Source organism: Pistacia vera, unplaced genomic scaffold (assembly GCF_008641045.1).
Source record: "Pistacia vera cultivar Batoury unplaced genomic scaffold, PisVer_v2 Contig1040, whole genome shotgun sequence".
NCBI classification, from domain to species: domain Eukaryota; kingdom Viridiplantae; phylum Streptophyta; class Magnoliopsida; order Sapindales; family Anacardiaceae; genus Pistacia; species Pistacia vera.
The window spans coordinates 101,142-389,499 of record NW_022195072.1 but is presented as its reverse complement, the minus strand read 5'-3'; the positions used below and the strand labels follow the sequence as shown (position 1 = coordinate 389,499).

Genomic DNA, 288,358 nt, shown 5'->3' with positions numbered 1-288,358 from the left:
ATCGAATATATTTTTTAAACATTCTTAATAATCTTCAAAATGATATATCTTTATGTTAATATAACATCCCTTATAACAAATATTATATGATCCAAATACTCCCAAAAAAACCAATATCCCAATGACACATTAGTTGGCACCACAAACAATCCAGAGGGCTTTTTGGGGAGGTCGAGAATCTTCCATTCTCTTTATCTCTTCAGTGAAATATAATAAGGTGCGTTTGGTTCAATATTTCTACCCATATTCCCAATCCTATTCCCCAAATATTGTTTGACACATTATTTGAGAAATATTAGTATATTTTTTAATTACTTTTAGACCCCTTAAGTTTATTAATTTCATTAAATACCCCCAGAAAAAAAGGTTTAAAAATTAGTAAAAACACCCCCACCCAGCCATACTTCCCAGATTCTGGCAACTACCGTCGATGGTAGCCGGAATCTGTCACAACGGCTTACACCATGACCGAAAATGGCCAGTTATTCACCGATCTGACCGTCCTTGACGGTCAACGATGGCCAAATCTTGGCCATCGTTGACCGACAACAACGGTCATATCTTTAGCCATCGCTGACAGCCAAAGATGGACCTTTACGGTAGTTGACAACCACATCTGGTCGAAAAAAGCCATATCGACGCGTTACGACATAGATCTGACTGGTCTGTGTCGTAACGCAATTTTTCGGCTACATTCCAACGGTGGTGCTCGGAATCTGGCACTACAGGTGATAGGGGTATTTTTGTTATTTTACATAATTTTTATATAATGGGGTGTTTAATAAATTAGCAAACCTAGGGGCTTTTCTAGAAATTTTTAAATTTTACCTCGTAATACTCCTTATTCAACTACCCAATGTTATTCCCAAAATTCAATCCAAAATAATAAACCATAGGCACCCATAAATATCTGAAATTTTTTATTTATTAAAAAAGTGCAGTTGTTTTAGATTCTTAGCCCAACAACAAACACCGACTTACTTTCCCTGAAAAGATAAAAATAAATCATCCTTTCAAATCAACTCGTTCAATTTTCGTGGCAGTTAGGGTTTCTCCATCTTGTTCCTTTACAGGTGCTCTCTCGACCTATTTCTTTCTTTCTTTAACGCTTGTGTATGTCTGCCTTCTTTTATTTTTTATTTTTATGTTATGTGCTTAATTCGGCAAGTTAATATAATTCTAAGCGATTTTGTCTTTGATGGTTTGAGAATTTTTTTTTTTTTTTTATAAGAAAATCATATATATTTTAAGCTTGAATAAAATTGTTTCTCGCCAATTTAATGTTCTTTAATTGTGTCCTTTTTTCTTCCTTTTCCTTTGATAATGTTTGGTGTTCCTTTATATTTGTTATCGTCCGTTTTCATGGTGAGAAAAAAAAAAAAAAAGTTAGAAGGTGGGGTTCTGGGATAGTTTGATTGGAGTATTTCCGTTGATTCTTTGGATTGTAGGACTTGGGACAAAACCTCCTGTAAGAGAATATATGATAGTGTGTTCTTTGGTTGCACTAGGGTTTCTGTTGATGGCTCTCTTGTGATGAATTCGATTTGGTGTTGCTCGCTGATCTCTATTCCTTGTTAAGTATCAGGAATTGTTGGGTCATAATCTAGTTATGATTATATCGCTCTGCTACCTAGAATGCATGAAGGGTTTTTAGCCCTTTTAGTTATTTTACTTTTTGCGGTGCTCATTTCTAATTGTTGTCGAAACAGCTAAGGCTGTTGAACACCTTGTTGATGTGCTAAACATTGTTTTGTGGTTGCATTTGCTAGTTTTGAAAGCTTATAGCTGAGGGAAGATGCAAAGAGGGAGAGGAGGCAGGGATCCTTTCTTTGATTTTGGTGATCCCTTTGCCAATTTTGGAGGTTTTGATAGCTTTGGGGGTCCCAGGAGTTTAATCTCTAGTTTCTTTGGCGGAAGGGACCCATTTGATGACCCCTTCTTCACAAGACCTTTTGGTGGTATGCTTGAGTCGAACTTCTTTGGCCCTACCGGAAGTCCTTTGACAAATATGCAACCATCTGCCTTTATTGAGCATCAAGCTCCAGAGCCCAAAAGGTCAAGGGGGCCAGTTATAGAAGAACTTAACTCTGATGAAGAAGAAGCAGCAGTTAAAGAGAACAAAGAAAATCCTAGGAAGCATGGAAGGTCTAGTAAAGAGCCTTTTGTTGAGGATCCAGATGATGTAGTTGAAGGTATAGCATTTGTGTTATTTCAATCGCTTTTAGTGTCGTTTTTGCTCATTATTACTGAAGTCTGAGGGAAAAAACTGCCGTTTCCTCTATACTCCAGGAAGAAAGAACAAGCATTTGCAATACAGCAATGATTATAGTCTATGTAACGGTGCTCAGCTGCCGCCCCAAGCTCATAGCTTCACCTTTTCAAGTTCTAATGTAACTTACGGTGGTGCCAATGGAGCTTACTATACTTCCTCTAAGACAAGGAGGACGGGAAGTGATGGTGTGAGTAATTATAATGATGACAAAGTTGGTTTATTTTTGGTTAGTTGTTTTCTATTTTTCCCTAACATTTGTCAATGATATGGTACAGGTAACATTTGAAGAAAGCAAAGAAGCTGATACCGCTACCAGGCAAGCAACTCACAAGATTTCAAGGGGACTTAACAAGAAGGTATCGGTTGGATTTTTTTTATTTATCTTTTTTTGTTGGTCTTGTTCTTGGTTTCTTGCTAGAGTATATATTAAATCTAAGCTATACTCAGTTCAATTTGCATGTGACTTTAAAAATTTAATGTTGGGAATTTTTGTTGTAGGGTCATTCTGTTGCAAGAAAGCTTAATTCTGATGGTAAGGTGGATACACTCCAGGCTTTGCACAACCTGAATGAAGGTATGTAGTGATCTTATGTATGGTTTATGTTTTGCTGTGTTCCATTTTGTCAATATGTTTGGGTATTGGCAAGTGTATACCAGTAAAATTTTGTGTTTGATATGCTATGTATGATCTATATTTTGTTGTTGCATTTTGTCAATACGTTTGGATATTTGCCAGTGTATACTGGTAAGATTTTGTGTTTTATATGCTTAATTATACTCTACTTGGGGCTTACACCTTTGCTAAAGCTTTTGGGATTATTGGTTTTCAAAAGATCAATGAACTTGATTTAAGGGTTGAATGTGTGGATTTTTTAGATGAACTTGCTGATTTCGAGGAAGCCTGGGATGGAAATGCAAGAAAATACTTACCTGGATGGACCGGTAGTTTCAGTGGTCATAATAAAATGGGTAAGATTGTTTTCATGGCTTGGAATGTAATATATTTTTTTTTTTTTTGTCTGCTAATGTTGGCCATACTTTACATTGTTTGTGTTCTTGTGGAATTGAGTGTCATTTTCTGTATCAAATGTGCAAATCTCTTACCTGATTGTCATTAGCAAAGTTGACTTGCTTATTTAGACTTGTTTATGTTGTTGATTTATAAAAGTTCCAAAGCTCAAATCTCTTTGGGCAACTTACATGGGGGGCTGAAGTAAAAGAAGAGCATTTTTCTGTGTTTCAGAAAGATCAAAGAAAAGTAGACCTGTTAATAACTTAAGATTATGATTGCTGTTATTTATTTCATTTGTCAAACAGATCACTAATTGATGTAAATGTAGCTTTTCCACTGTGTATTATGTGGTTAACAGTATTAAAATGGAAATTTGATTGAGACATGTTGTATAAAGATTTTATTATGAGATTAATAACTATGGCTGGTGAGGAGGCTGGAGTAGGTTGAAACTGCTTAAACAACACTTTGATGTTATTTGAGGTTAGAAACATATTACTTGTGCTTTATGTGTGTATTTTAAGAATATAATATTGAATGGACTTAAGTGAGGGTATTATAATATTTGATACAATATTTTATTTCAGTGTACTGTGATAGTCTTTTGGCAATTTCTAGACATGTCTGTCGTGAAATATGCTTGTCAAATGACCCTTTTGCGTTGCAGGAGGAAGTAGCAGCGGACAGAATGAGCAGGCAAGTCGGGGAGGTTGGTCACTTCCTTCTACGGAGCAATCACAGAACTTAGGGAGAGTGGTAGCCGACAGATCTGGATCACCACGCACACAGCATTTGATGATGAAAAATTCATCAGATGTCAGAGAAAGGATGGGATTTCCACGAGGAAGATCGAGGAACTAAGCTGGGAAGCAAGAAAGGATGTGTTGGATAGGCTGGATCTCGCTTTTTTACTTCTGTGCTCTTAAGTAGTAGCCTTTTCATTAGTTGCATGTCACTTAAATCAGTTGATACTGAAAATTGATGCAGCAAGTTGTTTTTTCTACGTATGACGTATATCGTACATCAGCAGTCGGAATTTTTAGTACTCTATGCCCAATGTTATGCAAATATATTGACATTATGATATTTTCACCTGAATATTATATTTATATTAATGTTGTGTTTGATTTAGGGAATGTTGTTTAATTAGAAATGTTATTTTAATTGAAAGATAGATTATTTTGAAGATTAATAGAAATATTTAAGAAAATGTATTTGGTTAGGTTTGAATAAATTGATGAATATGTTATATTGATATGTTTGGTTAAGAGGAATAAATTAGTGGGTATATTATATAAATAAATGTTTTAATAACTAATTTGGGTTGAATCATGGCCAAGTTGCTAGGTGTCAGGTTAATTAGCTTAATCGGTTGGTCAAACTAGGTGTGAAAAAAGTTTCAAATTTAATAAATACACTCTTGAAAATTATAATCAACTGCATATAAGTTGAAATTTAGCAAAAACAACTTAAATACAAATCAGCGGTCGATTGGTTGGTAGTGATGACACATCAAATGCAATTTCAATTATTCCTTGAGCTCATATCCAAGAAAATCTATCTAAGATCTAGTTGATCGATTGATTTTGGCTAGATCTCGCCAACATCGACGTTTATTGATTTTGGCTATCTTACTGTCGTCAGCATTGATAACCCTCCCCCATCACCACAAAAATACTCCCTTCAGGCTCTTAACTAAAACTCATCTCACCCCACCCTTGTTCACCTCGCCAATCGCTGACAAAAGCTAGCTATTGTTGTCGCTAGTGTTTTTTCGATTTTCGATCGATTAACTCATCGGAAATCAATTATGTCATTACCATTGCACTCATAGACACTTCCTCTTCAAAAGCTCCAACATATCAACCTTCAATTGTTCGTCGATCCCAAATTCTACGGTTTTGAGTGAATAGAAAAATTGTTAACCCACCCTGGTGAAGGTCTCGGGTCTCAGTTGAACTGGGGCTGGGTTTTAAAACACATAGATTATTAAATTATCCTGTTTTTTTTTTAATATTAATATAATATTATTTTCATTATTATTTTTTGAATCATTTATTTCAATCCTCCACATTTGAGATTTTGCTAAAACACCTGAGTCACATAAAAGTTTAATTTCTAACAAAATCCTCCCCACCCACCCTAAGCCACTACCGGATGTTGGCCACCACCACCTATCGGCATCATTAGTTGCCAAAACGGTGCACAATTGATCAGGTCTGGTCGGCTATGCGTAATCTGGCCGTTTCCGGTCAGATCAATGGCAAAAAACTACTAGATGGCCATGGATCTGGCAAAAAATGGTCATATCTATTCTGTCAGTTTTCAACCAGATCAATGGCTGTTAACGGCCAGATCTGTGGTCGTTAAAACCATGGATCTGGCTGTTAACGACCATAGACCTAGCTGTTTTTTACTAGATCTACTGCCGTTTAACTATTTGCAACCATCGATTTGGCCGAAATTGGCTAGATCGACGCACGATCAGCTAGATACAGTCGATCATGCGCCGTTCCGGTGACATCAGTCGATGGTGGGTGTCGGTGGAAAAGTTGTGGTGGTTGGTAGGTGGCGGTGGTCCTAACCAATTTGTATAAATATAAAGGCATTTATGTCCAAAAACTTAATTAATTAGGGTAAAATTGTAATGACAGTTTCATGTGAATTAATTTCAAAATAAGAGCATTATTGTCCAAAAAATTTATTAGTTAAAGGAAAAATTGTAACAAAATTAAGATCACTAAATAATCTTAAAATACCTAAAAAAAGAGAGGTATTTAGATTACCACATATATAATCAATAATAGTTACGGTTGGTTTTAAAATATTACCAAAATCTTATATTATTTCTTATATTCCTTGACAATCAAATGTAATGATATAAGTAATATAAAATAATATTACTTCAGTAATGGGAGATAACCTCCAGCCAAACGCCTCTTAAGAATAGTATGTTATACTACCAAGTTTGGGATTTGTGCTACACTCTAGACAAGATTGATTGTTTAGAATTGGATTGTAGCGGAATTGATAGAAGTAAATTGGATTAAATTTAGTAATAGATTATTTGTAAATTTATTATTTAAAATAAATATAAAACTGTTTATGAATTAAATTATTTAAATATATAAAAAAAGTTTAAAAGCGATTAATAATAAAGTCTTTCAGACAGAATTTCAAAAAATATTTTTTTTAAGATCCAACAATTGGTTAGACTCTGGTGATTTTGGTGGTCGTTGCTGGCGGTGGGCTTGTCTACAGACTCTACACTGTCATGCATACAAGCAACGGCCACCAAGACGCAATCAGCGACGGGCATCAAAAATCTTTGAGACGGCATTAGTGGGTTGGGTTTGCTTTATTTATTGAGTTCAAGTTTTGTTTTGCATACGTGTTTAATTTGATCTGGAATCCTTCATCTTCGGAACATGGAACTCAGCTTGATTTAATTAGATATTTAATATATTTATATATTTGAATTATAGACCTTGTTATGACATATTTAATTCAAATATTTTTGTATTTGAATTATGGATCTTGTTACGAGATATTAATTCATATTATCTTGGATTTTAAATAAATTTATTTGAATTAGATATTTTCTTGGACGAATTTGTCTTTAATTAAAATAGAAGAAGAATTTTTTTTTTTTCGTATCTAAGGGGAAAAATGATTCTAAGTCTCCAATATAAATATATCTTATTGGGGCCATTTGGATTGACGGTATATAAAATAACGGGGGTAATCTTTGTTTATTTTACAAGATTTCGATGTTTGGTTTGTAAGTAATAAAATATTACAGTAATCTTTTATCATGATAATCTGATTTTTTTAACCATTTTGTCCTTTATTAAAAACCATTTTGAACACAATTGTCCTCAAATGTCTGCCAAATAACAATTATCCAACCCCCCTACATTTGAGTAATTAAGTTAAAACCCCTAAGCCATAAAAAAGTTTAAAAATTAACAAAATACCTTCAGCCACCCAAGACCTCCATCGATCATGACTCACCATCACCGGCCGCTAGTGCCAGTCGATGTAATGGTGCATGACCAGTGAGATCTGGCCGGTTGTGCACTAAAAAGGCATTTTTCGGCCACTGAAAACGGCCAGATCTGGCGTTTCTATGACTGTTTCACGACCAAAGATGTGGTCGTGAAACAACCACAGATCTGGTCGTGAAACAGCCACAGATCTAGTTGTGAAAAGGCTAGATCTTTGATCATGAAATGGCACGACCACATCTTTGGCTGTGAAATGGCCATAGATCTGGTTGTTTTCCGGCCATGGATTTGTGATCCATGGTCATTTTCGGCTTTGTCGGCGCACGTCCGGCCATATACGACTAGTTGTGTGCCATTCTGTCGACTGTCGGCGGCGGCTAGCAGTGACTTGGGGTGGGTGTGGGTGATTTTTGTACAAATTAAAGTTTTATATGACTGTGATGTTTTAACAAAATTTCAAATGTAAGGGATTAAAATAAATAATTCAAAAAATAATAATAAAAATACTATTATATTAATATTAAAAAGGAGGATAATTTAATAATCTATATAACATAACCACCTATTTATCCTCCCAACCAAACATATTATGCACCAATTTATTTGATCAATCAAACACATTTTCTAAACAATTCTAATAATCTTCAAAGTAATCTTTCTTTTTGTTAATATAATATTTCCCTATAATAAAATATTATATGATCCAAACGCCCTCATTAAGATATATTTGAGTGACTAAAAGACTCAATAGAGTTTTTTTATTCTAGGAATTCTTCGTGAGAAAATAAGAAGGCCGGTCTTATAAAACCATCAAACCATCCAAAGTGTGCCGACACACAAATAATTGGTTTTTAAAGGATTGAGGATAGCAAAGAAGACCGATTGGTTGAAGCTTCTTTTGGCGTGGTTTTAAGGCTTCTCTAGGCGTGATCTTGAAGCTTCTCTAGGCATGATTCAATCTGAAAGAGGTAATTGGTTAAGCTAAATTTATTGTTTCTAGCATCATGAGTTTGGATTCTATTNCTCATGGACATTAATTAAGCTTGAAGTTGGTAAAAATAAAACAAATCTAATTAGAACAAGACAAAACGGGAGATCTTTTTGCGCACATGCTTAGTGTTAGTAGTTAGTAGCCCCATCAGAGTCATCATATGACCAAATAAATGGTGATGTAGGCAAAGACACCGATGCCTCTGTATTCCAGAAAACTGAAAAAGCAGTGTTTTTATGATTTGATTACAGGTAGTAAATTTGCAGGCGGAGTTAGCTTACACTCAGGCCCGACTTTCAATATTGCAGCGAGTTCCAATTCCTTCGCCAACTCAACCTCAAACAACATCTTCAACAAGTCTTAATTCATCCTCATCCACGGACTTGATGTCTACTTATAATATATCCATGCTTTTTGATCCTCTACAGCCGCAACAATCATTCACAGATTTTACTACTTCTTGTAATTCATTGGATCAAGAGCTGGACGATGGGGAACTCCAAGCTTTAGCTCGGGAATTTATCGCTAAGTATTTACCAGGTGTAAGATTCCGGTCTTCAACTTCTGATTAGAAGTTTTCACTTTGTTAACTAAACCAAATTACATTATGTTGTATGTTTTCTTGGCTATTAACCCAATCAATGTTACTTTTATCCAGTTTATATGTCATTTCAATTACACCAATGCTGCAAATGTTAAAACCAATTAGGGCCTCAAGTCCTCTACTTAAAATCCAGTACTTATTCTTTTAGGTCTGTAGTCTGTACAAGTTTCTGGTCACGAAATCCAATCCTGCAATCCATTTAGGCTTTGTTACATTGGCACTGTCAAAATATCCACATATTAAATGTGCGGGTAATAGCGTCTATAACTTAGGTTCTGTTTGGTTTGTTATTTTATATAGGATTTTAGAAATAATATTGGATAGTTGAATAGGGTAATTATTACGAGGTAAAATTTAAAATTTAACAAAAAAACCTTATGAGTTTGCTAATTTAACTAAACACCTTAATATATAAAAATTTTGTAAAATAACAAAAACACTTCCACCCACCTACAGTGCCAAATTTCGGCCATCACCGTCAGAATCTGATGTTACGACGCAGACCATTCGGATCTGGTCGGACGTGCGTCGATCTAGCCGTCAATGACCGCAAAAGGCCAAATCCACTGTGGATCTGGTCGAAAAAGGCCAGATTGATGAATTACCGACTAGTTCTAGTCGTTTGTAGGCTGTTGTGAGTTGTGACAGATTCCGACTACCATCGACAGTGGTTGCCGGAATTTGGCAACTATGGGTGGATGGGGGTGTTTTTGTTAATTTTTAAGCTTTTTTTCTAGGTATTTAATTAAATTAATAAACTTAAAGGGTCTAAAATAATTAAAAAAATATAATAGTATTTCCTAAATAATTAAACAAATAGTTATTTTGTGAATAAGATTAGAAGTAGGATAGTGAGCAGCTATAGCTTCATTGTTCATCTTCCCCTCGCTACCGGATGGGTGAACTCTACCCGCCTATGCTGGATGGGATTGGATGAAATCAACGAATTCCCCTTGCCTCCTGGATCCACAGGGCGAGTGGAAGACATTGAGAAGGGATGTGAAGCCCTTGCAGTTGAGGTTTGAAACTTGGTTGTGCTCCTCCCATTGACAGATTCCTGGAAAAAAAGAACGCCTTGAGGTTTTGAATGAGGGGCCTTGGAACGGATCCACATCGTATTCATAACGAAACGGACCGATTTTTCAATCAAAGCTCTGCTACCGTCAGACTTTGGATTCAAGTTCATTGAATTCTAACCATGAAAAAGATGATGCCTGGTCTAACCTTGTACAAGATAAATGTTATTGTTCATAGAGCAACATCATTGATCTTCAAAACGCTTGATCAGACCTATCGAGAACCAGTATGGTAACATCTTTTCCTAATCACAGTTACACTCTACGTGCTAATTTCAATAACATCACCCTCTTTAGATTATTCAAATCGTTTAATAGCTTAAGTGGAACCAAGTCACTTGCAGTTGAAGTCAATGGCTAGCGGAAGTTTCCGTTTCTTCATTTATTACAAGGAAAATGACAAGAAATTGTTTATAACTTTAGGTGAATCTGTGACAAGATGCTTTTCATGGGGCTTCCAGCATCGCTTCAGCCTTTCTTGGGCTTTTTGTCAGTATTTACAGAAAAGACAAAACGGTCTAAGAAATGAAGCACCAAAAGGAGTGAAGTAAATTTACGATTCTTTTGTCAACTGAAGTCTGAAAGCAGACTGCCTACCTAAGGCAGATAAGAACAAACTTGCAACCCAATAAACTAGAAGATGGTCGACAGCAAATCCTACCACCAAACTTGAATTTGATGCTAAATAGCCATGTCAATACCGGAATAGTTTATTCTCGATTGTCCTGGCAATGGTTAATTAAATGGTGACAACCATAACCATGTATTCATAATTACCAAAATTTCCCATTCTTCTAGATCAAACCCATGCCTGTACTTATGAACAATAGTTGATAACTAAAAACTACAAGTTTTTTAAGAACTTTTGACTAGCGGGTTAGTCATTACAGGTCGTAAAAGAATGCTTACTGAATTGAGTGAATCAAAAATCTTTTGANTAAAAACGATCTTTCTTCTTCTCTTATGAAATTGATAGTTTGTGAGAGGAATGCAATAACTCGACTGTAAGGTCCACCAGGTCCGTAGGAGAGTCAGTCTTTCTCTAAGCAAGCTGTTTTCTGGCCTATACGGAAAGAGTTTTCAAGGAGGAACCCAGCTTATCCCCTCTCAGCGGAGAAGGAGGAACCCAGCTTCTCTTCTCTCAGAGGAGGAACCCCTTTCCTTCCGTCAGTCTCCAATTTTCGTTAGTTCTCTCTCTCTCTTAACAGAGCGGAATTCTCCCAGTTTCCATCTTTCCTTTTAGAGTTTACCACTTGCCCTGACGGGGGCTACCGCTTTCGTTCAGTTTTCTCTCTACCTTTTCTTATTTTGACTTCATTTTCAAATCTTTTATGCTCGGCCATACCAACATGGGAAAGACCTAGCCTTCCCTCCCTTTGAAGTGCATTTATCAGATCAGCTCCCAGAGTAACTAGAAAGAGGGTGAAAGGCCCAACTTCTTCATTCATGGCCTTTTTTGTTTCTTTGATTGATCTCCCTTTCGTATTCATTCGACCTGAGGCGTTCCTCTCAGTCATACAAAAAAGAAAGGTTATTTCATGCAATGCATAACGGGTGGGCCTCCTATGGATTCCTCTAACTCAATGAATGAAGGGAGGAGTATGAGGAAGGCCGGCTTTCTAGATGAAAATGAAAACAAAAAGGAAAAGGGTCAAACCATATCTTACTTAATAATCTGACTGAATGACGAAGAGCTCTTTATGTGGTCTCACTTTACCACCATCTGAAATGCGCGAAACTTCGATTGGTGGAAGCCAGTCCATGAAGATTCTCCCTTTTCCTACGTGCACTTCCCCTCTTTTGGTAAGCATCCAGTATCTCAGCAAATGAACATTTCTCTAAGCTTATCCTGTAGCTTATACGTCGTTTGAAAGCTGCTTCAAGGATCCAACGAATAGCTAAGGTTTGTTGACGATCCCTGGCTACAATCCCAGGGACATCATAAATAGTACCCGCTACTCCTACTTTTGCTACTTCGCATATGGGCTTTATATTCTCTACGGCGTCAACCATAAGTTTGATTACATCGCGTTCAGTTCGAGCTGGGCGATGAAAAGTTTGATAAACAATAGCACGAACTCTCGTTCTTTTACCTTCTTTCATGCGAAAATTGACCAACTTCTTGATCAATAGTTTTTGCTCACCATCCAAGCCCCCCATATAGCTGAAAATTTCCGAGCAATTGGAAGCCGCTTTCGATGACGAGGCCGATAAATTTATATTACGCAATCGTTACTGTCCATCTTTATCAGCCAACTCCCCAGTTTCCATCTTTCCTTTTAGAGTTTACCACTCTTCATAGCTTCTTGAACTTTCTTTAGGGTCTTGCTCCCTGAGTTCCAGAGTCTACACTCTCGCGTCATATGGCTCCGCCCCGGAATCATGCTTACGCCCTCTCCTTTTAGAAATACTCTCGTTCCTCTCTAGACAAGTGCTCGAGTAAGAAATACCTCTCCTTTTCAGTCGAGTTGCTAAAGCACCTGGGATGAGCGTCCTCTGATCTAAATACGAGCTCCTGTTTGTTTTCTGGCAATGAGCTAGCTTAACCCTGATTGCTTAAGGCTTAATACAGTCATGTTGGATCTCCTATTCGTACTGCTACCAGGAAGAGAAAGACTGATTGCGACAGCTCAACCGGATGAGACATCTCTTATTTATATTTACAGAACTGTGCCAACGTGTGCCTACATTGTTAGTCTATTTGATTTACCAGTTCCGGGAAGAGATATTTATTGAATAGAAAGAATGAAACCAGTACTAGCTTATCGCCAACCGTGCTTCCTACCAACTCCGCCAACCCCAGATGGGGATATTGATTTAGCCGCACCTGAACCCGAAACTGCTGCCTCTACTCCGCCTACTTCTTGTGCCGACTTCGCCAGCCTCGCGGGTACCGATTTCCTCCAGCTTCGTGCGCCGGGCCTGTACCCCCCTGTCTACTCCTCTTTCCCAGATTTCCCATACTGTTTTATTAGCCGGCCTGTATACCAACAAGAGCAACAGCTTTTATTCAAAGAGCCACATGTACCGCGTGCGCCGCAAGAGCCCCAACAGCAGATTTGTGATTTATTTCAAATGTTATTAATCTTGATATTTGATGTGCTTCCGCGATTTCGTGGAGGAGGCTTGTCTCCGATACGAAAACATGTTCACCCGTCTGTGCCAGGGATGCATCCCCCTTTTCTTCATTTTCGAGCCCAATCAATCGACCTATTTAATGCCGGGTTGGGTGGTTCGCCATAATCGGATGGCGAAGAAAGAATAAAAAAATCCCTCAGAAGCAAGGAGGCAGGCTGGTTCTCCCCTTTCAAATGCCAGGGGAAGCCCTCCCGGAGTAACCTTAACTTTAGTGGACCAGCAAATGTTGAGTCAGTAGGAGAAGCAGCAGCACCCGTAGGAGGCTTCTTACTAGACTATGAGGAATTCTCTGCCCAGCCGGGGAATAATCTATTGGAGACGTGGTCCACTACTCCATCCGGTTAGTACGAACATGCATAAACGAAAGACGGACGGCTGACAGAAAGAGAAGAGAGAACCAGGAACGGAGAGGAGCGAGGGGGGGAAACATCGACTTACATGAGGAAGTGAGGGGAGGAAGAGATAGCATTCGCAGACCAAAGCAAAGCCTGCAGGGGATTCTTCATAGCATAGCAAGAAGGAAGGGCGTGCTTAATAGATAAGGACTAGTAGAGGCAGTAGAGGTTACAATGTAGGTGCTTCACCATGAGACAATGAAGATTGTATGCTTTCCTTTTCACTCTTAAATGAAAGCTAAACTAAACCGATTCAAATCTCTTTTCCATTCAGAAAGAGAAAGAGGACTCTCATACAATACGCATTGGCCTTTTTTGATCTATCCTATGTGTCATTTGTGAAAGAATTTGATTTCCTTTGTAGTTCACTAAGAGGGAGTTCACATCAGTACTTCGCAGGAAGGGTAAAAAACCCTCTTTTAGCCCTTTAAATAGGGCGGCTACACTAGCTTTGAAAGAACCGACTTTTACCTTGAAAGCCACTAGAGCTTCTTCCCCGTGCATGCATGGTAACNTTAATTGATTATAACATTACATTATTGTTAAATAACTACTTAAATAATTATAAGTATTTATAACATTACATTATAGTATGATCACTTAATTATTTATAACATTATATTATAATTTTGAATTGTAATGAATAATTGTTTGTGTTTTGGTTTTGATTGACAAATTTTATGTGAATTGTGATGAATTGATTGAATTCAAGTGTTGCCTAGAGATTAAAGGTTATGAGTTATTGGACACAAATAAATGAATAATCAAAATTTGTTAGAGGTGTATTTGTAAACTTTTAAAGTATTTTTGTCATTTTTTGAACTAATATGGGGTAATTGATTTTTTACAGGATACTCGAGAAAGGAACCGGAACCTGCATTTTAGGTTCCGGTTCCTTGAATTAAAGAACCTGCACTGTGCGGTTCCAGTTCCGGTCACCCCGAAAAATGCAAGATACCCGAAACCGCTCACCCTTAGTACCAAGGTGATTGCGTACATTGACTATTTTGCATTGAATTACCTTCTAGAAAAGAAGGATTCCAAGCCATGGTTGTTGTGATGGGTGTTGCTTTTAAAAGAGTTTGACTTGAAAATCCGAGACAAGATGGGAACCGAAAATCAAGTGACAAACCACCTATCTAGACTTGAGTCTAACGAAGAACATCAAAAGGAGAATCAGTCAATAAATGAATATTTCCTAAACGAGCAATTGTTTCCACTCAAGAAGGTCTGTAGTTTGCCGATATTGCTAACTACATAGCAAATAAAGTTTTGCCTTTCCAAATGACATATCAAAAACGCAAGAATTCTTTTCTAACTTGAAGTGTTATTTTTGGGAGGACTCATTCTTGTATAAGCATTGTGCTGATCAAATAATAAAAAGATGTGTGTTAAAAGAAGAGATGAAGAACATTTTTTGTCATTGTCACTCCTTAGAAGTGGGCAACCATTTCGGTGCAACAAAGACAGCCGCCAAACTGCTACAATCAGGATTTTTCTGGCCCACTCTCTTTAAAGATGCTTTTAAATATGTGATCCTAAGTCGGTAGTAATCTTCTTTCGCATTCAATCAAACCAATTTTTCCAAAGAGGATGATGTAAAACCAATCTTATTGGTCGTTTGCTTTTAAGAAAAGGATCAAAACCACTGAAAGTTGAAGCCCTTAAAGCCAGTTTGCAGACTTTGTGGCAACCAACAGTGGCGTGGCAACTTGTTCCTTTGGCTAAGTTTTGAGGAATGTCAAAGGGTTGGCAATATATCAAAGAGAAATGATATGCCTTTACAAAATATTTTAGAAGTATAATTATTTGATGCGTGGGGCATAGATTTTATAGGACTTTTTTTTTCAGTGGTTGTAGATTATGTCTCTAAATGGGTGGAAGTTATAGTGTTACCTACCAATGATGCACGAGTAGTAGTCAAGTTTGTGAAGAAGAATGTTTTTACAAGATTTGACACATCGAGAGTGATTATAAGTGATAGAGACTCCCACTTTTGCAACCGCCAATTCGAGACATTGCTAGACAAATATAAAGTTATGCATCGCATCACTATCCCATCGCATTCGCAAACAAGTGACCAAGTGGAGGTGTCCAATCGAGAGTTGAAGTGTATTTTGGAGAAAATTGTGAGTTCTTCTCAGAAAAATTGGTTAAGTAAGCTTGATGACGCTCTGTGGGCATATAGAACGACATTCAAACCACCAATAAGAATGTCACACTATAGGATGGTTTATGAGAAAGCATGTCACCTTCCAGTTGTGCTAGAACATCATTCATATTGGGCAATGAAGTTTTTGAATTTTGATCTACAAGCTACGGGAGCAAAGAGGTTGTTGCAACTCAATGAGATGGAAGAATTCCACAATAACGCATATGAGAGTGCTTGGATTTATAAAGACAAAATCAAACAATGGTATTATAAGCACATCGTGGGAAGAGAATTTAGAGTGGGTGAAAAAGTCTTGTTGTTTAACTCTAGAATAAGACTTTTCTTGGGAAAATTGTGTTCAAGGTAGTCTGGGCCAATGTTCTGAAAATCGGATCGGACTATGACCCGTTCAAGGGTCTGGTTTCCTGTTTGATCGGTTGGATCGGTCGGTTGGACCGTATTCTATAAAATTTTTTTAGTCCCTGAAGGTTTGAAATTCATCAAAAACACCCTTATTAATACTCTCTTAAGTTTTGAAATCTGTCCAAAACACCACTATTGCACGAAGAGACTGGTGATGGTGGCGACAACGACGATCGACGGCCAATCGAGGTTTGGAATCATGGGGCTTTTGATGTACAGGTACCGACGAATCTGATGGTGGTGCTAGGGAGTTCCATCGGCGCCGTAACTCATCGGAATCAACAAAAGAAATCCGACGGTCGCTTAAACTTTAGGTGGACGGCGAGTGACGAAGGTTGGACGACGACAACTGAAAATGGCTGGGTTTTGTCGTGGAGATGCCATCCCATCTAATGGTCGTGTTGTCGCCCTCGAACGACGCCAGAATCCGACGAGATTTAGCTGCGATTGGACCGCGATTCGACACTATTTCGACAGTCCAACCGTGGTCCAATCTGGTTTAAATCAAAATAACAGTTTTTTATATATACCAGACCGGATTTGCCGTCGCTTGCCGGTCGAACTAGTCCGACCAGACGGTCCGGTCCGATTTTCAAAACATTGGTCTAGACTATTTATAGTATGTTGAGTGTTTTCACATAAGGTTGTTCAAAACAGGTTAATCGAACCAGTTAACCGATTTTGTAAACCGAACCGATTTTTTGGTTCAAGAATTTTCCTAAACCGAAACTAAATCGATTAAGAGGAAAACCGATTAGTAAAAACTAGTTAACCGGTTTTGAACAGGTTTTAATTTATATTTTATATTTTATATAATTTTTAATTTAATATTTTTATAATAAACCAGATTTTTATTTTTTTTATTTTAATTTTATATTTTTATAATTAACCGGTTTCGGTTAACTAGTTTCCATATTCTCATAAACCGGTTCTCATATTCATATAAACCGGTAACCAAACCGGAAAGTTTGTTTTTATATTTCTTTGAACCGAAACCGAACCGATTTTTCGGATAACCGAAAAATCCGTTCGATTACCAGTTCAATTACTGGTTCGGTTCAGTTTCTACATTTTTTTGAACACCCCTATTTCCACATAGGCAATATAAGTTCACCATTTGGAAAAGGAACATTCAAGGTGAATGGACAAAGATTGAAACCCTATATAGAGAATGAAATTGAAGATGAAAGCTTTCGGTCTTCCTCAACAATCTAAATTGAAGTCATAGAAGAGTCGAGCTTACAATGTTAACCAAGTGTTTTTTGGGAGGCAACCCAAGCTTTTTAATTTGTTATTGAGTATTTTTCTTGTTTAACAAAAGTGTGAGTTTGTTTTATTGAGCAGGTTTTATTTTTTAGGTATTAGTGAATTTTGTATTTCTATTGCGGCAAGATAAATCTTCTACCACGGCAGGGTGATCTCGGGTGAAAAGAGAATCCTCCAACTTTTATATCTGCCGTGGCTAGAAGAAAGTGCCGCTATGGCATAACCCTCTTGGGTTTCACAAGCAAATTGTAAAATTTGTATCATGTTGCAGCANCTTCAGAACGAGGTTTTTCCAATAGATTTACAGTCTTATTCTCTTTCAGCACTTCCTTTCTCTATCTCTCCGGAACACAAGTAGTAAGCCGTGATCCCAATAGCTGCACGTCCTTCCCCAGCGCGAGAATCTTAATTTTTATTTAAAGCAAAAGTCGTATCATACTTAGTCCCGAAGAACATCCCTCTCCCATTGTGCCAAGAAGCTCTGATCTTGGGTATAGGAGGTCCTCGAGGTCAAAATGGTAATTTCGTGCACCTGACGCACATTGATCATTCTATTTTTGCCCTTGTCTTAACATCAAAAAATGGAAGAAAAGAAGGAAAGATCAGTCCATCTTGCGCGAGAACCTCCGCTTGTGCTAAGATTTTAATAAAAATCATTTAAAGCGCGCATCTTAAGACTATACTCAAAGAAGGGGGTGGAGAACAGGAAAAAAGGTACCATTCTAAGGGCCAAGTTTCTAGGTCATAGAGGTTGATACATTTTGGCTTTCGCTAGGCAAACCAGTTGTGGAATAAACGACAGCAGCGAGTCTGGTAGTGTTCCAGGGAGCCCGGTTCTATTTGGAGGAAGATATCCACTAATAGGCATTAATCTTTGTGTATAGTTCGTTCCTGTCGCTACTTATTGAAGACGCTTCAATGGGATAGGAAGTTGTTGCGTTAGGTCCAATTAGGATAGTTACAAAGAGAGCTATAGAGTTATTAGGGGGTTAAGATTCTAAGACAACAAGCAACCGATGGGTGAAATGGACAAGGAAAGGACAAAGAGCTATTTAATAAAGAATAAGGAAGCTTCCCGTGCTCATTTCAAAGCTTTGCTCGTCCCCCTTTCGTAAGGGAAATAGAATAGGGATCAACTATCGGATCAAAGTCAGCACTAAACCTAACTTTCATTCATTTCTGTAGAGTCTGGGCTTAGAATAGAGGCTTATGCCGCGCAATCAAATCTTAGTCTTTTTGCCCATCAAAGAACCTCGAGATGCTAATCCACGAAAAAGAGCTCACCCTTTTTCTATTGGTTTGGTGGTTGCTACCAAGACGATGTCTTAGTCTTGCCGGACCTGTTGGTATTGCGGGAGACCCGGGAATAGGGAGAAGGCCGAGAAAGAAAATCAAAAACTTGATCCATCCTTTTTCAAGGTGTATTTCGCTCTAGTACAAGACATTTTGAAGTGGAAAGTTGGCGAATGAGAAAGGTCGACTGAAGAGAACGATCGGTCTAGACGAACCGAAGGAGGAGAGAAATCCACTTTCAGATTATACTGGGAAAGACGAAGAGCGAAAGGCTTTCTTCGTATTGAAGATTTTTGCCCATCCCTTTTCAAATGGGAAGCGGCATGTTTAGACTTGACTTGAGGAGCTACCAACTCCAATTCGCCCGGACACAAGCAAGGTCAATGTCAATTTAGGCTCAAGCAAGAGCTCCTACTCGATATATCTTATCTTATAGAAAGAGAAAAGCACATGAAGGTACGGCGGACAGGCTAACCAACCAGAGTGACTTACAAATCAAGGAAAAACGAGCTAAAGCCAAGATTACGACTACAAAGCACAGTCAGCGGTTCAGGTTGGCGAGAGCAATCAATCGAAGACAAGTTCTAAGGCCAGTTCAAGTTCATCAACAAAAAGCTCGGCTTGGGAGCTCGGGTTAGGGACGGTTTCGGGTGCTTATGAAGTTGCTTATACAGTTGCTTATGAGGGTCCTGATCGTTACCCAGACCCACCATTCTATCCACCACCATCACTAAGAGCAGAGGTCAAGGTAGCACCCCTAGCAGCTTCACAGGTTTCATCTCNCCCTTAAACCCAAACGCCTCCTTTTCTCTCAAGTCTTTCAACTCCCTCAAATTTTCACCAAATTCGTCAATCAAACTTCATCTTTTCACTTATCTACCAGTAATAAATATTTCCAAAGTCTTTTTACACATGATTAAGCAAGGAAATCAAAGATTCTTCACCACTTTGCAAAATTAGGGTTTCGAATTGGAGGTTTTGCAAATTTAGTAAAATTTCACTCATTCAACGAAATTTTAACTTAGAATTAACACAAGTGTGTGCTCCCTTCTTGATGCTTTTTGTGATTGGTTGTTGATATTTGAGTGAATTGGTTGATTTTGGAGTTCATTCGAATTGTTGTGAATAAGAGAGAACTTTTGGTGGTAGAATTTGATTGTTGATGAGACATTATAGTTGTGGATCACTTGTGATTTATAATATTGTTGTGAGATTTGTTATGGCTGAATTGAAAATTGTGGAAGTATGGCTACTAAAAGGAAGGAAAGAGGAGATGGGAGTATGAACAAAAGGAAGGGAAAACAATCTAATGATCCTAGGTTCAGAAGTGTAACTACTAAGAAACGTTTTCAAGAAGCGGTTAAAAGAAAAAGAGGATTTATAGAGGAGACAGAGATTAATTTCGAAGACATCAATGTTTATGGGATATTGGACAATATTGAGGACACTTTATAAAGAGCCTAAGGTGGCTGTGGCTAATGTGGTAATGGAGTTTTATGCTAATGTTCTAGAGAGCATAAATGGAAAAACAAATGTTTGAGGGGTGAATGTTGTGCTTGATGCGGCGACTGTCATGCATATTATGAGTTGCTGAATGTGAAGGAGGATGAGTACGAAGCTTATTTGCAAAATGTGGACTATCATGATGTGATTAAGGCATTGGCTAGTAATGAAGCACAATGGGAAATTTCTGGTGGTAAACATAAAACATTTGACGTTAAGTATTTATATAGTTTCACTTGGATTTGGCAACATTTTGTATGTTCTAGATTGATGCCGACCAAGCATTATAGCATTATAAATAGAGCAAGTGCCACTTTGCAATATGCCATTCAAAAAAGGATGAGGATGAATGCATGAAGCATTATCTTTTATCAAATTCAATATGCTGCAAAGCATAGGCATACTAGTTATTATTTCCCTCAACTTATCACTGCATTGTGTGCTTGAGCTGGGGTGAAATTTGCTTCTGACGAAGTGTTGATACAATCGGGGTTGTGTTTGACTATACAGTACATGAATAATCTCAGAAGTTGAGCAAAGGCTGTAGGGTCTAGTAAGAAAACCTATTTTTCTTCAAAGGGATCGAAGAAAGATCAATCGATCAAGCTAAGTGAAGAGGTGTAGCAATTGAGAGAATATCAAAATCAACAAGAAGAATGGATGAGTGAACAAATGAGGATCCTTTGTGAGATGCAACGATTGCAACTCTAACATGCCTGAATTGAAGCTTCTAAATATACATGGTGTGAGTTGGTTTTTCAACCCTCTACGGAAGGAGATGATGCTCCAGACGAAGACATAGATGATCGCATGAAGGATTGGAGGATTATTTTAAATTTCACTATTTTTTTATGTTTCTTTGTTATTCGAAGTTATCATTGTGTTTTTTGTTTAGTTCATGCACTTGGCTGTTAGTTTGATTTTATTGATGTTTTCTTTGTTTTGTCAAGAACATTGCTTTCGTGATTCTTACTTTTTAGTTAACTTTTATGTATGTTTGTTTCTGTAATCCATAAATTCCATGAGTGATGTGTGTGGCTGATGTGGTGCACCATAAGTTTCTTTGTTTTGATAGAACTTAAATGGCACGAAACATATGGTGATCGATTTGGCAATAAGTTTTGCACTTCCTCATTGCAAAAGTAGGTAAAATTTTCTTTCTCTTCTTGTCCTTTTATTTACATCAAGGACAATGTTGATTTTAGGTTGGGGGATAAGGGAATATCTTTTGATAATTTTGAGTTTATGGATTGAGGAGAAAATTTTTTTGAGGAGAAAATTTTTTTGAGGAGAATTTGTATGGCAATGATATTAACATGATTTTAATAACATGCAACTCTTGGAAGACATTAAATTTTGCCTCGGCTTAAGGATGATAGTAAGCGTTAATTGCATCCACTTTGAGACTCTAGTGATATGGGCTCTGAGAGTTGGTTAGTCTAAATGCTTAAAGAAGTTTTATGTGTGAATTTTTCATAGACATTCTTTGCGATCTTAACAAACTCTAAAACTCATTTCATGATTACTTGAGGTGAAATCCTAAAATTCACATTAATTATAAAATGATGTAGGCTATCTTTGGATTGATTGAGCCTTTCAAGCCCACCCAATATTATATGATCACTAGTCAACCCTTTGAGCATTACGAAACACATTGTTAGCCTTATTTTTCTTCCATTAAACTCATAATAATCCACCTTGATTATGAGCCTAAAACACATTCCTACCCGTTTTATTTTTAAGAGACTTAGTCCATAGACTGCAGTTTGCAAAATTGCATACAACTATAGTGAAGAGTGCTCTATCCTTGTTCAGACCAACAGTAAGGGACTCAATATTATATCCCCTCCTCGCAAAGACTCCAGCAATACGATTTATCATTCCACTTTTATCCCCTACAAACACAAAAATCGTGTGCCGTCTCACCGTGCATTCATAACAGAAGCAGTACAAAATCAAGGAAACCATATAAATATAGGTGCATAATTTCTTAAAAAGAGAAATTCATAAATCAAGCCAGAACATACTACAATAACCATCTTTAAAGAGAATCAAAATTCAACAAGAATAATTTGACCGAGAGCAAGACTTAAGCATGTAAGCAAATACACAGCAATGACACAAACTTTATACACTAAAAGAGTTACTTGCACACTCCAATTCAAACACATTTGTTATGTACACTACAAGAACCCACAAATCAACAATTTTTTTTTTTTTTTCCAAGAATCACACATAATCACATGCATGTAGCCGGCAGATACTTACACAAAACTAAATTGACTTGTCAACCATGCAATCATAAACACATCAATCCAATATGAAATCTCTAAACATAAGTCTTGCCCGTTTCAACAATCACATAAAAACTCATCTTTAATCAATCACAAAAAAAGTATCATTAAGTCAAAATTAGCTAGAAACCTTGAGCCACTTAAAAAACAAGAAAGTTTCTCATAAAAATCTAACAAAGTTTTCTTTTTTTTTTTTTTTTCCATCAAACACATATAATACAATTACACAAAATTAAACTGACCCAGTTGAACAATCACACAAAGTTATCACTAACTTCTCATAGAAGAACCTATAAATGCAACATTTAAACACAAAATTCACCCCAACCTAGTTGAAAAAATCCCACAAAAACACATCTTTCAATACAAACACACACCAAGACACAATTTTTTTTTACACAAAACTAAATAAAGGGTCAAAGAGTGTACTTATCAGTGATCTTATTATCAACACTTGTAGCAGAGACCACCAAACTCTTGGACTTGTGTGAGCTCTTGTAGATTTGGAGATTGAACATGAAAGTGGAGGCGAAAAAGCTAAAGACTTTGAGATGGAAAAAGGGAGATTGGAGTTTGAAGAAGTTTTCAGGAATTGGTTTGGTAAGTGTAAAGTGGAAATGGCCACCATGAAACCCATGTTTTATTTCATCAAAAAGAACTGAAAAGTACTCAAATGACCACCAAGAACACCTAAAATATCCAAAATGAAAAAAATTAAAACCAATTGGCTTCCATCCAAACCAATTCAATTCAACTAAATTATAATCAAGAAACTAGGTTTTCTTTTCTTTTTTCCCTTCTTTTGCTAAGTAACGGCAGAGTTAAATCATGAAGAGAACACAGATAACATATAGAGTCAAAGGCAAACTAAAAGCACACGATTTTAATCCAAAACCACAAATTAAAATGAAGAAAACGCAAAATCAAGACGCGAATTTGTCTTAATATGTAGATGATCTTCAGGAACACTGATTTTTCCAAGAAAACCTTTTTCTAGGGAAACAAACAAGGGTTAAGAAAAGAAAAGGCAAACTCTGGAACTCAAACTAAAGAATTGAAATGGTTACCTAGTCGGAGATTCGACACAAAAAACGTTGTCGTCGTTGATACCAGTTGGTCGCTCACCTACGTAGAGAAGGTTTTTGCCTCCGATGTCAATGACGGTATTAGCTAGGAAATTTTGGGTAGGCGGTATTAGATGTCATTTTCCTTGTTAATATTTGGGTATATGTAAACATTTGGTCCTTATATGAATGAAAAATAACAAAGTAAACCCCAAATAACACAGTTTGACCCCTAAACAATAAAAATGAGACAAAATCAACCTCATTTCATGTTGGCGGGAATAATATTTTGTTTCCTGGTAAATAATTGGGTTTATAGTAACATTATTAAAATGTTATTGTATTTTGATAATATGGTAATATTATAAAAAAAAAAAACTACTATATTATGAAGTATATTGTAACACTTTAAAAATGTTACTGTAGATATATATTAATAACATTTAAAAAAAAAAAAAAAAAAGAGTTACCATTGATATAAAATGTGTTATAAAAAGTTAAAGTGTTACATATAAAAATTGTTATCATAACATTATGATATCAAGTGTTACCATAGATAGTCTACAGTAACACTTAAGGAAAAATGCTACAGTCCAGTGTTGCCGTTGGCCATTTTTGTTGTAGTGCCAAGTACAATCTTGGGGAGATCACGTAGACAAGTGAGGGTGGAAAGTTGTAAAAAAAAAAAAAAAAGTTGTACAACGTTCTGAATTGATTTAAAGAAATAAGTTGGGAGTGGTGGAGTGTTTGTAATATCAAGGCGGAGTATGAGTTTCTTTCATCCTTACAAGTTCTTTTACAATTTATGAAAAAACAATATGAAGAAAGAAAAAGGAAGAAAAGAAAAAAGTGATAATTGGGCAAACATTGCAAAGGTGTGATATTGTAAAGAAAAGGGTTTGTGTTAGTGTGGAAAGGAAAAGCTCGATGAAGTTTGAGAAAATGTTGGGTGAAAAAAAGGAAGTATTTGTGTTTGTATGATTGTGATAAGAAGGTATTACGATTAAGTCTTTTGATTTTTCGCTTCCGTTGTTTCATAACATTATACTTTAGCCTAACGTTACAACCTATATAAAGACCTATTGATCGGAGGTAGTGTGGTAATTCTACATTAGTGGAAAGCAGTTTGAAAAGTGAGCCCATGGAGTTTGATTCTATGATTTCCATGTGAGTCGTATTCTAAATATTTGAGATCAATTCGATGTTTATGAATGTTGTGCATAAAATCATCAAGGTCTTTAGATTAATGGTTTATGGTCGGATGGATGTTTAAGGTCAATAACGAAAATGAGATTGATGTTTGCATTTCTTTGGGTTTGGGTGATTTTTAATTATTATATATGGTATGTGTTGTGTGCAATTTTTGAGACAAATATATGATTTGATCCATGAATTACTGCTTTTGTTTATTTTTATTTTTGAACTCTAGGTTAGGTTTACATGTGGATGTTTGTGGGTATCGTCACTAGAAACCCTCACAAGACTATAACTCATCCAACTAGGGCACCTAGGGGTTTAAAGGCTTGTTGCATATGCTAGATGCAATTATGTCAATCTACGGAAGTGATTTAGGTTAGTTTAGATGAAGGATATGTTTTGTTTCAAAAACTAGAAGACATATTTGGATCGTTTAGCTTGCTAGGGACTAGTAAGAAACTGGTTGGGGGTTGTGATAAGTGCTTGAAAATGTATTTATAGTTAGTGGTTTATTAGGATTATTTGTGGAAAATTGGGTTTAATTTGTGTGATTTAACTTAATTATTTCATATATGTCTTTTATGGAATCACGAGTATGTTTTGAGTGTTTTCAGGTCATAAATGCTTAAAAATTATATTCGGATAAAGAGTGATGTTGGCAAAGGAGTTCAGAATGATTGGGAACAAACGGTTTGGGAATCAGTGCTGAATTGAGGAAGGTATAGTGTGACGATTATGAGTGGCAAATGGGCTTGGAACATGCTTCAATATTTTGATGATAACTTTAGCTGTAGACTTTGGACTTGAATGATTCTTGAAACATTGTGAAACTGACTCAAGGCGCTACAATTAATATGTTTTATGACTTTGCTAGATTCAAAAGCTGCCATGCTACGTTTTGAACATCTTTGCTCACCGCAGCATTTAAATTCTTCTGCCGCGGTAAGAGAGTCTCAAGTCAGGATGGAACTTTGGATTTCGCCACAGTAGGATACGTTCTCCACCATGACATGACAATTAGAGTCTTAATTCTAGGCAACTTGTATTAAGCTTTTATTAGAATTTTCTTATTCTAGTTTGAATAGGATTATTCTAATCACACTCCTAAAACCATAGTATTATAAATAGAGGCTACTTTTTAAAGGAGAGGAAAAATAGAGGGAAGACTAGCCACTATTTGGAGATCAAAGCAACTATTCTTAACATCTATTTTGGAACCTATGTTTGTTATTTTTACAATGGTTGTTTCTTTCATGACAATTACGAACTATATATTATTTTCTAGGGCTAAGATGTAGCCCAATTTATAAATATGATTTAATAGATTATTGTTAATGTTTTATAAGCATTGTTTTTCTAGGTTGTGCATAATGCCTTCAATTCTTTTGGATTCGAAGTTGAATGATTTAATGGACTAGGTTGAGATCGAGAAAAAAATCTAATTAGTCTAACTAATAAAACCATAGATTGAGCGAAAGCTAAAGATAGGTAAACGCGATTTGTGGGACTATTGTAAATTCCATAAAGCTTAATAATCCCTTAAGACATAAAATCATTTTAGGGATATCTTGGCGGGTTCGTGTAGATGCAAAAAATCTACCGTCATGAAAATAGGGTGTGATCCCGTGAGGTTGAGGTCACTGACAATCCGTTAGACCTGCACACATGAAAGGGCAAGCGTGAAGCTTCCGGAAAACACCAAGGTGGTGTTTGCCGTAGGCACTCCGACGCTCAAGTCAGCAAGGCTGAAAGAGGCTTAATAAGAATTAAGGAGAAGAACAATTACCAGGAGTCTTGTCAGAGGCTAGGACTACGGCGGAGGCGTCGGGTTCTTGGGAGCAAGAACTTAGGAACAAATAGATAGTTTTGAGTGGTGTAGATTGACTGTGAGAGATTGCATCCTTAATGAGAGGGCAAGCCTCTGTTTTTATAGTGAACCTAAGGGGTTGGAATCCTAGTAGGACATTGAGTCCTCTTTTGGGAGATAATCCCTATCATAAAAGAGATATGATTTCTTAACCTTATCAGATTAAGTTTAATAGTTTAAATAAGAGTTGGAATCTTAGTAGGATACTAAGTCCTATTTTGGGAGATAATCCCTATCATGAAAGAGATATGATTTCTTGACTTTATCAGATCAAGTTTAATAGTTTGAGTAAGATTTGAAATCTTAGTGGAAGAGGAAATAGAATGAGATTCTGATTTCCTATTTATACTCTGTTGCAGGCTAATGGGCTGAAACCCAGTTTAGCTTAACTTATAGGATAGCCCAACTCATAGAGTGGGTAGGTCGCAAAGTGATTTTAAGCGTGGGCCCAATCGGGATTGGGTTGAGGCCTTGGGCCGTGACATTTTTATTTCGTTATTGGGCCCCGTCAAGCCTAAGACGATTTTTGGCCCTAACAGTTCGTAATAAAGGGTTAATTCGATAATTGTTGTTATTGGAATTTTACGGAATTTGGTATTTAAAAAAAGCTAAATTAATGTTAGCATTAATTATCAATACATATAAGTAAATTGGTGTGAAATTTGTACCCTGGGGTTAGTCATGTTGCCTTACAACCAGCATGTTATTTGAAATCTACTTTCTTTTAGTTTTTAGTTTGTTTTAAATTGTTAGTTTTAGTTAATTCATTCTTTGAAGTTTTGATTGGTCAAATAGTAATAGGATAGTTTATTTTGTTATTTGGTAACTAGTGATTCTCTAGGGTTCAACATCCATTTACTCAAACTATATTGCTTGCCCGATTTCGTAAGCTTGCGAAAGTCTTGTCATTCTTTCAAAAAATAAAATAAATAAAGAAACATGTTGTAGACGGTAAAACCTATTGCCGATTCGGAGAATCCTATAAGAATAGAGCTAATGACAAACTGATGGACTTGCACAGAGAAGAAAAGAGAACGTGAAGACTAGAAAAACATCGGTGTGGTGTTTGTCGTAGACACTTCGACACTCAAATCAGTGAGGCTGAGGGTATTTAGTGAAGGCTAAGGATAGGAAAAATTACCAGAATAGTACGGTGGTTCTTGGGAACAAGAACTTTGAGAGTTAGGTGCTACGGGTTATTTTTGAATGAATATTGAGAGAGTTTGCCCTTGTTTTTATAGTGAACCCAAGGGGTTGGAATCCTAGTAGGACTCTTAGTCATACTTAGTAGATGAGTCCCAATTAGGAAGAAACTCTTATTTCTTGCTTTTATCAGTTCAAGAGTATTAATTTATGTAAGATACTAGATCTTGAACGAATTAGGAAGGTGATAAGATTCTTGTTCCTATTTATAGACTGTTGTAAGCTAATAGGTTAAAGCCCGATTTAACTTAACTTGTAAGATAGCCCAACTTATAGAGTGGGCAGTTTACAAAGTTGATTTAAGCGTAGGTCCAATCGGAGTTGGACTAAGGCATTGGGTCATAAAGTGTTTGTTTCATTATTGAGTCTCGTCAAGTCCAATACCAATACGATTTTGGCTCATACACATGTGCAAGCCAATAGCTTTTAGCTTTAGATGGTATACACCCATCAAAAGAGATGGTACCTTTTTCTATCGCTCATAATTTGGACTCCCTTTCTTTTCAAAGAAACTCTTGAAAGCTGCAGAATCAACTAAAATGAATTCAAAATTAACCACCAGTACCAAATGATGATTTAACATTCCACTATGTGACTATTAATTTCTGTCCTTTTCCTTTGGGGCCACCATGTACAAACCGAAATTTATGTGGATTTAGAATCTTATTTGTAGGGTCTGCCTTGTTTTTATCATTTTGGTCACTTATCACTTCTTTCTTTGCCTTCACATTCATTCTAAGCTAGGGACCATTTCCAGCTCCTTTCCCTTGCTTTGGATACTTTTCGTGTAATTTGCGTAGATTACTATGCCTTAGTCTTCAACACAGGAAACTGCAATGCCGTTAGTTATTAATCAAACCACCTTATTAATTGTGTGATAGAGAAACAAAAATCACAGTAGCATATTTTATTACCTTATAATAATAATATATCGAAGTTAATGAAAATTGTATTCAGTTTATCTGCCTCCATAAGTAATCTTATTTGTGAATATCAGATTTGACTTGTCTTTTAAGAAATTCATATTGACCCAAGACCACATATCATGATCGTAATAACCGGATAATAATTAATATTTTGTAAATCACTCGTCGGGATGATATAATTTTATTTGTGTAATAATGATATTCAATATTTATTTCAGGTTCAAATTTATTCAAGTTAAAAAAACATATAATTCAAATCATCTCTTTATTTTCAGCCTCTAAACCTTGATAACTACATCTGTTCAAGTTAATTTCTCTAATCAAAATTAAGTCAGAATCTGGTCTAACTTCTTTAATGAACACATCAACTGCTTCTACATTAAGCTTATCTTGACAAATAATTAGTACTGTTTTCAGCCTTAATGTTTGAGATAATTAGGATTAAATTAGTATGTTCTCACATTCTAGATTAATTATATTTTAAGGTATATTATCTGCATTATCTATTGTAATTTTGTATTCATTGTTGAAGTGTCAACTAATTAATTGGTCTACCCTAGTACTTATATGAAGAAGTGAGGTTTGCTTTGTGATGAAATTGGATTTCCACATATATCATATAATATTTATTACTGTATAATAGTTTTATCTATTCGAATATTTCATATTAAAAGAATTACATAAAAAAATGGTAAAAATACACAGAAGATGAGGCAACCCTCAATCCAGTTTCAACACTTTAGTTAGGCCATAAATTCCATTAAGAAATGGACCTATGGTGATATCAGTTATGTAGTAGTAATCGAATTGAATAATGGTGCTTTTAGAATCTTATGATTGGCAGCACTAAGAACTACAGTTAATGGCCAAATATATCACTAATATCGGGTTGAGATAGAGGTAGCATGATTAATTAGGGTTTGCTTAAAATGCAAATAAATTAGTGCGGACAGTCTGCTGAAATGCAATTTTTTTCCGAATGATTACAATTGGCAAGTTCTTGAAAAGGAACAATAATGAAGAGTGTGATTACCCGAACTAAAATAAAAATAACTTCTTTATTATTTGGAATATAAATAGAATATGTACAAATGGTTTGATGCATGTTTGCAAAACCCACTACACACATTGATAATATTGTCCAATGTATCTCTTTTTTATACAGAAAATTACAACACATGTAAGGCACCAAGATATAATATAAAATTGTAGGGATATGCAAGGTTGGTATCATTTGATTCGGTTGGTGAGAAAGTACCTCTTAAAATAAAATCAACACTGAGAACCCAAAAAATGAACTAGACATGGTACTTCGTAACATGTGCATTAACTTTTCAAGCTTAATCTTTTCCTTAATGCTACTGCTAATGTTTACTTTCTCCCATCTCCAACGTGGTGAGTGTGTTAAATTCAATGTCACTGAAACAATCGATTCCAAAATCATGAATTCCAAAATCCTGACAATCCAATAACCACGAACAGTTATCCTCCCAAGATGGCAAGCTCATGTTACTGATATTTTGAGGAGGAGGTTGATTATTCCAGGATGTGCCATCAACAAAGGGAGGTTCATCCATCCACAAGCTGTTTAATAACGAATCATCGTTGCAAATACTTTCAAGCAAACGCGGATCATCACTTGAAGAATTTTCAGTTTGTGAGCTTGAGTTATCTTCCATGTTGTTGGCACCATCAGTTTCAAGCATTAACTGATGATTTCCAGGTTGTGGCAAATTATCATCAGCATGAGAGGAAATTTGTTCAGCCTTAGATTCTTTGTGGAAGGGCTCATGAGTGACTGGATCAATTCCCATTTTAAGGAGCTTTTTCTTGATATGGGTGTTCCAATGATTCTTAATCTCATTATCAGTTCTTCCTGGCAACCTAGCTGCAATCTTGGACCACCTGTTGAGAAAATAAAGAAAGTCATAAGAATGTTACCAAACCCTTTATTTAAAAGGTAAAACCCATTACAAGAAGAAAAGTTATATTATTGAAAAATTTGAGAGGAGTACCTACTTTCTGTTTGCTTGTAACAAAAAGAGAAAGCTCTTTAATATAAAAATTCTATGTATGGGGCTAATCAACAAAGAAGATAATGCATGAAACCTTTTATTCATGACTATGAGGACCCCTTACAGCATGCGCGAGCTACCTTTACATTTCCTTGCAAGTAAGGAAATGAGTAAATTAAAGAAAGAGCTAAAATATAATGGAAAAAATAAGCCAAAAGTATAATAAGCATTAATTGCAATTAATATATAATATTATATATATAATACTAATATATATATATAATATAATATATATATATTTGAGAAGTAATTAGGTGCAAATTTACAAAGGCTTTGATTATTCTTTTAATTCAAAATGCATTATTTTCTCAGCATTAATGATGATAGCTGACAATGAATAAGAATAATAGAAACTACTAGCAATAAGATTTATATTAAAATACTTTATCGTGTTATAGTAGAAAAAATTACCATGCGCATGGATGTACCGAACGCCATTAATATATAAAACATGATCAATATATAAAATTCTTGGACAACACGTAATTTATCGGATGATGATCGAGTTAAGAACAACGTACGTACATGAAAATAGTGTATTACCTATTGCCAAGACGAGCATGAAGATCAATAACTATTGTTCTTCAGCCTCAGTGAGAAGACCTCTCTTCAAGTCTGGCCGAAGATAATTAGTCCAACGAAGCCGGCAACTTTTGCCGCAGCGACGGAGGCCAGCAAGTTTAGGGACGGCTCGCCAACAGCACTGACCATTGGTGAGAATAAAGTTGATGAGTTTCTTGTCCTCCTCAGCTGTCCATGGCCCTTTTTCACTCCAAGTTTGTCGCAGCAAGGTTGTCTTCCCATCACTAATGCAACTAATTAGTCTCACCACTACTATTGTAAAGACTCAAAAGCCCCACACCACACCACCTTTATATAAAGTCCTCACCTTTCCACACTTATTATTATAATATATATACAAATATAAATAGGCACAACATGTATATTTGCAGAGAGAGATAGCTAGATGATTCCAGGTCCCACCACGGTTTGTGAAAGTGACTTGGGAACTAAATGGCTGTTCTGGTGTATGTAAATACACAAAATAAGTGTAAGGAAATGATGGGTGGCCCAAAGACATGCCTACAGTTAAGCATCTAAATTTTTTTTTCCCAGTTTCCTACACAACCCCACCTCTTTGCACTCTTACTCAACATTCCACACCCATTTCGTCATCACCACGTTTACGTGTCGTTATTGAAGTAGAAATAATAAGGTGTTGATGCTCATAGCTAGAGTCTTTAGTTTGCATCAATCAGATTTATTATTTTAAATTATTTGGAGAAAACTAGATCTTATCAGGGTTTGATTCATTGTTACAAAACAATATAATGTAGATGACCACCTAATGTTACCATCATTTTGTTTGCAGAAATTAAGTGATTCATTAAGAAAATTTTAACCGACTTCCAATGCAGTTGTGAATTTATTTGAGTGCTTATAAAATTTGTAATCACTTATCTACAGCTGAGAAATTCTTTACAGGCAAGACGTTTGATTGAATGAAAAAAATTGATTTTCTCTGCCGTGATTAGAAAGCCACATATATTTATGAAGAGAGACTTGTAAATGAGAAGCTGTTCATCCGAATGCAAAATGTGGAAATATATAATCAGAAATTCACAATCATTAATGCAGACTTCTGAAATCAATTACCATGAATCAATTGTATATCAAGTACTTGCGGTAAAAGGTCTGACATAGCTATTAAACTCGGCAAAAAAAATTATATACATAGTTATTAAATCTTTCTCAAAATTCCTATTAATTAATTAGCTTGATGTGTGGAGGTGAATCCTTTCGTGTATCACAATAATACCAGGTTACACTTGAGAAGAAACTATGACATTCTTAACTTGACAGAGATCTACTTACCTTCTAAGTTTATAATCATTAACAAATAACATAAGTTATCAATAAGTACATTTTACATTACAAAAATATTTTTTTAAAGTATTCTTGAGGAAACCACACTATATGCTCCCGCATTTTCCATCTCAAAATTAAACTTACGAAAGAAAAAAAATTCACCTAAATATTAAGAAAATACATATTAAAGCTTGTATATCTCTTATTATATGGTGAAAATTCTGACGATATATTTATATAAGTCAGTTTTTTTAATAAAATCATGGTTTTAACAATTTTATCAAGTAACTGGGCTGTACCCTTGCCCAATTGTACTTATGCGTGTGGATCTGCAAGAAACATACCAAAAGTATATTACTACGCACACTAACACATTTCTGCCACGTATAATGGTTCTAGATATTTCCATTCGCGGATCCCATACTAGGTTATCGGTTGGTCAAATAACTTAAGTTTTGACCGTTGATTGTGCTTTTGCCACCTTCATCCAACGGATCATAGTTTTCCCAATATTTAGTAGTACAAGTTTTATTTCAAACCGTTGTTAGTTTGTTTTAGGATAACACTGAACGTGGTGAAGTAACAACTGTCCTGCCTAGGAGATCTCCACGTCAAAGTTCATTCAAAACCACGACCTTATGATGCCTGACTTCCTTCAAAATCATCATTCCATAGATAATTTATAGCATCACATTAGTTATCATAATATAAATAACAAATAGGTTGAAGGGAGTAGTTAATAATTAATTTGTTGGTCTTTGACTAGTATCTCTTGGATTAGGTGTGTGTAGATGAAGGGGGGTCCTTTTCTTTCAAGAGCTTATGTTTAGATTTCATGATCAGTGTTTTTTTTTTTTTTTTTTTAATTTCGTGGTTGTAAACTTTTCACCCTCCTAAAAGCTTCTAATACACAATCTTTAAATCATCAAATAATTGCTACTGAAATCTTGTTACTGTACGTATTAATCAGCTGCATGAATGCAAGGTGTCAAAGATGAAGTGGTGAACATTATATAACTTGCTGGAGGCACTAAAACTGGTAATTTTTTTATGTTTAGTTTATTTTTGCAGTGTTGCATATAATAATGTAAAAAAGTTATACAAATATACTTTCCCCATAAGGAAGGTAATTGATGAGAAACAAAACTAGCTAATGAGGATACGTGTATGAAATAAACGTGTAGCTCACCATTGTACCAACACGCTGCCTGCTTATGATCTCCCAACAATCGAATTAATGTAGAACCAACCACGTAGAAGTTTTGGTATTTAAGAGTGCACTTGGATTATATGCTAAGACGACAGTTTGCACGCCATCAACACTGAGAAATTTTATAGGTTTAAAACAGGTGGAGTATGGATTTTGTTCGGTTTGGGTTCGGCCACGAGAGTAGTAGTTGTGAACTCATGATCACGTCACCGACCATAGAGAAGATTTTCACATTTCAGTCCTTCCATATTGATAATATTCTTTTGTGCTACTTATTTATTCTCTGCACAATGTTGTAGGTTTTTCCTTTCTTAAAAGGATTTTCTGTTCACAGTGTCTACCATATATATAAAAATATATATATAATGAGAACGTCTTGAAAGTTTTAAGATATGGATTATGGATTAAAGGTATATATTTTATCGTTAATTTTACAAATCCAATAATCAAAAGTCAGCGATCTCGATACTTATTTTATATCCACGCATTAAAAAATTTTAGATGCGTATTAACTACACTGTTTTGTGTATAATATATGCATTGGAACTGACTTGAAGCTAAAATAATCTGATAATAAATAATTGGAGATTAATTTGATAGATTTACTTCGACTCTCTCTTATGGATTATTTCCAAAAGTTTCAAAAATGTACATCTCACTGCGTGACTTTATAGATTTATTAAGAACTAAAACTTTGCTTAAATTTTTTTTTCTTTTAATATTAACCGACACCAAATAATATATTGCTTTAATCATCTTAATTAATTATACCATAAACCCTATATTTATGTCGCATCAAAACATCCCACTAGGATTAACGATGAGCATCCAAACAGTAAACTGAATAATTATGGCTTAAAAACCATTAAGTACACATTAAAGTGACATGCGAACTACCATTAATATTTGAATTGATTCTAGTTGCGGTAACTATTTTCCACAATTTTTGGTTCTTGGATTATTGCGCCTGTTGAATAGAATATAAAATTTATTTAGTATTTAATTACGTAGTTTGTGAGTAAGGCAGTCGTCATTAAAGAGAAAAGCAAATTAGACATAACTTTCCAAGCTATAATTAACTATAATCCTATGGTAGAGGTTTAAACCTAAACCTATATCAGAACACATATGAGAAAGTCTAGGGTTAGCCTATTGAAGTTTTAAGCATTCTACCAGAGTGGTCATTATCTTCTGAAACTGAGAAAAGACAGCATAATCAACTAAGTAATAAGTGGTCGAACGACGAGAACTTTAAATATAGAATATCTGAGCTCTGAGGTGATTAGATATATCATATTTATATATTTACTTTTTCATTTCAAGTCATATTAAAGTCTAGTAAATGTCTAATAAAGATAATGGTTGGTAAGGAAAATCATAAGTCAGGGGAAATGTACCTGTTAAATGTGAGAGTTTCGGTAGAACCCGATCGGTTAGGACTTTGAAAATATCAGTGACTAATTTTTGATCTTTTGCTTAATTTTTCTACCTTGATATTTAAACTTTTTTATATCTAAAGCTCACGGTTCTAGGTGATTAGGCTACTAAAGCTCAGCCATGGCAAGATGCTGGTTCATCTAATCAAAATTAAGGATGGATAAGTTAGCTAGTTAGCTCACCTCTGAAGTCTAATTGGCCAAAGATCTACAAGGAAACAATTATTACCTCTCATTGACCATTTCTTTTATACGCAAAGATGTTATGTAATTGGTGGGTGACTGATAATGGGTGGGGAGTCATTATCTTGTGTGACCAACCAGTGAAAGTATTTCAACATACAATAATACAAGTCAAATAAAATTACAGGATTTTGAGTCAAGACCTGACTTAACCAGTTTGGCATAGTTGGGTGGGTGGTCATTTTTTTAATTAAAAAAAGAGTAGAAGACTCTTGAGACATCACTTTAGCTTGTTTTTCAACATGCATCTGCAGGTTGGCGACTGAATTTGAGGCTTCGTTTGGTGGTACGGAATGGTACACCTCTGTGATTTCGGTTTGTTTAAAGCAAACAAAATTTGACACTCTTTAAAGGAAGCCTATTTTGGGAGTGCGAATATGTTTCTTCGACTGCAAAGAAAGTCTATTTAAGAAGACGGAAAGCGCCGATTGTTTGTCTGGAAATGTCTTTGTATGTTATTCCTTACTTTCATATTTATGGAGGTGTAAAGGTAGAGCTAGAAATCATACGAGGAGACTTATATATCAAAATTTAAATTAATTTAAAATTTTTATATTCATTATTCTATTCTTTTTTAACACGTCACTTTATATGCATATATTTTTGTAAGAGGTCGTTATAATTGTAGTAGTTCTTTTTCACAAAATAATATTAAAACTTAATATTTATCAATAATAATTTTACTCAATATAATTACAAACCTTTTAATATGCTTTTTATATTCTAAATCATTAGAATAGGTTTCCTAAAGCCAATCACATATTATAAATTGACTCAATGTATCATGTTATTTCATTAATAAAAGACAATTTTATTATATCATGTAACTCGTTCTTATAATATATGTATGTAGAACTATGATGAGTGTATCGAGTATTATAAATCTCAAATGTAAAAACATTATGAATACAAATACTGATCATTCTAGAATTGTTTGCAACCTCATTATTATTTTGACCAAGGACAAAAATAAAACGGTAAAGTTATCATAACGTTAAACGACATTGCCAAAAGGTAGTGGCAGGTCTCACATATCAAAGTTGTTTGGTGACAATTTGGTGTGACGCAAGGATGCTTGTTGTTTGCAAGTTTACTAGAATGGCTTATAGAGGATTTCATATAGATGTTAACCCAAGTGTCATGGAATATATCCTCTAAGGGATGGTGGTATATGTGATCCTTAGACTTGAGATGACAGAGTGTTGTATGTAAATATTAGCGTAGTTTTTTATACTAGCTTAACGTAGTCCTATTTAGGGTTATCAGTGTAAGTAATTGATCTACCATACGCAGCGGAAAACAAAAATTCAATTGGTAAATCAATTACCTTTCTTTGCCAAGATCCGAGTATAGATTATACCGTTTACATGTTTATAAACAAAAATCTGTATAAAGTAAATCTATTCAAGGATTAGAATACTTACGTACGTTTGGAGGCTCCTCCAAATATCTCCGACTTCGGACACGAACACTGTTCACCAGCTACTGTTTACCGTCTACTGTGTCACGATTACTGTTCTGTCTATTGTTCAAGATTACTGTTCATCATCTACTGTTCATGGTTACTGTTCACCACCTACTTTTCATGGTTACTGTTCATCATCTATCGATCCAAAATAGGATCACACTCATGGAAGTACACATGAAGAAAATCCACATAACCCTTGATTATTTTGTTAGAACAATCAAGGGCTTTAAGAATCAAGAAAGAAGAACAAGAAAAAGTTTTCTTCTTGAGAGAGAGAGAGAGAGAGAGAGAGAGAGAGAGGGTGGCTAGGGTTTTTAATTGAATGAATAATTCCTTTTGTTTTAATTTTTAAGTTGCACTTATATAGTGCAACAATTAAAACCCTATTCCACTTAGGAATAGCCATGGGCTCCAACCCTAGTTCATCCTTGCAACCAAACACACTCTTTATGGTATTTTAATTAATTAATTATTATTATAATTAAAATCAATTAATAAATAATAATATATTAACATTTAATTAATAATAATAATAATTCATTTAAATATATACAAAGTTATATTTAAATATAATCTCACTAATCTAATTTTAATATTAAAATTAAATATAGACAACAACCTTAGCAAATTTAATTGCAGGTGAGATTACCAAAATATCCTTTTATGCTGAAAGACGAAAATACCCTTCTCACAAATTGATTCTTAAATTATCTTCTAAGTGTGTGACCCGTAGGCTCCTTATCATGTCGGCAGTGTGTAGTATCGTGATTAACACCAATTAATCGTCTCACTACACACAAACCAAGATTGGCCCCTAGCAAGGCATCATGGCCACCCGATAGATTTGGATTCAGCAAAACCGCAGCCTGTCAATGATATAGTTACCGTGTAATCAAATCATTTTCATCAACTGTTATCTCATTGAGACTGAAGTACATAAATAGTGTTAACCTCAGATATCCTCGACATGTTTGTATTCTTTTACTGGACCAATGAAATGAATATTAAATTGGATTGAGCATCACACTGTGGCCACAGATTTAGTGTCATTGGCATTTACTGAATTACCCAGTGAGATAACTTCTCCCGTACCCAGGAATGAAGAATCCTTTGTCGATCCACCATAGTCTCAATACACTTCTCAATGTAGTCAATCACTACCGTATTGATAGCTTTAAACAGAACAACGTTGGGCTAATGTCAAACTACACCAATTGGTGCACAAGGCGCTCCGGTGATCTCAAGTCTAAGGATCACATGCACCACCATCCGTTAAAGGATTTATTCCATAGACACTAAGGTTACCATCCATATGGAATCCTCTAGTGGGTCTGTCCAGTGAATTTGCCTTTAGCAAGTACCCATACATTGCACCAGTTTGTTGGCAAACAACCTTGACAAGTGAGATCAATCACTGCCTTTTAACAAGGTCGTTCAACACTATGATAGTCTTATCGTATTATCTATGTCCTTGGTCAGAATAATACTGGGGCTACGGACGTTTCTATAATGGCCACCATATGTGATCATAGGGTTTTCACTATCAAGATTTGAAACACTTGATACCCTCGTCATAGTTCTACCATCATAAGGACATATATCATTACATACACGATACAGAAGAATATGCCTTTTATTGATAAATAAACATTTATTACAGAGTCAATTTTACAATAATTGATTGGCTTTAGGACACCTACTCTAATAATCTCCCATTTGCACTATAGCCAATCATTCGTGTATTTAATACCAAATGACCTTAAGTGTTTTTCATGCTTCTACTGCGACAGAGGCTTCGTTAGTGGATCGGCAAGATTGTCATTAGTATGTACTTTACTGATCTGTACATCTTTCCTCTCAACCATTTCTCTGATGAGATGAAAATATCTGAGTATATGTCTGGGCCTCTGGTGAGACCGTAGTTCCTTTGCTTGAGCAATTGTTCAATTGTTGTCACAATAGACATCTATCGGATCAACAATCATGGAAATCACGCCAAGTTTGGTGATGAACTTCTTAATCCAGACCGCCTCTTTGGCAACATCGAATAATGCAATATACTCAGCCTCCATTGTAGAGTCCACTACAGTGCTTCGCTTGGAGCTCTTCTAGCTTACTGCACCCCCATTGAGACAAAATACAAACCCTGATTGCGATCGATAATCATCTTTATTTGTTTGGAAACTAGCATCACTATATCCTTTTACAGTGAGCTCATCTTCCCCTCCATAAACCAAGAACATGTCCTTAGTCATCTTTAGGTACTTAAGGATATTCTTGATAGGTATCCAGTGACACTCACTTGGATCCGATTGATATCTACTACAAGTGCTTAATGCACATAAGACATCAATCCGAGTACATAACATGACATACATGATGGATCCAACTGCCGACGCATATGAGATCCTCTTCATTCTATCTCTCTTATCGTGTGTTTTAGGACACATATCCTTAGAGAGATAGACACCATGTGACATAAGAAGAAATCCCTTCTTGGATTCTTCCATACTGAATCTCTTCAGTACCTTATCAGTGTATGTACTCTGACTTAGGCCAAGCAACCTACGTGATCTATCTCGATAGATCTTTATTCTGAGGATGTAGGCTGCTTCTCCTAAGTCTTTCATGGAGAAACACTTGGTAACCAAGTCTTTACCAACTATAAGTTCGGTATATCATTCTTGATCAGAAGTGTGTCATCGACATACAATACTAGAAGTGCCACTGCGCTCCCACTTACTTTCTTGTAGACACATGGCTCATCTTTATTCTTGATAAAACCGAATTCTTTTACAGCTTCATCAAAACGAATGTTCCAGCTCCTTGAAGCTTGCTTGAGTCCATAAATGTTTCTCTGCAATTTGCATACCTTCTTAGCTTGCCCATCAAGAACGAAACCATCGGGTTGTGTCCTATATACATCCTCTTCAAAGTTTTTGTTCAGGAAAGCTGTTTTGACATCTATTTGCCAAATCTCATGATCATGATACACAGCAATTGCAAGCATAATCTGGATGGATTTAATCATAGCAATCGGCGAAAAGGCTTCTTCATAGTCAATACCATGAATTTGTTTGAAACTTTGGCAACCAGTCGTGCTTTATAAGTGTGCACCTTGCCATCCATGTCACTCTTCTTCCTTTTACACCCTATGGGTTTTATCCCTTCAAGTGGTTCCACTAGAGACCATACTTGGTTCTGGTGCATGGAGTCCATCTCAGATTTCATGGCTTCAAACCATTTAATGGAATCTGGATCCGATATAGCGTCTTCATCGGTTTTGGGTTCATCATCTTGGTAGACAAGTACGTCACCATGTTGAGTCACGAGATAACCGTATCTCTCAAGCTCATGGCGTACTCTCCTAGATCTACGTAGCTCCTATGCTACTTGAGGTGGTTCACTTTGATCCACAAGTTGTGGAGTAACCTCCTCCTGATGTTCAACCACTACTTGTAGCACATCTTCTCATCCTTCGTCTAGTATATCTTGTGGCTCTAGAACTTCATCGAGTTATACTTTTCTCCCACTAGTACTTCTTAGAAACAATTCCTTTTCTAGGAAGACACCAGTACGAGCAATAAAAATTTTGCACTCTTCTAGATGGTAGAAATAGTATCCTTTGGTCTCTTTAGGATAGCCCACAAATATACATTTGTAGGATTTTGGGCCCAACTTGTTCGAAGTCAATTTCTTGACATAAGCTTCGCAACCCCAAATCCTTAGATAAGACAAATTGGGCTTTCGCCCATTCCATAGTTCAAATGGAGTCTTGTCTACAGACTTTGACGATACATAGTTCATAATGCGAGTCACAGTCTCTAGGGCATAACCCTAGAATGATGCAAGTAAATCACTAAAACTCATCATGGACCTAACCATGTCAAGTAAGGTCATATTCCTCCTTTCAGACACTCCATTGTGTTGGGGTGTATACGGAGGGGTGAGTTGTGATACTATCCCACATTCTTTCAGGTATTCAGAAAACCCTGAGCTTAAGTATTCACCTCCTCGATCCGACCGAAGAGCTTTAATACTTTTGCCCAACATATTCTGTACTTCATTCCTAAATTCTTTGAACATATCAAAGACTTCAGATTTATGTCTCATGAGGTAGACATAACTATATCTATTAAAATCATCAGTAAATGTGATGAAGTAGGAATATCCACCTCTGGCTTCAACTGTTAGTGGACCATATACATCATTATGGATGATGCCTAACAGTTCAATAGCCCTTTCACTTTGTCCTGTGAAAGGTGACTTGGTCATCTTGCCTAAAAGGCATGACTCGCATACCTCAAATGACTAGAAGTCAAAAGGGTCCAAAACTCCATCCCTTTGAAGTTTTGCAATGTGGGTCTGATTAACATGACCCAATCTACAATGCCAGATGTATGTATGGTTTTGTTCGCTCTGTTTAGCTTTCTTAGTTTCAATGTTGAGAAAGTCCTTATTGTTCAAATCAAGAACATATAATCTGTTATATAACCTTGCAATTCCAAATAGAATACCATTCAAACTAAAGGACAACAATCCATTAGAAATCTCAAAACGATATCCTATATTATCCAAAGTAAATACTGAAATAATGTTTCTAGAAATCGTAGGTACAAAACTAATATTCTTTAAGTTCTAATAATAAGCCCGAAGGTAAAGACAAACAATAAGTCTTTACAACTAATGTAGCCACATGTGCTCCATTTCCAACTCGTAGGTCCACTTCTCCCTTAGCGAGTAATCTACTCTGCCTTAGTCCCTGCACATCAGTACAAATGTGAGTACCACACCCTATGTCAATGACCCAAGATGTTGAAGGAGAGAAGTTAATCTCAATCATAAATATACCAGAAGTCGAAGCATCCGACTTCTTCTTGTTTGCGAGGAAAGCCTTGCAGTGCATCCTCCAGTGGCGAGGCTTGCCACAATAGAAGTAGACCACCTTCCCACCTTTCCCAATGCCACCCGCAGGCTTGAGAGCATCCTATCCTTTAAGCTTGGGCTTGGGATTGGCCTTGGCCTTTCCCTTGCCCTTGCCCTTACCCTTTCCTTTATTGGCAGCTACCAGTAAAACAGCTTTAGACTTCTTCAAGTCTTGCTCTGCAATCCTTAGAATGTTCAAAAGCTCCAACAGGGTTTTCACCATAGCGTTCATATTGAAATTCATTATGAATGGTGCATAAGAGTCGGGCAAGGATTGCAGAATTAAATCCACTTGTAATTCTGCATCCAACTCAAACCCCAAAGTCTCAAGCCTCTCATGTGCTCGATCATTTTGAGCACATGAGGGCCAACTTGGGCTCTCTCGGTCAGGCGACTTCCAAACAGTGCTTTTGACACCTTGTACCTCTCATGTCGAGTATTTCCTTCGTAAACTCCTTAAGGTGTAGAATAATGGCAGCAGCGTCCATATTATCATGCTAATTTTGTAGCACTGGTGTCATCGATGCTAACATCAAGCATTGAACGCCATCAGCATCATCAAGGAACTTTTGATAAGTATCCTTTACTTCCTGAATGGCATCAGGATCAAGCTCAGCCATGTATGGCTTATCAAAGATATACAATTTCTTTTCGGATTTAAGTATAATCCGAAGATTACGATGCCAATTTGAGAAATTGGATCCATCCAACCTGTTTTCTTTCTCGATTATCGGTCGCAGGTTCATAATACTTATTTTTAAGTGAGTCTACAATTTAGAAAAGTAGAGTCAATATAATGTTTATTATTTCCTAATATGGTCTTTTATTAAAAAAACACTCCCACTATTTTCCTCAAGTCAATAGCCCTCACTATTAACTTGGGAAAGCCCGTTGGCTTTCCTAGTGGATGAGATCCCATCTGGCCCATTTCAAACCTTCGCTGTGGCGAACAAGCCAAAATGAGTTGATTAGGTAGGCCAACAAACTTAATCCACACCAGTTGATAGCTCTTACTACCAACCTCAAATGTGGAGTAAGCCAACAAACCAATCACATAATACGATTACCGAAGCCACTGTCCTCACGTGTGATTCCCAGTATCAGTAGAGTGAGCACTACATGATGCCACGTACACTCAACATATGTACTTCTCTACTATGCCTATGATGTGTTTATCAACCTTCGTTGTGGCGAACAAGCAAAACTGTCATTTTAAGTCGACCCATCATCATTAAGGAAAACTCAAATGAATTTTAACCTCCCACTAGTAGAAGTGTACTCTTCGCTGTGGTGAACAAGGTTCCGACGAATAGTGGTTTAATTAAAACCATGGTGATGGAAGGCATACGCGACTTAATACATCTTATTTGAGGGTTTTTATTTAATGTCTCACCAGATTATTATCTTTGTTAGAATATCATTGTTTAGCATGTTATTGAACATTCAACATTAGCATGCATTCTAAACAAAATAAAACGTGGTGGTATATGGCCCACTAAAACCGATTTCCTTGAGCCTAGAGGAATCGGTGGGTCAACCTAGGGTTTAAAAATAAATCTTGGATCTTCAAGTTATTCCTCTTCATAGCTCCTTCGTTTCTCTTCACGATCATTACAAATAATTTTATAATAAAAAACATATTCTAATTTACATCAATAAAATAGAAACCTCGCATTACATACGAGGGAAGTGAGATGAGGTGAAGAAATACATGGAGATTTAAGAGAGAGAGGCAGGACATGCAGGTCCTATTTGTTTATAAAAATTACAAACCCAATAAACAATAAACAATAAACAATAGGTCTAAGGCTCATGTACCGGGCACCATGCAATTATCAAACAAGAACATTGCCTACATTCAAAAATAATCAATTTTTGAATTGGGTGGGTTGAATTATCAAGTTACCATCTTAAACGTGCAAGATGAATATCGGCTTTAAAGGTTAAAAAAACTATAATTTAGCCCTTGTCCGAAAAACAGAAAGCAAAAATGGAACAGTAGGTTTCTTGTCGCGATGAAGGAATTCTTCGCCCTGGCAAAGTTCATGCACACATGGTCGCTGCGGCAGCTACGGCGAAGTTTTATTTTGCTGCAGCGACCGTGAACTTCCATAAAATACAAATCGTTCCAGAGAGTTTTATGCCGCGGCAAAGTTTTATTTCGCCGCGGCTAGATCTACTTTTTTGGAATTTCACCGTTGCGAAGGTTTATTTCACCGCGGCCAGATTCACTTTTTGCATCTCGCAGCAGCAAACTGTTATTTCGCCGTGACTAACGCTGCAAAACAGTGAATCAAACACAGTAACATCTTTTGCAATTTTTCACATAATGACATGGATCCAAATCAAATCGAATGCTTAAACATTCGACCAAGACATCAACCAACCAATACACGTTCAATCAACACATTATTTAATCAATTGATTAATTAAGACATTCAACATACAAATTTTTTCCAAATTAAAAAAAAAAACACTTCAAATCATGAAATAACATGTTATCAAACATCAATTGAACAATATAATCTGATACCCGAGGCTCTGATACCACTGTAAGTAATTAATCTACCATACGCAGTGGAAAACAAAAATTCAATTAGTAAATCAATTACCTTTCTTTGCCAAGATCCGAGTATAGATTATACCGTTTACATGTTTATAAACAAAAATCTGTATAAAATAAATCCATTCAAGGATTAGAATACTTACCTACGTTTTGAGGCTCTTCGAATATCTATGACTTTGGACATGAACACTGTTCACCGGCCACTGTTCATGGTTACTATTCGTGGTTACTGTTCACCATCTACTGTGTCATGGTTACTGTTCACCGTCTATTGTGTCACAGTTACTATTTATCATCTACTATTCACAGTTACTGTTTACCGTCTACTGTTTACTGATCCAAAGTAGGATCGCACTCATGGAAGTCCACATGTAGATAATCCGCAGAACCCTTGATTATTTTGCTAGAACAATCAAGGGCTTCAAGAATCAAGAAAGAAGAACAAGAAAAAGTTTTCTTCTTGACACAGAAAGAGAGAGATAGGGTGGCTAGGGTTTTTAATTGAATGAATAATTCCTTTTGTTTTAATTTTTAAGTTGCACTTATATAGTGCAACAATTAAAACCCTATTCCACTTAGGAATAGCCACAGGCTCCAACCCTAGTTCACCCTTGCAACCAAACACACCATTTATGGTATTTTAATTAATTAATTATTATTATAATTAAAATCAATTAATATATAATAATATATTAACATTTAATTAATAATAATAATTCATTTAAATATATATAGAGATATATTTAAATATAATCTCACTAATCTAATTTTAATATTAAAATTAAATACAGACAACAATCTCAGCAAATTTAATTGCACCGTGAGATTACCATAATACCCTTTCGTCTTGAAAGACGAAAATACCCTTCTCATAAATTGATTCTTAAATTATCTTCTAAGTGTGTGACTTGTAGGCTCCTCATCATATCGACAGTGTGTAGTATCGCGATTAACACCAATTAATCGTCTCACTACACACAGACCATGATTGGCCCCTAGTAAGACATCATAGCCACCCGATAGATTCGGATTTAGCAAAACTGCAACATTTCAACGATATGGTTATCGTGCAATCAAATCTTTTTCATCAACTGTTATCTCATCGAGACTGAGGTACATAAATAGTGTCAACCTCAGATATCCTCAACATGTTTGTATTCAATTACTAGACAAGTGATAGAAATATTAAATTGGATTGCGCATCAATTCAATCCCACTATGGCCACAGATTTAGTGTCATAGTCATTTACTGAATTACCCAGTTAGATAACTTCTCCCGTACCCAAGAGTGATGAATCCTTTGTCGATCCACCAAGTCTCGATACACTTCTCAATTTAGCCAATCACTACCATATTGGTAGCTCTAAGTAGAACTACATTGGGCTAGTGTCAAACTACACCAATTGATGCACAAGGCACTCCGGTGCTCTTAAGTCTAAGGATCACATGCACCACCATCCGTTAGAGGATTTATTCCATAGACACTGGGGTTACCATCCATATGGAATCCTCTTGTGGGTTTGTCCAGTGAACTTGCCTCTAACAAGCACCCATGAGTTGCACCAGGCTGTCGGCAAACAACCTTGACAAGTGAGATTAGTCACTGCCTTTCGACAGGGTCGTTAAACACTATGATAGCCTTACCGTATTATCTGTGTCCTTGGTTAGAATAATACTAGGGCTACAGACATTTATAGAATGGCCACCATATGTGATCATAGGGTTCTCAATATCAAGATTTGAAATACTTGATACCCTCCTTACGGTTCTACCATCCTAAGGACATATATCATTACATACACGATATAGAACAATATGTCTTTTGTTGATAAATAAACATTTATTACAAAGTCAATTTTACAATAATTGATTGGCTCTAGGGCACCTACTCTAACAATCAGTATGATAGTGGTTGACTACATTAAGAAGTACAACATGAGTATGGTGGATCGATAGAGGATTCATCACTTTTGGGCATAAGAGATATTATCTCACTTAGTTATTCGATAAATGGCTATAACCGCAAATATGTGGCCATAGTGGAATTGAGTTATTGCTCAAATCTAATTTTAGTTTGGTCACTGATTTGATAACCAAATACAAATATATCAAGGTTGTATATTTAAAGTTGACATTACTTTTGTACTTCAAACCTTGAATAGATAATAGATGATGATGAGATTAGATTAAACAGTAACGATACAGTTGATAGATAGCTATTTCGTGCGTCTCTATCTATTGGGTGGTCATGTTGTCTTGCTAAAGGCCAATTTTGGTTTCTGTATAGTGAGACAATTAATTTGGTGTTAATCAGAATACTATCCACTGTCAATATGATAGGGAGCCTACAGGTCACACCCATAGAAGACAATTTGAGGATAAAAGTGTACAAGGGCAATTTCATCATTTTATGTTGAAAAGGTATTTTGGTAATCTTGTAGTGCAATTAAATTTACTGAAAGGTTGTTGCCGTTGTCCAATTTAATATCGGAATTTAATTTTTAAGATTACATACTTATTTATATTTATTTATGAATATATATATATATTTAAATGTATCATTATTATTATTATTATTATATATATAATAGAACCTCTCTGTATAGGAATAACCTTCATATAATCATAAAAAATTCTGGTCTTAACTTGAGCCAGTTATAAATAAAAATAAATTTCACATTGTAATAAGTTATAATTTTTTTAGGTCTCGTCCTAAGAAACTTGTCTCTATATAGTAATAATTATATGTATATTGCAAAAAAATATATGTTATGTTATATCAAAGGTTTAAGATAAAATAAAATAGTTATCTAAAGTTGTTTTAGACAATGATTTATACTTTAGAGTTGTTACCACATCTTTTATCTTCCGGGTATGTAATAAATCGCTAGCATAGATACCTTCTTGTTGAAGCCAAAATATTCCTAGTTTCTCAAGCATGTTTAAAGCTTCTTAGCACAAAACTTTTGGTATTTCGGTACTATCATCCTCAGGATTATCTCCTTACTCTTCTTGTTTAATTCCAATAATAAATTCTTCTTCAGTTAAAGTATGCACGACTTGTTGCTCATTTGGATGATTGATGAAGACATTAATATCCATTTAATTATAGTAAAATTGTCGAATCTGATACTTAATTTTGCAATGGCTATTTGATATCTATTTTCGTTACTATCCTAATGCTACTAAAACAATAAATTGAAACCCTAATATTACTAAAGCATGAATTATAAAATAAGAAATCAAAACAATAATTTTTTAATCAAAACAATAATTCTTGTAACTACACCTCTATTAAGTTATAACCTCCTTATAGTAATAAATTTAGTTGGTCCGAACATTATAACTATAGAGATATTCTACTATATATATAAAATTAGGTTTATAGAATGATTTTACTTTTCTCTTAACCTAGCCGCCCATCACTTTCATTGAGAGAGAACTTTCTTTGAAAATTCCAGCCCTTTATTCATCTCAAAACACCAATTAAATTCTAGCAAATAAAATTGAGCGTAACCTTGTCTTCGTGTGGATACCGTTCATGCATTCCTACACTAGAGTGAAAGCGAATATGTCACACATATTGAAGGAGCCTTCAATGAAGGTATCATATTCAACCTTGTATGACTTTATTTTAATATAATTTGCATCGTCAAACAAATCATCAATATAAGGATCAATTGGGGTTTGTGTTAATTTCAAGAAAATTTTAAATTATGTTGTGTTCTTGATTCAATTGACACCCAACATTGGTATAAGAGCCTCTTATATCTGATTATGTTGTTTAATAATTTATTGAATCTTTTGATTTGATGACATGAGAATTAGGGTTTTAATTTGATGGTTAAAACTTGTTAAAAACAGTTTAATTAATTTTGTTAATGTTTGTGTTGGATTGGATGGCTGCTGGAATATTTTTAATTTAACAGAATTAAAAAAAAAAAAAAAATTATGAAATCCAAAGTGCACTGCTGTCATTCATTGCCGCATACGGCGGTAACACTAGCAGCAGTGGCAGCGCGCGCAAGCGCACTGCTGGTGTTGGAGTCACGCACTGCCGCATGCGATGGGGCCAATGGCCACGTGCTTTTGCATGTGGCCCCGTCACACGCCGCCACATACAGTTGCTGCACCCAGCTACCATTGTAGCATATGCGCGTTGACGTGCGTATCTACTGCTGCCTTGTGCTGCGGCTGCCCGAGGGTCGTGCGTTGTGGCACAGGGCCAATTCGATGTGGCCAAGTGTGGCAACACATAGCCTTGACTTGAATTTGGCGTTTTCACCCAAGTGCGCAATTTAATGCGCGTTACACGCCAGTTAAATTGCAAAACGGGCAGCTTCCTGTACTTTTCAAAAACCTACTTCCATTTGCATTGTAGTGCGAATGTTTGAGCGGGATCGACTCCCACGTGTTGCTGCATATGTGAGGATCGCGTTGATATATATGTTTATATTCATTTTCGGACCAATATGCATGGGGTTTCGTTCAGTTTTCGAACGAGCAGTCTTCCACCTGTTGTCGTGTGTGAGTTGATTGTGCATTCATAAATTGAAGATTTCGGAAGTTGTGGTGGGCCATTTGACTCAAGAATTATATCGTTTTCTTGCTGACTGTTGGAGCACGTTCAGCAAGTCTTATTACATTGCTGACTAAATGCGTCAATACGCATAAAACTTTTTCCGGGTAGCATTCGCAATGGTATAATGGGCTGATTTTTGGGCCGTCTTAGCGTTGTCGCGTGTTAGTGTTGGCCCAGAAAATTTTTATAATATTAGAAATATTCTAGATGCCCATTTGAGTGAAGCCGGACAACAAGGGACTAAACTGTAAAGTTTAAAACTTGTTGGGTTTAAAAATACTACAAAATATCAAGGGGTAATTTGCATGGTGTTTGGTGCATTTTCCTTTGAACCTAGTATCAAGATGTAATTTGGGATATGTAATTTTATTTTAAATAGGGCCTAGTATTAAGGAAGAAAGGTAACGATTTAGTTGCCTTATATAAGCAAAATTTGGCGGGAATAAATTTCTGACCGTAGATCTTGACCACGTGTCATTGATCCACGGAAAGAGTGATCCCCACGTTTTTCCAGAAATCAACCAACAACAGCCTTGATCGAGAATTGAAATCGCCGGCATAATCATCTCAACCGCATTAAATGGGCCTCAAAAGAATGTCGTTTCAGCATGACTAGCATTTAATGTTCATGACTAACATTTAATGTGTACAGTGACTCTTTTGTTAGATAAAGAATACTTTACAGCTGTACCAACTGTCAATGCGACAAAAAAATCTAAAGAGGTCGTTTAAAAGAGGCATCTGTTTGAAATGCCAAAAGCAGACACCAACTCAGATCGTTCAAAAACTGTAGCCATGGAAAAATCTGTGTTTTTCAGATTGTGAATAACGACCAAAGTTCAAAGCATTTTTCGAGGTCTTGGAGTATGGTCAAGCTTAGACCGCCTGATCTTAATAAACGATCATCTTGAGGTCGTGTGCACAACTCTCAGGTCACAATTTATGGTCAACCATTAGCTCGCGGATCAAGACCAAATCTCACAGATCGCATGAAACGACCTGCTTCCAGCTCTCAGCAACTAGCATCGGGTCGTCTCGAACAATGTGATCGCCCCAACTTTCAGATCAGATGCGTATCTCCAAGATTAGCCAAGTTAGGTCGTGACATAATCATGAAGTTCTCGAAATCGAACACTTTGAATATCAAGAACTGGGGAGCTTCTATTATGCCTAAAAATAAGAGATGACCTATGTTGACATCATCAATCACTTATCAGAATTTAAGAAAGCATTTCACCATCCAGAACATGCTACGTCTCCAAAGGCAAAAGGAATATAGCTATCAATAACCCAGCCGACTCAAGAATTTGCCCTTACATGAATTTGGTTCGCACACCTATCCAAGCCCCATTTAATTTAAGGATATTCTTTGAGTTCTCAACGAATGGGAAGCAAGAGAGATATTCACGGCATCAGGCCACTTGCAAATGTGTAATCATTACCTTGAGCACAACAAGTATAAATAGGCAACTCCCCCTCACAAAATCAGACACTCACGAATTCAATAAAGAAATTAGTAAAGACACACTACTAGAAAGAGAATGACTTGACATTCTCTAAGAACACTTAGAATACCAAGCACTTGTAATATCAGATCGCAGTTTGCGACCTCTTGTAATCATGTCTAATGACCTGAAACAAATCTATATAAATAGATACCGTGGATGTAGGATTCGCTTTAAGCATCTGAACCACTATAAAAATTCTCTTGCCAACTTTATATTTACATCTTTGCATGCTACTGTGCAAATAGTATCTCACCCACAAAGTTTAATTATCACAAGTGTGATTTTTTAGCACTTTACATGTGTAAAGTCATTGGTGTCAAAATCAGGCATCAACATGATATATATGTTTTAATGATTTAAATAATCAGTAGATTAAAATGAATAATGTTGAAAACTTATCTAATAAAATAGAAATTTGAAATAATACAAAAATAATAATTGATTAACAATTTAGCATAAAAATATTGATTATACAATCTATTGTATAAGTAGTAAAAACTAATAAATATTAATTTAAATTTTATTTTGTAATGAATATTTAATAATAAATAAAAGTTTTAATTTTTCAGCAATTTCCAATGAAAAATATTGATTTAATGCAGAAAACTTATTTTACTCAGATTATCAAACAATATATAGTAGAACCTCTTTATAGTTATAATGATGAGATCAAACTAATTTATTACTATACGGAGGTTATAATTTAATAAATGTGTAGTTATAAAAATTATCTTTTTGATTTTTGATTTTATAATTCATGATTTAGTAGTATGTATTAGGATTTCAATTAATTGTTTTAGTAGTCATTGCTGCAATTAGACAATAAAAGAAAAGAAATATCCTACGGATAATAATACATGAATACAAAAAGTTTCATGTCAAAAAACTCTAAACATGCTTGAGAAGCTAGAAGTATTTTGGTTACATCAAGAAGATGTCCATGCTAGCAAGTTATTACATACTCGCAAGTTAAAGTATGTGGTAAAAACTCTAAAGCATAAATCATTATTCCAAAACAACTTTATATATATACAGTAAAACCTCTTTATAATGATACTCTATATAGGAATAAACTCTACATAAACCTCTTTATAGTGATACTCTATATAGGAATAAACTCTACATAATCATAAAAAATTATATTCCCAATTTGGGATAGTTATAAATAAGAATAAATTCCACATTGTAATAAGTTATAATTTTTCCAATTCCCGTATTAAGGAAAATTGCCTTCACATAGTAATAATTATATGTATATTGTAAAAAAAATATGCTATATTACATTAAATATTAAAGATGAAATAAAATATTTATCTAAAGTTGTTTGGGATAATAAGTTATGCTTTAGAGTTGTTACCACATCTTTTAACTTGCGGGTACATTATGAAAAAATTAGCATGCTTGAAGAGTGGTGGAGATGGAGAATGAAAGCATGGATTCTAAAACCGGTTTTCAAACAAAGCTTGGAAAAGAGATTATACCTACTCCTTTGCTTTGGATTGAAGAAGATTAGCTTCAAAAGGATGAAACCTCCACACTTTAACACCACCTTGAGAGATTAGAGAGTGGCCTTGGGTTTGAGAGAGAGTTTTGTTTTGTATTTTTGTGAACTAGTCAAGAATGAACAAAAATGCAAACTTTTGCACTTATATATACTTGGGCAATATTGCAATTATTTATTTTTCACTTCCAAGCCCAATAAAATCTTATTTTATAAAGGGACCCCACGAATTTAATATGCTACCCTTTGAATAATCAATATTATTCAAGGGCCCATGTAAACTAAACTAGTTTACATTAACAACCCATAAATTTACCCTTTTTACCCTTTAACTATTAAAAGGTTATTTTTGTTCATCTCATTAATCTTAACACTTTAAGATATAATAATTAAATATAATTAATTATTGCTTGACCATTTTAACCCTTAAAATGTCACAAATTGTTTTCTATGTAACTATTACTATAGAAATCCCGTTATTACCCTCGGAAGGTGCTAGCCCTCTTCGGATAATCATTTCTCTCTCTCATCCTTCTCTAACTTCTCAAGGCTATTGGTGTGACCATGTAGGTCCACCGTGGCATTAGCCGTGAGCCGGTTCTGGATGGATCCGAAAACATGTCGGGAGGCCCAACGACTATGGTAAACATCTAGCAATGTGCCATAGTCCCTAAACCACGATGAAGAAATACTTCATCAAACCCATTTCAGATCATTGTACCTGCAGGTAAAGTCCCTCCATTGAGATATCCTAATTGAGTATGGATTCATGGAACGTCAAAATCCTAAACTCGATCTTTTACCGAATTGTCGACCAATATGTCCGGAACTTGTCATCACAAACTTACTTTTGTATGACTAATAAAGACTCTGGGCAGAGATTCAGTTTTCCAACATTTATCGATGTTCGTCTAGGAACTCGAATCCGGATGGAGTCAGCGGTACTCCGATCCTATATTTCCGAGTCAATGGATTCTCTTGACCATCGTTCGTTTTCGCATATGAACAACGATGACCAAATAGGCTTTATTGGAGGAAAATGATTAGTCTCGTACTATACACTGTATGAACCATACGCATCCATATCGGATCCGAAACAATGTCTCAGGTCAAAGGACTACATGTGCACTGATATAACCAAACGATAATCATTGACTACATGTTTTCCAAGTGATTTGTCGTTATTCGGTCACGTTCGAAAAACAGTTCACCAACCGTTAATCCATACCAATGCCCAGTGACATGACTATCATCGTCATCTGTACTTATATCAACTCATGATATCTTTCGGAAGCATCTGGTATGCTACTGTGCAATATAGTTGCCCAAATTTATATCTTCCGTAGGGAACCCTTTTCGATAATTCATTTACCTATTAAATGAATCATCTGGACAATTCATATACATAATTTATTTTAAATGCATGACTGAATAAAGGAAGCAATTTACATAATGAATTGAAGAACTCTTTCTCTATTATTTATGATATATATAGATACAAGACAAATGCTCTGAAACCGACAACACGAATGGTTTCTAGGGCATACTTATATACACTAACACATTACTCGCTAGCATGGACATTTTCTTGTTGAAGCCAAAATATTTCTAGCATTTCAAGCATGTTTTGAGCTTCTGATACGAAACTCTTTGTATTTCCGTACATCATCCTCATAATATTTCTTTTCTTCTGTCTAATTGTAACAATAATTTATTCTTTGTTTAAAGCATACATGACTTCTTGTTCATTTGAATGATTAAGGAATACATTAATATCTATTTGATTAATGTAGTGAAGTTGTCGAATCTGACATCAATGACTCTTTGATTCCCTCATACACTTCAATTGTAACTTGTAATCATCAACATCGGGGGTCTTAATTTTATAATGCTTAAAACAATTGGCAATTGTCTGTAGCTTCACATCAATGACCATAGAAGGCAACTGCATTTACCATTCCATCAAAGACGTTATCTTTTTTTTGTTCCAAGACACGATCTTCTATCCGTTTCAAAAGTAGGCAATTGAAGCACTGAATTAAAAGTCTAATACTATTAAAACGTGAATTGAACTCCTAATATGTACTACTAAAAAATGAATTATGAAATAAGAAATTTTTGTAACTACACTTATATAAGTTATAACCTCTTCATAGTAATAAAATTAGTTAGTCCCACCATTATGACTATAGAGAGGTTTTACTGATAATGCTAGTAGTTATTACGTATTGCAAGTTAAAATATGTGGTAACAACTTAAAGTATTATTCATTGTCCAAAACAACTTTAGACAAATATTTTATTATAATATATATATATATATATATATATATATTATATATATATTATTATAATATAATATATATATATAGATATATATAATGGTAGGATTAACTAATTTTATTATTATGAAGATGTTATAACTTAATTGAAGTATAGTTACAAAAATTATTGTTTTGATTTCTTATTTTATAATTCATGTTTTAATAGTATAGTATTAGGATTTCCATTCATATTCTAGTAGCATCAGGATTTCAATTCAGCATTTCAATTATCTACTTTTGAAACGGATAGAAGATCGTGTCTTGAAACCAATAAAAATTGTCCTTGATAAAACTGTAAATACAATTGATTCATAATCAATTAATGTGAAGCCACAAACAATTGTCAATTGTTTTAAGCACTGCAAAATTAGGATTCCCGATGTCGATGAATTGCAAGTTACAAATGAAGTGGATGAGGAGAATAAAAGAGTCATTGCAGAATTGAGTGATTAAATTCAACAACTTCACTACACTACGAAAATACAAAAAGTTTCGTGTCATGAAGCTCTAAACACGTTTGAGAAGCTAAAATTATTTTGGCTTCAATAAGAAGGTATTCATGCTAGCGAGTTATTACGTACTCTTAAGCTAAAAGATGCGGTAACAACTCTAAAACATAAATCATTATCCCAAACAACTTTAAATAAATATTTTAGTTCATCTTAAACCTTTAATGTAACATAATATATATTTTTTATAATATACAAATAATTATTACCATGTGGAAACAACTTTGCTTAAAACGGAAATTAGAAAAATTATAACTTATTACAATTTGGAGTTTATTCTTATTTATAATTATCTCAAATTGGGACTATAATTTTTTATGACTATATAGAGTATCATTATAGAAATGTTTTATTGTATTGTATGTATATATATATTTGTTTTTTTTTTTTTTCAATATACAAAAAATTATTATTTTGTGAAGTTAACTTTCTTAAGATAAGAATTAAAAAAATTATAACTTATTACAATTTGAAGTTTATTCTTATTTATAATATTCCTAAGTTGAGATTAAAATTTTTTATGATTATATATAGATTATTCTTATATAGAATATCACTATAGAGATGTTTTATTGTAGATTGACAAGCTGATAAAAATAAATTTATCATTTTAAAATATTAAAAATATATAACTAAGAATTTATTTAAATTTTTTGAATTCCAATCTAGAACGTGGAATTTTTTTTCGTTAAGAGGGTGATTGTAGATAAAAAGACATTAGAATTTTCTTTTCAAAAAAAATAAAATTTATTTTTAATTCTCAGTTTCGATTATTAGGTGGGGATGGATCGCCCATATCCAATTCAATTACTTAAGAGTGGTGCTATTTACGTCCCGCTAAACTTCTTTTAAGCCCGAATAATAATAAAAAATATTTTAAAAAAGTTTTGTAAAGATATGATATTGCTTTCCAAAATTACCCTTTATTAATATTTTTTTTTCTAATTCTCTTTCTTAACTTTTTTTTTTTTTATTGTTTTTTTTTTTCAGATTTCAATAGCTTTTTGCAGCGTTCCTTTTGCGTCTGCCGCCAGTTTTAGTTTTGGGAAACTAATCTCTGTTTGCATATTTCCTCTTCAAATCCTATCCGTAATATTTTTTATTCCACCAACAAAACTTCTAAATTAATTTTTTTCGGACGAAGAAAGCAGAGACAAAAAACGCAAATAAGAAAGAAAAATTAAAAACTTTTGCATAACTATTTCCTCCATTAATTGAAGCTTCAAAATATTTTTAATCTTAAAAAAAAATATTATAACTTATAATTTATTCCAAACGTAGTTCAAAAGAAAATAAAGGAAGTAGAGTTTCAAGAAAGAAAAAACCTTTTAATATTTGGGTTGTATTGAAAGATTAAATGACCATTTTTTAGAATTAAAAGTTTAAAAATATTAATGGAGCTATTGACACCCCACTAAGAACTAAGAAGCACCATTTCTTAAGACACCTATTTTAAAGTTTTAAAATTAAATTTTTTTTCTTGTGGCACCCCATAAATTTCATTAAGGCCATTCATTCCATTTTTTTTTTTTTTAATATTTTAAAAGAGTTAACATTTTATTCCCTTCACTTATACTACACATCCCCCACCATCATTATTCCTAAAATAAAATTTTAGATAATTTAATTGAAAGTTGAAAAGAAATTAAAGCCAAAAAGAAATCCTTACTAATAATCTCAAAGACGTAATGCAAGTAAACAACACAAAAAATATATAAATTAAAATAGTTACCACTACTTTAAATAAAAAATAATAATAAATTTATATGTGAACCAATTAAACACTTGCAATTTTGTATTGCTTGTAACTTGATATATCTCATTCCAAATTTTCTCACCACATTAAACTATTTGTTTTGTTCTAAGAATGATTTGAATAGCATTAAAAAAAAAAAAAAAGGGTTTATGCGATAATAGTAGTGTGTCAAAATTATATATAAAGAATACAAAATTAAAATTAATTTTAAAAATTTAATACAGGGATAAATTTGTCATTATAATATTTATTAAAAAGTGGAGCTTCTTTAGTCCATTAATAGTATGTCAATATATATAGTCATTATGACCTTATTTCCTGATTTTAGTATGTCTTCCTCTGACGTTCATTGCTCCAAAGCTCTTAAAGTTCAACTACAGATTGTTGGTGCAAATTTGAATCCATGAAGTATTGCAGTTACTTTGCATTACCAAATAATTTGGCGAATCCAAGACCATGCTCTTGATCTCGCTATTCCTATGACTACTGATGCACTGCTTCTTACAATTGACTCTCAAAATACTCCTCACTATATCAATATTCCTAGACAGATCTCCAGGGATGATTTGATTAAACTGTTACTAGGTTCTTGGGTGACAAGTTACGAGTCTCTTAATAAAAAAGAAACTCCAGTAGTTTCTACAAACTCTAACATGCATGATAACAGTGACGGTACAACAACTATTAGATTTAAATCTCCAGCAACTCCTAATGCTCTACCTTTGAGTTTCCAATAGACTCAATTCATGATCACTCCAGTCTCACCAGCTACAGCAGTATGGGATCTTGGACTTTCCATTCATTCATTTCAACAATCTGGTGCTCCTGTCTATTATCAATATGATCCAGTCACTGGTCATAATCCATTTGATCTTAACTATCAATGCTCTGATTGCCTTGATGATCCTATTTGGGAAATTGACAAGCATTGTCTTTCCAGATGAAACCATTACAAACGGAAAAGACAGACAGCTCGATGCAGTCAGAAAAATCTTCAATCCAGATTTGAAGACCATGATCCCCAAGTTGGCCTTCTTGGTCAGCCATCCGGCAAATTTGACTATTATGTCAAATATTCTCCACCAGCCTGAAAAGAATCATCATCCATTAAACCTTCATGGGACACTCCTCTAGAACCTAAACCCAGATCTCATTTAAAACCACCAAAACCTGCTAAATCGCCTTACTTTAAAAAGCCTTTACCTTGTTATCAACAGGCTCTCCAGTGGATTGCAAAGGAAAACAAAACGATCCACTCTCCCCTTGTTCATACTCTTCCTGTCCAATCTATCATGATGATTCAATCACATGATCCTTAAAAAAAAAAAGGACAAAATTTCAATTATGACACAAATTTTCCTTCTCTTAAGGAAACTGTGACTCAACAGCCAAAGGTGGTTCTTTCCAAAGCCATACAACCTGATGGCTCCACACCAAAACTCTCCCAAGCTAAAGCAGTTCTTAATTGGCAGACTAAAAATGCTTTAGCCCAGAATAAAACCATTACCAGAAAAGAACAAAAATTGGATTTGGTAACTCATCAGGTGGATTCTTAGTCCCAGAACCTCACTATGCTGATTTCTCATTTACAAAAACAGATTGATCAGCTCCATCAAGAATTGATGCACATCATCAGGCATTCTCATAGCCATTCAACTTAATTTCTCCAGAAGGAAGCAGAAATGAAGTCGTTTAAAACTAAAATGGCATCACTTTGACAGGAATATCGTAAACAAAAACTCAGACCATCACAAACTTTTCCAGAAATATTTTTGGTGTCAAATCCTTTTGATTCTTCATCAGCCTGGCCACAACCTTCATTTTCACCTTTCCCAAAGATCAATCAACCTTTAGTCTTTCCTCATATGCCTTTTGGTACAGTTCAAGCTTTTGAAAACACTGAACAGTTATATGCTAGACTCCACAAAGAATGTGATGAAATGATTAAGATGAAGCGTGAACAAAAGAAGAGAGAAAAATATTCTGCTAAAACACATGAGTCAGCCTAGAAACCATCTGATAATATGCTTGACTTTTTCTCTTCCAGTCATTCAGATCCCCCATCTCCAAAGCCTCATCATCCTTTATCTAAGGATAAGGTTCCAATGCAAATGATGATGATGGAAGATCACCCGATTTCTGCTAATCTTGTCTCTTTAGAAAGTCCTTTTTCTTCCAATTATATGAGTTCTTTTCTGAGAGACATTGCCAAAAGACAACTTCTTGCAGCCTCTGGTATTTCTCAAGATTCTCCATCTTCCTTCCAAACAGAATCAAAAGTTGATATGCTTTCTACCGAGGAATCGTTTGATAGTAGCTTTAATTCTGCCAGTGATACTTTTGATTAACATTTCAATGTTTATCCCCAATTAATGACCCATCAACCTGAATCCTCAAGACAACATGTTGTCTCTAAAGTTGATGAAGATGAAATGCCTGAAGGTGATGATTCCATTCCAGACTCTCTGCCTATGTATCGACGATCTCGTCATACTACAGTTGAGCATGACTCTCATACAGCTTCAACCAAGCTCCACACTTTTACTGTTGACGATCTTCCTCCACATAAATGGGGAAATCGGATGTATGAATTTCAAGCCTGGCTACAAGCTGAGATGCTTAAACCTAATGCCCAAGTCTCTACTGTTCTTACACAATTTACAACTAGATTTGGTGGAATTCTCTGTGATTGGTGGATTTGTCTTCAGCATTACAGACAAACTTTGATCAAATAAATGCTAGACATTAATCAAGCTTTGTATCTCCTCTATGATGAATTTTGTGGATTACCTCACCTTTATGAGGACTAGGTCAGAGAAGAATATTTTAAGATGCGATGTTGTTCTCTCAAAAAGAAAGATCTTGATAGACGTTATAAAGAAATGGTAAAACGATATCATATACTTAGGGGAATGGGTGATCCTAACATGAAGCAAGCTTTTTTAGCTTCTATTCCAAAATCCCTAAGTCATGAAGCAATAAAGCTTATACAGTCTCAAAGCAAACAACTTGGTTCCACTTCTCTTGGAGAAATTTATCAGTTTGTCATCCTTGCTCTAGAAAAGCTTTGTTCTTAGAAACAATTTTTTGATGATTATCTGAAGTGCTCTAAATAATTGAGAAAGGTTTGTCATAGACCAGATTTGCAGATCAAGTGCAAATTAGATCGCTCATGTTCTTGTCTTACTAAGAAGAAGTTTCCTTCCAAACGCATCAAGTATTCTCAACCTAACGCTCCTGCCAGATGCAAATCTCGATGCTTCAAGTTTCGTAAGTTTCTTCGGAAAAAGAAACGTCGAGATAAACAATCTAATCAGTGTTACTTGTGCAACCGTCTTGGCCATTTTGATAAGAATTGTCCAAACAAGCCTAAACAATCAGCCAAAATGATGCAACAACTTTCTCAACTTACTAATATAGACTTTTCAGATGATGATGTCAAAAGTTGGTTTTCCATGGATGAAGAACCCACTCAAACACTGTTTTCTAGTTTGTAGCAACTGATACTGAGTTCTCTAATTCAAATGATTGTCACTATTTCTATCATATTCAACAAATACCCGGCCCAATCCTTTCCATCATTAGCTTTCTCATGTCATACCTACAGCAAAAGTTGAAATCTTCCCCACTAAATATTCCAATCCCATTTTTGTTATACCATTTTTCAATACTGGTGCTACTCGCACTATTATCAATCCTAAGATCCTCCTATCCTCCCAGTGGAAACCTCATCAAGAAGTTTTCTACACTACTAATAGTGAAACTTTCACTATTTATCTGATCAGCAGACCCATTAAAATCCAAATTTTTCCAAGATGTTTTACTTTTCACAAAGTTTTTGGTTCCGATTTACTTGGCAAAGATATGGTTCTAGGTTTTGATATCTATTCCAAACTCAATAAACTTAGAATCCTCTCTGATGGTATTCGGCACAAGATATTTTTCCAATCTTGGACCACTCAGCCTAACTTGTTCAAGATTGAAGGCAATCCAATTGACCAAATTAAAGCCCAGCTTACTTTCCGCTCTTGTATAGATTCTCATGCAAATTTTCTCACTAAATGTTCCCATCCATTATGGAAGAATTCCGATTTCTTTATCCATCTTCCATTCATCAAAAGTGAAGATATCAATCCCACTAAAGCTAGTCATTTTGGTATGTCACCAAAACATCTCAGCCTCGCCCAACAAGAATGTACTCAGCTTTTATCTCAAGGATTGATTGAACTCACAGATTCTCAATGGGCATGTGAAGCTTTTTATGTCAATAAACGTGCTGAACAAGCTAGAGGAAAATGCATACTTGTTATCAATTATCAGCCTTTGAATTTCTTTCTCCGTGATGACAAATTTCCTCTGCCTTCCAGACAAATCCTCTATGCTAATCTACGTAATGCAAAGATATTTTCCAAATTTGATCTCAAAGCTGGATTTTGGAAACTTGGGATTCATCCTAATGATCGTCATAAAGCTGCTTTCTGCACTCCTAACCAACATTACCAATGGACAGTCATGCTTTTTGGTCTTAAGGTAGCTCCTTCTTTGTTTTAGAAAGTCATGACAAAGATATTTGCTCATCAGCTTCATATATATATATATATATATGTGTGTGTGTGTGTGTGTGTGTGTGTGTATCTAATCTATATTAATGATATCCTCCTCTTCTCAAAAGATGAAGAATCTCATGTTCATCTTCTTCACAAATTTGTTGATATCATACACTCTTATGGTATTATGCTTTCTAAGAAGAAAATGCAGTTGGGTCAGACAAAGATTGATTTTCTTGGTATGGTCATTGTTGACAGAAAGTAGACCTTTAGCCCCATATTGCTAATGAGTTACAGAAGTTCCCAAATGTTCTCACGACTCGGAAAGAAATACAACGATTCTTAGGAATTGCCAATTACATGCGTAGTTTCATCCTCAGCATTTCTAAACTTACCTCTTCACTTTCTCAGATGCTTAAGAAGAATCCTCCTTCGTGGTCTGACAAGCAAACCAATGTAGTTAAGAGTCTCAAGCGCAAGGCCTTCCTTACATAGCCATTGAAGATTCCCTCTTCTAGGAAACAAATCCTTTAGACACATGCTAGCGACACCCATTGGGGTGCAATGATTTTTAAACAAGATGATGATAAAGTACAACATTTGTGTGGATACCAGAGTGAACAATTCTAACCGTATCAACAACATTATCATTCTACTTCAAAGAAGTATTGGCAGAAAAAAATGCTACTGAGAGGTTTGAATTTCATCTGGTTGGACATCATTTCTTTGTTAAAACAGATATGAAATTTTTTGATCAAATGCTCCGATTCAACAAGAAAAAAGTTCCATATCAGCAATTACTTTGATGAACAGAATGGTTTAACAAGTATTCTTTCACCGTCCAGCATATCAAAGGTCACACCAATACTCTTATATATTATTTATCTAAGCCTAAAGCTAAACAAGTTTGTTTGATGAACCCTAGGTCAAAACCACTCCCTTGTTTCATGTATCAACCACTAACCCAGTTCAGTTCTTGTTCATCATCTTCTTCACCAAACCATATGCCGGACACACCTCCTGAATTCGATGACCTTGTTCAAACTCGTATCATTGATGAAAATGCCACCACCCTCATGTTTTCTTATCAAATCCAATGCATTAAAAAGTGTGAACAATCCATGTATGATATGTTAGGTGTTCATCCATATTATCCTTTTTTCAAAAATCTTCTATTTACCTCTTGGTTCAGATATCATAGTTTCAAAAGAATTATTATGTGTTCAAAAGCGGTTAACCGAGCCGGTTAACAACTTTTCTGAACCGAACCGATTTTTCGGTTCGGGAAAATTCCCAAACCGAAACCAAACCAGTTTGGAGAGAAAACCGATTTTAAAAAAGCGGTTAACCAGTTTTGAACCGGTTTTCCCTTTTTTTTTATTTTTTATAAAACTTATTTTGTTAAATTTTTTCCTAAATTAAATTGTAAATATAAACAATATATATCCAAATAAAAATTAAACATTCATACATATCCATTGACCACTACTAACAATACATTAAAAATTTATATAAATAAAAGTTAAAAATGAAATTATTTTTTTATTTAATATATATATATTTTTGTAAAACCGGTTCAAAAACCGGTTCGGTTAACCATTTTTTAATTTTTCCCGAACCTGAAATCCAGTTTTTTGAATTTTTTGAACCGTACCAGAACCATTTTTTTGGTTAACCAGTTTTTCGGTTCGGTTCAGTTTTTACATTTTTTTGAACACCCTTAACACCAATACCACATTGCAGTTCAATTCTCGGTCCATTATATTTTGAAAATGATTTTCCAGTATTAGTCATCCTCAACCTCTGAGTTACACTCTTTGATAACTTTTCTCAAATGGTTCAAAACCCTAGAAAAATGGAAGTTTGTGTTTGCTCATCAACTTGCTCAATACAGAGGTCCTATGTCCACCAAAATAGCATGGTCCATCATGTTTTTTCATAGACACCACTCTATCAGAACCGATGGCCTATGTTTTTCACAGCATCAAGTTACATTTCATCGGTCTTATCTATATGATCTCGTCCATAATATGTTTGACCATCCTCTTGAGATTAGGTCAATTCAGAAAATTATTTTTGAGAAAAATCAGACGATTCCAAATGAGATATGGCCATCTTTTCGCGATGATGCCTCGTGGGAACGCTTTCCTCCAACCTATACTAAGGAATTACTCTATGCCAAACAAACATGCATAAGTTCCATCACTTCTCAATTAAATGCTACTTCAGACTATCCAGAATGGTGTTACCCAGATTCTCAGCCAAATACTATGCAAGAAGAAGAGCTTCAGCAGTCTTGTGATTACTATCTTCATAAATCTAAGCGCCAGCAGTACATGCATGCACCAAGTACCTCTGCAAGACAGCCATCTCAGTCTCCAAACATTTCTCCGGATACTCATCTAGATTCATCTTCTCAAAAAATTCCTACTGATTGGATTCAAGCAATGGGTTGTCTCGATTTCCAAGATGAAGACTCGTGGCACGTTACAAACTTGTCAAATGATTAAAGCTCTACGTGTCTTAAAATTAATGTTTATGTCCTTCATGTTTATCTATAAAATAGACATAGACTATATGATAATTTGCCAACTTAAGTGCAAGATCTCTCGTGTAAAATACAAGAGTCAAATATTGTAGGCAAGGTTAATAAAAAAAAAAAATCCAAAAAATCAAATATGTCAAGCCATGTATTAAATGTCTCTTAAATGTGTATTAAATATGATCTCTTGTATTTCTCTATGAATAAAGAGAGTTTTCTTCCCGTTGGAGGAATGAGACATTGTGTAATTTCTCTTGTATATTTCTCTTGCTCTTACATTGTTCTCTTGTGTAAAATCTCTTACATTTCTCTCTTGCATATTTCTCTCTTGCACATTTTTTTCATGTTTTCTTCATACTTTTAAACATTCCTTCAACCTCAAAGGTGTAGTAATATTCTAATAATGTTAAGAATAGCAAAAGATCTCATATATTATCTTTATTTGTGTTTCTAATGCGCCTTTATTTCCACTAGCCCTTTTAGATGATGTTAGAAGGTGTGTGGGTGTAAGTGTGTGTGGGATAAGAGGAGAGCCTTGACCATAGATTCGACCGATCGTTGCATTGATCGACTTCCATGTAAATCGGTTATCATAGTTTCTCAACATGCATAAACTCCATAATCTTCTGGCACCATCTCTCTCTCTCTCTCTCTCTCTCTCTCTCTCTCTCTCTCTCTCTCTCTCTCTCTCNAAAAAAAAAAAAATCAAATATGTCAAGCCATGTTTTAAATATCCCTTTAATGTGTATTGAATGTCATGTCTTGTATTTCTCTATAAATAAAGACTCTTATCTTCCCGTTGGAGGAGGACGCATTGTGAAAAAATCTCTTATATTACATTGTTCTCTTATAAAAAATCTCTTACATTTCTCTCTTCATATTTTATTCTCACACATTTCTTTCATGTTTCCTTCATATTTCTAAACCTTCCCTCAACCTCAAGGGTGTCATAATATTTTGATAATGGTAAGAATCGCAAAAGATCTCATATATTATCTTCATTTATGTTCTTAATGTGTTTCATTTTCACTAGCTCTTTTAGATGATGTTAGAAGATGTGTGGGTGTAATTGTGTGTGGGATAAGAGGGGGGTCTTGACCATGATTTCGACCGATCGATATGTTGATTGGTTTCATAGAGGTCTACTATCATAGTTTCCCACATACATAAACTCCATAACCAATCTTCTGGCACCATCTTCGAGGTCTAGTAACCCTTTTGGTATCAGAGCCTGCACACTTATTGATTCCAATTTTTGTGTGAGTGGAGGACTACCTCCCCTCGGTCATTGGCTTCTTTAAGTTACGTATTGGTTCCAATTTCTGTGTGAGCGGAGGACTACCTCCCCTCGAATATTGCCTCTTTTAAGTCCTCGTTATGTTTTATATTTAATGTTCTTAATTTATTATAGGTCTTGAGCTATTCTTACTACTTGAAGTTGTATTACACATTTAAGAGGTTGAATTCACGCTTATGGAATCCTCTTTAGCTTTATCTACGTTTATTGCTCCAATAAATACTAATTTATCTAGATTTTCTTCTAAAGTAGATAGCTTGTATGAAATATCTTATATCCCAGAAAATCAAAAAATCCGACATACTATCCCTCCCATTGTAAATCCTTATACAACCTTTTCCAAGTCTTCTTCTTTTTTATCTAAAACCTTTAAAACTCTTGTTAGACCTTCCAGAAAGCCAGTCAAAGAGTATGTCCAGACTAGTACTTTTGATAAATTGCAAATTCCAGCCACAACTCAAGAACAATATGTTACTTTGGAGATCCCTCAAGAATCCATTGTCCAATGGATTCGTGAAGGATACTCTCATGTACACTTTAGTGCTATCAGGCTTGCTCTATCTTACCATGGTCGAAAAGAACTCCCAGTTTCCATTCGAATCGCTATGTTAGACATCAGATTTGTCCAAAATCAACATGATTGCATAGGAACAACACAAACAACTTTGAATGCTAGAACAGTCATTATGACACTGTTTCCTAATTTCAATATGTCTCTCTCTGATGTTCATTGTTCCAAAGTTCTTAAAGTTCAATTACAGATTGTTGGTGCAGATTTAAATCATTTGATAGTAGTTTTGATTCTGAAGGTGATACTTCTGATCAACATCTCGATGTTTATCCCCAATTAATGACCCACCAACCCGAATCTTCAAGACCACCTGTTGTCTCTGAAGTTGATGATGAGATGCTTGAAGGTGATGATTTCATTCTAGACTCTCCGCCTATGTATCGCCAATCCCGTCATAATACAGCTGAGTGTGACTCTTATACAGTTTCAACCAAGCTCCACACTTTTACTGTTTGATGATCTTCCTCCACATAAATGGAGAAATTGGATGTATGAATTTCAGGCCTGGTTACAAGCTGAGATGCTTAAACCTAATGTCTAAGTCTCTACTGTACTTATGCAGTTTACAGCTAGATTTGGTGGAATTTTTCGTGATTGGTAGATTAGTCTTTAAGAGTACAGACAAAATTTGTTTATCCAAATGCTAGATATTAATCAAGCTATATATCTCCTCTATGATGAATTTTGTGGATTACCTCACCTTTATGAGGACTAGGTCAAAGAATGATATTTTAAGATGCGATGTTGTTCTCTCAAAAAGAAAGATCTTGATAGACATTATAAAGAAATGGTAAAATGATATCATATATTAGAGGTATGGATGATCCTAACATAAAGCAAGCCTTTTTAGCTTCTATTCCAGAATCCCTAAGTCATGAAGCAACCAAGCTTATGCAGTCTCAAAGCAAACTCTCTTAGAGAAATTTATTAGTTTGTCATTCTTGCCTTGGAAAAACTCTATTCTCAAAAACAATTTTTTGATGATTATCTGAAGCATTATAAGCAGTTGACAAAGGTTTGTCAGCGACCAAACTTGCAGATCAAATGCAAATCAGATCACTCATGTTCTTGTCCTACCAAAAAGAAGTTTCATTCTAGATGCATCAAATATTTTCCACCTAATGCTCCTATTAGGCGCAAATTTTGACGATTCAAGTACCGTTAGTTTCTTCGGAAAAAGAAACGTCGAGGCAAATGATCTAATCGGTGTTATTTGTGCAACCGTCCTGACCATTTTCCAAAAATTGTCCAAACCCAAACAGTCAGTCAAAATGATGCAACCGCTTTTTCAGCTCACTGATATAGATTTTTCTGATGATGATGTTGAAAGCTAGTTTTCCATGGATGAAGAACCTATTTCAAACACTATTTTTCAGTTTGCAACCATTGATACTGAGTTCTCTAATACATTAAATAAGTATTCAACAATATAGGATTTGGTATTTTGGTATAACTTGCCAGTCACAGTACGGCACGTTAAAAACAAAAAACTGCAATGAAGACGTGGCACATAGTCATAGGCTGAATTTTAGAAAGTGATGATAGTTGACTGTATCAGATCTTCTCTTATCATGACGGAGTGAGAGCGAGCAGTTGGATATGGCGCGAATCTCCGTTCATTGTTAGTTACAAAAATAGAACTAAAAACGCCGAAAGTCTCTCAGCGCCTTCCGTCATCCCATTTTTTACTTAGCAAAAATCCTAATTTTCGTTTTCTCATTTTGTTTTTTTTATTTTCTCAATTTTTACTACATTTTCTTTTCTTCCTCTTCTCCTTCACCTTCTCCTTCTCCTTCTTCTACTTCTCCTTCTACTTCTTTCAACAGAACGGAATTTCAAAATTCAAATTCAACAAGAAGAAGAACTAGTTATCCTTACCATCTGCGAACGTTAAATTCGGTTTTCCGTAGTTTTTAGTCAAATCTTATGCCTTTCAGGTACCAAGTTTTCTGATTCAATTTAATTTATGTTTCTTTATTTATTTTTATTTTTTAAATTCAAATATACAGGTAAGTAATTTATGGATAGATTCGCGGGGTCAAGGTGGAGGTGTTGGTCGCCGGTGTCGTTTCCGGCGAGTTGATTTCGGCCATGATGTTATGAGAATTTTTTTAAAAATTTATATTTATATCAATTAGTGCCAAACATGGTTTAGCATTAACTTATTAATTACGTTAACTAATAATACGAAGAATCTTACCAAAGATCAAAATAGAAAATTACATATTAAAGGAACCTAAATTTATCTGGTACGATTACATTGTCTCTGTGGTTTTAAACAATTAAGGAAGAAGAATGCGGGTTATGTTTCTTTTCTTTATGAATTATTTATGGGGAAGTTTTCCTACACGAAATTAGGAATCTGAGGTTAAGATAGATGTAGGGAGCCAGTACTCTTGAGATTGCAAAAATTACCCAAATTCAAATATGGGTATTGGGAAATTGGAGATCCTTTCTGTTAATAATAAAATCATACCCTCTTAAAACTTATACATTTGGAGGAACTGGAATGTAGATGCATCAGCTTTAAACATTGTATTGTGCTATTTATTTTTAATGTTATGAATTCTGAAAATTATAGCTGTATTTTTCCCCCTTCACCAAATATACGACCATTAATTTCAGTTATTATATGATGAGTTCTATGTAAAATTGTGGCTTGGATTGTAAATAATTAGTCCAGAAAAAAAATCTTCATCTTTTCAGCAACTAATTTAATGTCTTTCCCGTGTTTTTTAAAGTAAGCTTTATTCTTAACACATAAGAATTTTTGCTATGCTAGTTGTTGAATTTTTAAGGCATTTTGAATCTGAATCCTATTAATACTTTTCAGTTTTCAGTCAAGAGATCAGGAGATGGGAGAAGAAGCATATATAAACTGTTAAGAATACATGTAGAGATCATAGATGACACTGGAGGCAGTAAGCATCAAGACAGTTATCCAAGGGACATCAATTTGATCAAACCAGTAAACATCAGAATATACTTTTTGACAGAAGTGAAAACATTCAGCATTCAGAAACTCATCCTCAAGTAATTAATTATTAGGACAGGAGCCAATGAGTATACAGATATATAGACCCAAAGGTTAGTGATTGAAACAGAATTAGAGAAATAATTTCAAGATAGCTGTTGATGGGAGTGGCTGCAGTAAGCATCCAGAAACACATCCAGCTGTTATTGACAGTTTTGATAGCAGTAAAAATATACGGTAATGCATCCAGAGACTACTTCAAAAGAAACGAATATAAACTTAAGACCGCTCTCTTCTTCGTTTACATCAGCAATATCATTAGATCTCCCCTCAGTGGATTCAGAAGGACCTAGCAAATCCGGAACCTATACTACTTCCTCCTCCAAACCAGAATTGGATGCTCAATCGGCACCAAAACATGTTTCCAGTACTGGCAACTCTTCAAGATCAAAAGAACTTGACAATGGGTCTCCAGTTCCCTCTTCGACATCTCCAGCTTCTCAGGTAACCCATGAATCATCGGTATATGATTTGCCATCAACACAATCCCCTCCACTCCAAGTGATGGACCGTTCAGGAGGATATGATCCTCTTAGAATCCCATCAACTGTGTTTGAAAGAAAATCCTCAACACCCCTGGATTGGAGTGCTGCTTCTAATGAGTCGCTGTTTAGCCTTCACATAGGCAATAACAGTTTCTCAAAAGACCATGTTTTTATGTTGGGAGGAGAAGTGTTGAAGTCTGGAGAACTTTCCAAGTCAGGTGAATTTGTTACGTTTAGCCCAATATCTCCTGCTCCAGTGGAGGAAACTGAGGGAAAGAGTCTAGAATTGGAGAAGAGTGAAGAAATTGGAGAGTCAGATGACAGCATCAAGGTTTCAACAATAGATACCGCAGTAGATCAAAGTATGGAAAAGGGACCACCTGCCAAAGGAGCGCGGAGTTCTTTTAATTTCTCCACCCATTCAAATGAGAGTGCTCGCTCATTTGCTTTTCCAATGTAAGTGAATATCATTACTTCTGCAAACACTTTTATACTTTTACATAATTTTTTCTACTTTCATGTGCTCAACTTATATACATGGTGGTTCAGCGTACATACCGACAGATGAACTTTGCATTAAGTAGCAAACATTCAAGAGAAAAATTTTGTTCTTCCTGTCATGTTACTTTTATATGCACACTTTGTCGACATTTAATATATGTTCATGGACTTTTTGTGTATATAAGTCCACAGTGCCCTGCATTGATGCGAATATTTGTGCATGAAAACCGATCTTCCAACTTACTCACATTATATGCATATTATAAATGTAATGGAAGTTCCCAAACCTAGTGTCCGGTGGATGAATTGCAGAGTGGAGAACAACAACAACGAAAGTGCAGGTGTAGCTTCTCCTTGTTGCAGATCGTGTAGAGGGAAGAGGTGTGCATGGCCATCGTGCTACAGTTCTGATTGTAGCTGCACGTTCTGCTACTGTTCATTGCCAAGCTGCTACTTATTGTGGCCAAGCTGCTACTGTTCTGACTGTAGCTGGGCGTTCTGCTACTGTTGGAACTGTAGCCTAAAAAAGATGGTGCTGTCACTCTTCCATTCCTACCACGTATGATTCTCACTCTCTCTCAAACCTATATTAACTATGCGTCTAGCATTGATGGAAAACATAATAATAAAGTCCTGATTTATTTTTTATATTTTTGCATTGTGAGTTTTAGATGTTCATGTTTGTCCATATAACTTCTATACACATACGCTTTTTTTTTTTTACGGCAGTTCTACCGCTCTTAAAATTCATTGATTTGATTTGCCTTGGATTACTGCAGTTTAACAGAGGGACCAGGAGGCAGTTCTGCTAAACCAGAGGTTGAGAAGAACCCAAACAAGCAGCTGGCTGATAAAATAGCTTCAACATCTTCTGCCTGCTGCTGTGTCACTTGCTCCTCTTGTCATCCATGTTGCTTCAGTTCTCGTTTTTTGCATTGCTGTTGAAAGAGTATGTGCAACTGAATCCTTAAACCTCCTTCTCCTTCTGCCTGTTGAAAATGCCAATCTGAACCTCTCTTTAGCCTTACCAATCACCACATGTTGAGCCTAAGTGCAAGGGCTCACACGTAGAATTGATCGTTTATCTCAAATAAATCAAAGCAAGACAATTGGAATGTAGCAGTTAGTGGTTTATAGGTTGGCTGTTTTTGGTGCACAGATGAACTTAATTTTATTTCATGGGAATAATCTTCCATGCGATGTTGGGGTTTTGAATTTTCGCAGGACAAAAGTATGTACAGATGAATCTTCCTTTTGGTGATGTAAATTAGTCTTTAATTTACTGATGATGAATCAGTCATTTTGCGCTGTTAACGATGGTAAGATGTTAATGATCAGATTAATCATGTAAATACAGAGTAGCCATGACTGCATCTGCAAATATATTTGCGTGTTTTACTATTGGGTGACTCACCGGTAAACTAGGAGTCTAAGAATTTTGGGTGTATTACTTAAAAGGTCTTGAATTCGATTCACCTGGGTTCTAATAAGGGTGGTCAGATGATCCTCTTCTTCATACATGTTCATTTATATCGATGATATTCTCCTCTCTCAAAAGATGAGGAATTCATATGCATCTTCTTCGCAAATTTATTGATATCCTACATCTTGGTACTATGCTCTCTAAAAAGAAAATGCAGCTAGGTCAGACAAAGATTGATTTTCTTGGTTTGGTTATTGCTGATGGCAAATATGACTTCCAGCCTCATATTGCTAATGAATACAGAAGTTCCCAGACATTCTCACAACTCGAAAAGAATACAACAATCTTGGGAGATTGCCAATACGTGCACAATTTCATTCCCAACATTTCTCAACTCACTTCTCCACTTTCCTAGATGCTTAAGAAAAATCCTCCTTCATGATCTGACAAGCAAACCAATGCAGTCAAGAGTCTTAAATGCAAATCCTTCCATACACAGCCATTGAAGATTCCCTCTTCTAGGAAATGAATTCTTTAGATAGATGTTAGTGACACTCATGGGGTACAGTGCTTTTGAACAAGATATGACAAAGTAAGACATTTGTGTGGAATCAGAGTGGACAATTCAAACCACATCAACATCATTATCATTCTACTTCAAGGAAGTATTAGCAATAAAAAAATGTTATTGAAAGGTTGAATTCCATCTTGTGTGGACATCACTTTTTTTTGAAACAAATATGAAGTCCTTTGATCAAAGCTCTGATTCAACAAGAAAAATGTTCCACATCAATAATACTTCGATGGGTAGAATGGTTCAGCAAGTATTCTTTCGTCGTCAGCATGCACATCAAAGATCACACCAATACCATTACATATTATTTATCCAGGCCAAACTAAACAAGTGTGTTCATGAACCCTAGGTCTAAACCACTTCCTATTTCATGTATCAACCACTAACCCAGTCTAGTTCTGTGTACCAGACCATATGCCAAACACATCTCTTGAATGTGATGACCTTGTTCGAACTCGTACCATTGATGAAAATGCCACTACCCTCATGTTTTCTTATCAAATTCAATGTATGAAAAATAGGACAATCATGTAGATATGTTAGGTGTCCATCCAGATACCCTTTTTCAAAAATCATTTTGTGTACCTCTGGGTCCAGATATTATATTTCCGAAAAAACCATTACGGTTCTTTTGGTATGTTACACCAGTACCACATGCAATCAATTCCCCGGTCCATTAAATGTTGAAAATGATTTCCGGTATCAGTCATCTCAACCTCTAAGTTACACTCTTTGATGACTTTTCTCAAATGGTTCAAAACCATAAAAAATAGAAATCTCTGTTTGCTCATCAACTTGCCCGATATAGAGGTCTATGTCCACCAAAATGGCATGGTCATCATGTTTTCATAGACATCATCCATCAGATCCGATGACCTATATTTTTCACAACATCAAGTCACATTTAATCACATCTTATCCATATGATCTGTCAATAATATTTTGACCATCCTGTTGAGATTAGGTCAATTAGAAAATCATTTTTTTAGAAAAATCAGATAATTCCAAATGAGATATGGCCATCTTGCGCGATAATGCCCCGTGGGAAATCTTTCCTCCAGCTTACACTAAGAAATTACTCCAAGCCAAACAAACATGCATACGTTCCATCACTACTCAATTAAATGCCACTTCAGATTATCCAAATGGTGGTACCCAGACTCTCAGCAGATACTGTGCATAAAGAAGAGCTTCAGTTGTCTCGTGATTACTATCTTCATAAATCCAAGCAATAGCAATACATGCATTCACCAAGTACCTCTGCAAAGCAGCCATCTCAGTCTCCAGACATTTCTCCGAATAATCATATAGATTCATCTTCTCAAAAAATTCCTGCTGATTGAATTCAAGCAATGGGTGCCTCTCGATTTCCAAGATGAAGACTATCTTCATAAATCTAAGCAATAGCAATACATGCTTTATCAGTACCTCTGCAAAGTAGCCATCCAGTCTCCAGACATTTCTCCGAATAATCACATAGATTCATCTTCTCAACAAATTCCTGCTGTGATGAATTCAAGCAATGGGTTGCCTTGATTTCCAAGATGAAGACTTGTGGCACATTACAAACTTGTCTGATGATTTAAGCTCTGCGGTCTTAAAATAAAAATTATGTCCTTTATGTTTATCTGTAAAATAGAATGGACTCAATGACAGTTGCCAACTCACGTATAATATCTCCCTTATGAGATATAAAGTCAACTATTGTAGGCAAATAAATGTTAAAAAAAAAAAAAAAAATCAAATATGTCAAGCTATGTTTTAAATATCCTTTAATGTGTATTGAAGTCATGTCTTGATTTTCTCTATAAATAAAGACTCTTATCTTCCGTTGGAGGAGGACGCATTGTGAAAAAATCTCTTGTATTACATTGTTTCTTATAAAAAATCTCTCACATTTCTCTCTTCATATTTTATTCTCACACATTTCTTTTATGTTTCTTCATATTTCTAAACCTTCCCTCAACTAAGGTGTCGTAATATTTTGATAATGGTAAGAATCACAAAAGATCTCATATATTATCTCATTTATATTCTTAATGTGTTTCATTTTCACTAACTCTTTTAGATGATGTGTTAGAAGATGTATGGGATAAGAGGAAGGCCTTGACCATGATTACGACCGATCGTTATGTTGATTGGTTTCATTAGGTACTATCATAGTTTCCCACATGAATAACTCCATAACCAATCTTCTGGCACCATCTCTGAAGTCTAGTAACATTTTGGTATCAGAGCAAGCACACTTATTGATTCCAATTTTGTGTGAGTGGAGGGCTACCTCCCTGGTCATTGGCTCTTTAAGTTACTTATTGGTTCCAATTTCTGTGTGAGAGGGGGACTACTCCCCTCCAATATTGCTCTTTTTAAGTCCTGGTTATGTTTTATATTTAATGTTCTTAATTTATTATGGGTCTGAGCTATTCTTGCACTTGAAGTTGTATTACACATTTAAGAGGTTGAATTCACGCTTATAGAATCCTCTTCAGCTTTATCTACGTTTATTGCTCCAATAAATACTAGTTTATCTAGATTTTCTTCAAAGTAGTAGCTTGTATGAAATATCTTATATCCCAAAAATAAAAAAATCCAACATACTATCCTCCCATTGTAAATCCTTATACAACCTTTTCCAGTCTTCTTCTTTTTTATCTAAAACCTTTAAAACTCTTGTTAGACCTTCCAGAAGCCAGTCAAAAAAAGTCCAAACTAGTACTTTTGATAATGGCAAATTCCAGCCCAAACTCAAGAACAATATGTTACTTTGGAGATCCTCAAGAATCCATTGTCCAATGGATTCGTGAAGGATACTCTCATGTACACTTTGGTGCTATCAGGCTGCTCTATCTTACCATGGCAGAAAAGGACTCCCAATTTCCATTCGAATCGCTCTGTTAGACATCAGATTTGTCCAAAATCAGCATGCTTGCATAGGAACAACACAGACAACTTTGAATACTGGAACAGTCATTATGACTGTTCTTATTTCAATAGTCTCCTCTGATGTTCATTGTTTCAAAGTTCTTAAAGTTCAATTACAGATTGTTGGTGCAGATTTAAATCATTTGATAGTAGCTTTGATTCTGAAGGTGATACTTTTAATCAACATCTCGATGTGTATCCCAATTAATGACCCATCAACCTGAATCTTCAAGACCACTGTGTCTCTGAAGTTGATGATGAGATTGGAAGGTGATGATTTACTTCCAGACTCTCCGCCTATGTATCGCCAATCCGTCAAATACAGCTGAGTGTGACTTTATACAGTTTCAACCAAGCTCCACACTTTACTGTTCTTGATGATTTCCTCCACATAAATGGAGAAACGGATGTATGAATTTTAGGCCTGGTTACAAGCTGAGATGCTTAAACCTATGCCCAAGTCTCTACTGTACTTACACAGTTTACAGCTAGATTTGGTGGAATTTTTCGTGATTGGTGGATTAGTATTCAAGAGTACAGACAAAATTTGTTATCCAAATGCTAGATATTAATCAAGGATATATCTCCTCTATGATGAATTTTGTGGATGACCTCACCTTTAGGGACTAGGTCAGAGAATAATATTTTAAGATGCGATGTTGTTCTCTCAAAAAGAAAGATCTTGATAGACTATAAATAAATGGTAAAATGATATCATCTATAAAGGTATGGATGATCCTAACATAAGCAAGCATTTTTAGCTTCTATCCAGAATCCCTAAGTCATGAAGAACCAAGCTTATGAGTCTCAAAGCAAACAACCTGGTTCACACTCTTAGAGAAATTTTTATAGTTTTCATTTTGCTTGGAAAAGCTCTGTTCTCAAAAATAATTTTTTGATGATTATCTGAAGCATTTAAGCAGTTGACAAAGGTTTGTCAGTGACAGATTACAGATCAAATGCAAATCAGATCGCTCATGTTCTTGTCCTACCAAAAAGAAGTTTCATTCTAGATGCATCAAATATTTTCCACCTAATGCTCCTATTAGGCGCAATTCCAATGATTCAAATACCGTTAGTTTCTTCAGAAAAAGAAACGCCAAGGCAAATGATCTAACGGTGTTATTTGTGCAATCGTCCTGACCATTTTCCAAAATTGTTCAAACAAGCCCAAACAGTCAGTCAAAATGATGCAACAGCTTTCTCAGCTCACTAATATAGATTTTTCTGATGATGATGTTGAAAGCTAGTTTCCATAGATAAAAAACTATTTCAAATACGTGTTTTTCAGTTTGCAACCACTCATACTGAGTTCTCTAATACATTAAATATAAGTATTCAACAATTAGGATTTGGTATTGGTATAACTTGCCAGTCAAAGTACGGCACGTTAAAAACAAAAAACTGCAAAAAGACGTGGCACACAGTCATAGGCTGAATTTTAGAAAGTGATGATAGTTGACTGTATCAGATCTTCTCTTATCATGACGGAGTGAGAGCGAGCAGTTGGATATGGCGCGAATCTCCGTTCATTGTTAGTTACAAAAATAGAACTAAAAACGCCGAAAGTCTCTCAGCGCCTTCCGTCATCCCATTTTTTACTTAGCAAAATCCTAATTTTCGTTTCTCATTTTGTTTTTTTTATTTTCTCAATTTTTATACATTTTCTTTCTTCCTCTTCTCCTTCACCTTCTCCTTCTCCTTCTTCTCTTTCTCCTTCATTCTTTCAACAGAACGGAATTTCAAAATTCAAATCAACAAGAAGAAGAACTAGTTATCCTTACCATCTGCGAACGTTAAATTCGGTTTTCCGTAGTTTTTAGTCAAATTTATGCCTTTCAGGTACCAAGTTTTCTGATTCAATTTAATTTATGTTCTTATTATTTTTTTTTTTTTAAATTCAAAATACAGGTAAGTAATTTATGGATAGATTCGCGGGGTCAAGATGGAGGTGTTGGTCGCCGGTGTCGTTCCGGCGAGTTGATTTCGGCCATGATTTTATGAGAATTTTTTTTTAATTTATATTTATATCAATTAGTGCCAAACATGGTTTAGCATAACTTATTAATTACGTAACTAATAACGAAGAATCTTACCAAAGATCAAAATAGAAAATTAATAGTAAAGGAAACTAAATTTATCTGGTACGATTACATTGTCTCTGTGGTTTTAACAATTAAGGAAGAAGAATGCGCGGTTATGTTTCTTTTTTTATGATTATTTATGGGGAAGTTTTCCTACACGAAATTAGGAATCTGAGGGTTAAGATAGATGTAGGGAGCCAGTACCTTGAGATTGCAAAAATACCCAATTCAAATATGGGTATTGGGAAATTGGAGATCCTTTTGTTGATAATAAAATCATACCCTCTTAAAACTATACATTTGGAGGAACTGGAATGTAGATGCATCAGCTTAAACATTGTATTGTGCATTTATTTTAATGTTATGAATTCTGAAAATTATAGCTGTATTTTCCCCTTCACCAAATATCGACCATTAATTTCACTTATATATGATGTTAGTTATGTAAAATGTGTGGTTGGATTGTAAATAATTAGTCCAGAAAAAAAATCTTCATCTTTTCAGTTTTCAGCAAATAATTTAATGTCTTTCCCGTGTTTTTAAAGTAAGCTATTCTTAACACATAAGAATTTTTGCTATGCTAGTTGTTGAATTTTTAAGGCATTTTGAATCTGAATCCTATTAATACTTTTCAGTTTTCAGTCAAGAGATCAGGAGATGGGAGAAGAAGCATATATAAACTGTTAAGGATACATGTAGAGATCATAGATGACGGAGGCAGTAAGCATCAAGACAGTTATCCAGGGACATCAATTTGATCAAACCAGTAACATCAGATATACTTTTTGACAGAAGTGAAACCATTCAGCATCAGGATTTTATTAAATTTTTGATATTAAGTTAAATTTTTTTTTTTTAAACTTTAGATATTTTTTCTTATTTACATAGTAATTTATTCTTTTGGGTAAATTGGTCATTCAACAATCAAAATGGTCAACAGTTGGTTTTTTCGAAATGAAAAAACTAACAGAAGGAGGTAGTTGAATAGTTCGAATAATACAGAAATTGATTTGTCAAGTTTGCAAAGCATAGGGCACTAGATGGTATTAGTCCAAATTTATATCATATCCATCGTACCCAAAATAATCATTAATTTATTAAATATTTAAAAAAAAAAAAAAAATCCAAATTTATATCATATCCATCGTACCCAAAATAATCATTAATTTATTAAATATTTAAAATAAAATAAAATGCCAGCTACTATCAAATGATTCATCAGTAGAAGACATATCAGCTTCTGATTCTAATTCTGTTTGGAAGGAAGATATAGAATCCTGAGTAATACCCGAAGCTACAAGACGTTGTCTTTATGTCATGTCTCTAAAAAAAGAACTCATATAATTGGAAGAGACAAGATTTTCTGAGGAGACAGGATTAGCAGAAATTTGGCGATCTTCCATCATCATCATTTGCATTGGAGTCTTATCTTTAGATAAAGGACGACGAGGCTTAGGAGATGGAGGATCTGAATGACTGGAAGAGAAAAAGTCAGGTATATCATCAGATGGTTTCTGCACTGACTCATGTGTCTTAGCAGAATATTTTTCTCGCTTCTTTTGTTCACATTCTAGCTTATTCTTTTCATCACGTTCTTTGTGGAGTTTGGCATATAACTATTAAGTGTTGCCAAAAACCTAAACGACACCAGAAGGCATATGAGGCAAGACCAAAGGCTAACTAATCTTTATGAAAGGTGAAAATGAGGGTTGTGGCCATGCTGATGAAGAATCAAAAGGATTTGGCACCAAAGACATTTCAGGAAAAGTCCGTGGTTGTCTAAGTTTTTGCTTAAGATATTACTATTGAAGTGATGTCATTTGAGTTTTAAGCAACTTTATTTCTGCTTCCTTCTGGAGAAATTGAGTTGAATAGCCACGAGAAGTGTTGACGATGTGCATCAATTCCTGATGGAGCTGATCAATCCGATTTTGTAAACAAGAAATCAGCATAGTGTGGTTTTGAGACTGAGAGTCCACCTGATGAGTTACTAGATCCAATTTTTGTTCTATTTTGGTAATGGTTTTATTTTGGGCTAAAGCATTTTTAGTCTGTCAATTAAGAACTGCTTCAACTTGGGAGAGTTTTGGTGTGGAGCCATCAGACTGTATTACTTTGGAAGGAACTACTTTTAGTTGTTGAGTCGTAGTTTTCTTAAGAGAAGAAAAATTTGTGTCATAACTGAAATTTTGTCCTGTCTTTTGGGGGTCAGGTGATTGAATCATCATGATGGATTAGACATGAGGAGTATGAATAAGGGATGAATGGGCTGTTTTGTTTTCTTTTGCAATCCACCGGAGAGCCTGGTAATAACATGGTAAAGACTTTTTAAAGTAAGATGATTTAGTAGGTTTGGATAGTTTTAAAGGTGATCTGGGTTTAGGTTCTAGAGGAATGCCCTATGAAGGTTTAATGGATGGTGGTTCTTTCTAGGCTGGAGGAGAATATTTGACATAATAGTCAAATTTGTCGGATGGCTGACCAAGAAGGCCAGCTTTGGGATCATGGTCTTCAAATCTGGAGTGAAGATATTTTTTACTGCATCGAGCTGTCTGTCTTTTCTTTCTAAAATGGTTTCGTCTGGAAAGATAATGATCATCTATTTCCCAAATATAATCATCAAGGCAGTCCAAACATTGACAGTCAAGATCAAATGGAGTATGACCATTGACTAGATCAAATTGATGATAGACAAGAACACCAGATTGTTGAAATGAATGAATTGAAAGTCCAGGTTCCCGTACTGTTGTAGTTGGTGAGATTGGAGTGATCATAAATTGAGTTTGTCGAAAACTCAAAGGTGGAGCACTAGGAGTTGCTGGTGACTTGAATCTGATAGTTGTTGTTTCGCCACTGTTATCATGCATGGTAGATTACGTAGAAACCACTAGAGTTTCTTTTTCATTAAGAGATTCATAACTTGTCACCCAAGAGTCTGGTAACAGTTTAATCAAATCATCTCTGGAAATCTGTTTGGGAATTGATGCAGTGAGGAGTATTATGAGAGTCAATAATAAGAAGCAACGCATCAATAGTCGTAGGAATAGCGAGATCAAGAGCATGGTCTTGAATCTGCCAAACTAGCTGGCAATGCAAAGTAGCTGCAATACTTCATAATGCAAAGCTGTTTTCCAAATTTGATCTCAAAGCTGGATTTTGGCAACTTGAAATTCATCCTAATGATCGTCATAAGATGGCTTTCTGTATTCTCAACCAACACTACCAATGGACAATCATGCCTTTTGGTCTTAAGGTCACTCTTTCCCTGTTTCAAAAAGTCATGACGAAGATATTTGCTCCTCTTCTTCATACATGTCTCATTTATATCGATGATATTCTCCTCTTCTCAAAAGATGAGGAATCTCATATGCATCTTCTTCGCAAATTTATTGATATCATACACTCTTATGGTACTATGCTCTCTAAAAAGAAAATGCAGCTAGGTCAGACAAAGATTGATTTTCTTGGTTTGGTTATTGCTGATGGCAAATATGACTTCCAGCCTCATATTGCTAATGAATTACAGAAGTTCCCAGACATTCTCACAACTCGAAAAGAAATACAACAATTCTTGGGAATTGCCAATTACGTGCACAATTTCATTCCCAACATTTCTCAACTCACTTCTCCACTTTCCTAGATGCTTAAGAAAAATCCTCCTTCATGATCTGACAAGCAAACCAATGCAGTCAAGAGTCTTAAATGCAAATCCTTCCATACACAGCCATTGAAGATTCCCTCTTCTAGGAAATGAATTCTTTAGATAGATGTTAGTGACACTCATTGGGGTACAGTGCTTTTTGAACAAGATAATGACAAAGTAAGACATTTGTGTGGATATCAGAGTGGACAATTCAAACCACATCAACATCATTATCATTCTACTTTCAAGGAAGTATTAGCAATAAAAAAATGTTATTGAAAGGTTTGAATTCCATCTTGTTGGACATCACTTTTTTTGTTGAAACAAATATGAAGTCCTTTGATCAAATGCTCTGATTCAACAAGAAAAATGTTCCACATCAATAATTACTTCGATGGGTAGAATGGTTCAGCAAGTATTCTTTCGTCGTCCAGCACATCAAAGATCACACCAATACCATTACATATTATTTATCCAGGCCTAAAACTAAACAAGTGTGTTCATGAACCCTAGGTCTAAACCACTTCCCTATTTCATGTATCAACCACTAACCCAGTCTAGTTCTTGTTTACCAGACCATATGCCAAACACATCTCTTGAATGTGATGACCTTGTTCGAACTCGTACCATTGATGAAAATGCCACTACCCTCATGTTTTCTTATCAAATTCAATGTATTGAAAAATATGGACAATCCATGTATGATATGTTAGGTGTCCATCCAGATTACCCTTTTTCAAAAATCTTTTGTTTACCTCTGGGTCCAGATATTATATTTCCAGAAAAACCATTACGGTTCTTTTGGTATATGTTACACCAGTACCACATTGCAATTCAATTCCCGGTCCATTAAATGTTGAAAATGATTTCTCGGTATCAGTCATCCTCAACCTCTAAGTTACACTCTTTGATGACTTTTCTCAAATGGTTCAAAACCATAAAAAAATAGAAATCTCTGTTTGCTCATCAACTTGCCCGATATAGAGGTCTATGTCCACCAAAATGGCATGGTCTATCATGTTTTTTCATAGACATCACTCCATCAGATCCGATGACCTATATTTTTCACAACATCAAGTCACATTTAATCAATCTTATCCATATGATCTCGTCAATAATATGTTTGACCATCCTGTTGAGATTAGGTCAATTCAGAAAATCATTTTTTTAGAAAAATCAGATAATTCCAAATGAGATATGGCCATCTTTGCGCGATAATGCCCCGTGGGAACTCTTTCCTCCAGCTTACACTAAGAAATTACTCCAAGCCAAACAAACATGCATACGTTCCATCACTACTCAATTAAATGCCACTTCAGATTATCCAAAATGGTGGTACCCAGACTCTCAGCCAGATACTGTGCATAAAGAAGAGCTTCAGTAGTCTCGTGATTACTATCTTCATAAATCCAAGCAATAGCAATACATGCATTCACCAAGTACCTCTGCAAAGCAGCCATCTCAGTCTCCAGACATTTCTCCGAATAATCATATAGATTCATCTTCTCAACAAATTCCTGCTGATTGAATTTAAGCAATGGGTTGCCTTGATTTCCAAGATGAAGACTCGTGGCACATTACAAACTTGTCTGATGATTAAAGCTCTGCGTGTCTTAAAATAAAAATTTATGTCCTTTATGTTTATCTGTAAAATAGACATGGACTCAATGGCAGTTTGTCAACTCAAGTATAATATCTCCCGTATGAGATATAAAAGTCAAATATTGCAGGCAAATAAATGTTAAAAAAAAAAAAAATCAAATATGTCAAGCCATGTTTTAAATATCCCTTTAATGTGTATTGAATGTCATGTCTTGTATTTCTCTATAAATAAAGACTCTTATCTTCCCGTTGGAGGAGGACGCATTGTGAAAAAATCTCTTGTATTACATTGTTCTCTTATAAAAAATCTCTCACATTTCTCTCTTCATATTTTATTCTCACACATTTCTTTTATGTTTCCTTCATATTTCTAAACCTTCCCTCAACCTTAAGGGTGTCGTAATATTTTGATAATGGTAAGAATCACAAAAGATCTCATATATTATCTTCATTTATATTCTTAATGTGTTTCATTTTCACTAACTCTTTTAGATGATGTTAGAAGATGTATGGGATAAGAGGAAGGCCTTGACCATGATTACGACCGATCGTTATGTTGATTGGTTTCATATAGGTCTACTATCATAGTTTCCCACATGCATAAACTCCATAACCAATCTTCTGGCACCATCTCTGAGGTCTAGTAACCATTTTGGTATCAGAGCAAGCACACTTATTGATTCCAATTTTTGTGTGAGTGGAGGACTACCTCCCCTCGGTCATTGGCTTCTTTAAGTTACTTATTGGTTCCAATTTCTGTGTGAGAGGGGGACTACCTCCCCTCCAATATTGCCTCTTTTAAGTCCTGGTTATGTTTTATATTTAATGTTCTTAATTTATTATGGGTCTTGAGCTATTCTTGCTACTTGAAGTTGTATTACACATTTAAGAGGTTGAATTCACGCTTATAGAATCCTCTTCAGCTTTATCTACGTTTATTGCTCCAATAAATACTAGTTTATCTAGATTTTCTTCTAAAGTAGATAGCTTGTATGAAATATCTTATATCCCAAAAAATAAAAAAATCCAACATACTATCCCTCCCATTGTAAATCCTTATACAACCTTTTCCAAGTCTTCTTCTTTTTTATCTAAAACCTTTAAAACTCTTGTTAGACCTTCCAGAAAGCCAGTCAAAAAGTATGTCCAAACTAGTACTTTTGATAAATGGCAAATTCCAGCCACAACTCAAGAACAATATGTTACTTTGGAGATCCCTCAAGAATCCATTGTCCAATGGATTCGTGAAGGATACTCTCATGTACACTTTGGTGCTATCAGGCTTGCTCTATCTTACCATGGCAGAAAAGGACTCCCAATTTCCATTCGAATCGCTCTGTTAGACATCAGATTTGTCCAAAATCAGCATGCTTGCATAGGAACAACACAGACAACTTTGAATACTGGAACAGTCATTATGACACTGTTTCTTAATTTCAATATGTCTCTCTCTGATGTTCATTGTTTCAAAGTTCTTAAAGTTCAATTACAGATTGTTGGTGCAGATTTAAATCATTTGATAGTAGCTTTGATTCTGAAGGTGATACTTTTAATCAACATCTCGATGTTTATCCCCAATTAATGACCCATCAACCTGAATCTTCAAGACCACCTGTTGTCTCTGAAGTTGATGATGAGATGCTGGAAGGTGATGATTTCATTCCAGACTCTCCGCCTATGTATCGCCAATCCCGTCATAATACAGCTGAGTGTGACTCTTATACAGTTTCAACCAAGCTCCACACTTTTACTGTTGATGATCTTCCTCCACATAAATGGAGAAATCGGATGTATGAATTTTAGGCCTGGTTACAAGCTGAGATGCTTAAACCTATGCCCAAGTCTCTACTGTACTTACACAGTTTACAGCTAGATTTGGTGGAATTTTTCGTGATTGGTGGATTAGTATTCAAGAGTACAGACAAAATTTGTTTATCCAAATGCTAGATATTAATCAAGCTATATATCTCCTCTATGATGAATTTTGTGGATGACCTCACCTTTATGAGGACTAGGTCAGAGAATAATATTTTAAGATGCGATGTTGTTCTCTCAAAAAGAAAGATCTTGATAGACATTATAAATAAATGGTAAAATGATATCATCTATTAAAGGTATGGATGATCCTAACATAAAGCAAGCATTTTTAGCTTCTATTCCAGAATCCCTAAGTCATGAAGCAACCAAGCTTATGCAGTCTCAAAGCAAACAACCTGGTTCCACTTCTCTTAGAGAAATTTATTAGTTTGTCATTCTTGCCTTGGAAAAGCTCTGTTCTCAAAAATAATTTTTTGATGATTATCTGAAGCATTCTAAGCAGTTGACAAAGGTTTGTCAGTGACCAGACTTACAGATCAAATGCAAATCAGATCGCTCATGTTCTTGTCCTACCAAAAAGAAGTTTCATTCTAGATGCATCAAATATTTTCCACCTAATGCTCCTATTAGGCGCAAATTCCAATGATTCAAATACCGTTAGTTTCTTCAGAAAAAGAAACGCCAAGGCAAATGATCTAATCGGTGTTATTTGTGCAATCGTCCTGACCATTTTCCAAAAATTGTCCAAACAAGCCCAAACAGTCAGTCAAAATGATGCAACAGCTTTCTCAGCTCACTAATATAGATTTTTCTGATGATGATGTTGAAAGCTAGTTTTCCATAGATAAAAAACCTATTTCAAATACTGTTTTTCAGTTTGCAACCACTCATACTGAGTTCTCTAATACATTAAATATAAGTATTCAACAATATAGGATTTGGTATTTTGGTATAACTTGCCAGTCAAAGTACGGCACGTTAAAAACAAAAAACTGCAATAAAGACGTGGCACACAGTCATAGGCTGAATTTTAGAAAGTGATGATAGTTGACTGTATCAGATCTTCTCTTATCATGACGGAGTGAGAGCGAGCAGTTGGATATGGCGCGAATCTCCGTTCATTGTTAGTTACAAAAATAGAATTATAAACGCCGAAAGTCTCTCAGCGCCTTCCATCATCCCATTTCTTACTTAGCAAAAATCCTAATTTTCGTTTTCTCATTTTGTTTTTTTTATTTTCTCAATTTTTACTACATTTTCTTTTCTTCCTCTTTTCCTTGACCTTCTCCTTCTCCTTCTACTACTTCTCCTTCTACTTCTTTCAACAGAACGGAATTTCAAAATTCAAATTCAACAAGAAGAAGAACTAGTTATCCTTACCATCTGCGAACGTTAAATTCGGTTTTCCGTAGTTTTTAGTCAAATCTTATGCCTTCCAGGTACCAAGTTTTCTGATTCAATTTAATTTATGTTTCTTTATTTATTTTTATTTTTTAAATTCAAATATACAGGTAATTAATTTATAGATAGATTCGCGGGGTCAAGGTGGAGGTGTTGGTCGCCGGTGTCGTTTCCGGCGAGTTGATTTCGGCCATGATGTTATGAGAATTTTTTTAAAAATTTATATTTATATCAATTAGTGCCAAACATGGTTTAGCATTAACTTATTAATTACGTTAACTAATAATACGAAGAATCTTACCAAAGATCAAAATAGAAAATTACATATTAAAGGAACCTAAATTTATCTGGTACGATTACATTGTCTCTGTGGTTTTAAACAATTAAGGAAGAAGAATGCGGGTTATGTTTCTTTTCTTTATGAATTATTTATGGGGAAGTTTTCCTACACGAAATTAGGAATCTGAGGTTAAGATAGATGTAGGGAGCCAGTACTCTTGAGATTGCAAAAATTACCCAAATTCAAATATGGGTATTGGGAAATTGGAGATCCTTTCTGTTAATAATAAAATCATACCCTCTTAAAACTTATACATTTGGAGGAACTGGAATGTAGATGCATCAGCTTTAAACATTGTATTGTGCTATTTATTTTTAATGTTATGAATTCTGAAAATTATAGCTGTATTTTTCCCCCTTCACCAAATATACGACCATTAATTTCAGTTATTATATGATGAGTTCTATGTAAAATTGTGGCTTGGATTGTAAATAATTAGTCCAGAAAAAAAATCTTCATCTTTTCAGCAACTAATTTAATGTCTTTCCCGTGTTTTTTAAAGTAAGCTTTATTCTTAACACATAAGAATTTTTGCTATGCTAGTTGTTGAATTTTTAAGGCATTTTGAATCTGAATCCTATTAATACTTTTCAGTTTTCAGTCAAGAGATCAGGAGATGGGAGAAGAAGCATATATAAACTGTTAAGAATACATGTAGAGATCATAGATGACACTGGAGGCAGTAAGCATCAAGACAGTTATCCAAGGGACATCAATTTGATCAAACCAGTAAACATCAGAATATACTTTTTGACAGAAGTGAAACCATTCAGCATTCAGAAACTCATCCTCAAGTAATTAATTACTAGGACAGGAGCCAATGAGTATACAGATATATAGACCCAAAGGTTAGTGATTGAGACAGAATTAGAGAAATAATTTCAAGATAGCTGTTGATGGGAGTGGCTGCAGTAAGCATTCAGAAACACATCCAGCTGTTATTGACAGTTTTGATAGCAGTAAAAATATACGGTAATGCATCCAGAGACTACTTCAAAAGAAACGAATATAAACTTAAGACCGCTCTCTTCTTCGTTTACATCAGCAATATCATTAGATCTCCCCTCAGTGGATTCAGAAGGACCTAGCAAATCCGGAACCTATACTACTTCCTCCTCCAAACCAGAATTGGATGCTCAATCGGCACCAAAACATGTTTCCAGTACTGGCAACTCTTCAAGATCAAAAGAACTTGACAATGGGTCTCCAGTTCCCTCTTCGACATCTCCAGCTTCTCAGGTAACCCATGAATCATCGGTATATGATTTGCCATCAACACAATCCCCTCCACTCCAAGTGATGGACCGTTCAGGAGGATATGATCCTCTTAGAATCCCATCAACTGTGTTTGAAAGAAAATCCTCAACACCCCTGGATTGGAGTGCTGCTTCTAATGAGTCGCTGTTTAGCCTTCACATAGGCAATAACAGTTTCTCAAAAGACCATGTTTTTATGTTGGGAGGAGAAGTGTTGAAGTCTGGAGAACTTTCCAAGTCAGGTGAATTTGTTACGTTTAGCCCAATATCTCCTGCTCCAGTGGAGGAAACTGAGGGAAAGAGTCTAGAATTGGAGAAGAGTGAAGAAATTGGAGAGTCAGATGACAGCATCAAGGTTTCAACAATAGATACCGCAGTAGATCAAAGTATGGAAAAGGGACCACCTGCCAAAGGAGCGCGGAGTTCTTTTAATTTCTCCACCCATTCAAATGAGAGTGCTCGCTCATTTGCTTTTCCAATGTAAGTGAATATCATTACTTCTGCAAACACTTTTATACTTTTACATAATTTTTTCTACTTTCATGTGCTCAACTTATATACATGGTGGTTCAGCGTACATACCGACAGATGAACTTTGCATTAAGTAGCAAACATTCAAGAGAAAAATTTTGTTCTTCCTGTCATGTTACTTTTATATGCACACTTTGTCGACATTTAATATATGTTCATGGACTTTTTGTGTATATAAGTCCACAGTGCCCTGCATTGATGCGAATATTTGTGCATGAAAACCGATCTTCCAACTTACTCACATTATATGCATATTATAAATGTAATGGAAGTTCCCAAACCTAGTGTCCGGTGGATGAATTGCAGAGTGGAGAACAACAACAACGAAAGTGCAGGTGTAGCTTCTCCTTGTTGCAGATCGTGTAGAGGGAAGAGGTGTGCATGGCCATCGTGCTACAGTTCTGATTGTAGCTGCACGTTCTGCTACTGTTCATTGCCAAGCTGCTACTTATTGTGGCCAAGCTGCTACTGTTCTGACTGTAGCTGGGCGTTCTGCTACTGTTGGAACTGTAGCCTAAAAAAGATGGTGCTGTCACTCTTCCATTCCTACCACGTATGATTCTCACTCTCTCTCAAACCTATATTAACTATGCGTCTAGCATTGATGGAAAACATAATAATAAAGTCCTGATTTATTTTTTATATTTTTGCATTGTGAGTTTTAGATGTTCATGTTTGTCCATATAACTTCTATACACATACGCTTTTTTTTTTTTACGGCAGTTCTACCGCTCTTAAAATTCATTGATTTGATTTGCCTTGGATTACTGCAGTTTAACAGAGGGACCAGGAGGCAGTTCTGCTAAACCAGAGGTTGAGAAGAACCCAAACAAGCAGCTGGCTGATAAAATAGCTTCAACATCTTCTGCCTGCTGCTGTGTCACTTGCTCCTCTTGTCATCCATGTTGCTTCAGTTCTCGTTTTTTGCATTGCTGTTGAAAGAGTATGTGCAACTGAATCCTTAAACCTCCTTCTCCTTCTGCCTGTTGAAAATGCCAATCTGAACCTCTCTTTAGCCTTACCAATCACCACATGTTGAGCCTAAGTGCAAGGGCTCACACGTAGAATTGATCGTTTATCTCAAATAAATCAAAGCAAGACAATTTGAATGTAGCAGTTAGTGGTTTATAGGTTGGCTGTTTTTGGTGCACAGATGAACTTAATTTTATTTCATGGGAATAATCTTCCATGCGATGTTGGGGTTTTGAATTTTCGCAGGACAAAGTATGTACAGATGAATCTTCCTTTTGGTGATGTAAATTAGTCTTTAATTTACTGATGATGAATCAGTCATTTTGCGCTGTTAAGTATGGTCAGATGTTAATGATCAGATTAATCATGTAAATACAGAGTAGCCATGACTGCATCTGCAAATATATTTGCGTGTTTTACTATTGGGTGACTCACCGGTCAACTAGGAGTCTAAGAATCTTTGGTGTATTACTTAAAAGGTCTTGAATTCGATTCACCTGGGTTCTAATAAGGGTGGCCACTAATAGGATTTACCCTGTCAATTTCAAGGTTCCAAGAGATTAGTTGAGGTACGTACAAACTGGTCTGAACACCCTTGGTTACAAAAAAAAAAAAAAAAAAATATATATATATATATATATACACACACTTGTGTGACAATATACATATATAAGCATAAATGGAAACAATTCAAGCCCTTTTAAACCGTTTGATGGTCTTCACATCACAAAAATTAAGCAATTTTCTTGAGAATAATTTTGATTCTGGGTTTTGATTTTTGAGGGCCCTCTCTGTAATTAAGTTTTAGTTATATGATTGATCCTTGTTATCAGGAAGATTATTTGACATGATAATGATAAATATATTTGTAGTGTATTTTGACTGGTTAAATGTGACAAATGTGTTTACAATTAATTATAAACCCATTTTCTCTTTACAACAATTATGCAAATTTAGAAATGAAACTGTAATTTTTTCGAATTCAACCCTAGATAATTATATATATATATATAATATTATAATATTTGTTCCCACCCACCAACAAAATTCTCGCCCATCCACGTCATTTATTTTTTTATTTCAATAATACTAGTCTCACAAACATCTCTCACTAATCCTATGTAACAGTTTGTAATTGGCTTAGTCAGTCAAGACCTATTATTGGACATGTGAAACTCATATAAGCTGACCAATTATAAATCAACACGTGATATTTGTGAGAGAAAGTTACTAAACAGTGTTTATGAGTGTACTTTTTATTTATTTATTTATTTAAAAAAATTAAATAAAAAAATTGAAACAAAGAAAAAGTATACACTAGATTGCTTCCTGGGCAATATTATTTGACCAAGAAGACTCGGACTGTAGTCTGTAGCCATCTCGGCGGGTCCAGACCCTGGCCCAGTCCTATTGGTTATCCTGATTTATAATTAAAAAAAATCTATAATTTTTTTTTTATTTTAATATATATTTTAAAACAATTCGTCTGAATTTATTTTTTTTTACAAGAAAAGTGCATATTTATTTTTAAAATTTGAAAGTCATATTAAGTATAAATATTTATGGTAGATTTTGAAGATCTTATGAACACGGTTAAAAGTTCACTGACTTTTTCCCACTCAAATAATGGTTTAACTATTTTCACCCATGGACTTTTAAAATACTATTTTATTATCCAAATTTATATTTCGACGACGAACAAATAGCAAACTTGGTCTATACTATTGTGACTTTTGAATAGGGGAAGTCGATGAGTCTTTTGGTAGTGGAAGGTTAGATTTTTGTGGTTAGGATTGATTGAAATTTGACTTGGGAGGGACGATTGTGCAAACCCTTATCGTTCAATTGTCAGTGATTGGCGGGGTTAGCAGGAGTAGAGTTTGAGGGGTTATGGTGAATGATGATCGGGGAAGAGAATGACGGTGATGTGGAGTCGTAACAATGTCAGAATCAGAACGAAATATAAATTTGGATAATAAAATTGTATTTCTATAGGTGGAAAAGTGTCATTAAATTATCATTTGGGTGAGAAAAAGTCGTTTACTCAATTGTTAACACTTCCAATTTATTAGAACCATAATTATAATTGCATACATATTTTCCCAAATAAAGAAAATAAAAAAGAATTAAATTCATTATGATATTTATAGTTATTAATCAACTAAAATAAGGCATCTTCAGGTGTTGTTATGTAACTCTCCAAAGAAGATAAGATCCTCTTTGTCCTTTTCACTTGCTTTTGATGGACTAATTAACTCAAATTTATGATACCCACATTTTGCATTTATAATTATTAAATGAATTATCGATTTTACTTCTTTTGTTTTTTTTTACAAAATAATTTCCACTTTAAGAGTTGGACAAGCGTGCACTTTTTCACAATACCGATTGATCCCCAGTCAATTTATTTTTTTTAAAAAATATTAAATCCGAAGAAAAAAAATAATTTTTCCGAATCCTACGTGGCATATACAACAAGCCAAGTCAGCAAGATAGGGACCCACTATTCGTGTTGGTCTAAAAAGGAGCCGCCGTGTGTTGACAACATGATGCATTAATTGACGGGATTGGTCCCCACAAACAACCAAAGCCCACCGCAGTGAAGTTCACTGGACCCCACCTCATAGAAAAAAGGGCAGACATGTTCGAACTTGAGAAAGAAAAGGAAAAAACTGAAAACATTTTTCATTTTGGAGCTGAAGAATAAGTAGTAGTAGAAGTAGTAGCAGCAAACAAAGAACGCGTTTTTGTTTTCAAAGTTACTGTATTTTTTGAAACAAGAAAAACGCTTTGCTTGTTTTCCTGCAATAACTCTCTTTCTTTCCTCTCCAAAGGGAGTGGAATTAGACTTTTTTTGACAAGTTCCGCAATATGGGTTTTCCTTTTGACTGTTGTTTTCATTTGAAATGCAGCATGTTTGTTGAATCTCTGATCTTACTTGTGTTGTGTATCTTCTCTTCGGTTTCCGGAGAAGTTTTTTCTGAGAAAAAAGTTTTGTTGGAATTCAAGAGCTTGGTTTCTGATCCTTCAGGGCTTCTATCCACCTGGGACCCCAACACAACAAACCATTGTTCATGGTATGGCGTCTCTTGTGACTCTGAATCTAGGGTCATCTCTGTGAATATCACTGGTGGTGATGTGTTTAAAGGTAATTCTCAAGCTATCTCTTCTTGTTCCAAGTTATCTGATTTTCCATTTTATGGTTTTGGGGTTAGAGGAACATGTTTGCATGGTAAGGGTAAGTTAGTTGGTAAGCTATCTCCATTGATCGGGAAACTTGGTGAACTTAGGGTTTTGTCACTAGCTTTTAATGGTTTTAGTGGTGAAATTCCGGTGGAGATATGGGGTTTGGAGAAATTAGAAGTGCTTGATCTTGAAGGGAATTTATTTGATGGAAGATTGCCAAATGAGTTTGTAGGGTTGAGAAATTTGCGGATTTTGAATCTTGGGTTTAATAGGATTTATGGGGAGATTCCAGTTTCTTTTAACAAGTGTGAGGGTTTAGAGATTTTGAATTTAGCTGGTAATAAAGTGAAGGGATCGATTCCTGCATCTTTAGGTAGTTTTTTGAAGTTAAGGGGGCTTTATTTGTCATATAATGAGCTAAATGGTTCGATTCCAAGTGAATTTGGAAGTAATTGCCAGTATCTAGAGCATCTTGATCTGTCTGGGAATTTCCTAGTTGGTAGAATCCCGGGTAGTTTGGGGAATTGTCGGCAGTTGAGGATACTTTTGTTGTTTTCGAATATGTTAAATGACGTCATTCCTCACGAGCTGGGCTGGCTAAGTAAGCTTGAGGTTCTAGATGTTTCAAGAAATAGACTTAATGGCTTGATCCCCGCTGAGCTCGGGGACTGTGCTGAATTGTCGGTTCTTGTCCTTTCGAATCTCTTTGATCCTGTAATGAATGCTGGGGAAACAAGTGGAAAGTTGCCAGTTGGACTGTCGAGTGTTTCTAGTGTTGATAATAATTCTTTCCATGGCTCTATTCCAATAAAAATTACAAGCCTTTCTAAGCTTAAGATACTCTGGGCGCCAAAGGCGAATCTTGAGGGTAAACTTCCAAGCAGTTGGGGTGCTTGTGACAGCTTGGAAATGGTGAACTTAGCTCAGAACCTTTTAAATGGAGAAGTAATTGGAGTCTTTGATAGATGCAAGAAGCTATATCATGTTGACTTGAGCTCAAACAAGCTAACTGGGGAGCTCGATGTGAATCTTCCAGTTCCCTGTATGACTGTCTTTGATGTTAGCGGGAATCAGATATCAGGATCTATCCCAAGATTTCATAACAATGTTTGCCCTCAATTGCCCTCACAGAGCTTGTATGTTCTGCAACTCTTCAACCCATCATATGTATATGTGTCTTATTTTACATATAGAACTCGCCTTGCAAAACCTTTTCTGATGTCTGCTGCTTCTTTGGTGATGATTCACAACTTCGGTGATAACAACTTCACTGGTTCAATCCGTTGGCTTCCAGTTGCTCCAGAGAGATTGGGAAAGCAGACTGATTATGCATTTCTCGCTGGAGGAAACAAACTCACTGGATCATTTCCTGGAAGTTTATTTGGGAAGTGTAATAAATTGCATGGAATGATTGCTAATGTCAGCAACAACAACATATTTGGTCAGATACCTTTGAATATTGGTGCAATGTGCAAATCTCTGAGATTTTTGGATGTCTCCCAGAATCAAATTTCAGGGATAGTGCCTCAAAGTCTAGGGAATTTGAGATCTCTTGTGCTTCTCGACTTGAGTGAGAACAAACTTCAAGGTCAGGTTCCAGCCAGTCTCCATCGGTTGAAATATCTTAAACATCTTTCCTTGGCTGGTAACAACCTCACTGGTGGCATTCCATCAAGCATTGGGCGTTTAAGATCACTTGAACTGTTGAAACTTTCTTCAAATTCTCTCTCAGGTGAGATTCCTAAAGGTCTTGTAAACTTGAGAAACCTAACTGCTCTCCTGCTCAACAATAATAAACTCTCAGGTCAGATCCCCTCTGGTTTGGCTCATGTGATGTCACTGTTAACATTTAATGCATCCTTCAATAATCTGTCTGGTTCAGTTCCCTTGAATAGTAAAGTGATGAATTGCAGCGGTGTTCGTGGAAACCCTTATCTTAATTCCTGCCATGTATTTTCCCTTGCTGTACCCTCTTTGGAATTATCTACCGACAACTATGGGGATTCAGAAATTAAGTTATCTCCACCAACAGGACATAAAACTGATGATAATGATATTAATTCAATTGAGATTGCATCCATAGTGTCTGCATCAGCAGTTGTTTTAGTTCTTCTAATTCTAGTTACTCTCTTCTTTTACACAAGGAAGTGGGTCCCAGATTCCAGAGTTCAGGTCTCCGAGTCTAAGAAAATCACACTCTTCATTGACATTGGGGTTCCATTAACTTATGAAAACATTGTTCGAGCAACAGGGAATTTCAACTCCAGTAACTGCATTGGATGTGGAGGCTTTGGTGCCACTTACAAGGCCGAAATCTCTCCAGGAATCCTAGTGGCTGTGAAGAAGCTTGCTATTGGAAGGTTTCATTGTATTCAACAGTTCCATGCCGAGATAAAAACCCTTGGAAGTGTGAGGCACCGGAATCTCGTGACTTTAATAGGGTACCATGCAAGCGAAGATGACATGTTCCTGATATATAATTATTTGCCAGGAGGTAATTTGGAAGAATTTATCCAGAAAAGATCTGCTAGAGCTGTTGATTGGAGGATTCTTCACAAGATTGCTCTGGGCATAGCATCTGCGCTTGCATATCTGCATGACCAATGTGTTCCACGGGTTCTACACCGTGATGTCAAGCCAAGTAATATATTGCTGGATGATAACTTCAACGCATATCTGTCTGACTTTGGATTATCTAGACTTTTGGGAACTTCTGAAACTCATGCAACAACTGGTGTAGCTGGAACATTTGGGTATGTAGCACCAGAGTATGCAATGACCTGCCGTGTGTCTGAGAAGGCCGATGTTTACAGCTATGGTGTGGTGCTGCTGGAGTTGATATCAGACAAGAAAGCCTTGGATCCTTCATTTTCTTCACATGGAAATGGATTCAACATCATTTCTTGGGCCTCAATGCTTTTACGACAAGGTCAGGCAAAGGATGTCTTCACTGCAAGGCTATGGGAGACAGGTCCCCAGGATGACCTGGTAAGTATGCTTCATTTGGCACTCAAGTGTACCATTGAAACTCTCTCGACCAGGCCTACCATGAAGCATGTTGTCCAATGCTTGAAGCAAATTCGACCTTCCTGTTAGAAGGGTGATGACTGATGACTGACTAGGCACATCTGCATTTGTACATCTGAGCATAGAAGGTACATAGGTATAGTATAATGTCAGTATATCTGCACCCAGTCACTTGACAGGGGATCCCCCAGCTTTAGTTTTGAGCTTTATGTTTCCAATGTATATTTTCACAGTCATATTTCCTCCTGCGGATAACAGAAAGCAAATATTGGGGTTTTGAGTTGAAAGTCTTTGATATTTGCTTTTTATGCATGATTTTTTCGATAGGCGATATTTAACCATTTCTTTATTTGCTTTGGGCTTTTCCATGCTGAATTATGACATCAGAAACGGTTAGGACGAGGTTTGCATTTATAGGTTGGCTATTTTAAGTAAATAGATTTGTGTTCAATGCTCAGTAGTATCTAACTATGATAATTGATATATTGCAATTTATTTGAATGACTAAATAGTGTGGTAGAGAAATCAGTTAAAACTTAAAACATTAATTTGTGAAAAAGAGTTTCTAAACATATTTGTTACAGTTACTAGGTTAGAGATTTACTCTCTCAATGGATCTAAAGTCTAGGCTGAGCACTTTATGTACAAATCATTCAAGGATTCGTCATTCATTTTATAGTACATTGCTAGAGTCAACTTTCACAAATTTCTCGCATTAATAAGATCGTGGATAAAATGTTAAATCAATTAGGCCTACTGAGCACGGAAATTACATGCAACTAGGAAGTAATTACTTACCTCATTCATGGCTTCCCTGCATAGAACCAGGATTTGCTTCCTGAGAATGACATGCTCCCATATCAACTGTGTTGCTAGTGTGATTTGATGCAACTTATTTTAATCTGAGGTCAGTTACAGTTCCTCTGCATCCTTGAAGTCCGAGTATTTTGTATAAATGTTTTCTCCTCTGTAGGTCAAAAAGAGATGAAATGGTAGTTGTAAAACTAATCCATACTTCATCGTTAACAAATCAAGAACCAAATTGGCTATTACAGGTTAGCAACAGAAATTATTTGTATTAGGCTTGCTGGTATTGCAACAGAAACTATAAAAGGGGTTTTCTTTTAACTTTAATTAGTCTACAACACAAAGAAACAAAATTAATATCAATGATGAAAATAAGGAAAATCTGTAATTGCTTATGGCAGGTTATGGCAGGTTAGTGTCAACTGGATACAGTTTCCATAGATGGTACATAACATTTACCACTGGTAGATAATTATCAATTGAGGGAAAAAAAATTTGCTTTTCAATCCACAAAATTTTGTAGATAAACCTCTTATTGAGAATATGGATGATCGGCAAAATTTTCAAGGATTTGTTATTGGTTTTTAACATTTTATATAAAGACAAGAGTGGTCCATTTTCTTTGACATATACAACATTGAAAATACGAGGAGGTTTTGCCTAGGCTTAGAGGAGAGGTCTTAGCACTAGAAATTTGCAATCTAGCATATTTACATGGTTTTTTGCCTCTTTTATTAGCCCAATAAAGCTTTTCAGACAAATATTAGCAAAAAGCTGTTTGAAAATTTTCATAATAAATATATATTAAATAGAAAGTAACTAATATGTTACTTGAAAAAGATAACGAAATCTCAAGGGTTGGCCAACCGGTAAAGAGGTTTGTTTTTTTTTTTTTTATTGAGTTTTTTGATTCAAACTTTAGGACTACCTATTATAATAACATTGTGATTTATCTAATTTTTGAACTTGTAAGGGGTTCAATTCAACAACATTGGTGAGAACAAATAACGTCTTAAAAAAAGCAGTAATTTCTTTTGGTTTGTCATTCCTTTATATTTTTTGAGTCCCAATTTCACTTTCCTACACTATTTTCCCCATATTTTTTTTTCCAGCAAAAGCCTTTAAATGGATGCATGCATCAAAGAACTCACTCAAAACGTGAGAAACAGTTAAATTCAAGAACTTGAAAAATCAAATGAAAGATTAATTTCTAAGATTCTCTCTGTGTTTTTTTAATCCTATTTCACATCCCCATTTTTGAAGGCGTAGTGGCTTTGACAGAAAAGTCATGAAAAGGAAGTAGGGGAAGGGTTTATTACAATATGCCTAAGTGGGTGGTCGACATCGCCACCGCCTGAATGCTTGACAAACTCTGCCGGAGATAGAAAACTGCCATGGCATACACACATTATTCTCACTTCCTCGCCCTTTCCATACTTGTATAAAATACCATCTATTCTTCTTCCATTAGGGCCAGATCCTTTGGTGAAGACAGAAGGCATATCTTCATATGCCTTAATCCCACTACTTGCGGATTCAAGTTTCTTGGGTGGATTCTCCTTCTGCGTCATGGAACTTCTCCCGGCGTTTTCGTCTGTATTTGTCCCTGAAGGACCTACAAGCTCTTGACTGCTTCGGTCTTGCCAGGAACGGGTGCTAGTAGGGCTCCTTGCCTCTCCACCACTACTTGATCCTGCAGTGTAAATGGAAAATTATAAGAACACCACCTCATATTCACGTAATGCTGCCAATAATACATTTCATGCAACATAATTCCTTGGCAACTTAAAATTGGACCTTTTAAAACTAAAAAATGATAATCCAGAAAGTACTGACTTGATCAAGTATTAAGGTCATATGCATTTTATTGAAGGACCTCAACCTACTTCAATGAATCAGGGTGACATTGAAATAGCAAATCTATTTTATTTGTATTCCTCATAGACCAATTTGAACATTGATTTCCAACTGCATGTATCATGAGTGCTGCAACAGTTAAATCTATGCATGCTGTGCCCATTTTGGAGGTGCTCCATGCATGGGAGGTTTATAAGCAGCGTCTAACTTGGCTGCACTGAATCTCGCTCACTGCACATTGCTTTCCACTAGGAAGCATTTCAAACACGAAAATAAAATAATATAAAATAAACATTCTATCATCTCTTCCTACAATAAATTCCTTCTAGCAATGACCCACAGGTTGTTCATGGAACTAAGATGAAGCAACTAGAGCAAACTGCAGCGACAGCTTCCAAATGACTTGCACCTTACCTGTTATACACACTAGCTTGTCAATCCCAAGCTTTCCCTTCCCCTTTGTCCCAATGAATTGTGCCTGTGGACCTTCTTCCCAATGTTCTCTTAATACTTATACTAGTAGCTTCCTCCAAAACCTTGTCCAGAAACTTTTCTCTGTAACCCCATCATTGAGTTTATTCATTCATATTTGAAACCTTTAATAAGATCATGCAAGCATCTTGATGATCAAAAAAAGAGAAAGGGAGATTCTTTTCCCTTTCTTTAGAAATCTATAAACCTTTACAAAAATGCATTCTACACCTTGTTGATGACCACAGGATTAATATCTATAAGCTCCAGATATCTATGATCAAGAACTTACAAAATTACTACTATAACAGAACTTAAGTGTAAAATGCCTTGCAACATTGAGTCAGAGTCACCATAGGTTGATTATTAAATGAATAAAGATAGGTTGACAAACACTTCTCACAAACTTCTTTCACTAACGCTAATGTGACAGTTCGCAATTGGTCAGCTCGCATTTGGTCAAGCGGGACACGTCGCATTTGTGAGAAAAAGTTAGTGAGAAGGGTTAGTGAGTGTAGTATTACTGTTATTAAATAGGCTAATCTAGCTGAAATGAAGATTTTCCAATGGTATAGTGGAAAGACCTTTATGGAACATAAATGAAGCAAGAGCTACATATGCAGGACCCAATTAAGTTCCTCAATCAACTTTTATGAATAATTTTGTAGTTTAGCAAGGCCGTTAAACCTTTGTAATACAGACCAGTCTATATATCAAGGCACTTAAGAAAATTAAAATTCTTGATATACAACAACCAGTGCATCTTTTGCATTATAATGATGGTAGGAATCTTGCTTTGAATTGCAGAAGACTAAAGCAAGAAAAATCAATGTTAAGATCCCATTATTTAAGACATTCAATCTGCAGCAATGGTTCTCCCTTTTTGGCAACAAGACATAACACCCAAGACAAAAAAAAATTCATAATGTATCATAAAATACATTTTCCCTGGTATGTCATAAATTATCCTCCACGAACCATTAATCTAAAATGGGCTAAAAACACTTGAGCTAAAAAAACCTCATCAAGTTCTGTAAGTATCAAGAACCATCCAGTGTATAAAGTTAAGTGATTCCTATGCCTGGAAGAGCACGGTGTTGAAGGAATGGAAGCAGCACCATCAAACTATATACTGTACATATTATAGCAGGACTTTTTTTAAATCCAGTGCCAATAACCGTAAACAACACAAATTGTCACTTTTTTATAAGTTGCATAACTTAGTAAATACTTTATTTAATTCCCATCTCTTAGTCACTATAAATGCCACAGTGTTACCTATTTAAAAGTCAAATGTCTTTAGAAAATTCAGGCTTATGTCTAATCAGTCATTTTTCAAAGAAGAAATCTAATACAAATACTTGGATTTCTTAGGATTAGAAAATTTGATGGGAATTCTGTGAACTCTAAGATGAAGATATCACTATTTCTCAATATAACAGACACAAAACCAAACTCCAGTTACAACAGCTGAACCAGTCAAAACAAACTAAATAATCAATAGAATTACACTAAAGAATCCGAGGTTAAAACACAGATAAAATCTATAGAGACAAAGAAAATGCAGAGTACCTTGAATAGGTTTACTCTCCAATTCAGACATGCCAGATGAACTACCACCTTGAGACTCCACAGACCCCTGTGAACTAGGTTGCACCAACCCTTGCAAGAACCCACCACCACCTTTTACTCCACCCGCAAGCAGGGCTTGCCTAGCCGCTGCAGCCCAGCTTTGCATCCCAAAAGGCGACCCCAACGACCTATTCGCCGCCAAAGCCTGCTTCTCTTCCTCCAAATTCAGCTCCATCCTATCCACATTTACATTTCCACTAGCATTTGAACTAGAATTCCTTTGCTTTTCATTTCTCCTCCTCTTTGCTTCCATTCTTCTCAAAGTCTGCAACTCCTTTCTCTTCCTCCACTCCTCTTCTGTCTCGGTAGGCAACGAAGAGGATCTTATAAGTGCAGGATACATTACAGACTGTGCAGTCATCGTTGTAGTTGACGCCGTTGTAGGTGTTGTTGCGATATCGAGCTCTCTAAATATCGGTATTGAGCCTGCAATAGATGAGGATCGTATTAGCTTTTTCTTGGCATTTTTGTCAACCCCAAATCGTCCACCAAGCGATAGGCCGAGATTTAGCTCGATTTCTTCAGCTTTTTCTTCGTTATGAGAAGTTGGTGTACGGTCCTGCGATTGTTGTGTGTCACCGGTTGACTTAAATCTCTGCAACAGATCTCTTGGATACTTCTCCAACTGTAATAAAAGATTATGCATTTCTCTACTTTTCTTTCTGTTTTCACTTGCTTCTCCCATTGTTTTTGAAACAAAACGGAACACAGAAATCAGAAATATCTTTTATTGCAACTCAGCTCAGTAGACAGATAATACTTTGCCAAAGCAAAGTAAAACAACTAGTGTTTGATCCGCTTCAAAGATTGCCATGACTTAAAAGTTGATTATTACTAAAGTTTTTTTTTTCAAATAAATCTGTGATATTAAATACAAAAAAAAAAAGTCACAGAATGAAATGTTTGAATCAAGAAAAACCATAGCAAACACAAACAGAAAAAAAAAATAAACAAAAACGTTTATTTTCTATCTTTTATTTCACAATTGCCAGGTAAAAACCAGTAGACAGAAGAGCAGAAACTAAGAAGAAGGCAAGAAAAACAGAGGAAGCAGACTGAGAATAATTGTAGAGGAGAAAATCAAAAGGAAAACAAAAGCAGTGGGAGAGAAAGTCTTAAAAGAAAGTTATGTCTGTGAAAAATAAAATATTGTGTGACGAAAATACCCTTGATATTGGACAAAGAAAGTACCTGGGAGAAGCCACGTGGCGGACATTACAGGTGCCAGAACGACACGTGCTGATGACTGACAATAACTTTTTTTCTTTTTACTGTCGATGTCTTTTTTGACGTTTTTTTAGCAAGTTGGGAGTTGTGTTGGACACGTGTCAATACTTTTTAAAGAAAGGAAAAAGAAGACACGCGTCGTTCAGTTTAGAATATATGGGGAGACTGACACGTGGAAGCGTCATGTTGGATCTCGTTTAGACAAAGAAAGAAAACGGCGTCGGTTTTGGTGGTGTGTCTGAGTTGGTATCTCTAACTCTAATCTCTCTCACTTAGGTGTTAATTAATAATTACCTCAAAAACTTTCGAGTGGTTGGTATGTTTAAACCTATAATTAATCAATATTAAGTTACGTTGTCAACTTTAATTAACCCTTAATTACACAAAGTAGAATAATAATATATCATCTTAAATTGTTTTCTAAACATTCGAGATCCATGAACCAAATTTCGACACGTAAACAGGAAACAGGTGAGTCTCTGGGAAATTGGGAAGCTGTCAGCCGTTGGTTAAGCTGACCTTGATCACATGATGGAGAGAGTAAGGTAGCTAGCTATGCGATTTTTTTTTTGACAGTGGGTTCAACGCGTCGACCGGGCAAGTGAACGAGGGATGAAATCGGCGTAGGAGTAGGAGGAGAGCATGCGTGATGCACGTGGTGTAAAGAAAGAAGACATATTTTCACGAGCAACGACATTGGGGTCCAGGGAGAGGCAAGTTGCAGACTTGCAATTCCTTCATTGAAAAAACATTAAAGTAAGGACCAAGGGCTAAGGGAATGGGATGTAGTTATGTTAGATGTATGGGCCACGTGTCGAAAATAGACTGAAGACAAACGTGGCGAAGTGGGTGGAGGCCCCCACTTGCTCAGTACATTATATTCAATCACTATCTTTAGGTCATTTTCGTGACGTCATAGGTTGCAATCTGTCAGATTGACAACTTCTTTCATTTTTTAATTATATTTTTTTCATAGTTTACAAGAAATTTATACATTTTATATGGTTAATATTCGCTACTGTAATAGATTATACTATAAAGTATGTTTTTTTTACTCAAAAGTGAGGGTAAAATATTGTTTTTGTGGTGAGTAGTATCGTTATTTCATATATATCACTAATTAATTTGACTAGTCTAGTTTTTTTTTCTTTTCTTTTATGTATAATAAAGTTACAGGTTAATATTCTTACTCATATAATTTAATAAAAATTCCACGTGATAAAAATGTTTTTAAAAAAATAGTAGTTAATAGAAGGGTTGTTTACTAATGATTGAACTTTATGAATAGTCACCATCTAAAAGCTGACACTGGTGAAGAGCAAACTCAGTAATAATGAAACATGCCTGACTGATAATGATATTGCCCCCATAAAGAAGATTAATATTAATATAATATTAATGTATTACGTGACATTTGTAGCTTTGAACCTAGTAATTAGTAAATAGAATAAATAAGTAACAAGAAAGGACCACAAGTGGTTAAAAGGAAGAGCAACGTGTGCGAGTAAAGTGAAGGATAGATCCCACAATAGGCTAATGAAATTTCGCTACTTTAGGTGGCAGCAGCAAGGCGAGGCAAGGGGCATATAAAACGGTTAGTCAAAGAGGCCTAATTTTAAAAGAAAACAAAATCTTCAAAGCAGAATGATATGATTTCTTGGACACGTAACAATGTAGACATACATAGAGAGTAAAAGATTCTTCACACCTGTTCATACCACGTGTTGTTGGTTAAAAGCAAAGGACATTATCTCATGTTTGGTAAGGCTTTTAATACAACAAACCAATAGCAGCTTAGGTGTACCTCCACACCTCACTGGTTTCGATTTAATATAACCCAGGAAATATATAAATTTCATCCATGCAACTTAAACAATAACAAACAAAAGCACCTAATTAAATTATACCTACATATTATTTTAAATGCAATAGCCCAATCAATACACAAACATATCTCATGGACACACTATCTGGCCCATGTTTATTTGTTTAAAACTTCCCAGCAAAATTCCCTCTAGTGTTGGATATAGAGATAAATACATGTAAAATAAGTTCTAATATTTTTGAAAGTACAAATCTAATATATATCTTGACAATAGTCCCTGGTAACGGAAATTATTTCCATGCAAAATAAGCCAGGGAGAGAAACAAAGGTTTCAGCTCCAATCATGTAAGTTTCAAGTATAATATTACAGTCAGGGTATAAGGAAAAATGAATCAAGATTATTTTTCTTAGATTTTATGACTTACCTGAATGGTGCTGAACAAGAATTAACCTAGATATAATGCCGATAAATCAACAATAAAAATCAAAATTGCTGCCTATATTTGCTCACTAACGACTCAAAAGGAGAAAAATTGAAGATAACTAAATGAAGCAGAAAGATGAGCAATCTACTACACTCCACCTTGACGGGCAACTTTTCCTCCAATCTGATTACCTTTCTGGTTAACCTCTCCATCGCGGTTGCTAGTGCCACGAGCACGACCTGCAAACTCACCACGCTTCTCATACTCATTTCTCCTGTAGCCACGGCCTTCATTAAAGTTCCCAGGCCGCCTAAAATTATTGTCTCGATAACCACCCTGACTTGATGGAAACCTGCCACCATCGCTATTTCCTGCAATCATTGTAAGAGACTCAGATTGTTAATCTCATCTCCATAAACGAGTAATAAAATATTACATGTAACCTAATCCTTGAAGAAAAAATAATGGGCTAAAAGGCAAAGAACACAGACAAACTACCCAAAAAAGAAGGCACAAGATGGAGTATTGGAACTTCCACTAACCTCGCTTTACTTCAATGGAAGCTCTTCGATTGCCAATTGAAATAGGAGAAGCCTGAGACAGCAATGTAATTCAATATTAGACGAAGCACCATCAAGGAACTTCAAAAATCAGAGATGCTAATAATATTATAGCAGTTGAAGATTTGCAACATTCTTCAAAAAATTCTTAGTGCATAGAGCACAAATTCATGAAAAGGATAACTGACATAACATAAATATACACAGAAAAGGACCTCTCATATTAGTAATATAGCAAATTTTGTCACAGCAGCAACGTCATTAAATTGACGGAAAAGAAAAATGCATTACATTTCTAAACTTTCATTTCAAGACAAACATCACATCCGGTCGAGGATTACCAGAAAGAAAAAGGGGGGGAAAAAAATAATGTGCTACATTATGCAAATTATGGTACCCAAGCATTTTATGAACATCTTTAAAGTTCTCAAAGAGTTCTTATTATCCACAGATGTTATCCATCTCAATTTTATGTTTGTCATTATATTCAAAATTTTGGTTAAAGCACCTGCAAAAATCCAACCAAGCATTGAAAAGATGCAACTCTTGCAAAGAAAATTTTTTATAAAGATTTTAAAGTATCTGAAATTATCACCTAAAGAAGTATACAAACCATTCTCAACTCAGAAAGCAATAGAAACAATAGTCTTCAGTTTACTCTTTAATCAAGGTAGATGGCCCTAAAATATCCCAAATTCTAGCTTTCACACAACTAATAAAAGTCATTAGGAGATCACAGAACCAGACTACAGAATATAAGCCAGTTTCAAGCAAGTAGTTACAAAGGGAAAGACAGAATCCATGTGAGGTTGCACGCCATAAACTTAAGGTTAATTAAAGGGAGAAAGAGATTGGCGAACCCAACTATTGACAGAAAAATATCAAACTACCAGGAAGTATGATACAACCAATGGAAGAAAAAGGCTGTACCTTGAGCACACTTTGCACTGAACTGGCAGATTCAAATTCTACAAAACCGAAACAGTTCCCTGTTTGCTGTAGAAAGAAGTATGTCAACATATGAATGAGTATCATGTCAAAAATATAGAAGAGCTCAAAATAAGTTTGAAATAGACCTTCTGACTTCTAACTTGAATGCCATCTGGTTTAATAGGCCCAAATTGCTCAAAAACCACCTTAAGTTGTCCAACTGTTGCAGTATCAGGCAAGTTTCCAACAAATATGGAGTGACCCTTAACTGCTATATGTACAATGAAAATTATTAAGACAGAAGCAGTAGAGAAATAACTGTATACATGTATAATTCCCAAATCACACAAGAAAAAATCTACTGATGTAGAGGAAATGAAATAAAAACCTGCATTATTATTGTTTTTATCCACGGAACTGTTGCTATTAGGAGCAGTTTCTATAGCTGCTGCTGCAGTGACCCGTGATTGTTCCACAAATTTAACAGGTGGAACCCTCAGAACAACATTAAATGGAGAATTACTCTTCTTCAAATCATGTACCTGAAAAACATCAATAAGAAAAAACACATTTAAAAATGTTAAATGATCATAATATTTGTAAGATGCCTATATATATGAGCGTACCACTGATGCAAAAGATTTCTTGGGGACTTCGTCTTGTGTTTTAGAAGCAGGGGTCTTTGTGACCGGAGGGGCATCATTCTGGCTTGAAACGATTGGATGCTCTGGAACAACCACTTTCTCAGCCACCAAAACTTTTCCATTGTCCAAAGGATGACTGGCTTCTTTGCTGTTTTCAGTGTCCTCATTTGCAGGGGTTGGTGAATTGTGATTCACAGCATGGTTATTGGGAGCAAAAATTGGCTCTGTGACAAAATCAGAACGATAATTTTTTTTTTTTTTTCAAACACATTGATAAAGAAAGCAATGCCACAATTGAATCCGAGCAACAGAAAAATTAAAATGCAACTTAGGACAGAGAAACCTACCAGGATCAGCAGCCAAAGGAGCTGCTGGAGCACTTTCATCAGCTTTATTATTTTCAACCCCTTTAGATTCTTCTTTGTCTTCCATTTCATGATTTTCATCCACATATCTGAAAACATCATTTAATACAAAGTATCCTTTGTCTTGTGGAGCTAGAAAAAATGATTGAGTGAATTTCCTTCTCAAATTATCCTTTGCAACCAAACAACCAGTTACCAAAACAATCAATCCCTTATTATACGAAGCTTGAGCATCAGCAGAAAATATCTGGACCTTAAAATTCTGATAGTCCATAGACAAAATCTTGTCATTTATGCCCTGCTCCAGAAAGGAAAAACACAAATTAATTAAAGTCAATTAACATAAACAAAACAAAGAAAAAATAAAATTAACCGCCTTATAAATTAAATAAAAATAAATAAATAAGGACAAACATGAATGTGCTTCTGTTTGGTTCAATTATGCCCTAACTTGAAATTTGACTTAGTTTGACTTGTTGATATTGTGTGAACCCAGTTAAAATAGCAGTAAGTATATACAAATATTGTTACAGTCAGATTACTTTGATGGTCGTCACCAAGGTCATAGCACTGGAAGGATCCGGCCGGCTTAGCATACTTGATTCCTGATAAAATCTGTGAACATTATCAGGTGATTTACAAAGAATACTGTAGTATTGCTCCACAAAGGCATTCCCAACTACTTCGGGACTTAAGGCAGAAGAATCTGCCTGCATTGCCATCTGTACAAAACAGAATATAAAGAATCAGCTATGCATTGCAAAAAGAAGTAACCCTCTTTTTGAGTCTTACAAAACAAAATCATAACTGAGATACCATAAATATTGAACTCAAACAATTTCCACAATATCAAACTCATAGAGATAGTCAAAAAGTAAGAAAGTTAATAAACATTAAAAAAGAAAAATTGTTAGCCAAAATAGGAATCTGAAACACATAATTAAGCTTGGGAAAAACTTCTAACTTAGAAAAATAAGTGCCAACCCAAAGGCTCAATCTAAACCCTAAAACTAAATATTAAATCTTTTTTCTGATAACTTCAAGCCTAAGCGTATCTTTCACTTTTTATTTTAACTAAACCTAACGTGGATATAAATTATCAATAACCCAGTTTGATTTATTATCCGACAGAGAACGGAAAACAATAATGTATATAAGGATAAATCTTCATCCTATTATTAAGCTCCATTAAAGATTTAAAGTAGATAAAATCTAATCATCAGCTTGATTACTACACGTTAATCTTACAAATACTTGAAAATCTATTATGCCTAATACAAAACCTCCGATCGTAAAACCAAAAATCGCAACCCTACGCATTCATTATTCAGGAAAGGAGAAAACTTTCCGTAAAACCAAACAAAACAAAGACAACAACAAATATAAACAACAGAAATACAATCTCAACCAATCTCCACTCAATAAAAAAAAAATAAAAAAAAAAATCAAAACGCTAGATCTAAACAAAAGCAGCCTATATTCATTAAAAACAATGAAAGAAACAAAAATATCAAATCAATGTTTTCTCTTAAAGAAAAAATCTTTAGCTAATCGAAATAAACCTAAGCGAGATAAAAAAATCGAATAAACATACAGTAGAGTACAAAGTGTAATTACAAGAAGAGAAGAAGATGATACCTCGAAGAGCGAGCGAGAGAGCGAACGAATGTAGAAGGATGAGATTTAGGGAGGATTTTTAGGAGTTTTTTACTCTATTTTGAGAGTACTTATAATGATGGAGGGAACTCTCGTACTCTCTTGCTTCAGTGTTGCGTTCAAACCTTACTATTTTTTCAAAGTGGGGTCCTTTTTGTTTCGCTACAGTTACTGATTTAGTGGGGTCGAATGATTGCACGGCTGTGATTGCTGATTTTCGAGTGTTTAATTTGATTGACGGCTTCGATCGCCCGAGTTAACGGAACTTTTTGCGACGGGGTCGCGTTGGATAGCTGACTTTGGTAGGTAAGAGTTGGAAGGGCAATGCGCTCTGGTTAATTGGTTATGGAAGTGACCTTCTCTGTTCGTAGTTGGGATTTCTTTTTATTTAACTTTTTATAAACAAATTATAATAAATAAGCTACACTTTTAATTCGGAATTGGAGTGAAATTCTTAAAGAGTAATGTTACAGTCATCGAAGTAGTACACCGAATTTATACACCGAATAACGTGACAAAATCCTGACCGTTGATTAATATTAAGTTAAAATTAATCAACGATCAATATTTTATCACGTCATTCAGTGCATAAATTCGGTGCATTATGGTCTGTGGCTGTATTATTTTCCATTCTTAAATACGAAAATTGTATTTGTTATATTATATAAAAATTATCATTTTTTTCAATAATAGATGAGTTCCAACAAAATATTAGGTCTAAAGTATATATTAAGAGGATACTTTCCTTATAAAATAAATATGTGATTTTTTTTATCTTCTGCTTCCTCACAATTTGTGAAGTAAGTGATAATGTGATATTGATTTATTTATATATAGTAATTGAATTTTAAATATTATTTTATTATAAAAGGATATTTATGTTGTAGAAGATTTGTGATTTCATTTATGTTTATTAGTTCTCACAATTTGTAAATTGTTGGAACTCATCTACTACATTTTCGTGATATTTTCTTTTCTTTGTTTTTTTTTTTTTTTTTTAATGATCAGAGGTATTCATACCAGCTTACGCGTACTTCAATTAATCCTTGAGGATTTTGAAACTACAGGTCAGATAAGAATTCTAATAACTACCTCTATTAGCACCCAAGACTCATGACCTCTTTTATTCTTTCTAATCAAAATCTTAAATATTAAAATTCTTTTATTTTTTATAATCACTTGCTCTCTAGTTAGTAAAGCTTGTCATATTTTAATTATACTTTCTTGCTAAAAAAATAGGTTCGGGTCTCTTGAATTTAAAATTACAATTATTAATATAATGATGTTGATTTATTTTTATAGTAATGTAATTTAAAGTGTATTTATATTTATTTTTAAAATCATATTTACATAAATAAAGTTTTATTTTTGTTTAAGTTTTCTTAATCCATTGGTAAGTGGCATCCTTATTTAATTGTTTTAATAACCATTGAATTGGTATTTATATGGTAATTTAATCATATAATTGGTTGATTATTTTCTCAAAAGATAAATTTTTTGTTTGTCATTAGTTGGTAGTTGGCACAAGATTTGGTAGTTTAAGAGCATGGTTGACACGTGTTATGGTGAGTGTTTGGTGAAGTTATTATTTATCTTTAACTATATATGGTAAATAACTAAATATTGGAATGAAAAGGAACCAGGCTAGCATTAGCTATGAGTGGTGACAGTGGTATGCCGATTAAGGATCCGACAGACCTATAACGTCTTGCCAACTAAGCAAAAAGCGGATGCTCAAACCAATGCTTTTCTGAAGAGGATTAATCAGAGTTATTATTTGTTTTATGTAAGAGATAGAGAAGCAAAAAAAGGTCAGAGACTCATACACCATTATTTTAAAAACCGGATCGACAAGCAATCCGCTCTGAAGACTAGGTCACGGTTCAACCGATTTAATCAGTTGGATTGTCGATTAGATCGGTGATGTCATCACATATTATGATGACATCAGCATATTTTTAAAATTTTTTTTTTTTTATATTTCTATTTTTTAATAAGACAATAACAACTTAATTACTGTCAAATCCAATATGATTCAAAGTTCAAATTCAACAACAATCCTAACATAATTTAAGTATTTATCTATCTATCTACCTATCAAATACAAAACAAGCGACATAATAGATTTACAAAGCAAATATCGAATACGAAACTGTATAGACAGAATAAAATGCATAAATCATAAAAAACACAGAACACCAGTTGCCAATCAAAGCAGTTAAGTATCTACAGGTAAAATTTGTACTTGTTAGTGTAAATAAGTATCAATGAAGCGACATTCAGTGTAAATAAAAATGCCAAAACAAATAATCAAGCTTAAAAGATTTTAAAATAGAACTTGTTAGTGTAAATATTTAGACTTCAACTCCACTCGATTTTCTCGTATAGTGAGAGTTCTGCACTCGAAAGAAGACTTGCTGTTGATTTAAAGGATTTGATGTGTTGACAAATTATAACAAATACACGGGAAATGTGTTGGCTACTATATTATAAACTCCACTGTATGCTAACAAAATGTACAGTCCATATATGAAACAATGAAAAATCACTGCTTTTATATTTAGGTTATGTAACAAAATGGCTGACACAAAAGTTTCAACACTTTTTTCCAGCAAGAAATTTCCAACTATTGGTATTATACTTGTAGTTTGCAAGATCTAAAATAGAAGCATATCAATATAGTTATACTGAAATAGGCTTGATAAAAGTAATATGGACAAGAAAGGGGAAGCAATAAACACTATCCAGCTATATTGTCACACTTGATATTGATTAACACAAATCTTCTGCAAATATTTTTCTATTTTTTCTCAACTTTTTAATTTATTAGTAGTGAAACCACTCTTAAGTTTAATGTCAGAATAAGTAACTCAACATATAATTATTTCCTCTGAAATAAGTATAATCCAGAAATGACATTTCAATATGCAATATCAATCTTGCTAGAGTTCAAACAATTGATTGGCCATCAAAAACTTGATATGCATGCGACAATCTATTATTATTACTACTATGTTTTGATACAATTCAGATAAAGATAAAGCTAAGTTGATGACAAAACCTAAGGTGAAAATGACAAACAAGAATCTAAATTAATAATATAGAATACTGCAACTTGTTAACGGACTAAAATTGTGGGACAGATGGAATAATAGTTATTGGTCATAAAAACATGTTCATATATAATTTCCAATAACCAAGTCTAAACTTCAGTTATACATACATGACACAACCATCCACTATCTGTATACCAACATCATTATCTAACAATATTTCAAATTGGAAATTCACAATTAAAAAGTACAGATAATGTATCAATGATGAGTTTGTCTTGAACAAATAATGACCAAATACCCATTCTAGAGACTTTACCTTCTTTAGGATGCAACTTTTTTCACCTCCTTCAGGAAGAGTAAGATCTAGATGTGATTAATTTCCAATAACCAAGTCTAAACGTCAATGAATGGAGTTGTCACCGTCAATTTCCAGTGAGGGACGAAGCTGTCGTCGTCGATTTCTAGTGAGGGACGAAGCTGTCGTCGTCGATTTTTCGGCGAGTGAGGACGATTTCAGAGAGTTCGATGCGATTTGGGTGGGATTTTAGAGAGAAATATTCGCAGAGAATAGACAACTCCACTCGAAGTTGAAAAATTTTTGCAAAGAAGAGAGAAGAAGCTGAGAAATTTGCGTAAGAAACTGAGAGAGATGAAGTGAACGCGATGAGAAGAAGGCTACGGGCATTAGGTTTAGAGATTTTTAATTGGACCGGTTTATCAGTCGGTCCAGTTGGACCGGCGGTTCGCTGAAAAGATCCGGTTTTTTAATGGTTTAATGCGGTCTATTACTTATAAAACGGTTTTAAGATTAACCCGAACCGGACACGTAACCGATTCCCCGTCCAACTGGTCCGGTCCAACTTTTAAAACAATGTCGTACACTCAATGTTACCAATTATGTATCAACAATTAACATAAGGGAAGTTCACTAAATTTAAGTTATCAAACGCATCAAAGTTTAATTCTAGCCGAATTTTCCAACAAAATCAAAATAATATTGTGGTTTATCAAATCCTCTAGGTTTATAAGATGTTTAATAGACCTGAGAATTAGTTCAAACCCTAAGGCCACTAATCACAATAATATTGTGGTTTATCTGATCATTTGGGCTTGTATAGTGTTCAACGGACTCTAGAGATTAGTTGAGATATGTATTAGCTAGCCCAAACACTCCGGTGACCAAAAAATTAGAAATCTATACGAATATATTACCTTCTAAATAATTTGATTAAAACATTTTCCATAATGCATTGAAAACCTAAGGGTTCGTTTGTTTTATTATTTTCGATAAGATTTTAAGAATAATATTGGGTAGTTGAATAGGGGAGTATTACGAGATAAAATTTAAAAATTTATAAAAAAAAAACCCCTTAGGTTTGCTAATTTAACTAAACACCCCAATATATAAAATTTTTATAAAATAACAAAAACACCACCACCACCCGCAGTGCCAGATTTCGGCCATCACCGCCAGATTCTGGCTGAAAAATTGTGTTACGACACAAGCTGGTCGGATCTGTTGAGTAGGGCGTCGATATGGTATTTTCTGGCCAGATCTAGCAGTCTACGGTCGCAAAAGTGAAGGCCAAAGATATGACCGTCTTTGTCGGTCAACGATGGCCAAGATTTAGCCATCACTAATGGCCAGATCGATGAATTACCAGCCAGTTTCGGTCGTGGTGTAGGCCGTTGTGACAGATTCCGGCTACCACCGACGATGGTTGTCGGAATCTGGCAAGTACGGGTTTAGGAGATGTTTTTGTTAATTTTCGAACTTTTTTTTCAGGGGGTATTTAATGAAATTAATAAACTTAAGGAGTCTAAAAGTAATTAAAAAAATACTAATATTTCTCAAATAATATGCCAAACAATATTTGGGGAATAAGATTGGGAATATAGGTAGAAATAATGTGACAAACGCACCCGAAAACATTTTTTAGGGATAAAAGGTTATTATTTACATGTCTTTATTATATAGGTTGATTAAATCAATATAAATTATCACAAATATGTTAAACATTATATCAAGACCATAGAAAGTTGAAAAACGAAAATTAGTTATAAAACATATATAAGTTAATAAAAGAAAAATTAAAAAATATATATTTAAAAAACCAGGTCCGTGGGCCCGAGCCCGAATCCGTTGTTTTGTGAGCCTGTGTCCATTTTGCCATCCTAGACTGGTCTGGAGCCTTTTGTCAGTTTTGTGTTCAGGAGAGACACATGTCTTCACTTTGTGCAATCCCACTTCTGTATTTAAAGTCTTTAGACCGTCGATTCATCTTTAACATACGTTAGAATACGGGGGTTTATAGTTTATACTAGTATTTAACACTTCTATTTATTATTTAAAAATATAAATAAATCTGTATAATACTATTGTTAATTATATTATCTACTAGTTACATCAATCCATCCCTATCACATCGTATAATGTAATGATCTACCAATTATTTTTTATCTTAAAAATAAAGTACTTTATATTGTTTAATTTATACTATTATGATACATGTTAATAATCTAATCAATGTTCTGAAAATCGGAGCGAGCTGGCTGGTTGGACTGGTCTGTCGACTGGCATCCTCTCTGATTCAAATTTCTAATTTTATTGTTCACCAAAATCTCTAATCTTACCGTTGGCGAACGATGGTTTACCAAGTGCTGGGGTTAGAGGATTTTTGTAGAGTGAAGGTCGGTGGTTCAAGGGGTGGTGTCCGATTGAATTTTGGATATCAGAATCAGTCATAATTTGGTTAGAAAAATTGATTCAATACGTGAGTCGCAGTTGAAGAATGGGGGGCTACCAAGTGCCGAGGTTATATGGTGTTGGATTGGATTTTTGATGCGAAATTTGACCAGAAAAATCAACCAAATCGTAGCCGTGTTCGCGAGTCACGACCAACGAACGAGACACTACCAAGTTTCGATGTTAGAGAAGTTTTGTAGAGTGGAGGACGGTGGTTTAGATGATGGTGTCAGATTGAATTTTGGCCGCTGGAAAAGTCAAAACCCAAACAGATCTCAAGGGTGTATTTGCTAGATTTCAAACATGTAAGGACTGAAAAGTTTCAAGAGTCGTTTTGCAAAATTCCAAACTTTTTGGACTACAAGAAATAACCGGTTTAACCGGTCTAACCGGTCAGACCGTGAACCGGACATTGACCCGGTCCGGTTTTAAAAAACATTTGAATCTAATTCAATAAGTGGGATTATTGGAATGAACTCGCGACCTTTCGATTTGATAGCAAAAAGCCAAAAACGCTACCACTATACCATGGAAGCCGTCTGATACTCTTCAATTAAATTAGAATATCATAAAATACTGCAGTTTAAACATACGTTTGCAGGCTCGGGAATCTTCGGTCTCACTAAACCCTGGAAGAACTGTAATGCCAACACTTTCACAGTGTTGCAGGTTTTGAAGTGAAGCGAGTCAGATTGAGAGATGTGTGGAATCGCCTTAATAATCTCTGGCGTTGTCATCGATTTATCATCTATCTTTGTCGACGCCACATCTCCGAAGTCTCGACAAGTACGTTCCGAACGGCAAAAAAAAAAAAAAAAAGATGGATATTCTTGTTGTTTTAGGGGTTAAAAATTGATTTTGTTAGTGCAGGAGGAGCTGGTGTTTTCTGTGGATGATCTAAAAGCGACGCTGCGGAGGAGAGGTCCCGATAGCTTAGGTTGCAAGAAGGTTTTTCTTTACTCAAACACTTCAACTTCTCTCCAGGAACAAGAATTAGTCTCTGTTACTGAGGATTGCATTTCTACTTCTGTGAATTATCGAGTAGAGCTGCTTTTTATTGGTGCCACGTTGCAGCTTAGAGGACTCAATCCTATCCTTCAGCCACTGCAAGATTCGTCTAAAAATATCCTTGTTTATAATGGTAATTTTTTTTTTTTTTTTTTAAAAATTACATGACTTAAGCAAATACTTGTTAATTAATTTTGATTGTAATTATTTTGTATTTTGAAGGTGAAATATTTGGAGGTATTCATGTTGAAAGTGATAGAAATGATGCTGAAGTTCTCATGCGAACATTGGAACAGTGCTGTTCCTGCAACTCAAATAGGGAAGCTACATGTTTATGCAAAGGAAGTGGGAGATGTTCTGTTGTGGATGTTCTTTCAGCTATTAAGGGTCCATGGGCACTAAGCTACTGGCAGGTAATTTGAGTGGTAAGTTTCTTTCTATTGTGATTTGAATTCGTAAAAACAAGCGGTTGTTTGAGGAATCTTGTTTCTTAAGTGTTGGTGTTTTTTGTCATGTAAAGGATAGTTCCAGAACATTGTGGTTTGGTCGAGATGCATTTGGTCGGCGTAGCCTGCTTGTTCATTGGCCAACTGTGGAGGACCCACAGCTTTTGCTGTCTTCTGTGTCACCTACATCTTCTGTTGAGCAAATTTCAGGTATATAATGTTTGGTTGAACATTGCTCATCATGTTTGTGTAACTCAAATTTTGTTTTTCACTAGGTTGTAAAGGGAATTATTAGTGTGATTATCATTAGTGGGCTGCATTGCCTGAGAGTGAATCTTAACAGAAGTGTCCTGTTAAAATGACCAATTTTGGGGTTAAAATATCATCATTAGTATAATTCCTTTCTCCATTACTTATTGTAACAAGTGCCTCGCCACTGCAGATTTTGAAGCTCAAAATGGAATTAGCAAGCTCAACTTCTGGGAAGAACTTCCATGTGGGATATACAGTTTGTCCATGGATGTCTCAAACTTGGATGGAGGTTTTGTTGGTGAAGTCAAAAAACATGAATGGACCAATCCCTTGCTAAAGGAGCTGATTAAATGGGAGAGAATTTTGGTTAATCCTAAATCTGGAGTATTACATCTTTCCGTTAGCCAGTCTCATGAGGGGCAACAGAACATGCATCCAACTTGTTCAGATATGGTATCATCTGAATCAGGTTATAATCTTATCAGAAAGCCGCACCAAAAAAAAAAAGTACTTTTCAATTAATGTAATTATTTGTCGTACTTCCAATTTGTTTGTTTTGGTTGAGATACTTTGTGAATTTAAATAATAAAAATAAATTGTGTGGGGATCTACAACTCTGGTTTTTGTTTTGGTGACTAGGGCCTAATCAAGCTTCAGTTTCAGTGTATGTGCAGAAAGTGCTGAATGCTTTGAGAAAATCAGTGATGCAACGCTCTTCTCTACATACGATATTTCAGGTTTGTTGTTTTAGTTCTACTGTAGTACCTTGAAATATGTTAGTTTATGATTTGTATACTATTGTAGGACTTTTTCTAATAACTACAAAATCACAATAAGAATTTTTAAATATGAAAAAATATGGTTGCGTTCCTTGTTTGAACTTATTTTTTTCTTAGATCTCTTCTTTATGGATTCCCTTTTTAAGGGCTCTTAAAAGTATTACACTCTAAAAATTAACTTTAAGCCCTCAAGAGTAAGTATTTACATACGCTAGATTATAGTGATCCTAACCCTTCTCAAATGTGAAATCCACTCTTTGTACCACTTGGACTTTCCACCAGAATATTCTTTCCAAAACAAGTCTTAAGTCCTAACAATAACAAGATATCAAATCCATACTATTTTTCAAACCTACATTAGTGTATAAATCATAAAATAACTTTGCAGGGTTGTGAATCTACATTCTTGAAAGATGTATTAGGGTGAAATCAATTATATGAAGCTATTGAGAAAATAATTTTCCTATTTTTAGACAGGCTTATTCTTCAAAAAGTTATTTAATAGCTGTCATGATATTATGTTTGATATAAATTTTTGGAATGGCTTCTAATTTTTAGCTGTTTTGCAAGTGTACCAATTTTGATCTTTCCCATTCATAAAAATTACATTTTTGATAAATCTAATGAACAGGATGGTGTTATATAAAGATATTGTTAGGAACAAATTCAGTTATAGTGGTAAATATTCTTTTTGACCGCCCATAGGGCAGAAATTTCGGCACTATTTTGTTTGACTTATTTAATAAGCTTCATTTTAGGCAGTTGCCTGTGATAGGAGACAAGAGGAACTTTCTCCAGTGGCAGTGCTTTTCTCTGGGGGATTGGATTCTATGATACTTGCTGCATTACTAAATGAGTGCCTAGATCCCAAGTGTAAGTGTTTCTGCACAAGATAAGTTTGCATTTTTTTCCCCATCTTTATGTTCTGGTATGGATTACCTCTGTGGATTCTTCAATTGAGTGACTATCTGATTGAGTGCCTTTTAGCAGATGATATTGACCTCCTTAATGTGAGCTTTGATGGTAAGTTTGCTCCTGATAGAATCTCTGCCAAGGCAGGGGTAAAGGAACTTAGAAGAATAGCACCTTTAAGAAGGTAAGGTGTGGGCTCTCTCTTATGGTTTAATTTTGCCTGTGTCCTTGTAATATCAACTATATATGAATTTCTTATACCAAGAAATTTGAATGTAAGTAGGTTATCAAAATTCAATCCGCTATGTTTGAGAAAGCACATGTTTTAGCGAATAACAAAAGGGTAGATTAAAAAGGATTTCTTGATTTCTTCTACTTGTTAGGAAAAATTGATCTGTAAGCCAAATTTCTCCCCAAGTATGCACCTCCCTGTCTCATGTTTTTAGTTGCATTAATATAGGGTAGAGTAAAAAGGATTTCTTCTAGCTTTAGGAAAACAAGTTACCCCATTTGTGTTTTCCTTTCACAAATTTGGTACACCAAGGCTTTGTGGAAAATTTGTCTTTAGTTCACTTGTGGGTTTCACGTCTTTCATTCATTCTTTAGTGACCAAGTTTTCGTCCTTTTTTTTTTTGAAGCATAAACTTTTTGTGTCATAAGTGCCTAGAAAGGCTCAATTATTCCTCCATTGACATAAGTTAATTTATTCCTCTCTGAGTTTCTTTGTATAGTTTAAGTTGACTTCGCTATATTTCTTATGCTTCCAATTTTATTAACCTAATATGAAAATAAAATTCTAATTAATAAAATTGATTAAACAACATAACTAATAAATATGATTTAAAGGTAATCATATAATATAAAATGTTTTCATCATTCCTCATCCTAAATAAGGAGAAATCTGTGGTATGCTTTTCTGAGTGTTATTCTTGCAATGAGTTTCAATCGGCTTTTAATTCAAGTCATTGGTGATTTGAATTACGTTCGTTCGTTTATCTCTCTTTTATTAATTTATTTTTATGGGTGGAAGCCCAAAGGGCATTTTGAATCAACTATATGCTGAGTGGATGTCCAAAGGGAATTTTGAATTAACTATCTTGCTTATTGTATTTCTTACAATTAATTACGAATGGTCTTGAGAGTGCAGGTGGAAGCTTGTGGAGATTGATGCTGATTTGTCAAATTTGATTTCAGAGACAAAGCATGTCATGTCACTCATAAGTCCTGCAAATACCTACATGGTACCAATTTTATTCTATAGAGAAGTACAGTTTTTGTGTTCTCTGCCAGCTTCCATAAAGCGTTTAACTAGCTATATATTCTTATTTTGTTTTATGTAAATAGCTAATTTAGATGGCATACATGTGCTACATCCATCTGGGTGGTTTTGCCGTCTCTGTCTCTGTCTCTGTCTCTCTCACTTTTCTTTTTGAAACCTTTGGCTATGTTCAGTTGCAACTTTCCTTCAGATCTCCTGTGGTATTTTGTGATTCATATAGTCTATATTTATATAAAAATCAACATAATCAAGATAGACTACATATCTGCTATTTCATCCCTCTAATTGGACAGAAGTTTATATGCCACTTAATGTTTCAGGACCTGAATATTGGAATAGCTTTATGGCTGGCCGCTGGTGGTGATGGTTGGGTGTATGAAGGAATCACCATTAATAATGATGAGGATCAACAGGGTGTTAAGTACAACTCTAAGTCCAGAATCATCCTAGTTGGTTCTGGAGCTGATGAGCAATGTGCCGGCTATGGAAGGCATAGAACAAAATATAGAAATGGAAGGTATGTATATAATGTGGATGGAGAAATTAACTTTGTCTTCAGACTTACACGTTGCAAGTTCATGTACATAGTGGTCTGTATAAAATGGGTTGAACCAACCTGGCCCAGCACAAGCCCAACCAGAAGAGTGCTGGTCTGGCTTGACATGAGGTCTGAATTGGCCATGTGATTCCAGCGGGTCAGCACGAAGCTGGTGTCAAAGCATGACTAATTGATTAAAAGTGTAAAAAGTAATAAAAATAAGTCAAAAATGTAGAAAACACTGTAAATACACTACAACTATTATATTTTTGTTCATATGTATATAGGATTATGGAACTTCTGTTCTGCCATAGAAAAAGTTAATACACATGCGTAGAAGATGAGACCGAGGAACAAGATTACATATTATTAGCCCCCAGCCCAGCCCCCACTAGCAGTTTAAGGGGTTGGATTCTGTGCCAAATCACTCCTAAACGGTCTTATAGAATCAATGCAGTCATATTTGCTTGATCATTCAAATGCTAATAATTTTCTTATGATGCTTGAAAAAATACTCAAGCTTCAATTTCTTGTAGATATTCAAGAGTTTCAATTGATCTTTACTACCTCGCTACTAGAATTGGTGAATATTGTCACCATATATGAAGCTATTAATTTGAAAGTTTATTTAATATAAAATATGAAACAGAAGCAAAACAGCAACCATTTACAGTTAAGTGCCATGAGTGCCTCAGAAGTAGGCCTCACATAATCTTGGCAATTGTGGAATGAGAATTTGGGTCTTGGAGCAAGCAAGGTTGTCAAGTCAATATAGATTTATCCAGTCAAAATGGAAAGGGAGAAAAGGAAGTTCTTTTGCCTGTGCATAGAGATAGAGATAGGATGAGATAGGTTGTTACATGATTCCATCATTAAGAACTCAAGATTTGATGGTATGGATACAAAGCCTTCACAGTTTAGTATTGCTCTTTACTAACTGGTAATTTCTTGAGAACATAAATTATATCCTGTTTAGAACTAAAATTTATAATTTTCTTATAATTTTGTTGTGATACATTTGACCTAATTCGGAACAAATCATAACGAAAATTGTAGAGAAATACATTCTATTTTTTCCTATTTATTGCAGTGGTTCTGATTTGACATTCTGTCTTCAGTTGGCTTGGTCTACATGAGGAAATGAAATTGGATATGCAGAGAATTTGGAAAAGAAATCTAGGGAGAGATGATAGATGTTGTGCTGATAACGGCAAGGAGGTACAGTTAACCACTCAAACAAATTTTACTACTTGACCTCTAACGTATCATAACCATTTAATCATTTATTTTAAGCAGGCTAGATTTCCTTTCTTGGATGAAGATGTTATAAGGACTTTGCTTGATATACCTTTGTGGGAGATTGCCAACCTAGGTCAACCAAGTGGGACTGGTGATAAGAAGATTCTGAGAGAAGTCAGTGCTATTTCTTCAAGGTTTCTATATCATTTGCTTTGCATTAACCAAGCACTAAGTTGTTTTTGTCATGTTTTGTGAAGGTTGCAAAAATTCTTGGTTTACATGAAGCTGCAGTTTTGCCAAAAAGAGCAATTCAGGTATCTCTTCTTTCTACTAAATTTACCAGCTTTCTAAACACATTTCGAATGTGTATATTCATGAAAATTTAATATCATGCTGAACTTCCCAATCAAACCTTCATCTATAATACACTACTGAAAGCACCTAGCTGAGGAAAAATTCCTGTGAATAAATGATTTTATATAGAAATGATTGATCTGTTCTTCTTTACCGGTATAGTTTGGTTCAAGAATTGCAAGAGAATCAAATCGCAAGAATTTTGGAAGTAATCGTGCAGCAAACCAGGCATCTGCTGGAAGTGTAGTGATTGGCAAGCAAAATTTGACTTGATACCCTTTTTCAATGTTCTGGTGAGACATGTTTATCCATGGTTGGCTCTGTACACTTTATTAACCCGGTGACATCTTAATCCTCACAATTGTTTTGTCTGTTGAGTGGATGGTATGTGACAATGGAATCAAGGAAATTTTTGTCCAATGTGAGACTTTCTAATTCACTAGTTCCAGTTTGAATGGGCGTGTACTTGTTTATCATTCAAGCATTAAATGGTCTTAAGATTGATTGCAGAAAAATTTGAAATGTTTATTTGATACAGAATTAAGAGAATCTTATTCTTATGAGAGCAGAGAATACGAAAGGATTTATGAAACATATACTATACATGTTATCAACTTTAGACATTGCTGGAGCTTGAAAATCCTGAACCATCTTTAGTATAAATACTATCTTCAGATTAGTTGCAATCAACTTTAAACAAATTTAATTTTAAAATTTAAATACTATCTTCAGATTTATTCTACCATTTAGTATAAAAAACAATTCTGCAGTTTAGACTTTAGAGACGTTTTGGTATAAATTTACTTGTGTATTATGATTCATTTGTAAAATATCAATTTAGTTTAATGAGATTAAACGACTTTAATCCAAAAAATTCAGGGGGCAAATTGATATTTTTCTGCAAATTCGGATCGGATAAAAACCCGATCAGATGAAATCCGGATCGGATTTAAATCAAGTTTCATCTTAATCCGAATTTCCAGATTGGATTAGAAAAATGCAAAACAATATCTGGTTTTGTACACCCCAAGACTACTGCTATTGGTATCAATATCTTAAAACATAAAGAAAATTTTGGCGTCAAGTTAATCTTTCTTCAATCTCGAAAAAAAAAAAAGGGTAAAAGATGTGGATAATAAAAGGTAATGTATACCTTGTTCCTCCCTCTATGGGAGTTGCTATTCTTACAAAGAAGTCTACAAAGGAGGCATACAAAGTTAATCTCCACCCTTCATCTTCATCATTTCTCTCTCTCTCTCTTTCTCTTTTTCCGTTTTCCTTTTGTTTTTTCCTTCACTTTGTAAGCTACTTTGTAAACTTCTTTGTAATGATAGATTTATCCTTTTGCAATACCAGGAAAACATGAGAGTATAACAAAACAGATAACTAAGCAGACAGCCTGTAATATTATATCATTCAGAGTATTTTTCAGGTAGTTGCTAGTTCAGTTTGAGTTTGATTTGTTTGCACAAAAAGATATTTTGCAGCTGCAAGTAATGCAATGCTTGCAAAACATGTTATTACTGAAAGCACTGGAGCTAATGAATTCTTTTTGGCCTTCATTTGACGTTTGACACTAGATTCAGACACTCTAGAGGAAGAGGATGTTGGTGATCTGGTCTTCATAAATGATGAATACGAATCAATTTCCTCTCTTGTTAATGCTGGTTTCAGAGATTCTTTTACTGTCAGGAAATGACGATTACACACTACAGTGGCAGATATGTCTTCTCTCAGAGCTACAATTCCAGCTTCTCTACATAGACCCTCCAGTTCAGCCCCCGTGAATAGCTCTGTATCTTCAGCTATTCTTCTGAGATCAACATCGTCCCCAACTTTCATATTACGTGTATGCACATGAAGTATCTCATATCGAGCTTCTAAATCAGGAGGAGGTACATAAAGCACCTATGGGTTCATAAAAAAGGACAGAAAAGCAATTATTTTTAATGCCAGATTAAGAGGCAATCTGGAACCACAACTCATCTCAGAGTTTGTGGAACAAGAAACAAACTAATTTTACTAAATATGTAGTCCCAGAAACTGCTGCTCTCCATCCAGAGCTAACTAGAATATACTTTTGAGAAACCAAGACCAGAAAGGTGAAACAGTTGTACAAAAGAGCAGACATTGTACCAGATCAAAGCGTCCAGGGCGCATAAGAGCAGCATCAATTGCATGAGGACGATTTGTTGCAGCCAAAACAAGAATTCCCTGGAAAGAATTGTGTAAAAAGGGGCACAAAGTTGGATTACAGGAAGATAAATTAAAATCCTAGACTACCTATCACCAATTTCAAGATAAATTAAAAAAAATTACAAGACCAATTATTACCTTAGCCTGTTCTAAACCATCCATTTCTGTCAGCAGAGTAGAAAGAAGCCTCTCTCCAACTGTAATGTTAGTGCTTGAACTTCCACCTCTGCCATTGATGGAAAGAAAACATTATACACCTTGAACATAAAATATGCATGATCATATTGGTGAACTATCTAAAAGCATATCTGCATGCACAACATATCACTCTCAGTGCTTTGAGCATGAGCTTACAAAATTAACTCATATATCAAAGCTCTGAAGAAAATGCTAGCTATTAAAGAATGTGAAACTATTTAAAAAATATATTAGTATATCTACATTTCAGAAATTAAAAAAAAAAGAAAAAAAAAAGAAAAAAAAAAAGAAAATCGTAAGGATAGTCATAGTAAGCCTTTGATTGAAAATATAATGACTCTTAAATAAAATAAAGTAACCTACTAACCTTTTGGCAGCAACAACATCGGCCTCATCAAAAAATATTATGCTTGGAGCTGCAAGGCGGGCCCTCTGAAATGTATTACGTAATAAAGCTTCACCCTCTCCAACATACATTGAATATAATTCTGCACCACTAATTCACAGTTCATGAATTTTAGAGCATGGATGGTAAAACAACTACAAATATTGATAAAAACTCACAGTTTCAAATCCGATGAACAAACTAAGGGATCTCGGTTAAGTTAAAAAAAGAAAAATCTCACATAGTACAGGATAATTAAACACACAGAAAAGATAACTTGGAATTTAAGGCAGGCCCTTTCTTCCTCTTAACAACATTTCGTGGCCAAGTAGGTAGAGCAGAGAAAATTTACAATATATATCTCATTCATTCTAAAGTGAAATGAATAAGATGATTTAATAGCTCTACAGAAAATAGAAAGCTGGGCATGTTTAAACAAATAACTCCAAGTTGAAGGAGACATGATATTTATTTAAGAAAATACTTGATATTTCATCTTTGGTTCTCTCCTGCTTTTCGTTAATTACGAGATTAGATCATTCATTGTTCTTGTTTAGTCTCCTAGAGATGATGTTTCCCTGCATTATATTCAGTTTGTTCTGGAGGTATTACCAAACTAGTCACCATTTTAATCAAATTACTTCTTATGAGGATAAAAAGAAAAGGCAGAAAGAGGAGGCAGTCAATCTAGCCTAATACCAAGACTTTCTATGAGCTACATTTTTGCTTGATTAGAAAGAGATAGTTAACTTGAAAGCAATCAGCCTCAAAAACTAATAAGGGTAGGCATTCAATGAAGGTCAAGTAGTGAAAACTCCCATTAACATTTATAATGATTAAGACTTTCGTGAAAGTAAATGCATCCCTTTTGGAACACTATCATAGATGATCAAACCTCAGAGAAAAAAATGAAGCTTGGGCAGCATGAGCAGCAGCTTTAGCAAGGGTGGTTTTTGAGCATCCTGGAGGTCCATGAAGAAGAACTCCACGTACAGGTGAAACTCCCAGCCTTGAAAATGCACCAGAATGTTTAATAGGCCACTCAACAACTTGTTGAAGCTTTTTCTGTCCATAGATAGTATGAGCTTAGTTTGAGTTCAGTATAAGTTTTAGCCTGAAATGAATGTGTGAAGTTACAGACCTTCAAATTGATTAGTCCTCCAATATCTTCCCAAGAAACCTTGGGTATTTCAACAGTAACACCCCTTGTTATGCTTGGGCCGACCACAGTTCTTGCATGCTTCCAATCCTCCATCATTACACTAAGCACAGTGGCACATTCATTTTCATCTGCAGACCTTTTAAGCGCTGACATGGTAGCCTCACGACATAAAGCCTCTAGATCAGCCCCAACATATCCAGTGCAAGATGCAGCTATGGCTTGTAAGTTGACATTGGAATCCAAAGGAATCTTCTTTGTGTAGAGCTGAACAAATTAGCACAAATAACATTATGGCCTTACAACCGTGTACCACCCATAGCACGGCGTTTAAACCAGTTGGACAAGATTAGAACTATTGAAATAATCAAAATGGGTTGCACTTTTAGTGGCTGGCAGACATCACGAAAACCAGACAAGTGTGAGAAGTAAAATATTTCAAAAGATTCTGACCTTGAGTATCTCAAGGCGTTCCTCTTCAGTAGGTGTAGTAACTTCAATTTCAGCATCAAAACGCCCTGACCTTCTAAGTGCAGGGTCAATGGCATCCACTCTTCATGCACATTAAACATTAAAAAAAAAAAAAAAAATTCAATTCAAATGAAATTCTAAAAGAAATGAAAAAACAGAATCAAACCCATATACTTGCTGAATTAGATTGTTATACATATGACTGAATAGGTAGCTTTAAGTATATATTATACTCACAGCTGAGAATAAATTCAAGTCATTGAATCTGTGTGACAACCACATGTTATAACCAGACTATAGTACATCTGTTATGACAGATGTAGCAGAAAAGAATCCCAAATTATGATATAGCAGCCTTTTGCCTTTATAAAGTTAGAACCTTTAGTATATCCCACAAGTTGACCAGGAAAAACTACAGAGAAACCAAGCTATGAAAATCTATAGCAATAAGAGCTTGCCAAATCTCTCTACTACTTCTATCTAATTGATAGAGGCCTCAAAAAGTAGACAGAGCTATTAAAACCTGTTTGTCGATGCAACTACAACAACATGTGAAACAGATGTTGCCAAGGGCTTGTTGGAATCCATAAGCGTAAAGAGCTGAGAGGCAACACGAACGTCTTGTTCTCGCCTGCATTGAAGTATAATCACATCTATACCATGTCAATATAGTCTACTCAAAATAACCAAACATGGAAATAGAAAATTGCATTCCCCCCCACCCAACCCCTAAAATCAAAATAACAGAAAAACAAAGAAACAACAAGTATTGTGTTATGTTATGATTATCTTTGTTCATGGTTCAACCAGTTGACATGTTTCAGATTATGCATTCCTCCAAAACTTAATGTATTATATCACAATAGATTCCCTCTCTCTTCTTTCTAGCAAAACACATGCTTGAAGACAATATTTTATTCAACGGGAAGGCAAGGTTTAAAAGTTAATAGATAAAATGGTATCACAATGATACATGAACATATTAAACACTCCGAAATACCCTATATTTCCTCATACCTATGATCACGGCGAGGACAGAGTGCATCGATTTCATCTATAAAGATAACTGCCGGCTCACCCAACATTGCATGTGCTGATGCCTCAGAAAATGCCTCCCGCAAAACTCTCTCACTTTCTCCCACATGTGCTTTGTGAACAGAATGTGGACTGCAAATAATCAAATTTAATCTCAAAAAGGCTAAATCCTTACATACCGCTTCATCATTGTTACAATCAAAGCAACAACTAGAAGAGAGTAAGAATGAACAACCTGATAACTGTTAAATGTGCATTACATTCCCGGACAACAGCCCGCACCAAGCTTGTCTAAAATTGCAAGAAACTGAATCATTATAACTTAATAATAATAAAAACACCATTATAATGACAATACTGAAACCAAAAAAAAAAAATACCTTTCCGGTGCCAGGTGGACCGTACAGGAGTAAACCTCGAGGCCACTGAAGAGAAAGGAAGCAAAAATTATTACGAAAGACAAAATAGATATTAAAAAAAGAAAAAGAAAACAGAATTGTGTGTATTAACCTTGAGACCAAGCTTCTGAGCTTGTGAAGAGTAGAGAATTGGGAAAGTAATGAGTTCTCTTAGAGCTTCCACTGCTTGTTTGTTTCCACCGATGGCTTCTTCAGCTTTCCAACCACTCGTCCTGTCGTTGATGTTGCTGCTGCCGCTTGAGTCCATTTTTCAGGCAGCTCAGGGTTCAGTAATTTCGAGTTTTCCACTATAAAGTAGTCATGCTAAAACGCTGCGTTTTTTCTGATAACGGTCTATAAACTCACGTTTCGTTTAAAAGATGAAATTACTAAAACCCCCATATATACCCTATATCTATGTTATGCCTGGAAAAGTAGGGCTAACGTAGAACCCTATCAACGTAAATGGTCAAAGTTTAGGTAAGTCCAGATACCGTTCAGGTGCAGCCACGTCACGCACTGACACAAGAGGCGTGGTCCTGCCAATGTAGTAGGTGCGCGTTAGGATGGTGAAAGAACGGTGAAAGGCTGGAGGTGATCCACGTGTCCAATCCCTGCAAAACTCGAGTGAATTACTTGAGCAGGTGAATAATGGGGTGCACGGAAAGATTTGCACAACAATCTGACCCATTCATGGATTTAGTAATCATTACGTGATTTCATCCCATTATAAATAAATGGCTCCTTTCTCGTTTGTGGGATTAGCTAATTTTTCTCTGTAATAGCACACTTATGTTCTCTTTGTAATTACTTATAAGTCAACTTGTTGAACGCGACCTGACCTCAATATACTAATACAATATCAGTGGACGTATGAGTCACTTTTTAAGCATCCGAACCACTTTAAACACCGTTCTCCATCTTTTATCCATTCTCATACCCCTATTCGTGTGTGTTCTCTAAGTCAGCTTAGTATTTCATATATGTGTTTAGTTAGTGTCAAAATCACGCATCAACAATCTGTAAGCTCCCTGTAACTATGTACCGTTTGTCAAGATTTAACGGATGAAGGGTAAAAAGGTAAATTGATTCAACTTTTATTCTGAATCCTAATTGATGAAAGGGTTAGTTTATTAAATTAAAATCTAGCCGGTGTATAACCGACCCGAACTTTGTTATTATTTTTTGTTAACATTGTCTTCCCTAGTGAGCCTGTGTTCTGTCCTCTGCAAACACTTTCTTCTCTTCTTTTGATGAATGGAAGAACAATAATTACATGAAACCGGGAAGCGGTTTCCAAAGTCGTGGTTTAAGAATCTGCTCATCTATTCTAAAGAAATAACTGTGATTCGGTGCGGGTTATTAGTTGACCGGGTTAAAAGAGGTTGACCCCGTAGATATCCCAAATCCTAATTTATATGTTAAAAATAATTTAATAAGAAAAGTATTTTTTGGTTGTGGCCGTCGGTAAAAGTATAAGCTTCTTTTCTCAGTAGTTTTGTGGTGCGTGTGTGAAGTGGAGGAGGGAGATGCCTTCAATGGCTCACGGCGGAGTGAGTAACTCAACGAGTAATAAACTTGACTCCAAAGTCTTACCCAATGACTCCTTTGCCAGGTATAACTCTTTTCCTCTATATTCATACAATCATAAACGAAAACTTCAATCTTTAATTTCCCTAACACTCTAATCAATTTTTTTTTTTTTCCTTAATTTTGGTCTTATTAAGAGCTAATTGATTATTTTATTTATTGAATGCAATGCAGGAGGAAAAAGATTTTGCAACAGAGAAAGTCTCTACCAATAGCTTCAGGTATAGCTTCTTACATATTTAGTAGCTTATTTTACTTTTCTAATAGTATTCGTATTCACTGTCAGTTTCTTTTCTTAGTTGAGAAACGACTTGTCGAGGAGGTTCGTAAAAACGATATTTTGATTATTGTTGGTGAGACTGGAAGTGGGAAAACAACTCGTAAGTTACTATTATATTGTTTGAAATTCATGACAATGGATTCAATGTTCGTTTAAATAAAAAATATCTAACTATGCTTGATGGATGATGAATTGTGTGTGTTGTAGAATTACCCCAGTTTCTTTTTCATGGTGGATTTTGTAATGATGGTAAAGTTATTGGAATAACACAACCTAGACGTGTTGCGGCTGTCACTGTTGCAAAAAGGGTTGCTGAAGAATGTGGTATTGAGTTGGGCCAAAGAGTTGGGTATTCCATTAGGTTTGATGATAGGACTTCTGGTACAACAAGGATCAAGTACATGACAGATGGATTGCTCCTGAGGTAAGAAAAGAAAAAGGATCTATGCACATTTCTGTGTTTCGTTAATATTGAGAGTTAGGCGTAAAAGTTTTGAAAACATTAATGTCAGAGTGGATTGTATATGTTGGAATATATAAATTTTTTTATGAACATCTTCTGTGTTGGCTGTGTGCTCATAAATAGATTTTTGTTGACATAGGTTAAATTCATCATGTAAAGATTCTGTGTGTTATTTTGGCTTGAGAGAATATATAGATGTGATCTAATGTAAAATGTGTATGATGTGTTCATGTTGATGAGCAGAATATAATTGTAAGAGATAGATTTTAAACTATGTTTTGTACTTGTAGCATGTTTCCACTTCCCCCTCTTCCTCATCCTTCTTCCAACAGGAAAGTTAAACCCATCAAAACTTCTCCATGGATTTTCTCGCTGATTTAAACTAATGCAATTCTTTTTACGCACTCAGGGAAGCATTACTGGATCCATATCTCTCTAGGTATTCTGTCATCATTGTTGATGAAGCTCATGAGAGAACTGTCCATACCGATGTGTTGCTGGGCTTGCTAAAAAAGGTGCAAAATGCGAGGTCCAAAACTGTTGATGACCACTCTAATGCCGATAATAAGAAGGCAAGCAATGGTAGGCTGTTTGACAAAGAAAATGGTGTTCAGTGCAACAGTAGTTTTAAGCAATGCCAAGGAAGAAAGTTCCCCTCATTGAAGTTAATAATCATGTCAGCAAGCTTGGATGCTCAAGTTTTCTCAGAGTACTTTGGTGGTGCGAGAGCTGTTCATATCCAAGGACGACAGTTTCCTGTTGATATACTTTATACCCTCTATCCTGAGCCTGATTATATGGATGCGGCCTTAATTACAATATTCCAGGTTATTACTTATAGCTCTCTTTCAGTGAGTTTGCAACTTAAGATTCTGGGTAGAGTTTTACTTCGTTGGTTGAATTTTCATCTGATTTGCTAAAAATTTTTGGGTTATAAATGTGGTGATGCATGTCATCAAATGTATTTAAATTAAATATTTGTAACTTCATAACTAATTTAGCACTTTTTTTTTCCTTTGGATTGATGTGTGTCAATAAAAAATTTCAATTATGCTCCCGTATAAGTGTTTGTGGGATTGTTAGAATCACTATCCTCATTTTGAGCCAAATTCCTTGTATGGGTTATTACATTTTGGGATCTTTATTTTTTCAGATTCATTTGGAGGAGGGCCCTGGTGATATACTTGTATTTTTGACTGGACAAGAAGAGATTGAATCAGTTGAAAGACTTGTGCAGGAGCGACTTCAACAGTTACCTGAAGCCAGTCGAAAGTTGATAACTGTTCCTATATTCTCATCTCTTCCATCAGAACAGCAAATGCGAGTTTTTGCACCAGCTGCATCTGGGTTTCGTAAGGTAACTAAATGAGGCACCTGCTTGCTTTTATTTAGAGTGTGAACGCCTGGAATTTTGATGCATATAATTGTTGATCTGATAGATGATTTCTTTGGTTTGCAAAATCATGAAGGAGTTTGGAAAATATTTTCTTTCATTGCTGAATTGCTTTATTTCATTGTAAACTTCTATATATAGTAGGAAAGAAAAGTGAATTTATCATAGTTCTGGGCTGTATTATTTATTAATCTTGTTAAAACAATTTGGTTTTAAGGTGATACTGGCAACAAATATTGCTGAAACATCGGTGACAATACCTGGAATCAAGTATGTTATTGATCCTGGATTTGTTAAAGCACGTACCTATGATCCTGTCAAAGGGATGGAATCATTGATTGTTGTACCCATCTCAAAAGCACAGGCTCTTCAAAGAAGGTAACCATGATGGATGGATTATATAATCATATCTTATTCAGTTGAATGATTTTCAACAAGAGTTATGTGAGTTTAATTGCTGCTAATTACTCTAATCTAATGTCGTTTACCACTACAGTTAAGTAAGGCAGTTGCTTGTTCTAGTAATGAAGGTTCTAAATTGTCAAAAGCATGTGGGTTTTCACTTGTATTATTACCTTTTTACTGAAAAAAATATATCCTAGTTTATTATTTGGAATTTTTGGTACCAATTGTTTTCACTCTGTCGTAAGTTACACTTCTGTGTTGTTTGCTTCTCTGTGAGTGCATTCGTTGATGACTTGAATATATGTTATTTATTTACTTATTTATGATCCAAAATCAGCCTGGTAGACCCATGGATATTTAGGAGCATGTTTATGAATGGTAATCTAGGATGATTATTAATTTCTTTTCACAGTGGACGTGCAGGTCGTGAGGGGCCAGGAAAGTGCTTCCGTCTCTACCCAGAGAGTGAGTTTGAGAAACTTGAGGATTCAACAAAGCCAGAAATCAAGCGCTGCAATCTGTCAAATGTTATTTTGCAGCTCAAGGCATTGGGTATTGATGATATCATTGGGTTTGACTTTTTGGAAAAACCTTCAAGGTGAAAAACTTGGAGAGCTTTCCCTAGTTCTGCATTGTGCTCACTTTTTCTTTCTTTTTCTTTTTACATTATCCCGCTTCACATACTTTCGGCTTTTTTTCTCTCCTTTGTGGTACCTCCAAATGTCTTCAATGGTTACCTTACTCTTCTATCACATTAAAAATCTAAGACAAGCACAACCACTTTTTGGTTAAAAGTTTAAGCAACACCAGATGAACTAAGCTCAGTTGAGCTTTGAGCAGTTTAAGTTTTGACTGGTTTATATAACAGGTTTGAGTTTGAGCTCTAATAAATGTGTTTGAGCTTGGCTTGATTTAACAAATGAGTGAAGCTCACTATAATTTTGTTCTCAAATATAAATTATATTCTGTCCTACAAGAGACAACATTTGCACCTCTGTGATAGAGCCAAAAGCCTTTTTTTACAGCTAAATTGGTCTCATAGATGAGTTTGGTTCATGAGTTGTCATTATCATAAAGGAATAATCTTAACTTTGGTAGAGGCCAGCCTGGTTACTAAAGAAGTCTCATACTTGGTTAACCTGAGTATCTCAGCTCGTTTGCAGCCTACTTATCTATTTTCAGTTAGAGAAATGTCTTTACTTGAGTTGTCATATATTTCAACAGGGCATCCATCATCAAATCGTTGGAGCAGTTGTTCTTGCTTGGTGCTTTAACTGATGACTGTAAGCTGTCTGATCCAGTTGGGCATCAAATGGCTCGGCTCCCCTTAGACCCCATTTATTCTAAATCTCTCATTGTAGCAAGTCAGTTCAACTGTTTGGAAGAAATGCTGATAACTGTTGCGATGCTCTCAGTGGAATCCATCTTCTATGCCCCTCGGGAAAAGTTAGAAGAGGTAAGTGTATATGGTACACTAATGTTTACTTGTTCTTATTTTGTTCTCATTGATTTTATGTTTACCAGGATACAAAAATGATAATACTCAGCAAGTGCATTCCCAAAATTTTATGTGCATCGTTCAGATGATATGTTATGTGACCAGGCATGTTGAATGTTGAACAAATCTCTGTAGCATGGTTTTTCTGGTACACTTTGGCTGAGCTATTAGGTTTTATGAGTAGTATTGTATTGACAAGATAGGGCTGTAAATCTGTAACATCCTATATTCTTGTCGATGAAATGACTAGCAGTGCAGTGCTTCAATCAGTTATGGATTACGAGTGTATGCAGTTCGTAGAAGTAGAAAACTTGGACTGGACTGCTTGTGGGGTTGTTTTGCTTGCTTGAATAATATTGCAAATATTTTTTGTTGCTATATTACTGTACAATTCCTGTTTGAGACATCTAGTCTTTTCATGAAAATACTGTAATTTAATCTGTTTTTGGCCAGGCAAGAACGGCAATGAAATGTTTTGCAAGTCCAGATGGAGATCACCTCACTTTGATTAATGTTTTTCGAAGATCAGAGGAGTTCTTAGAGAATAGAAAGATGGAAATTAGTAAAGAAAAAAATGAAAAACTTTTGAGAAAATGGTGCAAGGAAAATTTTATAAACAGCCGTTCTCTAAGACATGCCCGTGACATTCACAGGTCAGCCCTCTTTTTTCTTCTTTCATGAAATTTGAACCTAATAGGTATATGCTTTCTTAAGTTTGCTGTGCTTTGATGCAGTCAAATTCGAGGGCACGTTGAACAAATGGGTCTTCGTATTTCTTCCTGTGGAGATGAAATACTTCAATTCCGTAGGTGCCTTGCTGCTTCCTTTTTCCTCAATGCAGCTTTGAAGCAGCCTGAGGGAACATACAGGTAATGAATTAATCATGGTATGGATTTTGAAATTCATTTGAGAAATCCGTTCATCTTCTGCTGTTGCTTATACTCATTCTGAAGGACACCTTTTTAATATGAGGTCGTTCTAGAGATTTTAGTTGTGATCGCAAAATTATCTTCATTTACGTTCCTCTTTGTAAGAATTTCAACTTAAATTTCCTTTTGCATACCCTATAGCAAGTCTTTTCTCATTTACCCTATCAATTGGCAGGGCTTTGGCAAGTGGTCAGGCGGTGCAGATCCATCCTTCATCTGTCTTATTTCGGGCAAAACCAGAGTGCATAATTTTCAATGAAATGGTCCAAACTAATCATAAGTACATCCGCAACGTTACTAGAATTGATTATTTGTGGTTAACTGAGTTGGCTCCTCAATTTTATACCATGCAGAATTAAATTTTCAGGCACTAACTTTAACAGGTAATATATTTTACTGATTATTTATGAACGTGCTGTAGTAACCATGTTAGATGCTACCCAGTGTCATCAAATCCTCATTTGGCATATTCAGTCATGCGGTGGATACTCTTGTTGGATATAATATCATGAGTATCCTCTCACTTTTAGAGTAGTTTGTAGAAAATATTGTGCACGAGTTATAGTTTCGTGCAAACTGAACCATTGTCCTGGACCAAATGATGATTTGTGTAGAAGCTAAAGCCCAAGCTACTGTACAAAAGTGCATATAGGAATTGCTAGGGTTTTTCTGTCATTGGCCCCAAAGATTGAAATACAGACTTTTGGTTGGACTGTTATGCCCTTCTAATTGCACCATGCATCAATTATATTTTGGATGGTAATTACCAGTTTTTGGTGTCAAGTGTTTCTCTTTGTCTTAAACTTTCATTTTTGAAGATTAATGTTTTACTACTTGGAAATCCTTGAATTCTGAATTGGAATGCTGCAGCTTGATGTCTCAATTTTTATCTTTCAACATGGAAATGAGAGCAAGAGGATTGTCATTCTTTAGCATATTTGGATTACTTATTCAGAGAAATGGATATTTCTAATGAAAATCCTATTGGGAAGACAACAGTTGATGGTTAAATGCATCCTGGTCCATACGTTCGAACACTGCTTCTGAAAGAGTAGCTGAAATTTTTTGGAGGATTTCTCTATGCTTGTCCTGCCACTTCCAGATGGAACTCATTGGAATTAGAGGCTGCATAAAGGGCAACTGTGTTTCAGTTTTTCCTTTGGGTGGACTTACTAACGTCGCATGTTAAGAGAAGCCTGGTTGTTGTGTGAAATCACTGGAGGAAAAAAACTAAAGTGGTGGCTTCAAGTTAGTTTGTGTCGAATACAGCATGTATATAATGGGTGCGTGGTTGTGCATTTCTGCACATTGTCACTGTGCGACCCATTCTGAAGGGCTATACAAGATTAAGGTTATTAGAGATAAGTTTTTTTTTATTGTTTTTCCATTTCAAATCATCAAAATTCTTGAATTATTATCATGGGAACTGTCTGATCTATAAATGGTGTTGTCTGATGCTACTACACTTTTTCATAGCAGCCAACTTGTATCTTACCTTGTAAAACATTAGCTCAAAGCAAGACATAAGGATGTGAGTAGTTTAATTTCAGCTTTGTGAACTACAAGTATTTTTGTCATTTTGATGTCTTTTAAGTAAAGTTTTCCTGACTCAAAAAAAAAATTCAGTGAAATTATGTTGTGGTGGAGAAGTGGAGAAGTTAGCCGGATAAAGTTTTATTAAAGACATTGGCAGTTGATACTTAAATGCTCATTCTAATGACTAGAACCTGGCTAGCCGGCCACTATTTATTGACCGGTATTGGTATACATCAAATTAGAATAAAACTGTTTCATATATAATAAAATCTTTTTTAATTTGTCTTTATATATTTTTTGTTTCGTCCTTATCTTTTGTTCTGAAGCTGTAATTCAGAAAATAAATTGTATGCTTAAAAGGCAAGTGTCAAATATCATTGTTTTAAAACCCGGTCCGGCCCGGGTGGTTGAATTGGTTCAATTGGGACCCGAGGCCTTCATCGAGCTGATTACAAATTTTGACTATTCATGGCAAACCCTAGAGATTAGGACAATGATCGGTGAACAATTGGTGGTTGGAATGTTAGGGGTTTTGAAGAGGAAGGGCCGATGAGTTGAAAGGTGATGGTGGAGGTGATTTCTAGTGAGTGAAACGATCGAAAATCACAAAAATCAATTGGCAGTAATAGTGGGCTATTGTCGGCGATTGGCCAGGTGAACAGGGGTGGGGTGAGATGACTTTTGGTCTGGAGGCTAAGGGGAGAGTTTTTGTGGTGATGAGGTGTAATGTTGATGTCGAAAACAGACCCTATTTGGCCTGGGTTGTCGACACTAGCGATGGAATTTACTAATTTGGGGTGTTTTGTAGTATTTTAAACTTGTAGGAACTTAAGTGTAATTTTCAAGGGTGCTGTTATCGGATTTCAAACTTTTGGATATACTGATGTCACCGGTTTGACCGACACTTTGCTAGGTTTCACCCCAAACCGGGTTTTAAAGCCTTAGGTGATGCCTATTAATGAGTTCTTGTCTTTCTTTATGTCTTGAATTCCAAATCCTGTTTCGTTTAATATTCTTGTGCATTCTTTGTATTCTATATTCTTGTGCATTCAGGCTTGGAACTTACATACTAATCTAGTAATTGTCAATAAAAATTCCTCTCAATTACGTCCATCTCTCTTGTGTCATTTTCCTGTTTCAACATTATTGCTATCCCTCAGTCTTGTTTATTTGTGCTTATCCAATTTGCCAACCTTTCTTAATTGAAGACTACCACCACTTCGATCTCCATCCTCTTCTTTATCTTATTATATTTAATTTCTTTGGTTTTGAATGATCTTGAGCTTGTACCACATTAATTACACAATTGAATGATCTTTTTTTTTTTTTTTAAGAATTAATTTTCTCTCTAAATTCCAGTGAAAAATTAGAGAAAATGAAGCACAATGTTACGAATCTCTTTTCTCCTATTTCATTTCGCTTATTTTTACACTCAAAACACATCTACACTATGTATTGATTGAGTTAGATAGTAGGACAGGATAAGAAAATTTTAGAAAATTAAGAAAACATAAGATGATAACACTTTTTAAGTTACAAATGAGATGGCTTGTATTATTATTTTGTCATTTTTTTTTTCCAAAAAAGGAATAATATTGCCATGGAGGGTTAAGTGTACATGAATAATCCATGCAGAATTCGACAGTTTAATTGTCCCATATTCGGGTTGTCTTATAGCCTTCGCCCTTCTCTCCTTGCAACAACACAACCCTTTCAACATTAAACTTTCATCAACATAATTTCACCTATACGTTTGTCTCTTTTATACTACAACCACCTGCATACAACATATATACATTAATGTTATTTGATTGAATCTCTTTATAATACTTCAACTTGTGTGAACTTTCTCATGCATATCAAATGGGAAATGCAATAGGCTGTGTAACTCGTGAAGAAGAAGATGATGGGGTTCCTAAGAAAGCCTCCAAGAAGTATGCATTTTGTCTTTTGCATTTCTTAACTTCTTTCAATACAAAACCTACATTGCCATCTTTTGTTCCTTCTTTAATAAAGAAGAAGAACAACAACAACAAGAGAAGAGGGAAGCCTGAAGTTGTCGATCAAGATTGTTCGATAGTTGAACAAGCTCTTGCCGCGGCTCTTTTGTTTTGCAGTCACCAGATAAATGGTCGTTCTATCTCAATAAGCAAATCACATTCCAATATATATGCACATTCGAGTTCAAAGAAGCAATGTTTTAAAAGGAGTTCCAGTTCTAGTCAACTATCCATTAAAGATCCTTTTCTAACACCTCAACAGCTTGTTAGCCAGGTTTGATTTCACTAGGAAATTAATTTTTCTTGTTGTAAGACAATTAATATACCAGAAAACTTGAATCACAATTGGCATGCCTTTGTATTTTCCAAAAAAGGTAAGGGGAAGGATAAGTCAAAGAAAGAGTCCCCTTCCACAGTTCCAGTGATATATATCTGCCTCTTTAAGACTTACCAATTACTTATTTTCCTTAGGAACTGAAGATGGAGTCATTGGAAACCAACCATTTCATCCTTGTTCATGGAGGTGGTTTTGGTGCCTGGTGCTGGTACAAGACGATGACACTTTTAGAAGAAACTGGATTTAAAGTGGATGTGATTGACTTAGTAGGTTCTGGAGCAAACTCATGTGATATAAACACCATTACAAGTCTAGAACAATATGTCAAACCTCTTATTGAGTTCTTCAACAAGTTAGGAAAAAAAGAAAAGGTTCAATCCCATCTTTCTATGTTGTAAAGATAAAAACTTAAACTTATGTTCAATAGCAACAGACATAATCTATAATACTAATTAATGACTGAAATGCAGGTGATTTTGGTGGGACATGATTTTGGAGGTGCTTGTATTTCATTTGTGATGGAGTTGTTCCCAACTAAAATTGTAAAAGCTGTTTTTATTTCTGCAACCATGTTGAGTAATGGCCAGAGTGCTCTTGATATGTTCTACCAACAGGTTACCCATCTAATCTATTACTCTTCAAATCAATGGAATAAGAGGACTCAACATTTTACTTGTTAAAGTACCATCTTTTAGTCCACTTGTAATTGAAAGAAATGGATCGAATTTCTGGATTGTCAGATAGGTTCAAATATTCTAATGCTACAAGCTGTTGATGGCAGTGATGTTTTACTGAAAACATGAAGATAGGTTGTTGTCTACAGGATTTTGGAGCCAAATTTGAAGTGTGCTAGGCTGAATTTGAATGTTGGAGCTGTTAGAATTTTGAATTGTAAGGTGATGTTTTTAGGTGTATACAGCCGACTGTTATGGCTTGGTTTAAGTGTAATGTACTTGTATTAGGTAATTGTGTATGGTTAAGTTTGAATTTTTGTAAAAATATCCTGCTAAGATGGTTGTAACGGTGGCATTTTGGCTTTTAAAATGGCTACTTGTTGTAATACAATAGAAGCCTTTTGAATGCAATTAGTAATAACCTTCTCTCAACTATCTTTCCTTTGTATTCTCCAGTTAAAAAACCATCATTTGGTATCAAAGCTATTGTGATTCTTAGGGCCAAAAACACGACACCATAACTCATCACAACTCCATTAAGATTCTTCTTGGCAACAAACCCAACTCCTCTTTCTCCACCCATCTTCAATGATGAGCATGTTTAGGCTGTCAAAATGAAGACTTATTTGAGAGGCCATGCCTTATGGCAATATGTGGAGGAAGAGAAATAAGTCCCACAGCTTGGAGCAAACCCAACACTAAATCAGATAAGGATTCATGAAGAAGAGTTAGCCAAGGCTCCAAGAGCACTATCTTGCATCTTTTCAGCAGTAACCGATCAAGTTTTCTCTAGGATTATGGCATGTGAGACTTCTAAAGAAGCTTGGGATAAGCTCAATAAGGAGTTTGGAGGAAGTAGCCAAACCAGAAACATGCAAGCCCTAAACTTGAGAAGAGAGCTTGAAATGCTCAAAATACAAGAAACTGAAAATGTTGAGTATGTGGATAGATTAATAAATGTGGTGAATAAGATTAAATTACTTGGTGAAGAGTTGACTGACAAGAAGATAGTAGAGAAGGTTTTGGTTAGTTTACCTGAGAGATTTGAGGCAAAGATCTCTTCACTTGAAGACTCTAAAGACCTGTCCCATATTAGCTTAGCAGAACTTGTGCATTCTCTTCAAGCACAATAGCAAAAGATGTTGCTGAGGCAGGAAGACTCAAGTGAAGGAGTCATGATAGCAAGCCAAAAAGGAAGAGTTTTCCAAGGAGGAAATAAAAGGTATACTGGAGAGAAGAAGGGAAAGGAGAAAACCAACAACCAAGGAGGGAAACATGTTGGAATGAGAACCTTCCCTCCATGTTCACATTGCAAGAAGAAAAATCACTCTGAAAACAGGTGTTGGTTTAGACCTAGTATACAATGCAGGTCTTGCAAGTAGTTTTGGCACATTGAGAGAGTATGTAAGAACAAGGGGAACCAACAGGACTAGCAAGCACAAGCAGTGGAAAACACACAACAGACTCAAGAAACAGAGCAGTTTTTTTATAGTTTCAAGTTGCATGATTGCCAGCAGCCCTGATGTGTGGTTGATTGACAGTGGTTGCAACAACCATATGACTCCAAACCTTGGTCATTTTGTGAACTTGGATAAGAGTTATCAATCTAAAGTGAAGGTGGGAAATGGTGAGCTGCTGGAGGTAGGGGTGTGGAAATCCGGTTAACCGAACCGGATGGGGTGTTTTTTGAACCGAACCGATTTTTCCGTTCAAGCAATATACCAAATCGAAACTGGACCGAATTATCCCATAAACCAATTTATAACCGAACTGAATTATCGGTTCAGAAACCGGTTAACCGATTATTCAAACTTACCCAAAAAATCAAATACAACCGATAGGAACTAGTTTCACTAGAAAAAAAAAAAAAAAAAAATCCCACACCCAAAAACAAATTATAATCATCCACTTCTTCAAGAGTTCAAGTAACAGGTACTAAAAATATAAATTGATCACTAAAGTATTAAAAAATAATATACAACACTCCAAAATTCCGCACTTCACACACCCCAAAATCAAAACTTTCAACAAAACCAAAACGAATAAAAAATTCAGAACCAACAAAATACACAAAAATTAAAAGAATCGCATCTGTGAACTCGAAGACGCTTTTGCCTCTGATTTCTGGTCGTGCACCATCGTGGTTTCATGCTAATTGAAGACTGAAAATGGCGACCAGTTCGTTATCACCGTAAAGTGCAAGTCGGCGAAGGTAAAGGCACAGTAAAGCGAAAGGAAAATTAATTAATTAAGATTTAAAAAATAAAAATGAGGAAAACAAACCCTAGAAATTTGAAAATGAAATAAGAAGAGAATCGGAGAGAAGTGAAGGGAATCGCCGAACTGGAGAGAAGAAGGAATGGAGTTTGTTGCGACACTTTGACATTGAATAAAAGTAAACGTTTGGAATCAGAGAGAGGAGAAAATTTTGGGGAAGGAGGAAGGAATTAGAGAGAGGGAAAATCTCAGGGAAAGAGGGAACGAAAAGGGAGAAAATAGAAATTATAAGTTTAGGGATTTGGATTTTATATATATTATATATATAAGTTTAGGGATTTGAGTTTATATGTGTATATAAATATATATATATATATATATATATATAAACCGGTTTGTAAAACCGGTTAACCATTAAAATTAATCTTTAAACCGTTAACCGAACCGGTTTTTCGGTTTATTTAATTTTGCAAACCGAAACCGAACCGGTTACTCCGGATAACCGGTTTCGATCGGTTTTTCGATTCGGTTCGGTTTTCGGTTTTTTTTTTGCAGTCCTAGCTGGAGGTGAAAGACAAGGGAGAAGTTGTTGTCCAAACCAAGTCAGGTACCAAATATATATCTGATGTTTTATTTGTTCTTGAAATCAGTCAAAGCCTACTTAGTGTAAGATAAATGCTTGAGTGGAATTATTCTCTGTATTTTAAAAACTCAGTATGTGTCATTATTAGACCTGGCAAAATGGGTCTAGACCCGCAAGTCGACCCAAAACCCGGCAAAATAATATAGGGCGTGGGTCTTTAAACTTCGACCCATACCAGACCGACCCGTTTTGCCAGCGGGGTCACACGAGTACCCGTTTTTTATCCAAAAAATTAAAAAACCCTTTTCCCTTTCATTTTGCCCCAAATAGTGAAACCCAAATGAATCCCTAACTTTCTCTCAAACTCAGTCTCATCTCATCAGCCTTCTCTCAAACGTCGTCTCTCATTAGCCTTCTTTCAAAGACTCAAACTCATCATCATCGTCATCAGTCGTCTCTCATCGCCAGCACCACTTCTCTTGTCTTCATTGTCCACTCTCCTGACTCCGCTTCTCCTGTCTCCACAACTAGATTTTCTTTCGCAAAAGTGATTTCACTTGATGAGATGATAAGAGTGATGAAGAATTTGCAATTATGGCAAAATTCGGAGGAGGAAGTTTGAGTTTGTGGAGAAACATAGGCAATAAATGCAATAAAATGAACTTGGGAATCTAGGATTAACTTTGGGTTGAGTAGGATATTCGGAGGAGGAAGTTTGAGTAATTGAGTTTATGGAGAAACATAGACAATAAATGCAGTAAAATATACTTGGGAATCTGGGATTGACTTTGGGTGGAATAGGAAATTATTTATGAATTTTTAATAGATGTTTTGTTTTAATCAAGGATATTATTTGGTGTAGTTTTATGTGGGGGTGTAATTGTAAAAAATGAAAATCGCAAAAATTTTGAGGGTGTAACTACAAAAATTGAAAATTGGAGAGAGAAAAAAGGGCACTCGCGGGTCCACTCGTACCGGCATAGGACAGGGTTCGGGTCTAACATTTTAGACCAATTTAATTTGACTCGTTTTGGACCCGTACCTATTAGAACCCGACCCCAACCGGGCCCACCCGCCCGTTTTGCCAAGTCTAATCGTTATAGAATGTGATGGGAGTGAGTTAATGAGAGTTAGCATGCAAGGAAAAAGCTTCCCGGTAGAGTGGGGCAAGACTATTTTTCAAAACCATTAAGCTAACATAGATGATTCAGAGCTGTGGCATAGGAGGTTTGGACACTTTCACTACCATGCTCTTAAGGAACTTAGGCTTAAGAATCTTGTCCAAGACATGCCCGAAATAGACCAAGGAGAAGGCTTGTGTAATATCTGTTAAATTGCGAAGTTAAGCAGGCCTCAATTTCCAGCAAACAAAGCATGGAGAGCAAATAAGAAGCTGCAACTTGTACACACTGATGTGTGTGGTCCAATACAGCATGCTTCCTTAAATGGAAGCAGATACTTCATTCTCTTTATAGACGATTTTTCCAGGATGACTTTGGTGTATTTCTTGAACCAAAAGAGTGAGGTTGCTGCTGTATTCAAGAGGTTTAAATTGCTGGTTGAAAATCAATCAGGTTTGACACTAAAATCAGTAAGGAGTGATAATGGAACTGAGTATACCTCAAATGAGTTTGAAGAAGTGTGTAGGGGAGCTAGAATAAAGCATCAATTCAGTAGTCCATACACTCCACAACAAAATGGAGTTAGTGAGAGAAAAAACAGGATAGTGATGGAGATGGTTACGTGCATGATGGCTGAGAAAAATCTGCCCAAAATTTTTTGGGCTGAGGCTATCAATACTGGAATATATCTCCTAAATAGACTTCCAACCAAGGCACTTGAGGACAAGACACCGTATGAGGCTTGGTATGGTGTCAAGCCAAAAGTTGATCACTTGAGAGTGCTTGCACGTGTATGCTATGTTTGTGTACCAGCCAACAAAAGGAGCAAGTTAGATGAGAAGGTTGAAGTGGGCATTTTGATTGGGTACAACAGTCAATCAAAGGCTTATATGGTTTATAATCCAACAAGTAAGAAGATCATGGTTAGCCGAGATGTTAAAATGGGTGAGCATGCTGTTTGGAATTGGGAAAGCAACCAAGTTGAAGTCAAGTCAAGTCTCTAACAAGATAGAAGTTCTAGAAATCAGAATGAAGAGCTGAATTCAGACGAAATTGATGAAGCTCCAATCAGGGATACAAGGCCATTATCTAAAATTTATGAAAGGTGCAATGTAGCTGAGTTAGAACCAACAAGTTACAATGAGGCTTTCAAATTCGAAGCTTGGAGAACTGCAATGAAGGAAGAGTTTTCCTCAATAGAAAGGAATGGAACTTAGGGAGCTGGTTGATAGGCCTATAGGCAGGAAAGTGATTTAGGTCAAGTAGATTTTTAAGAGGAAATTGAACCATGATGGGTCAGTAAACAAGTATAAAGCAAGGCCTATTGTGAAGGGCTTTGCAGGGTAGATTTTTCATAAACTTTTGCCCCTGTAGCAAGACATGACACCATCCGGCTTCTTCTTGCGTTGGCAGCTCAATTCAAGTGGAAAATCTTCCAACTTCATGTGAAATTTGCCTTTCTCAATGGATGGCTTGATGATGAAATTTACATTGAGCAACCGGAGGGATATGAAGTCAAGGGTAAAGAAGAGAAGGTTTATTTGCTAAAGAATGCCTTGTATGGTCTAAGGCTGGTTAACGAACCGAGCCGCTCGCGAGCCAGCTCAGCTCAGCTCGGCTTGGCTCAGTTCGTCTGATAACGAGCCGGCTCGACTCGGCTCGTGAGACAAAACGAGCCGAGTTCGAGCCATACAAGGCTCGGCTCATCCAGCTCGCGAGTCGCGCCTGGCTCGAAAAAGCGGGAGTGTTTTTGAGAATTTCTGAAACATTGGGACTTAATTGAAATAATGCAAACAAGTTTTGAAAAATAACAAACTGGCCCCCATTATTAAAATCCCCAAATCGCAAAAAATCTGTCAGACTCGAACCCTTGCCATTAAATTTGAATCAAATCCTCCCAAAGTTTTGATTTGCGGCCAGATCTTGTTCATCTTCGTTAGCTTCGCCAGATCTTCGCCGGATATTGTTCATCTTCGTCGGACTTTCGGCAGCCGTTGGATCTTCGTCATCTTCATCGGATTTTCATTAGATCTGAACTGGATATCGTCGGTTCGTCATCAGTCCTGGCTGGTCGATTGGGATTTAATTGTTTGTTTGGGGTTTCTTCAATTTTTGTCAAATTTTAACTTGTTTTTCGTGATCTGTTCGTCTTTAACAGAGGGCTTTTTTCGATGAAAGATTTCAGGAAGAGCTGTCTGTGAAGAGTAGTGCCATGGTGGTGTTGTGCCGTAAAAGTTGTCCCCAGTCGTGATTTTTGTCGCCATCATCAAGACAATTCCCAGTCGAAATTTCGTCGGTTTTTGTCATTAGATTCTTCCACCGTGTTGTTCATCGGATTTTTATCGCATTTGGAAGTTTGTCGCGATTTTTCTGTTCACCGTGAAACAGATCTGGGAGGTAGAAAAAGAAAAAGAAAAAGAAAGAGCTTCGCTTGGTGGGCCTTCCTACGCTGACAAATGCCTCCTTTCTCTTCTGTAAAGTCTATAATATTTAGAGTTTCAGACCTGCCGCCTGTATGCTGCCAAGAAATTTATGAAAAAAAATTTGAATTTTGAAAAAAAAAAAAAAACTGAATTTTTGGAGGTTGGCTCGTGAGCCGGCTCAAAATATACTTAAATTTCTTTCGAGCCGAGCCGAGCCATAAAATCTAAGGCTTGGCTCGGCTCGAACTCGGCTCGGCATTTAATCTTCTTTCACGAGCCGAGCTCGTTAAGCTGAAAACTCGGCTTGGCTCGTTAACACCTCTAATGGTCTAAAACAAGTATATCAGAATTAATGACCTTGTACAATTTGGGTTATGCTAGGAGTCCAAACAAGCACACTCTCTATGTAAGGGAACAAAATGGTGAATTCATTATTGTTTCCCTTTATGTTGATGATCTCTTGGTCACTGGAAGCAACCACAATCAACTAATGGAAATTAAAGAAGCAATGCAAAAGGAGTTTGACATGACTGACTTGGGAGAGATGAGCTACTTCCTTGGTATGGAGATGCAACAAAGCTCAAGTGGCATTTTTGTGTGTCAAAGGAAGTATGCAATTGAGATGCTGAAAAAATTTGGCATGGAGAATTGTAAACCAGTTGACATTCACCTGATTCCAAGTCAAAAACTAAGCAAAGAAGATGGCAGTAGATTGGTTGATGAAGCTGTATACAAAAGCTTGATAGGCTGCCTATTGTACTTAACAATAATCAGGCTTGATCTGATGTATTCTGCTAGCCTACTATCCAGATTTATGAGTAAACCTAGTGAAGTTCATTACAAGGCTGTTAAGAGAATGTTAAGGTATGTAAAGGGCACTGCTGAGTTGGGAATCTAGTTCAGGAGGACTTAAAAATTCAGTTTGGTTGGTTATTTAGACAGTGATTAGGCTGGCTCAGTTGATGATATGAGGAGCACTTCAGGGTATGTTTTTTTTGTGAATTATGGTGCATTCAGGTGGCTTTTCAAGAAGCAAGAGACAGTAGCCCAATCTACTGCTGAGACAGAATATATTTCTGTTGCTGCTGTAAACTAGGACATTTGGTTGAGAAAAAATTTGTGTGATTTGAGAGTAAATCAAAGTGATCCTACTGCAATATATTATGACAACATGTCAACTGTTGCAATAGCAAAGAACCCTATCCTTCATGGTCGAACTAAACACATTAAAATCAAATATCATGTTGTAAGGGAGGTTGAACTGATTGGAGAAGTTAACTTAGTTCATTGCAAAGGAGAGGACCAGGTTGCTGATATCATAAGTAAGGCTCTAAGCAAGTCCAAATTTGAAGAACTTAGGCTGAAGCTTGGTGTTTCCAGCAAAACATCAAGGAGGAGTGTTGATAGCAGTGATGTTTTACTAAAAACATGAAGATAGGTTGCTGTCTGTAGGTTTTTGGAGTCAAATTTGAAGTGTGTTGTGCTGAATTTGAATGCTAGAGCTGTTAGAATTTTGAATTGTAAGGTGATGTTTTTAGGTGTATACAGCTGGCTGTTATGGCTTGGTTTAAGTGTAATGTACTTGTATTAGGTAATTGTGTATGGTTAAGTTTGAATTTGTGTAAAAATATCCTGCCAAGAGTGGTTGTAACAGTGGCATTTTGGCTTTTAAATTGGCTGCTTGTTGTAATACAACCATAGCCTTTTGAATGCAATTAGTAATAACCTTCTCTCAACTCTCTTTCCTTAGCATTCTTTAACTAAAAAACTATCACAAGCTAAACTATTTGTGTATGCCAATGGGAAAGATAACCCTCCAACTTCTATTGATCTTGACAAAACATTGTCGAGAGACTACTTGTTCAATCAAAGTTCAGCTAAGGTATGTTTCCAGTAGTTCAAAGTAGGCTAATATATTTTATTTCTACTTCAAAATACATACTTATTTGTTTGGTATGTTAATTTCCAGGATGTTGCATTAGCATTAGTTGAAAGACTAAATTTACAGATCATCATCATTATTATTCTGTAAAATATGGAATAATTATTTACATACCTCCATTGGGGCCTGGTGTAATTCCTACCATTCTTGTTCACTTCCATAGAGGACTCAATTGACTTTAGGATTTTTGGGTGTTTTTCTCAGACTCGCAATTAGGAAAACTAATCCCTAATAATATAATCATCACCCAAGACCCCAAGTGGTTACTGAGGTGGTTACCTCAAGTTAAATCCACTTCCTAATGGAAGTGGATTGTAACTGCCCATAACTAAGTGGCAGTTAATGGGCCACTTACATTCTCTCACTTGGCCCATTATTTACCACGTGATATAAAAGAGTGAATTGACTTTGATGTATGGTCATACATAGAACTTTAGTTAACTCTTAATGGGCTCATCACATCCATGATAAAAGTACAAGTCATGAATCATGGCGGTATATGCCTTATTACCAAAACACTCCCTTCCATGCATTACATGAATTGTTCGTTTTATGATGAGTGACAACTAAACTTTATAGAATAAAATTCAATAATTTATTCTTGGGCCAACTTTATTGCCTTAAATACAATAGGCATATGTCATTATCAAAATTATATGTATACACAAAATTAATAACAGAAAACTTCAATTGAAATCGCAAGTTTACATTTGCAAAGTCTTAGAAAGAATTATTAACACAATGATTTATATAAACCCATATGGCTTACATGAGCCACAAACACCTCAGGTGGAAGACCTTTGATGAAGGGATCAGAGATCATATCATTTGTGTCAATATGTTCAATCGATACATGACAATCTCGAACATCTTCTTTAACAACAAAATACTTTATTTCGATGTGACGACACCGACTTACTGAACATGTGTTGTTGGAGAAGTGCACAATTGCTGTATTATAACAAAATATTTTTATTGGTCTTTCTATTGATGAGACCACCTTCTGTGATAAACTGTCTCAACCAGACAACCATGACGCCTGAAAAACTGTTTCATAACATGCTACTACTTCAGCTTCCATTGTGGAAAAAGCTATCTTCGACTATTTTACACTACGCCAAGAAACTCCTTCTCCAGCAAAGAGAAATATGAAGCCTAAGGTAGACTTTCTTGTGTCTTGACTTCCAACATAATCTGAATCTGAATATTCAGTTAACTCCAGGTCATCAACATGCTTATAGACAAGCATGTGATCTTTTATTCCTTGAATACCTTTTTTACTACTGTCCAGTGGGCCGGACCAAGATTGTGTTGGAACCTACCCAGAACTCCCACTACATATGAAATGTCAAGTCTTGTGCAAACTTGAGCATAATTTCGACTTCCTATTGCAGAAGCATGGGGAATATTCTTTATGGATTGACGCTCTAAATCAGTCTTCGAACATTGTTCAAGACTAAACTTGTCTCCTTTAACAGTAGGTGCTACACTTGATGAACAATGTTTCATATTGAAACGCTCCAAAACCTTTTCAAATAACCCCTTTGAGACAATCCTAAGATCTTTAACGACCTGTCTCGGTGAATCTCTATGCCTAAGACATAGAAGGCTTAACCCATATCTTTCACATCGAAGTTTTGAGCTAGTGTTTTGTTTCATGTAGCAATCCAAGATCATTGCTAGCTAAGAGAATGTCATCCACATATAGTAAAAGTATGATAAAACTACATCTTTTTATCTTGATGTAAATACACTGATCAGCTCGATTTTCTATAAAACAAAATGTCAAAATAGTTTTATCAAACTTTAAATACCATTGCCTAGAAGCTTGCTTTAGGCCATATATGGATCTCTTGGGTTTACAAACTAAATGATCTCCTTTGTCTAAAGTGAATCCTTCAGGTTGATTCATGTATACCTCATCGTCTAAATCACCATTTAGAAATGTAGTTTTGACATTCATTTGATGTAACTCAAGATCATAATGAGCTACTAAAGCCAAAATTATTCGCAATGAATCTTTTTAAGATACCGAAGAGAAGGTTTCGTGATGATCGATTCCAACTCTCTGGTTATAACCTTTCGCTACAAGTCTAGCCTTGTATCTATCGATTCTACCTTGCGAATCTAGTTTTGTTTTATAGACCCACTTACACCCCACAGTGGAAGCATTTTTAGGTAGATCAACAAGATTCCAAACCTGGTTCTTTGCCATAGATTCCATTTCATCTTTCATGGCATTATACCATAAAATTGAATCTTTACATTCCATTGCTTTTGAAAAAGATGTTGAATCTTCATTAATACCCAATCTATTTCTGATTCTTTGAGATATACTTGGTAATCTGATGATATTGCTGACTTTCTAGTTCTTAAGGATCTCCTTAGAACTTGTTCTAAATTTTCATTTTCTTGAATTTGAATGACCGGTTCAACAACAACTTGTTCTTGATGTGGCAATATATTGTGAATTTTTTTTCCAAGAGTCACAGGTAAAAGACTTAATCATTTACGTTCAGTTGTAGGAGAAATTTCAGTTGCCTCTAAACCATTGAGATCAATGTTTCGAGATTGAACACTCCCACTGTTATTGTCATTTTCTAGAAACTTAGCAACCTTTAATTCCACAATTGTTGGGGAATTTGAGGGACAATAGAACTTGTAACCTTTCGAGTTTTCAGAATAACCAATGAAGTATCCACTGACTGTCCTTGAGTCTAATTTTCGAAGATGTGGCTTATATATTCTTATTTCAGTTGGACAACGCCACACTCGAGTGTGTCTCAAACTAGGTTTCCATCATTTCCATAACTCAAAAAGAGTTTTAGGAACTATTTTAGATGGTACCCTATTCAAAATGTATACAGCTATTTTAAGATCTTCATTTCATAAGTTTGAAGGTAAATTAGAGTTACATATCATACTTCTGACCATGTCCATTAGAGTACGATTCCTTCTTCAGCAACGCCATTTTAATTTGGCGATCTAGGCATGGTATATTATGCTTGAATACCTTGCTCTTGAAGATGTCGTGCAAACAGACCAGGTGAATGACCGTATTCTATGGTTCTACCGTAATATTCTCTACCTCTATCTGATCTTACTATTTTGATCATTTTTCCCATTTGTTTCTCTACTTCTGTCTTGTATATCTTAAAAGCATTTAAGGCTTTGTCTTTATGATGTAAAAGGTAGATATACATAAATCTTGAATGGTCATCAATGAAAAAGATAAAATATCTTTGACCATTTAGACAAGGTGTGAATAGTATGAATGATTTCCAAGATCTCATTTGATCTTCTGGCACCCCTATTTGTTTGTTTGGTCATTTTTCCCTTTATACAGTTGATACAATGATTAAAATTGGTGTAATCAAGAGTCTCAAGTACCCCATCATTTTCCAACCGTTTAATTCTTTCAACTAATGTATGTCCCAAACGTTAGTGCCATAAATTTCCAGATTTCTCATTCAAATATAATCTTTTAGTGCCAGTATGATTAATAGAAAATAAATTACTTTCAAATGTTGGATCTAAATTTAAGACAAACAAATCATTTAATAAAGAACTACGACCTACAATTAGATCATTTTTGCAAATACGAAAATTAGAGTAACTAAAAATAACTTCATAACCTTCATAAGTTAATTTAGATACAGAAATTAAGTTCTTTGCAAAAGTAGGAACATAAAGAGTGTTCTTTAAATCCAACACATGTCCAAAATCAAGCACTACTCTATAAACTCTTATAGCTTCAACTTGAGAAATAGTCTTGTTTCTAACATAAATGTATTTCTCATTTTGCCTAGGAGTTCTCGTCTGCAGGAAACCTTGCAAAATGGTGGCAACATGAATAGTATAACCAGAATCAATCCATTAGTTATTAGAATGAGTATCTAATAAATTAGATTCATAACATACCATAGACAGAAGATTACCTGTATCTTTCTTGTCAATCCCTTTCTTCACCAGCCCCTGCTTTGTAACGCCCCGCTTAAGGTACATATTTAAGATTTGCTGTAATACTTAAAAGTTCATTGATTCAGTTTCAATTGAGTTTGTATGTTGTATTGGTCAAGAATTTGCTTTGAGTTTGGTTGAGATTTGGTGAATTTTGAAAATCTAATCTTCGCCGGGGCGAAGGAGAATCTTCGCCGCGGCGATGAGGTGCTGCACGCACGGGTAGGTTCTGTCCTGTTTCGTCGGGGCGACGGAAAGTTCTTCGCCACGGCGACGAGCCTAATAAAAAGTTTCTTGAGTTTTCTAGAGAATTCTTCCTTTGAGGCACAATAACCATTCTACCCCTAATTAGTAGAAAAAGTGGGGAGTAAAATGTAAGGAAATTTAGTAGAGAATGTGTTGGTAATAAGGGTGTTTTTGCAAAGAATCAAAGGATATGGATGGAATTTCTAAGGAAGAGCAAGGGCAAAATGGGAAATGATGGTTATAATATGAGTTAAAAAGAGTTAAGTATAGAGAAACCTTTTGTTCATTCATTTCCACCGCCATAACCATTCTCTAACTTCTCTCAATTCTCCATCCAATCTTCCAAGATTTTCAAGGACTTTTTGAGTAGATTTTTAATCTAAAGCATCCTAAGGTAAGGATTCTTGCTTTAGATGAGAGTTTTAGTATGTTTTGGTTAAAGTCTTATGTGTTGATGTTGTTGTTGTTTAAAGTTGTAGAGAGAAATCAAGCTACCAAAGGAAAGGAAAAGTGTTAGAGAAGTTATTCCCTCACAAGGTAAGTAAATCCAACCAAGTTGAGTTTTGAATAAGCTTTGAGTAGAGATTTATTTTCACTATGTATGTATATGTTATACCTACTGAAAATTGAGATGAGATGTGTGCTTAGTCCTAGTTATTGGGTATGATTAAATTATGAGAAGAGTTTTTAATATGTGATGAGAGAGTGAAATTGAGTTGAAGTTGGAGGAGTTGTGTATGAATATTTTTGGGAGTGTTTTCTTTGGCAGGAACTATGACTGTATGAGGGATTTTTCTCCCATTTTGGATGATTAAAGAGAAGAGTAGAGTTATAGATAAGTAGAGCTTAGGTATGCACATGAGTTGTTTGAGAAAATGCCTAGGTGAGATCTGCCATGTCATAGCCGTGACATTCTAAGTGAATTTTGGGCATTTTACGGATTGAACTGGCTGAGACCAAAACATCAAAGTTGTAGCCCTATGTTTAAGCTTTAAAACGAGACCAAAACCGTAGCAATCTGATATGTATAACGCAAGTTATGCCCTTTTTAGTGCAACCTGTGCAGAATGATTGTTTTGATGCAATGTTGCATTCAGCATTTCATAAGTGCATTAGTGAGCATGAGTTGTCCTTACACATTTTCTTATGCACTTAAGAAGTAGCTTGATACATAGTAGAGAATGTAAGTATAAGCTACTTTAAGAGTAAAGAGAGAGAAAGAGAGTATGAGCACTAGAGAACGAAGAGAAAAGAGAATAGAGTAGGTTATGCGATGGGGAACCCGTGAGTAATGGGTAGAGTTTCCCGCATGTACGCCGCATTGAGAGAGCGACATGAGTATGAGAGAGAGAAAAGTGGTGTAGCCCGTGAGAGTGCATGCGGATGAGGGCTATACCCGAGTACCCGAGAGAGAGATTATACACTCACATGGCCAAGGGTTCCGAATCCATGCATAACCGAGTCCGATCGGCTAAAATGAGCAGAAGTCACGTAGAGTGGGAGCGAGTCCCGGCCGTGCCTCCGGTAAGATGAGGCCATGACTACTAAAGAGAGTTAGTAAAAAGAGTTATGAGAAAGAGAGAGTAGTGAGAAGTATAAAGAGAGAGTAAATGAGAATTGTAAGGAAAAAATTAGAGAGAGATAGTTACGGGGATAGATGTGTAGATGATTTACTTACTGAGCATTAGTTGTGCTCACCCCGTTGTTTTTCATGTTTTGAAGGATCTAGGTGAGGACACGGTCGGATGGGCATCGGCAAGCGAAGGGAAATGGCTACACTGTCCACCCTGTTTTGATGTTTTGTACATGATACAACTTTTTGTATTTAAAGAATGTATATATTTAATAAAAAAAAATTTGGGCCCAACCTTTTTATGTTATTTTATATGTATTTTATTATGTACATGTTTTATGAGGATTTGAGTGGAAAGCGGCTATTACATGCTTGAACTTTGAGCAATCCTTCTTCGGATGTCCTTTCTTCTTGCAAAAAAAACATTTAGGAGAACCTTTAATTCCTGTTGACTTCATTGGCATCTTCCCCTTATAATTTTTAAAAGACTTGCCCTTAGAGCTGCTGGTTGTGAGGTGCGAATTTATATACCCTCACCTTTCAATCTTTCCTCCTCTTGAACACACATGGCCAACAATTCATTTGCTGACCATTTAAACTGTTGTATATTGTAAGTTACCTTAAAGGTACTATACTCTTTAGGGAGAGAGTTAAGAATGAAAGTCACAAGAAATGATTCAGATATGTCAATTTCTAACTCCTTTAATTGTGTTGCTAAATCCCTCATACGCATGATATGATCACACACTGCCTTTAATCCATGATGTTTCATGGAACTCAGCTTTTCCATAAGGGTGCTCGCCATTTGCTTTCTAGATTTTATGAATTGGGCATCCACTGCTGTCAAATAATCAGTGGCCTTAGTGCATTCAGGGATAGAACCTCTAATACTCTTAGAAATGTTTGCTTTAATGAGCATTAGACTCAAACAGTTCGAGCATTCCCAATTCTCAAAATGGACTTTTTCAACTGGTATACCTAATTTCGTAATGGCATCTGGTTCGCCAACGCGAAACGCCAAATCCAAATCCATACATCCCAAAGTCAGAAAGATTTTTTTCTTTCCATTCAGTATAGTTATCCCTATTCAGTAAAGGGAGACTGGTTATCTAACATAACTACAAAATTGAATAATAAATGTCAAAATACATTAACATAAAATTACTTTATACTGATATCAACTCATGCTAATAATCAGTTACAAACTAAAATAAATTACAATTTACTTGTAAGCAAAAATCATAGCCATTCTAGTCTGCTAAACATAACACTAAACATTTGACTATGTATACTTTATAGTCAAAATTTAGTGAATCTTGATTAATTATACTTTATAGATTACCTGTAGGCAAGATCTATAATGCATAGTAATCATTATAATTAACTGTAAGACTAAAATATTATACAATAAAATAATGAAAAAAAAATTCTTGCCTGTGGGCTAAAGAAAAAAAAAACTCCCACTATTTTATTATTTCACATTTTATCTTATTCCAACATCGTACATAAAAAAAAAACTCCCACTATTTTATTATTTCACATTTTATCTTATTCCAACATTGTACATAAATAAATAATCCCTATAGGGACATTATTTATTTAAATGCACTAGTTTCAAATTATAATAATGTCATACATATATCATTATATCAATTTATAATTTACAAATAATAAATTTAATTAATTCGCGTGGCTGAAATTCAGTAAAATAATTTTGGGCCTTAAAACTGAAAAAAAAAAAAAAACCAATTTAATTTTTCTATGGGAGAAGAAAACTGGGCTTGAGATCTTAAAAACCCATTTTCAGTGGGCTGGGCAGAAATGGAAAACTAAGCCCAAAACTTCTTCCTAAAGCTCATTTTAGTGGGTGGCAGAAATATAAACTGGACCCCATTTCTACTTCCTTAAGCCCATTTTAGTGGGCTGGGCAGAAATGTAAAATGGGCCCAAAACATCCATGAACTCCTATTGTAGCAGTGGCATAACTGTAAATTTTTTAAATATATATAATGCATTTCTAAATTAAGAAAATAACATAATATATTATAATGCACCACATAAACTATATTAATGTCAGCCAAATGACATGTATAACATTACAATAAATTCCAGATTACCAAAATAACATGTTCAATAATTTTCACAATTATTTGGACATTTTTTAAACACCCAAAAATAATTATAAAAACCCTCACATTCTGGAAAATTATAAATCATATACTGATAATTGGATCCATCAACCAGCATTCCAGAAATGTAAATAACATCATTAAAACATGTTTACAAATCAAGTACTCTTGAGAGTATGAAATTCCAGAATATTTCAAAAATATATAATAAATACTTAACATGTTCATAAAATTCCAGAAAAAATACGGCAACACATAACATGCAATCTTAAGTATTATAGTGAAAACGGCATCAAATTCCGACATTTCTATGTTAGGGGATGAAATTTACTCTCCTGGAGTGAGAGTGTGAATGAACAGTGACAAATGTTCATCCCTAACCTTTAAACACAAGCATTTTCAGGATATTTTAATCTGTCCCAACACTTTAAAACATCATAACTTTGAAATCCGAACTCCGATTTTGACAAATAACACATCATTAAAAACCTCTTGAAACAAGGATTCCAATGATATCAAAATCGAAAATTAATTTGCTTTATACTGAAGGTTATGCAGAATTTAAAGTTACGGGTTTTATAAATATTATGTTGATTTTCATGCAATATACTCTAAACTATCCTTTCAAAATCTCCAGGATGTATCATAGATCAACAAGCCATAGCATACTAAGAAATCATGGCAATTCGATATTTAAAACATAAACTACCATTAACAACAACCAAAAAAGTTATTTTCATTCAATTCTCACACAAAACATCTTAATAATCATCACATTATTGAACATGAAACATGTGATAATTAGGTATGTAAGTATTCAAAACCTGCTCTGATACCAAATGAAAGACTAAATTTGTAGATCATCATCATCGCTATTCTGTAAAATGCGGAATAATTATTTACATACCTCCGTTGGGGACTGGTGTATTTCTTGTCATTCTTGTTCACTTCCACAAAGGACTCAATTGACTTAATTAACTTTAGGATTTCTGAGTATTTTTCTTAGACTCGCAATTAGATAAACTAATCTCTAATTATATAATCATCACTCAGGACCCCAAGTGGTTACTAAGGTGGTTACCTCAAGTTACATTTATTTTCTAATGGAAATGGATTGTAACTGTCCATAACTAAGTGGCAGTCAATGGGCCACTTACATTAGAATCAGTGAGAGCAATCCCATTTGCACCCGTTGTAGAGAAACTATCTCTTACTGATAACAACTATGGCTCCATCTAGCGGTTTTATGTAAAAACACTGGAGGATTTTGCGATTCCAGTGTGTTTACAGGATACAATGATAAACTCAAATTCTCCATAAAAGGTTTTCCAGCTTAAAGGCTTTGATCATGCACCATTTTTCTCAAGGCCACAGGCACTTCACAGGATATTACTAGAGATATCAAATATTCCACTCCCCTAAAGCCAAGGTTTAGAGGTCCAAGCTACGTATACCTAATTGTTGATCCAAGATTTTTGTGTCGAGTAGAGGACTTCTTCCCACCCAAATAATGACTTAATGACACTTTTCTATCAACAAACTTTTAAAGTACTACTTTATTATCCAAATTTATATTCTGTTTCAGATTCAGACATCATTGCGACCCCATACCATCACCATTCTCTTCTCCGATCAACACTCACCAAAATCTCTTAAACCATACTCTCACCAATTCCATCCATCACCGGCAATTGAGCGATTAGGGTTTGCGCAACCACTCCTCTCAAGTCAAATTTTGATTTGTTTCAACCACTAAAATCCAATCTTCCACAAACAAGAGAGTCATCGGCTTCCCTTCTTCAAAAGTCTCGATAGTCTGGACCGATTTGCTCTCTGTTTGTTGTCAAAATATAAATTTGGGTAATAAAATAGTATTTTAAATGTCTGTGAGTTAAAAGTTCGTGGGTGAAAAAGTGTCATTAAACTATTATTTAGGTGGCCGATAACTCTTTTTGTCCCCGTATCAAAGTAAATATAATACGTATTTTATTTTTTTAAATATGCAAATATATCATGAAAAGAGTTAATACTATCATCTTAAACATATAATTGAGGGAGAATAATAAAACGTGATAAATGATACTCCCTCCGTTTTCAAATAAATGACGTTTTAGCCTATTACACACTTTTTAGTTTTTAATATACTAATTTTTTTAATGTAAACAAATTTTCTCTCCCCTACTTCATGTCTTATTAGTTCTACCCTCCGAAAGCCTGGTGGGAAAATTTAAGCAAAAGAGATGAGACCCACTACCCGAGAAAGAGTGAGAGGGTTGCTTGATCAAACGATATTTAATTTGGAAAAATGTAGTAAGTTTAAAACGTCGTTTATTTGGAACTGAGGGAGTATTTGATTATAAATTTAGAGCAATGTTAATTTTAAAAAGACACATATAAAAGAAGTATATAAAGTTAATTTTCACTTTTGATTTTTATGATTTTTCTCTCTCTTTCTTTCTCTTTTTTCGCTTTTTATTTATTTTTTTCTTCTTAATGATGTCATTTTATAATCCTCTTTGTATGAGTCTTTGCAAGGATAATATTTTTCATAAATTTATGTAACTAATAATGATACTCTATCTGTATACAAATGTATACATTCAAACTAGAAAAAGTTTTAAAAAGACTTTGCCATGGTTTTTTATTGCCAAAAATGATTTAATTAAAATGTATACATATATGTCAGTTCTAGATTATTATTATTATTTTTTTTTTTTGACTCATTTGAAACCCTGACATGCTACCTATTTAATTAAAAACATTTAATTATTTATTAGAATGTACACAAAATACAAGCACTTTTTTATGCACTATATGATAGAGTGTGTCAACCTAACGGCTAAAGCGGCATGTATTGGATAATTCTTCAAATATGAGGCGAACATAATTTTTCATGCTTTGAGATGTGATTGACTTAAGCTGGAGCCTCATCCTAATATATCATTAATGTCATAGGTGTTTTTAATACTTTCAAAATAAAATAGATGAATTAAATATTAATTGATCTCAAAGGGTGGTGAAAAATACATTATATGATAGAATCTGTCAAAATGGGAGGTATTGGATAATTATTCAAATGTTGGGGTGTGAGTGACTTAAGTGGAATCTCAGCTGGAGGGGTAATACTGCAATATAATAAAAATTGTGGAACATAATCTAGAATAATAAAAAGACCTTACAAGATGATATAACTAGGGTGTTCAAAAGAACTAATCGAAATCGGAACTGGTAGGTACCCAGGGTTTGGTTCCGGTTCCTATCCGGAACTGGCTGTCAATGGGTAGGTTCCAATTCCAAATACCAATCCTACCCTTCAATTATCTCCAATTTATTTTATTGACATATACACCTCAAATTATATATATTATTTGTAATGATTTTGTTTTTTTTTTTACCATCCAAAGATTCTCAATCTATATTTCTATTCCTTGTTATTTAATTAGGTTATATGTAACATATGCTTAGGGGTGAGCACAGGTAGCGAGTAGAACCAAAACAGAAACCAGAACCTACCCAGAACCGACACTGTGAGGGTAGGTTCTAGTTCCATTTTATTGAACCGACACTATGCGGTTCCAATTCCGGTTCTTATAGGTTCTAGAATCGGAATCGGAACCTGAGAAAAGAACTTGAAGCGGATACCTGGCTTGAAACTGGCTTGGAACCTGTTTGTGTTTTGGTTTTGAATTGTGGTGAATTGATTGAATTCAAGTGTTGCCTAGAGATTAGAGGATTTATGAGTCACATTGGACACAAATGAATGAGTAATTAAAAGTTGAAAACTATTAAATGTAGGTTTTCTTAATTTCTCAGGAGTGTATTTGTAAACTTTTAAGGTATTTTTGTCATTTTAAACTAATAGGGGGTAATTGATTTTTTATAGGGTACCCAGGTAAGGAACCAGAACCTGCATTTCAGGTTCCGATTCCTTGAATTTAAGAACCAAAATTGACCTGTTTCGATTCCGGTTCCTTTTTTTAGAAACCTGCACTATGCGGTTTTGATTCCAGTTCCCTCAAAAAATGCAAAGTATCTGAAACTGTTCACCCCTACATATGCTCATTATCAATCATTTTTTATTCGGAAGGGATACAGCCACCGAAGGTTATACATCGAATTCATGTACCGAATGACGTGGCAAAATCTTGACCGTCGATTAATATTAAGTTAAAATTAATCAACGATCATGATTTTGCCACGTCATTTGGTGCACTACTTCGGTGACTGTAGCATTACTCTTTTTCATTTTACGTTTCGAACATTATTATGTAATTTTAATTTTGTTGAGATGTATTTTATGTGATCATAGGGTTCTATTTGATTTAAAATATATTTAGCTGAAAATATTTTGATTTTATTGTTTTTAAAGTAATATTAATATAATTGAGAGGTTTCTTCGTCAAATCCTAATCCCCAAGTAATTATTAAAGTCTAATAATTTTGAAAAATGTTAGGGTTCCGTTTGGTTCACTTTTTTACATTTTTTAGAAAAGTTTTTGGAAAAAAGTTAAAAAAAAAATTGAATTTGGTGGGTATTACGATGTAGGATTTGAAAATAAATAAAAATACCCCCTATATTTGTTTATTTCTAAACACCCCCTATGTTTGTTTATTTACTAAAAACCCGTATAATAAAACATTAAAAGTTAACAAAAACACCCCTAACCCACCCGCCAACATATGAACAGTCGGCCACCACCGCCGAAGGGTGGCCGGAGTCGTCATATCGGTGCATGACAAGCTGGATCTTGCTTGTCTTGCGTCAATATGGCCTTTTTTGGCCAGATCTACGGTGGATCTGGCTGGTAAAGGCCAGATCTACGGCCAGATATCTGGCCGTATTTGCTCGTCAACGACGGCCAAAGATACGGCCGTCGTTGATGGTCAACAACAACCATGTGTTGGCTGTCGTTGACGACTGACTACAGCCAAAGATCTGGTCATCAACGACCAGATCTTTGGCCTTAGATCTGGCCGAAAAAGGCTAGATCGGCGCACTAACGGCCAGATTCAGCCGGTAGTGCGCCATTATACCAAATTTTGGCCATTTTCCGACGGTGGTGGCCGGAATCTGGTAAATATGGTTGCTGGGGTTTTTTTGCAATTTCTAAAAAAATATTTAGGGGTATTTAATTATTTTAACAAATTTAAGGGGTTTAAAAAAAGTTGAATAATATTGTGAGTTTTTACAATTTTACTGTTTAACTTTATTGGGAATACTAATAGTAGTATTCCCAAATGTGAGCCAAACGAAGCCTAGAAGATGGACGGTCAAATCGAGTCATCTAATCATATCTACAACCATCAAAACACTATACAGAAACCGCAACCACATAATTAGCAACTTTGGAATAAGATTTTGTTTTAATTTTCCTAATTAAAATTAGAAAAATAATAACAATAATTAGTTAAGAAGGGAGAAAAAAAAGGGGCGTTTTTAGATTACTGGGAATGTTGGATTACTAGAAAGATGGATTACCTTAGAAGATTACTGAGAATCTTTAAGAAAATGTGTTTGGTTAGCTGGTGGGTATGTTATATCAATAATGCTATGGACACTGACATTTTTACACCGAAATGTTGTATCGGCCTACGTGTTTCGTGATTCACACAAGTAAATCAGACACGTTTCACGTTATTAAATTTTTTTCCAATGAACGGTCATTCATCAAATATGGACGGACGTTCATCAAATATGGACGGCCGTTCATCAAATATGGACAGCCGTTCACTTACATGGACTCCTATCCATATTATCTGGACGGGGGTCCATTTACTACGGATAGACGTCCCCATTTAAAGGATGCCCGTCCATAATGTAAATATAAAAAAATAAAAAAATTTGACGTCCATCCCTAACTTGTGGACGGGCGTCCCTAACGTGTGGACTTAAAAAAATAAAATTTTAAATAAAATAAAGGGGCAGCCGTTCACCATTTCTGGACGGCTGTCCCTTAATCAAAATTGGAAGTTATCTTCTCCTTGAGTCCACTAATCACGTCTTCGCCTCATCAATCTCTTTCTCCAACTCAGTAATCTTGGCCTCCATTTCCTTGGATTTGCTCTCTGATTCCTTCAAACTTCCCTCCATTGACTTCTTCTCAACTATCCACTTATCCAATTCAGACTCCATAACATTAACTTTCTTCTTAAACCCACTAATTTCCCTCTCTTTGTCATCAATTTTTTCTCTCATTTCCTCTTCAACTCTCACGCTTTTACTCTTCTCTTCCAATTCCCTCCCTTCCAAAGTCCCAACTTTTCTTTCCAACTCCCTCACTTTCTTCTCACTATCAACTTTCTCACTCTTCAACCTATCAATTTCTTTCTCTATTCCCTCCAATTTCACTCCCTTCTCTCCCAGACTCTTCTTCAACTCTACCACCTCAGCACTCGCCTCATCCCCTAGATGCGGTAAAAAATCTGTAATTTTTCTTTTATCAATTTCTTTCTCAAAAATGCTGTTAGAAACGACCTTGCTTCCCTAGATGCTGTCAAAAATCTTTAGGAATTCTGACTCTCTTTGTTGTATCAAACTGATGGCACACGAGGGACGACCGTCCATTCCTTGTGGACTCGCGTCCAATTTTTTTTTTTAATTTTTTAAAAGCATTGTTCCCGTCCATTATATGTGGACGCCCATCCATTTTTTGGGACGACCGTCCCCAAGTTATGGACGGCCGCTCCTTAATTTTGTTTATATTTTTTTATTTCATTTTACTGATGGACGGGCGTCCTTTAAATGGGGACGCATGTCCGTAGTAAATGGACTCCTGTCCATATAATATGGACGGGGTCCCATGTAAGCAAACGGTCGTCCATATTTGATGAACGGCCGTTCACTGGAAAAAAAATTTAATAACGTGAAACGTGTCTGATTTGCTAGTATCAATCACGGGACACGTAGACCGGTACAAGATTTCGGTGTAAAAATGTCGGTGTCCGTAGCATTATTGATGTTATATTAATATGTTTGGTTATGGGAATAAATTGATGGGTATATTATTTAAATTACTAAATTATCCCCATTTTAAATATTAATATAATATTATTTTTATTATTAATTTTTAAATAATTTTTTTAACCCCCAATATTTCAGATTTAGCTAAAACACCCCCGTTTATATAAAACATTAATTTATGATGAAATCATCCCCACCCCCTACCGCCGCCTGCCACCACCGCAAACCACCGCCGGAAGTTTTCGAAAGTCCCCGTGAGTACCTCACTGTGACCAAGAGGCACCGATATGGCCGTTTCTGGCCATATTGATGGCCGAAAACAGTCATATCAGGCCAGATCTAGCCATTAACGGTCATGGACCTGGTTGTTAATGGCCAGATCTTGCCCAGATCTGGCCGTTAACGGCCAGTTAAATCGATCTGGCTGGAAATGGCCAGAATAGTTCTGGCCATGCAGAATAGTTCTGGCCTTTTTCAGCCAGATCTGGCCTGATATGGCTGTTTTCAGCCATCAATATGGCCGAAAACCGGCCATAGCGAAGCCTCCCACAAAATCTCGTTCTTTTTTAGGGACTCCGGCAATTTTTCAGCGGCGGTCTGTGGTGGTTGGCCCGCTGTCAGCGGTGGTGGCCGGGTGGCAGTGGTGGTGGTGGCTGGGATCCAGTGGTGGTCTGTAAATTATTATAAATATAAGGGCATTATTGTCGAAAATTTTAATTAAACAAGGGTAAAATTGAAATAGGATATTAATGTAAATTTGTTTTAAAGTAGGGGTATTATTGTCCAAAATTTTTATTAATAAGGGATAAAGTTGTAACAAAAAAAGATAACTCTGGTAATCTCAGAATACCTAAGAAAATGGAGGTAATTAGATTACCTCCGATACTACCATTACCGGTATCTTATATTACTTGACAACCAAACATGGTAATCAACTAATATAAGATGACATAACCCCAGTAATCTCACATAACCCCTAACCAAATGCTCCCCTAATAGCATTGATACATGTGAAATGCCAGCTGAGCAGATCCATCCATTGCTACTTCCTGCTTAAAACGTAAGCTACATTTTCCACTCCACTTTTTATTCCTTCCACTACCCTTCACCTCTCCCACCAAATAGCTACTACATATTTTCGTTAACGACTTTGTTCGGGTTGTCTTTTTTCGAAAACCTTTGTTTGAAGTTGGGAGATTAATTAAAATAAGCGTAAATTAGTCTGAAAACTCTTGTAACAAATATATATAAACTTCGCTATCAATTATCACTAATTAATCACATAATCCAAAAACGGAAACTATTTGGTGAATGTCTAATAATAATTTATGATTTTCCTCAAATGAAAATATAATTTTATGGGTCGGGTATGTCATTGCAGCCGATAACTTTTAATAAATGTATTGAGGCTATTATCCCTAGAGGCCCCCAAAAGTATAAAAAGATTCCTCACACTTCAAAACCTGTACCAAACCTTCCCTCCAGGGCATTTGTGAACAGAAATTATTAATAGACTAGACAACTGCCCTTGAATATACACACTACTTAATTCATAGCAACAAAGTGATTGCAATCGTCACAAGAGGGAAATGACAAGATATTAAAGAAGAAAAAGGGTAAGAGGACAAAGAAACCAGCATAAAACAGAGAAGAGGGAAATATTCAGTTGTTTGAAATGGATAGTGGTAATGAATAAAAGTGTGAAAATACTATCTAAGTGCTTTACAGAGATATACAAATAATAGTTTTTTATGCGACAACAAGCTAATAGCATAATATTCTCACGCATTTAATCTATATCCACCTTTTCTTGCTCATCACAAAATTTGGAACACAATAGACCAAGGGCAAACACCACAGAGCAAAGAGAAATTTTGACAGGACTATTACCATGTTTAAGATAAAACGTGTAACTGATTACCCCTGAAATCGACTGAAGGGCGGCACAAGCGAACCCAAAAATATCCTTGAATGTACCAAAACACTTGTGACTTGGGGGTGGATGATAAAACCAATATATTTTGCCCCTTATTCTCCAAGTAACCTTTTGTTGTCGACACTTATAAACAATCTCAATCACACAAATAATTGTTGCAGCCAAAGACATCGTCATACCGATTAGCGCATAATGAGATTGGTGTGGGGAGGAAAGCTGCTCAAACAGGGCTGTTAAAATCTCGCAGACGAAGTTGCTGATAACAAAGATCCATTTCAAAGTAACCTACAAAAAAAATGCTTAGTTAATTACAACTTAAACATAAATAGTTCGAAGGAATAACGACGAATTTCTTAGTTCCATTATTGCTTTCACTTTTACCCTTCTATAATAGTCATTTGTTCTCTGATACGCCTCATTAAATCCATTGTTGTTATTGTCTAGTTCAGCTATGCAGCTGTAGTACTCAGTTCCAGTGGTAGAACCAATTGATGACTCCGCGTCTTCCTCCCCCGTATTACTATTCTGCATTCCATAAGCATAGTAATGAAGATATTGCAAGATAAGTATACAAATAATTTCTGTTAAATATAGTTCAGAACATTACTTATAATGTCTAGAACAATTACCATGCATCAACCTGAATTAAGAAACTAGGCCCTATTTGTTTCACACTTTCAAATCATTTTTTTGTTATTCAATTTGGATTGAATAACATAATATGTGTTTGTTTAGTTATTAGGCCAATTCATTTAGAAAATTAATACAACTCAAATAGGATTCAAACACGATATTTTGTCTAAAGATGAAAAGTGGGTAGGACTTGTTTTCTATTATTATATTCTATTCAACTCAAAACAATTACCTTCCACTCCTTCCAATCTGAAAATTAATCTATCCAAGACCACCACCACCTGCCAGCAACCATTGTCGACCACAACTACCGACACCAGAACGACACACTACCAGCCAGATCGATTTGGCTGATTGTGCGCCGATTTGGTCGTTGATACACCAGATTCTGGTCGTAGATCTGACTATTTTCGATCAGATACATCATGAATCTAGTCGAAAAATGTCAGATCGGTACACGACCAGCCAGTCGCTTGTCATTCTAGCGATTGTAGGTTGTCATCCGATGGTGGTGGCCGGTAGTGACTTGAGTGAGAAGGTTATTTTTGTTAATTTATAAACTTTTATTATGAGGGGTGTTTAGTAAATTAACAAATGTAGGAGCTTAAAAATAATTTAAATATTTTCGGAAAATATTTTCAAAAAATGTACCAAACAATGTTCAGTATTTTATCCAACTCAGATATAATTTTTAAATATTATACCAAACATATTATTAAAATCCTATCTTATTTGATTTAATCAAACTCAACTCAACTTAAAATAGTTTTCATATCATATTTTTCAATTAAACTAACAAACAAGCCGTAGAATATAACACATCATTAGGCTTGTATGCTAATCTTTTGAATTTAATTTTGAGCTTTTGATTTGTGTCATCTTTGATGTGATTGCATTCAGTTGGAGGCAGAAGAGACATAGCGGTAGCATCAAAAGTATCCTGAAATAGGTAAACAAATTTAAAATAATGCATCATTAGGCTTGTATGCTAAAGGAATTTATATGGTAAAAGCCACTGCCAGATAATTAAGGTTTAAACAGACACAAGAAAAATAAACAGAGTTAAATCATTATCCAGGTAAATTGAAAATTACGGTAAATTAAAGTTTTCAGAAGAAAATAGGATACTAACTTCATCTTCTACAATATCGAACAGGTTGGAACGTTTTTCTTTCCTAGTTTCTCTGGTGAAATATGATCCTCGACCATAACCGGCTAATTCAATAGGCATATTTCTTGACAAAGGAAACTTCTTCAAGATTGCACGGCGATCGCCTGCAACAAAAGGGCATACAGCATTCAAAATTGTAAAGAGAATAGTGGACCAGAATTGTCCAAAACATCTACACATTTGACTAAAAAAAGAACTATTTCATTTCCATTAAAGAGGCTTTAAGCATAGCGTTTGTAGACTTTTTAATCTCTTACTCTATTTTATAAGTACTGTTAAGCACACATCGGGTATAGCTCACCGTCAAAAACCAGCTTGTAAAAGGGGAGGACGCTCAAATGCTTATCAACCCAATTACAAGGCTAAGCGATGCGTCACTCAATTGGATCGTTACGAATATAAAGAAAACTCTCAAACCTTGGGGGTGGGATTTTGATCATATGACCTCTGATAAACCAGTGAAACTGTTAATACCCATATGCAGGCACATAGCCACACTCACATATGTGGGTTCAATTGAACCCACTCAAATTTTGAAAAAAAAAAAAAAAAATCCTTTATAGAATTTATTTGACCCCTCAAAAACTTGTATTAATTAACACTTTTTTATCATTGGTCTCTTCTTAATTTCTTCTCTTTTTCTCTCATATTTTCTTTTTCTTTTGGTTGGATTACTTAAAAAATGCTACTCCTTTGAATTACAAAGTAAGATGTTGCTCAATTTTTTTTCAACTTAAAATTCTTTTATTTTAATTTTGTTAATTGATAAAAAATCATGAGTTATGAGTTTTTATTGAGTTTAATAAATGGGTTTGGAATTGGAAGATTAAATTCTTAGATTTTGATATGAGTTTTGATTTAATCTTATTTATATTGAGGTATGGGTTAATTAGTTGTTGTTTTAAATTGAGTTTGATAAATTTTGATTAATTATTGAGTTAATTTTGAATGATTTAAAGAATTGATAAAATCTTAAGTTATAGAGATTTGGTTTAATTTTGATATATTAATTAATTGCTTGATATTTATAGTTGGATTTGATGAATTTTTATGAGTTTATGAGTTAAATTTTATTGGGTTAGTAGAAATTGTTAGAAAAATCTAAGTTATAAGATTTTGGGTTTACAGTTGATCATTTTGACCCTACTGACTAAAAATCTTGACTACGTCTCTGCCCATATGCAATTCTTTCTGACTCTCTCATTTACAAATTACATGCAAAGAACCGAACATTGACCTTATTTATAAATAATCTAAATATTTTAATTTATTTTAATTTTGGGCATGATTATTGGATTGGGTAATTTATGTCCACATTCCCATTCTTAAGGAAGTGGGTTGCAACTTGCCCTTTTCATGGGTGTTGGGTTGAGGTCTTGGGCTTTACCATTATTCCTAGTTGGTTGGATCTGGGCCCTTTTTATTTTCAGTCCAACAATGGTAATTATCAAACGAATACTACAAAAGTATAATCGTTTTACATGACAATCAAAAAACATCCCTACTTATCATCATAATTTCTATAATTGTTTTAGAAAATAAAATTTTCATATTTTGTTTTTACAAATTCTTAAACAGTTAAAATTAATAACTTGTAAACACACAGAAATTTTTGTTTCTAAGCGTTTTCCTTTTCAATCAAGTAAATTAATTTAAATTCTTTTTTTGTTTTTTTGTTTTTTTTTTTTTTTAAGGGGGGCTTTGGCAGGGCCAGTTAACTCTCAACTCTGACGTTAACGATTAGAATACTCCTAGACCACCAGTGTATCTCTATTAGCAACGAGGTGACTCGATTTCAGAACTCTTGAATATATACTCAATATCATTATCCAACCACTCGCACACCTAAAGGTGGAACTAATTTAAATTCACTTCTCACACATAAAGTATCTTATTATTAAAATTCATGAATTCTTTAATGATAGGAGAGATGAGATGTTTTTGAAATTACAAAGCCTATATTAATTTAGGGAGAACGACTTATACTACTCAGGTGCCGTAAGATAAATTGGTACCTAAAAAGTTTTGAAACGACAAATAGGTACCTTCCGTCATGTTCTGTTAATGATTTCTGTTTATTTAGTGAAAAGACTAAAATGCCCTAAAAGTTTGAATTTTAGTTTTTTATAAATTTAAAAATTTCTAAAAACCCCATAGGTTTACAAATTTAACTTAATAACCAATATATAAATTTTTTGTAAAATAACAAAAACACCCCTGCTGCCACAGTGCCAGATTCCGGCCACCACCGCGGAATCTGGCCGGAAAGTTGCATTACGACACAGACCCGTCGGATCTGTGTCGTAACGCGTCGATCTGGCTTTTTCCGGCCAGATCCGTGGCTGAACTGGTCGGAAAAGGCCAGATCTACGGCTAAATCTGGCCGTCGACGCCGCAAAACTCCATCTGCGGCATCGACGACTAAATCTGGCCTTTTTCGGCCAGATCTAGCCGGAAAAGGCAAGATCGGCACGTTACGACACAGATCTGATGGGTCTGTGTCGTAACGTAACTTTCCGGCCAGAATCTGGCACTGGGGGTGGTGGGGGTATTTTGTTATTTTACAAAAATTTATATATTGGAGTATTTAGTTAAATTTGTAAACCTAGGGGTTTTTAGAAATTTTTAAATTTATAAAAAACTAAAATTCAAACTTTAAAGGGCATTTTAGTCTTTTTACTAAATAAACAGAAATCACTAACCGAATATGACGGAAGGTATCTATTTGTCGTTTTAAAACTTTTTGGGTATCAACTTATCGTTATGGCAAATCTTGGGTATGCACAGTGTTCGGCCTTAATTTTAGGCAAACTTGGGACATAAAGAAGTTTACAAAGAACAAGATGTATAACTTTCTCTCATTGACCTCACAAGGACAAGCTAAGTTAATTATTTAATATTTCATGGATAATTAAACTAAACAATACAAATAATAATATTTTAAAGAGTTTTTAACATAAAATACTCTTTTAATTACCTTAAAATAACTTCAACTAAACAACACATTACATTAAAAACAAAATAAACTTACGAACCTTCTCTCGGTCGGCGGCCCATTCAAGATCTTCGGAGAGTACCCATCCATAATCCGACTTCTCGGGCGATAAACGTAGATTGTGGTGGGAGATGACCCGTGCTGAGACTCTCCGAAGCAAACCAACCCGAATCCCCGAGAGCTTAAAGTCGCTGTTGGGGCAAGTCTGCGAACTGGGACCATTCTGGCCGCAATTCCAGCACCCTCGGGAACTAGGGTGGGACTGGATTTTGGTTTGGATTTCGAAATAAAAAGAACCAAGCATGTTTTAAGCTAGGTCTGCATATATATATGATCGTGTTTTTCTTACCAAAGTTTCTGGAAGTATGTATTATATTTCTTTTTCTTTTCTTGATACAGTAGTTTCCTGGAATTTCTTGGACGAGCTAGGCCGTAAGATATACTATATTTCTTTTCTTTTCTTGATACAGTAGTTCTTGGAATTTCTTGGACGACACTTGGCCGTCATGACCCCCATTGTTAAGGACACCCTGTTATATTTTAAAATCTCTTTTCAAACCCCAATTAATACCAAATTACCTTTAGACTTAATATGTTTTTTCTTTACCTCTATTTTCTTAATTTTTTGAAATTTAGAATTAGATCATCTCCTATTTTATTTCATCTATGATTGTGAAGAATCATTGACAATTATAAAATGGTAAATATTTATATATTCAATTTTTTTTTTCTTTTATGTTTCGTAAACTCAAGATTTTAATACTGAATAATATTTTATATTTTTTATACTCTTCCATCAACCAACAACTACGTTAAGTACAAAATTGGTATGAAAAATCATATTTGGATTTAACGAAAAGTTTAAATTCAATGGAGGGGTGAAAAGTAACCGTTGATTTTTTAAGCAATTTAAAGGGAGAACTATGAGTTTTAAATGTTATTTAAAAAAAAAAAAAAAAAGGTATTTGTTTGAACCTCACGTGCTCTTCAATTTTTGACCCTTTGGATCTATAATTATGAATTATTAAATCACTAAATTCATGTTCACGGTGCTATGGATCATTGTAGATGGTAAAATTTGCAGTTAATTCGAAAAGGATAGATTTTGTAAGAAGTGAGTCACTAACAATCTGTAAACCTACACAAGAGGGAAAGGACATGAAGGCTTGGGTGACACAATGTGGTGTCTGTCGTAGGCACTCCGACGCTCAAATTAGCAAGATTAAAGGTATTTAGTGAAGGCTGAGAGCGGGAAGGGTTTACCATAACAATGCAGCTAGGGCTAGACTAACACAAAGTGGCTGAAGCACAGCTTTGCGGTGGCTAAAGGTGGTAAAGTAGTCGGAACTAAACTTTACGAAGGGAAAACCGTTATTCTTGGGAGCAAGAATTTAGGAACTAAAGCATGGGTGATTTCAGAATGATAAATGAGAGGCTTTTGCCCATGTTTATATAGTGAACCAAGGAGGCTGGGTCTAGTGGACTCTAAGTCTATTTGGTAGTTAGAAATGAAGCCTTCAGAATTTCCTGTATTAGATTAGGGTTACCACTTCAAATAAGATTTGGATCTTGATTGACGTGAAAGTAAATGAGATTCTAATTCCTATTTTGGGAGAGCTAGTGGGCTGGAACCCGATTTAGCTTAACTTGTAGGATAGTCCAACTCATAGAGTAATCAATTCACAAGGTGGATTTAAGCGTAAACCCAATCGAAATTCGGCTAAGGCGCTAGGTCATAATATGTTATACTACACCACCCACATACGGCATAATACATTAATGTCATTTGATTGATTTCCTTGTAATACTTAACTTGTGTGAACTTTCTCATGCAGATTAAATAGGAAACACAATATGTTGTGTAACTTTGTGAAGAAGATGATGAGGTTCCTACGAAAGCCTCCAAGAAGTATGCATTCTGCCCTTTGCATTTCTTAACTTCTTTCAATACAAGACCTATTTTGCCATCTTCCGTTCCAATGACAACAAGAGAAGACGGAAGCCTAAAGTTATCGATCAAGATTGTTCGATAGTTGAACAAGCTCTTGCGCAGCTCTTTGTTTGGTGGTCACCCATAAATGGTCGTTCTATCCAACAACAATCAATTCCAAATATATGCGCCTTCTGGTTCAAGAAGCAACGTTTTAAAAGAAGTTCCAGTTCCAGTCAACTGTCCAATAACTAGGGGTGTTCAAAAGCGGTTAACCATTTTTTTGAACCGAATCGGTTTTTCGGTTTAGAAAAATTCCCGAACCGAAACCGAACAGAAAAACCGGTTTTTGGTTAACCGAAATACTGGTTAACCGCTTAAAAAAAAAGCAGTTAACCGATTTTCCCTTTTTTATAAAAATTATTTTTTTTATTTTTCCTAAATAAATGTAAATATAAATAATACATATCCAAATAAAAATTAAACATTCATATATATCCATTTACCACTACTAACAATACATTAAAAATATATTATTTTATTAATATATAATTATTATTTTATTGTTATTTAAATAATATATATATATATATATAATATATTATATATATATATATATATAATATATATATATATATTTATATATTAACCGGTTCAAAAAACTAGTTTCGGTTAACCTCTTTTTATTTTTTCTCGAACAGAATTCGGTTTTTTTAATTTTTCAAACCGGTTTTTCGGTTTGTTCGGTTCGGTTTTTGCATTTTTTTTAACACCCCTACCAATAACTATCCTTTTCTAACCCCTAAAATAGCTTTTAGCTAAGTTTGATTTCACTGGGACATAATTTTTTCTTGAAGTTGTTACTAGTTTCTCATTGTAAGACATAATTAATATAGCAGAAAACTTGAATCACAATTGACATGCCTTTGTATTTTCCAAAAAGGTAAGGGGAATGATAAGTCAAAGAAAGAGTCCCCTTCCACAGTTGCTCTGATATATATATTTGCCTCTTTGAGACTTGACCAGTTACTTATTTTCATTAGGAACTGAAGATGGAGTCATTGGAAACCAACCATTTCATCCTTGTTCATGAAGGTGGCTTTGGTGCCTAGTGTTGGTACAAGACAATGACACTTTTAGAAGAAACTGGATTTAAAGTGGATGTGATTGACTTAGCAGGTTCTGGAGCAAACTCATGTGATATAAACACCATTACAAGTATAGAACAATACGTCAAACCTCTTATTGAGTTCTGCAACAAGCTAGGAAACAAAGAAAAGGTTCGTTCTATCTTTCTATGTTGTAAAGATAAAAACTTTAACTTATGTTTAACAACAACATACACCATCTAGCTATTCCTAGAGTCTGTTTTTAGCCACATAATCTATAATACTAATTAATGACTGAAATGCAGGTGATTTTGGTGGGACATGATTTTAGAGGTGCTTGTATCTCATTTGTGATGGAGTTGTTTCCAACTAAAATTGCAAAAGCTATTTTCATTTCTGCAGCCATGTTGAGTAATGGCCAAAGTGCTCTTGATATGTTCTCCTAAAAGGTTACCCATCTAATCTATTGCTCTTCAAATCAACGGAATAAGAGGACTCCACATTTTACTTGTTAAATTAGCACCTTTTATTACACTTCCAATTTAAAGAAATGGATCTTATTTCTGGACTGTCAGACAATGTAATATACTATATAGTTAGTAATTCTTTGAGAAAATATATGATAAAATCCAGTAAATAACTTTTATAAACATCTATACATAATGTAAAATCCAAAAATTCTAATTTTAATTCATATAAATATATACACAAAATACAAATATACTTTAGTAAGCACAAAGTAATCTTGAACAGTGCTGCCAAACTCCTCCACTTCTTGACGTCCCACCCGGTTGTAAATCATCTAGTTCCTGCAAAATAATAAAATAACAGAGTGAGCACTAATTGCTTAGTAAGTAAACCAAACTGTACTACTGTTCTTCCTCCGTTACTCATGTTTTGATTTTTCTTTTCTCACTTTATTCTTTGATAATATTCTGCATTCTTTTCTGATATTCTGATTTGCTACTTATAAACATGCAAAGACAATGAATAAAATTGTACATCGTCGAGCACATAAGAAATACTGAATCACGTAAGTAGCATAATACATATGAAGAATAATAAACTTTCCTGAGAAAAGAACTTTCTTTTCTTTTCTGTTTTCTGTTTTCTATCTCTTATGTTGTATCTCTTTCTTTTCTTTCTTCTATTCTGGTTTGCCAATCAAACTAGATTGATGCATGGATTTAAAACCTTGGCCATGTGAGTAGGTACAATCCTCATCTACATGCACTGCTGACAGACTATACAAGTACTATATCTCTCTGTTGTGGTCGCTCGCTCGTGGCAACGTGCATGTAGGTATGCTCTGCTGGGTACAATCTGTATACACATACACTACTGACAGACTGTACAAATATTGTATCTCTCTGCTAATGCTGCTCGCTCGTGGCAACATGTATGTGAGCATCTCTGTCACTCACGGGTTCCCCATCGCAAAAACCTTATAACATAGTATGCTGTAGAAAGAGAATAGAAAGAGATACTATGCACATTTCAACATAAATTTCCAAGCTATGGAAATTCTACACTTGCATTCTTTAGTAAATGAGAAAATATACATACTTGCATGTTAACTTAAAAGAAAATTATTAGTCATTTTCTTTTCTTTCTTTCTCATTCCTTGCTAACATATTCTTTCATATTCCTTGCTAACATATTCTTTCATATTCTCATTTACTAAATCAAGGCTATGCATATATATCATGTGCAAAATATATGCATGATCAAGCCCATTCTTTAATATGCTTTTCAAATTCACATATACAAACTTGCAAATTCATTATGGCATAATGGTATGTCATGACTTATTCTACGATTCTCTACTATCACAATTACCATATCAAAATAATGCTTTAACTTGCAACTTCTTCTCTAATACTTTCATGTGCTATTCAAAAAGTAGTAAAGGTTCAAGTAGCTAGAACCAAGCACTAAGGGTCATTTCTCTCATGGAACAACATGACCAAGTGATATATTAAATTTTGGCATAACAATATGCACTCTTAAATATTAACATTTACACTTGGTTAAGCCCAAACATGATCTTTCTACTTTAGTTCTTGTCTTTCTCTAACCCTTTCTTCATTAGGGTTTAGCCAACTCATGCATGCATTTTCTCTTTAGATTTTCATCAAACACTTCATATGCACATGCAACTACCATGTTGGCTACTCTTCCACAACTCTCTAATTCCACCAAATTGTGAGCCAAAAACTCACTAACTTTAGTATCAAACCTGGCCAAGTTCAACAATCTCTACACTTCCAAAATTTCATCACTAATTCTTCCATAATTCCAACAATTCAACACATAGCATACAACACTTCTCATGGCTGGAAATTATGCATCATTAAACATAAAAAATAGCCAATAATTCTCTCATACCATCATATACAAACATTCAAAAATTCATTCAACAAAAGTCTTGCTCAAATCAAGGCTAAAATTAGGGTTTACTTACCTTGAATAAGTGAGATCACTTCCTTTTGCTAAAAACTATCTTCCTCTTGGGCCTAGATCATATAAAAACGATAAGAATTTAAAACTTTAAAGTTTAATCACACTCATTTTGCTAGAATCTTACCTTAGGATGCTTTAGGATTGAAAATCTCCAAAAATCCAAGCCAAATCCTATGATTTCCCTTTGAAATTGAGTGAAGAAAATTGAGAGAAAATGGGGTAAAGGTGGCGTGAACAAGGGCTAAAGGTATGTTAGGGTTTCTTCAAATGAAGTCTTATATCAAATAATATAAGCATGTATTCTCATTTTGCACGTGCATTTTCTATGAAATTTCATCTATGTCCTTTAGTCAATTACCAAAATACCCTCATTTTTATTATCTTCTTCACATTATTTTGCTTCCTTTCACTTCCCACTTTTTCATCTAATTATGAGTGAAAAGACCATTTTAACCCTAATGAAGTTTTAAGGAATTTCCTTCACACTTGTCTAAGGTAACTTCAAAGAAATCCAACTAAGGGTATTAGGGCATAAATAAAATTGCATACCTTGATCTGGGTGTTACAGACAGGTTCAAATATTCTGATGCAACAAGCTAAACTATTTGTGTGTGCCAATGGGAAGGATAAACCTCCAACTTCTATTGATCTTGACAAAACATTGTTGAGAGACTACTTGTTCAATCAAAGTTCAGCTAAGGTACGTTTCCAGTAGTTCAAAGTAGGCCAAAGTTTGGTTCAGTATTCTATTAATTATTTTGGTCAGATTTTTAAAATACGCGTTTGACACATTATTCAGGGAATCAAATTTTGAAAATTTGAATCCTGACTAATATGATTTCGGCGGCATTGTAGTTTTTTTTTTTTTTTTTTCCTTCTTTCTTCTTTTCTCTCCTTCAGTTTATCTACGGCCTCCACCTTCATATAACACGACTTCCACCTTCTTCTTCAAAGATCAGAACCAACGACCGCCACCTTCTTCCAAATTTCTTCTTCAAAAATTACAACAGAAACCACCACCTCTTCCATGTTACAACCACCATAACACCCTCTTCTACCTGCATTCAAAAGCACCACCCAAAAACACGTTATTCTGTGGCTTAAGACTCAAGAAACACCACCATCTTTCGGTTTTCTTCGACAAACCGAGGCTAGCAGGTATGGCCACGGTCACCCTCTCTCCCCCACAAAGAATTCTATCAATAAATCCTTTATAAAAAAATATACCAAACAATTTTTCTACAATTTATTAAACTCTAATATACTATTCTAAATACTTTACCAAACATCAATCATATTCTCGTAATAATAACCCAACTAAATACTCTACCAAACACATTTTTTTCAAATCTTATTCTCAAAATAATAACCCAACTCAACTTCACAATAATATTTCAAAAATACTACTCAAAATAACTAAACAAACGCACTTGGTATGTTAATTTCTAGGATGTTGCATTAGCATCAGTATCAGTGAGAGCAGTCCCATTTGCACTAGTTGTAGAGAACCTGTCTCTTACTGATAGCAACTATGGCTTCATCTGGCGGTTTTATGTAAAAACACTGGAGGATTTTGCGATTCCAGTGTGTTTATAGGATACAATGATAAACTCAAATCCTCCAGAAAAGGTTTTCCAGCTTAAAGGCTCTGATCATGCACCATTTTTCTCAAGGCCATAGGCACTTCACAGGATATTACTAAAGATATCAAATATTCCTCTCCCCTGAAGCCAGGGTTTAGAGGTCCAAGCTACATATACCTAATTGTTAATCCAGGATTGCTAGCTACAATCGCGGGTAGTCTTAATGTGTCACGTATTAAAGTGTGTATATATATATATATATCTTGAAAAGAGTTAATGACTGTCGTTAACAATCCTCTTAAACATATAATTAAGGAGAATTACAAAACTTGATAAATGACATTTGTTTATAAAGTTAAGTAGCTGATAATGATATTCTATCTCTCTACAAATGTATACATTCTAACTAGAAAAAGTTGTAAAACGACTTTGCCATGGTTTTTAATTACCAAAAAATATTTAATTAAAAGAGTAAACGACTTTTTACCACCCAAATAATTGCTTAATGAAAATTTCCCACTATCAGACTTTTAAAATACAATTTTATTACCCAAATTTATATTTCATTTCTGATTCCGACATCGTTGCAATCTCATATCATCACCATTCTCTTCTCCGATCATCGCTCACCAAAACCCCTCAAACCCTACTGCCGTCGACCTTGTCAATCTCTGACAATCGAGTGATTAGGGTTTGCGTAGCCACCCCTCCCAAGTCAAATTCCGATTAATCCTAACCAGTAAAATCCAACCTTCCACCACCAAAAGACTCATCGGCTCCACTCTTCAAAAGCTCTAATAGCCTGAACTAAATTTGTTGTCTGTTCGCCACCGAAATATAAATTTGGATAGTAAAATGATATTTTAAAAATCTGTGAGTAAGAAAGTATCATTAAGTCATTATTTGGATGGGGACTAACTAAAATGTATACATATATGTCAACTCTAGTTTTTTTTTTTTTTTTTTTTTTTTTTTAACCCATTTGAAACCTTGACATCTGCCTATTTAATTGAAAACATTTAATTATTTATTAGAATGTACACAAAATACGAACACTTTAATATACACTATATGTTAGAATATGTCAACTAATGGCTAAAATGGAAGGTATTGGATAATTCTTCAAAATGTGAGGCGAGGATAATTTTTCAAACATTTGAGATGTGAGTGACTTAAACATTAATGTCATTGGTGTTTTTAATACTTTAAAAATAAAATAGATGAATTAAATATTAATTGATCTCAGAGGGTGGTAAAAAATACATTATAAGCAAACCAACCCGAATCCCGAGAGCTTAAAGTCGCTGTTGGGGCAAGTCTGCGAACTGTGACCATTCTGGCCGCAATTCCAGCACCCTCGGGACATAGGGTGGGACTGGATTTTGGTTTGGATTTCGAAATAAAAAGAACAAGCATGTTTAAGCTAGCGTCTGCATATATATATGATCCGTGTTTTTCTTACCAAGTTTTTGGAAGTATGTATTTATATTTCTTTTTCTTTCTTGATACAGTAGTTTCTGGAATTTCTTGGACGAGACTAGGCCGTAAGATATATATTTCTTTTTCTTTTCTTGATCAGTAGTTTCCTGGAATTTCTTGGACGACACTTGGCCGTCATGAACCCCCATTGTTAAGGACACCCGTTAATATTTTAAAATCTCTTTTCAAACCCCATTAATACCAAAATACCCTTTAGACTTAAATATGTTTTTTCTTTACCTCTATTTTCTTAATTTTTTGAAATTAGAATTAGATCATTATTTTATTTCATCTATGATTGTGAAGAATCATTGACAATTTAAAATGGTAAATATTTATATATTCAATTTTTTTTTCTTTTATGTTTCGAAACTAAGATTTTAATTCTGAATATATATTTTATATTTTTTTACTCTCCATCAACAACAACTACTGTTAAGTACAAATTGGTATGAAAAATCATATTTGGATTTAACGAAAAGTTTAAATCATGGAGGGGTGAAAAGTAACCGTTGATTTTTTTTAAGCAATTTAAAGGGATGACTATGAGTTTTAAATGTTATTTAAAAAAAAAAAAAAAAAGGTATTTGTTTGAACCTCACTGCTCTTCAATTTTTGACCCTTTGGATCTATAATTATGAATTTATTAAATCCAAAATTCATGTTCACGGTGCTAATGGATCATTGTAGATGGTAAAATTTGCAGTTAATTCGAAAAGGATAGATTTTGTAAGAAGTGAGTCACTAACAATGATAAACCTACAAAGAGGGAAATGGAACATGAAGGCTTGGGTGACACCAATGTGGTGTCTGTCGTAGGCACTCCGACGCTCAAATTAGCAAGATTAAAGGTATTTAGTGAAGGCTGAGAGCGGGAAGGGTTTACCATAACAATGCAGCTAGGGCTAGACTAACACAAAGTGGCTGAAGCACAGCTTGCGGTGGCTAAAGGTGGTAAGTTAGTCGGAACTAAACTTTCGAAGGGGAAAACCGTATTCTTGGGAGCAAGAATAGGAACTAAAGCTATGGGTGATTTCAGAATGAATAATGAGAGGCTTTTGCCCATGTTTATATAGTGAACCAAGGAGGCTGGAGTCCTAGTAGGACTCTAGTCCTATTTGGTAGTTAGAAAGAAGCCTTCAGAATTTCTGTATTAGATTAGGGTTACCACTTCAAAATAGATTTTGGATTTGATTGACGTGAAAGTAAATGAGATTCTAATCTATTTGGGAGAGCTAGTGGGTGGAACCCGATTTAGCTTAACTTGTAGGATAGTCCAACTCCTAGAGTAATCAATTCACAAGGGGATTTAAGCGTAAACCCAATCGAAATTCGGCTAAGGCGCTAGGTCATAATATGTTTATACTACACCACCACATACGGCATATATACATTAATGTCATTTGATTGATTTCTCTTTGTAATACTTCAACTTGTGTGAACTTTCTCATGCAGATTAAATAGGAAACACAATATGTTGTGTAACTTTGATGAAGAAGATGATGAGGGTTCCTACGAAAGCCTCCAAGAAGTATGCATTCTGCCTTTGCATTTTCTTAACTTCTTTCAATACAAGACCTATTTTGCCATCTTCCGTTCAATGACAACAAGAGAAGACGGAAGCCTAAAGTTATCGATCAAGATTGTTCGATAGTTGAACAAGCTCTTGCCGCAGCTCTTTTGTTTGGTGGTCACCACATAAATGGTCGTTCTATCTCAACAACAAATCACATTCCAATATATATGCGCCTTCTGGTTCAAAGAAGCAACGTTTAAAAGAAGTTCCGTTCAGCACACTCCAAAACTAGGGGTGTTCAAAAGCGGTTAACCATTTTTTGAACCGAATCGGTTTTTCGTTTAGAAAAATTCCCGAACGAAACCGAACAAAAACCGGTTTTTGGTTAACCGAAATACTGGTTAACGCTTAAAAAAAAAAGCAGTTAACCGATTTTCCCTTTTTTTAAAAACTTATTTTTTTTTATTTTTTCCTAAATTAAATTGTAAATATAAATAATACATATCCAAATAAAAATTAAACATTATATATCCATTTACCACTACTAACAATACATTAAAATATTATATTTTTTTATTTAATATATAATTATTATTTTATTGTATTAATATATATTTATATATAATATATATATATATATATATAATATATATATATATATATATATATATATATATATAACCGGTTCAAAAAACTAGTTTCGGTAACCTCTTTTTATTTTTCTCGAACCAGAAATTCGGTTTTTTTAATTTTTCAAACCGGTTTTTCGGTTTGGGTTCGGTTCGGTTTTTTGCATTTTTTTTTAACACCCCTACCAATAACTATCCTTTTCTAACCCCTAATAGCTTTTAGCTAAGTTTGATTTCACTGGGACATAATTTTTTTCTGAAGTTGTTACTAGTTTCTCATTGTAAGCATAATTAATATAGCAGAAAACTTGAATCGCAATTGACATGCCTTTGTATTTTCCAAAAAGTGGGGAATGATAAGTCAAAGAAAGAGTCCCCTTCCACAGTTGCTCTGATATATAATATCTGCCTCTTGGAGACTTGACCAGTTACTTATTTTCATTGGAACTGAAGATGGAGTCATTGGAAACCAACCATTCTCCTTGTTCATGGAGATGGTTTTGGTGCCTGGTGTTGGATACAGACAATGACACTTGTAGAAGAAACTGGATTTAAAGTGGATTTGATGACTTAGCAGGTTCTTGAGCAAACTCGTGATTATAAACACAATTACAAGTCTAGGACAATACATCAACCTTATTGAGTTCTGAAACAAGCTAGGAAATGAAGAAAAATGTTCGTTCTATCTTTCTATGTTGTAAAGATAAAAACTTTAACTTATGTTTAACAACGACATACACCATCTAGCTATTCATAGAGTCTGTTTTTAGCCACATAATTATAATACTAATTAATGACTGAAATGCAGGTGATTTTGGGTGGGACATGATTTAGAGGTGCTTGTATCTCATTTGTGATGGAGTTGTTTCCAACTAAAATTGCAAAAGCTATTTTCATTTCTGCAGCCATGTTGAGTAATGGCCAAAGTGTGTCTTGATATGTTCTCCTAAAAGGTTACCCATCTAATCTATTGCTCTTCAAATCAACGGAATAAGAGGACTCCCATTACTTGTTAAATTAGCACCTTTTATTACACTCCAATTAAAGAAATGGATCTTATTCTGGACTGTAGACAATGTAAATACATATAGTAGTAATTCTTTGAGAAAATATATGATAAAATCCAGTAAATAACTTTATAAACATCTATACATAATGTAAAATCAAAAATTCTAATTTAATTCATATAAATATATACACAAAATACAAATTACTTTAGTAAGCACAAAGTAATCTTGAACAGTGCTGCCAAAACCTCCACTTCTTGACGTCCACCGCGTTGTAAATCATCTAGTTCCTGCAAATAATAAAATAACAGAGTGAGCACTATGCTTAGTAAGTAAACCAAACTGTACTACTGTTCTTCCTCCGTTACTCATGTTTGTTTTTTCTTTCTCACTTTATTCTTTGATAATATTCTGCATTCTTTTCGATATTCTGATTTGCTACTTATAAACATGCAAAGACAATGAATAAAATTGTACATCGTCGAGCCCATAAGAAATACTGAATCACGTAAAGTGATAATACATATGAAGAATAATAAACTTTCCTGAGAAAAGAACTTTCTTTCTTTTCGTTTTCTGTTTTCTATCTCTTATGTTGTATCTCTTCTTTTCTTTCTTCTATTCTGGTTTGCCAATCAAACTAGATGATGCATGGATTAAAACCTTGGCCATGTGAGTAGGTACAATCCTCATCTACAGCACTGCTGACAGACTATACAAGTACTATATATCTCTGTTGTGGTCGCTTCGCTCGTGGCAACGTGCATGTAGGTATGCTCTGCTGGGTACAATCTGTATACACATACACTACTGACAGACTGTAAAATATTGTATCTCTCTGCTAATGCTGCTCGCTCGTGGAACATGTATGTGAGCATCTCTGTCACTCACGGGTTCCCCATCGCAAAACCTATAACATAGTATGTGTAGAAAGAGAATAGAAAGAGATACTATGCACATTTCACATAAATTTCCAAGCTATGGAAATTACACTGCATTCTTTAGTAAATGAGAAAAATATAACTTGCATGTTAACTTAAAAGAAAATTATTAGTCATTTTCTTTCTTTCTTTCTCATTCCTTGCTAACATTTCTTTCATATTCCTTTAACATATTTTTCATATTCTCATTTACTAAATCAAGGCTAGCATATATATCATGTGCAAAATATATGCATGATCAAGCCCATTCTTAATATGCTTTTCAAATTCACATATACAAACTTGCAAATTCATATGGCAAATGGTATGTCTGACTTATTCTACGATTCTCTACTATCACAATTACCATATCAAATAATGCTTTAACTTGCAACTTCTCTCTAATACTTTCATGTGCTATTCAAAAAGTAGTAAAGGTTCAAGTAGACTAGAACCAAGCACTAAGGGTCATTTCTCTCATGAACAACATGACCAGTATATATTAAATTTGGCATAACAATATGCACTCTTAATATTAACATTTACACTTGGTTAAGCCCAAACATGATCTTTCACTTTAGTTCTTGTCTTTCTCTAACCCTTTCTTCATTAGTTTAGCCAACTGCACAGCATTTCTCTTTAGATTTTCATCAAACACTTCATATGCACATGCAACTACCATGTTGGCTACTCTTCCACAACTCTCTAATTCACCAAATTGTGAGCAAAACTCACTAACTTTAGTATCAAACCTGGCCAAGTTCAACAATCTCTACACTTCCAAAATTTCATCACTAATTCTTCCATAATTCCAACAATTCAACACATAGCATAAACAACTTCTCATGGCTGGAAATTATGCATCATTAAACAAAAAATAGCCAATAATTCTCTCATACCATCATATACAAACATTCAAAAATTCATTCAACAAAAGTCTTGCTCAAATCAACGGCTAAAATTAGGGTTTACTTACCTTGAATAAGTGAGATCACTTCCTTTTGCTAAAAACTATCTTCCTCTTGGGCCTAGATCATATAAAAACGATAAGAATTTAAAACTTTAAAGTTTAATCACACTCATTTTGCTAGAATCTTACCTTAGATGCTTAGGATTGAAAATCTCCAAAAATCCAAGCCAAATCCTATGATTTCCCTTTGAAATTGAGTGAAGAAAATTGAGAGAAAATGGGGTAAAGGTGGCGTGAACAAGGGCTAAAGGTAGTTAGGGTTTCTTCAAAGAAGTCTTATATCACAAATATAAGCATGTATTCTCATTTTGCACGTGCATTTTCTATGAAATTCATCTATGTTTTAGTCAATTATGTTTTTGAAATTACAAAGCCTATATTAATTTTAGGGAGAACGACTTATACATACTCAAGGTTTGCCGTAAAGATAAATTGGTACCTAAAAAGTTTTGAAACGACAAATAGGTACCTTCCGTCATGTTCTGTTAATGATTTCTGTTTATTAATAGTGAAAAGACTAAAATGCCCTTAAAAGTTTGAATTTTAGTTTTTTATAAATTTAAAAATTTCTAAAAAACCCCATAGGTTTACAAATTTAACTTAATAACCCAATATATAAATTTTTTGTAAAATAACAAAAACACCCCTGCTGCCCACAGTGCCAGATTCCGGCCACCACCGCCGGAATCTGGCCGGAAAGTTGCATTACGACACAGACCCGTCGGATCTGTGTCGTAACGCGTCGATCTGGCTTTTTCCGGCCAGATCCGTGGCTGAACTGGTCGGAAAAGGCCAGATCTACGGCTAAATCTGGCCGTCGACGCCGCAAAACTCCATCTGCGGCATCGACGACTAAATCTGGCCTTTTTCGGCCAGATCTAGCCGGAAAAGGCAAGATCGGCACGTTACGACACAGATCTGATGGGTCTGTGTCGTAACGTAACTTTCCGGCCAGAATCTGGCACTGCGGGTGGTGGGGGTATTTTTGTTATTTTACAAAAATTTTATATATTGGAGTATTTAGTTAAATTTGTAAACCTAGGGGGTTTTTAGAAATTTTTAAATTTATAAAAAACTAAAATTCAAACTTTAAAGGGCATTTTAGTCTTTTTACTATTAATAAACAGAAATCACTAACCGAATATGACGGAAGGTATCTATTTGTCGTTTTAAAACTTTTTGGGTATCAACTTATCGTTATGGCAAATCTTGGGTATGCACAAGTCGTTCGGCCTTAATTTTATGGCAAACTTGGGACATAAAGAAGTTTACAAAGAACAAGATGTATATACTTTCTCTCATTGACCTCACAAGGACAAGCTAAGTTAATTTATTTAATATTTCATGAGATAATTAAACTAAACAATACAAATAAATAATATTTTTAAAGAGTTTTTAACATTAAAATACTCTTTTAATTACCTTAAAAATAACTTCAACTAAACATACACATTACATTAAAAACAAAATAAACTTACGAACCTTCTCTCGGTCGGCGGCCACATTCAAGATCTTCGGAGAGATACCCATCTCCATAATCCGACTTCTCGGGCGATAAACGTAGATTGTGGTGGCTGAGATGACCCGTGCTGAGACTCCTCCGANTTAGAATGTTATGCTAAATTGTTTTCCATCACTTTCAAAGACAAATATATATATATATATATATATATATATACATACTTAAAGTTTTCTGTAATTTATTCTCATCATTTGTCATTTAAGGACCTACAGCAATCAGCAAACATGTAATATATAACATGCTACAGCTTGTGATCATTGACAATTTGGTCATCAGATTGTTTTTTATTGGATTAAACAATTCCATTGATGGATTGACTGTTATTGGTGGTGATGATTTGAATGTTAATTTCCAATTAGCTACAATTTTTTTCTTCAATTTAATTCAACCTGTAAATTGAATAATTCGGGTGTTGGCACATGGCCGACCGCTTGAAATGCGGCCATTACGTTCTAATTAATGATTGGGACCAAAATATTGTCAGTCCTAGTTAGTGCTTGTTCCTTGGATGTCTTACAAAAACAGCTAGACGATATTAACATAAGAAAAATAAATATGAATTTAAGTCATTTATTAATGGAAAAATGTACGTACAAGATAATTAGCTGACAAAGAAGGGAATAATTAAAGGATAGCATATAAATATATAATGTCATTGTCAGAATTACGAATTCAAAAGGCCTAGATTAGCTAGTTTGCTTGAAGAACTCAAATCTGACTAAGTAGTTGTAGTCTAAGCATACTTTGATTACCAAACCAAAGCTGTTAGATAACGAAATTCCTACTAACTCCTGAATTGCTTGTTCAATTTTAATCCTTATAGGAATCGGCCCAAATTCGCCTTTGGACTAGTTCATTACGCAACTGAATCGAAATGTACATGCAAAGGCTTTGCTTTTTTATATTAATATTAATTTCCGTGTAGATATAGCAGTTGGGATTTTGGAGGAAATTTTTTGTCTGACAAAGTAAGCGTTGGACGTACGTTGTGGAAGTTGACCCTCAAATTTTGTTCTTATAAATAGAGCTTGCCATTCTCTTTGTGTCTTCATTCCAACTCAGGCATTTCCTATTTTCTCTTCATTGTTTCTTAAACCCTCTTTTCTTAAGTGTCTTCGTTCTTCTTAATTTTCAGCATGGCACGTTCTATGCTATTGCTAGTATGTGCAGCTTTTGTGCTCTTGGTTTGTTCTTCAATGGCTTCTGCCGCAATCGTGGAGCACACATTTCATGTAGACTTCATTTTCTCTCCTTAGTTTTCTTTAGAATATAACTAATTTGACAACGAGCATTTAGATAATAACAGTGTTTACTGGTTTGATATATCAGGTGCAAAACTTGACTATCGGAAGGTTATGCAACCAGCAAGTAATAACAGCAGTGAACGGAAGTCTCCCTGGCCCAACGATACGCGTTCATGAGGGTGACACTGTTATTGTTCATGTCTTCAACAAGTCACCCTATAACCTTACCATTCACTGGTAATTAACCCTTATACGCGAAGCAAAAATCAATTTCATTATACTATTTTTTAAATCGTTTTGACTTTGGCAATATAACAACTTCATGACTTTTTCCCCCCAAATCTTCCAACTAGTTTTTTATCCTCATTCTGAAATTCTTGCTTTGCTTTTTCTTGATTAATTCTTATTTTCTTCGACGAATATCTAAATTGTCTAGAGAAGAAACTTCATTAATGCATACACATTTTAATACTATAGGTGTAATCACTATATTGTAAACAAAAACAATGATGTTACGTTACATTGACAGCAGAAAAATCTTCATCATCTTCATGTTTGAATTCTTCCAATTCAATAATAATAAATCTGATATATCATGAAATTTATGTTTATGTAGGCATGGAATATTTCAAATACTGAGTGGCTGGGCAGATGGACCTAGTATGGTAACTCAATGTCCAATAACACCTGGAGGTAAATACACCTACAAATTTAAAATCATCAACCAGGAGGGAACACTATGGTGGCATGCTCACGTCTCATGGCTCCGTGCTACTGTCTATGGCGCCCTTATCATTCGCCCAAGATCTGGTCAAGCCTATCCATTCCCTAAACCTCACAAGGAAGTTCCCATCTTACTGGGTATATACCTTTAACTCTCCAAATTAATTTTTAATTAAATCTACTAACAATTGGAGTTGATACTGTAATTTACAAGCCATTCCCTAATTATTTGATTAATTAACGTGATTGCAGGTGAGTGGTGGAATGCTAATGTTGTCGATGTTGAGAACCAGGCCCTCGCCACTGGTGGAGGTCCTAATAATTCCGATGCTTTCACAATTAACGGAAGGCCCGGAGACCTCTATCCATGCTCTAAAAATCGTAAGTGTATAATATATTAAGCTTTATAATGGTACATTTTCTTTAATTTACTGTCTGATATGGTTCACTCTTTGGTCTTATTAATCATCAGGAACATACAAGCTCGAAGTCCAACAAGGAAAGACCTATCTATTGCGTATAATCAACGCTGCACTCAATAACCAGCTCTTCTTCAAGATAGCTAATCACAATCTGACAGTGGTGGCCGTCGACGCTGGCTACACAACACCAAAGGTCACTGATGTTGTGGTCATTGCCCCCGGCCAGACCACCGATGTCCTCCTCAAGGCCAACCAACCAGTGGGCTCTTATTACATGGCGGCTCATGCTTATGCCAGTGCGCCACTCTCCTTTGACAACACCACCACCACAGGCATCATCGAATATGAAGGCTCAAACACAGCAACTCCGATCATGCCTGTCCTTCCAGCTTTCAATGACACGCCGACTGCTCACAGATTCTACAGTAACTTAACCAGTTTAGAAGGATGCCCCCACTGGGTGCCCGTGCCACGTCATGTGGACGAGCATATGTTTGTTACCGTCGGATTGTCGCTTGAACCTTGTGGAACAAACGCCACTTGTCAAGGTCAAAACGGTCAACGATTCTCTGCCAGTATGAACAATCAATCGTTCCAGCTCCCAACAAGTTTGTCAATGTTGCAAGCCTTCTTTTACAATGTGAACGGAGTGTACACCACTGATTTCCCCAACAAGCCACCTGTTACGTTTGACTTCACAAACAGCAGCTTCAACAATGCCACGTCACTACTGTTTGCACCCAAGGTAACAAAGGTCAAGAAAATCAAGTTCAATTCGACGGTGGAGATGGTCTTCCAAAACACGGCTTTAATCACAACCGAGAATCATCCCATGCACCTTCATGGTTTCGACTTTTACGTATTGGCCCAAGGGTTTGGAAACTATAACAAAACGAGAGATAGTAAAAAATACAATCTCGTCAACCCACAAAGGCGTAACACCATAGCCGTGCCAGTTGGAGGCTGGGCTGTCATCAGATTCACCGCAAATAATCCAGGTTAATTAATTTTCTTAAGTTACGTTCTGTGCATGGTAATTTCTCTAAATTGGTTGGTGGGTATTTATTTTAGATTAAATATAATGCGTGCATGATACTCTGATCTGAAAGCGATAGTCCAACAGGCATAAGATTTTTTAAACATTAAGCAAATTAGGAAGCAGAAGATGTCTTCAGACTGACTTTTTACTTAATATTTTTCTTGTTTTGTCACTGAACTTTATACAGGTGTTTGGTTCATGCACTGCCATTTGGACGTTCACTTGCCGTGGGGTTTGGCCACAGCTTTTGTAGTTGAAAATGGACCGACTCCGTCGACTAGGTTGCCTCCACCGCCGGCGGATCTACCCCAGTGTTAGTTGTATTATTGTTTCACATACAAAACAATATGAGGCTCCGATTGTTTTCTCAAATCATTACTTTTGTTGATTGTTTATTTTGTATTTGTCTAGTTTTCAATTCATAATTTGTTTCAGTTCGGAAGATTTTCGATGTAATAATTTAGTCCTCCATTCTTGTCAACTGTGATGTATCAAGTCCATTTTTTTATATATATTTCAATGTAATAATATTGTTTTCTTAATATATATATGTTCTTTATTTATAAGTTTTCCAGTCTATTATTGTACACCCCAATCCTGCTGCTCTTACCGTACCTTTTTAGAGCTTTTAATTCTCTTTATGTTATCTTCAAGAATCAAGTCAGTGAGTTGCCATAAAAAAATTAATTAGTTGGGTGATTTAATAAAACAAGAACAGGCGTGTTTTTTTATTTTATTTTTGTTATTATTATTATTATTTTGACAAATATAATTTGCAAAGTAACAAATATATATATTTTGTAATTGATTTTTTATAGTTAAAACTACAATTTCAAGAGTAATCACTGCAATAGTCTTGTTCTTATTTTCAAAATACAGCATCAACAGTTCAACAAAAAGCAGACTAATTGAGCAAGGATTGTGAGAAAAAGTGTAGAGTTGTCATTTTCTAAATTCTAATTACAGTATGATTGCAGAATGGCATCACATAAATTTCAATGTAATTGAATTGACTGCCAATCTGCCATGCAATAATGCCCATTAGACTGAATGAAAATGACCATTTGTGTTGCTTGATGTTGATATTGAATCACGCCAAGTCCTATATTTTGATTTGAAAAATGCCAATTCAATTACCAAATCTGAGTGTAGAGAGATTTGATTTGATTCTTTTTGTTATTTTTTTTATTCAATAGATGTGGAGTACTACGCAATTGCTTTTTATGTTTGGGAAATATAATTAATCGTGTAATACTAATTTCGTCATCAGAAACTCAATAATGTGATTTATTTATCATCAAAGAAAATAGATCATTAATTGCATTTCAAAATGGGCTTGCCCAAGAAGGCTTAGGCTTGCTTAATTCATTGCAGTTCGCTCTTCCCCGTTGATGCTTCAAATTCAATCTTGGATGGACACAAATGAATGAATAATGAAAATTTGTTAGGGGTGTATTTGTAAACTTATAAGGTGTTTTTGCTATTTTTTAAACTAATAGGGGGGTAATTATTTTTTACAGGGTACCCTGGAAAGGAACCGGAACCTGCATTTTAGGTTCCGGTTCCTTGAATTAAAGAACCTGCATTGTGCAGTTCTAGTTCTAGTTCCTTTTTTTGGAAACCTGCACTGTGCGGTTCCGGTTCTGGTTCCCCCAGAAAATGTAGGGTACCCGGAACCGCTCACCTCTAGTTGTGTCCTCAAAATCCGTATTTTAATTTTTAAATTTAAATTTTAAAAAAATAATAACTATTGTAAAAGTTTTAAAGAGTTTTAATGAAACTTATGGTCCATTTGGTATAGTTTATTCAAATAGAGCTTATAGAAGTAAAGCATATTGAAGTAGAGTATAAAATTATAGTTTTTAACTTTGTGAGTTCTTTTATTAGAAAAATGCAAAAGAATTTTCTAATATTAGTTTACAAAACGGCTTTAATATATAAGAATAAACTAATTCAAATTTATAAAATATAATAAGAATATACTTGAAATTTCAACACTTTATGTAAGCTGAAAAAGAGTCTATAAGCCGTATAATAAATTTTTTTTAAATATTATAAGCACTTTGGATGTAACCAAACAACCTAAAAAAATTTCAAAAGTGTGAATTTAAATAAACTCTTTTCATCAATATATACGCTCAGCCAAGTCGGCTTTAAGCCATTGAATTGACTAATTGTTAAAATAGTTTGACCCATGTATATATAAAAGTTTGTTTTGATAAAATTTCACTAATAAAAGAAAATCCATCTCCGACTAAGGAGTGCTAGCATTAGTAGAAATGTCAATACCTTTCCCAGTAAACACATGGACTCTCGTTTACTTTAAGGGTGTGTTTGGTTAGGAATTATAGGAGATTACTGAGGTAATGTCATCCTATATTACTTGATTACTACGTTTGGTTGTCAAGTAATATAAGATTTCGGTAATCTTCTAATACCAATAGTAGTTACTATTGGTAATATAGAAGGTAATATGATTACTTGGTAATCTTTTTTTGTTACAATTTTACCCCTTATTAATAAAATTTTAGGATAANAATTTTATGTTTTGAGTTGAGAAATGTCATCTATTTTAACGATGAAATCAGTTTCCTGTTTAATTGTAGGGCTACTGATGTGGATTCAGACGCCCATGATAAAAACAAGAAAAATATTACGCTGCTAGAGAATGCTGGTCTGCACTGCCTAACTTAAGAGCTTATTGAAAAAATAGAGTTTGGATGAAACGATTTTGAAGATAGTATTCGCATAGAGGGATGAAAGTTAACGAAAGCGAAGAAAAAATATTTTTCTACACTTTTAATGCTTTTTTTTTACTCTTAAAACGGTTTATGGATGTTTTTCGGATGTTTAAATTTTACGAAACAAATGGCAGAAAAACAACTCAGGTATGTGATCACTGGCGGTGGTGTGGCGGCGGGATATGCAGCAAGGGAGTTTGCCAAGCAGGGTGTTAAGCCAGGAGAGCTTACAATCATCTCCAAAGAAGCGGTGGCTCCAAACGAGCGTCCCACACTTAGCTAGGAATATCTTTTACTAGAGGGACCTGCTAGCCTCCAGGTTTCCATGTCTGTGTTGTTCCTCGGTACAGAAATTATCCAAGTAGATCTTGCTTCCAAGACGCTTGTTAGTGCATCTGGGAAAGTCTTCAAGTATAAAATTTTAATTATTGCAACTGGTTCCACAGTTAAAAGGTTATCAGATTTTGGTCTGCGAGGACCCAATGCAAAAAATATCTTATACTTAAGAGAAATTGTTGATGCTGATAAGTTGGTTGAAGCAATTAAAGCAAATAAAAATGGGAAAGCTGTGGTTGTTGAGGGAGGATACATTCGTCTTGAAGCAAGTGCAGCTTTACGGGTCAATAATTTTGATGTTAGCATGGTTTTTCCTGAACTATGGTGCATGCCTCAGCTCTTTACTGCTAGTATTGCAGCATTCTATGAAGGTTATTATGCTAATAAAAGTATTAACGTCTATTGGAGAACAGTTGCTGTTGAGTTTGAGGCTGACTCTAATGGAGATGTCAGAGAAGTAAAACTAAAGGATGGCAGGGTGCTGGAAGCCGACATTGTTGTTGTTGGTATTTGAGTTAGACCTGTAACAGCATTATTAAAGGGGCAGGTTGAAGAGAACAAAGTTGGGATGAAGACTGATGAATTTTTCAAAACAAGTGTTCCTGATGTGTATGTTGTGGGAGATGCGCCTACTTTCCCTCTGAACTTGTACAATAATGAGATGAGAATAATTGAACATGTCGACCATGCTCGCAAATCAACTGAGCAGGCTGCAAAGGCCATCAAGGCAAGCGACGAAGGCAAAACGGTAGAGGAATATGACGATGTTCCATTTTTCTCTTCTCGTTCCTTTGATCTCTCATGGAAATTCTATGGTGACAATGGTAGTGAGGCCGCGGTATTTGGGGACAATAATCCTGCATCACCTCAGCGTAGGTTCAGAATCTATTGGATCAAAGATGGAAAGATTGTTGGAGCTTTCCTTGAAAGTGGGACCCCAGAAGAAAACGAGGCCATTGCGAAAGTTGCTAGGCTTCAACTTAATTTTCCTCGAAAGCAATCGACAGGTGATAAAGTTTATTGATCAGTAAAGCTTTAAAAGGCTAATGGTATATGGATATAATTCTTGGTCCAATTAGTGAAGAGGCATTGATCTTAAATTGATATCTAAGTGGTAAAATTACATGATTAAATATATGGAATGCTACATCACTTAAACACACGAAAGTTGAGATGGAATGTTAGGAAAGACGACATTACCCAAAGTACTCGTAGATATTCTTAGGATTCAAATTCTTTTGAGGCTAACTTAAATAGACGAGTAATGTTACACATATCTGAACCTGTATGCTAATTGAGTTGATAGATCATTAATTCACATATACTCTACCAACTCTACCGTCATATAGGTATACAAATTTGGGATTATAACTTTATATGTAAATTATTTATTAGGGGTGAATACTAGTAGCAGTTAGAATCGGAATTGGAACCTACCCGAAACCAATACTATGTAGATAGGTTTCAGTTCCTTTTTTTGGAACCGACACTGTGCGGTTTTGGTTCCGGCTCCTACATGTGGAGAAATCAAAACTTGGAAAAAAGAACTTGTAGCAGGTACCCTGTTTTGGAACCTGGGCTGAAAAAATATCTGTGAAGAATGAGGGGTCTATTGTAATTTTACATACATAAAAATTAAAATGGAAAAAGCTAAATTTTTATAATAACCTGATTAAATAAATATATAATATACTTATTACTTATAAACTACACCATATAAAAAACTTTAATAAATTAAAATATATGAATATTAAAGTTTTAATTAATTAAGTGTATAATTGGAATTAAAACCAATTAAAAATATTTTAATGTTACTAAAAGAATTACTTTTTAATATAATAGTATATTTGATTGAATAATAATATAATATTTAGTTATTTACTACAATTATCAAGTTTTAAGTATATCTGTAATAAATTAGTAATTAATTAATTATATAAAATAAATTGATAAACATTAATACATTACAAGTTAAATGATTACTTAATCAATTATAACATTACATTATAGTTAAACGGCTACTTAATTAATTATAAATTTATAACATTACATTAGTAATTAATTATAATTTAGTACGTTAATTAATTAAATAATTAAGAATTTAATTAATTATGACATTACATTATAAATTTATAGTATGATTACTTAATTAATTACAACATTACATTCTAAATAAATTATTATTTAATTAATTATAACATTCCATTATAAACATTAATATAATACTTAATTAAACGATAAAAAATTTAATTAATTATAATATTACATTAAAGATTTATAGTATGATTACTTAATTCATTATAACATTATATTATAGTATGATTACGTAATTAATTATAACATTACATAATGAAATGATTACTTAACTAATTACGATATTATATTATAAACATTAGTAATTTACTATATTAGTACAATACTTAATTAAATGATTATAAATCATTTAATTATAACATTATATTATAAATTTATAGTATGATTACTTAATTAATTATAACATTCTATAATAAACATTAATACAATATTTAATTAAATGATTAGAAATTTAATTAATTATAATATTATATTAAAGATTTATAGTATGATTACTTAATTCATTATAATATTACATCATAGTATAATTACATAATTAATTATAGTATTACATAATGAAATGATTATTTAATTAATTATGATGTTATATTATAAACATTAGTAATTTACTATATTAGCACAATACCTACATTTAATTAATTATAGCACTACATTATAAACTTATAGTATGATTACTTAATTAAATGATTACTTAATTAATTATAACATTCTATTATAAACATTAGTATAATATTTAATTAAATGATTAGAAATTTAATTAATTAAAACATTACATTATAATTAAATAATTACTTAATTAATTATAAATTTATAACATTATATTATAAATATTAGTAATTTACTATATTAGTACATTACTTAATTAAATAATTAAAAATTTAATTAATTATAACATTATATTATAGATTTATAGTATGATTACTTAATTAATTATAATATTATATTATAGATTTATAGTATGATTACTTAATTAATTATAATATTTCATTATAAACATTAGTACAATACTTAATTAAATTATTAGAAATTTAATTAATTATAATATTAAATTATAGATTTATAGTATGATTGTTTAATTAATTTAATTAACTGTTTTTGTTTTGGTTTTGCTTGGAATTTTATGTGAATTGTGATGAATTGATTTAATTCAAGTATTGCTTAGAGATTAGAGGATTTATGAGTCACATTAGACACAAATGAAGGAGTAATCAAAATTTGTTAGAGGTGTATTTGTAAACTTTTATAGTATTTTTGTCATTTTTTAAACTAATAAGCAATAATTGATTTTTTATAGGGTACCTGAGAAAGGAACCAGAACCTACATTTTAGGTTTGGGTTCCTTGAATTTAAGAACCTACATTATGCAGTTTCGGTTTCTTTTTTTGGGAACCTAGACTGTGCGGTTCCGGTTTCGGTTCCCTCGAAAAATGCAAGGTACCTAAAATCGCTCATCTCTATTGTTTTTAATAAAAGACATATACAAATATAAATTCCATAAGGGTAGGTCATTTGCCTTAGGTTCGGCTCTAGTTGAGGTTAACGACATCTAATTAATAAATGAGTACATTTATTTAATTTCTTGAATTAAGGCAACAAAATCAACAATTCCAATAAAACAAGGACAATTTACAAGCTTTTAAGAAATATATTTGTAGAAAAGCTGGCAGGTGGTGGTTGGCCACATTGAGAGGGTGGGGTGTGTATTAGAGAATAGACCAGGACTCAACATTATATCAGTCCAGTAGTGAGCTAACTTATACACAAGATATATAGAATAAGAACTTCTAGTGAAAATAAAAGAACTCTAGCTATATGTACTTATGCTAATTATAAAGCCAAATAAGAATGATGTAAATTATATAAATCCCATAGAAACAAAAGAAGGTAGAGAAATGTAAGTCATAGATGAAGCACAATGATGTTTATGACAAAGAATTAAGTCGACCATTTTGTGACAACTCCAACCCATTTAACTTCAACTTCAATAATGACAGTGTCATCAACCAAGAAACCTTTTTTTGAATTCTTGAGTTTTTCTAATGCCGTGATTCTTCGGAAACCCCACGTCAGTGACTTCTCTGAGGGATTATGGATTGAGCTGCAGGAAAGATGAAAAGAAAGTAGTTAAAGAACAAAATTTATATTAAAAATGCAAGCACTTATAACAAGAAGAAAAAATATTAAAGCACAAGAATTTATAGTCTTGATAAAAAAAATGCAGAAATTTGCATTTAAAATTTGTATAAATATCAGAAATTACAGAAAATCAATTGATGTATGTGCATGTAACAATTTCGTACAATACAAAATATTTTATTTCAAAAAATTGACGTGTTTTCTATACCCATGGTCTTTGACACACAAAGCAAATTTAATTAACAATTTCGTATCTTGGGGAACACTTGATCCAAACATATTTAGATATAGTGAAATACTGTTGCCCTTGCCCATTTTGGTAGAGTCTAACATTCCTGCAATTCAATAATAACTTCTACTGTAATTTCTATGGTGTGTGAAGTAAATTAACACAACTCAAGTTCCACATGAAAGCAACTATATATACCAATCATAGCATCCAAATGATTCTGACTCATAAAGTTGAAAATTCCTCAATTTTCCATGATGGTAGAGAGAGTCATAGTTCTTCATCAGTGATAATTGATCCCCTTTGAATGTACTTTTGACAACAAAAACCTCAGCACCAAAAACACAAGAATCATCCATAAGGTATCCATTAAGAGGATCTGAAAATGTATTCAAGTCAATGAAGTTTTTGATACCCCATTTAGTGTACAACCCCTGGAATTGCTTCACACTCCTATCTGCGTCAATCAAAATTATCTATTAATAAATCTATAAAAACTGACTACTATGAGATTTTTCTTACAATTAATTTCTAATAAAAAAGTTGTAAACATATTACCTTGAAGACTAAAATATTTCTCTTTTAGCTGATTAAATAAGAAAAAATTGAAAATCACATCGTCTTTCCATCCCATTTGAAAAGAATTCGTATTCATCAATTCCAAATTCACCGAGATACAACCAGTTCCAGCTTTGATCCAATCCCTATTTAGATAGATTGTCAATTTCCTGTGATAGCAGCTTAAATTTTCGTTAATTGAGATTGATAAAGAATTAGTGAAAAATACTATTCAAATTTATCATCGTCCTACTTGTGCTTAAGTATAATTTATAGATTATAAACGACAAAGTTGAGTAAAGTGCACACCATTTGAAGCCCCCAGCAAAGAAAGCGTCCAAGATAAATTTATGTGTTGAAGCTTTAGATAGGAATAAGAAGGAATCCATTTTGATTAGGTAGTGACTTGATGCAGCATCCTTTCCTGAAAGAAAAAAAATAAGAGATATAATAAGCTTTGTTAATGACTACAAAATTTGTAGATAACTCAGCCAACTTTTACCAAATTAATTTAATAACAAAATCATTTGGTTTAATTAGTTGTAAAAAAGGTTCAAATTTTAGATTGAAACAACAAATTTCATACAATTTTGTTATTTTCACTTAGATCGAAATTTTTACCTCCATGCGGAATCATAACTTTTGTTAGGAACTAATATTCGAAAATTGGATTGAAGATATACCTGTTAAGCCTTTGGAATATTTGTTATTCATGTTGGTCTTGTTAGAATCAAGATTGGGCACAAAGCTAGGAATTCACAAATCAAATTTCTTATTTCATATGTTAAACATAGCTTGAATACATAACTATATGTAATTAAAGTTCCAGTGCTTTTCCATATTACACATTACTACCCTACGTCAATTTTCTCCGTTAAATACAACGGTTCAAAGGGCAATACGAAGAGTTAATTTGACTTATTTCTCTTCCTCTGAGCGGAAATGGCTTCTAAGCGGCGGGGTTGTGATGGTGAGGGCCTCTTTCTTGGTTCCACGCGACGGCGACTTCATCCCTCCTAGTTCCATAGGACGACTACATTACCTCTCCTAGTTCTACGCGACGGCTTCATTGTAGACCAAAGAGAGACCACATGACAACAACGTCGACAGATGGACCAGACTGCCGCGATGGCCATGACCACACGAGTCACGACGGCCATGTCGCCTTGTGGTGGCCACCCCACCGCATTAAGATTGTATCTCCGATCTTCTCATCCATCTTTCATCTTCATTATTCCTCTCAGAGTCAGAGCGAGCTCCTCTTTTGCAATCTCTTGAAAAACCCATGTGATTTTATACGGGTTCCTTACTTAATCGTGAGATTGGTGGGCTGTGGTGTCAAAAGCGCTACTGCTCAGTGCAATTTCTTGATCTAGTGCTCAAGTATGGAGGAGAATTAAGACGGTAAGTTCAAATAAAGGAAATAAGATTTTGAAGATGAAGAATAAATAAATAGAAGCTTAGTGAGTGGTGAACAAAGAGAATAAAATATTTAATTGAAATTAAAATAATGACTTTTGTGTCTAGGGGCATTTTAGTCATTACATTAGTCAAACACGTTTTTCTATCAACTTTGACGGTTGAAACTGATGGTTGTAGGGGAGATACCTGTGTAATATGCCATTGGTTTGGACCTGAATGTGAGTTTCGGAAAGTTGAAGGGAGGTAATTGGTTTTACTCCCCGGTCTTTATGGGAAGTACAAATTCGAATTTCTTTCTTTTCATTGTTTTTATAATAATTTGTGATTCTCGAATCATATAACTAAGTCTTAAATAGAATAGACTTGCGACACAACATTATATATCATTTAAATGATAAAAAAAAAAGAAAAAATCACAATTTCAATTTTTTGTTACTTATTATTATACATTATAATTACAATAACTTATGAGAAAGACTGAGCTAAAAGCGATCAACATGGTGATTATAGACATGAAGAGTGCTGAGAGTCCAGTCATCGATTTGAGTGGCATCAACTTGAGAAAATCATCTTCAGCATAATGTGATGTGAAAATGGACAAAAAGATCAGCATTGAGATGGAAGAGCAGAATAATGCGACTGCATTTGCCACAGAAAAAACCTGATATAAAGTGTCCCTCATGTTTATTGATCTTCCTATTTCACCGTCGTTACCACCGGGTAAATTGAATTGTGATAATTGATGGAACATCACAATCGTGATAATTGATGCGAGAATCATACATGAGCTAGCTGTCTTCTTTGTCGAAGATTTTGCACTTTTTAATAGTTCTTCGTGCTCAGTGATGAATAACTCACGAGGTGTTTTGCCCTCTGAATTTTTCTTCTCTTTAAATGAAGGTTTTATGATCATTTCCACGTCCTAAAAATGTAGCAATTTTCAAAATGAAATAGATTGAAAAATGCAATTAAAAGAAAAACAAGGGCTGTTTCAATGAAAAGTTAGCATTCTTCTTCATATTTATGATATAAAAAGAATTAACTAAAAGGGAAAATTTACCTTAAACTTTAGTAACTCTCCTTGCAGTTCTAAAGCTGCATCTGATACACCACTCACTGAACTTCGATGTCGATATTTGGCAGCTAGATGTAATATGTTATTCTGATCCTTATCTAAATAGGTCATTAATAACTCCTTAGCGAAGCCGAACTCATGGAGTAGATTCAATACATTGGTATGACCATTTAAAACTGCAATGTGAAAAATGGTTCGATAATTTTCATCTGTTTCATGAACCAAATCAGGATATGAGTGAATAAGCACAGCCAAGAATTCGAAGTTCCCCAGTTCAGCAGCATCGAATAATAAATTTGAAGGGTTTCTTATTAGTTCCAAAATATCCACATCTTGTAGCTTTAGTGTTTCTCTCCAAAGACATTGGACTAATTTCAGTGCTTGAGTTGAAGTCAAGTCAGCATCCTGAGCAAACTTCATTCCTGGGACTATGAATGAGAAGTTAATTGTCTTCTAATTCTAAATAACCAAGTTGATAGGCTATTTAGAAAGAAAACAAAAGTTTAATGAAGAAAAATACTAAAGCTCAAGGTAAATAACAGGATTAAGACTTCCGTTGATAGAAATCATTGTTTGGAATCAGATAAAAATTCAAATTACGAAAGAATTTTGGTTCATTCCTAACTAAATAAAATGTAATAGATATTTTACAATCACAGAAATATATTGAGCATTAGAGTAGAATTAGAGAAACTAACACCAGTTGACAAGTCTTTTCCAGGGTCCTGGGCTTCTGCTAGCAAACGCTGAGGGAGTTTGTGCCAACATATGCAAGGATGTCCCCTGTGGAGCACGAGCTACAACTAGTTCTTTATCATCTTCAAACATTGTCAATGCAAAGTCTGAGAAATTTCCAAAATATATTTTTAATTAGTACGAGATTTTACATATATTTGCAATAATATATATCTTCAAAGACTAATTATTACAAAGAATCTATAATTTATTTGGTCAATCTCTAATGTGGTATAACAATTGATATTATTATTAAACAGACCTATATATGACGTAGTATAGTCGTTCCAGGAAGACTTTCTCCTATAGTGATTGATCCAGTGAACTAGTGAAGTCATGATTCGATAACAATAGAAATAATAGAATTTAGAACGGTAAAACAACTATGTAAAAAGAAGAAAAATATGGAACATAAACTTACCATATAGACCCATATGTACACTGATAAGAAACGTAGCTTTTCTGTCATCTGCAGTCAGATTCTTCTTAGTAACAGCGTATAAAAACTTTGCCATGTCGCCATGTCCAAACAAAGCAGCTAAATACAGTGGTGTCATCTGTTGACCTCCTCGGATTGTCAGCAAACTTGCATTTTTTTTCAGCATAATCTTAGCAATTTGTAAACTTCCAACCATTGCAGCAACACAAAAGGCAGTGTTCCCATTTTTGTCTTGCAACATTAAGTCTACCGGCTCCATCAATTTTATTATCTCCTGTACAAAACCGACGTGTCGTGCACCAGTTGCTACATGAAGAACAGTTTCATGATTCTCTGTGATTGCTGCACATAGCACTGATTGATGATGATTCAGTTTTAACAAACATCTTGCTTCTTCTATGTCACCTCTTAACGCAGTATTCTTTAGGGGTACGCATATGTTGAAGTATGATTCTGGCTAAAGAAGTTTGGTTAATAATCTATATTACATAGATCATAATTCATAAATCATCTCAATAGCATTCAGGTGGTGTAAGATTGAGAGCTTACCAGAAAGTAGATGAAGAGAAGGCGACCTGAATCGAGTTGAAATTCCTTTTTCAATGTCATTTGGTTGTTCATGAACATCTATATCTGCCATTTCAATCAGATTTCCATCTTGTATTGGTGAACCAGAGACGAATTCGTAATCTTTTCCAGCCATTTCAGTTATTTCCTTTCTTCCCTCCTCTCAACAGCTATTTGATATGAACTCATCACAAACTTGGATATCTAATACAGATTATGCCATAATAATTAATAAATTAATGTCACTGAGATTATTATCTTTAATTTTTATTATAACTTATACGTAATATATTATGTTAATAATTAATTTGTTAGGTGTGCATGGATAATGTGGTTTTGATCTAAAATAAGATTAAATTGCTTATCTGTCTTGTTGCCTTTCTGTCAACGTGCTTCTGACATGCATTGTCGACGTCTGGCTTATTTTTTTAATTGAGTAAAGTCGACGGCGGCATCTTCTGACGAAGAAAGTTGCATGATGATATTGAAGGAATCAAAGTTCTAACCCTACTTTGTCCGCTTTCAATTCTTAATCTTAAATGATTAGGTAGTGTCGCCGAGCTAAATTGATAGAAGAAAATATTGTTGACTTGACACCTATGGCTTTCCTATTTATATATTAAATAAAATATTTTCTCATAGAAACCAATCTAAGTTCCAGACTTCTGCGCCACAATATATTTAATCTAGAAGCGACAAATCGGGCATTGACATGCCAACCTGACATAGGATTGACATGAATAATATTTGGGTTGGGTTAACACATTTATTAAAATGGGTTGGGTTAGGGTTGAGATCTGAACCCGCGAATCTGTTTATGACACGAAACACGTTTATGGCACGATTAAATGTTTATGACAGGATTAATTTGTTTATTGTAACACAATTAATCCATTTATAATATGATTAATTAATAGGCTGAGCATCGATAGCAAGTAAAATTAGAATCGAAACTGGAACCTATCCAAAATCGATATTATACAGGTAGTTTCTGGTTCTATTTTTTTGGAATCTATATTGTGCAATTCCAATTCCGATTTCTACATATGGAGAAACCAGAACCTAGAAAAAATAACGTGCAACAGTACCAGCTTGGAACCTATAGCAGGCTCTATTTTAAAACCCAAACCAAATCGATCGGTTCGATTGGTTCGATCAAGAGCCAACCTTTACTTCGGTCTAGATTAACATAAAATCGGGATTATTAATAAACCCGTTTTAGATCGGTAATAGACCAATAAAACAGTAAAAAAATTATATATCCAATCGGTGGGGCTTTAAACGGTTCGTTGAATCCAAAAAAAATTCATATTCCTAATTTCTAAACCAATTTCAACACCATTTTACTATCTTTCATTTTCATCTTCAATTCTTCTTCACTTACTCTAAAATCTACCGGTAAAGAAGAAGAAGTAAGGGGAGGGGAAGGGAAGGGAAGGAAGAAGAAAGAGAAGATGAGAGAAAAATTACAGTGGAGGGGGAAGAAAGAGAAGAGGAGAGAAAAATTACAGAAGAAGAAAGTGTTCGAGAGTGATGAGGAGAGAGAGAGAGAGAAACAAAAAAAAGGGGGAAAGAAAGAAATTGTTGGGAGTGATGGCTGATGGGGAGAGAGATAAAAAAAGTGAAAGATGGAAGTGATGGGGGAAGAGAAAAAATAATTAATAATAAAATTTGAGGGTCATTTGCTTTATTTTAAACTTACAAGGGCTTATAGAAAATTTTAGGAGTGAATTTGCTGGTTTTCAAACTTATAACAATTAATGGAATTATTTAAAGATGGGATTGTTATATACCAGTCAGACCGATCGGTCCAATCGGTTGGACCAGTCAACCCGCGAACCGACCCTTTGACCGAGTCACCGAATGGTTCGGTTTTTAAAACAATGATAGCAGGTATCCTATTTTGGAACTTAAACTGAAAAATTATCTGTGAATAATGGGGGGTCTCTTGTAATTTTACATATAAAATAATTAAAATAGAAAAAGTTAAATTTTTACGATAACTTGATTAAATAAACATACAATTATACTTATTACATATAAACTACACCTTATAAAAAAATTTAATATATTAATATATAAGTTTTGATTAATTTAATGTATAATTGGAATTAAAACCAATTAAAAGTATTTTAATATTATTAAAAGAATTATTTTTTAATAGAATAGTATATTTGATTGAATAATAATATAATATTTAGTTATTTACTTAAATTATTAAGTTTTAAGTATATATGTAATAATTAGTAATTAATTAATTATATAAAATAAATTAATAAACATAATACATTACTAATTAAATGATTACTTAATCAATTATAACATTACAATATTACAATATAGTTAAATAATTACTTAATTAATCATAACATTTCATTATAAACATTAGTATAATACTTAATTAAATGATTAAAAATTTAATTAATTATAATATTATATTAAAGATTTATAGTATGATTACTTAATTCATTACAACATTACATTATAATATGATCAAATAATTAATTAAAACATTATATAATGAAATGATACTTAACTAATTATGACATTATATTATAAACATTAGTAATTTACTATATTATTACAATACTTAATTAAATTATTAAAAATTTAACTAATTATAATATTATGTTATACACAAATAATTACTTAATTAATTATAACATTTTACTATAAAAATTAGTACAATATTTAATTAAATAATTAGAAATTTAATTAATTATAATATTATATTAAAGATTTATCGCATGCTTACTTAATTCATTGTAACATTATATTACACATAATTAATTATAATATTACATAATAAAATAATTACTTAATTAATTATGATATTATATTATAGACATTAGTAATTTACTACATTAGCATAATATCTAATTAAATGATAAGAAATTTAACTAATTATAGTATTATATTATAAATTTATAGTATGATTACTTAATTAAATGATTACTTGATTAATTATAAAGTTATATTATAAACATTAGTACAATATTTAATTAAATGATTAGAAATTTAATTAATTAAAACATTACATTATAATTAAATAATTACTTAATTAATAATAACATTACATTATATTATAATTACTTAATTAATTATAATATTACATAGTTAAATGATTACTTAATTAATTATAAATTTATAACATTATATTATAAATATTAATAATTTACTACATTAGTACAATACTTAATTAAATGATTAAAAATTTAATTAATTATAATATTCTATTATAAACTTTAGTACAATATTTAATTAAATGATTAAAATTTTAATTAATTATAATATTAAATTATAGATTTATGGTATAATTGTTTAATTAATTTAATTAATTATTTGTGTTTTGGTTTTGATTAAGGAATTTTATGTGAATTGTGATGAATCAATTGAACTCAAGTGTTGCCTAGAGATTAGAGGATTTATGAGTCACATTAGACACAAATGAATGAGTACTCAAAATTTGTTAGGGGTGTATTTATAAACTTTTAAGGTATTTTTGTTACTTTTAAACTATTGGGGGATAATTGATTTTTTTACAAGGTACTTGGGAAAGGAACCAAAACCTGAATTCTAAGGTTCCGGTTCTTTGAATTTAAGAACTTGTATTGTGTGGATCCGATTTTGATTCCCCCAAAAAATGCAAGGTACCCGAAACCGCTTACCCTTATTAATTAACAATATTTTAATAATAACAAAAATAACAAAAAATAGCATTACTGAAACTTAAATAACAAAAACAAAAAAGAAAAACATATTGAGTTAGTTAACATTTTAAAACAGTCAAAATTTTAAAACCAAACACATTAAAATAATTTTAAAATGAAATATATAATTAAAACGACGTTCATTAAATTTTATGATGATATTACTAATCTACAAATTATATTGGTTATGATTTATATCGTATGACTAATATAGTATCTTTTGAATGTCAAAATAAGTTAATTTATTATAATATCAATATGCACTATAAATTCTAAGTATTATTATTCTATAAATTATATATTAATATTCGTTACGGTATTGTGATTTATACACAATACCGTAACGAATATAATATTATATCATAATAATATAATTTTCAATGATAAAGTTTAAAAGTTAAATGATAATGCAATTAATGTATCAAGTTTTATCATTTAATTTTACAAATATCAATATTAAGAGTCAATACTCCATAAAATTAACAATTGAGAGATAAATATTTTTGCCAAATAATATATGAGTGTATAACATTTCATAATATAATTTTACAAATAGTAAATCTTAACAATCATCTATTGAACCCAAGTTTCCTTATGCAAATGTAAACATAAGCTATTAGTATTTTGAAATTTAATAATATTTGTCATATAACTCTATATTATATAAATAATATAAGGTGCGTTTGGTTTATTATTTTGGATAGGATTTTGAGGATAGTATTGGATAATTGAATATGAGAGTATTATGAGGTAAAATTCAAAAATTTATAAAAAAAACCCCATAAGTTTGCTAATTTAATAAATACCCTAATATATAAAAATATTGTAAAATGACAAAAAGACCTCCACCACCCCCAGTGCCAGATTCCGGCCACCACCATCGGAATCTGGTCGAAAAATTGTGTAACGACACATACCGGTCAGATCTGATCGATATGGTGTCACTATGGCCTTTTCTGGCCAAATCTACAGTTATATGTGGCCGTCACAGCCGGAAAAGACTAAAGAAGGCCATCGGCCATTTCTTTGGCCGTCACTGATGACTAGATCTGGCCTTTTCTAGCCAGATCCACTATGGATCTAGTTGGAAAAGGCCAGATCGGTGAATTACTAGCAAGTTCCGGTCGATAATTCACCGTTGTGACGGATTTCGGCTACCATTGACGATGGTTGCCGAAATCTGGCAAGTATGGGTCGACGGAGGTATTTTTGTTACTTTTTAAACCTTTTTTAGGGGGTATTTAATGAAATTAATAACCTTAAGAGGTCTAAAAGTAATTAAAAAAATAGGCTAATATTTCTGGAATAATGTGCCAAATATTATTTGGAGAATAGGATTGGAAATATGGGTAAAAATAATAAGAGTAATGCTACACTTACACCACTTTTTTATACCATTTTTATTACATCATGATGTGGCATATGTCACAATCACACAAATTTTATTACAATATTAAAAATACAAAATAATTAAAAATTTGTGTGGTTGTGGCATATGCCACATCATGATGTAATGAAAATTGTGTAAAAGAGTGATGTAAGTGTAGCTCGGGGTGTGCAAATCCGGATATCCGATCCGAATTGGGCTTTTCCTGATCCAATCCGAATTTTCGGATCAGGCTATATCCTGATCCGAATTTGATCTGAATTATGTGGATATCCGGTTTTACGGATATTCGGTTATTCGGATCAGATAATCAGATAATAATCGGATATCCGAAATTGATACGAATTTTAAAATTTTCTTATTAAAATCAAATAATTCTAGAGATAAAATTGAAATTATAATTCCCTTACATGATAAAAGTATCTAAAAAAATTAATATGAAGCACAAAACATTTAACTTATGTTGTCCAAACACTGTCACAGCCTAAATGACTATGCTATCTTCAATTCTTCATTGCCAATTCCTACTCGCCTCACACATGGTTTCTTGTTACCAGATTGACCATTGTATCTACACTCTCTGGTTGACAATGACCGTGATTTTGAGCTACTAACACTAACAGATTTGGACCAACATGCCATCAAACCGCGCAGCAGGAAGAATATGAAATTGTTGGGTGTAAGGCTCCACCTGATGTGTCAAATTATTAAAACAACTAGCTGAATTGACCAACTGCCTAAATTGCTATGCTTATCTTCATATCAAATGGCTTTGTCTCCTTTAACTACTCGTCATCATCCTCTTGTACAAAACAAAACAAAACAAATAAATCATTTCAATGGACAACTTTTAAGATTAACAACAAAATCAATATATTAAAAATGAAAATATGCTCAATAAACCACCTCCAACCCGCAATCTTATATTTATACAACTTAGTAATAATTGTTATTATTTGGAATAAACACAGACACAGATAAACATGACATAAAAAGAGCAAAAAGAAAACAATGAATCTGAGGATTAAAAAACATGCACTTGACTAATATGACAAGGGCCCAACTTAAGCTGGCACTAAGGAAAACAGAATCCACAGGAACATGCTTCAACAAATATAATACACATGGCAATAATTTAAATTTGTCTGTGCATTATTGCCATGAGATTTGTTTTCCAAGAATAAACTTGATCACACCAACAAGCAAGCAATACCATGAATCCAACCAGAAATACTCTATACTAAAACAATCAGAAAAAGCATTATTTAAGTTTATATCCATCCAGAGTTAATATGTCATTGACATCACCTGAAGTAAGTGCTAGAAAGATCAGCCCAACATGCTTAGAGAACAGCAACATGAGGCTACAATATCAAAATGCTCCCTAACTTTGACTTCCAATCATATGGATGTAAGTAACTTCCGTGTCTGGTGTCAAGATTTAATTCACTTTCTTCAAGCTCCATACACCTATCTCTAAAATATATAGATATTTTTTTTTTTTTAAATCCACTAATAAATTTAAACCAAACCCCTTTAAACAATAGAGTGCAAGACCGCTTGTACACTAACAAGAGATCTTATAGCTAAGCTAACAGGTATCACATCACAAAAACCTAAATATCATACAAACAGAAACTGAAGATTGCATAAAAAGTATACACCATTTGTTCCAGCATAGTAATAGCTTCTTGGTTAAAAAATATGTTGCATCCTCAGGTCCATCCGAATAGCTCGCATCCGGATGGACCTGAGGATGCAATGAATAAAACCCAAATCCACCAACTTGATCTTATTCCCCAAATCCACCATATGAATAAAACCCTATGGGAGCTAAGACACGTTAACATTCAGTTAAACTTCGAACAATCAGAACACAACATAAGAGAAACATCAACGAAATGCAATGCAAAGAAAATAATAGGAATTATATACTACACCCAAGCAAAATAAAATATCACAAGGACCCAAAAAAAGCACAGTGATGACATGAACAAAATTCAGCAACTCTAAATTTTAAAGAAATTAACTTACGATCGATTTGGGGCTTCAATCGTCAGAGAGACTGAGATCTGACAGAGTTGAGCGAGAGAGATTGGCTGCTGTGCGTGTTTGAGCGAGAGAGATCGAGAGAGACTGAGATCTGAGTCTGAGAGAGTTTGAGTGGCTGACTGACTGTGTGTCTGTCTGTCTATGTGCGTGTTAGAGCAAAAGAGACCGAGAGAGTTGAGCGAGAGAGAGTGAGAGATTGAGATGAGATCTGATCTGAGAGTTTGAGTGACTGTGTGTGACACTGTGAGGTTTGTGCGTGACTGCGTGTTCCAGCGAGAGAGACTGAGAGTGTGTGAGGTCTATGCGACTGTGCGTGACTACGTGTTCCAGGCTTCTAGCGAGAGAGACTGAGAGTGAGAGAGACAGAGAGTTGAGTAATTGAGTTAATTGTGTTAGACTTAGGGTTATTGTAAAACTCAAAACGACATAGTTTAGTAAAATTTGGATCGTATTCGGATATCCGATTTTTTAACATTCTCGATCCGGTATCCGAACCGAATATTCGGATTTTTTTAAATAACGATTCGTATCCGATCTGAATTTTTGGATATCCGATTTTTACGGATCGGATCAGGATCGAATATTAGATTTTTTTGCATAGCCCTAAGTGTAGCATTATTCAAATAATAAGCCAAACGCACTCATAATAATTATTATTTATATAACTTAATAAATAAAAATGATAAAAGTCAAATTATTAAACGTGTAATAAAGCGGTTGACACATTTGGACATGTTTATGACATGAATAGTAACGTCGTTGGGTTTGGGTTGGGACCTTTGACAAGATTGATTAAATGGGTCGGAGACATAGTTGCCGTGACACTACTAAAACAGAAATGCCCCCCCGAATTCAACCTTATTAATTTTTTACATTTATTTCAAAGAAAATGAGTAGAAAATTATATTTCAAACCATATATAACCATGGTTGTCAAATTGGGTATCGTATCGTGTATCGAAAAACTAATTTATTGAGTCGTGTATCGCGTATCATATCGTATTGTAGGATACGCATTTTTTTAAAAAATTAATAAACTAATCAAAATTTAAAAAAAATTAATATCATTCCCAAGATTAATTAAAGAATTTTGTGGTATTATTGGTTTTAAATTATGGTATTACATAATCAAAATTAATCACAAAATTAAGAATTTATATTATTTTCTCTCAACCGTTCATATCATTTCCAAGATTAATGATATCTTCACTTATATTATTATTATCATGTAAAATGGGTAACACGTATTCCTCTTCACTTTTTCTATGCAAAATGGGTAAATTTAGACAGGTTTTAGTGAATCGGGTTGGGTGACCCGGTTTCAACCAGAAAATTTTTTTGGGCCTTTGGCTTAAATTAATAAAGTCGTATCGATTCATATCGATATTTTTAAGGATATGAACTGATACGTATCGTATCGTACAATACATATCAACGTATCGAAATGTTTAAGATACACTCTCTGATACGTATCGTTGACGACCTGTATCGAATCGTATCGTATGATAAGTATGTATTGTAAGATACTAACAACCATTATAACTACTTGAGTTTGAAAATGCAAGTTCGTAAAACCTAGAACAATGATCATATAATTAATGACTTTCTTAAATTTTAATTTTACTAAAATTATGTGTTGTAATGTTAAGTTGGCCCTGCCTCATTCCCCGCGTACTACTTATATCTTTGCTGATTAGCAGATTGTATAAGAAACAGAAATGGAGAAATTATTAGATTGTATGACCTGCTTCACCATTTCTCACTTTTCGTTTTGCTGCAAAATGTTACCCAAAAAAAATTAGTGCTTAAATTTTAAATAGAGAGTGAAATTGAAATCGTGGGTTGGTTTCAAAGAGAGAAATGGACTACGATACTGTAGCTGATGCGATTAGAAACAGAGAGCAGAGCTGCACAAGGGTTTGGAATGGGAGGTGTGCATGGCTTATATATGAGAGTTTTAACTGGTGGGAGTTGATAAAAACCACAGCTTTGGTTTGGTTTTTTATGGGCTAGAACTAATGGGCCTAATTGGGGTTTATAAAAAAATTAAGAATAACCCATACTACAACATAGGCCTAAAACTATATACATATAAGGGTGGGTCTGGATGAGGCTAGGAAAAGGCTCATCTCTAATATGCATGTGGTTGTCATGACAAGTTTTCTTTCTTACCAAACACAGCTAAGAAAACTCCAGGAAAAATGTCTGATAGAGCTTCAGGATCCCATGATCAATTCTCTAGTTTCACATTACCTACCATCACAGTCAAGTTTAACCAGTCATGTGGTCTGGTTTATATAAAAATTCTTGTATATAAATTAGTCATGTGGTCTGTACTCGTTATGTTATTGAAAAAGTTTAATAAAATTTCTCTCTAAAGTTTATTATAAATTCTTTATCTCGATCCTGTACCAAAGAAAATTTAATGCTTATTCAGATTAGGTTATAAAAATTCCTTCCTAATTTACGTCGTGTTTTTGAAACATGTATAGTACATCAGGATCAGGTAGTGCAGCTCTTTTAATTATACATGTTTATCTATCTATACATATCTGGGATACTTGACCTAAGTTTTGATATAATTTTCAAATACTTTATGTGGACTATTTATCTTCGATAATCCAATTGCAAAATACACATTTTCAAGGTTACATATATGATATATTACAAAAAGAAGATTGCATATTTCTCAAGACCTGCAGGTCCTTTCCTCATCGCAAATATTTGATTTCTTTGAATTTACGAAGTTGCAGTGACGTTGAGTCAATGCCCCTCCTGAAATTTGGGGAAAGAATAATCTAATACGGTGAATGACTTTCAATAGTGATATTATACTATTAGGGGACGTTTGGTTCAAGGAATGTTGGATTACTAGAAAGATAGATTATCTTGAAAATTACTGGGAATCTTTAGGAAAATGTGTTTAGTTAATTGGTGGGTATGTTATATTAATATGTTTGGTTGGGAGGAATAAATTGATGGGTATGTTATTTAAATTACTGAATTGTCCTCCAATTAAATGTTATTATTATATTATTATTTAATATTGATTATTATAACCCCCTATATTTAAATAATTAGCAACCCCATAATAAAAGTTTAAAAAATCAACAAAGCACCCCCACCAACCCAACTGCTGCCGACCGCTGGCAACCATCGTAGACCGTTAGTAGCCGGCAACTTGACGGTGCACGGAAGGCAGAAAATGGCCTCCGTGCGCCGTATGGCCATTTCCGGCTAGAGATCTGGCTGCCAGATTGATGACCATTGACTGCCAGATCGATGAATTTGGCCATTTTCGGCTAGATATCTGGCTGGAAATGGCCATATTGGCGCACGACGGCCAGCGGCTATGGCGGTGGTTGCTGGCGGCAGGTGGGTGGGGGTGGTGGCCTGGGTGGGTTGTAATTTGTTTTGAATTTAAGGGTAATTTTGTCCAAAATGTTAATTAATTGGGGTAAATTAGTAAAAGCCATATTCATGTAAATAAATTAAAAAATAAGGGCATTATTGCCCTAAAATTTTATTATTAAGGGATATAACTGTAACAAAAAAAGATAACTCTGGTAATTTTAGAATACTTAAGAAAATAGAAGTAATCAGATTACCTTTAATATTACCAATAGTAACCACTATTGATATTTAAAGATTACCGGTATCTTATATTATTTGACAACCGAATATGGTATCAAGTAATATAAGATAATTTAACCTCAGTAATCCCAGATAACCGTCAACCAAACCCCCCCTTAGAAGTATTATAGAATACCTAACTAGTAATTTTAAATTATGTTTTGCTTCGAACTTCACCTTTCTAGACTTAATTAAAAAAAAAAAAAAAAAAAGGGAGAAGAAGAAGAAGAAGAAGAAAGATTTCAATTATTTACAAGATGGAGTTCTCTTATTTATTTATTATTATTTTTTTCTAGAAACTGGAATTTCAATTCCTAGGCAAAACGGGATAAGGTACATTTCCTATGAAGATAACTAGTAATGTCATTATAGTAATTTAAGAATTAAAGATCTTCACAATCGTAAAATAGAAGAAGTTAATAATCTAAGGACAGATATCGTATCATTTAATAACATATTAGATGTACAAATTTTTTGTACATACTCTTCCATACAAATTGATGTTATTATAAAGTGAATAGATGACTATGTATAAAGTCAAGTCATGAAAGAATGGTGCTACATATACAAACTAAATAGAAAACTAATGTACACAAACTAATGCATTACTCAATATATCTTGGTTAGATTAATTAGTACATCCGTGAATGTCTTACATTGTACTATATTAAATTATAGCATCCTTTGATACAGGTTAAATTTTATGACGTCACACTTCTATGTATACAAGTTTACTGCCATCAACATCAAAGTTAGTGTAAACCTTTAAGACAATCGGTGATTGAAAATACTAAAAAAGATCGACAATCAAGTAAAATAAAGATTATGAGTATTATTGTCTCCAACCACGCAAACTGAAATTGATATTACAGGAAAAACTCAATCAAATACAAATATAGCCATAAACAAACTGAAATTACAAACAACAACCAAGATTAAATGCACCATAAAACAAATGAAAATATAAAATCAGACAGGATTATTGTTTATTTGTAAACTGAGATTTTGATTTAAAATTTTGTGCTACTTTTTGGAACCCTTCTGATTAGAGGGTCCATAGCCATGACTATTGACTTGCTGGTGAGTAGGGGCAAAAGTTGGATTCTGAGGATTATTCACCGTCCCTGGGTTAGGGTTACTTGGTCCAGCGACAGCTTGAATTCCATAGAAAGGAATTGGATCCTGAGGATTACGATTGTCGACCGTTCTTGGAGTTCTTTGATTTGTAGCAGCCACTGCAGAAGAGTCATGGATAGTCGTCAGACCCCCAGGACTTGAATTATTGCCCGTTCCTCTTTGGCCATTTCGTCCAGCGACTGAGGCATGGAGAGGTAAAACTATAGGCTTCTCATTAGAGCCATTTTTGCCCTTTCCACTGTTGTCTTGTCCACCAGACATCCCGGAAGGAGGAACAGAAAATACTATTGGTTTCTGTTGTGTAGATGGGAGTGATTTCTGCATGCCTGTTCAGGTTCATATATATATATAGAAGAAATCAAGAAGTTTGATGAATTGCTTTTTTTTTTTTTTTTTTTTAATCTTTTTTCAATTACAAATTGCTTCAGGAATTCTGGCACTCATTTTTAATATACTTAGTGTTCTTATTAAACTATGCTTAAGGTTTTTCAATTAATAATCATAGTCATTTTAATTTTAATGAATTAGGTTATAATGCCTTCAAAACACCGTGCATTCTTTTTCTAAATTAATCATCATTAAATGCTACAAGTTTATTGCTAATACTGATAAAACATTATTGTTGATTAATATTTCATTGTTAATACAACTGTTACAAGTTAGATCGTTGTTGTTACTGGTTTATCATAAATGCAAATTTTTGTTTTAAATTTGTCTTCATAGTCTTGCAAAATTAAACCTATCCTTGTAAAATTCGATGATGAACTTTTAAAAAAAGAATGATGCCGTCTCACCAGAAATGAATTTAAATTTTATTTATATTATTGGTGACCTGAGTTTTCTTAATTAATATTATTGGACATTCAAACACTCAATATAAACTTATAGAAATTGGTATAGTATAATGTAGACATCCATGACCATAATTATTAATTAGTTCTGTACATCCCTGTAATAGTATTAACTTAATTACTACCTGTTGCTATTGTTTAAATGGTATGATCTCTGCACGTTTATGCACGTCAATGTAAGAGTATTTGATATAGAGTTAAATTAAAATTATTGAAATTCATGCTGCTTTAAATTAACATTAGTGATAACCAAAGTCTTCATAAATAATACTGTACGCGCAAGAATTCTTTATACCAATCGGTGCAGCATAATGTGATAGCACTACATAATACATAAATAAAATAAAATAAAATAAGACCAAACCGATGTTATCTTACTCGAATCTTTCCTACAAATCTTTTTAGTGAGAATATTATCCGTGACATTAATAAGTTTTAATTTCGTACTACCTATTAAATTATTAATTGCTGCTCTCATAAACTCCCAATTATTTGGTAGGAAGACCATAAAAATTAGGGCACAAATTTTTTCATTAAAATCAATTTTTACAAACGACAGTTGTTTAATGATTGTATTAAAATCATTCATATGCTCTGTCAAAACACCTTCTTTCAACTTTATATTAAATAATCTTTTCATAAGTTGTAACTTGTTATTCACAAAAGTCTTCGCATACATATCAAACAAGATCTCCATTAACCTTGTAGTGGTTATCTCATTCGCCATGTTACTTTTCACGTTCTTGGTCAATGTTTTTTCCATTTACCTTCTGGCAGCAATAAACTCAAGAATACAAAAGTTAAGTACATTTTTAGATATATTCTCTTGTGTGATAAGAGTTCACCAAAATTTTATCCTTTTTTTTGGTTAATTTTGTCTTTTAAAAGGTGAAATTAATATCAAAATGACCATGGAGTTATGTAATTGTTGAACTAAAGGGTCAATAAGTAAGTTTTGAAAGATTGAAGGGATGTACGTAAATCAACTTTGCCCTAAAGTTTATTTTATGATATATAGTTAATGGAGGAGCTATTGTAACTTACTTTTTGGTTTAAATTGTTCACACACATTCATGTTGAACGCATTTATCTTAAGAATAATTATCTTATAAATACTTTCTCAGTAGTAGTAGATTAAAAGTAGTGGATCGACTTCAACTATGAATTCATATAATTAATTAATTAAAGTCAAATTTTATGTTATTAGATGAGTTTACCCTATAATTAATTATTCATTTCTTAAGTATCAATAACTTTTTTTGGTTAAAAAGTATATAGGCCCATACGAGGAGTCTTTCTTCCCAACTTCAAATAATGTCAATCCATAAAACATTCTTATCCTTTCATATTTTTATAGACCAAGCATAGAATTCATAAAATAAAAAAATATATCCATATTTTATGCACCTTAATTAAAAATATATTTCTAGGTTAGGAGAACATTGTAATTATACATAATTTATACATGCATAGCTCTACTTGGGACATTATGGTTCAAGAAATCATTAAATGAAAAGTCTGAGGAGGACAATTCAAAGTTTTAGAAAATATTTATCAATTTGAAAAAAAAAAATAGAAGAAAGAAAGAAACACAGTCAATTCTACTCTCATAAATTTTCATTTTAAAAACTGTTAGATCAGTCAAACCACAAAATAGAAAAAAGAAAGTTTTTTTTTTTTTTTTTAAAATTTCAAACTAACAATACATTTGGAGTCATGGATTACCATTATTATTAAACAGTGAAAGTGAAGAAAACCCTATTTTAAAAATAGAAACATTATTTTAAATTTTCATATAAACATATAAATTATATTTAGGTAAATCTTTATATTAATGAACGCGCGGAGCTTGAAACTTGATCATTGGTAGAAAAAAAATAGATACTTAAAATATTACTGTGAATTTTAAGTGCTTGAAACAATATTAGGCTTAACTTTAAGTACCTTCCTTTACAGTTTGCTGAATCCAGATAGACATCTAAATTTGTAAAATTAACATCATACCTGTTGTTTGAACAATTTTAATTATTCTTTTTTTACAAAATAAAGAATAAAAATAATCAAACTTTAAAATTAAAAACTATTTTAGATATGATTTTAGGAATAATATTGGGTTGTTAGATAGGTGAGTATTACGAGGTAAACTTTAAAAATTTATGAAAAAATCCTTAGGTTTACTAATTTAATTAAAGACCCTAATATATAAAATGACAAAAACACCTCCACCACCTGCAGTGCCAGATTCCTGCCACCACTGCTGGGATCTGGCCAAAAAATTTCGTTACGGCACAGACCGGTCGGATCTGTGCCGAAAAAGGCCAGATCTACAGCCTGTTGACGGTTGGAAAAGGCCAAAATGACGGCCACATCTGTGGCCGTCGTTTTAGGTTTGGCCGTCATTGACGGCCAGATCTGGCCTTTTCCTGCCAGATCCGTGGTGGATCTAGTCGAAAAAGGCCAGATCGGTGAACTTTTGGCCATTTATGGTCGGCAGGTAGGCCGTTGTACAGATTCCGGCTATCACTGACGGTGGTTGCAGAAATCTAACAAGTATGGGTTGATGGGGGTGTTTTTGTTAATTTTAAAACTTTTTTTAGGGGGTATTTAGTAAAATTAATAACCTTATGGGGTCTAATATAATTAAAAAAATAGGGTAATATTTCTAGAATAATGTGCCAAACATTATTTGGAGAATAGGATTGGGAATATGGGTAAAAATAGGGAACCAAAAGCACCCGAAAATGTTTTCTATATTGAGTAAAGGTTACAGTGAAAGGGAATACTTCCCCTTTTATACAGTGTTTTATTGAGAACGAAGAACAGTTCTCTCAAAGAACATAAAGACAAATAGCGTCACTTTTGGCAAAATTTCTGAGTCCAAACACTTCGCAACTTTACAATTTCAACCCTTTTTGGTTAACATCTCCCCTCAATGTAGACATCCATGACCATAATTATTAATTAGTTCTGTGCATCCTTGTAAGAGTATTAACTTAATTACTACCTGTTGCTATTGTTTAAATGGTATGATCTCTGCACGTCTATGTAAGAGTATTTGATATATAGTTAAATTAAAATTATTGAAATTCATGTTACTTTAAATTAATATTACTGATGACCAGAGTCTTCATAAATAATACTGTACCCCACAAGAATTCTTTATACGAATTGGTGTAGCATAATGTGGTTGCAGTACATAATACATTAAAAAAAAAAAAAATGTAAATAATTAAGACCAAAACAACCGTTTTTCCATCTTCCTTGTAGCAGCAATAAACTCAAGAATACAAAAGTTAAGTACATTTTTATCCTAATTTAGATATTTTCATCGCAATCGACACATATGACCCAACAATTTAAAAAATAAGAGTGTACAAGGGTTCAATGTATATATAACAAAATTGTTGTTGACATGTAGGCCGTCTAGGCAAAGAGTACTCCTACACATTGTTCCAACCCATAAATGTTGATTTTGAGATATGAAATATATTTGAATTAAAGTGTATTTGATTTTTTCCATTCATTATTGATTTTCTCATTCATTGTACATTTAATGACTGGATTTCATGTGATTGAGAAATCGTGGTATTATTGTTATTGCCTTATTTTGTTACACCGTTTTTATATAAATAAGGTTGTACATGTTGATACAAAATGTACAGAAAATTCTTCTTCTCTCTTGCTCTTGGCATTTCTTTGGTATCTCTACTTCTCTTGCCTTCTCTTTATTTTCATTATCTGACATGATATCAGAGCAAGTCAATTGATCTAGCTATCACATTCCTTTTATTTTGTCCCTGAAATCAAACAGAAAACTTGGTTAGCTTTCCCCTCATTTTTTCCTCATCAAACCAAATGGCAAACACCCAAGACCCAAACACATCAGGCCCAAACCACACAACACCATCAGACCCAAACCTAACACACAAACTAGCCCTAATCCAACTATCACACAAATAGGCTTAATTCCCCAAACAGGCCCAACCACACAAACTCAAACCGGCCTAGCTTCCACCACCACCTAACCAGGCCCACCCACCTTCCCTTACTCGTTTACCTTTTTGGGTCAACCTATGGGTCATGAACCCAACCCAGCCCGACCTAAACACCCTTCACCTTCCAAATGGTGCCCACTGCTAGCCATTGCCCTGAACCAAGCAACGTCCTTTACATACCAGCCTCCGACGAACCTGAAATCATCATGGTCAAGGCTGTTTTGACCAGATCTGACAACTACACCACATGGGCCACTGATTTTCGATGACCCCTCATAGCCAAAGACAAAGATGGCTTCGTCGACAAGACTATTCCACCACCCTCATATCCACATCTTCTTCGACAGTGGAATCGATGCAACATGCTTGTCAGGTCTTGGATTGGGAACTACTTGTCACCGGAAGTTGCCTCCGACTTACCACCGACTGAGATTGTGACATAAACATGGGCACATATTTGCGAGATGTATGGCCGGCTGGATCTTGCTCAAACCTTCACTCTTCGACAACACCTTGCCGAAATGAAACAAGGCAATCTCACGGTCACTGCCTACTTCAACAAACTCTTGGTGACTTGGAATGCTTTGGATGTCGCCGAAGCCAAACTTGATGCGCCATCGGAAATCCTCTGGGAATACTAGCAACTTCAAGACCGTGACCGCTTGAGCAGGTTTCGCCCAAGCCTCAATGAATTTTTTTTTGCCATTCTAGATGCAGATCTTGGCCACCACCCCACCGCCATCATTACGATGGACCTTTCAACTTGCTGTTTAAGACGAGAGCCAATGATAGCTCATCATAGACAGCTCTCAACACAACAATGTTGGGGTTTTTGCCGCTGGCAAAGAGGTACCACCATCCCCAAATTTTGTTTTTCGATTTAAACAAACTGTTACACATGCAGCTAGGGTTCCAAAATGATAGAAGGATGAATTTATATCAATCCTCCAATGGCCCATATTCAATTCCTCAATCTGACGGCTCAGCTCTTATCACCTTTTTGCAAAATCAATTTGGCCCAAATGCAATATGGGTCAAGGTTCAAGCCCAAATGACAATAATAGAGCAAATGGGCATGTGCAAGCCAGTTGGCAAAACGGGCCTGGGCAGTCCAAGAACAATCGCTCCAAATATTATTGTGACTATTGCATATACTGGAACCACAATAAAGATCACTATTGGAAATTACATGGTCGACCTCCCAAAGATAAAACTGGCAAGTCTTTTGCTTATCAAGTTTCCACCACTGATTTCGGGAATTCTGTTTCGGCTTTCCAACTCAGCCTTGAACAATATACCCAACTGCTCCAAATGTTGAACACTGCTCTCCAAACATTAATGACAACCTATGCATGTACATCATTCTGTTAAAAAATAATTAAGAGTGATGTTTGGATAATAGACTCAGGAGCTAGTGACCATATCATTTGTAGCCCCAACTATTTCCACCATACCACACACATTTCAACCACTTCCATTCGGATGCCCAATGGGAACATTACACCTGCTACTCAGATACGAACTGTCCACCTTTCCAAATCCTTGGTCCTTAAGAATGTGCTATTGGTCTTTGCATTTCATCTAAACCTAATCTCCATGTCCAAAATTTGTTAAGATAATAATTGCCTTTCACGAATTTATCCTGACAAATGTAAATTTTAGGACTCTTCGACTAGGAAACTGATGGGCTTGGGTAGAGTGCATAGCAACCTTTATTATCGGACACCCGAAGTCTCTTCCTTTAGTTCTAATTGTATTACCAATAAAGTTTCTCGATGTAATACAAATATTAATAAAAATTCCTATATTTCCTAGCAATGCTTGGGTTACAGTGTTTCCATTCCCCAACCTCACTATCCCTTATGTCCACTAGCCAAACAAACTCAAAACATTTTCCCACAAAGCACATTGACCACCACACATCCTTTTGCTCTTATTCATCTTGATATCTGGGGTCCCTATCACACTAGAAATCATGATAGATCTTGGTTTTTCCTCACCATTATAGATGAATTTTCCCGGGGGACATGGGCTTTTCTTATGCAGTCCAAGGATCAAACATTTACTCACCTTAGGAATTTCTTAGCCATGGTCACCACACAGTTTAAAACCTCTATACAATAGGTATGATTTGATAATGCCAAAGAATTTTTTAACCACACCTATAGTTCTCACTTGTCTTCCCTTGGAATTCTTCATGAGAGTTCCTGTACATACACTCCATAGCAAAACGAGGTAGTTAAATGTAAACATAGGCATATGTTAGAAGTTGCTTGGGCCCTTAAACACCAAGCCAACCTACCTTTGTCCTTTTAGGGTCAATGTCTGGTCACATCTACTTACTTAATCAACTGATGCCATCTCGTGTGCTAGGTGGTAAAACACCATATGAATTACTCTTTCGTAAACCTCCGGTTATTAGTCACCTTCGCATATTTGGCTGCCTATGCTATTCAAAAGTTATAGGATCCTATGACAAATTTGGAGCCAGGGTCACACTTTGTATTTTCATGGGCTATCCTATGTTGCAAAAAAAGGTACAGGTTGTATGATCTAGTAGCAAAGAAGTTCTTAGTATCACGAGATGTTGTTTTTCATGAGGACATATTTCCTTATCATGATACAGTTATCAGTCCCAGCTCACCTCTAATGACACATTCTATGGATAATGTTCCTTCCTCAAGCCCAATCTTTGAACTCATTTATGCTTCCCTTGCTCTTGGCATTACAGATTTACCAACAAGTCCTCCGTCCACTACTCTCCCAGCAGAAGATACTTTCATCAACAACATTCCACCACAATTACAATCCCCTGCTAGAGTTTCTGAACCTCCTCGATGTCAATCCACAAGCACCACTCGGCATTAGTCGGTTTAAAAGTTGCAAGACTGGGTACCTTTGCATTTGCTGCCCTTTAAGGCTGAAGGCATCTCCTCATTTTCTTCATGTACTGAATGACTGGTCCCTCCTACACCTGCACATCAATCAATTATGAGCTACGTTAATAAGCATTATTCCTAACCATACAACAAATTGACTCCATAACTATCCAATCGTAATACCTTTCACATTGCTATCTATACAAACTGTGTGACTCTCTTGACATTGTTCACGAACTTTTGTGCTTTCTGTCGTCACAATTGGGCAACGTGGTGGTCCTCCCATCGTTCGTGCAAACCAACCCACAAAACAAAGCACATCAAAGAGGCAAAGAAAACAAAAATTCTTGAAATGACAGATTATAAATGCTAGAATACCTTCACCGTACTTTTCTGGTGACCTAAATGTTAGTTTCCATAAGTAAATCAAAATGCCACATTCAACATACTAAGACAACAAACATTAAATGCACATACATGTACACATCCTTTTATACTTCACTACCAAAGTTATAGAGTTTTTTACATTCCATATTAGTGATTCATATCTTCCCGTAGTAATTGCAATCATAAACCAATACCATCTAATTACTAGACAGACCTGGTTTCACAAAAAAATAACAAAAGACATCATCCTATATGCTGTTAGAATATAGGCAAAATACAACTACGGGAAGACAACCACTGTGTCAGATATCTAATAACCCTGTGCACGAAAAATAAAACCTATTACAAGACTTCACTAGAAATCAAATGTTGCTCGATACTCATTACTTGCTCCAAGCTACATCTTCACAAATTCTCTCTGCACGTGCATTGGTAATCCAAACAAGATATCTATCTTGCGAGGTTCCTTGCAAATCTTCGTGGTCACTGTCAGCATCTTAGTGACTGTGAATCCATCCAATTGAGAAATGATGGAATACACCTGCCCTTTACTGTCTTTCTCTTGAGTCTCCTTCTTGAAGTAGTCAGCAATACCCTTAAGCTCTGCTCGGGTCCCAACCAATGCAGTTTCAAACCTGCCCAATGTGGCGTGCCAATCTATTGCTTTTCCAAAATCTTTTTTCCTCCTCTTACTGCTGACCGCATCTCTGCTTTGACTGGCAGCAGCCGCCTGCTAAGTAGAATCAACTACATCACCCCTCGACATCGACCTCTACGATGTCCATCTGTTCATCATTGTTCTCAGCATTGTCATTATCTAAATCCTCAACAACATCAACTACTATCTCTGCACCATCTCCATTGGCCTTGTCTTTGCCGTAGATTACGACAAAGGAATTATAGTGCACTCACGGTTTGTGTCGCAGTGCTCTTGCAAAAGGATAACTCTACAAAAATGTTAATCATCATAAGATATGTGTCATCTATATCAGTACATATAAACGTGCAGTTTAGAATTTAAAATTTACACAAATAAACCAACAGAAGCATACTTACCTGGACCCAGTCATCAAAGACATCCTTGGTACATGTAATGCATTTCTCCTCATCATTCCACCCGAAGCCGCTACCTTTCTCAAGCATCTTGTTGATTGCATTATATTGCCTCCTCAACATCTTCACCCTCAAGTCGATATGTGGTTGTGCTTTCAAACCGCAATGAGGAAGCTTTTCCCACATCATCTTTTCGACCTCAGCTAGGTAACTGCACTTGAACCCCTGCTCAGTTCTCCAAAGTGGCTGCCCTTTCAACTACAGCAAACACTCCACCAACACAGCGTCCTCCTTTTTTGTCCACTGTCACTTACTTCCTTTAGCCTTTGTCTTACCCTTTCTACCCCCTTTCATAGGCATAGGGTCATCATGCATGCTAATGCTCCTGTTAGACTCATGGGACCGTGATGCTGACCTGTCCATATTACTGAAACAAAACAAAAAAAGGCATATTAGTGATATTGTACAAAAAAATCAGGTTACAACTTCATTTATACACAGTGTCCGACCTACTGATATGCGCGAGTTGAATAATTTTAAGTCAATCAGGAAAAATAATACATGAACGGGATCACTTAACATTTAATGTACAAGTCCGCTAACAAAGGCAGATTAGTGTTTGGGTTCATTCATACATGGCAAATAAGAAAAGACAGAAATTTAAAAAGTCACAACAGTACACATAAACTAAACACAAGCACAATCATTCATTCTGTGCAGCCATCCAAGTATTGAACATTTCAGCCGCCAAATTGTCTCTAAATGCAGTCCACGCGGCACTAGGCTCAACGTGCCTGATCAATTCCCCTTCATCATCCTTTAGCCCTTCATCATTCACCTCTTCCTGAAGCTCCGCTTCAACAGGGTCAATAGGCAACTCAAACTTTATGAAATTGTGCAAAAGACAACATGTAGTAATGATTCTACATTGAGTTTTGATGAGGTAGTAAGATGCGTCTTTCAATATTCCCCATCGAGCTTTCAGGATGCCTAAACATTGATCAATACAATTTCTTGCTTGAGAGTGTTTCATGTTAAAAAATTCTTGTGGTGATGCCGGTTGGTGACCTTGTTGCCATTCACTCAAATGATATCGTTGTCCTCGATAAGGGGCCAAAAACCCTTCCCCGTTAGTGTATCCAACATCGCACAAATAGTAATGCCCTAAAATAAGCAACTTCAAGTCAATAACAATTACTAAATGAACTATTATGGCAGACCCTAACACTAAAAATACATTTTTTTTTGTTATATTACCTTGGGAGACCTTTAATCCATTTCTCCTAGTAATGGCATCCCTAAGAAGTCTACCATCTACAGCGGAACCTTCCCACCCAGCGAGGACATATATAAACTGCATGTCAGGTGTGCAAACACCAAGGACATTAGTTGTGATTTCACTTTTCCTTGACCGACACCTAGGTATATCGTCAGTCGGCACGTGAACCTTTATGTATGTTCCATCTAAGGCTCCCAAATAGTTCTAACAAAGAACAAAAACAACAACAACAATATTTTAAAGAAAACACTAACTCTGATTTTAATAAGGTACTGAACTACATGTGCATCATAAACCTAGTGATTAGCCTGTACCTTGAACCATTCCACCGCTCATCGGTTGAGTTCTTGGGAATGGCCTCTGGTTTTTTAAACAACAGAGTATGCAACCTTAATACGGCGTTCAGGACTAAGTGAAAATTGCGGCTTAGCGTCTCAGTGGATCTACGCATTTGACATTTCATTACTCTGGTCTTTTGGTTATGGGCAAGGATGTGAAGAAAGGTCCCAAATAATTCTTTTACGAATGAATGACAGGTTGATTTTAAGTTGCCATGTATAGTAAGTAAATTACATAATTTGTGAAATACAGCCCTATTCATCCTACAGCTCTCAAAACATAACTCATCACTTTGGAAAAGCATGGTGTGTAAATTGATCGACCTAACCTTAAATCTAGACGCAGACTCACTGGCATATGATGTAGCAGCCCTACGTCTACCCCGTGTATTAAGTGCATTAGCCAACCCAAGAAGGACGAGCATGGTGTACATAGTTTCCAACATATCCAAATGGAAGACTAGAAGGGCAACCAAGTGTATCTTTTGCCTGACTGTTAAACGGGCCATAGCTGTTTCACATAATTCATGGGTCAAAGCATAATGAAGTCAATCAAGTATGTACAAGTCCTTAAACCCAACACAGGCAATTGTATATGGAAGAAATCAAACTGAATATGAAACCCTAAACAACATAAACACCATAATTTTATAATATCACAGTGAAACAAAATTCACCTCAAACACTCATACAATTCTCAACGTCCCACACATCAAAATTTCTCATCCACCACACAAACCAACATAAACATCACAAAAATTTCACATCAATCCCTGAAAACTATCTTCTTTTAGCAATTCAATTGGTAACATAATTTGTATGGTTAATTTTAACTGTACATATTTAATTTAACTGACCTATAATTCGACGTTGAAAAATCCTAAATTTGTTACCGCTTTGCCCGATTTTAGCAATTGCAGTTTTAATATTCTTAAGCAAATCTACAGTTTATGTATTACTTGTCATTATGATATCAAAGGATTATAACTAAATGACATGTCTAGACCTATCAAATAAAAAGAAGACCAAGATCAATTTTATATTTACCTGACTGCCTAAATCAATCACAAGTATAATCTTAGCTATCTTTTCAAAATTGCCCCCGCCAAGAATCTTTACCAAAAATATAGGTAACTATGTGCCTTCCTAAATGAAAACATATTTGGAGTCATATGCCAAAATGAGCAAGTAATGCCAACCCAAAAGGGTAGAGGAGCTTAATTCATAATTATTCTTAATAAAGGAATAATATGTACAAACTGCCATATACTCAGATTCCCTCAAAATGTAAAACAAAAAGTGACACAACAATCCCATCTGTTTTCATAAGACAACAACAAGAAAGCAGCACTATACTTTTCATCATCAATTTTTCTGCTTTTACTCTAAATTTCCTTGACTGTATAAACGTTGAGCATTTTTACACCTACATAATAGGCACACAATAGCCAACTTGTTTTTAAAATATTCGAACTTGGAGAATAAACGTTAATGTGCAGCTGCATAAATCAATTCATAATTGGAGAATAAAATCGAACCAAGTATAGATTCAATAGAATGCAAGTTCTTATGTGCATGATTGAAGACTATTTCAGAAATTACACAGGCCATGTCAATATTTGTGAAGGTGATAAGTAGGAATAGAACAAGATGATTTGCTCTAGGAGTTACAAGACTAAATTCCTCAGTCATGTCCAACTGAATGACTTTAAGAGCAAGAGAGGAAGAAACAAATTCAAGCTGAAACTTTCTAGAAAATTTTATTAACTGAATTAGTTACAAGAGGCAGCTAATTTATATAGAGCCGTTGGACTGAAACGCAGAGTTTAATCTCTAAGTTTTTAGACTTTACAAAAGACATCCTATACCAAACATATAAACTCTAAAGAATTGCAAAACACACCCNGGTGATCTCAAGTCTAAGGATCACATGCACCACCATTCGTTAGAGGATTTGTTCCATAGACACTGGGGTTACCATCCATATGGAATCCTCTGGTGGGTCAGTCCAGTGAACTTGCTGTGGTGTAATCGCCTACAACAAACACCCATGTGTTGCACCAGGTTGTCACCAAACAACCTTGACAAGTGAGATCAGTCACTGCCTTTCGACAGGGTCGTTCAACACTATGATAGCCTTACCGTATTATCTGTGCCCTTAGTTCAGAATAATACTGGGGCTACAGACGTTTCTAGAATGACCACCATATGTGCTCATAGGGTTCTCACTATCAAGATTTGAAACACTTGATACCCTCGTCACGGCTCTACCATTCTAAGGACATATATCAATACATATTGCAATAATAATGATTTACGCGATATAGAATAAAATGCCTTTTATTGATTAATGAACATTATTACAAAGAGTCAATTCTACAATAATTGATCGGCTCTAGGGCATCTACTCTAACAAATAAAGCCTTTATCTTTCCTTTGGGCTGCCCCTTCATAGTGTGTCCGAGCCTTCTCATTTACAAACCGGTTGTCCACTTTCTTTCCGTTTCCTTTACCCTTTGATGATACCTTGAGCGGCACTTTTCCAAAACTATCAATCACTCAACAATTCAACTTAAAAATTCAACCCTAGGCGCCCTATGAACAACCAGAATCAATCCTACAGTAAAACAACACTTTCAAAATTTGCACTTAGACCCCTAAACTACAATTTTTCCAAACTCCACCAAACACTCCAAAATTCAAAACCCACACTCCTCAATATCACACAATGCAAAATCAACACTTCCTCAAACACAATCAACGCACAAAATCACAAAAATTTCACAACTCAACTATAATCAATATTTTCATATCCACAAATCTAAACTCAAAAAATTGCGATTAAAAGCTTAGGGAACTTGAAATCTTACCAAAACAAGGGAGTATTCACCACTAATTTAGTCAAAATCATCCGAGATTACAAAACCCCCAATTTCTTGAAACCACAAATTTCTTCAATTTTTCGCAAAGATCTTGGTTAGATCGAGTTGTTTTGGTGTTTAGAAAGGTTAAGGAGTGAGAAACCTTGCTGGGAAATCACTGGGAAAGCTCTGGATTAAAGGTGGAAAATTTTTCTCTCAAATGGGGTTGCAAAGTTTCGCGACAAATGAAGGGTTGCGCAAAGTATTTATAAAAACTAGGTTTCGCCGCGGTGAATAACAATCTTCGCCATAGCAAAGTCCTTCATTCTAAAACCCTAAAAACCAAACCCAGTTGATGCCGTGGCGAAAAATTACAGTAGCGCATCGCCCCGACGAAGAACGATCTTCTCCACGACGAATTTTCTTTAGTGAATTTTTGCCCACTTTGCTTCGCCGCAGCAAAACAAAATTCTTCGCCGCGGCGGAAAAATACAAAGACGCATCGCCTTGGTGAAATAGATACTTCGCCGTGGCAAAGTCTAGGACTTGTTGAATTCCAAATTTTTCACAAATGTTCTTCGCCACGATGAAAACTGGACAATTCCATTTTCTGCTTTGATTCGATAATTCACCTGAAACACCCAAAAACACACAAATTAGACTTCATCTAGAATCATAAGAAAACTAAACAAATAAAAATAAACAACAACAAATGAAAACACTTGGCTTGCCTCCCAACGAGCGCTTGTTTATAGTCGGAAAGCTCGACTCTTTCAAGTTCTCATGTCGGAATGTCAAGCCAGAGGGGAATTGACTTGCAACTCATCACTCCGTCGATGTATGGTTTCAACCTCTAGCCATTGACCTTAAATGTGTCTTTTTCTTCATGTGACACCTCCACCGCTCCGAATGGGTAAACTCTTGTAACTATGAAGAGTCCGGACCATCTAGACCTTAGTTTTCCTAGGAAAAGCCTAAGTCTAGAATTAAACAACAACACTTTCTGACCCACTTCAAATTTCATCTTCCGGATATGCTTGTCATGCCACTTCTTGGTCTTTTCCTTGTACATTCTAGCATTCTCATAAGCTTCTTGACAGAACTCATCGAGTTCATTCAAAGTCAACATCCTTTCTTCCTCAGCAGCTCGTAAATCCATGTTGAGCTGCTTGACTACCCAATAGGCTTTATGCTCGAGTTCTACCGGCAAATGACATGCCTTTCCATAGACCATCCTGAACGGAGACATACTAATCGGAGTCTTAAATGCAGTTCGGTAGACCCATAATGCATCATCCAATTTCCGTGACCAATCTTTCCAAGATGCATTAACTGTCTTTTCTAAAATTCCCTTCAATTCTCTGTTCGACAGTTCCACTAGCCCGCTAGTCTGTGGATTGTAAGGTGTTGCAACTCTATGTTTCACCCCATGTTTTCCTAACAGGGCATCACATTGCCTATTGCAAAAGTGCGATCCTCCATCACTAATTATTACCCGTGGTACTCCAAATCTTGAGAAAATATTCTTTCTCACAAAATTAATCACTACCCTGGCATTATTAGACAGCAATGCAACTGCTTCCACCCACTTTGATACATAATCCACTGCTACCAAAATGTATGCGTTCCCAAAAGAATTTGGGAAGGGACCCATGAAGTCAACTCCCCACACATCAAACAGCTCAACTACAAGGATGTTGTTCAACGGCATTGTTAGTAAATGGTCCCATATATGCAACGGAAACAACGAAAAATATAATATAAGGATCGTTTACATAAGCCAAGATCAAGGGTATAATTTTACAATTTATATTAAAGTAAAATCTGCACAAAAGGTTACTCATGAGTTTAGAACCATACGCACGTTGGAGGCTCCACCAATATTGTCTCTGAATGTGTTTGCTACCGATCCAAGTGTAGGATCGAACCCACGAAGTCTACACGAAGATAATCACAAGAAACCAAGGAGGGATTTGCTAGATCCTCCTTGGCCTTCAGAAATCAAGAAGAAGAAAAGAGAAATATTTGATTTTTCAAACAGTGAAAGTGGTGTGGGAGAGTGTGTATAGGCTACTGTGTGTGTGTGTTTTTTTTTTCAATTAAAAAATTCTCACTCAATTACACACACACTTTTTCTTTTATAGGCAAACTAAGTTGCCCTATTCCCATATGGAATAGACTTGGGCTCCAACCAAACACCTCATGTTACCAAACACTCCCATTTAGATATTTTATTTATTTCATCATTATCTCAATTAAAATCAAATAATATTTAATTAACTTTTAACAATAATGATGATTTAAGTAAATATGTGCGAACACATATTTAAACGTAATTTCACTTATTTAATTTTTCTAACAAATTAAATAAAGGCTACGACCCTAGCAAATTTAATTGCACTATGAAATTACCAAAATACCTTTTCACCTAAAAAGACAAAAATGCCCTTCTTTCTTCTTGGCTCTTAAATTATCTTCTATGTGTGTGACCCATAGGCTCTTCATCATACCGACAGTGTATAGTATCACGATTAACACCAATTAATCGTCTCACTAATACACAAACCAAGATTGGCCCCTAGCAAGGCATCATGGCCACCCGATAGATTCGGATTCAGCAAAATAGCTACCTGTCAACGATATGATTACCGTGCAATTCGATCCTTTCATCATCCGTTATCTTGACGAGACGAATGCATAGAAATAGTGTCAACCTTCAGTTACTCTCGATATTATGTATTCAGTTTATGGACCAATGACCCGTATTATAAACTGAATAGAGCAATAACTCAATCCCACTGTGGCCACAGTTTTAATGTCATTGCCATATACTGAATTGGGCCGTGAGATAACTTCTCCCGTACTCGGGAGTGATGAATCCTCTGTCAATCTACCATAGTCTTGATACACTCCTTGATGCAGCCTATCACCATCGTATTGACAGCTCTGAAAAGAACTGCGTTAGACTAGTGTCAAACTACACCAATCAGTGTACAAGGCGCTTCGGTGATCTCAAGTCTAAGGATCACATGCACCACCATTCATTAGAGGATTTATTCTATAGACACTAGGATTACCATCCATATGGAATCCTCTGGTGGGTCAGTCCAGTAAACTTGCTGCGGTATATCCGTCTACAGCAAGCACCCATGTGTTGCATCAGGTTGTCACCAAACAACTTTGACAAGTGAGATCAGTCACTACCTTTCGACAGGGTCGTTCAACACTATGATAGGCTTACCGTATTATCTGTACCCTTGCTTCAAAATAATACTGGGGCTACGGATGTTTCTAGAATGGCCACCATATGTGCTCATAGGGTTCTCACTATCAGGATTTGAAACACTTGATACCCTCGGCACGATTCTACCATTCTAATGACATATATCAATACATATTGCAATAATAATGATTTACGCGATATAGAATAAAATGCATTTTATTGATTAATGAACATTATTACAAATAGTCAATTCTACAATAATTGATTGGCTCTAGGGCATCTACTCTAACAATCTCCCACTTGCACTATAGCCAATCATTCATGCACTCAACACTAAATGACCCAAGTGCCTGCACTATAGCCAGTCATTCATGCACTCAACATTGAATGACCCAAGTGCCCATTATGCTTCTGATACAACAGAAACTTCAATAGTGGGTTGGTAGGTATTCTACAAATCTGCACATTCCCTTTCTTATCGATCCTTCAGATCAGATTGAATCAACTAAGTAAATGTTTGGATTACTGGTGAGACCGTGATTTCTCAGCCACAGCAATGGCTCCATTGTTATCGCAGTACAACTATACTGGATTAGCAATGCTTGAAATCAAATCAAGTTCAGTAATGAACTTCTTGATCCAAACCGCCTACATGGTAGCATTAAAATGCAATATACTTAGCATCAATTGTAGAACTCACTGTAGTACACTGATTCGAGTTCTTCTAGCTCACTCAGTTACATTGAGACAAAAATGTGTAATCCCAAATTGCGAACTATAATCATCCTTTTCCTATTTGGAAATAGCGTCACTGTATTCTCTTACAGTGAGCTCATCTTTCCTCCATAATCCAAGAATATATATTCTTAAGCCCTTTTCAAGTACTTAAGAATGTCCATTGACACTCACCCAGTGTCATTCACTTGGATTTTAGTTGATATCTTTTACTAGTGCTGAGTGCACATAAGACATCAATCTAAGTACATAACATATTGCTCACTTGAGCCTGATTGATATCCACTACAAGTGCTGAATGCACATTAGATATCAATCTTAGCATACAAGATGGATCCACTTGCTAAAGCACGTGGGATCCTCTTCATTCTATCTCTCTCATTGTGTGGTTAAAGACACATATCCTTACAGAGATAGACACCATATGCCATCAGAAGAAATCCCTTCTTGGATTTTTTCTATACTGAATGTGTTAAGTACCTTGTCTATGTACTTTGACATAGTTTGAGCAACCTACACGATCTATCACAATAGATCTTTATTCCAAGGATGTAGGCTGCTTCCCCTAAGTCCTTCATGGAGAAGCACTTGGATAACCAAGTCTTTACCGACTGCAAGTTCAGTATATCATTCCTGATCAGAAGTATGTCATCGACATACAACATTGGGAATGCTACTGCACTCCCACTCACTTTCTTGTAAACACAAGGCTCATCTTCGTTCTTGATAAAACCGAATTCTTTTACGGCTTCATCAAAACGAATGTTCCAGCTCCTTGAAGCTTGCTTGAGTCCATAAATGGATCTCTGCAACTTGCATACCTTATTAGCTTGACTATCAAGAATGAAACCATCAGGTTGTGTCATATACACATCCTCATCAAGGTTTCCGTTCAGGAAAGCAGTTTTGACATCCATTTGCCAAATCTCATAGTCATGATATGCAGCAATTGCAAGCATAATCCGGATGGATTTAATCATGGCAAACGGAGAAAAGGTTTCTTCATAGTCAATGCCATGAATTTGTTTGAAACCTTAGGCAACCAGTCATGCTTTATAAGTATGCACATTGCCATCCATGTCAGTCTTCTTCTTGAAGACCCATTTACATCCTGTGGGTTTTACCCTTTCAGGTGGTTCCACCAAGGACCACACTTGGTTCTGGTACATGGAGTCCATCTCAAATTTCATGGCTTCAAGCCATTTAAGGAATCTAGATCCGATATAACGTCTTCGTAGGTTCTGTGTTCATCGTCTTGGTAGACTAGTACGTCACCATGTTAAGTCACGAGATAACCGTATCTCTCGGGCTCATGGCGTACTCTTCCAAATCTACTTAGCTCTTGTGCTACCTGAGGTGGTTCACTTTGATCCATAAATTGTGGAGTAACCTCCTCATGATGCTCAACCACTTCCTGGGGCACATCATTTCGTCTTTTGTCTAGTATATCTTGTGGTTCTAGAACTTCATCGAGTTCTACTTTTCTTCCACTAGTACTTCTTAGAAAATATTCCTTTTCTAAAAAGATACCAGAATGACCAATAAAAATTTTGCGCTCTTCCGAGTGGTAGAAGTAGAATCCTTTGGTCTCCTTTGGATACCCTACAAATATACATTTATAGGATTTTGGGCCCAACTTGTTCGAAGTCAATTTCTTAACATAAGCTTCACTACCCCAAATCCTTAGATAAGACAAGTTGGGCTTTCGCCCACTCTATAGCTCATATGGAGTCTTATCTACAGACTTTGATGGCATACGTTTCAAAACGTGAGTTGCAGTCTCGAGGGCATAACCCCAAAATGATGCAAGTAAATCACTAAAACTCATCATGGACCTCACCATGTCAAGTAAGATCCTATTCCTCCTTTCTGACACTCCATTGTGTTGGGGTGTAAAAAGAGGGGTGAGTTGTGATACTATCACACATCCCCTCAGGTATGTTTAGCTCAACTTGCCAAAGTTGGCATAATTGTCATTTTTGAGATTATCCTTATTGTCTTTCTTAAGAACATATTATTATGAAACAGTTCCATAAAGAATATTATTTACACTCAAGGACAATGATCCATTAGTAAACTAATATTCTCATTTATCCTAAGTGGACAAAGAAATATAATTTCTAGAAACTGAAGAAAAAACATAATGATCCACGAGTTCTAAGAAATAAGCCCATTGGCTAAATCAGACGATAAGATCCTACAGTAAATATAGTAGTGCATGCTTCATTTCCAACTGGTAGTTCTACCTCTCCCTCAGCAAGCAATCTACTCTACCTTAGTTCCTGCACATCAATCAAATGTGAACCACATCTTGTGTCAACTAGATGTTTACAGGAGAAGTTAATCTCAAAACATACCTAACGAAGAAGTGACATTCTTCTTCTGTTTTGCTAGGAAGGCCTTGCAATGTTTCCTCCAATGGCTGGGATTCCCAAAATGAGGACAAACGCCTTTCATTTCTGTAACAGTTCTTTCCATTGACTTCTGAGCCCTTTCCTTTTCACTTGAGCTGGCTTCAACCAACATCAATGTTTCTGACATTTTCATGCCTGACTCAATAGCCTTCAACAAATCTAGAAGCTCAGAAAGGGTATTCTTCTTATCTTCCTCAATGAAGTCATAGACAAATTGAGAATAAGAATCCGGTAATGATTGTAATATTAGGTTTATTGCTAAACCTTCTTTAAGTCCACATCCCAAAATCTCAAGCTTGTTCATATACTCGGTCCACTTGAGTATATGATCACCAATTTTGGTACCCGCTTCCATCCTACATCTGAATAATGACCGAGACACCATATGCTTCTCATTTCTTCGAAGAAAATGAAGAATAGAAGCTAAATCCATTTTCTGGCACTGCTGTCACAGTAATGTGCCATTGATGCAAGCACAATGTATCTAGTCATTTCTGCTTTGCATCATGTGTATACTCACATATACATACCCAGCTCATGGATAGAACTTCACGCAGACTCTGGTGATAGACTTGCTCATGGTGTAATAATCTATCGCTTGACTAAAGTATATTGTTTATACTTCTATACCAGTCACGAAATTTTCACCATTCCATTTATCTCCCAGTTCGATGATTTGTCCAGTGATGTTGGATCATTTTGCTCAATTTTAAGTGAATCTACAAGTGCAGAAAAAGTAACCTTATTACCCTGTTCATTATTATTGTTTAATATGTTCTTTCATTAAACGTTCTCCCACTATTTTACTCAAGTCAATAGCCCTCACCATTAACTCGGGAAAGCCTGTTGACTTTCCTAGTGGACCGAGATCCCATCCTGCCCATTTCAAACCTTCGTTTTGGCGAACAAGCCAAAATGAGTTGATTAGTGTAGGCCAACAAACTTAATTCACACCAGTTGATAGCTCCTACTATCAACCTCAATGTGAAAAGCCAACAAGCCAATCACACAATCCAATGGACACTACATGCCATCGTCCTCAGTGTGATTCTCAGTATCATAGAGTGAACACTACATGTCACCATGTACACACAATATGTGTACTGTCTACTATGCCTATGACGCAGTTTATAACACACCTTCGCTTTGGCAAACAAGCAAAACTGTCATTTTAAGTCGACCCATCACCATTAAGGAAACTCCAATGCATTTTAACCTCCCACTGGTAGAAGTGTACCCTTCGCTTTGACTAACAAGTTTCGACGAACTGGTTTGATTAAAACCATGGATGGAAGGCTTACTTGCTTAATATACTTAATTGAGGGTTTTGTTATTTAATGTCTCACCAAATTATTATATTTGTTAGAATACATTGTTTGGCATGTTATTGACATTCAACCTTATCATGCATTCTAAACAAATATTAAACGTGCCGGTCATGGCCCAACTAAAACTATTTCCCAAGCCTAGAGAATCGGTGGGTCACCTAGGGGTCCTGTATAAACATCTTGAGTCTTCAAGTATGTTGCCTTGTCCTTTGCTCCGTCATCAAGTACATTACAAAAAATATCGTTCTAATTTACAATAATAATTATAAAAATTCTTTACATCAATAATTTAGAAACCTCATTTACATTTGGGGGAATGAGATAGAAGAGAGTGTACATCGAGAATAGGAGAAAGTTAGAACACGCATGCCCTATTTAATAAATTATACAACCATACATAGCCAAAAAAATTTAAACATTCACCCTTAGTCTAAGGCTCATGTACCGGGCACCATGAATATACAACAAGTACAAAGCATACATTCAAAAACAATCAATTTTTGAAATTTATGGGTTAATTACATGTACCCCTGACTATTTACAGAACTAGTTTGGTCCAAAAGTTTTGAAACTTTAAATTTTAGCCCCCTGCGTACTCGAGTGTGCCGTTGCGGCAATGAGTTAGATCGTCGCAGCGTGCATTGGTATAGTGCTCGTCCTAAGGACGATCGCCGCGGCAATGGGTTGTTTTTTTCGTACACGCGCGTCCAGAGGACGATCGCCGTGGCAGCATGGTTTCGTCACCAGCGTGAGCGTGAACAACGCTCACTACGGCGATGGGTTATATCACCCCGCGAGCGTACACAAATCTGTAGCTCTGGATCTGTTCATACAACAACCAAAAACACTCTAAACGGATTTTGCAATCAACCAAACACATCATCTCAACAAAAATCCATCAACCATTATTCCAAACAGCAGATCATCAACAAATTAAAATCAATCGATTAATAATTTCTTAAAAATGTTTTAAGAAAGATTTTACGCAGATTATATGCACATATTATCATCAAATACATGTTATCAACCAAACCATAAAAACTGTAAAATTTGGTACCCTAGGCTCTGATACCACTGTTAGTAAATGGTCCCATATACCAGCGAACAACGAAAAATTTAATATAAGAATCATTTACATGGCCAAGATCAAGATATAATTTTACAATTTATATTAAGTAAAATCTCACAAAAGGTTATTCATGAGTTTAGAACCATACGCACGTTGGGGCTCCACCAATATTGTCTCTGAACGTGTTTGCTACCGATCCAAGTGTAGGATCAAACCCACAAGTCCACACGAAGACAACACAAGAAACCAATGAGGGATTTTAGATCCTCTTTGGCCTTAAGAAATCAGAAGAAAAAGATAAATTTTGATTTTTCAATCAAACAGCGAAAGTGGCGTGGGAGAGTGTGTAGAGCTGCTGTGTGTTTTTTTTTTCAATTAAAAAATTCTCACTCAATTACACACACACCTTTTTCTTTTATAGGCAACTAAGTTACCCTATTCCCATATGGAATAGGCTGGGCTCCAACCCAAACCCCATGTTACCAAACACTCCCATTTAGATTTTTTATTTATTTCATCATTATCTCAATAAAATAAATTATATTTAATTAACATTTAACAAAATGATGATTTATAATATCGCGAACACATATTTAACGAATTTCACTTATTTAATTTTTCAACAAATTAAATAAAGGCTACGACCCTAGCAAATTTAATTGCACTAAAATTACCAATACTCTTTTGCCTAAAAAGACGAAAACGCCCTTCTTTCTTCTTGGCTCTTAAATTACTTCTATGTGTGTGACCCATAGGCTCCTCATCATACCGCAGTGTTATATCGCGATTAACACCAATTAATCGTCTCACTAATACACAGACCAAGATTGGCCCCTAGCAAGGCATCATGGCCACCCGATAGATTCGGATTCAGCAAAGAGCTACCTGTCAACGATATGGTTATCGTGCAATTCGATCTTTTCATCATCCGTTATCTTGACGAGACGAAGGCATAGATAGTGTCAACCTTCGGTTACTTTCGATATTATTTATCAGTTTCTGGACCATGACCCGTATTAGAAACTGGATAGAACAACAACTCATCTACTGTGGCCACAGTTTTAATGTCATTGTCATATACTGAATTACACCATGAGATAACTTCTCCCCTACCTGGGAGTGATGAATCCTTTTCTCAATCCACTTAGTCTTGATACACTCCTTGATGCAGCCAATCACCACCGTATTGACAGCTCTGAAAAGAACTGCGTTAGGCTAGTGTCAAACTACACTAATCGGTGCATAAGGCGCTTCGTGATCTCAAGTCTAAGGATCACATGCACCACCACATTCATTAGAGGATTTATTCCATAGACCTAGGTTACAATCCATATGGAATCCTCTAGTGTCAGTCCAGTGAACTATATCTGCCTACAGCAAGCACCCATGTGTTGTACTAGTTGTCACCAAACAACCTTGACAATGAGATCAGTCACTGCCTTTTGACAGTTCGTTCAACACTATGATAGCCTTACCGTATTGTCTGTGCCCTTGCTTCAGAATAATACTGGGCTACGGACGTTTCTAGAATGGCCACCATATGTGCTCATAGGGTTCTCACTATCAAGATTTGAAACACTTGATACCCTCGCACGATTCTACCATTCTAAGGACATATTGCAAATATGATTAACGCGATATATAAAAATGCCTTTTATTGATTAATGACCATTATTACAAAGAGTCAATTCTACAATAATTGATTGGCTCTAAGGTATCTACTCTAACAGGCATCTCATCTCTCTTTGAATATTCCCACTCCATTGACATTGGTCGCATTCCTGAACCATCCAAAAAGATCCTTAAAAGGGTGGGCCAATAAAACCAGATTGAAGAACCTTGGCTGCTATCCTAGCCCTCCAAAATGGCCACCTACTTCCCTCTCATGACAATGCCTTAGAATACTTTCCATTTCCTCTTCTGGAACACACCTATGTATCATCTGATCAGCACAGTGTCTATAAAGAAATGGCTCTTCCCAGAAGTAGTATTTCAATTTAAGAAAAACTTCCTCTTTGTTGGAAGGTCATGCCATGGGGAGCACTCTCTTTGACAGTAGTTTGCAAAATCTGCATACCACGGTGCTTCCTCCACTCTCATCAATTTCTCATCCGAGAAGTTTCTCTGATTTGGGTTTTTTCTTCAGTTCCCTGAATTGGTAGTTCAATCCTTGACACAATGGTCCGCCACTACATTTTCCGACCCTTTCTTATCTCATATCTCCAACTCAACTCTTGTAGCAATAGGATCCATCTTATCAACCGAGGTTTCGCTTCTTGCTTTGCCAATAGGAGCTTGAGTACTGAATGGTCTGTGTAGACTATCACCTTGGCACCTAGCGTGAATGATAACAAAGTAAAAACAACAGTCAACAATTCTTTTTCAGTGGTGGTGTAATTCAATTGTGCATTAGTGTGTTTTTGCTAGCATACTGAATTACATGCAACACTTTGTTTTTCCTCTGCCTAACACTACTCCTAAAGCAAAATCACTAGCATCACACATCAATTCAATAGTGTCCCCAATCGGAACTGCAATAATAGGCAGACACTAATACTTTTTAGAGTTTTGAAAGGCATGCATGCATCCTTCATCTTAAAATCAAAAGCAACATCTTTAATCAATAATTGCAAAGGGGTTAGAGATCTTAGAAAATCCTTGTGAACCGTGTATAAAACCCCTCAAGCCCCAAGAAATTTTGAACTACTTTAACATTGAAGGTGGTGGCAACTTTCTCAATCACGTCCGTCTTTGCTCAATCCACTTCTATTCTGTCCTTTGAGATTCTATGACCAAGCACTATTCCTTCCTGGACCATGAAGTGGCACTTCTCCCAATTGAGCACCAAGTTTGTCTCCTGACATCGCTGCAAAACAAAAGAAAGATTAGCTAAATAATTATCAAAGACGAACCAAAAACAGAGAAGTCATCCATGAAGAATTCTATAAACCGCTCCACCATATCTCTAAAGATCGCATCATGTATCTCTAAAATGTGCTGGTGCATTACACAACCCAAGGCACCTTCGTAAGCAAATGTGCCATAGGAGCAAGTGATAGGTCGTTTTCTCTTGATCCTCAAGAGCGATGGCAATCTGATTGTATCCTGAATAACCATCCAAGAAATAGTAATAACCTGTCCTGCCAATCTCTCTAACATCTGATCAATGAAGGAAGTGGAAAATGATCCTTCCTTGTCGCTTCATTTATTCTGGTAGTCAATGCACACTCTCCAGCCTGTGACCGTCCTAGTGGCTATCAATTCATTGCTCTCATTCTTTACCACTATAATACTCCCTTCTGCGAACCCACTTGCACCGGACTCACCCTGGACTATCAGAAATGGGATAAATATTCCCGCATCTAGAGTTTCACCACTCCTTTCTCACCCCTTCCTTCATCGAATGATTCAATCTTCGTGTGGTTAAACTCTAGGCTTGATATCATCCTCCATGAGTATCTTATGCTGCAAAAAGATGGAGATGCCTCTAATATCTGAATAGTCCATCCAATTGCTGATCGATGTTCTCTCAAAACCCGAATCAATCGCTCTTCTTCCAAATTGCTCAACTTTGAATTGATGATTACTGGGAATGTTCCGATTCCCCAAGATACACGAATTTGAGGTGGGAAGGTAAGGGTTTCAATTCAGCTTTGGAGGTTCCTCATTTCTTCCTTTGCCTTCTCTTTCTCAAAATCAAATACCTAAATTCAAGATCTTGGTTCCATCATCGGCTGAAATGCTTCCAACAGTCTAGCACATTCATTCTTTGCCGACTCATCACCTCTATTGTTTTTGATTGGGCAATACATGCTTCTAGAGGTAGGTGTGAGTGTTTCTCTTCAATGACCTCTGCTAGTAGTTTATCCACCATATCAACACTAAAGCACGAATCCGACTCGAATGAAACTTCATAGCTTCAAACACATTGAACGTTACTGTTTCATCTTGAACTCTTAACAGTAACTTTCCTTCTTGAACATCAATGATGCTCTTCCTGTGGCCAAAAACGTCGACCCAAAATAAGAGCATTTCCTTATCCTCCTCTATGTCCACTACAAAAAAATCTGCCGGAAAGATTCTTGCCCACCTTCACTAACACATCTTCAACTATACCCTGTGGATGTTTTTGGCCTATCTGCAAGTTGCAACGACATGGTCATGGCTTCACTTCACCAATTCCCAATCTCCTGAAAATAGAAAAGGCATTAAATTGATGCTAGCACCTAGATCACTAAAACTCGATCAAAAGTAATATCTCCTATAAGTAAGGAATAGTAAAACTCCCTGGATCTTTGAGTTTCGGGGGTAGCTTCTTTTGGAGATGTCGCTGCACTCCTCTATGAGCATCACTGTTTCCTCATCCTCTAACTTCTTTTGTTTGATAAAATCTCCTTGAGAAATTTCGTGTAGCTCGGCATCTGTTGCAATGCATCTACAAAAGGAATGTTATATGCAATTTTCTCTAATATTTCAATGAATTTGGAAAACTACTTATCCTGATTCTTTTTCTTTGGTCTTTGAGGAAACGCACAGGTGAGTGTGATGTGCTAATTCTGGTGATATCTCGGAAATGGCAATTTCTCTTTCCTTTGTCTTTGCCTCACTTCCCGTTTCTGTTCTTCTTCCCTGAACTAGATGGTTTCTCTTCAACAACTATCTCTTCATCACCTTCTCATCAGAGTCTTCCTTTTCATTTGGTGGCTTTTCTTCTTTCCCTGCTTGCTCCACCTTTTCCAAAACTGTCCCACTCCTCAAATTATTGCATTTGCTTGCTCACGTGGGTTAGTCCTGTGTTGTTGGCAAAGACCCCTGTGGTCTCTCATTTAGCTTTTCAGCTAATTGCCCCATCTGTACCTCCATTCCGAATGGACGCCCCTTGATTCTGAAATTCGTCCTCATCTCATTCATAAAACCTGTGGCTCTTGCATAAACTTCCCAAACATGTCTCCAATTTCGTCACTCTTGGGTCTCCTAGTTGATTTCACCCCTATTTGGTTAGTTAGCAATGCTCTTTGGTTCCTTGATTGTTTTGCTGGTTCTGATTGCCCACAGACAAATTTGGATATTCCTCCAACCTGATTATATGTTTGGAATAGAGATTGTTTGGTTGCCTCTGATTTCCTGCCAAGTAGTTAACCTACTCCGATGATGACGATGATGAAGCAAACGTGCTCCCACTTGACAGTCACTGCTCACATGATTACCTGCACAAAATTCACAAGTTAGGTGAGGTGCTTGAATGGAATTTCCTCCATACTTCCCAACGTTTTCTGAAGTGCTGTCAGTTGGGCTGAAATGGCTATATATCATCAACTTCATGAAGACCCATAATTTCTTCGTTGCACCCTCTCATTAGTTCTTTGATAATTGTTGATTGCTAGACCCTCAAGCACCTCGTGAGTTCTTCGGATCTTATTCTGTAGTGCTCATCTAAAGGCTGCATCCACCATATTTGCACATTCACCATCAATCCTTTATAAAATGTTTGGACTTGCATCCAAACTGGCAAACCATGATGTGGACACCTTCTCAGTAATTCTTTGTATCTCTCCTAAGCCTCATCAATGATTCCGACTCTTCCTGTAGAAACGATGTGATATCATTCTCAGCTTTGCCATTTTGCTGGAGGAAAGAATTTGGTCAATAACTTCTGTGCTAAATCGTTCCATGTTGTGATCTTTCTGTTGTAATGCCATTAACCATCCCTTAGCTTTATCCTTCAATGAAAATAGGAATAGTCTCATCTGATGGCATCATCTGACACTCCGTTTGACTTGAAAAATCACAAATCTCCAGAAAATTGGCAATGTGTGATTTGGATCTTACTTCAAACTCCCCCTGAACTCTACCTGCCTGCTGGATCATTTGGATGATTGCCAGCTTTATCTCAAAGTTGTTGGCTTGTACTGCTGGTCTAGTAATACTCGACCCACTGCCATCAATTAAGGGAACTGAAAACTCCCTTAGTGTTCTGTTTTCTGCCATCTCTACAACTATGACTTCTTGTTCAACTGTAGCCTCTCTTTCTCTTCTTTCTCTATAAAGTCTTCAAGTGGTTCTTTCAATCTCAGGATCAAAAGGAACCACTGGCTAACATCTTGCTCTTCGCATAAACTACACAGAAAAATAGAAAGAGTGAGATCACACCAACCTAAAAGACTAACGAAAATTAAACAAACAACAATTAAGCAAAAATAAAACTCCAATCTAGCTAACACAAGAAAATTTTAATGTTAACACAAAACTCAATCCCCGGCAACGGCGCCAAAAACTTGATGCGTTATTTCATAAACATGCATAAATAGCAAGTGCACTAGTCGCACAAAGTAACAAAGTGATGAGTGAGTATCGTTCCCACGAGGATTGGTTGCTAAGCACTAAGTTTTCTACTGTTTTCAAGTTGGAGCAATCGAATTTGTTTGGATTAATGGGAGAAAATTAAACTTAAAACTAAAACAAAAATTTCTAAATATTCAAAGCTAAATTATGAAAGCAAGATTAAAAACAAGGCAATATCAATTTAAACAAATGGGTAGGGTTTTGACTTCATTCGGACTCTATGGATTAAACCTACAGATTATGCTATTTCCATATTCACATGCATTGATTGTAAATTGAATTCTCTAAAATGTAAACATACCTTCTCAGGCTATGTTTTCCTACTTTTCCCTATTAAACTTCTGCACCCAACAATTTGAAGATTAATAGTTCTAAGCTCATTAAGCACATGGAATCCTAGATTGATTTCATTGATTCTCAAATCTATCTTTAGCATTCAATACTACAATGGTGATTACCCAAGAAGCTTAACATGACTCATTTCTCAATCTCATCATGTTCATCAATTAAAAGCAATTAATTTAGAATAACCACACAATCCATACAATAGCATATGAAAATAATAAAATCAATTGCTCAATCCATGAGAATCCGAACTACATCAAAACCCTAACCCAAAATGGGTTAGTTCATAGCTAAACCAATACAATAAGCAAGAAAAACAATAAACACAAAGTTCAACATATTAAAATGAGAGAAAAGACAAGAGATCTCCTGTAGTTGAAGAATCCACCAGATTCAATCCCAAATCTTCTCACTTTTCAACTCAAATTCATCAAATCTAAACTAAGGAAGATGAAAAAGCTGCTCTAGACTAAGAAAATCACGACCCTTCTCAAAATGGCAAAGTTTTGCTTTTATACCTCGCCCAAAAACCTAAGACTTTGCCTAAAAATGAAACTGTGCGTTTTAACGAAACTGAAAATTGCAGACTTCGCCGCGGCAAAGAAGAAATCTCGCCGCGGCGACGAAGTAAAAGTAACTCTTGTGCGTGACTCATTTCGCCACGGCGAATCTTCATAAAGAATTCTGAAATTATAGAATTGCCCTCTGCTTGAATCTTCAATCTTCGATGCTCTCCCATGGAAACAAGCTTCATAGTGCTTTACTCTACTTCAAAACTCTCCCAACTTCTAAGATCCGCTTACTTCTGAGTCCAGAAACTCCAATTCGCTCATTATTTGCTCAAAATGTCCATTTTGGCCTGAAACACAAAATGTAAAGAATTAAGTAGCAATTCAGGCATAAATGAACTAAGAAGTATCTAAAATCCGGCCTAAAAGCCAAATAAAAACAGTATAATTCTCGGATGATCAGAGGACATATATAAATTGCATGTTACGTGTGCATACACCAAGGACATTAGTTGCGATTTCACTTTTCCTTGACCGATACCTAGGTATATCATCAGCCGGCGCATGAACCTTTATGTATGTTCCATCTAAGGCTCCCAAACAGTTCTAACATAGAAAAACAATAACAATATTTTAGAGAAAACACTAACTTTGATTTTAATAAGGTACTGAACTACATGTGCATTGTAAACCTAGTGATTAGACTGTACCTTGAACCATTTCCACCGCTCATCGGTTGAGTTCTCAGGAATGGCCTCTGGTTTTTTAAATAGCAGCGTATGAAACCTTAACACGGCGTTCAGGACTAAGTGAAAATTGTGGCTTACCGTCTCAGTGGATCTACACATTTGACATTTCATTACTTTGGTCTTTTGGTTATGGACAAGGATGTGAAGAAAGGTCCCAACTAATTCTTTTACGGATGTATGACAGGTTGATTTTAAGTTGCCATGTATAGTAAGTAAATAACATAATTTGTGAAATACAGCCCTATTCATCCTACAGCTCTCAAAACATAACTCATCACTTTGGAAAAGCATGGTGTGTAAATTGAGCAACCTAACCTTAAACCTAGACCCAAACTCACTGGCATATGATATAGCAACCCTACATCTACCCCATATATTAAGTGCATTAGCCAACCCAAGAAGGACGAGCATAGTGTACATGGTTTCCAACATGTCTAAATGGAAGACTAGAAGGGCAACCAAGTGCATCTTCTGCCTGACTGTTAAACGGGCCATAGCTGTTTCACATAATTCATGGGTCAAAGCATAATGAAGTCAATCAAGCATGTACAAGTCCTTAAACCCAACACAGGCAATTGTATATGGAAGAAATCAAACTGAATATGAAACCCTAAACAACATAAAAACCAGAATTTTATAATATCACCAATGAAACAAAATTCACCTCAAACACTCATACAATTCTCAATGTCCCACACATCAAAATTTGTCATCCATCACATAAACCAACATAAACATCACAAAAATTTCACATCAATCCCTAAAAACTGTCATCTTTAGCAATTCAATTGGTAACATAATCTGTAGGGTTAATTTTAACTGTCACAAAAATTTGACATCACAAGTATAATCTTAGCTATCTTTTCAAAACTGCCCCCGCCAAGAATCTTTACTAGAAATATAGGTAATTATGTGCCTTCCTAAATGAAAACATATTTGGAGTCATATGCCAAAATGATCAAGTAATGCTAACCCAAAAGGGTGGAGGAGCTTAATTCAGAATTTTTCTTAATAAAGGAATAATCTGTACAAACTACCATATACTCGGATTCCCTCAAAATGTAAAACAAAAAGTGACACAACATTCCCATCTGTTTTCATAAGACAACAACAATAAAGCAGCACTATACTTTTCATCATCAATTTTTCTGCTTTTGCTCTAAATTTCCTTACCTGTATAAACGTTGAGCATTTTTACACCTACATAACAGGCACACAGCAGCCAACTTCTTGTTAAAATATTTGAACTTGAAGAATAAACGTTAATGTGCAACTGCATAAATCAAATCATAATTGGAGAATAAAATCGAACCAAGTATAGATTCAATAGAATGCAAGTTCTTATGTGCATGATTGAAGACTATTTCAAAAATTACACACGCTATGTCAATATTTGTGAAGGCGATAAGTAGGAATAGAACAAGATGATTTGCTCTAGGAGTTACAAGACTAAATTCCTCAATCATGTCCAATTGCATGACTTTAAGAGCAAGAGAGGAAGAAACAGATTCAAGCTGAAACTTTCTAGAAAATTTTATTAACTGAAATGGTTACAAGAGGCGACTAATTTATATAGAGCCGTTAGACTGAAACGAATAGTTTAATCTCTAAGTTTTTAGACTTTACAAAAGACATCCTGTACCAAACATATAAACTCTAAAGAATTGCAAAACACACCCCACTATACTAATAAGCTCCCTTAAACTAGACTACACTAACTAGATCAGTACAGTATACTAATATGCTCCCTTAAACTAGACAATATTGAAGCATATCAGTCCACTTATACTAATATGCTCCCGTAAACTAAACTATATACAAGATTTATAAAATTCAAAACAGCAGCATATTATCTTCATTATTTGTACTTTGTCATTTCAATCTTAATACCACAACAGCAAAGGATAGCCACTTAGAGTCTCAACAGCATAATAGCAAAAGCAACAACTTAGAATCTCAACAACGCAGCAACAAAGCATAAAAGACAGTAACTTAGAACCGCAGCAAAAAACAGCCTTAAAATCTCAGCAACAGAAACATCGTTAAAATCTTAGCAATAGAATAGCAAAAACATCCTTAAAAACTCAGCAACAGAACAACAAAAATAGCCTTAAAATCTTAGCAACAGAACAGCAAAAACATCATTAAAAACTCAAGAACAGAATAGGTACACAGCAACAGAACAGGTAGCAAGGCACTTATGAAGCAAATGGCGGAGATGGTGGACCAACGACAGACGGAAAATTTCAAAGTTAGGGTTTACGGTTGCAATCGAAACAAATAACTCTACATTCAAAGAAAAGAGGGCAAACCACATACCGAAAATAGCGATCGGACTGACAAATGAGATCGTCGAGATATTTTTCTCCACCGGCAATGAACGAGTTTAGCGCAGAGATCTAAGAACGAAATCCTATTGTGCGATTTAGGAAATTTTTTTTTTTTCTTTTATCTTGTAGTTTTATTGAAGTTAAAGGGCATATTGGTCACAATATGCAAAAATCTGAGGATAATATGGGTACACAAATCATCGTGGCATTTCTGAAATAAATGATAAAAATTTGGGCAGTTTCATCCGAAAATAAAAAAACTGAGGACAAATATGTCTGTTTGTGCAAAATGTTTATTTTGTGATTATTAATAAACCAAAGGATATTTTCGTCCGCATAATATACTGTTTAGGGGCAAGATTGGACAGAAATTATGATTACCCAAATAACGTTTTAATACCAGCCCCCCATGAGGTACAAATATTCCCAGCAATTTACCCCCCTTTGAGCACTGTTTGTTGTCTTATTTTTCCGTAATATTTTTGTACAAAAATGCCAAACACGGTAATCTGCTCAATTAAACAAATTACCCTTGTTAAAAAATTTAAACCCGATCCAAACGGGCCCAAAGTGTTGCACTTTTATAGTGCAACACTATACCCTATTCCATCATGGAATGGGCTTGGGCTTCAACCCAAACACTCCTTGTATCCATATAGGCCCCTTTAGATATTTTAATAATTATTATTGTTATTTTTCAATAAATTCAATAAATATATATTTCATATATTAACATTTAACAATAACAATAATTCATTTAAATATATGCGAACACATATTTAATTATAATTTCACTTATTTAATTTTAATTAAAAAATTAAATAAAGGCTACGACCTCAACAAATTTAATTGCACTATGAAATTACCAAAATACCTTTTCATCTAAAAAGATGAAAATGCTCTTCTTATAAACTGGTTCTTAAATTATCTTCTATGTGTGTGACCCGTAGGCTCCTTATCATACCGGCAGTGTGTAGTATCGCGACAAACACCAATTAATCGTCTCACTACACATAGACCAAGATTGACCCCTAGCAAGGCATCATGGCAACCCAATAGATTCGGATTCAGCGAAGCAGCTACCTGTCAACGATATGGTTACCGTATAATCTGATCCTTTCATTATTCGTTATCTCGACGAGACCGTGGCATAGAAATAGTGTCAACCTCGGTTACTCTCGATATTATGTATTTAGTTACTGGACCAATGACCTGTATTATAAATTGGATAGAGCAACAACTCAATCCCACTGTGGCCACAGTTTTATTGTCATTGCCATTTACTGAATTACGCTGTGAGATAACTTCTCCCATACCCGGGAGTGATGAATCCTCTGTCTATCCACCATAGTTTTGATAAACTCCTTAATGCAGCCAATCACCACCGTATTGACAACTCTGAATAGAACTGCGTTCAGCTAGTGTCAAACTACACCAATCGGTGCACAAGGCGCTCTGCTGATCTCAAGTCTAAGGATCACATGCACCACCATTCGTTAGAGGATTTGTTCCATAAACACAAGGGTTACCATCCATATGGAATCCTTTGGTGGGTCAGTCTAGTGAACTTGCCTACAGTAGGCACCCATGTGTTGCACCAGGTTATCACCAAACAACCTTGACAAGTGAGATCAGTCACTGCCTTTCAACAGGGTCGTTCAACACAATGATAGCCTTACAGTATTATCTGTGCCCTTTACTTCAGAATAATACTAGGGCTACGGACATTTCTAGAATGGCCACCATATGTGCTCATATGGTTCTCACTATCAAGATTTGAAACACTTGATATCCTCATCACGGTTCTACCATTCTAAGGACATATATCAATACATACAATGATGATTTACGCGATATAGTATAAAATGCCTTTTATTGATCAATGAACATTATTACAAAGAGTCAATTCTACAATAATTGATTGGCTCTAGGGCATTTACTCTAACATTAATGACCGTGGATCTAGCCGCTAGCCAGATCGGCGCAGGGTCACTAGGTCCGACTGGTCATGCGCCATTCAAGTGACTGCTAGTGATGGCCAGTAGTGGTGGCTGGCGATCGATGGCCGGTAGTCGTCTATAGTGGATGACTAATTTTGGGTGGTATTCAGGGGTATTTTTCTCCAAAAGGTTATAAAAGTAATTTTTCATAGTTGGGCTAATTGTTATTTGGTAGACATATAAGGGCATTTGTGTTCGAATTTTTTTTTAATTAAAGGTAAAATTGGTATGAATAGTGGATTACCCCAGTAGTCTTTTAATAACATCCCCTGAGGTGGTAATTTGATTACCCCATATATTACCTAGAGTAAACACTATTGGCTTTGAAATATTACCGAAATTTTTTATTACTTGCTTACCAAACATGGGAATGTTCGAAATAAAAGATATATTGTTAGGAAACTACCCATTGAGGCAGCGGAAAACAAAAGCAATAATAACAAGGATCGTTCCATAGAACCAAGATCAGGGTACAATTTTACAATTTATATCACAATAAGAATCTGCAGAAAATTAATCTAGAGTTTAAGAAACCATACGCACGTTTGGAGCCTCCTCCAAAGTTGTCTCTGAATGTATTTTGCTACCGACCCAAGTGTAGGTCGAACCGATGTAGTCCACACGAAGACAATCGCAAGGAACTAAGGAGGGATTTGCCAGATCCCTCTTTAGCCTTAAGAATCAAGAAGAAATGAAGTGGCGGGGGAGAGTGTTTTTGGATGCTGTAGCTTTTCCTTTTATAATGAATGAAATAAAGAAAATTCTCTCTTCTTTACAAAGAAACCTTTTTCTTTTACAGTGATGTTTTTAATTGCCCTATTCCCATATGGAATAGGCTTGGGCTCCAACCCAAACACCCCATGTTTCCAAACACTCCCAATTAGATATATTTAATATATATATATTAACATTTAACAATAATGATAATTTATTTAACTATATGCTAACACATATTTAAATGTAATTTCACTTATTTAATTTTTCTAACAAATTAAATAAAAGGCTATGACCTCAGCAAATTTAATTGTACTGTGAAATTACCAAAATACCCTTTCACCTAAAAAGACAAAAACACCCTTCTTTCTTTATGAGTCTTAAATTATCTTCTATGTGTGTGACCCATAGGCTCCTCATCATACCGGTAGTGTATAATATCACAATTAACATCAATTAATCGTCTCACTAATACACAGACCAAAATTGGCCCCTAGCAAGGCATCATGGCTACCCGATAGACTCGGATTCAGCAAAGCAGCTACCTGTCAACGATATGGCTATCGTGCAATCCGATCCTTTCATTATTCATTATCTTGATGAGACCGTGGCATAGAAATAGTGTCAACCTCGGTTACTCTTGATATTATGTATTTAATTACTGGACCAATGACCTGTATTATAAATTGGATAGAGCAACAACTCAATCCCACTGTGGCCACAGTTTTATTGTCATTGCCATTTACAGAATTGTGCCGTGAGATAACTTCTCCCGTACCCGGGAGTGATGAATCCTCTGTCTATCCACCATAATCTTGATACACTCCTTGATGCAGCCAATCACCACCGTAATGACATCTCTGAATAGAACTGTGTTAGGCTAGTGTCAAACTGCACCAATCGATGCACAAGGAGCTCTAGTGATCTCAAGTCTAAGGATCACATGCACCACCATTCGTTAGAGGATTTGTTCCATAGACACTAGGGTTACCATTCATATGGAATCCTTTGGTGGGTCAGCCCAGTGAACTTGCTGCGATGTATTCACCTACAGCAAGCACCCATGTGTTGCACCAGGTTGTCACTAAACAACCTTGACAAGTGAGATCAGTCACTACCTTTCGACATGGTTGTTCAACACTATGATAGCCTTACCGTATTATCTGTGCCCTTACTTCAGAATAAGATTGAGGCTACGAACGTTTCTAGAATGGCTACCATATGTGCTCATAGGGTTCTCACTATCAATATTTGAAACACTTGATACCCTCGTCACGGTTCTACCATTCTAAGGACATATATCAATACATATTGCAATAATAATGATTTACGTGATATAAAATAAAATGCCTTTTTGTTGATTAATGAACATTATTACAAAGAGTCAATTCTACAATAACTGATTGGCTCTAAGGCATCTACTCTAACATATATTACTGGTGTTATCTTCCTACAGCCTTAACCAAACGCACCCTAAATGTTACAAACCCTTCAAACGAAAGGCGTAAAAGTCAACAAAAGAGTTGCATGGTAGCCACATAAGCAACCTGATAGCCATATAGGTTGCATAACATTGGAATGCCAAATGACGTATTCTTAACAAGCTTATAATTAGTACAAATAGGTAGAGATGATTAAACCATGTTTGGGGGGAATGAGTATGAATAGTCCATGACTTATTTGATGTTACCTAAGGGTGAGATCACCACTCTGACTAAAGGTGTAAATGTATGTTACCACGTAGGCTAAATGGTGAAGGAAGCGAGTGATGGAGACTCGAGCAATGAAGGCTCAATTGATGAGTATGAGTCTGAGTCTGAGTCTGAGAGCGAACTTGTGAGCCTTTGAGTTGGAGTCACTTCTACGAGTGGTGGCCATGGTGATAAGCCAAGTTGGGTAGGGCTTCGTTGAAAAGCTAGCTATGATGAGGGATGGATGGGTAGGTACTAGCATCAGCTTGTCCTCTGGTGTTAGTGTCGAGTCGTATGACTAATGACTTTTACACTTCGAAGGTCATGACTTAATTGCTTGAATGTTGAATAAACTCTTTATGACAATGTAGAGTTGACTAAGACATTGTGTTGACAAACTGTTAGATCAAGTTACAATTTTATAGGCCGATTGATAGCCAGAATTAAGATCGGACCCTTGTAGATATGATCGGATAACAAAGTAGAATCGGTTTTTTATGTTGACCTGGCTAAGTTAAGGGATGGATGGGCATGAACCAACGCTAGCTTGTTCCTTAGTGTTGGTGTATCTGGCTCGATGGACATCGTCCTCCTCCCATCTGATTTCAACCTATGCTTGAGCTAGCACGTCTTCCATGGTGGTGCATTTGAACGTGGTGAGTTCCTTGTAAAGCTCACTGTCGAGGAGGAGACCCTTTCTGAATGTGTCAATGGCTATCTCCTAAATGCAATACGGGATGGAGATCTTCTCTTTATTGAAGTAACTAACATATTCCTAGAGTGACTCTCTGTTGTATTGATGAACTTTATAAAGGTCACCAGAGAGCTTCTCAAGTCTCTTGTTGCTAGCAAACTGCTCAACGAAGGTATCCATGAGTTGAGCGAAGAAGGCAATGGAGTTGTTAAAGAGGTGGTGTACCATTGGAGGGCTGGTCCCATGGGGCTAGTGCCAAAGCTCTTACACATGCACGCTTTGCGGAGGTTACAGGGAATAGCAGTGACAAACATCCTTTGTTTGTAGAAGGTTATGTGGTTATCCAGGTTGGGGATCCTAGCACAAAGTTTCATGTTAGGGAAGGTGAACTTGCGCAACATCTCTATAAGAGCCATGGTGTCTATGAAAGGTGAGACAACATAACTTTGAGGTTGCTCTTCTTGAGGGGTGTGGGCATGTTGGGGATGCGTTGTATCATAGCTTCCATCTCGGATAATTATTTGGCCAAGGCATGCTCAAGGAAGGTTGCCATGGGAGTGTAAAGGTTTGTGTTTTGTAGGTGAGGGAACACATTCAAGTTGATGTGTATGGCCAAGCTGAATGGGACTGACTGATGGGATGGACCAACAACCAAATGCAAGGGTTGTATTTTCGGGAAGCTGAAGGGTGTGTTTAGTTGGTATGTTGACTCTTGTAATAATGTTTATAATTAATAAAAGGCATTTTCTACATTATGTAATTCGTATTTAATATATGTTATAATGTATGTCCTTAGAATGGTAGAACCATGACGAGGGTATCGAGTGCTTCAAATCTCGATAGTGAGCACCCTATGATCACATATGGTGACCATTCTAGAAATGTTCGTAGCCCCAGTATTATTTTGATTAAAGACACGGATAATACGGTAAGGCTATCGTAGTGTTGAATAACCCTATCGAAATACAATGACAGATCTCACTTGTCAAGGTTATTTGTCGATAACCTGTGCAACACATGGGTGATTGTCATATGCGAGTTCACTGGACATACCCACCAGAGGATTCAACATAGATAGTAACCCTAGTGTTTGTGGAATAAATCCTCTAACGAATGGTGGTGCATGTGATCCTTAGACTTGAGATCACCGGAGCCTCTTGTGCACTAATTAGTGTAGTTTGACACTAGCCCACTGTAGTTCTATTCAGAGCTATCGGAATGGTAGTGATTGGCTACATCGAATAGTGTATCAAGACTATGGTGGATTAACAAAGGATTCATCACTTTCGGGTACAGGAAAAATTATCTCGCTGAGTAATTCGGTAGATGGCAATGACATTAAATCTGTGGCCACAATAGGATTGAGTTATAGCATAATCCAATCTATTTTAGTCTTTGGTCCAATAACCAAATACCGAGATATAAAGGATATTTGAGGTTGACACTACTTTTGTGCCTCGACCTTTGATGAGATAATGGATGATGAAATGATTGAATTGCAAGGTAACCATATCGTTGATAGGTAAGCTATTTCACTGAATATGAATCTATCGGGTGGCCATGATGCCTTGGTAAAGGCCAATCTTGATTTGTGTTTAGTGTGACGATTAATTGGTGTCAATCGCGAGACTACTCATTGTCGATATGGTAAGGAGCCTTTGGGTCATACACATAGAAGACAGATTAAGGATGGATAAGTGAGAGGGCCGTTTTCGTCATTTACGATGAAAAGGTATTTTCGTCTTTTAAAAGGAAAGGGCATTTAGGTAATCTCACAGTGCAATCAAATTTGCTGAGGTTGTTGCCTATATTTAATTTCACATGGGAATTAAATTAGTGAGATTGTATATTTAAACAGTTAGTTTAAACATTAATATTAATTTTGATATTATGGAATTCAAATTTAATTTTTAAATTTGAGTTGAAATGCTTTGTTTGGTATTGAAATATTGCTAATCTTAATATAGAATACGTAGATTGCTATTCCATATTAGATTAGGTTTTTTAGTGTGCACTATTTAAGTGCAACTAAAAAAAAAAAAAAAAAAAAAAAACCTTTGCAAAATAAAAGAAACCCTAGCCACCCCTCTCTCTCTCTCTCACGTTTTCTCTGTAGGTGGAGAAGAGAATTTTTCCAAGAAAAATCCAGCATCCTTGATCCTTGTGTTCTTGGTAGCATTGAGATCGCAAGGCGATCACCTATCCTATCTTCGTGTGGATATCAGAAGTGCACTCTTGGCTTAGAGTGGAAGCGATCCACATCGCAAGAAGAAGCCTCCAAACATAGGTATAATTTTGGATTTTTACTTCATATACAAATAACGTAAATCCGGTATAAGTTCCTTGGCATCTATGTTGTTGTGTGTAGGGGTTTATTTTTGTTTTTCTGCTGCGTAAACACCTACCAGCGACTAACAGTGGTATCAGAGCCATCTTATACGTTGTTTTTGTGATGTTTGGTTGCTTTGCTATATGTGTTAATCAATTGGGGTTTTATCGGTTTGTATAAAATATGTAAAATTGGTTTAAAAATATGTTTTGGTTGACATGTTGCGCTAATATGTGATTGCATCTGATCTAATTTGTGTGTTCGATCAAGATTAAATAAAACTTGATCTTGATCTAAAGAGTGGTTGGCGTGAAGGGCAGAACCTGTTGCTATGCGCTGCCACGCATGGCAGCAGCCATAAGCAACAACAGCAGTGTGCAAATGCGGGTTGCTGCTAGTTAAAACGTGCGACAGCGTGAAGCACCTCTGTTGTTATGCGCTGCCATACGTGAGAGGTGCTAGCCATATGCTCCAACATGTGGCCTTGGGCTGAGCTACCGCAAATGGTATAGTAACAGCCTTGTGCAATAGTACAAAGGCCACTACTACTGTCCTCTTGTTGGCTGTTGTTTTGGGGTTGCCCTGCGGTGGCCAAGTGCTCCCGGCACTAGGCCTTGGTTAGCACTTGGTTTTTCAGTCAAGGGTCTGATACGGTACGGGAGCACTTGGCCTTGGTTGGCTCTTGGTTTTCAGCCAAGGGCCTGATATGGTGCGTATTAAAACATGCACTAAATCTTAATTTTTGGGCAGCCTAGTCAAAAGGTGCAATGGGCCAAATTTTAGGTCGGGATTGCATTATTGCGCGATGAATTTTAAATCCATAATTTTTATAATTTATGTTTTTGCATGTTAGAAATATTTTTGGAGCCCCAATTAAGTGAGGCCCGATAACAAGGGACTAAAATGAAAGTTTTAAAACTTGTTGGACTTAAAGTAACATTGCTGAAAATCAAAGGTAACTTGTAATTTACGAACCTAATCAAAATTTAATTTTGATTTGATTCTTGTTTTGAATATGCATGGTGTTTGGTGCATAAGCCTACAGACCTAGTTTAATAGTTTTCGGGTTATGTAATGTAAATAAGGCCTGTGTGCCCTACCTTTCTCTAATTCTCCCATGTAACTTCTTTCTCTCATCTCACTCCCCACGAATGTAACTTGAGGTTTCTTTTCAATAATGTAAAATGTAATATTTTATTTTTGGAAGTTGTGTATTGCTCGAGAAGAAGAATCGATGGAAAGGAAGAAGGCGGAATTACTTGAAGAATCTATTTCCTTTTAAACCTAGGTTGACCTACCGATTCCTCTTAACTTGAGGATATCGGTTAGTTAAGTCTATGCACCAACACTTTTCCTTTACACATAGTAAGCATGCTAAGGGTGTATGTTATGACTATAACATGCTAATAAGATAAAATTGGTGAGACATAAAATACAAGTCCCTCAACTGAAGTATGTTACGTCAAATTGAAATGACTTCCATCACTATGCGTTTGACCAAAGCACTGTTCGTTGACTACCTTGTTCACCAAAGTGAAGGGTACACTTCTACCAATGGGATGTCAAACATCATTGGAGTTTTCCTTAATGGTGATGGGTTGACTTAAAATGATGAGTTTTGCTTATTCGCCAAAGCAAAGATTGATAAGCTCGTCATAGGCAATAGTAGAGAAGTTCACATGTTATGTGTACGTGGTGACATGTAGTGTCTACTCCGCTGATATTGTGGATTACACTTGAGGACAATGGTTGCTGCCATTGAATTGTGTAATTGGCTTATTGGCTTGGTTTACATTAGAGGTTGGTAGTTGGAGCTATCAACTTGTGTAAGTTAAGTTTGTTAGCCTACCTAATCATTGTTAGAGTAGATACCCTAGAGCCAATCAATTATTGTAGAATTGACTCTTTGTAATAATGTTCATTAATCAATAAAAGGCATTTTATTCTATATCACGTAAATCATTATTATTGCAATATGTATTGATATATGTCCTTAGAATGGTATAGTCGTGACGAGGGTATCAAGTGTTTCAAATCTTGATAGTGAGAACCCTATGAGCACATATGGTGGCCATTCTAGAAACGTCCGTAGCCCCAGTATTATTCTGAACTAAGGGCACAGATATACGTAAGGCTATCATAGTGTTGAAAAACCCTGTCGAAAGCAGTGACTGATCTCACTTGTCAAGGTTGTTTGGTGACAACTTGGTGCAACACATGGGTGCTTGCTATAGCGATTACACCGCAGCAAGTTCACTGGACTGACCCACCATAGGATTCCATATGATGTAACCCCAGTGTCTATGGAACAGATCCTCTAACGATGGTAGTGCATGTGATCCTTAGAATTGAGATCACCGAGTGGCTTGTGCACCGATTGGTGTAGTTTGACACTAGCCTAACGCAATTCTTTTCAGAGCTATCAATACGGTGGTGATTGTTTGCATCAAGGAGTGTATCAAGACTATGGTGGATTGACAGAGGATTCATCACTCCCGGGTACGGGAGAATTATCTCACCGATAATTCAGTATATGGCAATGACGTTAAAACTGTGGCCACAGTGGCATTGAGTTGTTGTTCTATCTAGTTTATATACGGGTCATTGGTCTAGAACGAATACATAATATTGAGAGTAACCGAAGGTTGACACTATTATATGCCTTCGTCTCGTCGATACTTATGATGAAAGGATCGAATTGCACGGTAACCATATCATTGACAGGTAGCTACTTTGCCGATTCCGAATCTATCGGTGCCATGATGCCTTGGTAGGCCAATCTTGGTCTGTGTATTAGTGAGACAATTAATTGGTGTTAATCGCGATTTTATACACGGCCATATGATAGGAGCCTATGGGTCACACACAGAGATTTTAAGACTCAGGAAGAAGAAGGGCATTTTCATCTTTAAGGCGAAACGGTATTTTGGTATTTCACAGTGCAATTAAATTTGCTGAGGTTGTAGCCTTTTTTTAATTTGTTAGAAAATTAAATAAGTGAAATTACGTTTAAATATGTGTTCGCATATATTTAAATATATATCATTATTGTTAAATGTTAATATATATATTAAATACATATTAATTGATTTTAATTGAGTAATGATGGAAAATAAAATATCAAATTGGGAGTGTTAGGCAACATGGGTGTTTGGGTTGGAGCCCAACCTGGGTGTTTGGGTTGGAGCCCAAGCCTATTCCATATGGAATAGGGCAACTTGATTATTTTACTATAAAAGAAAAGTGTGTGATTATTCAATTAATTGATTTCTCTTTTAAGTAAACACACAGGCAGCCCCCTCTCAATACGCCCCACGCAAAACACTTTAGGCTCAAAAATCAATTCAATTGATTTTCTTTCTTCTTTAATCTTAAGCCAAAGAGGATCTAGCAAATCCCTCTTTGGTTCTTTTGAGATTGTCTTCGTGTGGACTACGTGGGTTGATCCTACACTTGGATCGGTAGCAAAACATTCGTGACAATTTGGAGGAGCCTCCAACGTCGTTTGTTTTCTTAAACTCAGATTTATTTTCTGCAGATTTTATTTTAGTATGTTGTAAAATTATACCCTTGATCTTGGCTCTGTAAACGATCTCTATATTATTTTGTTTTGTTTCCGCTGCGTATATGGGACCGTTTACTAACAACTTGCTCCTCGGTCACCCTCGTAGGTTTCATCCTCGTGCTAAACACATGAAGCTCCTTTAAATGCTTGTGAGGATCTTCACCTGCAAGGCCATGAAAAGTGGGCAAGAGATGTATTAGTCCATATTTTAATTCAAAAGTAGTAGCAGCACCTAAAACAAGAAACGTTATGCATAAAGGTGCTTGATTCAAATCAGGAGCAACAAGCTTTTTCAAAGTTTGATTTCCAGCCATGATGTCCTCCTCTTCTAAATCAGAGTTGCTAGCAAATTGGGAATCAAGAGCCAAATTGCTTTCCTCAGAATTTCTCTGAGCTTCTTTCCTTAACCTGCACAAAGTGCTCTCTAATTTTGGGTCGAATGTTAAATCACCAAGATGAGAGGACTTGGTCATACAACCAAAAACCTCATAAAAGAAACAGGAAAAATAAATGACAAAAAATGAAAACCGAATAGAAAATAAAAAATAAAATAAAAATTAATATTTTTTTTTTATATGACCAAAAACACAAAACTGGCCAAACACCCTATCAAACGTTGTTTTTTGGCCTCGAGAGGGTGGGGCTAGTGAATCCTAAATCCTGTGCAGAATTTTGTTTTCTTCGAAACGGGTACTCGCACTGCTCCTACTTCCACCAAAAATCCTGCCGTGAACAGTACTGCCAAATTTTTTTATTTTTTTTCTGGAAAAAAAAAAAAAAGAACAAAAATAACAAGAACAAAATAAAAATCAACTAGAATCACTCCCCGGCAACGGCGCCAAAATTTGGCGTGCTGTCGTAGGCACCTAGAATTAAAACCCTAAAAATATACATAGTAGTGTGAGTAGGGATCGTTCCCACGGAGAGTGTCTAGTCGAGTTTTATGTTACATGAACCAGTATGGGGGGGATTTTAGTAAAAACAGAAACAATTTCAGGAAAAGATATTCAACCTAAATTACCGAAATCAATCAAAATAACGAAACTTGGTCTAAGTCAACATCCACCATCGGAATCTTACAACTGATCATTGATGCAAAAATAAATCAATTCTTACTTTGAGTATTCACCGTTGGAACTATTTTCCTATCTCTCCTTAGTTGTAATTAATTAGGAAACAAGCGATCTAATTAATCTTACTACTAAACAACCCTAGACAAGCGCTAAAGATTTAATCTAGTGGCAGCCTTAAGACCTAGAGAGATCGATGAAGCTAAACAACACAAACACAAGCGGTTGTATTTAATTCAGTCAAATGTTCTTCTTAAGACTTAATAATTCCTGACGCAGCAAATTCTTAAACCCTAATTACTTCACAAGTTAAAGGGATCAAACAATTACGGATTTGATATCTAACTTAGCAGTAGATTGCAACAAATAATAAACTAGTAGGCCTCCTAGTAATTAAATGCAACAATCATGAAAATATGCATAGAAGAACATCCAATACTCAAAACATAAATTGAACACTAAAAAATGAGATTAGATCTCACAGTTTTATTGATTCCGAGGTCTCCGTTTCCTTCGACCAAGTTATAAAAGTTTAGCCGCTCATGGCTATGAAAAACTCAAGAAAAACGAATTCCAGAAGAGAGAAAGGGAGGCGTGTGTGTGTCCTACTATAACTTGATGCAATAGGTCTTCAAATCTTCCAATAATAAACTGCCTATTTGAATTGCATGACAAGGCGGAATGTTCCAGAACGTCAGCAGTGCAGGTGCGTCAACTTCAAGCCCGATTACAACCTTGATGCAGTGAGTATCTCTCCAAACTCAAAACATGAAAGTTGTAGATCTCTTTCTTAGGGTTCCATAGAATTTTGAATCATCTCAATCAGAGCTCGGATGAGAGAGTTATGCCCAGATTACGAAGTGATGTTGAAACTGTCCGAATTCACCTAATTAGTTCCGTTTTGCATTTAACGCCTCCATTTGCATCCTAAATCAAAATAGAATAATAATGAGTACATTTAGGCAACAAATAAGTATAAAATACTAGACATTAAGGGGGTTAAATATGACATTTTGCATTCTCATCAGGTACACAGAACCGGAACCGGAACCGTTGTTATAGGTTCCAGTTCTGGGTACTTAGGAACCGGAACCGTCGATTTCAGTTCTAGTTCCAAATTTCAAGGAACCGTAGGTTCTAGTTCCTTCAAAAAATGTAGGGTACCCAAAACCGAACACCCCTGCTACCCACCCAGCCACTGTCGGTCGTTGGCCACCACCATCGACCGTTGGCCACCGACAACCAAATGACGCAGGGCTGGTCAGATCTGGCAAGCCGTGCGCCGATCTGACCATTTTTTGTCCATATCTCTGGTTGGAAATGGCTAAATCGTGAAAAATCTAGCCGAAAATGGCTAGAAATAATCTGGCTGTTGTTGGCCAGATTTAACGATCTAGCCATAAATTGCCAGATTTTTCACGATTTGGCCATTAATGTCAAGGCATGGCTGATCAAATCTAACTGGCCGTGCATCGTTTGGCTGCCAGCGACCGACGATGGTGGGTGGCCAACGGTGGTAGTTTTGGTGGGCTGGAATTTGTTTTAAATATAAGGGCATTAATGTCTAAAAACTTAATTAATTAGGAGAAAAACTGTAATAGTAGGTTTATGTAAATTAATTTAAAAACAAGGGTATTTTTGTCCAACAAATTTATTAATAAGGGCTAAAATTATAATAAAAATAAAATTATCAAGTAATCTTAAAATACCTAAGAAAATGGAGGTAATCAGATTATCTCCCATAGTACCAACAGTAATTACTATTTAATTTGGAAGATTACTGAATCTTATATTACTTGACAATCAAACGTAGTAATCAAGTAATATAAAATGACATTACCTCAGTAATCTCATACTACCTCCAACCAAACACACCCTATATGTTAAAACCAAATATCATTATTTGAAACTGTGTGACTGACTATTGTGTTAGGGGGACTTCAACTCCTTTTATAAAATAAAAAACTAAGAAAGCCTTCTTATAAATGAAGAGTCTTTTTGTTATGGCACGAGCGAACATATATGGAACCTTGAATGAGCAAAGTTCACTAAAACTCAAGTTAAAAAACAAAGAGAATTTGAAACATTATAGGGTGATTTAAGAGTCATTTAATCGGAAAAAAAGGGTATTTATTAATCACCGATTGCATGAAGATTTGCTAAAAAAGAAACATTAGTGTACCCTCGAGTAGGTATGCATCAAAATATATTCAGACCTGATTCCTACCTTGAGCGACAAAGGAAATCAAACAAATGTAATCATAAAAGTAAGAAGAAGAGAAGATTCATAGAAGGAAACTAACAGAAATCAGGCGTGGGTTTTCAGAATTTGAACAAGCAAAGATTCTCTTCAAACTTTGTATTCTCATAACAAGTTAAAATGAAATAGGAAGAAATTAATTTTAGCTGGTAAAACAGGCATCACCATTCACCTGTTTTGATTAGATGGAGACAATCAATTATAACACCTAGCTTGAAGGAATATGTGATTTGAATTTCAGATGTTGGAAGGAGTTATGTCAAATATGGAGAAAAATGAGGGCTTATGTTTAGTTGAAAATGGATGAGTGAGGGAAGGCAGTGAATTGTCTTAGGGTTTTTTTGCAATTTGAGTTTTGTGTCAAGATAGACACCAAATGGTGTCATTCTAATGCTTTTTAATGAATGAGTGATACTACTCTTCCCAAATGAAATCCAAAAATTTTCATCCCAAATGATGTGTTATCTCATGTGGCGTTGATGTATCATTTAACACGTTGACATATCATTTAATACCTCAACTCCTTATCTACACATCAAAGCCACGGAAGGGACACAACACTTGGGAAGGGAATTTTGGGATATCATTTGGGAAGAGTGGTGTTATTCTTAAATTTTAATGCATGAAATAATATATTCATAATATCATCTCAGCCCTGCGTAGGTTCAAAACATTACAATATGATCCCCAAACAATATCTCATAATGCCCTCTGAGATTAAAATAGTAACATTCTTACACCTATAGTTTGACTTATTTTTAATTAAATTATTATTAATAAACCAAGTAAATTTCTGAAAAAATTTGATCATATAGTAATTGATAATATTCCACTAAAACAATATTTTTTTAGAACTTGTAAAGTCTTATTGTCAATTTATGAAATTTGTGTGCATATTTGTTTGATGTTAGCACTTTCTGTTATTAAACACAAATGCGAATTCATTTACTGGTTTGCATGTGTTGTAATATATCCTGTTAAATGTGCACACTTTATTTTGTTCACATTGTTTGTGTTGAGCAAAATATGTGGGCACATTTTTTCTTTATGTGCACACATTTCACTAACTGAGGGCTGCAAACAAACCGAACACGAATGAACACCCCCATTCGAAAATTGTTCGACAAGCACAAAGGGTTGTTCGAAATCGTGTTCAAACTCAAACGAACACAGAATGGCTGTTCGAGTTCGTTCGATTAACAAAATGAGCTGTTCGTGATTGTTCGACTAATCGTTCGAATAACTTGTAAATACCTATTGGAATAAAAAATATACAACAAATTTGGACTGGGCTAGGTTAGTTTGTTGGTTAGGTTATTGGGTTTTTATTATTATTATTTTATATATATAATGTGTAATTATGTATATACAAAATTATTATCACACATATATTAATCATAGATTAAATATGTTATTAAATTATCAAAATTATAGGTTATCATATATATATTATCATTGCATAAATTATTATAAATATTTTAAAGTCTACATATATATTTTGTATCAACACTCATAAATTCATAGCTGTATGAGAGTCTATTGTAATATATGATCAATACAAATGTGTGTGTGTGTGTGTATTGTTAGGAAACGATCCATTAAGGCAGCGGAAAACAAAAATAATAATGACAAGGATCGTTCCATAGAACCAAGATCAGGGTATAATTTTACAGTTTATATCGCAATAAGAATCTGCAGAAAATTAATCTAGTGTTTAAGAAACCATACGCACGTTTGGAGGCTCCTCCAAATTTGTCTCTGAATGTATTTTTCTACCAACTTAAGTGCAGGGTCGAACCGACGTAGTTCACACGAAGACAATCGCAAGACTTGTCTTATGTTTGGATCCTGCATGATAAATTCCTAAAGTTCTCTAAACATGTATCCCTAAGATTCTCATTAAGGGATATTCAGAGGATACCTGACTGGAGGGGGGTTTTACAAGTAAGGTCATGTTCCTCCTTTCTGACACTCCATTGTGTTGGGGTGTATAAGGAGGGGTGAGTTGTGATACTATCCCACATGCCTTCAGGTACTCTGAAAACCCTGAGCTTAAGTATTCACCTCCTCGATTAGACCGAAGACCTTTAATACTTTTGCCCAACATATTCTATACTTCATTCCTGAATTCCTTGAATTTATCAAAGGCTTCAGATTTATGTCTCATAAGGTAGACATAACCATATCTACTGAAATCATCAGTAAATGTGATGAAGTATGAATATCCACCTCTGGCCTCAACTATTAGTGGACCACATACATCACTATGGATGATGCCTAACAGCTTAGTAGCCCTTTCACCTTGTCCTGTGAAAGGAGACTTGGTCATCTTACCTAACAGGCATGACTTGCATACCTCAAATGACTAAAAGTCAAAAGGGTCCAAAACTCCATCCCTTTGAAGTTTTGCAATGCGAGTCTTATTAACATGATACAATCTACAGTGCTAGAGATATGTCTGGTTTTGATCGCTATGTTTAGCTTTCTTGGTTTCAATATTGACAATATCTTTATTGTTTAAATCAAGAACATATAATCCATTATATAACCTTGAAATTCCAAATAGAATACCATTCAAACTAAAGGACAACAATCCATTAGATATCTCAAAATGATACCACATATTATCCAAAGCGGATACTAAAATAATATTTCTAGAAATAGAAGGTACGTGATAAAAATTATGTAGTTCCAATAACAAGCCCGTAGGCAAAGATGAACAGTAAGTCCCTACAACCAATACAGCTACATGTGCTCCATTTCTAACTTGTAGGTCCACCTCTTCCTTGGCGAGCACTCTACTCTACCTTAGTCCCTGCACATCTGTACAAATGTGAGTACCACATCCTATGTCAGTGACCCAAGATGTTGAGGGAGAGAGATTAATCTCAATCATAAAAATACCTGAAGTTGTAGCATCTGACTTCTTCTTGATTGCGAGGAAAGCCTTGTAATGTTTCCTCCAATGGCCAGGCTTGCCACAAAAGAAGCAGACTACCTTGCCCTTCTCTATGCCACTCTCAGGACCAAGAGCAACCTGTCCTTTGGGCTTGGGCTTGGGTTTGGCCTTGGCCTTACCCTTGCCGTTACCCTTTGCTTTACTGTACCAGTAAAACAGGCTTGGACCTTTTCAAGTCTTGCTTTGCAATCCTCAGCATATTCCAAAGTTCTGACAGGGTTTTCTCCATCGTGTTTATATTGAAATTCATTATAAATGGAGCATAAGAGTCAGACAAGATTGCAGAATTAAATCCATTTGTAATTCTGCATCCAAGCCACATCCCAAAGTCTCAAGCCTCTCTATGTGCTCGATCATCTTGAGCACATGAGGACCAACTTGGGCTCTCTAAGTCAGACGAATCCCAAACAATGCTTTCGACACCTTGTACCTCTCATGTCGAGCATTTGTTTTGAAAAGCTCCTTGAGGTATAGAATAATGGAAGAAGCGTCCATATTCTCATGCTGCTTTTGAGCATAGGTGTCATTGATGCTAAGATCAAGCATTGAACGCCATCAGCATCATCATGGAACTTTTGATAAGTATCCTTTACTTCTTGAGTGGCATTAGGATTAGGCTCAGCCATGTATGGCTTTTCAAGGATATACAATTTCTTTTCTTACTTGAGTGTAATCCGAAGATTACGATACCAGTCTGAGAAATTGGATCTATCCAACCTGTTTTCTTTCTCGATTATCGGTCGCAGGTTCATAATGCTCATTTTGGTGAATCTACAATTGCAGAAAAATAAAGTCATTATAAAGTTCATTATTATTTAATATGGTCTTTTATTAAACGATGCTCCCACTATTTTACTCAAGTCAATAGCCCTCACTATTAACTCAGGAAAGCCCGTTGACTTTCCTAGTGGACCGAGATCCTGTTCTGTCCATTTCAAACCTTCGCTTTGGCCAACAAGCCAAAATGAGTTGATTATGTACGCCAACAAACTTAATCCACACCAGTTGATAGCTCCTACTATCAACCTCAAATGTGAAAAAGCCAACAAGCCAATCACACAATCCAATGGCTCCAACAATTGTCCTCAAGTGTGATTCTCAGTATCAGTAGAGTAGACACTATGTGTCACCACATACACACAATATGTGTACTGCTTTACTATGCCTATGACGTGTTTATCAACCTTCGCTTTGGCGAACAAGCAAAACCGCCATTTTAAGTCGACCCATCACCATTAAGGAAAACTCCAATGCATTTTAACCTCCCACTGGTAGAAGTGTAGCCTTCACTTTGGCGAACAAGGTTTCGATGAATAGTGGTTTGATTAAAACCATGGTGATGGAAGGCTTACGTGACTTAATATAATTTAATTAAGGGTTTGTTATTTAATGTCTCATCAGATTATTATCTTTGTTAGAATGACATTGTTCGGCATGTTATTCAACATTCAACCTTAGCATGCATTCTAAAATTATATAAAATGTGCTGGTACTGGCCTACTAACCGATTTCCTCGAGCCTAGAGAATCGGTGGGTCACCTAGGGGTCTTGTAATAAATATCTTGAGTCTCCAGTATGGTTGCCTCGTCCTTTGCTCCGCTTTAAGTACATTACAAATACATCATTCTAAATTTACAATAGAATATTATACAAAATTCTTTACATCATAAATTTAGAACCTCGATTTACATTCGAGGGAATGAGATGAGAAGAGAATGTACATTGAGAAAGGAAAAGGCAGGACACGCAGCCCTATTTAATAAATTATACAACCATACATATCCAAAAATATTTTAAAACATTCACCATAGGTCTAAGGCTCATGTACCGGCACCATGTAATATACAAAAAAGTACATCATATATTCCAAAACAATCAATTTTTGAAATTGGTGGGTTTTATTTTACCCCCTGAAAATTACAGATCTTATTTAGTCCAAAAGTTTGAAACTTTACAATCTGGCCCCTACGCACTCGGAAGTGCGCTCGTTGCGGCGATGAGTTAGATCGCTTATAGCGTGTGCTAGTTACTTGACGTTCACGCTCAACGTGTGATCGCCGTAGTGATGGATTATATCGCCGTGACGAGTGCTGAATTCGTCCCGCTTGTCCTATGGACGATCGCCGCGGCGATGGTTATATTGCCGCGGTAAGCGCTGATTCTGTAATCAGTGTGAACGCTAAGCATGCCGCCGCAGGAGATTGGTTATATCACCGCAACGAGTGTGTACTGATCTGTAGCTCCAGATCAGTTCAAACAGTAACCAAAAACACATCAAACGATTTTACAATCAATCATATACACTGATTTCAACAAAATCCATCACCCAATATACCAAACTTGCAGATCATCAACAATTAAATTAATCGATTAAGGATTTCTTAAAACATGCTTTCAAGGCAGATTTTACGCAGATTCTTTAAGGCAACATATTATCAACAAATACATGTAATCAACCATCTACATAAAAACTGTAAAATCTGGTACCCTAGGCTCTGATACCACTGTTAGGAACATTCTTTGAGGCAGCGGAAAACAAAAGTAATAATAACAAGATCGTTCCATAGAACCAAGATCAGGGTATAATTTTACAGTTTATATCGCAATAGAATCTGCAAAAATTAATCTAGTTTTAAGAAACCATATGCACGTTTGGAGGCTCCTCCAAATTTGTCTCTGAATGTATTTTGCTACCGACCCAAGTGTAGGGTCGAACCGATGTAGTCCACACGAAGACAATCGCAAGGTACTAAGAGGGATTTGCTAGATTCCTCTTTAGCCTAAAATCAAGAAGAAATGGAGAGTGTTGATTTTAGGCAAAAATCAAGTCTGGCGTGGAGTGTTTTTCAAGGGGCTGTAGCTTTTCTCTTTTAATGATAATATGAAATGAATGAATCTCTTAACATTTTACAATAAACATTTCTTTATAGTAACATTTTAATTGCCCTATTCCCTATAGAATAGGCTTGGGCTCCAACCCAACACCTCATGTTTCCAACACTCCCAATTAGATATTTATTTAATTCATCATTTCTCATATATTCAATATATATTTAACATTTAACAAAATGATTATTATTTAAATATATGCTAACTCTATTTAATGTAATTTCACTTATTTAATTTTTCTAACAAATTAAATAAAGGCTAGGACCTCGGCAATTTATTGCACTATAAAATTACCAAAATACCCTTTTGCCCAAAAGAACAAAAACACCCTTCTTTCTTCTGAGTCTTAAATTATCTTCTATGTGTTGACCCATAGGCTCCTCATCATATCGGTAGTGTATAGTATCGCGATTACACACATTAATCGTCTCACTAATGCACAGACCAAGATTGGCCCTAGCAAGGCATCATGGCCACCCATAGATTCGAATCAGCAAAGTAGCTACCTGTCAACAATATGGTTCCGTATAATTCGATCCTTTCATCATACGTTTCTCGACGAGACGAAGGCATAGAATATGTCAACTTTCGGCTACTCTCTATTATGTATTCAGTTTCTAGACCAATGACTTGTATTGTAAACTAGATAGAGCAACAACTCAATCCCACTGTGGCTACAGTTTTAGTGTCATTGCCATATATTGAATTGTGCCGTGGATAATTTCTCCCGTACCCCAGAGTGATGAATCCTCTGTCTATCCACCATAGTCTTGATACACTCCTTGATGCAGCCAATTACTACACGTATTGACAGCTCTAATAGAACTGCGTTAGGCTAGAGTCAACTGCACCATTTGTGCACAAGGTGCTCCGGTGATCTCAAGTCTAAGGATCCAATGCACCACCATTCGTTAGAGATTTTGTTCCATAGACACTGAGGTTACCATCTATTGGAATCCTCTGGTGGGTTAGTCCAGTGAACTTGCTGTGGTGTATTCGCCTACAGTAGCACCCACGTGTTGCACCAGGTTGTCACCAACAACCTTGACAAGCAGATCAGTCACTGTCTTTCGACAGGGTCTTCAACACTATGATAGTCATAACCGTATATTGTGCCCTTACTTCAGAATAACTAGGGCTATGAACGTTTCTAGAATGGCCACATATGTGCCATATGTTTCTCACTCAAATTTGAACACTTGATACCCTCGTCACGGTTCTACTATTCTAAGGACATATATCAATACATATTGCAATAATAATGATTTACCATATAAATAAAATGTCTTTTTGATTAATGAACATTATTACAAAATCAATTCTACAATAATTGATTGGCTCTAGGGCATCTACTCTAACATATATAATATATATTATATATATACTGTGTGTGTAATATATTTTATATGTATACCATACTATACAATAATCTATATATATATTCATAATATGTATACATATATGTATAATATGTATATGTTTACATATATATGTTTATATGTACATTATACATATAATTTATAATATATATATATAATATATTATATATATAATTATATATAATTTTGATAATTTAATAACATATTAAACATATTTATCTATATTAATATATGTATGATAATATAATGTGTATTGTGTCTACATATATATTTTTTATCACACCCCATAAATTCATAGTAGTATGAAGTCTATTGTAATATATGATCAATACAAATGTTGATTAATTTGTTGTTTTATAAATTTAGTTTATTAAGCTATTATGTTATTAAATTTGTCATGCTACATATCACTTGATTATACAATATGTTTGTTATTAAATTTTCATGCTATTTATCACTGATTATACAATAGTTATGTTCATCAATTTACCATACTACATTTATTATTTATTATTGCAATGCTATCTCATAATATTTTTATTGATTACATTTGGAAAAATATGAAGTTATTATATTATTGATTTGCTATGTTATATATTACTTGATTATACATTTTATTATGTTTTAATATATATAATAAATTATATCATGTTTTCGAACATAACGAACAGGTGTGTTCGCAAACGATGGGTCACTCGAAGTAGTATGTTCGTGAACATAATCAACGAACACCCTATGTTCGCCTCAATCAAACACATTATCGAACGAACATCAAACTGTTTGTGAATAGCTCGGTTCGTTTACAACCCTAAACTAATCGTCTTTCTCCTTTACAGGTGGCATTTTCTTTCTTGCGTATCAAGTTTTATTTTAATAATATTTGCATTGTTATTTCACTCTACGGGTGCAGTCTAGCAAAAGAGTGATCCAAGGATATTTACTGAAAAAGTGAATATTGCATGTACAGTGGAGATGAAATAGTGCAAGGCTTTATAGACATCTCTTCATTGCATTTTCTTTAGGCTTGATATTCTGAACTTCCATTGAAGCTCTGAAATATTCAGATTCATTTTGTTTCAAGTTCTCTTTATTTGTGATTTATTTTTATCACCACCTTGTTGATCATTGGTGTAGGAACTGGTTCCTTTGTTTTGAGCTTAAGAGAGTTAAGGCAAGAAGTTGAAAGGAAGCTTCAACCATTGAAGCTAGGGGAGCTCAAGCTTCCAGGATTTCTTGGAGCAAAGATGATCGTGACAAGACCTTAAAGCAATCAGAGGATGAAGTTTAGTGTATTGTAGGATAGGGATTTTTACTTTGTTGTATCTAATTTAACTCTGAATTGTCTTATAATGGTTTTGTTTATAGTGATTTAGCTTCGATCTAGACTAGGTCTCATGGATGTAGGCTAAAATGTTTTTAGCCAAACCAATAACCCTTGTGTTCTTTACTCTTATGTTCATAGTTGATTGATATTATTGTTGATTTGCGATCATCAAGCAAATTAGTTTAAACACCCCCCATAACCATTCCGTTTTGTCTAAAAGAGTTCCAATAACTCTTTTAGAACTAAAACATATAGAATATTAAATAAAAATCTATTGAAATAATTAAATTTTTCATTTAAATAGTGAATGGCTTGACGGTTTTAATATCAAGAGTTTCAGGCACTAAATATCAAAATTTTATAAAAACGTCAACGAATTAGGATGGAAAAAAAAAAAAAAAAAAAACCTTTTGGTTTTATAGTGATCCCTCTATCCCTTACATATATTTTTTATTTTCGCTTTCATCTCTATTTAAATTGAGTACTGGCCTAATTAAAAAATAAGTAGGGTTATTTAGCATCACTCTCTCTATAACAATATGGTTCTGCAAATGGTAAGCACCTCTCGATGATAACCATCTGCCATAGGGATGCCAGCACGAGCAGCAATCGTATTTTTCTGCTCAAAGCTTGTTTTCTTCATCCAGCCATACTATTATAACTTTTAAAAATCATATCTGCCACCGAATGCATTCTACTTTTGAAGTCTGCATGTATTTCGTATCATCGTATGAGTCGCCTATGGACTACACTACATGCAAGTGTAGCTAACATTCATCAACTTACGCATGAATTTATTTTGATATTTAAACTTGAATATCTATAATGTCTCAAAAAATTTTGCCACCAACAATAGTAAGAAATATTCTTGTGATCAATATCATTATTTGTAATATATTTATCTACCTACTTTAGACTAGGTAAAATATTGTAATATATTTATCTTCCTATTTTAGAATACCAACTTGTGTATATATTTATTCAAAAAATTGTTTATATTTTATCTCTACTTTTAGTTTTGTCATGGTATCGGAGCATTGAGGAAACTCTAGCTCCTAATTGTCTAACAATATTTTCACATACCTTACCGATCAAAATTCTTTTGATTTACCTTTATCTTCTATATGGTAGAAACCCTGATCTCCTCAACAGAATCAAGCTCATCCACGGTTATTAATAGTTGTTATTTCCTCCACCATGGAGAAAATCTGAACCAATTTCTCATCACCGAATTTCTCAATGGAGAAAACTATGCTACCTAGAGTTAGTCTATCAAAATAGCTTTCTCTGCCAAGAACAAACTTGGTTTCATCAACGGCAAATTCGAGGCCTTGTCATCAATTGAGTAGCCTGATGAATATGAATTGTGGGAACGATGCAATGATATGGTTCTCTTGTGGCTCGCTCACTCTATAGTCCCTGATCATACATCCAGCGTTGTCTTCGCATCCATAGTCTGTGAAGTATGGGGAGATTTTCATGAGCCCTTTGCTCAAGGAAATGCACATAGAATTTATCAAATTCAAGTATCAATTGCTTCACATGAGCAAGGTACCTCTAGTGTTGTTGTTTATTTCACCAAATTAAAATCATATTGGGATGAACTCTATATTTATCGCACTCCTCCAAGTAACAAACACCTGAACATGCAAAACATGGAGAAACAAAAAGAATGAGATTGGTTAATGCAATTTCTTATGGGTCTCAATGACTCTTACAATGTTGTTCGTAGGGATGGGCGTTTGACCCGCCCCGCCCTCCTCAAAATTTTTGGAATTTTTGGGTAACAAGGCAGGGCCAGGCAAGGAAAAATTCCCTACCCCCCAAGACAGGGTAGGGATGGAGATGTAGTTCGCCCTGCCCTTACCCGCCTTGTGCAGCCCAACCCATCTACAGTAAATTTATTAAAAACTTATTTATTTATTTTTTTTTATCTTTAATAGATTTTGTATAAAATTAGAATCCCATTATTTAAGATTTTAAGTTATGTATCAAATTATCAAAATTTGTGATTGTTATATTAAATATATTTTTGTATATTTTAATTATGGAATAAAAGTAACTTAAAGGCATGGAGTCTTGATAAGAGCTTGAAAATACTCATTTACTTAGTGGTTTATGGGGATTATTTTTGAGAAATTAGGTTTAATTTGATAAAGTTGCTTAATATTTTCATAATTGTCTTTTACGGGATTACGGGTGTGTTTGAGTGTTTTTTAGGTTATTAGTGCAAAATGTTATGCTTGGATGAAAAATAATATCGGCAACAAAATGAGTGACGAGTAGAAACAAACAGATCGAGAATCGGAGTTGAATTGAAGAAGTTATGGAGTTTTGAAGTAAAGAGGAGATTCTAAATTATGCTTCAGTTTGAGTATGTCTCGGTTTTTCAATAATAACTTGAGATGTAGACCTCAGATTAAGACAATTCTTTGACTGTTAGAAATCTGATTTAAAGGGCTACATTTCATATGTTCACCACTTCTCCAGATTCCATATTTATCATGCTCAAAAATCACTATCTTTGGAGTGTTGAGGAATGAGGTGAGATTTGAACTAAAGAAGAGGAAGTTATCAATGTGCCGCAGCACACTTAGTCTAGAACCAACTGCGCCGCAGCATAGTGCCAGTGCACAGTCATGATAGCTGAAAATCTTTCTTTTGTTTTAGGTTAGGAAAATAGGGTTTAAGAGTCCTAAACTAAATAGAATTAAGGAAAATAAAACCCTAACACTTGTGGGATATAAATAGAAGTCTTTTAGCATTATTTTGGGGATTTTTTGGGAGAATAAAGAAGGAAAACTGTGGAGAAGAAAAGTGTCAGAATTTCTTAAGTTTTGATTTACAATATAAGGAAGTTCTTTTTGTTTCTTTCTTATATTTTAATAAAAATGATTGTTTCTTTCATGTTTATTATGAACTAATTTAATTTTTTAGGGCTAAGATGTAGCCCAATCTCTTGATTATGTATTGATTTATTTATGTTGATTTTTATTAAGATTTCTTCCTAAGCTTTATTATCATGCCTAATGCATTTGAATTTAAGGGCCCAAGAATTGAATGAATTAATAGACTAAGTTGAGATCAAGAGATGATACTAAGTTGGTCTACGATAGTATATAAAACCATAGGTTGAGCGAACACTAAAGATAGGTTACAAAATGTAAAGCTTTCTCTCTCTCTAACTAGTATACTCGTAAAATAAATAGTAATATAAGAAAATATATATATATATATATATATAGCTGCATGGATGATTTTACAAGTAAACAAATATATATAGATGAATATGAAATAATGGGCTCATATCTAGTTTTTCTTTATATACAAATCTTTACATAATGTAATAAAGTCATAAAACATCAACCTGATAGTGTTGCCAAACCCTTCCACTTCTTGAAGTTCAAAGCGACTGCAATCTCATCTACTACTAGCAAAAAAACATTGAAAACAACGGGGTGAACACTAATTGCTCAGTAAGTAAACCCGCAATGCTACTCTTCTCTCTCCGTTGCTTATATTCTGAATTTCTTTCCTTATATCAAACTTTTCTACTCTTCTCGGTTCTTTCTTTGTTCTATCTCAATTTCTAATTTCTCACTACTCATGATAGTAGGCATGATATCATGCATAGGTATGATGCAAATGCTCAAATGCATAGGATGTGCATTTTCTTTTCTATTTTTCTGTTTAATTTTTCTCTTCTTTCTTTCTTTCTATTCTTTCTTTCTTTCGTTCTTTTCTTTCTTTCTTTTTATTCTTTCTTTTCTTTCCTTCTATTCTTTCTTTTCTTTCTATTCTTTCTATTTTTTTTCTTTCTTGCCGATCAGACTCGGTTGAGGCATAGATTCAGAACCCTAGCCATGTGAGTGTATTTTCTAATTTTAGGTATAGTCCTCACCCACATGCACTTCTAACAGACTATACAATTCTTCTTTCTGATTATGAGGCCGCTCACTAAAGGCGGTATACATGCGGGGCTAAGTCACTCTCAGGTTCCCCAACGCAACAACCTTTTCTTCTCTTCTTTAAAAGTGTTCTTTAATATTTCTCATTTCTTTCTATTTGTTCTTTAATGCTCTTATGAGTATGTATGCATGTAGATGGGCTAATGCTTATTATTCTTTCTAAATTCACATGTTTGAATGCAATAATGCAATATGGAATGTGAACATGTCATTCTCTACCATCTACAAACTCATCTCAAGATAACAAATAATCATACTCATGCATGCACTTCTCCTTGACATTTCATCAAACAATTTATATGCACACACAAACTCTAAATTGGCTACACTTCTACGTCTCTTCTAAGCCACCAAAATTTGGAACAAAACTCACGAAAATTAATGTCAAACCTGGCTAGGATTTACACTTCATAAATTCTACTCCAATTCTTCCATAATTCATCCAAACTCTCATCAAACATCAAGTACACAAACACTACTTCTCATGGATAAATTCCAAGCATCATTCAACATCCATTCCATCAACAATTCTTCATATATAAGCACATACATGCATAAAAGAAGTTCTCTACACAATATTGCTCCAATCATGACTAGAGTTGGATTTACTTACCTTAGATGTGAGCAATCCAACACTTTAGTAGTCTTCCTTGATCCAACTCTCTTTCTCTTAAACCCTATGAACACAAAATTATAAGAATTCAACACTTTAAAAATTAAATCTCACATCTTAGTGCAAGGATCATACCTAAGGATGCTTGGGATTGAAATTCCACAAAAATTGAACCAAGATCTATGAATTTCCTTGAAAAATGATTGAAGAAATTTGAGAGAACTTGGGTGGAAAGTGGCATGAATGGAAGGGGAAGAATAGCTAGGGTTTCATTCTTGAACTCTTAATATAACAAAATATTACTTATAGTTTCCCATTTTACGCTTGCACTTTCTATGAAATTTCATCTATGTCCCTTAGTCAATTACCATAATGCCCTTATTTTTATTAACTTCTCCATGTTATTCTACTTCTTTTCACTCCCCACTTTTTCAACTAATTATGAGTGAAAAGACCATTTTACCCCTAATGAAATTTTAGGGAATTTTCTTCACACTTGTTCAAGATAACTTTAACAAAATTCAACTAAGGGTATTAAGGCATAAATAAAGCTCGGTACCTCGATGTGGGCGTTACAATTCTCCCTCCCTCACAAGAATTTTGTCCTCGAAATACAAACAAACAACTCAGGATGGCAGTTCCGCATATCTTGCTCTACCTCCCATGTTGCTTCTTCTACCTTATGATTCCTCCATAGGACTTTTACAAGTGGAATACTTTTGTTTCGAAGCTCTTTAATCCTTCTCTCTAAGATTTGTACTAGTTGCTCCTCATAAACGAGATTCTCTTCTAAATCCACTTCTTATACTTTTAGTATATGGGAGGGATCACTGACATATCTTCGGAGCATCGAAACATGGAACACATTGTGCACCCTATCCATATTCGGTGGTAGCGCCAACTTATAAGCTACCTTTCTAACTCGTTGCAACACTTCAAAGGGGCCAATGTATCTAGGTGCTAACTTTTCTTTATCGCCAAAACGTATTAACCGTTTATAGGGGGAAACTTTAATAAACACTTTATCACCTACTGCAAATTCCATGTCTTTTCTCTTTAAATCTGCATAGCTCTTTTGTCTATCTTGAGCTTGCTTCATTCTACATTGGATCAACTAGATATCTTCTATCATTTTCTGAGTTATCTCCGACCCAAGAGCTGTATGTAACTCAGCTTTCTCTCTTACCTCATCTTAATGCAATGAAGATCTACATCGCCTACCATACAAGGCTTCATAAGGAGCCATCTCAGTTGTAGACTAATAACTGTTATTATAGGCAAACTCCACCGAAGGTAACATCTCATGCCAAGTCATTCTATAATCCATACAGCATCCTCTCAACATATCCTTAAGTATCTGATTTATTCTCTCAGTCTGGCCATCTGTTTGAGGATGGTATGCTATACTAAATGCCTTGTACCTAAGTTTCTCTGTAGACTGGTCCAGAAAGCTGAAACAAATGTGAAATCTCTATCTAACACTATGTTCTTGGGCACACCATGGAGTCTGACTATCTTCCTAACATAAATCTAGGCCAATTGATCTGAGGTAGTGCTATCCTTTACAGGAAGAAAATGGGCTGATTTCGTTAATCTGTCTACTATCACCCATAATGCATTATACCCCTTTTGGACTCTTGGAAGGCTTGTGATAGAATCCATTGATATACTTTCCCATTTCCATTCAGGAATGCTAAGTGGCTGAAGCAAACCTAATGGTCTTTGGTGTTCTGCCTTCACCTGTTGACAAACCAAACACTTAGTCGGATAATCCCCAATATCTCTTTTCATACCTAACCACTAATAACTTTTCTTTAAATCTTGATATATCTTGGTTCCTCCAGGATGAACAGTATATGGTGTATCATGAGCTTGTGCAACAATCTTTCTCTTTAACTCAACATCTCGGGGAATGCATATACGATTCCGGAAACGGAGAACACCATCTAACAGGCGGAATTCTGATATCTTGCCCTCAATCACTTGCTGACTTTTTTTCTGACACCACTCATCAACAACTTGTTTTTCTTTAATCTCTTCCAACAAAGTAGGCTAAATGTCTAACCTGGCAAGCCTTCCCCATATCACCTTTATTTGGTCCTCTATCAACTCTCCCAATAACTCTTTCTGTCTTGTGAGTTGAGACAAGTAGGCCTTTCTACTCAAGGCATCAGCTACTACATTGGCTTTTCCAGGTTGATACTTAATTTCACAATCATAATCCTTTACCAGCTCTAACTATCTCCTCTGCCTCATATTTAACTCTCTTTGGGTGAAGAAGTACTTCAAGCTCTTATACTCCGTATAAATGTTACTCTTTGCTCCATACAAGTAATGCCTCCATATTTTTAGTGCAAAAACTACAGCAACCAACTCTAAATCATGCGTAGGGTATCTTGTCTCATACTTTTTTAACTGTTGAGAAGCATAGGCTATTACTCTACCCAACTGCATCAATAATGCATCAAGTCCCTGAAATGAGGCATCTGTTTAAATATCATAATCTACACCTTCCTGTGGTAACACAAGAATAGGAGCTGTGGTCAATCTTCTTTTTAACTCTTGAAAATTTTCTTCACAGGCATCTGACCATATGAAAAGAGTTCTCTGTTTGGTGAGAGTTGTAAGTGGCTTAGCCAACTGAGTAAACCCTGCTACAATCTGCCTATAGTAGCTTGCTAGCCCCAAGAAACTTCTAACTTCCTTTACTGTCTTCGGCTTTTGCCATTCCTGAATTGCCTTTACCTTACTTGGATCCACTGATATACCCTCCTTTGAGACGGTATGACCCAAGAAGATAACTTGATCTAGCCAAAACTCACACTTAGAAAATTTGGCAAACAGCTTCTTATCTCGCAATCGCTGGAGCACAAATCTTAGGTGTTCTTCATGCTCTTCTTCTATCTTAGAATAAACTAGGATATCATCAATAAACACCACTATGAATCGATCAAGACAATCTTGAAACACCCGATTCATTAAGTCCATAAAGACAGATGGGGCATTAGTTAACCCAAAAGGCATTACCACAAACTCATAATGCACATATCTGGTCCGAAAAGTAGTCTTGGCAATATTTTGCTCTGCAACCCTTACTTGGTGATAACCTAACCTCAACTCAATCTTTGAAAACATGGCTGCTCCTTTCAGTTGATCAAACAAATCATCTATGCGAGGTAACATGTATTTATTCTTCACTGTCATTGTATTTAACTCTCTGTAATCTATACACATCCATAGAGATCCATCTTTCTTCTTCACAAATAAAATTGGAGCACCCCAAGGAGAATGGCTAGGTCGAATAAAACCCTTGTCTAAGAGTTCCTGAAGCTGCTTTTTCAATTCTGGAAGCTCAGTTGGGGCCATCCGATAAGGGGCTTTAGAAATTGATCCTGTCCCTGGTGTCAGTTCAATGCTAAATTCTACTTCTCTTTCCAGAGGTAAACCTGGCAAATCCTCCAGAAATACATCTAAAAACTCCTGGACTATTGGCACATTCTGAATCTCTTGTTATGGGACATCACTATTGTGCACTAAATGAGCAATATACGCCGAACACCCTTTTCTTAGCATCTTTCTGGCCTTTACACTGCTAATTAACGTACTAAGATGGTGACCCTCGCCAAAATTAAACTTATCACCATCATCAAGATTAAATCTTGCTTTCTTCTTCCGACAATCAATCTCTACTCCAAATCTCCCTAGAAAATACATGCCCAAAATAACATCAAAATCAGGCATATCAAACACTATCAAATCCACTGGCAACTCTCTTCCATGGATCACTACGGACTCCCTTGGAAGCATCTCTTGAGTTACCACACTAACACCATCTGGTAACTCTATCTTAATGGGACAATCCACTATAAAATCCCATGTGTAACAAATGAATGTGTGGCACCAGAATCAATTAATGCATAAAAAGGAACCAAGTGAAATAATAATTGACCAGTAACTGCGGATGGGCTAGCTTCAGCTTCACTCTAAGCTACTGTAAACACTCAAGCATTGGTACCTCTAAGTGTCTGCGCTGCGGGTGTAGGAGGGGCTTTACAATCTCTCATCATTGATAGAACAACATGCATGAAGAGTGGCGGAAATGAAGATTGAAAGCATGAAAGGTTGGATGCATAGGACTCAAAAATTTCAAACAAAGTGTAGGAAACTTATACCTTCTCCTTTGCTTAAAGTTGATGAAGCCAAGATTCAAAGAGATGAGACCTCCACACTTTAACACCACCTTGAGAGAGTAAGAGAGTGGTCGTTCCTTAGAGAGAGAGATTTTGATTTGCTTTCGAGTGAACAAAATGAATAATAAATTAAAATGCAACCATTTGCATTTATATATACATGGGCCATTTTGCAATTAGTTGTTTTTCATTTTATGCCCCAATAAAATCTTATTTTAAAAGGAGCCCATGAATTTATTATTTTACCATTTGAATAATCAATATTATTTAAGGGCCCATGTAAACTAAACTAGTTTACATTAACAACCCATAAATTTACCCTTTTGCCTTTTAACTATTAAAAGGTCATTTTCGTTTATCTCATTAATCTTAACGCTTTAAGATATAATAATTAAATATAATTAATTATTGCTTGACCATTTTAACCTTAAAATGTCACAAACAATTTTCTATATAACTATTACCATAGAAATCTCGTCATCGCCCTCGGAAGGTGCTAGCCCTCTTCGAATAATCATTTCTCTCTCTTATCCTTCTCTAACTTCTCAAGGCTATTGTTGTGACCATGTAGGTCCACTGTGGATTAGTCGTGAGCCGGTTCTGGATGAATCTGGAAACCTATCCGGAGGCCCAACGACTATGGTAAACATCGAGCAATGTGCCATAGTCCCTAAACCACGATGAAGAAATACTTCATCGAACCCATTTCAGATCATATGTACCATGCAGGTAAAGTCCCTCCATTGATATATCCTGATCGAGCACGGATTCATGGAACGTCAAAATCCTAAACTCGATCTTCTACCGAATCGTCGATCAATATGTCCGGAACTTGTCATCACAAACTTGCTTTTGTATGACTAATAATAGACTCTGGCAAGAGATTCTAATTTCCAATATTTATCGACATTCAACCAGGAACTCGAATCCGAATGGAGTCAGCGGTACTCATGATCCTATATTTCCGAGTCAATGGATCCCTTCTTGACCATTGTTCGTTTTCGCATATGAACAATGAATGACCAAATAGGCTTTATCATACGAAACATGACTAGTCTCGTACTTATACATCGTATGAACCATACGCATCCGTATCGGATCCGACCACAATGTCTCAGGTCAAAGAACTACATCGTGCACTGATATAACCAAACAATAAATCATTGACTACATGCTTTTCCAAGTGATTTGTCGTTATTCGGTCATGTTCGAAAAACAGTTCACCAATCGCTAATCCATACCAATGCCCCAGTGACATGACTATCATCGTTATTCGTACTTATATCAACTCATGATATCTTTCGGAAGCATCCAATATGCCTACTATGTAATACAATTGCCCAAATTATATTGCTTCTGTAGGGAACCCTTTTCGATAATTCATTTACCGATTAAATGAATCATCTGGATAATTCATATACGTACTTTAGTTTAAATGCATGACTAAATAAAGGAAGCAATTTATATATATGAATTGAAGAACTCTTTCTTCTATTGTTTATGATTTATAGATACAAGACAAAATGCTTTGAAACCGACAACACGAATGGTTTCTAGGGCATACACTAACAATCATATGCCTTGGTTATCGGCATCTATAGCATACATTTCGGCCCAAATCTCTAAGACACTACCCATAATGATTTCTTCCATACTTCTGGCATTGGGGAACTTCAATAGTTCTCGGCCTTTTATTTTGCCAATCCCTCTTGTTCTTCTTGGGTTGAAATCTTTTCTTATTTCTCACCTCTCTACTAGTGGGGGCATCGGCTCTATCTCTCTGTGGAGTAGAAGGTGGAACACTAGGGGCTACTACTGTTGGAGTTGATGGGGTTAGCTTATTCACAAATATATCTGCCCATAAGGCTCGTTCCAAAGCTTCATTGTATGTCTGAGGGGGCTGGGCACCAGCCATCACATCTCGGGCTATTTCTAGTTTTAGCCCATGCACGAACTTATCCCTCCTCAGTTCTGGTGTACTCACTACACCTGGCGCAAACCTTGATAGGGAATTAAATTTCACTGAATATTCTTTCATTGAATTAGTCCCCTGTTGCAAACTGATAAACTCCTAAACCTTTTCATGAACTCGATCAACTGTTCTATATTCTGCCTCAAACAATATTCAGAAATCCCCCCAAGTCATCAAGGTTATATCGTGAGTATCCTCCATCAATTCCCACCATATACGGGCATCACCCCTAAACAGAAAACTTGCATACTGAATCTTCTCCCGGTCTGTCATAGGGAAAAGTGTCATCGTATGCTCCGCGGATCTAAACCACTCTTCTGCCACTATTGGGTCCGTCGTACCCCTGAATTTTGATGGCTGATGTTGACTAGGCAACCCATATATCGGCTCAATACGATTATGTACTATCGGGGTTACTTGCCTCTCTCTTTCTTTCCTATCTGAGGGTCGGTATGATAACTGGGGTCTCAACTCTCTCTGGTACAGAGCCTCCATGGTTCTCTACCAAGACTTGCTGTATAATATTACGAATCCTCGCTTCATCGAGGACAGGGGGAGTAGATTCTTAAAGGTTGGAAGGTTTACCCGTACTCAATGCCTTCTTATTGCCTGCTTGAGTTCTACGTCTCTTCTATATAACACCAACACTTTTAGTCAACTCAATTAACTCATCTGCTATAAGTAAGGAAAGAATAACTTACAACGGTCGACTACAAGACGTCAATGCGGCGGGAGAGGCACATTGTCAACTCATTCGAATAAAAAGCTCCCATAACCTTTGCTCTGATACCAAAATTGTAATGCTTTCACTCTCTCTAGCTAGTATACTCGTAAAATAAACAGTAATATAAGAAAATATATATATATATATATATATATATATATAAGTATGAAATAATGGGCCCATATCTAGTTTTTCATTATATACAAATCTTTACATAATGTAATAAAGTCACAAAACATCAACCCGACAGTGTTGTCAAACCCTTCTGCTTCTTAACGTTCCAAGCGACCGCAATCTCATCTACTACCTGTAAAAAACATTGAAAACAACGGGGTGAGCATAAATTGCTTAGTAAGTAAACCCGCTATGCTACTCTTCTCTCTCTGTTGCTTATATTCTAAATTTCTTTCCTTACATCAAACTTTTCTACTCTTCTCGGTTCTTTCTTTGTTCTTTCTCAATTTCTGATTTCTCACTACTCATGATAGTAGGCATGATATCATGCATAGGTATGATGCAAATGCTCAAATGCATAGGATGTGCATTTTCTTTTCTATTTTTCTGTTTAAATTTTGTCTTCTTTCTTTCTTTCTATTCTTTCTTTCCTTTTTCTTTCTTGCCGATCGGACTTGGTTGAGGCATGGATTCGAAACCTTGGCCGTGTGAGTGTATTCTCTAATTCTGGCTACGGTCCTCATCCACATGCACTTCTAACGGACTATACAATTCTTCTTTTTGATTCTGAGGCAGCTCACTAAATGCGGCGTGCATACGGGGCTAAGTCACTCACGGGTTCCCCATTGCAACAACCTTCTCTTCTTTTCTTTAAAAGTGTTCTTTAATATTTCTCATTTCTTTCTATTTGTTCTTTAATGCTCTTATGAGTATGTATGCATGTAGATGGACTCATGCTTATTATTCTTTCTAAATTCACATGTTTGAATGCAATAATGTAATATGTAATGTGAACATGTCATTCTCTACCATCTACAAACTCATATCAAGATAACAAATAATCATACTCATGAATGCACTTCTCTTCTAAGCCACCAAAATTTGGAACAAAAATCACCAAAATTAACGTCAAACCTGGCCAGGATTTACACTTCATAAATTCTACTCCAATTCTTCCATAATTCATCCAAACTCTCATCAAACATCAAGTACACAAACACTACTTCTTATGGATAAATTCTAACCATCATTCAACATCCATTCCATCAACAATTCTTCATATATAAGCACATACATGCATAAAAGAAGTTCTCTACACAATATTGCTCCAATCATGACTAGGGTTGGATTTACTTACCTTAGATGTGAGCAATCCAACACTTTAATAGTCTTCCTTGAGCCAACTCTCTTTCTCTTAAACCCTATGAACACAAATCATAAGAATTCAACACTTTAAAAATTAAATCTCACATCTTAGTGCAAGGATCTTATCTAAGGATGCTTGGGATCGAAATTCCACTAAAAATGAACCAAGATCTATGAATTTCCTTGAAAAATGATTGAAGAAATTTGAGAGAACTTGGGTGGAGAGTGGCGTGAATGGAAGGGGAAGAATGGCTGGGGTTTCATTCTTGAACTCTTAATATAACAAAATATTACTTATTAGTTTCCCATTTTACCCTTGTACTTTCTATAAAATTCTATCTATGTCTCTTAGTCAATTACCATAATGCCCTCATTTTTATTAACTTCTCCATGTTTTCTACTTCTTTTCACTCCCCACTTTTTCAATTAATTATGAGTGAAAAGACCATTTTACCCCTAATGAAATTTTAGGGAATTTTCTTAACATTCTTCACATTTGTTCAAGATAACTTTAACAAAATTCAACTAAGGGTATTAGGGTATAAATAAAGCTATGTACCTCGATGTGGGCGTTACACGCAACTTGCCAACTTGTGAGGTTCTGGTAAATTCCATAGAGCGTACTGATCTCCAATTGCTTAAATATGATTAGAGATAATTCGGGTTAGTAATTAAGAGTTAATTTGGTAATTGTTTGAGAGAAATTTATTGGAAATTTAGGGAGTTTGACCTTTAAGAATAGCTTAATAAAATTAGCATAAGTGATCAATAATATGAATAAGAGTTAGTGTGAAATCTATGCCCTAGGTCTAGTCATCTTGCTTTAAACCCAAAGATTTATTTTAGTTGTTTTCTTTTAATTTCAATTGTTAATTTAATTTAGATTTTCCTTGATACAATTTGGATTAATCAAATAGTAATAGTATAGTTTAATTTGGTAATTGATAATAGTAATTCCTTTAGGTTCGATATCCGTATTCATACACTTTATTACACGATTTCGTACACTTGCGAAAATCTACAACAAGTCTAATTTCACAAAAGCAGTAAATTTATTCTTCTACAATGGAGATGAAGTATTGAAGTGAATAAATTGAAGTAGGGAGTCAAATAATAAAATTGATCTATGAAAATGTTAATTCACCAAGTAAATTATGTTAAGATTGAATATAGTTTTATTAATTTTATGAAAATGTTAAATGTTTTTTCTTAATTCTCTATAATATTTAATTAAATATTAAATATTATATTAAACATTAAAATAGAACTAAGATTTTTGAATTTAGAATCATATTTTCGTTTGAAAATAACATTATTTTATTTTTATTTAATGGTTTACAAATTACAAAGGCTTGATGTATGAATTATGATGTCGAATTTTTGATGTATCTCTAATTATATTAATAATTTCTTATTATTTGATTATGATTTGTGCCCCTTTACCAATTTTTTCTTTAATTTAAAAAAAGATTAATCATATTGTTAGATTAAGTTTTATTTACTATGTTTAATGGTTTATTACAAAAGACTAATACAAACTCAACATTTAATAAAAGTTTGAAATAATCCCCCATGGGCATTAATACCCACAAATCCCCAACCTCCGGGACAGGAAAGGGATGGGGATTCCCCGATATTCCCATCCTAAGGACGGGGCAAGGATGGGTGATCCACAAAGGGGTTGAGGACAAGGTCGGAGACCCCATTCCCCAGCCTCGATCCGCCCCATGCCCATCTTTAGCTGTTCGAAGACAATTTCTTCTTGTGAAGCCTCCTCCTAATGTGCACAAAACATACAACCTAGTCTCTCAAGAGGAGAGACAACGAGAAATCAGAAATAGTTCACTTGAGACTTTTCTGTCACAGCAGTTGTACGGAATATAAAAAATTCTAACCACAAATTTTCTGGTAACTCGACCTCTCACCCTTCCTCTAATTTCAACAGAGAGGGACGATTTTGCAGATATTGCAAGGTGGATAGCCATACCATTGCAGAATGCTACAAATTACATGGATTTCCACCTAGACATCCATACCATGATCCCAATTTCAAGCCTAAAATCTGCCATCCACACCAAATGATCAGTAATCATCAGAGCCTACAATCCAACATGTTTCACTCTGCACATGCAGTATCCATCACATCGGTTGAGTCCCATACCAGCATTGATGCCAATTCTCACAAATCCCTTCGCAACAATGGGAATTCATCTACTTCTCACAACACCAATAGTTCCCATTTGCAGGAAATATTCCCACGTCTTTCAGTCGAGCAATACCAACAATTGACCACTACCATGGCCAATATGGCACACATGTCCAAGGGTAATATTGATGATTATACCAATACAACAAGTCAGCAAAAATATCCTTCTGCTTATTCTATTTTTTTTAGACTATTGGACTTTAGATAATGGTGCCACAGACCATATTGCTTCAAACCCCACCTTATTTGATCACTCATACTAGCACACCATTTATTAATTTACCTACTGGTAATAGTGTTCTCATTGATTCTACTGGCACGATACTTTTCAATAAAAATATTGTTTTACATAATGTTCTTCATGTGCCTTCTTTTCGTCTGAACCTTTTTTCATCCAGTAAAATCACTAAGTCATTACATTACTGCGTGATCTTGTTCCATGACTTTTTCATTTTGCAGGACTTGGCTACGAGGAAGATGATTGGTTGGGGTAAGCAATGTGGCAGTCTCTATTTCATGTTGCCAGCCCGCACGTTACTTACGACATGTCCTACTACCACCTCCGATACCACCTAGGACTACTGTCTTGGTCATCCATCTTCTGACCACTTGCGCTCAATCTTTAAGTTTGCTCCTCTTACTAAAAAGCAGTTTCCAAATATTTGTAATATTTGTCCGTTAGCAAAACATACTCGTTTACCTTTTCCATCTAGCACAATTTCTTCTACTTTACCTTTTCAATTAATATGACATTTGGGGACACATAAACATACAACACATTCGAATGCATGTTATTTTCTCACCATCGTTGATGATTTCAGTTGTTGCACATGGTTATTTCTTATGTCACATAAATCTGATGCTCCAAAATTGCTCATGTCTTTTATTACTTTTGTTTCCACTCAATTTCATTCCCACAATAAAATTGTTTAGTAATAACTCTTTCTAGCTAGTAGACTTTGGAAAATATAATATGAAGTCACTAAATATATTATAGAAATTATATATGTATTTAGATTAAAATAGTGGGCCCAAAAATTCCTTTACATTAACAAAAATATCATATACATAATCTCAAAATACAGTGGACAGTAGTGCCATACTCATCCGCTTTCAACGTTCCATCCGACCGTTTCTCACCTATTTCCTGCAAAAACAGAGAAATCAACGGAGTGAGCACTAATTGCTTAGTAAGTAAATCCGCTATGATACCCTTCTATCTCTGTTTCTAATTCTCTCTATTCTTTCTCTATTTCTAATTTCTCACTACTCATGATAGTAAGCATGGTATCATGCATAGGTATTATGCAAATGCACAAATGCATAGGATGTGCATTCTTTCTTTTTGTTTTTCTATTTCTTATTCTGTTTTTTCTTTCTTTTCTGTGTTTCATTCTTTCTCTGTTTTTCTTCTTTCTTTCATTCTATTCTTTCTTTTCTTTCTATTCTTTCTTTTCTCTTCTTTCTTTTCTTTCTTATTCTTTGCCGATCAGACTCGATTGAGGTATGGATTCAGAACTATGGCCGTGTGAGTGAGTACAATCCTCACCTACATGTACTTCTTATGGACTATACAATTTTTTCTTCTTCTTAGGCCACTCACTAAAGGCGGCGTGCATGTAGGTATATTCTTCTGGGTACAGTCCTCATCCACATGAACTCTTACGGACTGTACAAAATTTTCTTCTTATTCTTAGGCTGCTCACTGAAGGCGGCGTACATGTGGAATATTCTTCTTCTTGTCACTCACGAGTTCCCCATTGCAACAACCTTCTTTTCTTTTATCTTTCTTATAGAAATTAGTATTCAATTTCTTTTCTTTAATAATTTTCTTTTCTTTCTTTGCTCTGTAATATTCTTATATGCATGTATGCAGGTAGATGGGCTTTTCTTATTGTTCTTTCTTAATTCAAATGGTTAAATGCAAAAATGCAATATGGCATGTAAACATATCATTCTCTACTTCCTCTACCATCTACAAACTCATATCGAAAAGATAAATCAACATACTCATACATGCACTTCTTTATGAAATTTCATCAAACACTTTGTATGCACAAATAAAGCACTAAGGTGATTACACTTCCATAATAATCTCTAACCACCAAAATTTTGGAGCAAAACTCCCTAAAAACAACTTCAAACCTGGCCAGCAAAATACACTCCATAACTCAACTCAAATTCATTCTTAGCTCATCCAAACTTCCATCAATTTCTATAAACACAATCATCACTCCTCTTGGTGGAATTCTAACCATGAATCAACATCAATTCCATCAACAATTCTCAACAATCAAGCATATAAATACATATAAGAAATTCTCTACACGAGTATTGCTCAAAATCATGGCTAGAGTTGGATTTACTTACCTTGAACTTGAGTAGTTTCACACTAGAATCTCTCTCTTTGGTAGACTTCCTTTTCCTCTTAAACCCTAAGCATATAAACTATAAGAATTTAACACTTTTAAAAATTAATCTCACATCTTATTGCAAGAATTCTTACCCTTGGATGCTTAGGATTGAATATCTACCAAAATCCAACCAAAAATCCTCTAAATTGCCTTGGAAATTTGATGAAGAAATTGAGAGAATTGGGGATGAAGGTGGCGTGTGAGGGAGTAGAGAATGGTAGGGTTTTCATTCTTGAACCTTTAATATCTCATTTATTACTTATACTTTCCCATTTTGCCCTTGTACTTTCTATGAAATTCCATCTTTGCCCTTTGGTCAATTACAACAATATCCTCATCTCTATTGAATTCTCCATGAAATTCTATTACTTTTCACTCCCCACACTTTCAACTAATTCTGAGTGGAATGACCATTTTGCCCTTAAGGAAGTTTTCTAGAATTTTCTCAAAAATTCCAACAAGTTCTTTGCCCTGACGAAGCTTTTTCTTTGCCTCGGTGAAGCATTCCAAAGAGTACGTCGCCGCGGCGAACTTTCTTCCTTGCCGCGGTGAAGCCTGCAAATTCTAAAACACAATTTGGGTAGAGAGTTCATTGCCGTGGCGACAAAAATCCTTTGCCGCAGCGAAGTCTGCAAATTCTAATTTTTCAATCTTTCACTTTAAAACAAGCAAAACTAAGGGCATTATAGCATAAATAACTTACCTCAATGTGGGTGTTACATGTTTGCAGTGATAATGTTGTGAATTTCTCTCTCTGCGTTCTTTTTTTCTTCATAATAGCGTCGAATTTCAACGATCTTGTGTTTAGACTCCACAACAAAATGGAGTTGTCGAACACAAGCATGTCACATTTAACAAGCGCAAGCTTTACTTTTTCAATCTAATGTCCCCATTTTTTGGGGGTAAATGTGTGTTAACTGTTGTTTATTTAATTAGTCATTTGCCTACACCATTACTTTCTAATATCACACCTTTTGAATGGTTGTACTCCATCATCTTATGATCATCTCCGTGTCTTTGGTTGTTTGTGTTATGCCACTATAACTCACCATATTCCCAAATTCCCCCCCCCCCCCCCCCCCCCCCCCCCCCCCCCCCCCACACTATTTCACTTCCATTAATCAATGATTATGTTTTTTGACTTTTCCACCACCCATCCATCTCATAACCAAAGCCCCCCTGCTGACAACTCCCCATCCATATCACCAGCACACTCATCCCCACCAGAATCCACTAGACCAACTCCCAATTCTACTTCATCTCCCATAACTTCCACGCATGATTCAAACCCCTCAATTGCTGATACTTCTCCACCAATGAATCAATTTCCATAAGACGTTTCCCTTCCACTTACTCGCCATTCACAACGTCCTAACAAACCCCCGGCCTAGCATGTAGACTACTATATGAAGTTTGCTCACACTAGAACCCATATTTCATTGACCCCGTTGTCCAATTTTACTCGAGGTAAAACACACCCTCTTTCTCATTTTTTATCTAATTCGCATCTCTACCCTTCTCATTTTTCTTTTCCTGCTAATATTTCTGGTTTCTGTGAGCCCACAAACTATTCTCAGGTAGACCTAGATCCCAAATAGTGAGATGCTATGCAGGTTGAGCTTGATGCCCTTATACAAAATAACACTTGGACTCTTGTTCCTCTGCTTGCTAATCAAAAACCCATTGGATGCAATTGGGTCTACAATATCAAACATCATTTTGATAGTTCTACAGAATGGTGCAAAGCTCGACTTGTTGCTAAGGGCTATTGATAATTCATGGATTATATTGTTTTTATTAGACTTTTTAGTCGGATTTCAAATACTTTAGAGAATTCAAATACACCTTCCATATTCACATGTGAATATGGAATTATACAAAATAGTATAATTCCATATTCACATGCATTGACTGTAATTTGAATTCTCTAAAGTGTAAAATATACCTTCTCAGGCTATATTATCTTACTCTTCCCTATTAAACTTCCGCACCTAACAAAACGAAGACTAATAGTTCAAAGCTCATTAAGCACAAAGAATCCTAGATTGATTTCATTGATTCTCAAATCTATCTCTAGCATTCAATACTACAATAGTGATTAACAAAGAGCTAAACACGATTCATTTCTCAATCTCATCATGTTCATCACATAAAAACAATAAATTCAGAATAATCACACAATCAAAGCAAAATCATATAAAAATAATAACAATCAATTACTTAACCCATGGAATTCCGAATTACATCAAAACCCTAACCCAAAATGGGTTAGTTCATAGCTAAATCAACAACACAAACAAAAGAAACGAAAAACCCAATGTTCAACATAATGAAAATAAGAGAAAAGACAAGAGATCTCCCAAAATGACGAATCCACTGGTTTCAATCTCGAATCTTCACCCTTTTTAATCAAAGTTCACCCAAATTTAACCTAAGAAAATGAAAATAGCTCCCCTCTACTAAAAATGAATGCCCTAACAAAAATGACTAAGTTTTGCTTTTATACCTTGCCCAAAAACCTAGGAAAATGCCTAAAAATGAAACTATGCGTTTTGGAATTCGCAGACTTCGCCGCGGCAAAGAAGGATTCTTGCCGCGGCGATGAAGTGAAATAAAACTCTCGTGTGCAACTCTCTTCGCCGCGGCGAACCTTCATGTGAAATTCTGAATTTACAGAATTGCCCTCCGCTTGCTTCTTTGCTTGAATCTTTGATCTTCGATGCTCTCCTCATGGAAACAAGCTTCATAGTGCTCCACTCTGCTTCAGAACTTTCCCAACTTCTGAGATCTGCTCACTTCTGAGTTCAAAAACTCCAATTCACTTATTTTAGCTTGAAACTCAAAATATAAAGAATTAAGTAGCAATTCAGGTCAAAATGAGCTAAGAAGTATCTGAAATCCGACTAAAAAGTCTAATAAAAATAGTATAATCTACGGATTATCAAATACCCCCAAACTAAAGGCATGCTCATCCCTGAGCATATGGTACAAAACTCACAGAAAGAAAAACAACAAACAAACAAAACACAAAACATAACACAACAAAACAAAAGGTAAATGAGCACAAAAGATAAATGAGCATAAGGTACCTAGATTGAAGGAGTTGATTATCTTGAAACTTTTTCCCCTACCGCCAAACTCATCACTGTCCATTGCCTTTTATCCATTGTCGCTTCATGCCATTGGTTCCTTTGTAACACCCACATCAAGGTACGTAATTTTACTTATGCCTTAATACCCTTAGTTGGATTTCTTTGAAGTTACCTTAGACAAATGTGAAGAAAATTCCTTAAAAGTTCATTAGGGGTAAAATGGTCTTTTCACTCATAATTAGATGAAAAAGTGGGAAGTGAAAGGAAGCAAAATAATGTGAAGAAGATAATAAAAATGAGGGTATTTTAGTAATTGACTAAAGGACACAGATGAAATTTCATAGAAAGTGCAAGGGCAAAATGGGAATACATGCTTATATTATTTGATATGAGGCTTCATTTGAAGAAACCCTAACATACCTTCAGCCCTTGTTCACGCCACCTTTACCCCCATTTTCTCTCAATTTTCTTCACTAAATTTCAAAGGGAAATCATAGGATTTGGCTTGGATTTTTGGAGATTTTCAATCCTAAAGCATCCTAAGGTAAGATTCTAGCAAAAGGAGTGTGATTAAATTTTAAAGTTTTAAATTCTTATGGTTTTTATATGATCTAGGTCTAAGAGGAAGAGATTTAGAGCAAAAAAGAAGTGATCTTATACATTCAAGGTAATTAAACCCCAATTTTAGCCTTGATTTGAGCAAGACTTGTGTAGTATGATTCTTGCATGTTTTTATGTGATTGTGTGTGAGAATTGTTGGCTGTTTTTGATGATGAATGATGTGTAATTTCCAGCCATGAGAAGTAGTGTATGATTATGTGATGATTTGGTGAAGTTATGGAAAAATTAGTGTTGAAATTTTTGAAGTGTTGAGAATTGTTGAAAATGGACAGGTTTGATGTTACAATTAGTGAGTTTTGGGCTCACATTTTGGTGGAATTAGAGAGATGTGGAAGTGTAGCCAACATGGTAGTTGCATGTGCATATGAAGTGTTTGATGAAAATCCAAAGAGAAAGTGCATGCATGAGTTGGCTAAACCCTAATGAAGAAAGGGTTAGAGAAAGGCAAGAATGGAAATAGGAAGATTATGTATGGGCTTAACCAAGTGTAAATGTTAGCACTCAAGGGTGCATATTGTTTTGCCAAAATTTAGAATATCACTTGGTCATGTTAGTTCCATGAGAGAAATTGCCCTTAGTGTTTGGTTCTAGTTACTTGAACATTTCCTACTTTTTGAATAGCACATGGAAGTGTTAGAAAGGAATTGCAAGTTGAAGTGTTATTTTGATATGGCAATTGTGATAGTAGAGGATGGTAGAATATGTCGTGACATATCATTATGCCATAATGAATTTGCAAGTTTGTATATGTGAATTTGAAAAGCATATTAAAGAATGGGCTTGATCATGCACATTTTGTATACATGATATATATATATGTATAGCCTTGATTTAGTAAATGAGAATATGAAAGAATATGTTAGCAAAGAATGAGAAAGAAAAAAAAGAAAATGACTAATAATTTTCTTTTAAGCTAGCATGCAAGTATGTGTATTTTCTCATTTACTAAAGAATGCAAGTGTAGAATTTTCGTAGCTTGGAAATTCATATTGAAATGTGCATAGTATTTATTTCTATTCTATTTCTACAACATGCTATTATAAGGTTTTTGCGATAGGGAACCCGTGAGTGACAGAGATGCCCATATGCATGCCGCCACGAGCAAACGGCATCAGCAGAGAGATACAGTATTTGTGCAGTCCGTGAGTAGTGTATGTGGATGAGGACTGTACCCAGTAGAGCATACCTACATGCACGCCACCATGAGCAAGTGGCCACAGTAGAGAGATATAGTACTTGTACAGTTCGTCAGTAGCGCATGTAAATGAGGACTATACCCACTCACATGGCCAGGGTTCCAAATCCATGCATCAACCTAGTCCGATCAGCAAACCAAAAAGAAGAAAGAAAAGAAAGAGAAATAGAGAAGAAAAGAAAGAGATACAACATAAGAGAAACAAAAACAAAAACAGAAAAGAAAAGAAAGTTCTTTTCTCAAGAAAGTTTATTATTCTGCGTATGTATTATGCTACTTACATGATTCAGCATTTCTTATGTGCTCGACGATGTACAATTTTATTCATTGTCTTTGCACGTTGATAAGTAGCAAATCGGAGTATCAGAAAAGAATGCACAATATCATAAAAGAATGAAGAATATTATCAAAGAATAAAGTGAGAAAAGGAAAAATCAAAAGATGAGTAACGGAGGAAGAACAGTCGTGCAGTTTGGTTTACTTACTGAGCAATTAGTGCTCACTCCGTTATTTTACTGTTTTGTAGGTACTAGATGATTTACGACTGGGTGGGACGTCAAGAAGTGGAGGAGTTTGGCGGCACTGTTTAAGATTACTTTGTGCTTACTAAAGTATATCAGTATTTTGTGTATATATTTATATGAATTAAAATTAGAATTTTCGGATTTCATATTATGTATATATGTTTATAAAAGTTATTTAGTGAATTTTATCTTATATTTCTCAAAGAATTACTAGCTATATAGTATATTACATCCTCCATCAAATGGATGTTCAAAATGTCTTTCTTCATGTCATTCAAAAAGCAGGTTTCACTCAATCAAAAGGCCGATTGCTCCTCATTCACCAAATCCTTAGGGAGATCATTTACTATAGTGCGTATTTATGTGGATGACATTATTGTGATAAGCAACAACGAAAAAGCGATTTAAAATTAAATCCTAAGGATGGCGATTTATTGCAGGGTCTCATCAAATATAGAAGGTTGGTAGGGTGATTGATTTACCTCATAGTGACAAGGTCGGATATAGTATATTCTATACATATTCTAAGTCAATTCATGCAAATTCTACGAAAACCACATTGGGAAGCTGCCTTGAGAGTTTTACGATTTATTAAGGGTAATCCTGGTTATTGATTATTATTTCCTTCTTGTAATGATCTCACATTAAGGGTTTACTATGATTTAGATTAGGTTGGTTGTACAATGACCCCGACGTTCTATTTCAGGATTTAGTGTCTTTTTATAAAATTCCATAATTTCCTAAAAATCAAAGAAACAAACCAATGTGGCTCAGTCTTCCGCTGAAGCAGGGTATTAAGCTATGGTTGCGACGTGTTTGGAAATTACGTGGACATGATATATCTTGCAAGATCTCAAAGCAACACAAAATCTGTCGGCCTCTTTGTTTTGTGAGAA

General features: G+C 35.2%; 15 protein-coding genes, 1 non-coding gene and 4 pseudogenes across 22 annotated transcripts; 11 read left to right on the top strand and 9 right to left on the bottom strand.

The window, feature by feature from the left end:
* Window positions 1-969: 969 nt before the first annotated feature.
* On the top strand, window positions 970-4,183 carry LOC116126715. Its single transcript, XM_031412384.1, has 7 exons — window positions 970-1,073; window positions 1,770-2,192; window positions 2,290-2,459; window positions 2,548-2,628; window positions 2,771-2,846; window positions 3,149-3,244; window positions 3,949-4,183. The coding sequence occupies exons 2-7, from the start codon at window positions 1,796-1,798 to the stop codon at window positions 4,143-4,145; spliced, it is 1,017 nt and encodes a 338-aa protein (XP_031268244.1). The 5' UTR covers window positions 970-1,073; window positions 1,770-1,795; the 3' UTR covers window positions 4,146-4,183.
* A 7,492-nt stretch (window positions 4,184-11,675) lies between these two features.
* Window positions 11,676-12,122, bottom strand: LOC116126524 (ribosomal protein S7, mitochondrial). Its single transcript, XM_031412206.1, has one exon. It carries the CDS (start codon window positions 12,120-12,122, stop codon window positions 11,676-11,678), a length of 447 nt encoding a protein of 148 aa, XP_031268066.1.
* A 17,600-nt stretch (window positions 12,123-29,722) lies between these two features.
* Window positions 29,723-31,562, bottom strand: LOC116126684 (annotated as a pseudogene).
* Window positions 31,563-68,781: 37,219 nt separating this feature from the next.
* LOC116126725 (uncharacterized serine-rich protein C215.13-like) lies at window positions 68,782-70,988 on the top strand. Of its 2 annotated transcripts, XM_031412392.1 has the most exons (3): window positions 68,782-69,587; window positions 69,945-70,191; window positions 70,412-70,988. In XM_031412392.1, exons 1-3 carry the CDS (start codon window positions 68,827-68,829, stop codon window positions 70,442-70,444), a joined length of 1,041 nt encoding a protein of 346 aa, XP_031268252.1. In that variant the 5' UTR covers window positions 68,782-68,826; the 3' UTR covers window positions 70,445-70,988. The 2 variants fall into 2 exon arrangements, with proteins under 2 accessions (XP_031268252.1, XP_031268257.1); XM_031412397.1 differs by lacking the exon at window positions 69,945-70,191.
* A 15,040-nt stretch (window positions 70,989-86,028) lies between these two features.
* Window positions 86,029-88,441, top strand: LOC116126694 (uncharacterized serine-rich protein C215.13-like). 2 transcript variants are annotated; one of them, XM_031412375.1, is made up of 3 exons: window positions 86,029-87,175; window positions 87,533-87,779; window positions 88,000-88,172. In XM_031412375.1, exons 1-3 carry the CDS (start codon window positions 86,415-86,417, stop codon window positions 88,030-88,032), a joined length of 1,041 nt encoding a protein of 346 aa, XP_031268235.1. In that variant the 5' UTR covers window positions 86,029-86,414; the 3' UTR covers window positions 88,033-88,172. The 2 variants fall into 2 exon arrangements, with proteins under 2 accessions (XP_031268235.1, XP_031268237.1); XM_031412377.1 differs by lacking the exon at window positions 87,533-87,779 and having other exon boundaries at window positions 88,000-88,441.
* A 2,471-nt stretch (window positions 88,442-90,912) lies between these two features.
* LOC116126658 (LRR receptor-like serine/threonine-protein kinase RPK2) lies at window positions 90,913-94,723 on the top strand. Its single transcript, XM_031412333.1, has one exon. It carries the CDS (start codon window positions 91,070-91,072, stop codon window positions 94,478-94,480), a length of 3,411 nt encoding a protein of 1,136 aa, XP_031268193.1. The 5' UTR covers window positions 90,913-91,069; the 3' UTR covers window positions 94,481-94,723.
* Window positions 94,724-96,392: 1,669 nt separating this feature from the next.
* LOC116126668 (ninja-family protein AFP1-like) lies at window positions 96,393-100,271 on the bottom strand. Its single transcript, XM_031412344.1, has 2 exons — window positions 99,119-100,271; window positions 96,393-96,911 (listed from the first exon to the last, which is right to left on the bottom strand). The coding sequence occupies exons 1-2, from the start codon at window positions 99,861-99,863 to the stop codon at window positions 96,505-96,507; spliced, it is 1,152 nt and encodes a 383-aa protein (XP_031268204.1). The 5' UTR covers window positions 99,864-100,271; the 3' UTR covers window positions 96,393-96,504.
* Window positions 100,272-102,356: 2,085 nt separating this feature from the next.
* Window positions 102,357-105,876, bottom strand: LOC116126641 (nuclear transport factor 2-like). Of its 2 annotated transcripts, none has more exons than XM_031412317.1 (8): window positions 105,697-105,876; window positions 105,137-105,452; window positions 104,772-105,013; window positions 104,534-104,687; window positions 104,292-104,416; window positions 104,146-104,211; window positions 103,198-103,249; window positions 102,357-103,026 (listed from the first exon to the last, which is right to left on the bottom strand). In XM_031412317.1, exons 1-8 carry the CDS (start codon window positions 105,874-105,876, stop codon window positions 102,803-102,805), a joined length of 1,359 nt encoding a protein of 452 aa, XP_031268177.1. In that variant the 3' UTR covers window positions 102,357-102,802. The 2 variants fall into 2 exon arrangements, with proteins under 2 accessions (XP_031268177.1, XP_031268183.1); XM_031412323.1 differs by having other exon boundaries at window positions 104,292-104,413.
* A 7,252-nt stretch (window positions 105,877-113,128) lies between these two features.
* LOC116126493 (asparagine synthetase domain-containing protein 1) lies at window positions 113,129-119,952 on the top strand. Of its 4 annotated transcripts, none has more exons than XM_031412192.1 (14): window positions 113,129-113,398; window positions 113,483-113,753; window positions 113,843-114,033; window positions 114,141-114,276; window positions 114,509-114,787; window positions 114,993-115,055; window positions 115,860-115,970; window positions 116,088-116,193; window positions 117,157-117,250; window positions 117,609-117,805; window positions 118,945-119,044; window positions 119,123-119,239; window positions 119,323-119,379; window positions 119,582-119,952. In XM_031412192.1, exons 1-14 carry the CDS (start codon window positions 113,312-113,314, stop codon window positions 119,690-119,692), a joined length of 1,920 nt encoding a protein of 639 aa, XP_031268052.1. In that variant the 5' UTR covers window positions 113,129-113,311; the 3' UTR covers window positions 119,693-119,952. The 4 variants fall into 4 exon arrangements, with proteins under 4 accessions (XP_031268052.1, XP_031268045.1, XP_031268038.1 ...); XM_031412185.1 differs by having other exon boundaries at window positions 114,982-115,055; window positions 115,856-115,970; XM_031412178.1 differs by having other exon boundaries at window positions 114,976-115,055; window positions 115,856-115,970.
* An 814-nt stretch (window positions 119,953-120,766) lies between these two features.
* LOC116126740 (cell division control protein 48 homolog B) lies at window positions 120,767-125,577 on the bottom strand. Its single transcript, XM_031412407.1, has 12 exons — window positions 125,374-125,577; window positions 125,244-125,288; window positions 125,099-125,154; window positions 124,846-124,995; window positions 124,352-124,459; window positions 123,811-123,910; window positions 123,340-123,624; window positions 123,094-123,263; window positions 122,181-122,309; window positions 121,754-121,841; window positions 121,556-121,633; window positions 120,767-121,327 (listed from the first exon to the last, which is right to left on the bottom strand). Exons 1-12 carry the CDS (start codon window positions 125,527-125,529, stop codon window positions 120,848-120,850), a joined length of 1,845 nt encoding a protein of 614 aa, XP_031268267.1. The 5' UTR covers window positions 125,530-125,577; the 3' UTR covers window positions 120,767-120,847.
* Window positions 125,578-126,465: 888 nt separating this feature from the next.
* LOC116126630 (pre-mRNA-splicing factor ATP-dependent RNA helicase DEAH10) lies at window positions 126,466-133,368 on the top strand. The gene is made up of 13 exons (XM_031412313.1): window positions 126,466-126,876; window positions 127,026-127,072; window positions 127,151-127,231; window positions 127,339-127,555; window positions 128,004-128,421; window positions 128,748-128,951; window positions 129,205-129,365; window positions 129,805-129,990; window positions 130,617-130,848; window positions 131,344-131,543; window positions 131,625-131,759; window positions 131,995-132,202; window positions 132,690-133,368. The coding sequence occupies exons 1-12, from the start codon at window positions 126,791-126,793 to the stop codon at window positions 132,176-132,178; spliced, it is 2,151 nt and encodes a 716-aa protein (XP_031268173.1). The 5' UTR covers window positions 126,466-126,790; the 3' UTR covers window positions 132,179-132,202; window positions 132,690-133,368.
* Window positions 133,369-135,218: 1,850 nt separating this feature from the next.
* LOC116126577 lies at window positions 135,219-153,982 on the top strand (annotated as a pseudogene).
* Window positions 153,983-158,555: 4,573 nt separating this feature from the next.
* Window positions 158,556-160,413, bottom strand: LOC116126568 (peroxisomal and mitochondrial division factor 2-like). The gene is made up of 2 exons (XM_031412247.1): window positions 160,399-160,413; window positions 158,556-159,044 (listed from the first exon to the last, which is right to left on the bottom strand). Exons 1-2 carry the CDS (start codon window positions 160,411-160,413, stop codon window positions 158,556-158,558), a joined length of 504 nt encoding a protein of 167 aa, XP_031268107.1.
* Window positions 160,414-161,195: 782 nt separating this feature from the next.
* On the bottom strand, window positions 161,196-166,318 carry LOC116126559. The gene is made up of 5 exons (XM_031412235.1): window positions 166,297-166,318; window positions 163,223-163,365; window positions 162,955-163,030; window positions 161,839-161,984; window positions 161,196-161,742 (listed from the first exon to the last, which is right to left on the bottom strand). Exons 1-5 carry the CDS (start codon window positions 166,316-166,318, stop codon window positions 161,311-161,313), a joined length of 819 nt encoding a protein of 272 aa, XP_031268095.1. The 3' UTR covers window positions 161,196-161,310.
* Window positions 166,319-166,387: 69 nt separating this feature from the next.
* Window positions 166,388-173,486, top strand: LOC116126549 (annotated as a pseudogene).
* Window positions 173,487-182,425: 8,939 nt separating this feature from the next.
* Window positions 182,426-185,354, top strand: LOC116126674 (laccase-7-like). The gene is made up of 6 exons (XM_031412356.1): window positions 182,426-182,616; window positions 182,714-182,865; window positions 183,245-183,489; window positions 183,604-183,732; window positions 183,824-184,771; window positions 185,000-185,354. Exons 1-6 carry the CDS (start codon window positions 182,521-182,523, stop codon window positions 185,128-185,130), a joined length of 1,701 nt encoding a protein of 566 aa, XP_031268216.1. The 5' UTR covers window positions 182,426-182,520; the 3' UTR covers window positions 185,131-185,354.
* Window positions 185,355-187,680: 2,326 nt separating this feature from the next.
* On the top strand, window positions 187,681-188,913 carry LOC116126539 (annotated as a pseudogene).
* A 5,836-nt stretch (window positions 188,914-194,749) lies between these two features.
* LOC116126484 (ankyrin repeat and KH domain-containing protein mask-like) lies at window positions 194,750-197,296 on the bottom strand. The gene is made up of 5 exons (XM_031412169.1): window positions 197,127-197,296; window positions 196,560-197,030; window positions 196,102-196,245; window positions 195,389-195,831; window positions 194,750-195,250 (listed from the first exon to the last, which is right to left on the bottom strand). Exons 1-5 carry the CDS (start codon window positions 197,278-197,280, stop codon window positions 194,771-194,773), a joined length of 1,692 nt encoding a protein of 563 aa, XP_031268029.1. The 5' UTR covers window positions 197,281-197,296; the 3' UTR covers window positions 194,750-194,770.
* Window positions 197,297-218,930: 21,634 nt separating this feature from the next.
* LOC116126530 (protein ALP1-like) lies at window positions 218,931-220,353 on the bottom strand. Its single transcript, XM_031412217.1, has 3 exons — window positions 220,174-220,353; window positions 219,485-219,710; window positions 218,931-219,391 (listed from the first exon to the last, which is right to left on the bottom strand). Exons 1-3 carry the CDS (start codon window positions 220,351-220,353, stop codon window positions 218,931-218,933), a joined length of 867 nt encoding a protein of 288 aa, XP_031268077.1.
* A 16,631-nt stretch (window positions 220,354-236,984) lies between these two features.
* On the top strand, window positions 236,985-237,089 carry LOC116126749. The gene has a single exon (XR_004127526.1). It is a non-coding gene; the product is annotated as a small nucleolar RNA R71 (small nucleolar RNA).
* Window positions 237,090-288,358: the final 51,269 nt, after the last annotated feature.

What these genes read in the sequence shown, in the direction of transcription:
- LOC116126715 (XM_031412384.1), top strand. Translation starts at nt 1,796, where the DNA reads ATGCAAAGAGGGAGAGGAGGCAGGGATCCTTTCTTTGATTTTGGTGAT. An exon ending in GGAGGACGGGAAGTGATGGT is followed by an intron (nt 2,460 to 2,547) that starts GTGAGTAATTAT and finishes GATATGGTACAG; the next exon opens with GTAACATTTGAAGAAAGCAA. An exon ending in TGGTCATAATAAAATGGGTA is followed by an intron (nt 3,245 to 3,948) that starts AGATTGTTTTCA and finishes CCTTTTGCGTTG; the next exon opens with CAGGAGGAAGTAGCAGCGGA.
- LOC116126524 (XM_031412206.1), bottom strand. Translation starts at nt 12,122, where the DNA reads ATGGGGGGCTTGGATGGTGAGCAAAAACTATTGATCAAGAAGTTGGTC.
- LOC116126725 (XM_031412392.1), top strand. Translation starts at nt 68,827, where the DNA reads ATGCATCCAGAGACTACTTCAAAAGAAACGAATATAAACTTAAGACCG. An exon ending in CGCTCATTTGCTTTTCCAAT is followed by an intron (nt 69,588 to 69,944) that starts GTAAGTGAATAT and finishes GATGAATTGCAG; the next exon opens with AGTGGAGAACAACAACAACG. An exon ending in CACTCTTCCATTCCTACCAC is followed by an intron (nt 70,192 to 70,411) that starts GTATGATTCTCA and finishes GGATTACTGCAG; the next exon opens with TTTAACAGAGGGACCAGGAG.
- LOC116126694 (XM_031412375.1), top strand. Translation starts at nt 86,415, where the DNA reads ATGCATCCAGAGACTACTTCAAAAGAAACGAATATAAACTTAAGACCG. An exon ending in CGCTCATTTGCTTTTCCAAT is followed by an intron (nt 87,176 to 87,532) that starts GTAAGTGAATAT and finishes GATGAATTGCAG; the next exon opens with AGTGGAGAACAACAACAACG. An exon ending in CACTCTTCCATTCCTACCAC is followed by an intron (nt 87,780 to 87,999) that starts GTATGATTCTCA and finishes GGATTACTGCAG; the next exon opens with TTTAACAGAGGGACCAGGAG.
- LOC116126658 (XM_031412333.1), top strand. Translation starts at nt 91,070, where the DNA reads ATGGGTTTTCCTTTTGACTGTTGTTTTCATTTGAAATGCAGCATGTTT.
- LOC116126668 (XM_031412344.1), bottom strand. Translation starts at nt 99,863, where the DNA reads ATGGGAGAAGCAAGTGAAAACAGAAAGAAAAGTAGAGAAATGCATAAT. An exon ending in GGAGAGTAAACCTATTCAAG is followed by an intron (nt 96,912 to 99,118) that starts GTACTCTGCATT and finishes TTTACACTGCAG; the next exon opens with GATCAAGTAGTGGTGGAGAG.
- LOC116126641 (XM_031412317.1), bottom strand. Translation starts at nt 105,876, where the DNA reads ATGGCAATGCAGGCAGATTCTTCTGCCTTAAGTCCCGAAGTAGTTGGG. An exon ending in CCTTGGTGACGACCATCAAA is followed by an intron (nt 105,453 to 105,696) that starts GTAATCTGACTG and finishes TTTCTGGAGCAG; the next exon opens with GGCATAAATGACAAGATTTT. An exon ending in TCCTTTGGCTGCTGATCCTG is followed by an intron (nt 105,014 to 105,136) that starts GTAGGTTTCTCT and finishes ATTTTGTCACAG; the next exon opens with AGCCAATTTTTGCTCCCAAT.
- LOC116126493 (XM_031412173.1), top strand. Translation starts at nt 113,312, where the DNA reads ATGTGTGGAATCGCCTTAATAATCTCTGGCGTTGTCATCGATTTATCA. An exon ending in CATCTCCGAAGTCTCGACAA is followed by an intron (nt 113,399 to 113,482) that starts GTACGTTCCGAA and finishes TTGTTAGTGCAG; the next exon opens with GAGGAGCTGGTGTTTTCTGT. An exon ending in GGGCACTAAGCTACTGGCAG is followed by an intron (nt 114,034 to 114,140) that starts GTAATTTGAGTG and finishes TGTCATGTAAAG; the next exon opens with GATAGTTCCAGAACATTGTG.
- LOC116126740 (XM_031412407.1), bottom strand. Translation starts at nt 125,529, where the DNA reads ATGGACTCAAGCGGCAGCAGCAACATCAACGACAGGACGAGTGGTTGG. An exon ending in GCACATTTAACAGTTATCAG is followed by an intron (nt 124,996 to 125,098) that starts GTTGTTCATTCT and finishes GATTATTTGCAG; the next exon opens with TCCACATTCTGTTCACAAAG. An exon ending in TGTCCTCGCCGTGATCATAG is followed by an intron (nt 124,460 to 124,845) that starts GTATGAGGAAAT and finishes ACTTCAATGCAG; the next exon opens with GCGAGAACAAGACGTTCGTG.
- LOC116126630 (XM_031412313.1), top strand. Translation starts at nt 126,791, where the DNA reads ATGCCTTCAATGGCTCACGGCGGAGTGAGTAACTCAACGAGTAATAAA. An exon ending in CCCAATGACTCCTTTGCCAG is followed by an intron (nt 126,877 to 127,025) that starts GTATAACTCTTT and finishes AATGCAATGCAG; the next exon opens with GAGGAAAAAGATTTTGCAAC. An exon ending in CCTTAATTACAATATTCCAG is followed by an intron (nt 128,422 to 128,747) that starts GTTATTACTTAT and finishes TTATTTTTTCAG; the next exon opens with ATTCATTTGGAGGAGGGCCC.
- LOC116126559 (XM_031412235.1), bottom strand. Translation starts at nt 166,318, where the DNA reads ATGGGCCGCCGACCGAGAGAAG. An exon ending in TCGATATTGTAGAAGATGAA is followed by an intron (nt 163,031 to 163,222) that starts GTTAGTATCCTA and finishes TACCTATTTCAG; the next exon opens with GATACTTTTGATGCTACCGC. An exon ending in CAAATGACTATTATAGAAGG is followed by an intron (nt 161,743 to 161,838) that starts GTAAAAGTGAAA and finishes TTTTTTTTGTAG; the next exon opens with GTTACTTTGAAATGGATCTT.
- LOC116126674 (XM_031412356.1), top strand. Translation starts at nt 182,521, where the DNA reads ATGGCACGTTCTATGCTATTGCTAGTATGTGCAGCTTTTGTGCTCTTG. An exon ending in TCGTGGAGCACACATTTCAT is followed by an intron (nt 182,617 to 182,713) that starts GTAGACTTCATT and finishes TTGATATATCAG; the next exon opens with GTGCAAAACTTGACTATCGG. An exon ending in GGAAGTTCCCATCTTACTGG is followed by an intron (nt 183,490 to 183,603) that starts GTATATACCTTT and finishes ACGTGATTGCAG; the next exon opens with GTGAGTGGTGGAATGCTAAT.
- LOC116126484 (XM_031412169.1), bottom strand. Translation starts at nt 197,280, where the DNA reads ATGGCTGGAAAAGATTACGAATTCGTCTCTGGTTCACCAATACAAGAT. An exon ending in TGTACATATGGGTCTATATG is followed by an intron (nt 196,246 to 196,559) that starts GTAAGTTTATGT and finishes GAAATTTCTCAG; the next exon opens with ACTTTGCATTGACAATGTTT. An exon ending in GAGAGTTACTAAAGTTTAAG is followed by an intron (nt 195,251 to 195,388) that starts GTAAATTTTCCC and finishes CTACATTTTTAG; the next exon opens with GACGTGGAAATGATCATAAA.
- LOC116126530 (XM_031412217.1), bottom strand. Translation starts at nt 220,353, where the DNA reads ATGGCCCGTTTAACAGTCAGGCAAAAGATACACTTGGTTGCCCTTCTA. An exon ending in AGTCTGCGTCTAGATTTAAG is followed by an intron (nt 219,711 to 220,173) that starts GTTAGGTCGATC and finishes GTTCTTTGTTAG; the next exon opens with AACTATTTGGGAGCCTTAGA. An exon ending in TGGATTAAAGGTCTCCCAAG is followed by an intron (nt 219,392 to 219,484) that starts GTAATATAACAA and finishes TGCTTATTTTAG; the next exon opens with GGCATTACTATTTGTGCGAT.